Source organism: Arvicanthis niloticus, chromosome 3, assembly GCF_011762505.2.
Source record: "Arvicanthis niloticus isolate mArvNil1 chromosome 3, mArvNil1.pat.X, whole genome shotgun sequence".
NCBI classification, from domain to species: Eukaryota; Metazoa; Chordata; class Mammalia; order Rodentia; family Muridae; genus Arvicanthis; species Arvicanthis niloticus.
This window is the reverse complement of record NC_047660.1, coordinates 85,878,828-86,167,185: the sequence shown is the minus strand read 5'-3', so window position 1 is coordinate 86,167,185 and position 288,358 is coordinate 85,878,828. Positions and strand designations below refer to the sequence as shown.

At 42.6% G+C, this 288,358-nt stretch overlaps 2 protein-coding genes across 11 annotated transcripts; both read right to left on the bottom strand.

Annotated features, from left to right (window-relative positions):
- Positions 1-84,734: 84,734 nt before the first annotated feature.
- Positions 84,735-152,152, bottom strand: Ptpn20 (protein tyrosine phosphatase non-receptor type 20). 4 transcript variants are annotated; one of them, XM_034498028.2, is made up of 12 exons: positions 152,069-152,152; positions 140,981-141,060; positions 139,211-139,361; positions 134,693-134,787; positions 130,492-130,589; positions 128,002-128,135; positions 106,023-106,171; positions 102,664-102,754; positions 94,581-94,915; positions 92,687-92,902; positions 87,096-87,158; positions 84,735-86,380 (listed from the first exon to the last, which is right to left on the bottom strand). In XM_034498028.2, the coding sequence occupies exons 3-12, from the start codon at positions 139,242-139,244 to the stop codon at positions 86,315-86,317; spliced, it is 1,281 nt and encodes a 426-aa protein (XP_034353919.1). In that variant the 5' UTR covers positions 139,245-139,361; positions 140,981-141,060; positions 152,069-152,152; the 3' UTR covers positions 84,735-86,314. The 4 variants fall into 4 exon arrangements, with proteins under 4 accessions (XP_034353919.1, XP_076787579.1, XP_076787581.1 ...); XM_076931464.1 differs by lacking the exon at positions 130,492-130,589 and having other exon boundaries at positions 152,059-152,076; XM_076931466.1 differs by lacking the exons at positions 128,002-128,135; positions 130,492-130,589; positions 134,693-134,787; ... (1 more) ...; positions 140,981-141,060; positions 152,069-152,152 and adding an exon at positions 109,432-109,529 and having other exon boundaries at positions 106,034-106,171.
- A 5,706-nt stretch (positions 152,153-157,858) lies between these two features.
- Frmpd2 (FERM and PDZ domain containing 2) lies at positions 157,859-266,973 on the bottom strand. Of its 7 annotated transcripts, XM_076931457.1 has the most exons (31): positions 266,683-266,973; positions 260,451-260,746; positions 242,866-242,991; positions 241,272-241,429; positions 236,949-237,014; positions 234,870-235,061; positions 234,473-234,605; positions 232,739-232,823; positions 231,757-231,892; positions 230,447-230,518; positions 228,929-229,103; positions 225,374-225,521; positions 224,653-224,791; positions 219,835-219,990; positions 214,150-214,335; positions 210,529-210,685; positions 204,923-205,127; positions 200,860-200,954; positions 197,918-198,064; positions 196,688-196,795; positions 196,470-196,586; positions 193,098-193,249; positions 190,505-190,606; positions 187,355-187,448; positions 186,303-186,388; positions 184,454-184,601; positions 182,351-182,565; positions 179,660-179,758; positions 167,323-167,666; positions 161,074-161,349; positions 157,859-158,882 (listed from the first exon to the last, which is right to left on the bottom strand). In XM_076931457.1, exons 3-31 carry the CDS (start codon positions 242,987-242,989, stop codon positions 158,879-158,881), a joined length of 4,119 nt encoding a protein of 1,372 aa, XP_076787572.1. In that variant the 5' UTR covers positions 242,990-242,991; positions 260,451-260,746; positions 266,683-266,973; the 3' UTR covers positions 157,859-158,878. The 7 variants fall into 7 exon arrangements, with proteins under 7 accessions (XP_076787572.1, XP_076787571.1, XP_076787574.1 ...); XM_076931456.1 differs by lacking the exon at positions 260,451-260,746; XM_076931459.1 differs by lacking the exon at positions 260,451-260,746 and having other exon boundaries at positions 197,918-198,010.
- Between the last annotated feature and the right edge of the window lie 21,385 nt (positions 266,974-288,358).

The window sequence follows — 288,358 nt, the reverse complement described above, 5'->3', positions numbered from 1 at the left end:
CACTCCCAGGCAGGGAAGGTTTCAGGAGTCTGGCAGTGACACTCTTCTACTAAGGGTTGCTGCATGTGTCTCCCCTTACCAGGTGGCATTTACCTCTGCCTTCCAACAAACTTCAGACCAGGTAGCAAAGCACGTGCTGGGTTAGGAGCTGAACTCATACATTGTCCTGCTCCTTCCCCGCCGGCCTATTCAGCCCCAGTGGTTATTTTCTGGCCCTATGGGAGGCCAAGGGATGGATGTAGGGAAAGTCCCCAACTAGTGGTCCCGTTTTGGGAGGGTTGAGACAGGAGGCTGAGCTGGAGGACATGGGCTGATGGGAGCTGGGCTTTAGTGGTTACCGTCTAGTTGCACTGTTGCCTGGTCTGGTCACCGCGTGAGAGCCCTGCTGTGGGCTTTCCTATGGTGAAGCACACCCCTACCCCAATCATATTTTTCCTACAACTGAAACTCTGAACCAAAGTAAAAGGGATTTCCTTTGACATTTTCTGTCAGATGTTTTATCATAGCAGTATAACCAACTGAGTGGAGGGAGGATTCTAGAATAAACTGCTGCCCCCACTCCCCAAGGCTCCTCCAAAAGATAACCACACTCCTAGGTAGGGGAGCAGAGAGAACTCCAATGGACTGGATGTATTATTTTGTTTTTAATTTCATATGACCCATTTGTCAAATTCCCAAGGGTATTTCCTGTGTTATTGAAGCCGTTTTCACAAAACCCTTGCCTATGCTGGTAGAGTATGTCCCCCATGGTAGTTTCAAACTTGTCTTACAGCAAGATATTCAATCCATTTCGAATTGGCTGTTGTACAAAGTGAGGAATTGGAATTTAGTTTCATTTTGCTACAGGTGGATAAACAGGTCCCGGGTTCCAGGTTAGAGGTTGTCTTTTCTATCATTGTAGAGTTAAGCCAACTTTGTGGAGAATCAAATGGCTGACCCACAGAAAAGAGATGAGCAAGGTGGGCATCGCCACCCTCCCATGAAAGCCACTACGTAGAGCTGTAGTCATTAGAAACTTCTCAGCTTCTCATTATTTGGGGGGAGGGGCCATCCTCAGAGCTACTGTTTGCCGACAATAGATTATTGTAACAGTTTGCAACACATTTTAAGATTTCATGGACTTTATATTTTTCCTTTTGGGAATGGGTGCTAGAATAGTAAAAGCCAAGATGAGCAAGCTAACCCCTCCCCCATTTTCTTTCTTTCCATGCTGTTCATATCAGTTCTTCCTAGGAGACCCTTTAATCTTGGAAATCCATATTTTATACTCAAATGTTATTATAGCTTAAATTCTTTCCACTTCATACTCTCCCTCTTTACTTGGCAGTTCTAAATCGTATGGATATCGTTGTGATAACAACTATTCAAAAATTTCCAGGAGATATGCTTCCTTCTTGTTTGTGGCTGTCTGGGGGATTTTGCATAATTAGACTCTTTTATCTATTTCAGAGCGTGTAGGCAAACACTGGCTGGGAGTCCTGGAAATACAGGAAAGCATTTTAATGAACACCAAATATCCGAGTAGAGCACATGAACTGTCTTTGGAGTAAAACACATAAAATATACTGGGAACCTAAGTAAGGCAATTACAGTCTCAGCAAAGCACATCTCCCCTCCCCACCTTTCTCCTGCTTCCCAGTCTGTGCCCATCCTGCTGTTGTTGGGTTCACGGTGGAAGCTGAGAAAACTCATTTCAGAAACAGAAGCTTAACAATGAAAACTGTATTTCTGTGCATGCAGGGAGGCGGCCAGTTCAGGATCTGAGCCACATCCCCAAAGGGAGATTGCACAACATGTTTATAGGATGGGAATGCAAAGTAAGGTGGGTAGGATGGGTGTTACAGTGACCAATCACACAAGGGCTAAACAAGGAAGTTAACATTAGTGATTGGGCCTTATCTGGGTCACCTGGCTTCAGGGTCCTTGAGTCAGCTTTTGCAAGTTAGGTCCCCTCCTGGACTCTGGCCTGGAATTTTAGAATGATAAGGGAACAAAAGAGTGGGCAAGCAGCCTGTCTTCAATTACAGCAAGATAGGCAACACATTTATGACTTGTGTGCCTTAGTTTAGATAACAGGATAACAGCATCTCTCTTTACATCCTTTACCAGCTAACAGACAAACATGAAACATCTTAAGAATCAGGACAGGACTTGAGTTCCGGGGCCTGGGAACATAAACTCGTTTTTGATCCTGCCCTGCCAGCAGGGTGGAACTCGGTCCTGAGATGGCTGAGCTCAGGAAACTATCCTATGTGATGGGAGAAACCAGTAGTGGCTGAAAGTTTATGAAAAATGAAGTTATAAAAACAGAATACTTTGTCTTTTAGTTAAAAAATCAGAATCAGATGGCTGGAGCAGTGTGTATACTTCTGGATCTCCTGCTCCATTCTGTCAACCATTTTTGTGTTAATAACTGAATGTCTTTGTAATGATGGCCGCTGGTAATAACTTGAAATCAGGTGTTGTGATTTCTCCTGCATGACTCATTGGCTTCCTTGTGCCTGTTGGAGGTCTCTTGAGCTTGCCTTTAGAGTTTAGGATTATTTTCTAGGTCTGTGAAGAATTGCATTGTTGGGGTTGCTGTGTTGACTCTGCTGCCGAAATCACGTTCAAGGAGACAGTCATCTTCATAGTACTGAACCTATTTTGTGAATACTGAGCATGGGAAGGCTTTCCAGCCTCTGGTGGCTTCTTCAATTTCTCCTTCCACTGTTTTAAAGTTTTTATTGTGAAGCTTTTTCATCTCCTTGTTTATATACATGCCCAAGCATTTTGACTTTTGAAGTTATCGTGAATGGGTTTCCTCCTCTCCCGCTCCTGACTTCTCATCTTGTTTGTGACTAGCATGTGGAAAAGCTGTTGTTTTATGTTGATTGGTGTCCGGCTACTTTGTAGACAGTGCTCATTAGCTGGCTTTCTGCTGGTGCCTTGAGGATCCTTTGTGTATGGTACTTGTCTTCTGTAGATGGGGTAATTTGATGTCTTTTTTTTCCCACTTGTATCTGCTTTGCTTCTCTTGTCCTACCACTAAGGCTAAGAATTTAAACACTGTACTAAATAAGAGGAGAAGAATTAGAATTTCTGACTTAGAGGAGGTGCTTCAGATTCTTTTTCCCTGATCAGTGTAATATCAGCCACAGGTTTGTTGCATACAGCCTTTATTATATTACACTCCTTCTATTCCTAGTTTCTTCCACTCTTTGATCATGAGCAGATGTTGGATGCATCCGTTGACATGATCGTGTGAGTCCTGCGCTTGAGTGTATTTATATGCTGTTTCACATGTACTGATTTGAATATGTTGAGCCATCTTTACATCCCAGAAATGCGCCCAGCTTGATCATGGTGTGTGATCTTTTTAATGTATTACTGAGTCTGTTTTGCAAAATTCCTATGGCTTTAAAATCAACCAATTTAATAGGGTTTTCTACAGCAGCTCAAGAAAAAGAACACATCAATCTTCACTCCTGAAATATCAGGAGCATAGACAGCAGTAGTTATCAATTCAATGGGCATTGATGGGGTGGTGTAGTAACAGTCTGTGAGCTGTGGACCAAGAAAAGATGAGCAAAATGCCCATATTCCAGTGCTATGTAATGTACACACAGACATTGTGCAGGAGCTAAGGACCAGGTCATTACAGATGGTCCAAAGAGCAATGACAACATCAGAGTGTGGCTGGAGAGTGGAAGGCTGGAAAAGTCCCTAGTTCCTAGTAAGACCAAGTGTGTGTGTGTGTGTGTGTGTGACATTTGCTCTTAACCACCTGAAATCTTAAGTTAGATGTAAAATTCAGAATGTGAGTTCAGAAATGTCTGAACTCCATTTGATTCTGCTGTATCCACAATTCTCACTGCTTAGACTTTGTACTGGGGTTAGGAGTTGACAGGGCCATCTCTGGCAGCCTGCATTTCTACTAGGTAACCAGTCTCCTGTTAATTCACTTTCTAAAAGCTAAATCTCAACAAGTTCCTAAATAGCAGTAGCCCAACTGCTTCAGTTAATATGATCACTGCCCAGCCTCTCTGGAGAAGCAGGCTGAAGTAAGGGAACCTTTGTCCTTGCTCAGTGCCTGGTGTGCACAGCAACACAAGGCCTTTTGATCCCCACAACTTACTCCAGTACACAGCAGACTGCAACATCATACTGACTCTTACTGGTTAAGCCCCTCCTATCCTGGAGGTCCCCTTAGAAGACACCACAGGCCTTTAGTGAGCTGACTTATTGCCCTGAACCTCCAGAAGGATAGCAGCTGAAACTCATGTTTGACCTTAGCAACTAAATATGCTCTCTTGTCTCCTAGCAATGGTATCAGTAGCTAGTTCCCTTCCCTTGCATTGGCCTGAGGTTATCTTGTAGTTAAGCCACTGTTAGCTCAGTGGAGGCATGAACCCTAAGATACAAATTCTTACATTAATACACCTTCAAAGTGTTCTTTCTTTTGCCTGTAGCTAAACTCTTTTAGGGAAAAGAAATCAAGTATTCCAAAAGCATTGATGTCCCCTTTCTTTCCTTCCTGAACCATGACCTTAAACAGAGCGTGTTCATTAAGGTGTTTCCTAAAGTGAGCATGCTCAGGATCAGAGTGTTCTGCTGTGTGACTCTGTCGTAGAGCTCTGTATAACTCTTCCTTGAAGAAAATCCCCCCTTTCTTTGTTGGAGGAGAACACTGCTTTGCAAATAACTCCCATGCTCTCCTCACCTTCAACAGGTCCTAAAGCATCATTTCCCAACATGTGGGCCGTGACCTCTATAAGGTCCTATGACCCTTTCACAGGGGTCTCATACCAGATATCCTGCATATCAGATATTTGCATTACAATTACAGCTATGAAGCAGCAATGAAATAAGTTTATGGTTGGGGGTCACCACAATATTAAGAGGTCCCAGTTGAGAACCACTAGATTAAAGCTTCTCTGCTCCCCTGAGTCTCTGCCATGCTTGTTTTGACCTTTCTACTCACCAAGATGAGAAGCCATGACATTTGGTTACAGTAGGACTGGGAACCCAGGTGTGTCTGTTGAGACCGTGGACAACTAAATGGATTTATAAAAATAAACACCTTCTCCAAACCCATGCAAATGTCACACATATGTCTTCCCTCCCATGAATTGCCTCAAGCTTATAGGATGGTGCACAGGAGAAGAAAAAGATCCCTAATGTTTCTTTGGAACAATAGAAACAAACCAATGTTACTAACTCTTGGAGGGGGGAAGAAGCAATGTCCATAGCCCCTAGTTGGCCTCCAACTGGGTTGAAGGCATCTTCTCCCAGGCACCTCCCTTCTTCACTATTTAGACACACTGGTCTCCTAGGAGCAGGACACAGTCTGAATAGGACTCTGTCTCAGTCTCTTTCTCTGTCTCTCTCTGTGTCTCTGTCTCTCTCTCCACACATTCACACACATATTTGCTCACTCACACACATACACACACATTCATACCCATACATTTATACCCACACTGTTTTATTAAACAATTTTATTAACTGTTTTATTTTTGGTAGACTAGCTATGACACTGTGTGGCAACTGTGTAAGCTGATACTGTTGGAAGCAACTATATAAAAGGCACTCAGGGTCTGTTTGTGTAATCTTTTTACAACTCCATTTTACCTCAGCTTTAGGTGGAATAAATTTTAACATTTCAAGAGCACCAGAATAAAATAAAAATCCACAATAAAGTAACAAAAATGCTTCCATCTTACTACTTGGTAAAACAAAATCAAAACCGCTGCATCTATCAGGAAACATATGTGGATGTGTCCAAAGAAAGGTGAAACAGAGCTGGAACCAGCTTTCCAAAGAAGTGGGCACAGAGCCAAAAGAGGAACCCTTTTCTACTGTCTAGTTATGTGTTCTGTGTTGTCTTTTTTTGGTATGTTAGGATGTGGTTTGTAATAAGAATAAATATTTGGAAGAACTAAATGGAAAAAATAAAATCATAAAAGCTTTAGAGACTAAAATCTATTATTTTTACAACTTTGGGTGTGGAATCCCTTCCCACGGAAGGAAGACCCAGCACCCAGAAGCCATACAGGAAACAGCTGAAAGGCTAATCTCATGAAAATGAAACACTCCTGCAGATCAAAACAGGTAAGGACGTTTAGAAAACAAACAACATGTGAAATTTGCTAACAGACAAAGGATCCAAAGCCCAAAATAACTCTTACAAATCAGAGATAAAGAGACTTTGTGAAAGAAGAGGGGGTGGAGACAGGGCAATGGAGGTTGCTAAGACTCCTTTGCTTTTCTTGGCCTGAGACCTCAAGGTCAGAACAATAGGTCTGAGTATTGAGCCCTCCTTCGGGCTCTACTGACAAGACTTGCTAGCTTCCATCTCCCCCACCACTGTGAGAACTGGGGAGCTCGAGGAATCCAAGTGAGAGCAAACTCAGCTGAGCTCCTTCTGAGACATATGAGCATATAGCCATACCAACACATGCATCCATCCCTCTCAGCCCAGCCTCTTGAGAATCACAGTGTGAGCAGATCTTCAGATGAGCCCAGTAGAGTGACACCCATCAGAAAAACGAAGATGAAAAAATTTGGCTCCAATAGTTTAATAGGACACAAGGCAAGGCAGACGGACAACCATGGAAGGGCACTAGAGTTACTCCCAAATGGTGAGAGGTCATCCTTCATCAGGAGAAAATTATAAATGTGAGCGTCTTATAAGACACCAGAGCATCACTCTGAAGAGAGTCAGAACAGCATCACTGCAACCCAACCGGAGAGCCTCAAGTCCACAAACCATGTGGCCTGTGTTTCTAATGCCCTCTTTTTCTAGAATCTTGAGGAATGACACCCTCAAGAAGAGGAGCAGAAAGACAGCAGCCATGTGGAGTAATAGGGATGGTTTTCTAGGATCAGAACCCAAAGCTTCATAATGACCCTGATGAAATGGGCTGTGTGAGATTAGACTGACTATAAACAACAACTGAAAATGGTGGTGGAGCCTGTGAGAGGATGTGACTGGGCAGCCATGAGAGCAATGAGCTAAACGCCATTTGTCTGCAGGGATCTTGCCTGATGTGCATGAAGGGATCCCCCTATGAATTAACAACCGTCAAAACACAAATCCAAAGGATATTTTCCTGCCTTTATAGAAGCAAACAGATCTATCCTATTCGGTCAGGAATAGGATAGAGGCATGCATAGCCGTTCCTGAGAGCTGGCATGAAAGCCATCTTTGTGGAAAGCAAATTGCTTATCTGCTTGAATTCTTCATACACTATTGAAAATTCCACTTCTAGAAATATGTTCTAAAAGTCCGATATATATATATATATATATATATATATATATATATATATATATAACTGAAGATACACACAGAGCATTATTAGACAGGAGAAAGTTAAGAAACCTTGTTTTGTTGCTAAAATGATGCGCTCTAGACAGAATAAGTATAGTGTGATTTATTTGAGCAAAGAAACAACCCATGCATCAGGTCATGTGGAAAACTCCACCCTGACAAGCACAGAGGCAGGAGGCAAAGCAAGCAGGCTTGCAGTAAAAAGTCCCTCCCCAAAGGTCAGCTGGCAGCTTCAGATCAGCGAGTTCCTAGCTTCATTCTGCTGTTTACACTGGCCGAGGCTTGGAGTAACAGGAAGCAGGAAAGTGTTCAGCCCAGTGCTACCCTAAAAGATTCTTAACATTCAGTGAAGAGTCTGAGGCTCCTTATTAATGCATCTACATGTGGATAGAGTACAAAGCAGATAAAAGTCTTTATCTGTGATACAGGGAAAAACTCACAAGACATATCTAATATAATTACATACATTAAAATTTGCAATGTATGTGCATACATATATTTACACATTTGTACATACAAAATTACATGTGCAAAGAGTAGAGTAGTTGAATATTACATCTGGAAAAGCAATGGGTGCCTGTAGGTATCAGTAGGTATCAGTAAAAAGGTTTACTGATACTGTCATCTTTCATGATGGCAATGTGTGCATTTGTATAATAACAGTAAAGGTCATAGAAACTTCAAAAGAAAGACTAATGTGGAAAAGAGTTGGATGAAGAGAAATACAAGCACAGAAGCACTAGAGGGCTATGGGAAACACGCAAGTGAGCAGACCAGAGCAGGGCTGATCCACACATGCACTGTGGAGGGCAGGAGCACGGGTTGGGATTCAGCATGCAGAGTCCATTTCTTATGCTTTAGTCTGGCCACCCACTCTACAATGACCACATCCCTCATCTTTCAGGGAGAAGGGAAGGGCAAAGAGCAGGTGGGGATGAAAAGGAAAATAAGCCAGAAGAACTATACACTCTACTGAGAGGGAACCAAGTATCTGGATTTCAGTCACAGATACAGGCCAGGACTCCAGACTGAAAGTGAATGTAATATGAAAAACAAACCACACAAAGATGAAGCTGGAAGCCTTTGTCCAGAGAAGCAGGGGTTGTGTTTACAGTCCTTAAGACCAGCAGTGTGGGGTTATTCTCTGAGGATGCCCCCCATCTCAATAAGATTCCTGTAGACAAAGGCAGTGGGAGACTCCAGGAAAATGGTTCAGCCCAGCCATCCTCCAACAGAGCCCTAGTTAACTGGGCACACAGAGGGTGTAAATGTGTTGTTTTCCACATAAAGCCCAAAATGGAAACTATCAGGAGAGTTAGAGGAGGCTGAGAAATCTCAAAGACCAAGAAGGGAAACATCAGAAAATAAACTGCAAGCCAATCTCCAGGAAATAAGAAGATACTGCCTCTGTGAAATACTAATGGGCTGCTGTTAAAATAGCGATAAAATAAACGTTAAAAGGATCCTTCTGAATTTCAGAAGTGCTCAGGGAAATTAAAATGGCAAACATCCAAAACAATAGCATTAAAGCAAATTCAACACAAAGACCAAGGGAAATCTTCCAAAAGATAGAATACAAATACAAACAAAGAGATCCCCATCTAAGAGAGACAGGCTATAAAAATCAGAGGCTCAGCCCTAGGGCCCCAGAACTGAAAAGCAAAGTTTGACAAAAGAGAACTGGAAAATCTGTAGAAGGGAGTCACTAATTAAATAAAATAATTAAAGGATATTTACCAGACTGTGAAGCTCATGACCTCATTTTGGGAGGAAAAAGCCCACAAAAACAAAATAAAACTGAGCCTAGGGTATTGCTGCATGCCTATAATCCCAGCTTTTAGGAGTCAGAAGCAGAAGGTTCACAAATTCAAGACAGCCTGGACTATACAAATGCTATATTCTGAACAAAGCCCAGGGCTCGAGATGGGCCTTCATGCTGGAGGACTAGGTCCCCAAGGCCCTAGATTTGATTCTAGCAGAAAAAAAAAAAAAAAAAAAAACCAAAAACAACAACAACAACAACAAAACAGAGGTAGAGGTGGAGGGTGATAGGCTATTTCTCCACCTACAAAACAAACCAATTCAAGACAGATTAGATTATGTTAAAGGCAGGTTTATTGGGAAGCTACTCTTGGGCAGGACAAGTTCACCCAAGGACTGAGGCCAGGGGAGTTAGCATGGGGAAAAGGGAGAGGGGTAGGGCAGGGATAGATAAGGAGAGAAGGGGAGCTCAGGCAGAGAGAAGAGAAGAAGAGAGAGACCAAAATGTCTGGATTATATAGGGAGGAGCCTCCAGGGAGAGGGCAGCCCAGTCCCTGGGCTGGAAATTTCCAGGTTGGGGCCTGGGTATGCCAGGTAGAAAATGAGGAATGCTGGGAAAACCTTTAGGCCAGGTCTGCTTTGGTATGTAAAATATGCACCTCAATCCCTTGTTGGATGAAAACCAGTCAGAGGAGGAGGAAGAAGAGAAGGAGGAAGAAGAAGAGGAAGAAGAAAAGGAGGTGAAGGAGAAAGAAGACGAGGAAGAGGAAGAAGAGAAGGAGGAGGAAGAAGAGGAAGAGAAGGAGGAGGAAGAAGAGGAGGAGGAGGAAAGAAAATCACAGAAAATGCCCATATAGAATGACACACACACTGTGAACTCCAAGGATAAAAGGGAAAAAAATGAGTGTTGTCTTCTTGCTAGCAAGAAGGGATCAAAATGGCTTCCAGATCCCAGACAGCAACCCTGTTAGCCAGAATGTAGTAAGAATTGGCTGAATCTTAAATCAAAATTCACCCCATCCCCCCCACTGGGTACACACACATGTGTGTGGTGGATACTTGTCCATGACTGTGTATGTCAGTCATGGTCAGGCATTGATGTCATGAGTCTCTCCTCTATTATGGTTCCCCCCTCCCTTTTTTGACAGAGTTCATTACTGAAGCAAGAACTTGCTGTTTGAGTTGGACTGGCTGCCCAATAAGCCACTGAAATCTAAGAGTGCTCACTGCCCACTTTGCCTAGCATTGTGATTAAAGACACATGCCATGTTGTTGGGTTAAGGGGGTCTGGCATCTGCCCTGCCACAGGGATAGAGATGTTCAGGGAGGCAGGATTCTGGAAGTTTGACTATACTTACCCCACGGGCAGCTGTCTATGAGAAGCCGTGGGACACCACTGGGGGGGGGGGGTCAGGGAGCACAGCCAAAGCTGGCTGAGGGGTGGAGGGGCTTCTGGTTCTCAGGCTCTTGGGCACCCAGCTGGGGAAAAGCTGAGAACTAAGAGGAACTCCGGCTGTGTCCCAAGGGGAGGAGTCCTTGACTTGGTCGGCAGGTGGCTTGGCTTGGTGGTCATGGCTAGGAGTGCTGAGAGGCCTTCTGCAGGAGATTAGATGACCAGCTCTTTAGGTGAAGACCTGTTCCATGGCTCCCCACAACAGATCCTGATGAAGAGAGACAGTCCATGGTTTTAAGACATTTATTGTCATAGTGGAAAGTAGATAAGTAAAATCATACCCCTTTCTCAGGGCAGGCCTGAGGTTAAATACCTTTTGCAGGGAGGAGTGTCTGGGAAGGAGAGTTTATTGGCTAAGTCCTGCAGGTCTTTAGGTACCTCATTAAAAAGGAGATCTGTCTTGAGGCTACGTGACCATAGGTCATGTCATCTACCTGTAGAGGGGCTTGGGGCATTGTCCTTACCTGAGTGATGGCCACAAATCTGTTGCCTCGTGTCAGCAAATCAGCAGCCTAGTGTCGGGGAACCAGGCAAAACAACTGCCGTCCCTCAGGGTCACTAGTGTTTTCAACCTTAGCTTGACCAGAAACCAGGCTGCCTTTCATGGCCCTACACCATTGCACCTGGCTTTTTATGAGAATACTGGAGATCTGAACTCAGGTCCCCCTGCTTGAGCAGCAAGGTCATCTCACCAGCCTGAGGCCAGAAATCTTGATCCAAGCTTCTGAGGACATGCAAGCATGAAATGCCTTATACTGTAAGCACATGCTCTCAAAACATTTTCCCAGAACAACACAGTTCTCAGGAAGCCATGGGAGAAAATGCTTTGCCAAAACTAGGAGAAAAACAAGAAAGTGACCAGTGAGTTTTAAGAGAGAGACTGAAGACACTGAAGTCCAAGAAGACCTTTCAGGACCCTGAGATACCAGCCAGGAAGCCTAGTAGAGAGCATCCACTCTGCACTGAGGCTGGCAGGGCCTAGAAGGATGTCACCAAAAGAGAAAACCTAGCCATCAACAGCAGCATCCGCATAGGCTGCAACAGGAGCCCCTTTGCAGCCCAGCCCCCCTTACAGCTGAAAGCCTAGGGCCAAATAGTAAAAGAACCCTAAACACAGGAGACAATGAAGAGTTGTATAAAATAGGAAACGTGCACCCCATGGCTTAGCTGTGAATAATTCGAACACAGTCATAGCTACATAAATAGTGAATGTTGATTTAGCCAAACATTAGCCTCTAACGACCATGACGAGGTTGAGTGGAAGAGAGGAGAGTTGCACATACGTGCCAGGAAAAGAAGCTTAAAGGCTGAGTCCTCCTCTTCCATCCTAGGAATTCATTAAAAAGCATAGAAACTGGAAAATCAAGAAATGACGATCTAAGCATGCTATTTTAACATGAGGAAGTACCAGAAGAAACAGCAACCATTCTCAGCAACAGCCTCCTGGGAGGGGCTCCTGGAAGGGGAGTGCTGGCTTGCATTATAAACATCATGGAACCACTGCCATTTCCAAACTATGTACACATACAACTTTGATAAACATAACGTTTTGAACACTACCAAAGAAAAAATAAGGGGGATAAGTTGGCGTGAGCATAGTTCTGATTGCTGGACGAATTTATCTCCAACCTGTGCATAAGTGACTTGGGCACTCGGGGGCACAGATTAGGAAAGGCAACGATCCACAAAGCACTTTGAAATCTTGCTTATTTATCTTTAAATTCATACAGGGCTGTTCACTCTCCTTCATTGAATGGCTGATTGTTCTATAACACACGGCAGAGGGTTCCATGTTGCTGGTTTTCCCTGTTTCATTTTTTTTTTTCAGTCATACACAAGGCTGGCATGCTAGAGACAACCAGCAATTCTTTTAGCTCAATAAAAACCAGTGGGCATCAGAAAGATTTATGTGAGGGGAAGATGGGTGAATACCTCATGGCCTTTCAAGTTGTTCAAGGCAAGTACTGCAAAAGCTTCTGATCTCATCTGTTCACCTCAGAGTCTAGGCCTGATATCTCACTACTACTAGAAACCCAAAGGAGTGAATCCCAGCATGAGGCCAAGGTGGGACTCTCCACCAGTAGAAAGCAGGAGCTCTTCAAGTAGAAGCTGAATCTCCACTTGTAGAAGATGGGGGTCCCGCCAGTAGAGGCTCTCCCAGCAGAAACCCAGAGCAGACAAAGCTGTAAAGGAGGGGGAAGAAAATGAAGTCCAAGAAGTAGGAAATACGTCTTGGAATCAGGGAGTCTTGCAGCCTCTTCACAGCAATGAAAGAAAGAAAATTTTATCCCGAAGAGCTTAGTGATGAGCCCCACTCCTACCCCTCACCATGTCCAGTACCTGCAAGCCCTGGAGCCAGCATCAATTTGTGCTTTGAGCAAGCAGATCTTTCAAGAAGTTTCTCTAAACATGAGGTTTCAACAATATGTTGTGTTTTTCAAGCCAGGAGGGGTGGCATATATCTTAATTCCAGCACTCCAGGGCAGCAGAATTGGGAGTCCAAGGGCAGCCTGAGCCATAATGAAAGTCTGTCTGAAAACAAAACAGGCAAGCATGCAAAAAGATGCAGTAATCTTCTTTGTTGGCCATTAATGTACAGTGATTAGTGTACAAAGTTTACCTAGAAAAAGACCTATCTTATGATATGGAGATTGTGCGGCTGGAGAGATGGAAGTTGTGTGGACTTGCAGCTCTTGCTGAGCTCTGGGATCTGATTTTTAACACCTACATGGTGGAACACACCTGTCTCTAACTCCTGTTCAAAGGTATTTGATGCCCTCTTCTGGCCTCCTTCTGTACCAGACATGCATGTGGCATGTATACATACATGAAGGTAAAACATTCATACACATAAAATCAAAATTTAAAAATCTATCAAAATTGTGATGTTGACTACAGAAACAATGAGATCACATTTAGCGGAGCCAGACACGGTGGGAAAATTTTACTTGTATGCCTTTGGTAGGGTTCCCTCAATGTCCCATTCTGTTCTAGAGATAGGAGCCACTGCACAGTTCATTGTAGGCTGTAATTTAAGGATGAAATTCTCATCTGTTCCTGTTCTAATTCCCTAATATTGACAGTAAGACCTATTGTGTTTATTAACAAATTTTAGGCACCATGGCTGGGCAGGTACTCATCTATTCTAACCCTCTCAGCTATTTCCCAGTCACAGGCTTCATGTGATTTGCTGTTTGGGTCTCACCCAGGGTTGCTCTGCTCCATGTGTCTCCCCACAGTGAAATCTCTTGCTGACCTACTAATCTTGACTCCTCCTATACCTTTTTCTTCATGGCCATCTTTTCTCTTCCTCCCTCATGGTCCTTCTCTCCTCTCTACCTAGGACACTCAGCTGGGGTCAAAAGTCCAGCCTTCCTATATCCTCTGACTGATTAGAGATGATGAAAAACAATTTTTACGTAACACTGAGACCATAGATGCTTGACCCCATCCATCGGCCTAACTGTAGATAGATGTCTAGGCATAAACATCAACATCTGAATACACAGTGCACAAGACCAACCCCCACCAGTTTACTCTCTCTGATTGCAACAGAGAGAATTTGTACAGTTACACCCAATCTCTGCTTTTTGTTATTCCTAAGGCTTCTGTCCAAACAAATGGCCCCACCCACTCTCAAGATAGTCCAGGCCCACAGGGGTCCTGCAAGGGACCATGCAAGCAGGGACCATGCAAGCAGGGCCTTCTGCATCACAACCTTGATGAGTGAGATGTGGGGCTTATCTGCTGTGGTAATAAGACACAGGAATTTTCCTAAGCCAGGGATGTAAAGGGAGTCTCCAAGGATATAGCGATGGAACCCTCACCAGCCAGCCAGAAACAATGCACACAGCTTCTGGGGAGCATATGGAATACCTGCATCCCAATTGCTCTTGTTTCTGCTGTAAGGGTCTATGATTTACTGAAGAATGAAATGCCCTGACTTGAACAGTATGTAAATGCAAAGAGTATTTTATTCTGCAGAAGTCCAGCTTGCTGGGGTCTACCATCTACAAAGATGGAGAGATTTGAAGTGAGCTCATAGGGTCGATTAAAGCACTTTAGGGGAACTCCAGGAAGCAGTAAGTGACTTCTATGTCTGTTGAATCTATTTCCAGGGACATTCCAGAACCATTGCTAGTGCATGGGGATCTGGAAACTGTTGCTGGAGAAGTCTGGAAATTGCTACTGACCCATTGTCCTTGCCTCAGGCCAGGTGGCGGGGCAGCTTCTGAGGCCTGAACTTGCCTCATCTCCTAAACTGCCAATTTGAAGCATGTCATGGAGTCCAAGTAGCCTATCTCACTGCTTTGAATGAATCATGCATTGCTTCTGAAGAGGTCAGCTCAGAAACTTTGGAACACTTGTCCCTCCAGAAGGGACAGGCTAATTAACATTCCTCAGACAACAGAGGAGAGAACTGATCTTTGGGTCGGGACACATTTCACAGGATGGACCATTGGCCACCCATAGACCACGGAAGTTCTTGCCACCTCATTCTCTAAGGACCAATCAGTTTAAAAGTCACACTGTTCTTCCAATCACATTGTGCCTAATGGCTGCTGACCTAAAAACTGGCCAAACAGGCTGCCTAGAGTCACTGCCTCTCCTTCAGGTGCAGGATGACCCCAACACATTGGAATAATAAATTCCTCTTGCTTTTGCAATGATCCTGGCTCTGCATTTTTTTTCACTCAGGGGCTCCCCGGAAGGGGGGCCTGAAGGATGCTTCAGGTCCCCCAGAGAGCATTGGGAGGACCCCACTCCCTTTGGAACCCGTTAGATTTGGTCCTGCATAAGTTGGCAAAATAGTCTGAACCTGTTAGCATAGGCTAGCCAAGTTGCCGTGTTAATCGATTCTTCTGCCCATGACAGGGGCAGTTTGTCTCTCTATGTGTTATGTCTTGACATGCCCATGGCAGGGCCAAAAATTATCTGTATAACCTGGTTTCTGCACTTCTGGCCAGGGTGAGCTGTCTATGTGTTTCTATGTCTATGTGTTGATTGTCTTTCTCTGTGGTCTTGGACTTGGACTGATGTTATTTTTTGGACTGAATCTACCCTGTTAAACAACCTAGTTAACCACTGGAGGGAAGTTAGAGAAAGAAGAGAAAACTTGTCAGTAGTAAAGAAGGGACAGTTAGTTACTCTTTGCTTCTCCAAATGGCCCAGTTTAGAGTAGGGTGGCCATCTATAGGAACCTTTGACTTATGGGTGATCAAAGCAATAGAGGAAAGAGTCTTCAGACCAGAATCCCTCGGGCACACAGACTAAGTGCCCTATATAGTTACCTGGATAAATCTAGTGGAGGACTCTTTACTCCTCCTCACTGATAAAAGCCTTTCTTCCCCAAGACCCTCCTTGTAGGTTCTGGCCATCAGAAAAAAGGAAACATGGGAAGAGGAATCCAGACCTGAGAAGTCGATCTTCCAAGATCCTCCTTCTCTGTGGCCCCATCAGCACCAGCACTGGGATTCTCAGCCCATACGGGACCAGGGCCACTGTACCCACCCCCTTTACCAGAGGGAGGAGCAGAAGGAGACCCCTCAACTTCCCAGTCTTGCCATGGGGACCTGAAGTCTTGAGAGCCACCTCCCCTGATACCAGGTAGCTCTCCCACCTGCTGAAGGCCTACACCCCCCTTTCAAATAACCCTGAGGGGCTGATTAATCTCTTTGAGACTGTTTTAGTGCTTTTTAGGACTGAAGAGCAAGAGAGGATAATGCAGGAAACCAAAAGAATGTCCCTCAGACATGGGTTTCTTCTGACTAGACCTAACTGGGACTTTAGCATGGCAGAAGGAAAGGGGCATCTAAAAGCCTACTGCCAGACTCCATTGGCAGGTCTCAAGTGAGACAGATAAAAGGAAAGAGCAGAGACAGAGAAAGGAAGAAGACAAAAGAAAGATAAGAAAAAGAAAGGTGACAGGAAAGGAATTTACAGAGAATCTTGGCTACAGTAGTTAGGGAAAGCAGAGAAGAAAGACTCCAATCAAAGAGAGACAGAAAACTCCTTGAAAAGGGCCGGTGCACACAATGCAAGTAGAGGAGCCACTGGACCCAAGAGTGCTCTAACAAATGGAAGCCGGGGGCAGGAAATCCCAGGTCTTAGGAAAAACACCCCCAAATGGTGAAGGTGTTAGCTCTGGGTGAAGACTGTGATTAGGGCAAATGGGGTTTGGACCCCCTCCCCAAGCCCAGGGTAACTGTGAAAGCGGAAGGGAAACTCATTTATCTCTTCATGGATACAGGGGCTCAACACTCAGTCCTCCTACAAGCTGATGGCCCAGTTTCCAAGAAAAGATCTTGGGTCCAAGGAGCCACTGGCACCAAAATGTATTCATGGACTACCCTTATGGTCAACCCAGACTGCCCATATTCTCTGTTAGGGCGAGACTTACTCTCCAATATGGGGGCCCAAATATACTTCCTGCCAGACAGGCTGCAACTAATTGGCCCAAAAGAAGAACCCATGGGTGGAGGAAAGACCTCTCCAACTGATCCCTGCCGGGAGCCAAGGCAACCTGCTTTACAGATGGGAGCAGTTTTCTCCATGCTGGTCAGAGACAAGCTGCTGCTGCTGTGGTGGACAGCACAAATGTCATTTGGGCTGAACCTCTACACCCCACCCCTGGGCATGTAGGGTGCAGAAATCAGCCTTGGAACTTAGGGCTGGCAATAAAATTAGCATCTACATGGATAGCAGCTATGCCTTTGCCACAGCCCACGTCCGTAGGGCTCAAGAGAGAGGACTGCTCACATCAGAGGAAATCTTGGATCTCTTGGATGTCCTGATGAAGCTGACAACTGTGAGTACTATTCATTGCCCAGGACACGAGATGGGAAAAGACACAGTGGCCTGAGACAATAACCAGGCAGATCAAGTAGCTCAAGAAGTGGCTATGCAGGAGCCTATACCACTTATGGGCCTGCAAGAGACACCCGCTGTGAGATGGAACTAGATTAAGGGATGGCCTCACTTAAAACACACGGAAGAAGAAAGGACTCAGATTGCTAGTCACACTACCAACTATTACCTAGAGAAGAAAGGACAATGGCACACACAAGAAGGGAGAACTATACTCCCCAGAAAACAGGCAAAAGACTTACTAGGCCTATTGCACAGATGGACTTATTTGAGAGATAAGCACATCCAAGCAGTCAAGGGATCTAAGGTATATGTATAACGGACTTCAGGTTTTGGGCCAGAGAGATAATAGAACAGTGTAAGGTATGCCAGCAAGTAAATGCTTATGCAGCCAAGAGTAAACAGGGCAAAATACCTAGGGGAGAACAGCCTAGAGTATATTGGGAGACTGATTTTGCAGAAGCTAAGCCAGGAAAATATAGATACCCTCTAGTTTTTGTAGATACTATCTCTAGATGGGTTGGGGCTTTCCCCAACAAGCAAAAAATAGCTACTTTGGTAGCCAAGAAGATATTAGAAGAAATCTTCCTGAGGTTCCAAGTGCCTGAGGAATTGGATCAGATAACAGTCTTGCTTTTGTTTCTCAGGTAAGTCAGGGATTGGCAGAGATATTGGGGATTAATTGGAAGCTCCATTGTTTATAGTGTCCCCAAAGCTCAGGGCAGGTAGAGAGAAAGAACAGAACACTAAAAAGAGACCTTAACTACATTGCCCTCGGAAACTGGCACTGGCTGGGTGGTTCCCCTTGTCCTGGCCATGTTCCGAGCCTGGAACACCCCTCCCGTGTGGGACCCCCACTCCTTTGACCCTGGCTCTTGACACCCCCCCCCAAGAAGTGACTTTTTAAGCTGATAAGGATCTTATGGCTCAATTGCAAGCTTTCCAGATCAGCCACCAGGAACTGTGGCCTACACTTAGTGCCCTTTATAATGAAGGTACTCCAGAGGTTCCACATGAGTGAGCAAAGTGGAAAGAGCCGTCCCTGCTGTTGTTGATCATCCTGACCTCGGTTGAAGTGGATTAGTAACTGCCTTTCACCTGATGCCGACTGGCGAGCAGCCAGACACCTGAGCAATTCCCTCAAGCTCAAGATTACTTGCCATTCTGCAAGGCCAAAGAAATCATTAGATGGCTATAGTGTATCTTCCTTCCTGCTCTGAACCTCAGCACCTCCAACAACCCTACCAAACTGGCTTGGCAAGTACTCTCAGCCACTGGAGACCAGTGGCTTGGTCCACTACAGTGGAATGCCTGCCTTGTGCCTGGTGGCCAGACCTTTTCTTTGAACTCTGTAAGTTAGCAGCAGGCCTTGACTCCTGATATATCCCCACCCTAGACACACAGGAGGAGAGATTACCCAAATGTTGGGGAAAAGGGGACTTTTGAATCTAAACCATGTCCCAGAAGCAGCCTTAGAGGGTGGGGCATAGGGTGCAAACACCCAAAGTTGAGAAGTGTTCTGTGAGAAATCCCCATATATGTGTGCCCCCGAGATGAGAGAAGCTGGCAGCAGGCCCATCAGTGTATGGAGGTGGGGTGGGGGGCAGCTACTTTTTCTGTGCTACCTAAGGGTATAGAAAATTGGGAAGCACATACTGGAGACCATTCAGGGGGTGGGAGAAGGATAGTTAAAGATTCAATGGCAAAGATACAGGAGAGACTAGCCAAGAGAGAGAGGGAGGGAGCAAGCCCAAAGATGTTTTGAGCCTTGGTTTAACAACCAACTCCCCTTGGCTTACTACCTTGATTTCTACATTGTTAGAACCCCTGATAATTTTGTTCCTGCCTCTGACTTTGGGCCCTTGCATTTTAAATCTGCTTAGTTGCTTTTATTAAAGATTGCGTAGGTGCAGCACAGTTGATGGTCCTGAGACAAAGATATCAAGAGCTAGTAGAGAGGACCAGAGATCTGAGCTGCATAACTATCCACAATAGCAAGGTTGAAGAAAAGTGGGGAAATGAGGAAGTCAGCTCAGGGACTTTAGAACAAGTGTCCCTCCAGAAGGGAGAGGCTAATTAACATTCCTGGTCAGCTCAGGAACTTTGGAAAAGTCATAAGACACTTGTCCCTCCGGAAAGGAGAGGCTAATTAACATTTCTCAGACAACAGAGGAGAAAACTGACCTTCGGGTGGGGACACATTCCACAGGATGGACCATTGGCCACCCACAGACCACGGAAGTTCTTGCCACCTCATTCCCTAAGGACCAATCAGTTTAAAAGTTACACTGTTCTTCCAATCACATTGTGCCTAATGGCTGCTGCCCTAAAAACTGTATAAAAATTGGCCAAACAGGCTGCCTGGAGTCACTGCCTCTCCTTCAGGTGAAGGTCCCAATGCATTGGAACAATAAATTCCTCTTGCTTTTGCAATGATCCCCTGCTCTTCATTGTTCACTCAGGGGGTCCCCAGTAAGCTAAGGCTCACTATAGTCTTAGATTCCAGGGCTTGGCTTCCAGGCAGGCAAGAAAAGCTTCAGTCCCAGGCTAAGCTCAGCCTAGAATGGGCAATTCCAGTTGGGTGCTTCCCCCTATAGTTCCCACTTCTACCCACGCCAGTAGTGTCTCCTGGGTTTGTGTCTCTTACTCTACATAGCCGATTCTAGATCCTGCAGCCCCAACTTACACTGAATGTAAATATGTGGTCCCACTGAGGAACTGGCTGAAGGCAGGGTTCCACAGATAGAGAAGAAGGTGGAGACAAGAGGAAGGCACTTCAAAAGTGGACACAGACATTATGGTCCTCAGGCATTCCTGTGACAGAGGCTGACTGAACCTCCTGGCCTTTTGTCTAGCTTTAGGCAGTTCAGCATGGGCTAAGTACAGCCACCAACGTACAAGCATTGTTATCTAAGCACACTGTGGTCCTGCCCAAGTGACCCAACTCTCACAAGGGAGACAATCTCTAGGGTCTGACAGCTATGAGCACTGAAGCTCTGACATCCTTTCTTAAAGTAGAGCAGAGACAGGTGGCTGGGAGCTGAGACTCATAGCAGAGGGTAGAAACGAGAGCTTCCAGGGTAAGTACGCTGAGCCAGGAGACATGTGTCCCTCCCTCCATACTACTCCAGCTCACACAAGCCATCAGGACCTGAAAACAAGGCTAGAAATTTAAAGAGGTGGTAACCAAACCAAAGCAGCAGTTGTTGATGCTATGGGTCCCTACAGGCTAGCCTGATATTAGTAGCCCTGTGTATAAACTCTCAACTTGCTTCTTGTTCACAGCCCCCCTCCTTCTCCCTTTGCAGCTATATGTAGTGAGGAAGAGAGAGATTTTATTTATGGTTACCTTTGTTGGAACTATAGCTTGTTGTAGGTGAACACTTCTCCAAGGCTTTTTGATGTCGTGTCCTAGAGCATCCATGATGTCTTAGTCAGTTCTATTGCTGTGACGAGGCATCATGACCATAGCAGTTCTTACAAAGGGAAGCATTTAATTGTGACTTGCTTACATATTCAAAGAGTTAGTCCATTATCATTATGGTGGCACACATGAAGTTGGAGTGGTAGCTGAGAGCTACATCCTGATCAGCAGACAGACAGACAGACAGAGGGGAGAAAGAGGATGAAAATAACTGGGCCTGGTATGGGCTTTTAAAACCCCCAAACCCAAACCCCACACCCACCCCATCCCTCCACACTCACCCCACCACTCAGCCCATCCCCCACCTCCCCACATACACACTTCCTCCAACAAGGTCACACCTAATCTTTCTAATCCTTTCAAACAATCCCACTCTCTGGTGATTAAGCATTCAAACATATGAGTCTATATGGGCCGTTCTTATTCAAACCACCACAGTCTCCTTCCTGCCACTCTGCCAATAAGGGCACCCCGCTCCTGGCCATCTCATGATGCAGAATGTGTTTCATCCAACTTCAGAAGTTCCCAGTCTTTCACAGTCTCAACACATTTTAAAAATCCAAGTCCAGCCTCTTCTGAGTCTCACTGAACTGTAATCCTCTGTAAAATCAAAATAGAAAAGCAGATCACATACTTTCAACTTAGAGGGGCACAGACTATACATTTCAAAATAGAGGAAAGAATATATAATTAGGAAATATCAAACCAAAGAAAGGCCTAAACCCAGTAGGGCAAGCTTCAAACTCTGTATCTCCATGTCTGATGTTTAAGGAACTCTTCAGATCTCCAACCCTTTTATTTTGTTGATTGCAACATACTTTTCTCTCTTGGGCTAGTCCCACACCACATCTGCAGCTTTTTTTTTGGCAGGTATCCCACAATGCTCACATCTCTGACCTCTCAGGGGCTCTAAAACAACCCAGGCTTTACCTCAACAGCTTTGTACAATGTCCTCTCCAGGTGTCCATTCAGGGATGGCTCTGCCACACACTTGGCCTCAAAAGCTTTCCTTAATCAGAACCCTTTTCTCATATCCTTGACTCAAAGCCAGTATTACATAGCAGAAAGCAGTTGAGTTCTGCTGCTTCCTGGGGCTAGAACCTACGCTACTTCTTACATTACATTTGTGTAAGTTTTAGTCACTGATGCTTTCCTTTAGTGCTTAAACTTTCCTTAATTCCCTTTCACAAATTGGAAGCTCAGTTGGGTGGGTCTTACTCTAGCATCAGGCTTTTCTTTAACCTTTTTATCTTCTTGAGTCCTGGAGTTGGTACTGTTACATTTCCTGGTGTTTCTTTTCTCCTCAAACCATATAGTTTGTATTTCTCTTTGTTCAACTTACAGATTATAGATTTGCATAAATGGGATTACTAATAACCACCTGACACAATCAATACTAGGCTGTCTTGAAATCTCCTCTGCCAAAGATATTAATCCAAAACTCTTCAACTTAGCTTTGGGCAAATTTGTAGGAGAAAAAGTAGCCATTTGTTTTGCCAAAATATCACAATAGTCTCTAGTCTGCTTTCTAATATCCTTCCCCTCTGAAATCTCTTGAGCTGGGAGCCCAGAGTTCATATCACCTTCAGCGCTATGGTCCATGCTCCTACTAGGATGGACCATTAATTCTCATTTATAATGTTCAAACTTATCTAGTCCAAAGTCAGGATGTCTTTCATGTTCTTTCAAACAACAGTATGCTCAGGGTTGTCACAGTAATACTCAAAGGCTGGTAACAACTTCAGTCATAGTTAGTGTCTTAGTCAGGGTTTCTATGACTGCAATAAAATATCATGACCAAAAAGCGAGTTGGGGAGAAAAGGATTATTTAGTTTATACTTCTAGCTCATAGTCCATCATTGGAGGAAGTCAGGACAGGAACTCAAGCAGGGCAGGAACTTGGAGGCAGGAGCTGATGCAGTGGCCATGGGAGGAGTCCTGCTGGCTGGATTGCTCTTCATGGCTTGCTCAGCCTGCTTTCTTGTGAAACCCAGGATCATGAGCCTAGGGATGGTACCATCTACCACGGGCTAAGTCACCCATTGCTCACTAACTGAGGAACTGCCTTATAGCTAAAGCTTATGCAGGCATTTCCTCAACTGAGGCTTCTTCCTCTTTAATGACTCTTGCTTGGGTCAAGTTGTCACACAAAACCAGTCAGTACAGTTATATTTATTATTGCTATGATAAAACACCAACTTATGGACCAAAACAACTTATGGAGGAAAGGGCTTCTGCTTTTATATTACTGTCCATAATCAAAGGAAGTCAGGACAGGAACTAAAACAGGACAGGAACCTGGAGGCGGGAGCTGATTCAGAAGGCATTGGAGGGGTGCTTACTGCTTACTGGATTGCTCCTCATGACCTGCTCAATTTGCTTTCTTATAGAACCCAGGGTCACTATCTTAGTTAGGGTTTCATTGCTGTGAAGAGAAATGGACTGGCTTACAATTTCAGAAGTTCAGTCCATTATCATCATGGTAGGAAGCATAGCATTGTACAGGCAGACATGGTGCTGGAGGAACTAAGAATTCTACAACTTGATCTAAAAGCAAACAGGAGGAGACTGAAATCCACACTGGGTTAAATTTACTCACAGTGATAAGGCCACACCTACTCTAATAAGGCCACACCTCCTAATAGTACCTCTCCCTAAGGGCAAGCATTTAAACACCTGAATCTATGAGGGCCAAACGTATTCAAACCACAGCAACTATCATCCCAAGGTTGGGCCTTTCCCCATTCAGTCGCTAATTAGGAAATTGCTTGCCTACAACCTGATCTTATGGAAGCATTTACTTAAAATGAAGTTCTTTCCTTTTAGATGATTCTAGCTTGTGGCAAGATGGCATAAAACTAGCCAGGACACAAACCAAGGCTGTGCCCTCCCCCCCCCCCCCCCACACACACACACCTGACTCCAGTGATCTCTGGTGCCTTGCTGCTCAGCTAGATGTGAGTAGAAGAGGTGAATAATGGGGTGTTATTTATGAGTCCCTTAAAGCCTCAACAGCCATGTGTCAGGCGCCATGCCTGGTGCTTTTTAAATGTGCCGTGACATTTGATCACCACAATTCCCTGAGGTTATGATAATCAGCCTTCGAATATATGAGCCTGGCTCTCTGTGCTTCCCACGTCAATCTCTGTCCCTTAAATGCAAAGGCCCCATGGGTAAGAGGGAGCTTGTTCTCAGGCCACAGGCAGGGGTTGGGGATTCCCTAGGGGCCTGCCCAGCTGGAAAGCATAAGCAAACGTGGGCTCTAAACCATGCTCCGTCACAAGCTGTAGCAGCAGCAAGAGTCTTGGCTGTCTCCCCATGGCCACAGATGCGTGGTAGCCACGGCCCTGCTCCTTGTTCCCCTCAGCCCACACGTTCCCCTTATATGATCTCATTGCTACATGGCTCCAATTACTGTCTCAGATTTATGTCCCTGACTCCAGATGCACACAGCCAACCCACACTCACTTCCCTCCCCAGCTAAACGTCAACAGGTTCGCGCCAAGCTGGGCCTCATCTGCTGTCTGACCTGCCATTCCTCCAGGATCCTCTAGCTCGGAATAGAACACCTTGCTGTTTATGGGCATGTGCCTCCTCTGTCACCTTTCTCATCTAACCCTGACCCACATCAAAATGTCTGTAGCTGCATCAGGGCCTCTGCTCTGGTTGATGTGATTTCTTGCCTGGGTTACTTTGATGACTTTACAACTGGTCACTTCTATTCATGTTCCCACCAAACCCATTCTGTCTACTAGACAGCATAATGTCTTCAAACACAACGCTGGTCAGCTCATGCTCACTCTTCTGCTTAACTCTTGCTTTTAGTGCTTTAAATTTCTCTTCCTCATGTGGAGAGAAACCAGGTTTCTACTGTGGGCTCCAGGTTTGCAGGGATGATGCCTGATGCTACAGACTTTTCCAGATGTTTCTTAGGCTGTCCCACTCCTTTCCTTGCTGGCCTTGCCTGTGGTGTCTCAGGCCTGGCCTCTCCACTCCCTCTACTGGACTGGCTCCCTCTCAAGGATGCTTCACCCTTCACACTGGTCTAGGGCCTTTACTTTCTCCTGTGGATCACTGGATAACTGAAAAGGTTCCTGCTGAGATTCTAAATTTTTTAAGATTATTTATGTTGGGTTTCAGACCCAGAACAAGTGATTGGTGTGCCTATTTAACATACCAAAAGCAGCTGGCCTATAAGCTCTCCCAACATCCCTCAGTCCTTGTTACAGGGCATGGCTGGCATACCTCTCCCTCTACCCTGAACTTTCCAGTCCAGTGGCATGGCTTCCTTGCCCCATTTAGAGCATTTCTCTCTCTCTCTCTCTCTCTCTCTCTCTCTCTCTCTCTCTCTCTCTCTCTCCACACATGCTTTCTTTCTATATACTTCACACCCCACTTTTCTGTCTTCCTGTCTGAATGGCAATTTCCCTGACCTCTTCCTGTGAGATCAGTGAGCTAGCCTAAAAACTGCTCCCAATAAACATGCCTTTATATACTTTTAATTCAGCTTGAATTGGCTTATTTCATAGGCAGAGAAAACATATCAGTTTTTATTAATGGTATTAGTTGTATAAAATAACGGGTTCCTTGTGACATTTCCATGAACACATACAATGCTCTTCCCTCATTTCATGCTGCATCACTCTCTTCTGTCTCCCTCTCCTTCCTTCCTCACTGCTTCCTTTTCCCTAATAATTCCCCTTTTTATGTCTTTAAAAAAAAAAGGTCTTCATTATGCATAAGAAAAATGGGCAGTGTGTTCCCCAATCTGGCTCACTTTGCTCAACAAGATGGTCTCTAGTTCTATTGTTTTCTTCAAATGACATATTTTGCTTTTAATGACATAACTTCGTTTTCCTTTGTTGGGTTCCTGGGCACCGAGGATGACTCTATATCTTAGCTATTATGAGGAGTGAGACAGGAAAACATGGGAGGTTTGTCTGAGCTCTGCTGACAGAGCTTCCTCAGGAAGTGTAGTGCTGTGGATGCCATTTTCAGACTTTGAAGAACACCATATTGATTTCCATGGTGACTGTGTGGTTGATATTTCTATTGACAGTGTAGAAAACACATTTCTCTATTCTCCCTCAACTTCACCAGCACCAGTTGTTGTTTTTCTTTCCATTTGTTTCTATTTTAAAATGTCATGCATGCACAGAATGTATTTTGTGTAAATCAGCCTCCATTCTCTCCCTTCCAATAACTCCCTAATCCCCAGTCACCACTTTTACTCCCAATTTTACTAGCTCATTTTTAAAGCACACTGAGTCAATGCAATATTACCTGCATGTGCATGGATGTGGGACCATGTGCTAGAGCACCAGTAGCCTCTAGGGACCATATTGCTTAAGAAAATTAACTCTCCCTTTCCTAGCTGCCATTAGTTGCCAGTAGCTCCACAGATAAAGGACTTCATGAACCCTTTTCCCATCTATGGTGGTTTGAATATCTATGGCCCCCATAGACTCAAGTGTTTGAATGCTTGGCCCTTAAGGAGTGGCACTATTAAGAGATATGGCCTTGTTGGAGGAAGTTTGTCACTGTAGGGCAGGCTTTGAAGTCTCCTATGGTCAAGTTACACCCAGTGTGACACACAATCTCCCCTTGCTGCCTGAGGATTGAGATGTAGAACTCTCAGCTCCTTCTCCAGCACCATGTCTGTCTGCACACTGCCGTGCTTCCTGCCATGATGATAATGGAAACTCTGAAACTGTAAGCCATCCCCAATTAAATGCTTTTCTTTATAAGAGTTTCTATGGTCATAGTGTCTCTACATAGCAATAAAACTCTAAGACACCGTCCATGCTGTGATTTTGGCTGTGTATGTAGGTCTTGTTGTGAAGGCAATCTCAACTGTTGTGATCCCATGTGCACAATGACGCTGGCTTATGGGGCAAATACTGTTTGGCTATAGATGTCCATTACCTATGGCTCTTTCTGCCCTCTCTTCCTCAATGACCCCTCAGTTTGAGAGTTGTAGAACTGGGATGGGGATGCTCCATTTAGAGCTGAGCCCTCCATCCTCCCTTATTATCTTCATATTGAACAGTTTGGGTCTCCCTATAAATCACCATCTAGTGCAAATGTAGCTTTTTGTGATTAGAGTTAAAAGATATACTAATCTATGTGTATAAAGGTAAGAATGAAGGGGAAAGTTTATTAGTATGTCCATCTTACAGAATAGCATTAGATTCTCCCATGGGTACTAGATAGTTCAGTTAATGGCACTAGGCATGAGCTTTGTCTTATGCAGCAGACTTCAGTCCAATCAGAAAGCAGTTGATTATTCCCATAACACTCGTGCAGTGAGCATATCTTGTCAAGCAAGGAGGGCCCATGATGTTAGTAACTACTGAGTCCCCTGAAGAGCCCAAGGGCATGGTGCAGTGACAGAGTTGAAGGCCAATTTTAAGATGACTAAGTATTGACCTTCTAGGAATCAGGAAAGAAAGAAACTTCAGTCAGAGTTTAGGGCAAATGCTGGACATCAAAGCACATGTGTTAGCTTCATGTCTAGCAGCTGCCTGGTGATATGTATTGGAGCAAATTCTCCTCACCCTGTCCCCATAGACTGCTCCTCAGAACACAGAGGTGAAATCAGGCTGAGAGCCCTGCAGATGGTGTAGATGAGAGGAGACAGTCCAGGACTGATATCAAACAAAATTACCTTTAGGGAAGTGATGTGTCCAGAACCAGTCACTTGTTATGGGATCCCCTTTGAAAACCTCAGGAGTGGCTCAAGTAATATGAGGGCTTTCTCTTTCTTTCTTTATTGGAACTTCCCCTGGATTTTTATGATGCTTGGTATTAGCTACTTTTCTGTTGGTATAACAACACACCACTATAAAAAGCAACTTGGAGAAGGAAGGGTTTATTCTGTCTTACAGTTCCAAAGGGAGAGAGTCCACAACAGTGAGGAAGACACAGTGGCAAGAGCAGGAAGCCAGGGGTTAAATTTTCACCTGTACGTAGGAAGAAAGCAGAGATAGAGGTAGGGGTGGAGGTGGAAGTGGGGGTGGAGGTGGAGGTGAAGATAGAGAGAAAGAGAGAAGTAGAGTTGAATGCGACTATAAAATCTTCAAAGACAAGACTGTCTCCAGTGACATGTTTTCTCTAGAACTTTTAGAAGGTTCTTTAACCTCCCCCAAACAGTATCACCAACTGGGGACCAAGTAGTCAAATATATGAACCTATGGATGTTTCTCAATCAGTCATAGCCTCTGTCCGCATCATTTGGCCCTTAAGTCTTATCAGCTATTTGGAGACAGAAGAACTTCATCAGGAACAATTCTTAATGTACAAGCTAGGAAGATGTTTTGAAATGTGGCCATAAAACAGTGAGTTCTAGTCTTTTACTTTGGATGGTGTTATGATTCCATCATATTTCAATGTTCAATTTAAAAAAGCTGAGAATAGAGATGAGGGAAGTGTTAGTCAACAGAAACAATCGTTGACCAAATTAAATTTCTAAGTGTTGGGATTTTTCCATGAAGAAAAAGAGATGTATTGCTAATAAAAATAATAATCAGGCTATTGAAATATTCACTGATCTAATTAGTTAAGAGAACTGTATTATGAAAATATTGGGAAGGTATTTAAATTTCTCAGTACATTAACCAAGCTGGTGGTAACAAAGAACAAAATGGACGAAGTGCAGTACGATGGGTCTTAAGGTATAAACACCATCCTTCAGAGACCATGTAAGGTAAATGGCCATGCAGAAAACCCTAAGCACCTACTATAGTACATCTCAGACAAGGTAGAAACATAATACAAATGTCGCTCAAACTCATCAGGAAGACCCCATAAATCACATGACATTTGCAATTCATTATGAAGTTGAAAGACATGTTATCATGACACGTGTTTTGTTTTTCAAGTCCAAATGGTTTGACCAGCCCTGCCACAGGAGGGACTGAACTTGCCTATTCTGACTCTAAAAACTGACTGTTACATGAAAGAGAATAAAACGTTATAAGAAAAAGAAAACCTAAAAAGTATTATTGCGCTTGTCTAGTGCCAGGATGTCTCAGAGGAATTTGATGACATCTTTTATATTTATCAGCTTTTCTAAAGTGTTATACATAATAACTTTTATCATACTTAAATAAATATTAACCTAGATTTATATCCTAAATTTTGTATTAGTTTTTGTCAAAGAAGTCTCCCAACTTGAAAACAAAATAATAGAACCTACCTGGGCATTAACTGACACAGTGATGCATAGCCTTGAGTGGGAAGCTCTCTGGTGGCCTTAAAACCCCGAGCCAGCCTAACAGGCTGCAGAGATGAGCTTTGTCCAGCTCTCTGCTCTGGATGCTTACACTGCTCCCAGTGAGGATTGCACTGCATCTGGCCATTTTATAGCCACACCCACCAGGCTGACTTCTGTTAACCTCCTGCTCTAATTCTATTCTTGGAGCCTGGTTGTGGGTACCAGCAGCCTTCTAGAGACCCAATAAAGTCACCCAAACAGTCTAGCAACAAATAAGCTAGTAACCAGCCTTCAAAGCATTCAGACACTTGGGCCTGGCATTGCTCTTTCCAGGAATCTATTAAAAGGCATAATGAGAAAAGCAGCAAGTGCATAACGGGCAAATCAGGCTCCGCGGCACTGCACACTGCAACGATGATGAGCTGACAGCTGTGTTGCACTATGTCCTCACCGTCAGGTATATTTATTTAACCAGTAGGAAGGCACTGCGCACGCTCACTTCTATCTTTTGCTTTTTTCCGTGCATACTTGAGTGCTTGCAAGTGTGCATGTAAGTATTCGTGTGTGCACACATGAGTGTGTGCATGTGTGTATGTATGTGTGTGCACATGTATGTGTATGTATGTATATACAACTTACCTACACAGAAATGACCCAGTGGGAGGAAATTGGTGATATTCCCTTCCCTGAAGGCTGACATACCTACTATTCCTCAGGCACAAATGTCTTTTGCATTCCTCAGTCTTTCAAATAAATGGCCACATGGACTAAAAACAAAGCCTGTGTCTCTTCCTTTCTCCAAGAACCCAGAACCTTTGCTTAGAGGTATTGATCAGTCTGCCTCAGTATCCAAGGACAGAGCAGCTCTTTGTAGAACCCTTGTGGCTTTTTGTTTTGGTTTGGTTTTTGTTTTGTTTGTTTGTTTGTATGTTTTTTAGTTTTTTGAGACAGGGTTTCTCTATATAGCCTTGGCTGTCCTGAAATTCGCTCTATAGACCAGGCTGGCCTCAAATTTACAGAGATCCACTGGCCTCTGCCTCTGTGATTAAAGGTGTTCATGTCACCCCTGACCAGCTCGAACCCTTGTGTGCTAATGTGAGGGTGGCCACAGAGACATTTCACATCTACAAAGGTCAGAAGGTACATAGATCAGGGTGGCTAACCTGGTAATGGTTAGGTTTTGGGGAAGAGTCAGGATACAGAAGCAAAACACAGCAACCCATACAAATGAACCCACACCCTTTTGAATGTCCTTAGCATTCTCCTCTGAAGTGGGAACAGCTCTTTGCAATTCATGAGCCCTCTCTCATTCTTCGGTATCTGCATCTCAGTGACGGAGGGTCATTGGACATGGGGAATGGTGTGGATGATGAGGAGGATAGGGTTCAGTCCATCTGCTAGGACTGCCATCATTCCATCATAGCTTGGGTGGACTGATGGACTCCTAAAGTCAAGCTGCCTGCACTGACCTTGCAAAATTTCCTGGAACAAGGCTAGGGTTATATGAGGACATAAGCTACATATTCTTTGCAGGGAACATGCTTTAAGCAGAGATGACAGAGAAAGAAGCAGGGGAAATATCATTATGCAACTTCCTCACACATGACTTATGTCTGCATCTGTGGCACCCAGCTGCCTGTGTATCACTGATACAAGAGCTTGGTGACAGGGAAAGTGGACAGGCTGGTGTCACCACCTCATCAAGCATGTCTTCATTCCTAAGCATGATGAGGATCCCCACTCCAGCCTGTCTCAATTTGAAGACTTCATCATGTCCGTTAATGTCACAGGAGAGCCTGCCTGAGGCCCAATCTCAAGAGGTGGGAAGGGTATGCTGGAGAGAAAAGGAAGTCCCAGAACAATGAAACTAGAGATTCATTCCTTGGACCATGTAGACAGCTGCCAGGGGCAGGCCAAGTTGTGCCAATAATCATATGCAAGGCACATGTGTACTTCAGAGGAGGCAACTGGCAGGAAGTCTCAAAATGGGGGCTTGAGACAGTGAAGCCCACTCTGCCTCTGCATTTCATATTCTCCAAACTCTTGTTGCCTTGGCCATATGCTCCAGAGGTGTTTTGTTTTTAATTTTTTAATTTTAATTTAACACTTTAATTTTTATTTTTTAAAAAATTAATTTGTAAATTTTAATTAAAAATAAATAAATGAAGTGGCCCAATCTCCACCTTCCCAGAGGCCCCAGGTCTAGGCCACATGCTTGGGGGCATACCACTCTGGCCACAGAAGGCCAGTCAGCTGGAAGATACTGGAAATGCTTTGCAAGGCTCTGATATTTATTGCCTTTTACTGATATTTATTACATTAATCAAAGGAGTTTAAAAGTGCGTGCATGCAGCCTGCCAAGGCTATCACTAGCCATAAAAATAGGGGAGATCAGATGTCCCTTGAGAACCCGCACAGACTTTAAGCATTTTCATTTCTGAGGCTAGCTCAGTATCTTCTATATGTAGAAGCCTGCATGGTTTCTTCTGGCAGACTCAGAGGTCACAGATGAACAGCGAGCCTTTGGAGGCCCTGGGGTGACAGTGGGGGTAAATCCATGCTGAGAAGGGCACCGGGAATAAGCATGGCTAGGCTCTGCCTCGCATGACCTGTTCACGGGCTTCCAAACCATATTCTTGGAAGGGCCTCATCACCTCTAATGAAGTGACTCCAGGTCCTGGCCAAGTCTCCACCTTCCCTGATCACTGCAGCCCCAGGTCTAGGCCACATACTTTGGGGGCACATCACCCTGGCCACAAAAGGTCAGTCAGCTGGAAGATGCTGGGAAATGGTTTACAAGACTCTGATATTTATTCCTTTCCAAATTTATCATGGCTTTGCCTTCCACCAAGGAAAAATGTGGTTCTGATTTTATCGTTGGTGAGTTGCACCCCCCTCTAACGTCTTGCTGGAAGCTGCCTGGAGCCTGGGGATCTCTCTGTGGTATGACCAAGGCTGAAGCCTGGGCTCAGAAAGACCTGCTCCCCTGCTACTGAGGCCACTAGCCTCCTCATTGTCACTGGCTCTCTTCTCTCACACACTGGTCACGTCAAGCCTCTGAGCACTGGACACACCAGCATGCTCAGCCCAGAGCACCTCCTGGCCTTATTTATTCAAGGCTAGTAGGACTCTTCATGGGGAGAGACATGGGAACAAAAAGCTAAGGCCTAGGACTGGTCAGATGAGGGCCACAGCCAGGAGCATTGCCTCGTCACAGCATCCAGTTTTCCCTGTCATCTCCTAAGTTTCTCCAGCTCCTTCTCTGAATTAGCTACTTTGCCATCCCTGTCACCTAAATGGATAGAGACTGTGGTTCTGGATTCTGCCTCTCCTCTTGGGGTATCTGGACACCACCATACACTGGCTTGGAGAGAACAGGGCAAAATTTGGAACTGGTGGGGTCTAAGGTCCACCTCTACCCTCTACGGCGTCAGATGCCACTGCCCACCAGGCCAGGCAGGCATGAAGTAAAGTCTGGGACAGGTAGGATCCCTGTTCTCTGAGGATCTTAGTGTTACAGTCTTTCTAGACTAAGGCCTTCTCTGAGGATCTTTAATGAAACAGCTCTTTGAGACTACCTTAGCTTGTTCACATTTCTTTTTTCAGGGTTGGTTTGAGCCTATACGTTTTATTAGGGGTGAACCAAAGGTTATATAGTTTCATGGAAGGGTTTTAGAATGTCCAAGAAGGGAAAAGGTCATTGACTGAAGGCTAAGGTACTGAGATGCCTCATTAGCATAGAGAGCTGGGTACTAACCAACTGCTTGTGACCACCTGATTGGGGGTCACCTAGTTACATGCTCAGAGGCAGGCATGAAAACAGGGAAGGAACTAGTTCTACTCTTTCTAGGGGTTTGAACATGCTCTATGTCTCCAGTTCCAAGCCAGTTCTTCTTGTGGCAAGGTCCACATGCCCTATAAGAAGCAACCAAAGGGAAGAAAGATTCAGTTTTAGTTCCTGGGTTTAGAGAGTTTCATACTATCCTGATTGAGGAGGAAGGCATGGTGGAGCAGGCCAACTCATGGTATCAGGAAAGTGTAAAAGCCCATTTATATTACCACAGCCCTGGAAGCTGAGGAAGGAGAAGGAACCAAGGATGAGGATGATGCTCAAGGCCCATTCCCTAGTAACCAGTTTCTTCCAGCTAGACACCCTTATATAGATTTCCCTGCCTCCAAAAAAATAGTCTCCTGTGGTGCCTGAGAGAAAGCTTGAGAGATATTCCAAAGTCAAGCCACATCTGTGACACACCGCTACCTTTTCTCTCTTCTCTTCCCTCTCTCCATACTCATTCACCTTTGACCTATTCCTCTCTCCTTTTCTTTTTCTCCCTGTCGTAGTGTCTTAGTTAGGGTTTCTAGTGCTGTGATGAAACACCGTGACCAAAACCAACTTAGGGAGTAAAGGGTTTACTTAATGACGTTTCCACATCACAGTTCATCATCTAAGGAAATTAGGGCAGGGACCCAAACAGGGCCGAAACATGGATGCAGGAGATGAAGCAGAGGCAACAGATGCATGCTACTTACCGCTTGTCCTTCACGGTTCCCAGGACCATGAGCCCAAGTATGGCACCTCCCACAGTAAGCTAGACCCTCACTCATCCATCAAGAAAATGCCCCAAAGGCTTGACAATAGGCCAATCTGATAGGAACATTTATTCCATTTAGCTTTCTTCTTTGTAAGAGACTCTAGTTTATACCAAGTTGACAGTAAACTAGCAAGCACACATAGTTAGCCTCAGCTGTCAATTTGGCACAACTAGAGTCACCTGGGCAGAGGACACTTCAACCAAAGAGTTGCCTCCATCAGATTGGCCTGGAAGCAAACCCATAGAACGTTTTCTTGCTTGCTAACTGATGGAGCAGAGTCCAGAGCACTGTGGGCAGTACATGCCCAGACAGGTGGGCCTAGGTTGGATAGAAAAGCTAGCTGAGTAAGCTAGAGAGAGCAAGGCAGTAAGCAGTCTTCCTCCATGATTTCTCCTTGGGTATCTGTTTGAGTTTGTGCCTTGACTTCCGTCAGTGATGCATTCTAACCTGGAAATATAAAGCAAATAAATCCTTTCCTCTCCCAAGTTGCTTGGTCATGGTGTTTATCACAGCAACAGAAAAAAGACCAGAAACTTCCCATCTACATTTCTTTTCAGCCAGGCCCCTGCCTTGGCACAGCTGTGTCCAAGGCCTTTGGGGACCCTGTCTCAGCTCCTCTTCCTCTTTGTCCCACCTTACGTAGCTCTAGTCCCATGCTTGCCCTCATCCTGCCCCATATCCAGGCTTCATTCTAATACCACTGTGCCATGCTAGGCCTGCTCCCTCCTCTTGGAGCTGTAGAATCCCACCCACACTCCTGCTCTTGGGTAGTTAATGATACTCTGTAGTGTGGGTCTATCTCAGGCAGGCTCAGGAATCCTACTTCTCCATGCCCCTTCTCTCCACATCTGGGTGGAAAGAGCCCTTCTGCTATGACAGGGATGTGGATGGTGAAGTCCGTTTTGTCCTTTCCACATCAGAAAGCAGGGCATGTACAAAGCATCCCTAGCCATAGCAACTGCTCCCAAAGCTACCTGTCCAAACTCTGTGACTCAGTGGCTTTGGGGATGGGGAAATCCTTCCCTCATTGGCTCATAAAATCAGAAGATTAATGGCACTGGATGCTTGTCAACATCTCCCTCTTGGACAAGAGGCCAAAGTGAAAGCTCACAGGTACGTCAGAGCCATGAAAAGGGTCCAAAGAATGAGAGCAAAGATCTGTGCCATTTCAGGGACTTGATCCCACAAGAGCTCAGAGAGACCCAGGCAGGAAGCATTGTGGTAGAGGGGAGAGCTGCAGGGCACAGTAGGTTGGCAGGACTCTCACAGGCTCCCCAAAGCTGCATTCTCCTCTCCTGTGCTGCCAGAACCTCCAAATTTTAAGACAAACTGCAGATCTGGATTTCTTTTTCCTATGAAAATGTCAAGACATAATCCAAAGTTGTTGGTTTTTTTTTTTTTTTTTTTTTTTTTTTTTTTTTTTTTTTTTTTTGAGAAGTAATCTGCAAGCCAAATAAAACATACGGACAGAACAAATATGGCCTGGAAACCATGGTCATGGCCTCTGTGCTGTATCCCCAAAATCAATCCTGACCCAGGACCTCCTGGGAGCTGGCAAGAGGCTCTCCACTTCCCACACATGATTCTCCAGTCCCACCACCAGTCCCCGGGGCCCAGCCCTCCTCAGAGCTGTCTCAACTCTCAGATGACCCTCACTGTGTGTAGACTCCAGGCCTGTCAGCTTACTCTCAACCCACAGATCCTTGGTCACTTGTCACTCTGCAAAGCTGGTTATAAACAAGTTAGAAGTCAGGTGTTGTCTGAGGCAGCCCTTGAAGAACACACTGCTGTTAGAGAATTTGCTTGTGCTCTGGCCCCTCTTCTCCTGTCACAGAACACACACACACACACACACACACACACACACACACACACACACTGCATTCTTGCATTCTATCCCATTTCAGGCAGCCAGGGGCATCACCATGCTACAGCTCAACCCTATGGCCTCTGGGGTAGCTCTCTATGGGCTGCCCCTCAGATGATCAGGGTCAGGGGTGTCTGGGAGGGTGATTATCTCTGTGAGCTTCGAAGGAGCTTAAGCCTTATGGGCTTCTGTTCTTCACCTGTGAAACAGAAAGGCTGCCTCCAAAATTAGATGATATAGAAATCCCTCACCTGAAGGCCCTGAAACAAAGAGAGTAGTAATGGCTGGCACAGCTGACCTCTGTGGGAAAGGCTGGTTGACACTGTAGCCCTCTCAGTCACCTGTGATGTTGCCATCACCTCTTGTCTTCCCTCCTCCATACCATGGCTATTCCACAGACAGACACAAAGCTTCAAGGTCAGTAAGAACTGAGTTCAGCCATGACTCCCTGCCCAGTCTGGAAATTCTAGTCCCAGACTTGCAGCCACCCTGGCTTGAGACTCCCCTGACTGAGACCCCTCTTTGCCTTTCTCTAACTCCCGTGTCCTGAGGTTGACTCTCTTCCACCCAGAGTCTGCTCTATGCTCTGGGGTCCAGCATGTGCAGACCCAGGGCCAGCTAGTCACTGAGCCATACGAAGGATCTGGCCCCTCAGCTACTCATCTCTGCCTTAATACAGCACTCTGTACACATCACAAGTTCACTACCGTGAGTGACATCCCTGGACAGAGGTGAAACAGCTGTTGTGAGCACCTATGTCATCCTGGAGGTTGAATCAGATGTTCTGATGGTATTGTTGCTTGTCTTTTAGGCCATGAATTTTGTTCCTAGTACACCCCCCCACCCAAATCCACAGACTTCTATGGGCCCTGCAGAGGCCATGCTGGAGATGCCCTTCCTGTTATGATAAATGTTGGTTCTGGGCTTGGACTGGTTCCCCTTCTTTTTCTTGCTTTATTTTCACAGCTAGCTCCAGATCCCTTCTTCCTACGGACTGTGCATGACTTTCACAGGGCCAAGCAGAACTGAGGGGGTCCAAGAGTCCTGGCTGTTCCCTTACCCCCCACTGTGTAACATCCTGTGGTATTATTAGAACAGGAGGTGATGAGGTGAAGACGGTTTGTCAGCTAGAGCCCGGGCTAGATTACCCTCTAAACCATGCCAGAGATGGGCCCACACTCAAAAAATGCGCAAATGTGAATTCCAGCTGTGGAAGGGCATCCTGGCCCTCTCAGAGGCACACTGCCCTCTACTGGTCTTGCTGAGAATGCAGTGCCAATGGGCCTCTGCTGCAAGGACCTAGATGGAGAGGGAGAATCAGAAGGATGCAAGCATTACTTCCCGACCTTCCCTTCCTATTACTCATGCCACAGTGACAGGTCTCTTGGAAACCAGCTCCCCAAAGTATTGGCATTTCTAACAGATCAGTCACATAGTTAGCCCATATATACATAAGCACCTTCTGTGTGCTCACAGGTCTGCAAAACGCCTCATCTGGAAAGCCTCCGACTTTCATGTCTTGTGTTCAATTTGTCAGAGTCCTATCCTATCTAATGTCCCCCACCTCTTTGCAACTGGTGTTTGCTTCTCTTTCCGGGACATGTGACTAGAGTCCCTATCAAGTACTGACCTCTGTTCTCTCCTATACCCATCAACCCTGCTGACACCTTGTGTCCAGTCCCTCTTGACCAAACAGCTTGCACAGGCCAAAACCCAGGGTTCTCTGCTAAAGGAGGAATCATAGTTTCTTGAAACAAGACCTTAGCTATAAGCTTCAGCTGTAGTTGTACAGATCTACTTGAATGTGAGCTTGCTTTGGAAGGGTAGGAGGAGCTGGCTAAGCCAAGATGACCCGAAATGGGGTGGTTTTCCCATCAACAGGAGCCGTCAGAGGTAAGAAATGGAACCAAATCCCTGACATTCCTCTCCCAGATAAACCACTGCACCCACCCCCATAGCAGTGACTCCTAGGGTAGGGGTCCTGCATCAGTCTGGCTTCTAGTCTTTCAGACCCCTTTCTAGTCCACTCTAGCCCTCCAGATGTTATACAGCATCTGCATCACAGGCAGCCCATTGGCTCCCCTCTCCCCACATGCCCTTGCCTCAAGCCCTTGGACACTCACCTGGCCCTTGATTCCTTTCCTACTAAACAGGGGTCCCTGAGGTGCTTCCTAGAAGACTCCCACATCAAGAAGGGTTCCTTCTCTCCCCCACAATTTCCAGGGCCCAATCTCATGCAGGTTCTTGGGGTTCTGTTGGAAAGAAAAGTATGCAGAGAGAATACATCCTTTGCCTGGTCTCCAGAGGGAGCCTTTCAACAGAGTTACATTCACATGGATAGCTTTGGTTCTCTGGAGGGCAATGACTGGCCACCAGGGATACACATCCTGTGGGGTGAGACTGGGCAGCCAGCAAGCCGTTGTTCATGCTCCACAGTAAAGCCATGCAGGCCCTCCCTCCATTGGAGGAGGTAACAGCCAAACAAGGGCCTGGGATACAGAACCCTAATGGCCCATTTAAGTAGCTCCCCTCAAGCAGAAGTTTCCCACATGACCTTCTAGCCAGGGCCCCAGGCGTTCCCGCCTCCACAGCAACTGCAGCCTCCTCTGCTTGGCATTCTGTCCGGCCAGGGCATGGGGGAGGCTCAAAGGGAGGGAGGAGGAGGGTAGCAGAGGGCGCTGGGCTTTACCAACTGAGACCTTTCCTGTGAGAACTGTTAGCCCTCTCGGTCTGCTTCTGCCCCTTTGCAATCCCCAGAGAAGACCAGGACCTACATCAGGTGGGGACCCCTCAGCTAAGTCCACCTCACCACACTTCTTCCAGCATGCTGCATGACTTCAATGACAGTAACCTCAATTCCATGAACTCTCCTTGCTCACCTAAGTTCAAAGGATCCACAAGGAGAGAGAGAGAGAGACAGAGAGAGAGAGAGAGAGAGAGAGAGAGAGAGAGAGAGAGAGAGAGAATGATTGAGCTTCCTGGATTTGGCTACGTGAGGCCTACCAAGCTCTGCTGAGCCTTGAGCTACCATCACCCATGGCTTCTGCACAGTGCAGGCTGGCTGCACGAGTACTTCATCCGTATATGATTTAACCACAGATTTAACCAACCATGAATAGAAAAATCTGGAAAACACAACTGTATGGAACAAACACATGATTTCTGTCTTCCATTAAACCACAGCCTAAAAGACACGCACACAGCATTTGCGTTGTATTTAGTAGAAGAAGTCTCATCTAGAGATGATATCATTATACAGGAGGGGACACAGGCACTAGCTAGTATAACACCATGTAAGACACTCACCATCTGTAGTCTGCTGTCTGTGGAGAGGGTTAGCCTCCAACCAGGCCTCCATGCACAGGGAGATGTAGAAGTGTTGAACTGTTCTGGCTCTTCCCCCAAAGAGGCCTGAGGGTAGGGGTCCTGCATCAGTCTGGCTTCTAACCTTTCAGACTTCTTTCTAATCCACCCTAGCACTTCACCCCATCTCTGTAGCTTTCCAACACTGTCCCCTGCCCATGATATAACCTGGTCTTCTGTCGCATGCTGCTCATAGGTCTGAAGTCCCTAGACATTTTGCACTCCCCAACTGTGTCTGCCATGGTCGTTGGAGACTTTGCATGCAGGACAGCTTCCAAGAGCCTAATCACAGTCCCATCCATGTAGCTCATACCTGTTCCACATGAGTGAGGCCAAACACCAGGCTCCTTCTTACTCTGTGCTCTCAGTTGTCTCTACTCCTGCTTCATTTCTTGTTTTCATCCCAGCTCCCTACTGGATGCAGCGTGGAGAGTTGGAATAGTTTGCATTGACTTACAACTTACTCCTTCCATGTTTTCTGCCCAGCGTGAGCTTAGATGGCTGCCTGAAGCCCATCCGAGCTTTTCAAAACCAGATTCCCAGTTGGTCAAGGGAGGAAAAGTGGGGAGGATGATGTGAGGGTTGCTTCACAGTGGCAAGCAGCCACTGCCTTCCCAAGCCTGAGAGCAGCCAGGCAGGCTGTAAGGAGGTCCTCTGCAATCAAGAGCTGGAAGTGTTCTCCACAGGCTCACGTTTGATCATTGGTCCCTAGCGGGTGGCACTATCTTGAGAGGCTGGGAAAACTTTGAGGGAAAGAGGTAGGTTACTAGATGAACCTTCAATCACTACAATTCCTGCCCTGAACTCTGCTTTCTGGCTCCCTGTGTGTCTTCTCCAACAGGGCTACACCTCCTAATCCTTTTGAAAAAGTTTCACCAACTGGGTACCAACTATCCAAAATATGAGCCTATGGGAGCCATTCTCATTTAAGCTACTATATGTAGTCACAATGAAGTGAAAGTAATCAATATACCCATACTCTTGTAGACAGACCAAAATAACAAAAGAGAGCATTGCTAGTGAATAGACATAACAGGGACACCTGCTCGGGTCTCTAGGCCCTAATCCTTGACCCACAGAAAGCACAGAAAGCACTGGACATGGAAATGTAAATAGCTACTTCAATTTCCTCCTGAATATAAAAACTTCATAACACATCACAATCGATACCGCAGAATGGCTTGTGTGGGTCATTTCCCTAGTAACAAACATTTGGGCCACACAGGGACAGTGCTTCCAAGTCACACAAGGAGACACAGATTCTAAATCAATAGGAGTCAGCCCTCCTTGGTGTGTATGCTTCCCTGCATCATTCTTACAGCACACACTTGTATCCATAGGATCAGGAGCTCTTGGAAGGATGTGAGGATGTGTCTCAGCATTTTCTGGGAATACGAGGGCCTCCCTGCCCTTCCTCAAGTCAGAAGTGTCCTGTGGGAACCTGGCATACAGTGGCTGTCCAGAGAAGGCTGGTAAGTGTTCACCCACTGAGGAGTGCTGGGGTCCCCAGACCCCTGGTAGACACGATTCCTCTGTAAGAGGCTACAGCCCTGTGGAGCATGTGTGTGTCTGTCTCACTGAGGGAGGGGATTGTGTTGGGACAACTGGAAGCCTCTTTTCATTCCTCTGCCAAATGGGACCTCTGCCAGGACTATGATCCAGGGCATCCTTGCCAAGTTTCCAGGCTTCTGTCATGCTGCACTTCTGCCCTGGGGCGGGAGGGGGACCCTGTTCTGTCTCACTTCTTCTGAGACAAATCAAACTGAAGAGAGTTGGCTCGCATCAAGGATCAAGACTCGCCTTTGCACACACTTCTGGAGAGGGGATGGATTCTTGTGGATCTTTTCCCTGAGATGCTGGCAGAGGGCTCTGGAGGAACCTATCACTAATTCCCAGGGGGTAAATACAACACAGAGGAACACAATGCCAATCACAGCAGGCTCCAGGACTAAAAAGAGACATTCAACTTGGGTCTCTAAGGTCTCTAATGGCATGCAGGGCACACTGCAGCCTGCATGGTGCTCTGAGGGTCTCTGGCAGTGGGAACCATTGTGGGCGCTGTAGAGATAACAAAGCAGATGAGGTAGATCTGGATTCGGTGCTTCTCCTGGGTCCTGCCATCTTGAGCTTCCGACACAGAGCAAGCACCCATAGCTCTGAGCCTGTTCAAGTCAATGTGGTTCCTGCTGCTCAGGGGGCAGGATGGATGATAACATCAGACTTGGCTGAGAGACTGTTCATACCAGGTATCTGTGTGGTAGCTGGAGCCTGCTTTTTCTTCTGGAGCAGATTAGTGCCAGGTGCAGGGCAGGGCCATATGGTGGAACTAGACACCTCCGGTGGAAAACCATAGAGGCTCTTTACCATAGTAGGCACAAAGCAAAGATGGGAACCCTAAGCAGCCCTCAAAGAGCATTAGCCATCCCACCAGTGAGGAACAGGATGAGAAGACCCAGTCTACTGCACAACAGTCCCAGGGGTACAACACTTGAGAAGAACTCTTGTCACTGAGGGAGAGAATGGTCCTGGGGCAGGACATGGCACCTGTTTTCTTTTAATCTAAAAAATAAGATGTTCCTTCTACCTTCAGGTCGCATCAGGTGGAAGCCAGAGGAACCGGAGAGTTTTTTGTTTCTACTCTCTACCTGTAGCTCTGCTGTAGGAGTTTCCCTCTCACCTCAAACTGAGGCCTCTCCTAACAGTGCTACCCACCCCAGGCCACACACTGTTCCCAGGTCCCTTTCTTACTCCTTCATTTCCCTCACCGGCCCCTGCATCCATGACACAGCGCCCTGCTGTGGTAACAGGTTGTTTCCCTGGTCCTCACCTCCACATTCCTTCTGTGGGTAGTTCTCCGAGTTCACCCCGCACCTCCTGGGCAGCATATGCTCTTTGATCTTCATTTTATAGACAGAGAAACTACAGCCCCAAGGTGCCAAATGACCTGCTGGGAGCAACCAAGCTGGCTAGTGGCAAACCAAGGACTCCATCCAGCCCGGGTGGTAGTGCCAGGGTCTGTGCCATAAATCTCTGAGTCATAGTGCCTCTGATAGATTAATATGAGGACCTGTAATTGAGGCTTCATAAATATCTTTCAGACTAACGAATTTAGACCACCTCCTTTGAATTTTAACATCCTGCCTCATACCTACACAATACAGTGCAAAAACTCTTGTAGAGCACTAGAACTTTACACTCATGGGGTAAAAAGTGCCTGGGAGCCAGTGAAGGCACTGTGTTAGTATCTGTAGGTACAGCTAAGGATGGAATGCAGCCTTTGGGCCCAGCAGCAGGCAGAGTTCTGAACGCAGGCTGGGACTGCTTTCCTGAGGCAGTGTCCTTCCACACATAGCTCTCTCCCCTTCCCAGCACATCTTAGAAAGTGATGGTCTTCACAGACACCTCATGAAGGAGATGCCAGGTTGTTAGTGGAAACCGGAGTGTGTTGGAGGGAGTAAACACAGACAAGAAGAGCTGAATCACCTGTTTGAATTTAGAAGCTGTGCAGCGCTGGGAACAATGATCCACATTCTCTGGGCTGCAGCTATTTCTAGATCTACAGTGGGGGCCTTAGACTCTGTTTAACATACATCAATTGCATAATTATCTTTTGTGCTTTGTATTTTGTTTGTTTTGTCTTTATTTTAGGCTCCTAAAACAACTTTCCACTTGTAGGCAGGAGTGAGTCCTGCAATAAGAAACCTACTTCAAAGCCCATCTCTCCTCTCTCTCTCTCTGTCTCTCTCTGTCTCTCTCTGTCTCTCTCTCTGTCTCTGTCTCTCTCTCTGTCTCTCTCTCTCTCTCTCTCTCTCTCTCTCTCTCTCACACACACATGCACACACACACACACACACCTATCTCCAGGAGGCCTGTTGCAGCTACAGTTCCCCAGGCCAGCTGGTATTGTGCTGCTGCGTGCACAGGGCAGGTGGCAAAGGTGTCCTTGTCCGAAGCTCAGTGCTTAAAATCCCACCATACTCCTTAGCATAAGTGAGATTTGATGACTCTTGGTACTACCCTCATTGAAGACACAGAGCTCCTAATGTCAGGACCTTCTTCAGTGCAAACTCGCTGCTGTGCTGAAGAAGCTGTTATTAACTAACTCCATTGCTATACCACCAGCTGGCCTCAGAGGACATTGCCAGCAGGAAGGATCCAGATGGTTTTGTCGTCATGGGAAAGGAAACTTCCTTACACACCCCCTTAGCCGGGAGCTGTTGCTAGGCCCACTCCACTCAAGACCAAAACATCTTGATAAAAAAGTATTTTCAGCAAATAACCTGCTGCTGCTGTTTCTCAGCACCAGGCTTTCAGGTTGTAACCATCGAGATAACTGGCCAATCGCCTAGTGCTGAGCTGAGAAAGCAAGCACACCTCCCTTCCCTGCTTCAAGGTCAGTGGATAGCTTGTGATGCCCAGGCTATGTCATCTGGGCACCCAGAAATGCACACTAGGAAGAAGGCATCATGCTTTTTAAATTGTGCTTTTAATTTTTCTGTCAAAGAGAGAGACAGAGACAGAGACAGAGACAGAGACAGAGAGAGATCAATAAAAGCTGCACCAGAGGTAAGGTTTACCATATAACAAAGATATAGCTGAAGGTGGCACCTGTTGGCCAGGAGCCTGTAGACTGTGGAAGCCACCTGCTGCCATGGTGTCTTGTTTAGCAGAAGGAAACAGAATCTGCCTCAGAAGACAATTTGTTCACACACTTTAGATAGTCCCTGGACAGCCAGTGCACACATCCCTAAGCCGTATTGCCAATACAGGTGTGTGAGTCTGGTGTCTTCACACTCTGATGACACCCTGATGATATTCTGATGACACTGTGCCACCTCCAAGTTTGGGGAAACCCTCTCTCCCTTCCTCCTCTCTTTGTTCCCTCCCTCTTCTCTCTTTCTGTTCGCCACAGGTTTAGTCCACCAGTCTGGATGAGCCCTCCTCCGTGGATGCAAGTGAGATGCTGTACCAGAAGGGCTGCTGTGAGTTTTGGGAACCAGTGGTGGCCTCTGAGGCTTTAGACCCCTGTCAGTTGAGATGACCTTTAGCAAAGGCACTTCAGTCTATAACTTGGGGATACTGATGTGCACCTCAAAAGTCTATTGTGAGAACCCCTAGCCATAGCAGGGTAGACAGAAAATGGCTTCTGTTGGACATAGTCCTCCAAACAGTAGGAGAGTGGTGCAGCGCAGGTCTGGGTGGAGCTCACTGAGCATCTATCCCTGCAGGCAGGGCTTATCTGGGAGGATAGGATGGTCAGAGAAGGCTTCCCACTCTCACTCTGTCCACCCATCATGGTTGCTTCTGCTAATGTCACAATGCTGAAACATTATTGCCAGAAGCCAAAAGATACAAAAGGCAACGTTTTTGTCCAGAGGACTATGCACTATCTATAATTAGCACAGGAGCCTGGGCCTGGATGGAAGGCATTACCCGGATCCTGCTGGTTTGTTAGTGTGGTACATTCCTGGAGCCTCTGCAGCCAGAGCTTCCTTTGGCCCCTGCCCTCCACAGGCAGCTGTATCCCTCATTAAAGGATTAGCAACATTGGCCAGTGCAAGGCAGAGCTACAGGCTTTCTGCAACCACCTCACCCCTGCCTCCTGCCTTATCAGTGCTCCTGGGCAGTGTTTGTGCTGGAAAAGGCAAAACTGGGCTAGGGCGGAAATAATGGATCACTGGTGTCATGAGCTAATTAAAGACTCCGGGGTCAAGTACAAGGGGGCAGACAGATTTTCCCACCCAAGACCTCTCTGGTAGTAGATGGCCTCAGGCTGAGGGAGTGGTGGCCACCAATGGCTCCTGAGAGAGTAACAGATGAGATCAGTTTTGTGTCACCACAGGGAGAGGCCGACTGACCCACCATCTCACAGGGTATGGGAGCTGAGCTAGACACAAGTTGGGGAGTACATTTGGCAGCACCCATTTTCAGCAGCCTCTGCTTTGGGCGGGGAAAGAGGTTACCCACTCACTGGCTATGGAACTCTCAGATTGTAAAATGAAGCTGCCAGAAGGAGGAGACACACCTGTGTAAAGATTAGAACTCCTCTAATTGTGGTGAGTTCGAATGCTGCCATCACAAGCACACTCTCTCATGGGTCATCTTTAGCTTCTTATTGTTTGTTTGTTTTAATAATATTTCCCTTTGCCTCATTGCATTTTAATAAAGTTGTGTAGTGCATTCCTTTTGATTCTTTGAAAATTTTATACATTGTGTATAATGTATTTTGATCATATTTATCCCTCACTCCCTGCCTCCAACCCCTCTAAGTGTCTCCATCATGTCTCCTTCCCCTTACTCCACACTTTCCTTCTATAACTACATTTATTTACTCCTTTAAACTACTAAGTCCAATTAGTGCTGATCATATGTCCATGGGCATTGGGTTACCCACTGGGACATGGACCATTGCTCTGTTAGTGAATTTCAACCAACAAGACAGGGAGCTGCTGAACTTTGTAGTGCTGTTTGCTCTGGCAGTAGCTACCCTTGCTGGGGTGGGAAAGCTAAACATGTCTCCCCCCCCCCCCACCATGGCTCATTGTAATGACCAATGGGCACATTCCTAAGGAAAAGAAACTCTCCCTCCCCCAGCAACTAGCAAACTGCCAGTAGCTCCTCAGTTAGTGATGGGTTAGGTAACTTCCCCTCTCCATGTTGGACTTTTTTAACTGACTGGATCTTGTGCAGGTCTTGTGCAAGTAACCTTAGCTGCTGTAAGCTCTTGAGTGCAATGGCTCCTGCGACTTGTCATCTCCACTGCAGTAAGCCCTGCACAGGCCTTTGGCGTAGGAGGGCCATGCTTACACACTGTACATGGACTGAGATGAGATTCTCAGTGTGATGATCTGTATATGCTCAGCCCAGGGTGTGGCACTATTAGAAGGTGTGGCCCTGTTGGAGTAGATGTGACCATGTTGGAGTATGTGTATCACTGTGGGTGTGGGTTTTAATACCCTCATCCTAGCTGCCTGGAAGCCAATATTCTGCTAGCAGCTTTCAGATGAAGATGTAGAACTCTCAGCTCCTCCTGTACCATGCCTGCCTGGATGCTGCCATGTTCCAGCCTTGATGAAAATGGACTGAACCTCTGAACCAGTAGGCAAGCCCCAATTAAAGGTTGTCCTTATAAGAGTTGCCTTGGTCATGATGTCTGTTCACAGAAGTAAAACCCTAAGACACTTAGTCTTCTTCTCATGTCACTGACATCCTTTTGGGGATCTGAGCCTGGTGTGTTATCCCAAGAACAAGATGCTCTGGTGCAGTCTGGTTGAGCATGGCAAAGATCATTACACAGAACATTCATCCACTCAGAAATGGGACCCAGAGCTCACTGTGAGCCAGGAGAAACATGCATTCCACTTTCCCATGACAGCAAGGCTGATCACTGTCAGAACTTACAGCACAAGGCTCCAACATCTCCCTGTCTCATTGGTTGGGACCCCCTAACAGAACAATGCCATCCAATTTTGGGTGATGATTAGTCACTCCCCAAGACTATGTAGCACATTCATTCAACACACTCATATGGTCAGTCAGCTCTATGATCCCAGGACACCTTTTAGCCTTTCTCAGAAGTGGATTACTGAAGGCAGGCTTGTCTGTGGCCCATGGCATGCTGGGATCGAAAGTGTTATGAGGCAATGCAATGCTGTCCTAGGAGATCCTTTCCTTCTCTCCTTTGGAATTTTCCATGTCTAACTTGGGGTGAATATGTTTCTCAATGTATCACTCAATACAGTTGCTTCTGACCAGTGGGGCCTCACATATATTAAGCATACATTGTTTTCTATAGGAGGTTTTCTGAACATCCAACCTTCTGTCAATAAAACTTTATTAGAATTCATTGTTCATCTGTTTGTATTAGCTGATCTCAAACCGTCATTGCAGAGGTGAGTGGTTGTGACAGAGATCATAAAGCATACAGCATTTATTATCTGCCTCTACAAAAAAAGTCTGTGTCTCCTAGAGGGTTTATAAACAGTTTTAGTTACTCTATTATGTCTTTGCATGCTCAACTCTGATTTCCATTTAAGGGCATCTACTAAGACCTGTCCAAGTCACACATATCCCAGAGCTCTTGGGAGAGGACGTGCGACTCAAGCTCACATCTCTGTTTCTGAAGAGCAATATCAGCATTTATGTCATGTCAGAACAAGCTGTACCATTACCTTTACCCCATGCCAAGGCCATTGGGACTTTACCCTCTCCTAAACCAGAAAGATGCTCAGTGATAAGACCTCAGCTTTCTCTTTCAAAACCTTAGTTAAAATCTGAATACAAAAGATATTCATCCTGTTATCTCCCCAAAGTCCACAAAATTCCCCACACAGACAACCATTACATCCCTCTCTTAGGTCCAGATGTTAGGCACCAATGGACAAGTTGGGTGGGTTAGACTCTGTGGTTCCTTCTAGGCACTTGCTGGGCAATGAAATCATGAGGTTTCCATTTATGGTTCACCAGTTTCCACATCTAACAATTCATTTTTATAGGTGACCACCCATCGACCCACCTGACTACATTTTAAGTACTCCAAATGAGTCACTGAATCAAGAACCTCATTTTTGATAGCATCTGTGGAGGTGACCACTCATGGCCATCGAATTACCCTTTCTATAACTCACAAAAGCCATATCTACTGAACCAGAGACTGTCTCCCATGAGCAGGGTGTGTGGGTGCGTGGGTGCGTGGGTGCGTGAGTGTGCATGTGAGACTTTCCTAAGCATCAGATGGGAGCTGCAAGTGGGCAGCCAAACTGTTGTGACTTTAAGCACAAAGACCCAGATCTAGTGTTCAAAGCAAATGGCCATGAGGCTGCATGCATTTCCTTACCTATAACATGGAGGAAGACCCTGAGCATCCTGACCTTAGAGTTTTGGGGCATATAGCACATAGGAAGAATTAGGTCACGTGCTTGGCACAGAATCTGTCTGTGGCAGGTGCTCCCAAAATGGCAGGACTCATCAGCATCAAGATCAACAGCTGCCTTCTCAGCTCACAGTCACTGTCATCAGCGTCAGCCTCATCATTAACCTCTCCACTTCCTCCATTTTATAGCCTCCTGTGCTGTCAGTGCCTGCAAGCCGGGAAGAGCAGTGATGAATACAAATGGTTCCCTGAGCACCACAGAGGCTGTCGTGGGCAGAGTGGCCTCTCAGCACTAGCCATCCCTGCTCCCTCTGGATGGCTCTGTCACTCTGCTCGGCCTGGCTTGATGAAGACAGATGACGGCCCGCGCCTGCGGTGACGCCGTACTACAGCCAAGCAGAGCATTTAATCAGAGCACTGCTCTCTGCCAGAGCAGAGTAATTGGAGGCAGGTGCTAAGCGCAATTTAAATAAAATGTTGAGTTAATAAGGACGGCTGACAAGGATGTTACAAGTCCCCTGTCCAAGTTTTCAACAGGAATTTGAAAGCAACTTGGAGGCCTGAGAGACGGTGACTTAATTTCCTACATTTCTCTTAAAAAACAAGCACAACAAAGTGCGATTTTTAAAGAACCTTATTTATTTTTACTTTGGGGATTTAAAAGTGGTCAGACAAGCCACCACCAACATATCTAAGGCACTCAGGATGGTGCTGACTGAATACTGTCTCCCTGCCTGCTTCCCCTGTTTCCTTTCCACCCCTGCTGATCTTCATCCCTGACCATCTACCCCTCCTGTCCCAATCCATCTCCCCTGGTCCCCTGGTGCACCCCTCATCTTGCATCGTGCATGCATCCTCTACCACCAGAACAGTTCTTCTGGGGTGCACATGACAGTACTCTCCTGTAGAAACACGTAAAAGAGTTTTTGTACCCTACAAGCAGAGCTGTGGCCCTCAGGATACCGTGCTAGGTCTCTACAGCTCATGCTTACCCCTAAGCTTTCTCTCATTGCTCCTGGCTCCCCATAGCTCTTCCAGCATAGTACAAAAGCCTAAGATCGCCTTAAACCCATCTAGAGGGCCAGCCGTCTCTATATCCTAGTGCACTCAACGCCCTCCTTCATCTGCTTGTGTCAGGATCTGGAGTGGCTCTGAGTGTAGCCACAGCAGGGGCCCACCATAGTCTCTAAATGCTCCGCAGATGCGCAGCTGGCTTTCATCACCAGTGAACTCTGAGGTGACAGTACACTCTGTCAGACACCGTGCATAGCAGTGTGCCGAATGTACTTCACAGGGTCCCATAAGAGGTGGCTGCCTCTCCCTGTGTCGTCTTCAGTCACAGAATAGCCAGAATAGCAGCCAGAATAGCCCCTCAGCGCTTTCCGTTGACCCTGACAGTGTCTACAACCACTTTTGTCAGACCCAGTTTGTGATTCCATGTTAAAGCTGTGTCCTGGAAATGGAGGGGGCAGGGGCATCTTATCAAAATGGCAGACAAAAGAAAAAGATCCAGTCTGAAACCCTCTCACACACTGTTCAGGAAAGGCTGACCCTGTGAGCCCCCTTAGGCTTTGTTTTCAATCAAGTGAAATCTCATGGAGACAAGCTGTAAATTGTCCACTCCACTGGCTACACACAGAGTCCAGAATCCCATCTCAGCACAGGGGGAACTCTCCAGGATCCATTAGACCCAGATTCTGTAGGGAGAATCCTGCTGTGGGTTAAATGCAACTTGTTCCCTCCACCCCAAATGTATTTTAGTAGCCAAAGGAGTTGTTGAGAGAAGTGGCCAGATTGTTAAAGGAGCAGGCCATATCTTTCCTGAGGAGTTGGGTTAAGTCTCATAAGTGAATCCCTATCTTCCAAGCTTGGATTAGTTACCATGAGACTGTTTTTCTAGTGGTTAGTCTGTTTTGCAGATACCTACCCATCTTCCTATTGCTTTGGAATTGCCGCTAGAAGCTAAGCTAGCAGCATGCATGTTCCCGGGCTTCCTAGTCACCAGAACTATGGACCACAGCACACATCAGTTCTTTATAAATTGCACTTTTGGGTATTCTTTTATAGGGGAACACCTCCTCCCCAACAAAACCACATAAGATCAAAACGGGTTTCTCTGCATCATCTCCAAAGTTGTAATAGAACTTCACAGGACACCCCAGAGGAGGGCTGCTATGAAGAGTGGCAGCCCTGAGGTGAGAAAAACCCTGTGATGACTTCACAGATGCCCACCGCCCACTCCAAGTCTTTCCAGCAGTTTCTGGGCCAGCTGGAGGGGAGCTATCCTGAGAACAAACAGCGAACAGCAAATGCGCTTCTTCACCAGTCTCTAGGGAGAATAGTCCCTTATGGTTCCAGCCCTGCTCTTTCCTGTTTAGCCGTAATTCATTCCTCTCCTGGAGACCTTGTGGAGTTCAATCTACACAGAGGAGGCTTTACATCTCCTCCGGAGAGCTCTGCTCTCACTGGTGAAGTAGCCCCGGAAACACACTTCTGGCAGCTGTGACCGCGCTGACTTTACCCTGAGCTTGGAGCCCAATTCTCTGGCCACGTGAGATCCTCTGCACACAATGTCCTGATCCCTTTCCATCTTCTGCTCAAGCCAGAGTTATTTACTGGAATGCAATGATGTGAGGGCTGTCTCATGGTAGGCTAGGCCAGGACTGTAGGCTAGGCCAGAACTGCACCCGGCTTATCCTGGATGCTCCCTGGGAGCCTTTCCACCTCCCACTGTGTCTCCAGCCTGGCCTCCCTAGTCCCAGCCCTTCAGATCCTTCCAAAAGTTCTCCGGAAGTTCACATTCAACATGTCCTAAATTGAACCCAAACTCTATCTTGTGCTCCAAAGAATGACATCAATACCAACTAGACCTCACAGCAGACACCTGGAAGTTAGGACCAGTAAGATGGCTTAGCAAGTAAAGGGGCTTGCTGTAAAGGGTGAAGACCTGAGCTCAATCCCCCAGACAAACATAGTGGAAAGAAAGTACCAAACCCCTGGGAATGTATATGCCTATCCATATACACACTTAAGAAAATAAATATGATTTAAAAATCCAAAGTCCATCAACCTCATGTGTACCACCGATTAGATAGCACAGTGGACTGCCTTTGCTCCAAGATGATCAAATCTAATTTGTCCCCTCCCAAGACCTATTATTTCCCTGAGCCAGGTTTTCAGCTTCATTTCTCTTGACTACATGGCTACCACCTCCTGTGAGTAACCATTTTGTTTTGTTCTTGAGACAAGATCTTGTGTAGCCAGAGAGGATGTAGCCAGAGAGGATGACCTTGAACTTCTGAGCTTCCTGCCTGTAGCTCCCAAGTGCCAGGATCACAGTGTGAGCCACCATGCTCAGAGTATGTGGCACTGGAGGTCCAGCTTCAGGGCTGCGCACAGGACTGCCAACTGAGCTGTACTTCTACAGTCTTGACCAGCCTTTCTGCTTCTCAGCTGAACCCTTTCCAATCCATGTACATTACCAGCTTCAAGATCATCTTCCTGGAGATCCAACTTCATCACACCATTCCAGTCAAGTATCCATGACCTTTAACATGGTCAGCTGATTATTCTCTCCCTACTGTCCTCCGGCCACTCCTTTCATCCCTCTACGTCCATCGCTTTCTGATGCATGCATCTCCATTCCCAGGCTGGAGTACATTCCGGGACAGTGGGTCTCAAGCCTGAGTGTGCTTTAGAGTCAGCTGGGAAGGCTTCGTAAAGCATAGGGTGCTGGGACTCTTCTGGGTTCTGATGAGTGAATCTGAGATGTGGCCAGGGAGTTTTATTGATAATGTCATTTATTTTAATTGTGTTTTTTGTTTGTTTGGTTTCTGTTTTGTTTTCTTTTTAAGAGACATACTTTTACTATATAGCGCAGGCTGGCCTTGAATTCAAGATCCCCCTGCCTCAGCCTCTTGAGTACTAGAATTACAGTACCTCCTATACCCATCTCTAGGATTATATTTTCAGTGTGGCTGCTGCCACTGCTGCTGGCCTGGTGGGCACATTGAGAATCTGCATTACAGATGCACTCAGAAAGGACTCTGCAAATGTCAGATGAGCGACCGGGGGCACACATAACACATTGAATCTTGAAGGTAGTCCTTAAGAGACTGTTGATGAAGTCTCATGCACGTAAGCAGTCTGCATGGAATTCTAAGTTGTTGTTGTTTTTTTTTTTTTTTAAGACAGGTGATATACAATTGTCCTAAGAACCTGTCTTATTCAGTATCTGTAGTTAGGGCCCAGCTGTGCATCTTGAGGGGTCAACATATTTCCCAGGCGCAGAGGTGGGAATTAGAAGGCTTGGGCCTGAGCCTCTGTCTGGATTCCCGTTACATCATTTGGATTTCTTTATAGACTACAGAGTTTACAACATCGTCAAAACACATGTTTTTGTGATTTTTCCAATAGCCTTGATTCCTGCTACCATGTCCTGTTCCCAAGCCACTGCCAAGCCCCACCGACACATGCCAGCTCACAACCGAGCTCTCAAATGCATACGACATGTCCCTTCTCCTACGGGTGGGGTTTGGAAAATGAAAAACAGTGTATGAGATCTCTTGAAAATGCCAGCTCCAAGAGGATGCCAAGAAGTGGGCAGAACAGGCAAAGACTTCATGATTCTACAGGGTCACAGCACACATAACAAAGACAAGACCTCAGTGCTAGCCATAGCCAGGCACAGTGGAGTACAGGAGGTAAATACAGGAGGCTCATCAAGAGTTCTAGACCAGCCAGAGTGAGACCTTGTCTTCAAAACAAAAGCAAGCTGGCCATCTAGGAGAAGAGAGACAGAAGAAACTACCCCTGCTGGCATCTTCCTTTCAGACTTCCAGCCCACAGAGCTTTGAGACCCATGGAAACGCTGCACAGCCCATGGGTACTTGGTTAGGGCATCCTGGGTAAACTTCACAGATTCCCTGGAGCTTCATCCAGTGTAGCATTTCTGCAGGGTAGAGTCAAACTGAGTGAGCCTTGTGAATGCATGAATAAAAGAAATAAAAAGGAAAAAAAAAAAAAAAAAAAAGGAAACGTGAGTGCTCCTAGATATAGTGAAGGAGAAAGTTCATTACAGACATGTGGAAAAGCATAGTCCCAGGCACGAGCCTCTGGGAGAGTCCAGAGGGGATATGACCCTGAGCTGGGACATGTGGGGAGTGGGGAGGGGATAGAAGAGAACCAGGAGCAGCAACCAGGATGCCCAAAGGTACAAAGATGGTGGGTAACCAAAATGGTTAGATTACATAAGGAAGAGCAGACCAGCCCCCTGAGCTGGAGAGTTTAGGGTAGAGGGCAAGATATGTCAGTCAGAGACTGAGAGGTACCAGGAGAATTGACTTCCACGTCTGCTTTGATTTGTTTAGCACCTCAGTTCAGGGCTAAAACCTAAGAGGGAAGAGCCAGATGCAGCCTCTACAGGGGAGTACCCTCAGCTCCAACCCTTCCAGGTACCTTCAAAGATTCTCTTGGGTACCTCAAGCACCCATGTGGAGGATGTGGAGGTAAACCTGGCAGGGGAACAAGCAGGACAGAAAGTGAGGACTCCTGTGGCTCCTCAAAGATTCCTGGTTAGCCAGCCGTACATGGCTTCAGGCCTAAGATGGCTCCCAGCACACTGGTGAGTCAACAAGATGGAATGGAGGCCAGGGTGTGGCTCTTTCCCCCTGTCTCTGTGGAAGTCTCCCTGGGTGACCCCCACCCCCTCTCCTAGGAGGCTCCTGGGCAAGCAGGGAAAGGCTAGGAGAACAGCTCGTGGATAGTGCTTGCATTCAGATAGGCCCATGAGTTTGCAGCCTGGTCCTGATTGGCTGTTATACTGTATACAAGTACCTGTGCTATGTAATAAACTCAGATCTGCACCCAGGATTGATTGTGGGCTCTGTCTCCACACCCCCCCTTTTCTTGCAGTCTTTGTTCCCACACACCCATAGTTCACCCTGGGTTCTTAAAACATGCCTTAGATCCTAGCACGGAGGTTGTCTTTTCAGTGATGTTACCCAGCCCCAGATGGCAGAACTGCAGTTTGGACCCTCAGGCTTTGAGCTCCCAAGATGCTGTGCTGCACATCCTGGTACTGGGCGCCAAGGATGAGGCATAGCTATTGCTATGGGAGATTTCCCATCACTTTCCTAAGCTTCCTTCCCCTTGGGGTCCTGCCACCCCACCCCAAAGGGATTCTTTAGAGGTAGCCACCTATGACTCCTTGCTTCTGCCATGGTGCTCTGGAAGTCACCTGACCCCAGGGTGTGCTCCATGACCCTGCAACAGTGAGCCTAGAAAGTATCCTAGAAGGTAGCATGAATTAGGTAAGGTCTGGTAAGAAGTCTGACCGCAGTTCTGCAGGGCTGACTACAGGTTTGGGTATCTCCACAGACCACCATCTTTGGGTTTGATGATTTGCTAAAATGACCCCAAATATTCAGAAAATGGCTCTTCTCACTACCAGTTTGTTGTAAAGCCAGGAGAAGAGGAAGCATGGGATAGACACTAAGCTGGAGGGAAAGGTTCTCTGCCCCATGCAGGCCCCCAGGACTCTGTCAAACCACCTGGCTTCTGGGTCTTATTGGAGTTTCATAATATAGCCATGGTTGAGTAGATCACTGGTCAAGTGGTGGAATGCAGTTTCAATCCCTGAACTCCTCCATGAAGGTCAGAGATGAGAAGGGGTGAAACCCAGTCCTCTCAAGAAAGTGCCTGATCTTTCTAATGACTGCCTGCCTTGATCCATGCAGGCTGTGTGATAAAGTATCAAGGTCAGGTGGCTGATAAACAATAGGGGCTTCTGACAGCTTTGGTGGCTAGAAGTGTGACACCCACCATAGTCCCTATGAGAGCTTCTTTCTGGTTCATAGCAGACACCTCCTCATGTATCCTAACCTGGTAAAAAGAGGATGGGGAGCTCTCTGGGGACACTTCCCATTCATGATTCCATTCATGAGGACTCTACCTCCATGACCTAAATAATTTCTCAAAGACCCCACCTCATAATCTTTTTACCTTAGATAAGATTCCATATAAGTATTTGGGAGTAATGTGTATCTGGCAAACAACACCTTTCCTCTTCCTCAGGGCTATGGCAGATGCATACACTCTGGCCTGCAGACTCATGTCTTGCTCCCATAGTCAAGACAGTCCTGACATAGAGGAGCCTCCGCAGATTGCTGCTAAGGTGCCCAGGCAGAGCCTAGGAGGCAGGAGGGCCCACTGAGGAGCATGGAAGTACCCTATCCTATCTTCCAAGAGATGAAGAGACATGGGAGGAGAGATGGCGCAGAGGAGCAAGGCCACCATGGTGTCAACATGAAAGGCTTTTCACTGTATTTTTCTTGAATGGAACTAGATGGAGTTGGGGTAGGAAGATGGACAGGAGCAAGGAAGTCCAGTCATATGGGATACTCAGTTGATACAGAAAAGTGGGAAGGAGAGAGTATGGACCCCATGTTTTTCAGACTCAAAACTAGGTATAATTCCATGACTGACTGGCTAAGGTGGACAGAGGAGGGGTTTCCAGGCTTCTGGAACAGGCTTGGGGATGCAGAATGACAGGAGGGCACAGGCAGAGAGGAGGGAAGCTTCCTTGTAGACACATGGAAGATGAGAGAGCAGGGCATCAGACACAAGGACACTTATAGGTAGACTTGAGCAGTGAGGACTAGACTCAAAAGACTTGGGGCTAGCCATGCTGCCCTATTGTGGCTTTTCAAAGAAGTATTCTCCTGGGGAGTCCTAGCACCCCTTCTCTAGGTTCTCACTCTTTCTCCTGGCCATGTCTTCTCATGGAAAGCAAATGGAGCTAGTGCCCATCAGCCTGACAGTGTGAGTCCACTGCAATGTTCATTTTCCAGTCTGTGTTGGGGTAAAGGTTTTCCCAAGGACCTGAGCTGGGAGCATGTGTGTTCCCCACTATTCCGTCTGGCCTTGGTTTGGAAGAGAACTTGTGATTCCCCAGCAACCTTTGCAGACCTTAGAAACCATAGAGAAAAATGAAGTTTCCTGGCCTGTGACTTATGCAGTGGCCTTTCAGTTGGAGGCTGCAGAATCCCAGAAATACAGGGAAGAACCTGCCCTTCCCTGTCTGAGCACCCATCTTTCCCACAGGTCTTTCCTCTGGACTCCAATGTCTCAGCACCAGAAACTGGCCTTGTAGCATCTCCAGAATGGTTGTGACCTTCCTGCCAGGGCTTTTAGCAGCCTGTCTCCAGATCAGCCCAGCAGAACTGCTGATGCAAGCACTGGGGGCATGGCAAGCCATTGACAAAGCACACTCTCCCCAAGAAGTGGTCTGTGGGCACTTTCTGAGGTCCTGAAGTCCAGGGGGTGCATAGGGCCAACCTCTGGCTTTTGCTAGTCTTGCCAAGAATGCTTGGAAAGTGGGCCCTGAGAGGGGTCAGTGGGGTCAGCAGGGGAATAGTGAGTGGGCAGCCCATGCCCTCTTCACATACGTAGATAACTCAGACACAGACAGCAGGATCCCTGCAGCACAATGTCTGAGGGGCTGGTGACAGATAGGAGAAAGCAGGAGTTGATGTGGAAAGCATGCTTGGCAGATCCAAACACAATTTTTCTCATAGACAAGCATTTTTAAATCAAAATTTATTTCTTTCCCCCTCTCCTGACTCTCTCTCACCCCCCCCAGACCAGCTCAGTCCTTTTCAAATTTATAGTCTTTCATTTTTTTAAACTATTATTGCTAAGCGTGTTGTGCAAATGTGCATGTGGTGTGTGTGTGCAAGTGTGCATGTGGTGTGTGTGTGTTCGGCTCTGTGTGCATCTGCTGTATCTATTTAATATTGCACACACATACACACACACACACACACACACACACACACACACACACACACACACACATTTAGGGTACCTATCTCTAAGGAAGACATATTCTCCTTCACTCAGCAGTTTTTAAATTTTCCACCTAGGCATGGGGTCTCTTAGGCTTTATACGCAACACTGGTAGTTGCAGAACCCATTTTACAGAAAGGTAGATGGAGGCTCTGAAGTAAATTGATCCCCCAAGTTCACATGGCTGGGGGTAGAGCTAGGATTAAAATAAGGTTTACTGAAGTCAGAGAGGTCCACCTTTTTCAAGCTGTCCTGCAGAACGATGTCCAGACAGACATGGTAACCAGACTGGCCTTGGTGATTGGCAGACACCTGACATAGAACAATGCAGCTCTTGTCACAGGATTCTCTGTGATACCCTTTTCCACTGGGCTTTTTAGGCTCTCCCCAGGCAGGATTCAGATCTGATCTCTGAAGCCTGACTCTCTTTACCTCTTGTCTGTAAAACTTTAGCTATTTAACCTCTCTGAGCCCGTCTATCCTTGACCAGTGATTGAAAGACCCAAAGCAATAAGGTGTGGAAACTGTATGGCCTGGGGCAAAGGAAGTCCCCTATGCTGGCTAGTTTTATGTCAACTTGACACAAACCAGTCATTTGAGAGGTGAGAACAGACTGGGCTGCATGTGTGCCTATAGGAAACTTTTAACTGGTGATTGATGAGGGAGGACCCAGCCTATTGTGGGTGGCGCCATTCCTAGGTTGGTGGTCCTGGGTTCTATAAGAAAGCAGGCTGAACGAGCCTCGATGGGCAAGCTAGTAAGCAGCACCCTTTCACGGCCTCTGCATCAGCTTCAGCCTCCACATTCTAGCCCTGTTTGAGTTCCTCTTCCAACTTCCTTGGATGATGAACAGTGATGTAGAGGTGCAAGCCAAATAAAACTATCCTCATCATTTCACTTTCCTCGTGGCGCTTCATGGCAGCAATTGCAACCCTAACTAGGGCAGACTTCTTCCGTGAAATTAACAAGAAGTGCTGCTCTCAGAAATCAAAGCCCAGCGTGACTTTAAATTTGGGTTTAAATATGATTCGGGCCTAATGGTATCTGTTTTCAGTGAAGTTTATTTTCTAGACATGAGCTTGTGCCCCAAAACAGAGTGGAGAACACAATAGGTCCTAGGGGTGTTTAGATGGAGCTTTGGGGAGACATGCTTCCCCAGGACTGGTCTCTGCTCCTGCCATGGTAGGCTCACATGCAGGCAGTGCCATCTAGTGGGTATTCTTGCTACCATAAATGCCAGACTAACCCATATAAACTAACTGCCTGCCCCTCCCATGCCCCCTCCTCTCCTGCACACTACACACACACCACCACCACCACCACCACCACCACCACCACCACCACCACCACCACCACCTGTCTGCTTACCGGAAACTATCCTTTCCAGCCCCTCTCCTTTTATGACTCATTTAGACATTGGCATCAGCAACCCCAAAGCCACTCCTCTTTCTTCTTCCAAAGTCTCCTTTTGGTGACTGTGCGTGGACAGCCAGATGGTCTGAAATGGAAAAAAAAAAAAAAAGTGAGCTCACACTAAGTAAGGGTGCAGTTGTGTGTGCCAAGCTTCAGACCATGAGATAGGTGTCGCCATCACACACAGTGTGAAGGCGCTTGCCCAAGCCCACCCAGTAGCGAGAAGCTCTGCCAACCTCAGCCCGCATGGCAGTGTGTCTAGTTTCCTACAAGTGCCACAAATGTCTATTTGTGGAAACTGCTCGTCTGGACCCTTAAACCCCTTTCTTGAGTTGAAGTTCTATTTGAAGTGGAATTATACTGCTCTGTAATTCTAGTTGTGACCCCAAGAAGATTATGTGATGCCCCAACCCCAACTCTCATCAGCTTTTATAAACCCTGCCTTAGCCTCCTACTGGAAATGCTGAGTGTGTGTGTGTGTGTGTGTGTGTGTGTGTGTGTGACTCTCTGGTGTGTACATTTGTACATGACTGAATATGAGTGTGCTATGCTTTTATATATGTGTGTAAATGCAAGTTTGTGAGGATACATGTTACATGTATGTACTCTGTATGGTGTATAATGTGTGTGTATGTGTGTGTGGTACATGTGTATATACAGTGTGATGTGTATTTTTATATACATTTTGCAATATGAGTTTGTACTGTGGATAGTGTAGTGTGGTGTGTGTGTGCCGTAAGATTCAGTGTGGTTGTGGTATTCAGAGTGTGGGGTGTATACACTGGTGGGTGGTATAAAATATTTTGTGGTGTGGTACATATATGTACATGTGTGGCATGTGTCTGTGATGTGGACAGTGTGTAGTGTAGCATGTGTGTACAGTATCATGGAGTATGTATATGTGTGAACTGTGTATCTGTGGTGTAGAGTTTGTGGTGTGTTGTGTGTGAATAGAGCGTGATGTAGTGTGCTGCATATATGCGTATGGTATGGGTTTGCTGCATTCATTGAGAGATGAGCTCAAAGCCTAGCTCCTCCTCTGGCCTCATGGGGTGCCACACCCTGGTATCTCACTCTGAGCCTGGACCACTCCTAATGACTTTATAATACACAGAATAGAGCAAAGTTAGAGGATGTCACTTCTAACATGTCACTGTAGGGTTCTGGCGTCTTTCTATCTGATGACCATCTTGCTTTCTCCTTCCCTGGCTCTGATGTGAGCCAGCTGTTTCCCTCTGGGATGAAAAATCCCAGGTGGAAAAAAGCCAAGATAGGCATGTGTTGGGAGCCCAACCAACCTAAGATGTCCTCAGAGGCATTGATGGAAAGACAACGGGAACGTTGTTTTGAATCCTTATCTAGGAGTGGGCTTGGCAAGGCCTGTCTAACCTGGAGCCAGTGCCTTGAAGGAGCCAAGGTTGCTGTGGTTTCTGGGGCCAACTCTTCCCCTGGCTATGGTTATCAGTCCTTGGGCATCTGTGTCTGAGGCATTTGTGTCTGTGTCTGAGATGTCTCTTTGCCAACATTGTCTTAGCTCTCAGTCACTGTCAAATAGACTATATGACATTGTGCTTCTTAATAAACATGTTTGGCATACGCTGTCGGCTTATGCAAGCCCTCCTACTCCCAGCAACTGATTTATCTTTTTTATTTCTCATTCCTGGTTCTCCCTCCCACATGACACCTAGATGTTCCAGACCCTTATTCTTGTGGTTTGGGACAGGAAATGGCCAACAGGCATCAAGGACTCAAATCTTGAATCTCACTAGAAACACTGAAGGAGTGGAGAGGAGCCTTCTCCATGGAGCTTTGAGACAACACAGTCCTGACCAACACAAGAAGCCACACCAGATCTCCGACCTGGAATCACACATTACCCAGGCAGAAATACCTAGTACACTGTGGTCCACCAACCTAAAACTGGTCCTTCTGGCCCCACTCTCTACACCAAGTGGAGCTTGAACAGGCCTTCCCTTGAGTCCAATTCATATTGCAGTTTCATGAGATAAATACATGATTTTAAGTCACTCCTGAGGTCAGGGTTTAAAGTGGTGAGCACAGTTCCTGTAATAAGCTGTAATCAGAGTTCACAGTTTGCAGCCACAGCTGCCTTCCTGATGCTCCTCAAATTCACCTGAGGAACTTGTCAGGGTTGATACAGAAGTTCCAGCTTTGAGAACACCCACCAGGCTAGCTGCCATTAGGATATCCTTTCAATCCCGCTTTTACTACATTTCAGTTTATACTCCAGCGGCAAAGGTGCAATTCACAAGAACCACTAATGACTCTCATATGTATCTGTTTTCTGTTACTGTAACAAAATGATGGAGTCTGAGTATTTTCAAAGATGAATATTTATTTAGCTTGCAATTTGAAAGGCTAAAAGTCTAAGGGTGGCCCCAGTTCTTTGTTCCCCACCAAAGAGTCCTCTTGACTGCATTTCAACATGGCAGATATCACCATATCTGCCATGCCAGCAGAGAGTTTAGAAGAGAAATGTTCAGCAGTCAGGCTTACTCTTTTATAATGACCTGTTCTGATAAGAAATAAGAGTCCTTCAGAACCACATTAATCCCTTTTGAGGACACCACCCCAGTGACTTAATCACCTTTCATTAGGCTCCACCTTTTAAAGGTTCCATCCACTATGAATAACACCACACTGGGAACAAAGTCTCTAACACAGAAACTCTTGGGGAAAACCACATCCAAACTGTTGTACCCAGTGCCCCCGGGCACTGCTCTAACCTTGAAGGTGAGTAAAGCCTGTGTTACTGATAAGCCATCACCCCATGATTATGTCTCTTTCGTGGCAATAGGACTTGGCAGACATTGCTAAGGGTTCTAATCAGTTGACCTGAAGGTGAGATTTTCTTAGTGGATCAGGAGATCTTTAATAACAGAACATTTTTCCTATTGGTGAAAGACAGAGTAATCATATTTGAAGTCTGAGGAGTTCAGGAAACTTGGGAAGAGTTGTCTTTTCCCAAGACACAGGGGACCATGAGACCAGAACCTGAACTACAGTTTTAGGACCCAGAGTAATCAGCCAGTGGCAAAGCATAGTCCTCAACCATAAAGGCCAGAATTTTGCCAAACTCTTGAGAATTCAGCTAATAGGAAAACACAGTCTTCAACCATAAGGACAAGGAATTTGTCAAACCCCTGAGTGAATGAGACACAGACTTTATGCAGAATTCCCAGGTGGAATCCTGACCCAGCCTATCTTCATATCAGTCTCACGGGAACCAAGGCAGGTATGTCAATCAAGCCCACCAAGACCCATGACCACAGAACCCTAGATGATAAACGACACTACTGCCTTAAGTTGCTCAAGTGAAATTTGTTGTATTTGGGAAAAAATCACTAGGACAGAATTCTTTTGTCTGTAGATGTCCTTTGTCCAGAACATTCTTCCTGTTTTCATTAGAGACATCGTGAGCAATAACTGACATCAGAGTCCATGGCCTTGGGTAAAGCCCCAGGGCCAGAGTAAGGAGTAAGAGTTGTACCTACCTAGGTAATGCCTTAATGTGGAACAAGAATGGAGCTTAATGTCTACAGGCTAAGCCTAGTCAGTCTGGCAGAGCTTTTGTGGGAAGGCTGAAATCCAAGTCTGAGTGTTGGTAGCACGAAGCTCACTGATCCCCAATAATCAGACTCCAGATGGCTGTGGCAGTGACTAAGCCAGAACGTAACTAGCTGGACTATGACTATTTGGACACCCCCAATTTCATCATTTTCAGACAGCAGCAGATTCACTGTTTATCTGATTCACTGTCTCTCCTGCCGAAGGGGTCAGTCCCAAACTTTTGCCCAGAGGATGCAACTTGTTCCCAGTCTGCCTCCAGCCTTGGCTCATCTTTCAACTCTTCCGAAGCCAGTGACGTTCTGATAGAAACCTCTTGTAAGGATGTATGTCTTGTAAGGTGTAAGAATGGTACTTGGCATACCATGGACTCTTGCCCACTCTGCCTCCATAGCTAAAGCAGACAGTGCTGCAGTCTTCATACCTGTATATTGTCTGAGTATTCTGCTGAGACTCATTGTTACAAGATAGAACACTTAGTGCATAAAGGTAGGACATTTTTAGTCACCACACATCTCAGAAACTTCTGTTTAAGTCTATGCTGTTCTCATTATTTTCATCTGTCAACTTGACACAGCCTAGAGTCATCTGAGGGTAATGATTAAGAAAATTCCCAGATCATATAGGCCATATCTGTGAGAGACAGTCTTGATTGGTTGATGATTGACACACGATTATCCAGCCCATTGTGGGCAGCACCATTCCCTAGGCAGGTTTGTTTGTGCTACATAAGAAAATATGAGCCATTAAGCCAAAAAGAAGCCTTCCTCTATAGTTTCTACCTACAAGTTCCTGACTTGAATTCCTGGCTGGACTTCTTCAGTGATGTGTGTAAGGCAAATAAAGCTTCCCATCTCATGTTGCTCTTGGCTGAGAGTGTTCCTTCACAAGAGAAAAGCAAGCTAGACACATGCCCACTGGTGATTACCTCCTCAGAGGAAGTGAGAGCCAGGCCCGCCACACATTATAAAGAAAATTAGCTATTAAGTGTAAAGTTATGTATTTATCATCAAGTCAACCAGAGATGTGATTTGAGTCCCCACTTCCTTATTAATTGTCTTAAGAGTGTGGACCTTCCATTTATTTAGCAGTAAACAGAAACCTCCCATGGTGATTCATTTTGCAATCGTTTTAGTATTTGTAACTTGTTCTTTATGCAAGTTAGGGTAAGAGTGCTTTTACATTCTAGGGCCACGTTGTTAAATCTATACATGTCACACTTGCAGATTGCTTCCTTTAAGACAAGTTGTTTCTCACTGCCTCTAAATGTTATTTGCCTTCAATTTATTTCAGCTGCTAGTAATAGGACTCTGCTCTTTCTGCTTGTTTGTATCTGGTACAGTTCTCCTGTCCTGTGAATTTTTCTGTGTGGCTTATTTTAATCGTGTCACTTAGAGCAATAGGTGGATACTTTGCAACTTTATACTTTTTGTTTTCTATAATTCTCTCTTTTTTATTTCTCCTCTCTTCCCCTCTCTCTCTCCCCCTTCCTTCTCTCTTTCCTCTCTGTTTAATCAACCCTTGCTTCTTCTATGCTTTTGAAATTATGTAATTGTTTTCCCTTCTGGTAATTGGTGCCTAACTTTTCCAATGCACACAGCGACCTTTCTCCTTTCTCTCAGGAAACTGCAGTGATTTGTTATTTCCCCTCTTCTTCCAAGTACAACATGGACTTTGCCAGACTTTCACCACCTTTTCGTCCCCTTTCAGTGTGCTGATTCTGTGTGGTTAGTTTTACTTATAGGTGTACAATACTGCCTTTAATTTTTATAATCAAAAGCTAATTATAACACATGGTCTACATTAGGATCCCATGCCCACCTTAGCTTGTTGCTCCCTCTGTGTTCATTCTCAAGCCAATCCGGTCCTTTGGAGGGCAGGCATCCCTGTGCACAGCTCTCACGGGTCCCAATTCTGTTCCTGCTTTTGTTGACCTGACCGTTACCAGTCTCCAAACAGCACCGGTCCACTTGCAGGTACCAGGACACAGGGACTGGGAGTGATTATCAAAGTACAATCTACAAGTTGTGGCTGGGGACCTATCACCTCCATGAAAACCCTTCAGGGACTAGCCACTGAGCACTTTATTTCCGTCACACATAGACACGCTCCACAGGTGTGCAGCTGTGCTGTCTCCTTGACTCAGGCTGACATTTTACAGAATTGTTTTGAAGAAGGAGTGTTTCAAAAAAAAAAAAAAAAGGAGCACTTAGCCAGGCAAACACTGCTTAAGCCACCCTTTCCAAGTTTCTCAAATAAGCCTTTTGCTTTCAGCATTTTACATTATAGTGTAGTAAATATTCTGCGTTTACTATGCTCATTCTCTTCTTCCACATTGGTTATGACCAACCACAGAAGACTTGGATGTCTTGAAAACAATTTTTACAGATTTTGCAAAATGATAATTGCAACCCATCTGCTTGATAAGATGGCTTTCTGTGATCCAACTCCCATGGTTCTCTATGATGCCTGCCCTGTGCAAAGCAAGAGCTTCTCAAGCACGTATTTTGGACTCAGCAGTTCCCTGAAAGTTGGAAGGAGACAGCTTTCACAGACTGTTCTATGCATTTCTCTATTCTTTCTGATATGAAAGTCAAGCAACTGTTGCTTTTGAAGAATCCTCTGGTGTTGCCACTCTATATGCCCCTGGCATTTCTGGGCAAGGGACAGAATCTGCTGTCACTCTGACCTAAAGGTTTTGTGTACATATGTATGTATATATGTATTTATTGTGTATATATTTATTTATTCATCCTTTTTTCTTAGAGCACTTGCTCTTTTCTGATTTTGGACTTTTATACATAAAGCTGCTGGGAGCATGTATTTACACGTGGGCAAGAATTCCCATTCTCTTAGAATAAATGCTCAGGAATATTATCTGGGTCACATGGCTACAGTGTGTTTAGTTATATGAGAAGCCACCAAACTGTTTCCCAAGTGACTGAACAATTCAGGTCTTGACTGAGATCTCCAGTACCTCCATCCTTGGCAGTGTATCTCACAGTTTTTAACCATGATCATCAATTGCATTTATCCCAATGAGTGAGTATCTTTCCAGTGTTTATTTGTCAACAATATGACCTCTTCAGAAAAATGTCTCTTCATAGCTTTTTGAAATTTTCTAATCATCTTTTTATAAATTAAATCATTTTGCATTCTCCAATCGGTTTGCTTTTGACAAAGGATTTGGAAAGTCTGTGCATCCCAGTTACACATCCATGGCCAGATGCATGACTCACGGGCTTTCCCTTCACATCTGAAAAATATTTTTACAGTATCTAGAATTTGAAGTTTACCGTTCTTCTTTCAATACCTAAAACGCATTACCCAAATTTCCTCTGGCTCTATAGCTTCAGATGATAAAGCCAAGAGCATCTGTATGGGCAATGGGACATTCCTGTCATCTGCCTTCAAGACGCCTCTGTCTTTAGTTTTCAGGCGTTTCCTGTCATGCATCTTCTTGTGGGATTTTTGTTGTTGTTGTTCTGTGTTTTGTGTTCATTAAGCTTAGGAGTCTGTTTGTTTATGTTGTTTTTCACATTTTGGAGATTTTCTACCATTGTTCTTTGGAATACTTGTAAACCCAATCTTTGACTCCCCCTTCTGGAATTCTGTTGATACAAACACTGGACCTTTCCCTACACTTTCCATTTTTTGTCCCCAGGGCTCAGCCCTGGTCTCTACCTTCCTCTTCACCCCAGAAGCATCAGGCACTGTCGATCCTTCTTTTCTTCCTGGCACATCCCTCTGGCACCACCTCTTAGAGTTCCTGATGCTTCATGAACAGCTCTGGTCAGTTTCCTTTGCTAGCACTTTGTGGAAATTTCCCACTGCTAAATTCTAAATTCTTGATTTTTTTTTAAACATTTGAAACAGGGTTTTATTATCTATCCCTGGCTGACTTGGTATTCATTACATAGATCAGGCTTTCCCTCAACTCACAGAGATCTACCTCCCAAATGTTGAGATTAAAAGTGTGTACCAATCTTTGACTTTTAGATGTTCCTGTGTACACAATCCCTGACAACTTTTGTTAGTCTCCTGGCATTTGTGACCTCTTTGATATCAGTAGACACTGAGTTTTGTCCAAGGCTCGCTCTCAAAACTTACTTTTCAACATTTCCACCACAATGAGAGCTGATGGGCCCTCCGCTCCATCCTTCTCGTCTTAAAGTTGTGTCCCTAAGTCCTTTTCCATCTTTCCATCTTTACTCACCATGTGACCAACATTTACCACTTCAGTGATCTCAGTGATTAGTCTCGGACTCTCGTGTTCTTTCATCTTATGGTGGATGTTAGCATTCTCAAATCACGCCTTTCCATCTCCCTGGAAATGCCTAGTGCTTTGTCAGCAATTGCCCTGACTGCTTACACATAGCATATCTCATCACACACCGTCCTATGACATGGCTCCAACACTTGAAACATTGCTAGGGAAAAAAGACATTTTAAGACTCCCTCCCTTGGAACAGTCATCCCATGATGCACCATACTCCTGAGGCCCCGCCCATGATGTGCCATACTCCCGAGACCCCGCCTCTCAGAAGATGCTACCAGCATCCCTGGCCCTTGTTCTTACTCTGTGTCTGCCATTAGTCATCAAGATAGGACAGGGGCAGACAGCAGCCTCTAGGCTGGCCAGTCATCTAGAATTCTGCTTCCCTTGCCTCTGGTGACCACTGGTGACCCTTTCCAGATACACAGTGACACATTTTCCCCTCACATTTCTTTATCCCTTTTAGAGACACTGCAGCTGCAAGCCTGTGCCCTCCGCTGTGACACTGCTAGTCCCAATCAGCTCTTCCATCTTGCTGCAAGCCCCATTCAACGTCTCCCCAGCCCTGTTCAGACCAGCATTTCATTCTGAAACCATTGTCAACTCTGTCCTCATGTTCGGCCCCAACTCCTGACCCTCCTTTCCCGATATTTTTCTAGTCCCACCTTGTCACCAATCGGCCCCAGACCAGCCACCACCTGCCTGCCTTTCTCCTGGCTATGTTAACGCACAACTGTCTGCCTTGGCCCCCTGACAAAGCGGTGCTTGCTAACTTCCATAGCTCCAGCACTGCTGGGCCCTGCCTTCCCCGTGCTGCCTGCCTTCCCCAGCACATCCCCCAGCAGCTGTTCCCAATCTTCCTCCTCTTCCGGAGCCCTCAAGCCAGACCCCACTTCCTGGACGCACAGCAGATGGATGTGCATTATAATTTATCGAGAACTTCATTCAATAATGACATTCTCACTTTCTCCTTCTCTGAATGTCTCTATCTCCCCCCAGTGGGTCTTTATCTGAAGAAATATCCTTCCTCTTTTCAAGACAAACTTTCCCCGCTGGACTCTGGCTCTTTCTCCTTCCTGATTCCTTCCTGACCTCTTTCCATTTCTCTGCCTCACAGTTTCTTCCTGCTAAGCTTAATATTTAGTTTTATTAATACATACTTATGAAGTACAAAATATCACCCGCATCTGATGTAGATATCTCTATGAATTTGGACATATGTGTACACCTGCGATCCCCCACCATAGCCAAGTGAACACATTCATCACCTCCAAAAATGTCCTTGTGTTCTTCTGTGGCTTTTTGTGGGTTTTGCAGGAACACACTGTGAGGTCTAGCCTCTTAACATTTGGAAACACACACCAGCATGTCATTCACACGGACCTCTAGAACTTAACCCATCTTGCATAATACAAACTTTATGCCAGTGGGAAAAAAAATACCATTCCCCCCAACTCCTTGAGTCCATGGCAACCCCCAGTTCCTTCTCTGCTTTTGCAGATACTTCATGTAAATGGAATCATGAAGAATTCATGACTTATTTCACCTAAAATTGTATTCTGTAGCTTTATCCATGCCACAGTTTGCCACAGCTACACCCACTTCCTTTCCACTGGATTATCAGGGGATACAGTCCTGGGATGCTATGTTTATGGGGTCAGGCAAACATGAGTGATGGAGATGGTTACTGACAATAGGTGTCAGTACTACAAGGAGGTGGATTGGTGTGGTTGCAAGCACCAGGTTTTCCCATCTTTGCTATTGTGACATATGGATGCATATCCACCTCAAGACTCTGATTTCAATCCTTTTGAAGAAATACCTAGAAACAGGAATGCTGGATCATAGGTCACTCCATTCACATTTCCCAATATGCTAGTGGCTGTACCCCTCTGTGAACCCCACCAGAACTGTTCTGTCTACTCCACACACTTAATCTATTGTCCTTTTTGTGGCTGCCATCCCAGATGATGTCAGGTGGATCTCATTGTAGCCTTGACCTGCATTTTGCTTATGACCTCGACAGTGAGCACTTTTATTACGCTTGCTGGCCGACTGTATATCTTTACTGGAAAGCGCTTATTCAAGTCTCTTGCTCGTTTGTAACTAGGCAATTTGGCACTTTGCTGTTGAATTGTCATTTCAAATACATTTTAGATATTAACATCACCATCAAACAGATACTTTGAGATGATTTTCTCCCGTTCCATAGACTGCCTCTCCATTCTGTTGCTAATTTCCATTTTCTGTGAAGAAACAGTGCAATTTGGTGTGATCCCACCTGCCCATCAGAGGCCTGTGCTCTCAAATCCAAACCCCACCACCAAGACCAATGCTGTGCTTGGTTTTCCTTAGCACTTGGAGATGTTTCAGGTGTGAATCTTGAGTGCGTTTGGAGTTGAATTTTGTTTACTGTGTGAGAGGATATAATTTTATTGTTTTTCTGTGGCTATTCAGGCTTTCCAGCACTATTTGTTAAAGAAAAAGTCCTGTGTTTTGGCTTAAAATTCTCTCCCACAAAATTCAGGAAAACAAAGTGTATTCGTGAGGTTGAATAATAAATTCTGCACTTGCTGCTTCTTGAGTGTCTTCCATTTGCCTTGGCCCTTAGGTGATTCATTCTCCTTAAGGCCATGTGCAATGGTCTCTTCCTTGTTCTCACTCTCCACGGCCTGATACACCTGCAATTGCACATTAGCTTCTTACCAGAAGTTTGTGCACTGCCCCAGGACCCACTGTGCCTTCCCTCAGCCCTATCCACCACCGACAGACCTAATTACCAGTGGGCTCCTTAACCAAGGTAGAGGGGACACAGAGATGCTTTGAGACTGAAGTGTGTCAACTACCTCAAGTAATAAGTATATTAGTGTCCAGGTGCATCACTCTCCTGCAACACATTTTTCAGTGTGAACAGGTCTCTGGGAAGGATGCTGTCTTAGTCTGCTGTTGCCATAAGTTACAGGGAGTGCCCTCTTCCTAGGCAGTAAGAAACAGCCTGCAGAATGAGCAAGTTAGACTTGAAGTTAAAGGAAATGGTCACGTATTGCTCTGTAAAAATGTCTGCTTGTTTATATGGGAAGGACCTTCAGTAAAGATATCCTCCATAGGGAGGGAAACAAGGTTCACAGTTTTGTAAATTTTTTTTTGTTTAGTTGGTTGGTTGTTGTGGTTTTTGAGTAGGTGGTTATTGCTATTGCTGGTGGTTTTGTTTTTGCTTATCTGTTTTTGTGATTTATTTGCATTTTTTCTTCAGACTCATGGGACTAGTGGTTTTTGAAACACAGAAATTCTTTAAGGGAGGCCAAAACCATCCTTAAGCAGGTGGGACCTTCAACATCCTGTGAGATCATAACCTATTTCACTGAGGTGTAACTACTCCCAACCTCACATTATGAAAACCATTGTTCTACGATGCTAATATGTCCCACCTGCCCTTCTCTCTGGCTACCCCAGAGACATTAGCTAAGTGACCCCTTCTCCCACCCCAGCCCCACCAGTTTCAACTGAACTAATTAGCTTGTGCTTCTCTGAGTAAAAGCATCAGGCAGTTTCTCATACTTCCATTAATTTACCTCCCAGAAACTGGTACTGAAGACAGGTAGTTTTGAAAACACATATATTTGAATCTTCTCAATGAGCTTGACAATTATATACATATATGTATGTATGTATATGTATGTATGTATGTATATAATTATATTGACTTCTGCCTATAAGACTGCTCCAAGAAAGAAGGGAAAACTAAAAAAAAATAAAATCTGATGAATGGCTAGATAAGAGGATGGATGGATGGACAGATGGATGGATGTATAATTTATGGCATCCATATTGAAGGATCTTATCTTATGAGAAGTAGAATATATGGTGGCTTGATGGATATTCATTTCTTGACTGACTCCTCAGTCTCCTTGAGGCCTGCTCTTCCACGGGGCCTTGCTGAGTTTTCCGGGAGGCTTGTTGAATTCTGCTATGGATACTTCCCTCAATCCTTGATATCCACCAAGTTCTGTTGAGTGATTTCCCATCCACTGATCCCTGCATACACCTTTCAGCTTTATCTACCAGCTGCCTTTGATCCATGCAGGGCTGAGCTCCGTCTGTAGTTCTATATTGTTCTCAAGCAGTAGCTTGAGCTGAGTCCATTTGCCATGTGATTTCTGCTTGCCTGGCTATTGGTGTAGATACACCGACTGCAGCCTGGGTGCCACTGGCCACGCTGGGTAAGCCCTAAGTTGGTGGCATTTCTCTTCCCACTTGCATACTTGTTTTCTCATGAAGGTTTTTGATACGGCCAGGAAAAGATTCTCACTGTCTGAGCTGCACCCCACAAGTAGCCTAGACTTAAAGTGCAGCGTCTGTACTTCTGTCGGAAGAAACACAGCACTCTTCCTCCACGGGGGCCACGCTGTTGTCAGCAGCAAAGGATCACTGATTCTCGTTTGAGCTCTCGGCCTAGGTCTGCCAGAATAAGAATGGGCTCAGGACAGGCAAGGCAATGGGCATAGGGAAGGAACACTGGTTCCGTTGCCACAAGGCACCCAGCTTTGTACTGAGTTGTCTGACAAGTCATTGCATCTGATCTTGATCACCTTCCACTTTAATGATTGGCGCCCACCCTGTGGCTTGTTAACAGGAGTTGGTCTAGCCTGTGCTCTGTACAGCATGGAAGTGGCTCTTCTGAGAAAGCAGAAGCTGCCAGTCCTGGGCCTGAACTAGGGCCATCACCTGGCCCACAGCTTTTAGATAAAGACTCATCAAAGATCTAACCCATATCTCCCAGGCAGATAAGACCCTATATCTCAAAAACAAAAACAAAAACAGAATAGTGTTCATGTATTAAGAAGGAAGAAAAGCCACACCACTTATAGCCCACACCAAATATTGAGTTTCCACCTTGGAGAATGAGACAATACAAAAGTTTCTACTCACTGAGACCAGAAAGTAGTTGTTAAGCACCTTTAGGATAACAGACATGAAGTGTGTCATCATATACCTGGATATATGCTTACGGATTCAGGAGACAAGAGGATTCCACAAACACTTGTTTGTGACAAACACTTGTTTAGAAAGCCCAAGCACCCCAAACCCAAGGTGATCCTAGAAAGAGAACTATGCCTTTCTGTCCCAAGCCATGGATAGCCCTAGTCTGCAGCAGCTGGTCGACCGTCTAGGAGCTATCTCGGGACATGCCTGGTACTTGCTGGTGCAGCTGAGTGAGGTGTACGGCTGCAGCAGAACCTAAACTACGTCTTCCAAGTTTTCCCAAGCAGAGTTCTGGAGGCAAAAACACCGCCTGGTTGTTCTTATTCCCCAAATGGCTATGTTTTATGATGTGTTAAGTTTGGGGGAAAGAGAAAGTTCCTCCAGCTGTGGTGTCCTCCCAGCTGAGGACATTCCAGGGTTGGAGATTTATGACCTGCTGAGTGCCAACAGCCCACTGGCTCCACCAGAAGACCTGGGAGTTCAGCAGACTGCCAGGGCTCTGTACCCAGCCCTGCATGGACTATAGCCATGGCTCCTAGGCCAAGGTGTATCCTCTAAGGGCTCCTGACTCCTCTGTGTGCTGGTTGAGCTGGTAGCCTGCTGTGTCCCAGCACCAGTGATCTGCAGGATGTCTTGGGAGAAGGGCTGGATTCCCTGAGAGCCCAAGGCCCAAGCAGTGGTTATATAAGTATAAACATCCTGCCTTGCCCTTCCTTACAACCAGGGTGAGGTAGTGACTACCGGTGAGCCTTTGGTTGCTAGTATCCCACTCCCTGGCATACACGTGAGCTTCACTACATAGCAAGCTTCCTTTTACAAAAGGCAGAAGGCTATACTGAGAAAGCAGGCTTTTCAGTATCTTAGCTTGGACTGCCTATGGTGGACTCATGCCAAGTTCTTGTGGAGGGTTTCTTCCTTAAAACGGTACCTTAGAAAGAGGCTGTCCTAGAATGGCATGTACAGTGCCTGTGGTGTCAATGTGCATGTGTGTGATGCCTGCCGTGGGAGTACTCGTGTTTGTGATGTCTGACACATGTGTGTGAATCAGGGAGGAAGGTTAGAGTGGCCCAGCTAAGGTCCAATCCAGAGTCTTTCCTCCTGTGATGGTGCGTATCCTACCTGCTAAGATCTCACTTGCAAACTCCCCTCACCTGGAAGGATGTCTGTATCTCCTCTGGGTTGGGGAAGGTGAGAAAGAGGGCCCTGATGCAGACTGAGGTGTCTGGTTCTTGTCTCTGTGGAAATGATGTGGACAGCATCGTGGGCAAACAGCAAGTACACAGGAAGAGTACTCCTCTAAGCAGAATCAGTTGGGTCACTATTTCCAACTCCGCATTGCAAAAGACCCAGAGAGGACACTATGATGTATATACACCATCATACACCAATAGCCATTTCCCTTATTTACCTGTTCTTAGGGACAGCCTGACCCCATTGGAAGAACCTGTGCTCTGAGCTCCTAGTGGAGAAAAAGTAGAAGATCAGCATTCAGTTCTAGCCTGTTCTGGCTCAGTTCATAGCAACTGAGCATCGCAAGCCTCAAGTCCTCCAAAGACCACAGACCTCCCTTGAGGACTGCTGTTCACTTCCTGGGAAATTCTGGCTGGCAAGGGCTGTTATGATCCTATAACCCATGTCCTCTCTGCAGAAGGCCAGCACTGCTCTCCCCAACAAGTCATGCAGAAGCAGGCTACTATTTAGTTAATCTGAGATCACTTTGCTGCCCATTCTCATTAACATTTATTTATTCAGTTATGTAACAAATGTGTCCAGAGCCCAGAAAACACACCAGGTGGCAAAAATACTGAATAAATACTCCAGAGTCGGTTATATTCTTGACCCAAAGATTGAACTTCTTATTGATTTAATGATCAACTGTGGTCTATTGCTCTGGGGGTGGTTGTATGAGGAAGTGCTATCTGAGCAACTAGACAATAAAGGTTCTGGTGGTTGCTTTCCCTGCTCTGAGCCCTGGCGGGTGCTGGTCTCTGTTCATATGCAATTATTATAGATGCCCCTTGGCTTATGGTGGTGTCACTTCCCAGTGTAAGTGATACCATCAGTCTCAAATCATTGAATAAAATAACCTCACTCCAGCCCACCTTAAATGTGGTGCATAAGCCTATGGAGTTGGACAAGATCTTCCTACACAAAGCCTATTTTATAATGACACATTGAGTGTCTCATATAATTTATTGAGTGTTGTAATGAACATGACAAACAGTGCTTTCTGGGTACTTTCACATCCTCATAAAGCTGGAAATTGTGACTCAGCCCAACCTTTGTAATTAAGGAGCAATCTGTGTCTGGAAATGGGGACAGCAAATGCAAGTGACACAGCTCCTCTAGCTCCACCCCCTTCCTCCCCAACTGCCAGCATGAGGACAAGGCTTTCTTCTAACAAGAGTGTGTTCTAGCTGGGGCTGAACAACACAGGCCCGAGAAAATTATGACACCAAGCAGGCTGCAAGTTGTTACTAATGTCTGCAAGAGAACAAACAGACACTTAAACTTGAAGAAATATCTTTCCGACCTTCTATCATGGAGGAGCTTACAGATAAATCCACACCTGCTAACGAGAGCTCTGTACAGGACAAGGGCAAGACCACAGTAGGACCAAGCCAGGCAAGAGTCAAGGTGTCCTGACGTCAGCAGGGATGCTAAGAAGAAGGCCACATTGCAACCTTTCTGTGAACAGAGCATCACACAGGCAAAAGGGATCCCAGAAAATTCCAGCTGAGCTGGAAAGCTAATTCTTAGCAATTTTACTGTACCTTTTCTATACTTAGGAACAGAAATGTTGCTGTTGGGCGACAATTACCTATGGTACCCATGCAGTAACATGCTTCACAGGTGGGCCACCTAGAAGCCATATGCTGTATCGTCTAGTCTCTGTGTGTGGTAGGTTATACCAGCTAGCCATGTGTGTGACTCTGAGATGCTTGCACAATAGTGCATTTTGAAGAATGAGTCCTGGTTCCTAAGTGACACAGGGCTGCATTGCAGAGGGTCCAGATACACTATAGAGCCACTGTTTTGATTACAGGACCACCTCTTTTCTTCCTTTTTCTTTCTTTGCTTTCCTGCTTCTAATTGTTCTTGGTGAGTGGGCTGTTCCTGGTACTGGAGTGAACAGTTCCTTCTCTACTGTTATCATGTGGTAGTGCCTTTTCCAGCTTTCTGAGTTTGATCAGGCAGGCAGCGTGATTGCTAATTTCCATTGTTAACTTGACACATCCAGAAAGGGGAAGCCTCAATTGAGGAATTGCTTTCATTGGACTGACCCATGGGCACATGTCTGTAGGCTCATTAATATAATTAATATAAGAGAGGTAATTAATTAATATAAGAGAGCCTAGCCCACTGTGGGTGGTATCATTCCTATGCAAGTTGGCTTGGGCTGTATAAAAAGGGTAGCTGAACATGAGCCTGGAAACAAGCCAGTAGGCAGCATTTCTCCACTCTCCTCAAAGATGGACTGTGACCGGCAAGCACAAGATGAAAGGAAGCCTTTCCTCCCCAAGTTGCTTTTGGTCATGGCATTTAGCAGAGCAACAGAAAGCAAACTAAGAGTGGGACTTTGAGACAGTTAAGCCATCACACACAAAGGGCACCATCCTCTTACTGATGACTTATTTCAACTAGTGCATCTTTTATCTCTCTTCCATCACCAGAAGGGGCTAAGCAAAACAGGAATTCCAGAAGCTGAAAGATTAAGTTACCAGATTTCCCCAATGCCTGTGAGAACACCAAAGTGAGCAAACTGTGATCCGGTTGCACATTCACTATGGAGAGTTTACCTCTATTAAGAAACATCTTGGGAAGAAATGGGACTCAGGTGCCATCACATCTGTCAAACATTGTCTATTTAACCCTCTTGGTTGGCACTGAATAATGAAAATTCAATGTGTCTCTTCCCATTCCACATAAAAGGAAGGCCTCCATGGCCTCTTGCGATAACATTCTATCTACTCTGCTCAGGGGAGGTGCTTGGCTATGCTAAAGGCAAAAGGGGCTTCCTGATACCTGTACGAAAGCACATGGTGAAAATAGGTCTCTGCATTTGTTCTGTGGACTAAATCTCCAAGGAAGCAGGAGTGGGGCTGGGGCCTGGGGGCTGGGGGGCTGGATAGGGTAGCCACACCCATGTTAATGATTTCATAAGGCTTATTGACTAATTAGAAAATTTTGACTGCAGAGAGTTGAATGTCACAGGTCCAGAGCCGAATTATTTCATATTACCTTTAGTTTCCTCACAGCCATTCACTGCCCACCTGTGTATTTTACCTAATATCCTCTCAACCGTCAAGTAAATTCTTGGGGTATAGTAACAACCCTAGAAAGCAGTACACTAAAGTCCCCATCTAGACACTTGGGGATGCCTTGATTTACGACTTTTGTTTTGTGACTATAAAGGTTGGTGTAGCCACTTCCACATTGGAACACATTATTCGGGACAGCCTTAATCCACACTCCTGGGCCACTGATATGTGGCTCAGGATATTCTTTCTCCTATTCCCTTTGATGTAAAACTATGTTTCTGTTGGCAGTTTTTCTCATTTAAAATGTGAACTACTTGGAACAGAACAGGGACACACAGTGTCCCTGGTTGCTGAGGGTGTTCAGAGATAAGAGAAAAATCTAAGCTGCCTCTGATGGCAGGGTACGTGACTCGGGCAGGGGCAGCACTTGTCTAGAGGAATAAAAGAGGCACAAAACAACCAAAAACTGGAGCTGTGCCCGGCCAGCACTAGCTCGTAAAATGAAGGGCTGCCCTTCCATGAGAAAAGAGCAGCAGGAAAGCCACTCCAGGATCCTAGGAGACAGGAAATCAACAGTGAACGCTGAGGATCCTCTCCAGACAGGGATGCCACTGAAGTTCCCACAAGGCAGAAAAGAGGGAGGCCCTCGGTAAGGGGTAATGAGTCAACAAAGTTGAAACAAGATGACCGTGTACTGGGAGATATTTTTGCTCATTATCCAACCCAACTCTAGCCTTCCTGCTGACTTAGTGAACAGAAGGACTCAATGAACCATGCCGGGTGCATGAAACTTGCATTCGACACTCAGCAACACTGATGTTAAGAGAAAAGGAAACCATGTTTAGAAGCCTCCAGGTGAGGACAGATTGGCACACGAACTTTACAGGGATCCAGGGTGCCACCTACATACACAGAGACAGTCCACACATGCAGTCAAGAAAGGCAGAGCTCGAGGGCTCACCCAGAGAAAACAACTGAAGGATGACCTCCCGTCACCCAAGCCATGTGGCCTCAGAGACAAAAATCAAACCCGTTGTGTTGTGTTCTTCAGCTCTCTAACCGGCTCATCCCTGTTCCTGCATTCATAATTTCATACTGTTGGCCAAGGACCCTGACACTCGTCTCTGTTCTTCCAGGTGTGAATATGCTATCAGACACGGTGGAATAGTGAGAGAAATGGTGAAGTATTTCCAAACCCCCTGTAATCATGTGTTCTCTTCTGGAGTGTTCTATAGGGCTGGCTCTGTAGAATGTGCCTCGGTGTTGGCATTTGGAGGTCATACGCTCTTGTAAGAAACAAATTCTAAACTAGGCATAAGACTCCAGGACTGTGAACGTGTAGGACAAGGAAGTAGCTACTAGTTCTCTATCCATGAAGACCATCCACAGAAGCCACCTGCTGGGTAAATGATTCAAAGACAAGGAAAGAATGGGGGAGTCCTTGAAAAGACCATGGGAAAGGTATAAGTGAAGTGCTAGGCAATGTCCTTACCATGGCACGTGCACAAACAAGTCTGTCACTAGACTATAAAGGGGGATGTGGCACCACGCACTGCATGATGCTTCACGAATCTGCCACAGTTCCTGACTTCCCTCACCTGTGACAGGAAAGGGCTGATGACAAGAATGTGGCTGTGGTATTGCCTACCCTGTGTGGAAGACAGGTATAGGGTAGGGCACATGGGACACTGCTGAAAGACACACACCTGCACAAAGGCCCGTGCATACAGGTGTCAAGGGCTAAATGTTACATTCCCCATGATCCTCAGTGACAAATGAAGTCTCACCCTGGTAAACTCATCGAGGCTTGAAAATGTGCGAGTCAACCTAACTTACTGAGTAAGCATCAGGCTTAGTGACACAGCACCCATAGAGCATAAAAACGTTTCTCCATACTGATCACAGGGCTGACAGGCTGGTGGCTTCTGCTGCTGCCCAGCTTCTCAAGTGAGTGTCATATCGTATAGCATATCTAAATTCAAAGTACACGTATGGGTTCTAGAAAATATGCACTGCCTTCACATCATGTCAAAGTGTTAAAAAGTGGGGGACTCTAAAACTTAGCGATAGTTAGTTTGAGGCACATCTACCAGGGTAGAACAAAACCACAGAACAAAACCACAGAACAGAACCACATCCCCACACAAGCCTTTCCTGACCTACTGGTGCTCCCAGACTGACAGCCATTCTGAAGTTCCCTGTTCCCTCCCACAGCAGCGGCTTCTCTCTTCCCAATGGTCCCTGCTCCCCAGTGCCCCTCAGGACACCTGCCTGTCAACAGTGCCTGGCTGGCTTCTAGTCAGTAAGCAGCATCAGAGATAAGCCAAGCACTCTTTTCTCTCATTGAAAACCCAGAAGAGGTACAGTGGCTGCGATCCCCGGGCATTTCTTAGCTGGTCTTTGCTTTACGGTTTATCACTGCCCCAGCCTTCCCCGGCCTGACGGTGTTCTCAGCACCGCTGTAATGCTCTCCTGCTTCGGGTAAACTATGACAACTCTTGAAAACTAAGTAATTTGGTTTTCTAGACTTTTGCCCTCCTGGCTCTCTTGACCCAGTAATGGGGCCAGTAGAGGTGTTTTTCAGTCTCCTCACATAAATCCACCAATCCCAAGTTACCCATAGCAACAGCCAACACCTAGCCAGAAGAGAAAACCTTTCGGTTTCCTTCCTCCTCATCATCTGAAACCTCTAAGGGAGCTCATAGTCTCTGCCACGTGGACCGCCTTTCCCCAGAGCCCCTGGCATTACTGTCTACCTGTCTCTGGCTTGAATCACTCTTCAAATAAATCTCCTACCATCTCAAGAACAATCTGCCCCCATGTTCCCCCTGAACCCCAAATCTGAAACCTTTTAGACTCACTACTCAAAGGCGTAGCTTCAGATAAACAAGAGCAGCCCTGCTCCAGGACAGATCTGCCTTACAAACTGATTACACGGAGGCCTTGGCTCTGCCAGGAGCCTTGGCACTCTCTACCTTCTGGACAAATCTCTTCCATAGAATCTGAGTATGAAATTAGGGGTCGGCCATTGTGCTCAAATGTCACAGTAAGTAAGTTTCCACATAGCTCTGAGAACAGCCATTAGTGTCAGGGGTGGGGAGTGGGGGATGGGGGCAGGACAGGTATTGTTTTCTAGAGGCACTGAAGTCTCTTGTTGACAAGTGTGCCACCCAGCATCCTGAGCAGGCTCCAGCATACCATCCATAGTGGCCATCAACTATAACAGTCACTAAAGGATGCTTATACTATTTTGTAGTGTGAGACCAGTGTTCAGACTCTCTAGTTTGGCCTTGAAAAGTTAGTGTTCTGCTTTATTATCTGTTTCATACCGGCAGAATTCCCAGGAAATAAGCAATTTGGCCCTGCTTTACTAGAGACGGACATTCTGTAGAAAGAAATACCGCCAGTGTACACATTCGTGTTTGGGAGGAGCTTTTTACACACTGAGTTAAGAAAAGAAAAGGTTCTGACTACCAACATTTCAGTGGTAAGCCCTAGCAGGAAGACACCACAGAGAAAGTCAGGAGTACTCCATGGGTTCTGGTAATCAAATCCACTCCTTTATCTGTGAAAGAATCTCAGCCTCATCACCAATGAGGAAGAAGAGCCCTCTCACAGAAGGGACACTCTGTCTCTTACTTGGGGTTGCCACCTCCAAACTTGGCTATGTATTTTCCCACCGTGACCTAAAGTAACTTATAAAAACTTTATTTGGGCTCACAATTCCTGAAGAATCCATAACAATAGGAGGAGCAGGCTGATTATATTTATTTGTGTATACAAAGTAGAGAGAGGAAGTGGGCTAGTCTATAAACACTCAAAAAGCCCCACTTCCCTATGAATACTTCCTCCAGCAAGGCCACCTGCTGGTGGCTGTATAAGCTTCTAAACAGCGCCACCAACTGGGGAGCAAGTACTCAGACTGCTGAGCCCGTGGAGGACATTTCTTATTCATCACCACACTCAGACATAAGCTTAAATCTTTTCAGGAATATTCTTTGAATTACTACTAAGAATTGTCCTTCACTGTTCTGAACCCGCTCTTTGGTTACATCTCTAACACTTGTTATCGATGACCTTGCCCTGCTCACTTGCCCTGCTCACCTACCCTTCTCACCTGCCCTGCCGGCCTGCCCTGCTCACCTGTCCTCCTCACCTGTCCTGCTCGCCTGCCCTGCTCACCTGCCCTACTCACCTGTCCTCCCTCACTTTCCCCCCTCACCTCTCCCAGTGCTTATTATGATTGGAAAATTCCATTTTCTATTTTGTTCACAAACTGCTTCTTCTCTCCAGCATTAATGTCTCATAAGGAACCAGTTACTGGGTTTATTTGCTTATTTGTGTCAAGTACTTTCTTGATGTGTCAACCTATTTTGAGTTTTTCTGTTCCTGCTGCTCTTTGGGTCCTATGTGATGTTTCTAATGTCTGAAAATAAACTTGGAAATAGGCTAAAGGTTCATTTGCTTTTCTAAAAAAGAAATGTTATTTTCCCCCAAAATAGTATCTTTATGAGTTATTTGGGAGTGTCATACAAAGCACCCTATCATGCTTGCCTCCTTTTCCTCTTAGGTCCTTTCCCCCACTTTTTCACCTTTCCCACAGACAGACAAATTATAGAAGTTTGGTCTGCTTCTTCCCCCCAGACTCAAAACATATTTACAAATACCTTGGCCATATAGCTAGGCTCTCCTCTAACTAGATCACAACCTAAAATAACCCAATTATTTTAACCTACATTCTGACATGTAGCTAGTTACCTGTACTTAGGAATCATGCATTCCTTTTGTCACATCTGTCTGGGTGAATCTGCTGCATCTGGCTCTATCTCAGAATTCATTCTGCCTCCTGGATGTCCCACCTTCTATTCTACCCTTTCCTAAAGGCCACAGGCTTTTTTTTTTTAATTGACAGATGATGCATCCATACAATACACAAGATATTCTCTCTATACACAAAACCAAAACTATTAAGTTCAATTTGTGTTGCCCAAACACCCACTGAAGCATGTTCAGACTCCTTTCCCACCTGCTGAGCAATGACATGCTCCCATCCACCAACACATCTCCAGTTCCTCTTTTCTAAGCTGCAAGGACAGCTGTGTTCCACCATCTTTTTTCCAATTCCATGAAACCACTTTTAAAAAGCATCTTTCCATAAGACCTGCTTTTACTTCTTTCTGAGGTATTCTGCACACTGCTGGCTCATTTCCCCCTTGCTACATCTCTCTGAGAAGCCGCCATGGGTCTCTCAGGCTCCTCATAAGTGGCCCTGCAGCCCCTCAGGTGCTGGCAGGCACTGCCACATTATTTGCAATAGACAATATCCCAAGTCATGTTCCTTGTCACAGCCACTGGGCAACACTCCAGCTAGGGTTTCTTCTGGTGCAGCTCCTCCGTGGCAGCTGCAGGGGTGACAGTGAGAGGGCAGGCAAGATTTTTGTTTTTAATTATGTGTACATGTGGGTTTTTGTTGGAGCGTGTATGCATGTAAGTTTGGGTACCAGAAGAGGGCATCAGATCCCTTGAAACTGGAGTTACAGACAGGTATGCTTCACCATGGGTCCAGGGGTTGGAACCCAGATCTTTCGGAGGAGCAGCAAGTGCTCTTAGGTTTCCTGGACCTTTCTCATGGGGATTTGATTATAATCATTTTTTTGTTTTGTTTTGTTTTGTTTTGTTTTGTTTTGTTTTGTTTGGGTGTAGGAACTTTTGGTGGCTTTCATGTACCTTTTATAACTTCAGGGAACTGTCTGAGCTCTTCTGACTCTATTCTCTTCTATTTGGATTTTTTCACCCCCTTCTCCCTGTTCTGCTCAAATTTTGTTCTAAGATTCATCCTTAGTGTGTGATTCTATTAAAGAAATTATACATCACTTAGCAGTGGTGGCACACACCTTTAATCCTAGCAATTGGGAGGCAGAAGCAGGTGGATCTCTGAGTTTGAGGCCAGCCTGTTCTACAGAGAGAGTTCCAGGACAGTCAGAGCTACAGAGAGAAACCCTATCTGAGAAAAACAAAAACCAAACAATCAAACAAACAAAAAACAAAACTATACTTCACCAAGCCCTCAATTCTTATTAATCTTAAGTACTTTATACACTTGACAAAATATTTTATAAAACATTGTTTTATATTTTATAGACCTTGGCCCCTTCCATCTCTAATCAATACATATACAGGTTCAGCTACACATTCATAGGAGACTACCACTCTCCAGTGAATTATTTTCAGGCCATCAGTGTGTAATTAAAAGACATCCTTCAGCATAGAGTTTGGGGAACACAGATGAAAGAATAAGATGGGGACAGATACCATTGTGTAGCAGTTTTCTGAAGCATTCTACTTGAGAGATGCTCCTTACCACTCAGGAAATAAACAACACACAAGTCTCATGAAATCCCTGAAACTTACCAGGTTCACAGGGTCCCTTCCTCCAAAGGGTTATATAAGAAGTAACAACTACTGAGGATGGAAGACTCTCTGACCTGTCTGTACCTGCAAGTCATGCAGAGAGCTCCATAATACCAGCTTTAATGAATTTCACCCATGCTAGTGTGGGCTTTTGATAATGTGGCTGGTTTTGAGTATATTGTGCTACTATAAGTAATCCTTTATCCATACTCCTAAAAGTAACCCCAATAAACTTACTGTTGAAGGTTGTACTTCAACAGTATCATTATTTTGATGTGTCATCAATTGCCCACTTGTGGGAATTAAATGTCTGTTCATGTTATCCAAAGGGTAGTGTCACACAAAACACATTATGAATAAACAAGGGGCTTTGCAGCCAGACCACCAAGGGTAGTAAAGAACACTGAAGCTCCCCAGGACTCAATTCTTGGTTTCCATCTTAGATTCTTTGGACAGCTCGTCCATTCTTTTACCTCAGCATCATCTTCAAGATAACTGTCCCCTCAGACTTGAATTTTCAGCTTGGGAATAGTTTAAAACAGCTAACATGGAGGTCTCATTGGTATAAAGTACAGCAGAACTCAAACCAAAAATACCATTTTCTCTCCTGATTGTGTTATCCTATCTCAAAAGCTTTATTTTCATTTAGTTTGGAGTACTCTTCAACTTCTCTTTTAATTTTCCCTTTTGACTTCTGGGTTATTTAGAAATACAAAGGTATCTATTGGGCTGGTGAGATGGCTTAACAGGTAAGGGCTTTTGCTGTCAAGCCTGCCAGCCCTGGTCTCTGGGACACACATGATGGGAGAAGAGAACCTGCTTCCTTTACAAGTTCTGCTCTGACATCCACTTTCACATGGTGACATAATGCATTGCCCCCCTTCACAAAAATAAGTGTAATAAAGAAATAAATACTCTGAATATTTTTTAAAACTATTATTTTAGTTAATACATAAACATACTTTGTATATTATTATTTAATTCTTTTACATTTTATTGAGATATAAAATCTCTCTTAGAGAATATCCTGCACATTTCAAAAGAAAGCATATTCTGCTATAATTTGGTGCAATGTCCTATAAATAGCATATGGATCTGGTTGACAAATCAGATCTGAGCAATATCTCTCAATTTTTTTCCTCTTATCCTTATAATTACTAAGACAAATGTTGAACTCTCTAGACATAATTTTATATTTGTCTATCTTTTCAGTATTATCAGATCTACTAATATTTGCTTTAATTGTTAAGCTCTAGGCTTTAAATAATAACTTGAACATAAAACATATTTTTAAAAAACACAAAATAGATCTCGGGTAGTGAGGTGGCTCAGCAGTTACAGCCACTAACTGCCAAGGCTGATGACCTGAGTTAAACCCCTGGGATCCACATAGTAAAAGGAGAAAACTGACTGCTGGAAGCTGTCCTCTGGCTGCCACATGCACACTGCAGCATGCATCCACTCAAGGGCAAGCATGATAGATTAAACTCAGGGCCTTAAGCACGATAGACAAACGCTCTACCACTGAGCTACGCTCCTGCCCAGAACCACAGTGTTTAAAACACTTTGACTTTTCCTCCATAATTTGATTACTCTCCTTTCACCTCAATTAATTCTTTTTCAAAACTATCTTGGCTCTGTAGTGAATTTATTGTTTATCTAGAATCTAATCATTGGCTACTCAGTTCTTACTAAGTTTAATCTTAAGTTGTTTTGGCTTTTGAAAAAGGGTCTCACTGTGTAGGCTTGGCTGGCCTGGAACTCACTATGTGTACCAGGCTGGCCTGGACTCACAGACATTCGCCTTCTGAGTGCTGGGGTTAAAGCACATACCACCATGCCTATGTCTGATTTTATACAACCATTTTGTTATGTTATGTTTAATAACTCTGTTGCTGATATAAAGGGGTTAGCAAAACTCCCCTTTAAAATGGGCCAGAAAGTAAATACTTTAGATTGCATGAGCCACGTGATCCCTGAAAATGTGAATAACACAGACATTTCTATTGCACCACAAAAGCAGCTGTAGATAATAATTTGTAAGCAAGTGAGCCTACCGCATTATGAATGAAGTCAGGCTACGGTTACTATGCTATCCACAGATAGCTGGATAGCTATAGAAAAAGAATACATTTTACAAAGGTATCTTGAACTCTTTGAGATACATTTTCTACTATTTTCAGTAAACTATTATTTTTATGAAGGCAAACAAGTAATTTTCTTCTACCTTTCTAATACTGATAACAATGATTGTACTGTGTATTCTCATGCTCTTACCAGCTACCAGCTAACTCCTACGTGACAGTGCTGGTGGCTTTGTTAATAGGCTCTGCTTCTCCACCCTCAAATATGATGTGATTTTCTAAAACGCTTTGTCATTTTCACCCTTCAGCAATGACGGCTGGATTGAGTAGCCTCTATGTGATGCCTTCAAATTCAGACTGTTTCCTAATGAAAGCACTGCTCTTACTTTTGGATCATAGTTATAGTCTAAGATCTCTGAGCCATTCTCTCTCCCCACTGAATCCACTGACTGATACAACTCTTCTTCGGTTATTCAAATCTCAAGACTACACAGAAAAACAATCAAGTCTTTCCAGGGCTTAGGAAAAGCTAAGTAGGAAATGGAACTTTCACTTCAGGTCTTCCAAGGTGCTTTCCTTTGAGATTTTTCAACAAAATAAATCATTGAAATGGCCTTTGAGTCATATATGTAAATTCCATCAGAAGCTGAATGCTCCACAGAGACCAGGTGAAAAGGTTTAAAGAAAAATAAATTAGTAAAACTCATGTGGAGGTAGGATATGTAATACATATTTCTGAAAAGTCTTGGTCTAACACTTAAGCATCATTAAAAAATTTTTTGAAGTTGAAAGTTACTAAATATCCATGCTTATATTTAAATATATTTAAGATTTCTTTAAATCAGCTGTTAACATCCTCACCATGGTTTCACATCTGAGGTAGAAAATGATTCACTACTAGTGCAGAAGTTAGGATTTCAAGCAATCCAACGTTTTTGCTTTGAAATTCACCTTCAGGAATGAAATGAAAACAAATGTGGCCAGTATTTCCATGTTTACTTAAGCTCTCTGCAAAACTCAAAGTAGTTTAGCTGTAAGAACATGTCACACCTTAGAGAGGAAGCATGCTCAACAAGACCTGGGGATGGCTTCGTCACAAGAAATCACAAGATCCTGATAAATGAAAGCACAACAGGCAATGCATAGTACATATTTTCATTTAATAACAACATACAGGCCATGTTGGGAACATTGTTCTATATTATACTTACTATTTTATAGTAACAGAATGAAAATACAGTTACAGATTCAAATGTTAATGACCAATAATCAGAATGAATTATTGTTCAGCACAGACTATTATGCATATAAACAGTATAAATAGCTAAAATCATCAACTTGAGTTAATGTCAAATGTATGGCATATAATTATTTTTAAAATAAGAATTATCAATTTTAATTCAACCAACTCAAGTATTCATTTAACCAAACAAATAAGCCTCTTAAAAGTTTAGCATTTACAATTTTAGGAATTTTCAATATGATTCATTGCTTTGATCACTACTGAATTTACTGTACAAATACACTTGTCAATTTCTTTGTGTCTTATAATTAGGAGTGTCCGATCATTGAAAAACTTCAAACAAAGAATCACTACAATTGTCTGAGGCAGAATCCTGATATGATGAATGAAACAATGGCTAGAATTTTCTTAACAAGCATATGGAAGTTTTCACTTTCACAACTATGAATTTGGTTTTCCAAAATCTAATCCAATGTCCAGCATCTAAATATTCCTATAGAGGAAAGAAATGACTTAATGGTCCTCTAGAGGAAAAAAAAAATATCCTTTTTTGATGTTAGTTAAAAAGAAAAAAAACTTGATACAACAGGTACCAAGACTCAAACTTACTTAGCAATATCATTATATTAAAGTTTATGGGTTAGCTAAAGATTAAGAGGCAAGTGACGTCTAATACTTCCTTCTGATAAAGCAGATGGAGTAGTATGTTAACTGTTGGGACAGGATAGGAAAGAAGTCTTGTTGGGCCAGGCAAACATTTCCACTGAATTTGCAGATGGATGTGTATTTTAGCTTGGGACTGTTCACCAGTGTGTTCAGGGGATGCTGAGGAAGGACACTAGTCACCTACGAGGTGCTTCCCAGGGCAGCAGACAAGGACCTGACTGCTGCTCCAGGAAGGCAGCTCTTCCTTCGGAATCCCTAGGGTACTCTGGGACCATGAAAATATAGGACATGAAAACCATTTTATTTCAAAAGTCATCCATCCTAATTAGAGTTCTTTTGAGTTATTCTGTTACCAGCTGGGAGTATAGGCTCTAGCTTCTGTAAAGAACACAGATAAATATGTCTGCGTAATGCCCACTAGAGGTCAGTCTGTGAGCCTGCAGTTGATTGCCCCATGCTCTCCCAGAGCAGGGTTTGTAAAGTGCTGGAAATTGTCTGAGGCTTTTGGCCACCTTTCCAAATAAAATCTTAACAAAAACATTCAAATCTTTTATTAAACTCTTTAATACCACAAGCTAGACAGCCAAGCTGAGGCTGCTTCACATAACTGGTTTCAGTAGAAGGCATAGAGGGTATTTTGCTCTTGTCCAGAAAGATCAAGTGAAACAGTTCACTCTGTGTCTAATGGTTCTGCCCTCAGGGACTTTCAGAGAGAAAATCAGAAGACAAACTGCATGGCCAGCAGATGCTTCAATACAGCTCAGGCTCCAAGCTGCTTGGCAATCTCAAGTGACAGGCACAGAAGTTTTTCTCAATTCAAATCCAAAAGATGCCGAAGAACTTCAAGGACAATTTCATAACAGAACTGATACTGCTCCTGCACACACACACATGAATGACACAGTGGTGAGTGAACAGACCCAGTGTCTCCTTTGGGAGACCACATCTGCACGTTTTTTAGATTGCATAAGAAAATTTCCCTCCAACAACAAATATTTCTCTACAAACATTTAGGAACTTCTTTATGCAAGTATGGACTTTAAGTATGAAGAACATAAATAATGAAAATAAATGTCTTGGCCTAGGATTCCTTAACAGAGATTCTAAAAGGAAGGAAAATGCCAGTGTCTACTTCCTTATACTTTTCTAGCTAACCTAACTCTAATTTAAAAAGTCTCTCATATTAATTTTAACATTTCAAATGTATACAATTGTTATATGTTTACGTACCCAAACATATCTCTACTTATACAGACATACATAGTATACATATAAGTTCAGAGGCAACTTTTTTATTATAAATATTCTCTTTGTCTCTCCTGGCAATTACAAACTAATCTGTGATATAAAAATATCTTTTTATAATGTGCCAATAACAGATAGATGGATAGATAGATAGATAGGTAGATAGATAGATAGATAGATAGATAGATAGAATAGTAGATAGGCAGGCAGGCAGGCAGGCAGACAGACAGGCAGACAGACAGACAGACATAGAGGCAAGTTCACATTTCAAATTACTGTCTAGAAACTTAGTAATACATTAGATACACTGCTTCTGTAGTTTATCAGGTTACACAGGGAGCACTTGCCTTGGTTTGAATCATGCCACAGCGCTGCTTTCTCATCTGGGTCACTATGTTCATAATGTTGAACTGAAATGAGACGACAATGGAGAACATAAACTCACAGGGTGACAAATGAGTACTCTATATCTCTTTCTAGTGAAAAGAGATGTCAAGAGGTAACTAGAAAGGTCTCCTTTCCAGTCACAATATATTTCTTAATGCCCAGCCTAATGAATAAGAAAGATTTGTTTTAGCAGGCTTTTGAAGGTGAAGAAGAAAACCATCATCTAAGAGGAAAAACATTCTCAACAAACTTACTCCCTTTATGCTAACCACAGGGAGGCCTGAAAGCAGCAGTATAATTCTGGACAAGCTTAGAAGACCTGCCTTGACCACATGAGCATGTCTTTTTCTTACATAAAGAGCCCTGTGGATTCAAAAAGAACCTTTGGCAACAGTCACTAAGACTGTAGTGTGCACCTGACAGCTAGAGGTGGCCACAGACTGCCGGTCACAAAGGTCTGCTGCTGGTTCTTGATGACACAGTGCAGAAACAGGAAGGATTTAGGAAGTCTTCTAGAACCGGGCACTGGTAGTGAGCTCTGTGGAGAGTGACCCATCGAGTGGCCTATGGCCCAACTGCAGCTCAGGACTCACCTAGAAAGTCAGTGTGGTGCGAGCACCAGATAGGCATGGAACACAGGCTATGCTGACATCATGTTTTCAGATTCTCAACTATAATCCCTCATGTTTTATATCCACTCTCAGATTCCTTCTGAGACCTGGGTCTCATCAATTAGGCTAGACTGGCTAACCAATGATCTACAGGGATCCTCCTGTCTTTGCCTCCCAAATGCTAGGGTTACAAATGAGTGGTATCGTGCTCGACTTTTTATGTGGGCCTCAGGACTGACCCCAGGTCCTCATTATGGCATGGCAAGCATTGTTTTTCAGAGTTCTTTATGTATTCCAGATGCATGGCATTTCTTGGATTCATAATTTGAAATTATTTTCTCCTAATCTTTAGCCTGCCTTTCATCTTCTCCCTGGGGTCTTTTATAGAACAAGTTATAGAGGAATTATTCCAGAAATAAAAAGGCTATGTGTATTGAAAAGAAAGCAATAGATCTATTTGCAGATGACACAAATCATCTATGTAGAAATGACAAGTAACTAAGCCACAAATAAGATCAGAATAAATAAACTTGACAAGGTCATACAATAGAAAACCAACATGCAAAAAGTATTTGCATTTCTATGTCTTATTTTCATTGCAATAAATATGGCGAAACTGAAAGTTAAAATAGTAAATTTCCAATTTGGTCAAAGAATGAAATAGGATAAATTTAACAGAACACATGAAGAATTTATATTCTGAAAATTGTGAAATGCTTACAAAAGAATCTTAAAAAGACCTATTAAATGAGGAAACATATAATATATTCATGGAGTTGCTGATTCGATACAGGAAAGATGTCAGCTCTCCCCAAATTTTATATTTATGTAATTTTTACCACAATCCCAAAAGGCAAGCTACGATGACTAGTTTTATGTCAGCTTGTCAGAGATTAGAGACATATTCGGAAGAAATCTTAACCTAGCAAATGCCTCCATAACACTCACCATGGGCAAGTATATGGTGTACTTTCTTGACTGATGATGGATGTGGGAGGGCCTAGCCCATTGTCAGTTGTGCCATCCCTGAGCAGGTTTGTCATGAGAAGCAACCCTGTAATCAGCACTCCTCCTGTCTCTGGATGTGGCCTTGAGTTCCTGCCCTGACTTCCACCAGTGATGTACTGCATGTGACGTGGAACTGTAAGCTGAAATAAGCCCTTTGTCCTCAAGCTGCTTTAGTCACGATATTTTATCACAGCAATAGAAATCCTAACTAGGGCACAAATTAATCACAAAATTTACATTGGAAAACACAGACTCTGAACTGGCTAAGACAATTTTGAAATGTAAGAATGAAGTGTAAGGAATCACTCTACCTAATATTAAATCTTTTACATAGTTACAGAGATCCAAAAGTTGGTACTAGCAACAAAATGAGACACAGATCAGTGAAACAGAGTACAGAACCAGAACAGCCCTATGGGGAATTCTCTAAATAATTTTTGATAAAGGTATACCAGCAATTCTGTGTAGGAAGAATAATCTTTTCAACAACGATTCTAGAACAACTGGTTACCCACAGTCAATAAATAAATAAGAGAATAATTCTCAATCAAAACCTCATGTTTTACATTCTCAACATACAGTATAGACTTGGGTCTAAAATATAGAACTTGAATTTTTCAGAATCTAGGGTCCTAGACTTGATATTAGAAACATGATACATAAAAAGAGAAACTAAGTAAAAGTCATTAAAATTAAAACCTCTATTCCTTTGGAAGCTTTAAAACTGCAACAGTGCTGGGTAAAAATATGGCAATAAATCTACAGTTCTCAACATTAATTTACTGATAGGAAAAGAAGCTTTCCTGAATCACCATATTAGAAAAGACACAGTCTTCCGAGTGTGGTTGTACTGGCCAACAACAACAACTACCACATCAACAACAACAAATACAACAACTACAAAAATACAACAACTACAACAATCACAACTACAACAACCACAACAACTACAACAACATCTACTACAACTACAACAACATCAACAAGACAGTGGAAATGACTGAGAAGAAATCAAGAGTAAAAAAGATCAAGCAAATTCTTCAGGAATTGGGTTTCCACATACAACTGAGTTTTATAATAATTATTGTTTGTAATGTGCTAAAACCACATTTGTATTATTTATAAAGATCTGCTAGCTAACAAAACAAAGGGACAATTATCTTAATTAGCATTCATAATAAGCATTTTTACAAAACCAAAATGATTATTTTATAGAGTAGTAGATTAGAAAGCCAAAAAAGCAGATATTTAGCATTTCACATACTACTGCTCAACTGACTTCTTACAAAATAGTGTTTCAATTGCTAACAGTAAACATCATATACAGTAGTCAAAAATGGTCAAAGTGCTCTAATGATTTCTTCCTTTGAAATTTTGGTAAATAGATGGCAAAAGATGGTTATTTCTAATGGTGCTCTGGGTTGGTAAGTTTGGGAACTAGCTAACAACAGGGAATGACAGCAGTGCTGTTGAAGGAATCTATAAACATTGCTAACAGTCAGACAGTGTGTGACTGGTAGGTGCGTGATACAACCAAGAAGTTTCACTTTGGTTAACTGTGTTCACATTGCTGACAAATGCACCTAGTTCTACTATAGAAATCCACAGTACCGCAGTACAGATGTGACTTGCAGCTTATATTTCACAGGATGAAATTTGGGCATTTAAGTTGCAATGACACACAAACACACAAGATAAGGATTTTAAATCAGAAGGTAAATCTGTTTCTTCAGGAGTCCTCTCTACTAACAAAGAGAAAAGCAAATGCTAGTACCTTCCAGAGGAGACGAGATAAACACTGTTGTATAAAAGTTAGAGCATATAAAGGAAAATGTGTTAAACTTTGGCTGGTTCTCCTCACTGCATCAAGACTCCCTTCATTGCAGAGCTTCTGGTTAACAGTTATTATATGCCGATGATAGACAAAAGGAAACAAGCTTGGCTCAGAATATCTGACAACCCCTTGATGTTTGTTCAAGAGAAGAACTAGTTTGCTTTCAAATGTTATAAGGGGTTTTAACCTAACTTAATTAAAAATTAAAGTGACTCTAAATATCAATAAACAGACATAAATGGTTGTGTATTCCCCTATTTTTACATCTGTAGGGAGCAGAGGAGGACACCCTGAGTCATTGACACAGGCATGGGCATGTCAAGGTCCCAGAGGCCTTTCTAGAGAATGAACGAACTCTGATGACAACAAACAAGCTCTGCTCAAAGTAGGACACAGCATCAGTACGCACTTCGGTTACTGACAGTCTGGGTTGTATGGAAAGTCAAGAAACAACAGCTGTGTATTTTTAGCCACAGTGTTTCATCAAACGGAAACATTGTTTCATTGCTTTCTCAAACCTTGCCCATGCTGGGGGAGCATCCACCACTGAGCCATATCCTCAACTCAAAGTACCACTGAGAAAGAAAAACTGCCAGACAAACTGTGTAAGACCAGCAATAAGGCACATCTCAAGTGGAAGAAGCTATTCTGTGGGGGCACGGTGCTGCTTCAATTTGACAAACGATAATGGACAACTTGTACAGCTGCCACAGTGATATGAACAAGGATAAGCATGCAAACATTCTCAGCATTTTAGGACATGTGTCTTTTTCTTTTTTTAAAACCAGCCAGCTTACATTCATTCTTCATAATGATATTCTGGGTTTGTTTTAGAAAACAATATCATTCCCAGTCTCAGTCTCACAGCTTGTGGTCATGTGTGGTTCAAACAGCCAGGGCCATCCTTCAGTGTTCAGAGACTAACACACAGTCAGAAAGTGAAATGCTAGGAGACATGGGCCCATACTTTTACAAAGAAATTCATCTTTCTCTAAGGACAGTTTTTCTAGCTCCTCCTTGATGTCCTCTGTGGGTAAACATTGAAAATATAGCATCCATTTTTCCACCACAGGAAGGCCTGCCTCTGCTGGAGTACGGCTGTGCAAAGCCTGAGACTTCAGGAATCTGACCTTTGTCTCACAGGAAGGTACACAGCTCGTCACCTCTTGACTGGGGTAAGGACTTTCATGGTCCTTAGGGCAGTGTAAGAGCCACCTTCCCCAGGGCCTGCACACTCAGCGGACATCATCCCTTCCTCAGTACTGCAGTATAGTGCCACACAGACAACAGTAAAGAATATAGTCACTAATTATCAGACTCTGTCTCTTACACCTCAGTTTAGGAGAAAGTAAGGGATTGCTAATGTTTGGCTCATACTCATGAATGCTTATCTCCTTGTTTTATGTTTAAAACCTGATTTTGAGGCTGGGAAAATGGTTCCCTGCTCAAGAGGATACACTACTGCCCCTGTAGAGGGCCTGAGTTCAGTTCCCAGCACCCATGCTGAACAATTTACAACCACCTGTGACTCCAGCTCCAGGAGGCTCTCATGTCTCTGTCCCTTCCTGGCATGTTCACACACTCACATACATACACACAGTTAAAAGTTATAAACCACGAAAATGTGTAAAATAATACAACTGGTATTTGAAAGAGGATGAGAAATTTACAGAAAACCACTCAAATCTAAAGTAGATAGTAAAATCAGCAGTTAAGCCTAGAGGCCCTTCATCAACTCTGAGCTTAACAGTTTTCAACCTACATGCATGTCAGACTTGCTCACTGAGAGCAAGCATACTTCATTGAAATTATCTAAAAGAAATACTAAAGCCATAAGTGGCACAAAGGAAGGAAATGACTGCTTACCTACAGAGTGCCCATTACTCTCTACACTATCCTAGCTATCCATTGATGTAAGACATGTTAATCCTCATCACCATTCCCAGGAGCCTAAAGCAAACCCAGTGAGAATGAGGTCTCCTAAGCTAATGGGCACTTGATGTGCTGTGCTGCTCAGATCACAGGTGTCCAATAAGAGCAGGCTGTGAGAAGCATGTTTGGAGACACTATCAGTTCATCTGCTTTATCACACACTTACTGAGTAGTTCTTCTCGATGGCAGAGAATACAACGTCCACACATATGAACACCCCTGTTCGGCCTACACCAGCACTGCAGTGAACAAGGAGGGGTCCTGTAATGTGGCTCTTCCTCACATAACGAACATATTTTATGAAAAAATCTGCTGAGGCAGGAGTGCCATGGTCTGGCCATTTGGTGAACTGCAAGTGTTTTACAGAGTGACTCTTTCCTGTCTGTTAGAGAGACAGAGAGAGGTTTATTGATTTCTTATATTAGTCATTTCAATATCTATTATAGTAACAATGACGATGCTGCTGCTGGAGACAGTGCACACTGGTGTATAGAGCATTCAGAATACAGAAACCTAAGCTTGATGTGTGTAAGAACTCTGAAAGTTGCCAGAATTAGCTTTTCTCCGTTTTAAAAAGGAGAACACAATGAAAACAATAAAAACAAGAATGCTGTCAAGATGCAGGAATCCAGTACTCACTCCCCACTAGGTAATACACAAGGAGCTCCACATGGGTTATCTACTTTAATCCTTATATCAGCCTAAGATAAAAGTACTATTTTGTCTCCATGTTTAGAGATCAGAATTGGGAGGACTGGGAGGTATACGCTAGGTCACAAGGCTCACATATTTACAGCTTGGATTTGAATGCTTGCCTTCCAAATCCCACACTAACACTTTTCTTCTGTATTATGAGGCTGCAGATAAACCAAGATTTCAAAGTACTTAAGGGTGAAAAGTTGGCTGACACATTCAAAAGGATCTGCACCTCCTGTCCAAGACTCAAAAGTAATGCATAATGCAGTATGGTTTTAAATCTTCTTGGTGTCAAAAGTACCAAGTCCTAAGTGCCTTATAAATCTGGCAATTTTATTATAAAACAAAACAACCCTACCTATAAGTGTTCTGTCCCAATTGCTACTTATAAAATTCATGTTCTTTTGCAGAAGTCAGGCATTTCATGTTCTAGCCAGTCCCTGCTTTTGTCTACAACCATCCTTTATCCCTCACTGTTCCTTGATAATGTTCAAATTTTTGTTCTATGAGCACTTATTTATGTTTCTATAAATACACGAAGGTCAATGTCTTTTTCAATTGTCTGCTTCCTTTCTCATCTAGGGCCTTCACCACCCAGATGTGATGTTAGCTTCAGTAATCTGTTTTCCAGATACACAATTTCCCATCTCAGCTCCCAAAGCACCCCATGTGAACCTTAACATTATCACTGATCACAGCAACTCAAGTACTGGAGAATATAGGTGTCTCCTTGCTCGCTGTGTGGCAGTAGAATCCAGCACAGCAGTAGGCACTCTTGACAAACTAAGTTGCAGTCTGCCACACTTGGCAGGAACCACCAAAGTGCATCACAGGACCAGAAGCATCTGGTAGCCACTCCCTGCCCCATGGTCTCCTTTAAATTTTCTTCCTCTCTAGTTACAGTTTGGCTAAGCAGAAGTAAAAAAAAATATAACTTTGTTTCTAGATTACAAAGAGGTAAAAAAAAGTTACTCTATTTTCTTCTAAAGCTGGCTGTCCTGGAACTCTGTCTGTAGACCAGACTGGCCTTGAACTCACAGAGATCCACCTGCCTCTGCCTTCTGAGTGCTGTGATTAAAAGTATGCACCACCACTAATAACAAAAGTTACATTTTAATTTTTTTCATTTTATTTATTCTTCTTTCATACAATACATCCCAACAGCAGCCTCCATGTCTCCATTCTTCCTAGTCCCCCTCCCCATACCTCCCTTCACTCAGAGATCCATGGCTCCTCCATTTCCCTTCAGAAAACAGCAGGCTTCCCAGTGACAGCAAGCAAACATGGCATAGCCTCAGTATATATTCCAACACACTAAGTAATATTGTAAAACATGCATCTACAAACAGCATTATAAGACTTACAGACTTCTTCACAATTTGAAATATTCGAATGACGAAATATTGAGTTATCTGAAAGTTCTCCAGAAAGACACGAAAGTGTTTGAATTCCAAAGGCTCCTTCTGAGAAATGGGCCAGTAACTGTAACACTTGATAACTCCACCTTCTATCTCTCTGGTTATCATAGCAATAACATTACAATTATTTTCCAAAACCATTTGCCAAAAGTCTTCTATAGTATCTGGCAGTGGTCCTTGAGTGGCAATATAAAAATACTCTTCTTCATGATTTATTATTCTAATATAACTAGCGTTGATGTAGTCCTTGTTTTTTCCAAGAGGAACACGTGTTGAATCATCTATTATGGAAACAGAAACATGTGGTAAAAATAATGGAAGAGTGAGCTATGCTTCCTAGACTTTATGAAAGCATTTCACATAAGTAAGTCCATGAATTTCTCTACCACTCTCTCAAAAGGAAATGGCACAGGAGATTATTTTCAAAAGGGCTAAGTTTAAATTCATCCCTCTATTGCAATGAGTCATTGGTCTGGTTAGAGGTCTTTAGCTTCTGTGACTCTTTCAAGATTGGATCCTCACTAGGACTCCTGGCTATCCTGATGCCCTGTGTCAAGGAGATCCTGCAGATTTGCATCAGCAGGACTGGCCCTTCTATGTGCCCCAACAGTTCACAGATGATGCAGACTTTGGGGAGGGAGAGGAGTATACTATGGAACACATTATGACACACTACAGCTTCCACAAGATGATTTTTATGCTTTGTTTTGTTTACGTGTGTGTGTGTGTGTGTGTGTGTGTGTGTGTGTGTGTGTGTGTGTGTGTTTTACTTTGGGGGGATTGCAAGAGCAGAGGGTGGATATGAGGAGATGGGGAGATGAACAGGACTGGGGTGCATAATGTAAAATTCATAAAGAATCAACAAAATGTTAAAAATAAATAAATTCATCCCTTCATCAAACCTATTTATAAGACTTTAGAAATATACAGTTAGGAGGACTTTAAGAGCATCTTTTAAGAAATAAAATTGTGCCATCAGTACTGTCCTATAGGACTTCCGTGAGATACAGCAGCATTAGACCAAAGGGCTGTCGGTGTCCACTACTGTGCTACTGAAAACAGCACAGAAGCACCCTCAGGAGCAATAGCAAATGGTATTCTCCTGAAAATCTGGGAAATCTATAAGTTTAGGGCAACAGAGAACACAGTTTTACAAAATAGGATAATGGTTTGGAAACAAATTCTAGTATTAATGGAAGTCTATCAATGCCCGTAATCTAGCCGGGCAGCCACCTTTCTCAGCTTCCACTGAGTGCAGTGATGTGGCAATCAAAACAAGGTACATGGCCAAAAAGATGTTACTGAAAGTACTGGCTCCAAACAGCATGGGGCTTGTCTAACACTGTCAGAAAGCATGAGAGAAAACTGTCATTCTGTCCCATGGTAATCTTCACCGTTCAGGAGCCCTTGTTTTACTGCACATAGACATCTGCAATCTGTTCCACCAATACTCCATCTATGTTTTGCTTACTTGACACCAAACAAGGTCTATGACTTCCAACATATGATACAAAATTCTTATAAATTTTCTATTCTCTTATAAGGGGAGTAGAAAAGTCTATTGCCAAATATAGAAAGACACCAAATATTTCAAAATGGGAGCAAGAGCAGTAACTGGTGCTAACTGATATGACATCTCACCACCCCAAATGCTACTTTACATAAACACTTTTAATTTTAAAAAGATTGAGTGTGTTGAATAATTTAGTAAAATCTAGCTTACAGATACAAACCACAATTATTCAGTTTAAACTCCTGTCCTGCTTGTCCCATTATATGCAGCCTTTCTGGGCTCCACAAATCCCCAAGTAATTACATGTTTGTTGACTCTTAAGGAAGACTCAAGTTTGCAGAAAGACATTGCTTAAGTTGGGATAACATTAATGAAGAGAACTGTTAAGACTTCAAGGCCAACATCATGGCAGCAAACACCTACCTTCTGACTGGATTAAAGGTCCGTTCCACAAAATGAAACCCATACCAAACACCATTATCAGAACAAGAACGTAAGGCTAGAGAGGTATAGACCCTAGTAAACTATTATGACGCTAGATGGACATAGTATTAAATCCACTCCTAATGACCTAACATCATACCCTATATTAACATACCTCTTAGCCCTCAGCAGAGGGCTTATATTTGCACCAGATAATTAATGATCAATGTAGAGACCTATGGCTGGGAAAGACGCAGAGAACAAGAGACTGCAGAATGTTCATCTCTAAATTAAACCTATGCGTGAACTTCCTCCACCAAAGTCTTGGGTACCACTGCAGAAGAGGGTGCATAAAAATGTAAGAGACAGAGAAGGCGGATGACAACAAGGAGAGTGTTTTCTGGACACAGCAGGCAGCTGCATGTGTGAACTCACAAAGGTTGTAGCAGCACATACAAGACTCACAAAAGTCCAACAAGAGCAGATCTCAGCGTGAAGAACAGAGTTGGGCACAAAGCTCTACTGCCAGCTGAGGTGCCACTGGCAACTGACAGCTGCTGGGAGAAGCTTTCTCTAAGTGTGCAGTGCCTGAGAAGTAGCCCATGCCCTGGTAAAACAGCCCACACCCAAGAGTGCCTGCTGAGAGCAGAGTGTGCACGCCTGAGTCCCTGAGCCCTGGCTACAGCGGGTAGCATGTGTTCAGCCAACTAGAGAACATTGTCCCAGGAAGGGTCTGTCACCTACTCAGCACTATAATTTTCTTCAAAATGTCATTCAACCATTATATCAAGTAAGTCTCTTCAGGATAGTGGAGTCTATATGGACCTCACAGAAAAAGGCCACTGCTAAGAGCCATTTGCCACAAAGAGAGTTCCTTTGTGTGGAGTACCATGATGTAAGGTATTCTTTAGGTCTACAAATTCTGAAAAAGCACTGTACTTAGGGAAGGCAAATTCATAATTAGAGTAAATTTCTCTTTTGTTAGAAAAAAATAACTGTTTCTTTCATGATAGAAGTGGTTCAACATAACCTCTCACCTCAGAGAATAAGGTTTCATATCAAGGACTCTGCAATATTCCATGCTTCTTGAAGCCTAGATACTTGGCAGTGACTGAGTATAGCCTGGTTGTTTTTGGTGAGTGACAAAATGTCTGTGAAGCTGAATCCATACATAGTCTCCAATAGTGCCAAATAGGCTGGTTTTATTTTTTCATGAGCTGTTGAACAATGGCAGAGTAATTAGGGAGAATGACTGCCGTCCACAGAGAGTATCCTACCCACATGGTTACTGTCCTCTGTTGAAGTCACTCTTCACGAGCACTCAGGTGAGACATAGGATTTACATGGGGTTTGCTTATATGGAAAGCTCTTCCTGTCTATCTTTTCCCTAGACCTCCTTTGTTATTACTTTTCAACTATGTTCCTTCCAAGGCTTTGACCATCCATCCAGTTAAGGCACTGGCTATCACCTAAGCTTACCTGCCAACCATTTCTCCAAGAAAAATGAACAACCAAGTACACCTAGCAAAGTTATTCCCAGTAGATATAATTCCCTTCACATTACACTTCAGAAATGTTTCAAAAATGAGCTACAGTAGTGCAACCGTCCAGTGACTTAGGTGATCCACAGAAACAATTCAGAACCATGTCGAACCCTGTTTCCCCTGTCAATTGATCACAGGGAACTCTTCATAAGAATTTAAGTACAAGCTGAGGAGACAAGCCAGTGTACAGAAATGGAGAGCATGGATATTTGGACAATTTTTTTGTCATGGAACTTCCTGTGACTTCAAGGTTGTGGTGGTTTGAATGAGAATGGGCCCCATCGGTTTGTATATTGGAATGTTTGTTCCCCAGTTAGTGGAACTGTTAGGAGGTCTGACATTATTGTAGGAGGTGTGTTACTGGGTGGGCTTTGAGATTTGAGATGCCACTTCCCAGTTAACTCTCTCACTGCCTCATGCTTGTGGATCAAATGTGAACTCTCAGCTCCTGCTCCAGTGCCACGCTGGCCTGTCTGTTGCCATGATGTCCATGGACTCTAATCCTCTGGAAACATGAGCTCCTAAATTAAATGCTTTCTTTTATAAGTTTTCTTGGTCATGTGCTTTGTCACAGCAATAGAAAAGTAAGTCATCAAGGGTCTACTCAAGAAGAATCTCACATCTACCATTTCTTTCTGATAAGCAAGTGCTGTTGTGTACACCCAGCTTAATGGCTTGGCTGTTGATAGAGAAGTAATATTTACTTAGTTCTCTATTATGCAGTCTCTGCTAAGGTGTAATAATAATAGGCTGAAAACCAGCTTCTCCAAAAGAAAGCAGATCCTACAGGGATTGCAGTGCATTGCTCCAAAATCTCAAGGCTCTCCCCAGCACTGCAACAGGTTCTGAACAGCATCCTTCCTAGCGACCATTACATATATTATAAATGCATATTCTTTGTCAAGTAGATGTTTTATATTTAAATTTCTTCTAGCCTGATACTTGCCATTTTGCTTTTAGAATGCTATACTCAAAAGAGCAATTTTTTAAAAAGTTTGATGAAATCTAATTATTTTCCCCTTGGCAGTTTCAAAGTTTTGTATCCTACTGAGAACATTTTTTACTAAATACAAAGATGCTAAAATTTTTCCTTGGGTTTAATTCCAAGAAGTTGTATTTTTTTATATTTTTAATTAAAGACACCATTTTACATGTATTTATTTATGCCTGTGTGTGTGCCACCTGTGGGGTTTGTGTGTTTGTGTGTGTGCACATGTGTGTATGTGCACAAGCACAGAAGACAAGAGATATCAGATTCCATGAAACTGGAATTTTAGACAATTGTGAGCCGTCTGATATGAGTCCTAGGAATTGAACTTGTGTGCTATGGAAAAACAGCAGGGGCTCTTAACTACTGGACCATCTCTCTAGTCCCAAATATGGTTTTTATTACATTTAGTTCTGTGTTTAAGTTCATTTTTATATAAAGTATAAGGTAAAGGTTAGAAGGGTTTTTGTTGCTGTTGTTGTTGTTGTTATTTTGTTGTTGTTGTTGAGTTGACCGGAACATTTCTTGATCTTTTCCATATTTTTTGGCATCCTTAAATTCACATATTATCATCTTCCCTGGCTTCTCACATTGTTACAAAGAATACTCAGATATTCAAGATACTACCATTATCCGTCCTGATTATGTCTTGACCCAAAGACAGGTTACAAAAAAGTACTCCCCTTGAAGTAGGAGACTTGATATATAATGTGTTCTCACTCACTAAACAGCTATTAAAATAATTTTGAAGTCATAAAATGTTAAATAAATGCAATATATTGTGTTTCCACATGGAAATCTCTGTAATAAAGGCCTTTTTGCTTGCATGATGGTACAAAGCCATAAACATGACTATGTAAACTGGAGTTGCAAAAATATCTTAAGAAAAAATAGATTGTTTCAGGGCCCTTAAAATTTTCATCAAGGCTTTAAAAACTTTCCTGTTGGTTATAAATATACAGAAAAAAAATAAAGCAAGACTCATATTGACCCTAAGACATTAAAAACACAGAATTTAAAACTTCATTTTCAGTTTAAACAGAATTTGCTCTTTTTTGTTCTATAACTTAGGGTGAGCCTCTTACTGTGCCTTGATTGTCATATTCCCTCATCCATTTGGATTTGCTTCTATCATTTCCCCTTTATATTTCCTCTGTTCTGAAACTACCCTAATGTTCCTGTAATGTGAAGCCTCTAGCCAGCACATGTTTCCTAGGCTGCCTTCATCCTAACCACCCCAACCACTCAATGCTTTCATTTTGGTAAGTCACTCTTCAGCAAGTCCCTCTGGGTACAGCAGTAGAGGTCCCAGTTTGGTAATAATACCACATACTCCAAGTAAGCTATTTATTCTATAAGGTCATTTGTGTTCAATTCTAAATTTATCCATAGAATAATATAAATGTATAGTATATGTATATGTATATAATCTTGCTGCCACTGACTGCTGTGTTTGTGAGTCAGCTCTCTTGGTTACCCTGTTTGCAGGATGCCACACAGGCTTCTCACTGAGAGATGAAGGGACAACACAGCTGCATGCTCTGCTGTTTGTTCACACAACACAAACAAATTTGGAAAGAAGTTAGGTGAAGCCCTGGTATGCTGCCCAACTTTTACTGACAGTCATTTGTACATCAATGAGGCAGGCAGCTGTCATACTTGCTATGTTTGCACTATTCCCAGCTAAGGCACAGTGATAACGGAAATCTAACTCATGTTACAATATTTCTAACAGTGTGTTGTATTATTAACAATATGTGTACATGTTGGGGTTTGCAAAGTGAAAACTAACTGAACCAAGGGCAAATAAATGATTTCTGGCTTTCTTGACGTGTCATCAGAACTTACCCTGTATGTGTGATGAAGAAACCAGGTGTGTTCATAAGCTGCTGCTCAGATTAGACTAGACTGTGTTATAAAGTAAGCAAATCTTAAAACAGAACTTAGTTGAATTACAGTTTAAGTGAAGCAAAAACTTTAGGAGAATTTTCCTTATTTTAATCATTTAAATGACCTGTTTTGCATCTCTATAGTCCATGCCCACAGGACAGACTGGAGGAGGATCATGTGCATGTGTTCTTCACTCACTCAGTGTGCCTTTTACTTCTTATAATCCTGAGAGGGTCATTTTTAAAACCTTGTTTACTTTCCTTGAAGAGAAATTAATTGCACACTGAAGGGATAAAAATCAACATATGAGACCTTTGACCTTTCAGAGAAGCACCAAATTGTTTGCACTGCTAAAATGTTGCATAGTGGTCCGCTGACCAGATTTTCAAAAATACATACTAGTGAATTTGATACTGTTTCACAGAAGATGACAGAATGCACTGGTTTAACCACTTTGAGAAGGTGCTCAGTGCTTTATAACCAAAGTCAATTTAATCTGAATGAGCTAACAAAACATAACAGCATCTATTCTGCCCTGGCAGATATTGTCCTTCTTTGATTTGTACTACTCTCAAATTTATTTAGAGGAACAATGAAAATCATTAAAGCATAATCTGGTGAGTAGGAAGTGTACTCACTCCCAAGGTACTAGAACCCTTGGAAAATCATCAAATCTTGCTTTGAGGAAAACAACAAAGGTTAGGCTGATGAGCTATGAAAGATAGAGGGATAGCCACAGCACAGAAGGAAGGTAGTTTTTGCATCGCTTCAAGGTTTAATCATATGGAGGGAAGAAGAGAAACCCACAATAGCTTTAGAGACAAACACACCAAGAAAGACATCACCGTTTACAGTACCAGAAGGCCATGAAAGACAACAGCCAGATGGATGTCCTGACTATGTTGTAAGAAAGTCACTTCAGCAGCTGTTTGAATGAATAAGAAAGGGACACAACGAGGAAAAAAGACAGACATCAGCTGAGAGGTAAGAGACATTCAGTCCAGGCTGACAGCAATGTCAATAGAGAAGTGTGGGGAGATTTGGGAGGTATTAAAGAGATGGAAGAAAAAAAAATGCAAACACTTTTTGCATATGACAAATGACTAAGCTTTCTGGCTTGAACAGTGGAAGATTATATTTATAGATGATTGTAGAATAAAGTTTCCATTAAGACTACATTATTGTATTTTTATTTCTGTTTTTTTGGGTGGTTGAGACTGACAAATGCTGTGGGCAAATACACTGAGGGAAAGAAAACTGGTCTACTTTCCACCGGTGTAGGGAAGCCATGAGTAGAGAGCCCTTTGGATATCAACAAAAAGCAGCTGCCTGTTGGGCATCAGATTGGTAAGTTAGCTTTAATGTCTAGGGCAGAGGATATAAAAAGCCCCATTGTGTTTTAATGTTTAAACAAATTGCCAGGGAAGGTAGCCAGGCTTAGGATACTAAATGAAAGATGTTTTAGATGGGTAATCAAGACTAAAGGGCTGTGTAAATAGTTTACTGACAGTTGACAGAAGAGATATCACATTTCCTAGACTATGCCCAGGTAATCCAGTGCTAACTACTAGAGTTATTCGTGGTAAAGTTCAAAATTTGTCATGCAAAAAGTGGGCTTTTCCCTTTCCCCTACTATTAACAGGAAAATAACTTAAAATGTTCTCAGCTTACATGGAAGAATATCTCGGTATCTGTTCTTGTCTCTGTTCTGTAGCTCATTCCCAGACGTGAAGTCATCAGGCAGAGTCATTTGTTCTAACTCCTTCAAAAATTAAAAAAATAAAACATGTATTTATTATTTCAAAAGAATGAAAATCTTCCTTTGTTAGGCATTTATTATCCTTAAACTCCACATGGTATAACCTGTTATTCAATGTTATATGATAAACCAGAGAAACCAGAACCTCATCCTATAAGGCTGAATACAATGTCCTAAGTTTAGAGAATAAATTCATGAGTCACTTGATAAAAAAATGTTAAATTTTCAAGATAGTTTTCTCCCTAAATACTACTGTTTACCTTTTCATGTAAAATAAAATATAATACTTAGTTATTAGCTTCTAATCATACCATTATCATTTTATAAACAAAACAACTATAATAGAAATATTTCAACAAGAAGCTGCAGGAAGGCTTACAATTTACTTTTTGAAAAATTATAGCTGGGTTACTGCCAAAAGAATTATCTTCCTTTTAGAAGAAATTCTTTAACAAGTATGAATCCACAAAGAATTTATCAAGCAGCTAGTTCTAGATACTGGAATACAAAATGAAACACCTTCCCATTCTTAAGCAGTTAATAAAGAATATTTAACCAAATATCATGTGACTTACAGAAACAATAGTATCAGTGATAGTGTCTAATTGTGTCTGAAGATACATAAAGAAAATACCAAGAAGGTGAGTAACAGTTAACATGGGTCTTAGTCAGTCGCCAAAGTGACTATGTGAAATGTAATGCGTGTGGAAGGAAAAGCAAAGGATGGTCAAGGGTGTCCTTCCAGCTACAGCATAGTAACAGGAGCACTAAGCATCTGGTCTAGCTCAAAGGCAGAGTAAAACTAGGAAACAATCTATTTCCTCATCCACTGGTATCCATAACGAACTGGTGCCAGGACTCCTATGGAAATAAAAATCTATAAATGTTAGAGCATGTACATAAAATGGGCGTGGCAGTGTTTTCATGTGACCTGTGCACCTTCTCCCATACTTAAATCATCTTCCAATCACTTATACTCAATATAATCTAAATTCTACATGCACAGTTCTGAAAGGCAGAATAGGAATCTGTACATTTCAACACAGATACAACAGTATAGCAACATACTGCCAAATATGTTTGAACTACAGTTCACTGAGACCAGTAATGTGGAGCTCACAGACATAGAGGGCCAATGGCACAAAAGAGACTGAGAAGCGTCAGGTCCTGCTTGTTTAATATATATGGATAAATCCCGAGACTCTGTGTATTTTGAATGTTCTTTGCTAATTTCTATGCATCCAATATTTAATCACCAGTGCCTAAATAAGTGGGACGACTGCTGCCATCCTAAGAAGGTGCTTGCCTAGGTGTCAAGCACCAGGGTACTACAGCCAGTTTCTACTCCTTCTAAAAGCCAATTCTAAAACTAGTCCAAAAAAAAAAAAGAAATCTTTAAGAAAAATCAGAAAAAAATCACACAATGGTAATGAAGACTATATGACAAAGCTTAGAAATATAGAACCAGTGCCTATAGAATAAAATCAATTTTTAAAAATCTAAGATAAAATGCCATCATTTATTACCAAAAAATTTAAAAATTAAGTAAAATTCAGAAGACTTAAGACAAATGCACAGATATACAATAGTGGTTCCTTCTAAAGGCCTTAAATCAAGTTAAATGCTAACTAGATACTGAATGAAAACTTAAAACACTAAAAAATATTTTAATTGTGTCAGAAAATATAAAATAATTATTATATTCTTAGATTGAAATGGGTGTTACTAAAAAGTGGATATAATGTAAAAATCCAAAAGTCCTTCGATCACTGAATTTCACTACTAAAAATTAGTTCTTCCTTCATGGTGAATAGGCAAATGTGCATATGCTCACATCTGTGTCTAAATATACTATGTGTGTGTACATATATATACACATATCACAAAAGAAATAATTTATTATATGAAAAATAATAAGCAAAAATATGAGTAAAAACTGAATGTTAATATGAAATGCTTAAAACATGGAAAGATAATTTTGTATCTTATAATAAAGAAATGACAAATCATCAACAAAACTCATGATCAACAAATGTCAAAATTTGACAGCACAAAATACTGTCTTTCTAAAAATTTGTTCTTTAAAAAGACACATATAAAAAAAAGCAAATGAAGAATGATTGCTGTTTTTTTTTTTGTAATTGTTTTTTTTTAATTTATTAGATATTTTATTTACACTTCAGATGCCATCCCCTTTCCCCATTCCCCCCCCTTAAAAAACCCCTATCCCATGCCCCCTTTTCCTTTTTGCATTTATACATTTTTTTTAAAATAATGTTAATCATAAGCGTTATAAGTTTGGAATTGTTCAATCAGAGGTGTAACCCACTGACCGACCTAGATATATCAACTATCTTTGACTGGTGGAGATACGTCTGCTCCTGACAGCTTCCTGTCGCGGATTCTAAGAAGAAATTGAGCATCCTTGGAGTTACTCCAGTTGTGTGGTAACAGCCACTAGGCAAGAATTGCCTCTCTCCATCTACAGACAAATTACTGTCCAGAAAAGGACACACATGCAGAATAGTCGACTGATTATATCTGCCTAGACAGAGTAATCAGTCCTTAATAATCCTGCATCACCAAGGTCTGTCAGATGATTCTGGGCCAGAAGGCTGAAGATTTGATGCTCCAACGTTCGGTAGTATAGGGGCTTTTCAGGTGTTCAGAGGTCTCTATAAATTGGCTAAGTTTTAGAAGCTATGCTTTGTGCTTCCCACAATTATAGTTAACTCAGTCATTCTGGATTTCTGATGGGGTTGAAAACTTACAGCTATTTACCATAAAAGAAAAGATTGCTGTTTTTAAAAAAAGGCAGAGAGTAGAACAAGCTAAATTTCCCAGAACTATTTCAAAAAATGAAAATATTTGACATGTGATTAACTCAAAGATATAGCTGTATATAGTGGTAATATGAGTGAAAATTGTATGTTATAGAGAAGTTTCTATACAAAGTACACTTGTGAATAAAGAACAGGCCAACACTTCTTTAAGCCTAAGTTCACGGAGTTCCAGGGGGAAATGGGAGTAAGAGATAGGAGAATACTTATATATTTTATAGCCTTTTATGCTACTTAATTATTTTTACCATGTATATCTATTATTTTAAGGATATGGTATTTAACAATACAAGCAATGTACTGAGTAAAAAAATGAAAAACAGGATGAAGAGGAACAGAAAAAGGAAGAAGGAGGAGGAGAAGAAAAGAAAATTTCTTGTTGTGGCAGAAAAAAGGAAATTATAAACTTTTCTTTAGACCAACATATTTACCAAAAACTCACGGATGATATCAAGTTCTTCTTTTTTCTGGAGCATTTTCAAACAATCCCTCATGGCAGATCGTGAAGAACTGTTGAATACTAATGGTCGAATCTGAGCCAACTGAGTTAGCTCCTTTTCAGAGAAAACTGTTTCAGTGTCTGAGAAACAGAAAAGTCCACATTTGTAAGTTCTATGTAGACAATAGACACTTGTAGGGTATTTTATGTTTCTTAGACTTTTTCCTCTTTAAATACAAAGATTTAAACTTTAACAGAAGTTTACTTTTCCACAAGAGTCTGTTACATTTAAATAGACTATCATTTTTTAAAAATGCTATGTATCATGAAGTTATAAAAATCCATCATTTGTAGACAAGATCCATTCAGGGTTATTAGACATAAAGGAGACTGAAGCATATTTGGTCTTATACTATGAACATGTTGTGTGGATTGAAAACCACATCAAGGCAAGAATGCTTCACTTTGTGGATTTAAAAAAAAAAAAAAAAAAGACTGGTCCCATGAAGGATGAACACCGAGTGGGGGGGAATTCGAAGGTGGGAAGGTGGGAGTGGGGGGAATAGGTGGGGGCACATCCTCATAAAAGCATGAGGAAGGGGGATGGGATAGGAGGTTCCTGGATGGTGGGGGGAAGGGGCGTTAGGGGATAAAATCTGAAATGTAAATATAATATCCAATAAGAAAAAAAAAAGACAAAGCTTTTTTTCCTCCATGGAATCAAGTATTTAGAAGCCCATAGAGTCTATCTGAGAGGACATGGAGATTCTAATACATGTCTCACTCTACAAGAATAGACCAAACAACATGAAATACATCAAAAGACAGAGAAGGCCCAATTATAGAACTAATAGGACAGAATAAAGAATATATACCCACACAGAATAATCGAAGAGTGTGTTCTTTATCAAAGAGCACATATGGAATCCATTAGTTTACAATGACTTTTAGGTCACATGGTCAGTATAAGTTCCAAGTATTTGAAACTTTATAAATATCATTGGTGGGTCAAAAAATGTAATAAGTCTAGAAGTTTACAATACAATATACTTTTAAAGTTTCACAATTTTAAGGTAAAATATTGAAGTTCCCAAAATCTTTTTCCAAAGAAAACAATGTGAACAGAAAATAAGTTACTAAAATAAGTTAGTACTAATAAAAAGATATAAAATCAATTAAACAAAAGAAGAAGATGACCATTCTTAAGAATCTGAACATTTTTGGATGGCTCATGTTATACTGAAACATCTTGGGATATCTTTAGAAGCCTTTTTGAGTGGCAGAGGAAAAGGCTCTTGGGTGGATGGACAGCCAAAGAAATTGTTCTACAGTTCTTTATAAACTTCTGTAACAACAGTATGAAGGGAGTATAAGCAGTCCATGAGAGGAGATATAAGTCTCACAACAAAGAATATAATATATATATATATATATATGTATACATATGTATATATACATATATGTATATATATTCTTCATATAAAAATAGAAAAAAATGTTAAATTCACATAGAAGCAGCTAAAGATGCCTATTAGCTAATCAATCTTGAATAAAACAAAACAGTAAAAAATTTGAATACCTAATAAGATATTATGATATTACAAGGATATAGTAACCAAAACAATATGACATTGCCACAAAAATGGGTACATACCAATGAAGCAGATCACAGAAGTAAATCCATAACATCTATAGACAAATAATTCTCAAGAACGCATTCCCTCTCCCCACTGTTGGGCATTTCATCTAAGGTCCCTCCCTTTGAGTCTTGAGGGTCTCTCACCTCCCAGGTCTCTGGTACTTTTTAGAGGGTTGCCACACCTCCCACCTCGACCCCGAGGTTGCATATTTCCATTCATTCTGTGGGCCCTCAGGACTTCTCTCCTATCTCCCCTCACCCCCACACTGATCACATTCCCCTTTTCCCTTCCCCCTGCCCTCCTCCACCCAGGTCTCTCTCTCCCTCTGCCACTGTGATTGTTCCCTTCTCTCTCCCAAGTGGGATTAGAGCAACCTCACTTGGACCCTTCTGCTTGTTAACCTTCTTTAGTTCTGTGGATTATATCCTAGAAATTCTGTACTTTTTTGGCTAATATCCACTTATTAGTGGAGAGATGAGGTTGCCATCCCACAGTCAAAAACTCTGACCCAGAATTGTTCCTGTCTAAAAGGACAGCAGGGACAAAAATGGAGACGAGACTGAGGGAAAGGCAGTCCAGTGACTGCAGAACTTGGAATTTATCTCAAGGGAAGGTTCCAAGGCCTGACACGATTACTGATGCTATGGTGTGCTTACAGAAAGGAGCCTAGCATGGCTATCCTCCAAGAGGCCCAACAAGCAGCTGACTGAGACTGACACAGATACTTACACCCAACCATTAGACTGAAGCCAAGGACTCCTGTGGTTGAATTTAAAAAAAAAAAAAAAAAGGCTGGAAGAAGCTGAGGAGGAGGGCGACCACACAGGAAGACCAGCAGTCTCAACTAACTCAGTCCACTGAGATCTCTCAGACACTAAGTCACCAACCAGGCAGCATACATGAGCTGGCTTGAGGGCTCCCGACTTATACACAGCAGAGGACTGCCTGGTCTGGCCTCAGTGGGAGAGGAGGAAACTAACCCTAGAGAGACTTGAGATCCCAGGGAGTGGGGATGCTTGGAGGGGTTAGGGAGGATGCAGCCTCTCTTGTAGACAGAGGGAGGAGGAATGAGATGAGGAACTGTGGGAAAGCAGACCAGGAAAGGGACGACAACTGTACTGTAAAAATATATATATATATAAGTAATTTTTAAAAATTTTAAAAAATTCTCAAGAAAAATGCCAAAGTAGACACTGGAAAATAATTGTTTCTCTAATGTGTGATGCTGGGAAAACTAAACATCCATATACACAAAAAAAGAATCTGGGCCCTATCTTCCATTGCCTGCAAAAATCCAAATGGACCAAATGCTTAAATGTCTGACCTTAAATTACAAAACTATTTGCTTAAAGAAAACATCGAAATGTTTCAAGAAATTCACATAAACACATGTTAAAAGTTGAGATCCATATACAAGAAGAAAAATGTAGCATTTGCAACATTTTCCAGTTCCATACATTTTTTCTAATAAATTATATGATTTTTAAAATTTTATACCTGAGTAATTTTTCATTATGTATTTGTATTACATATTCATCTGTTGATGGACACATCTATGCTGATTCTACTTACTATTGAGAATAGCACATCCATAAACATGAATAAATATCTCTGTGTAGAATCCTTAGGGTATATGCTAAGAAGTGGTCTGGCTAGGTCATATGGTAATAATGTTTTTAATTTTTGAAAACTGCAGATTTCTAGAGTAGTTCCCCAGTTAACACTCCCACCAACAATGAATAAGGATTCCTCTTTCCATACCTTGCCAGCATTTCCTTTGTGATGATAGCCATTCTTACTGGGAAGAGATGGGCTCTCAAATGGACTTGTGTTTCCTTGATGGCTAAGGATGCTGAACACTGTGAAAATACTGACATTTTACTTCTTCTTTTGAGAAGTATCTGATCAGTTTACTGACCTGGCAGTTGTGTTTTAGGAAGTTGATTTTATTTATACATACATACATACATACATACATACATACATACATACATACACATACACACACACACATACACATATACATAGCTTGTCTGAAGTACAGCTGGCAACAATTTTGCCCCACTCTGTAGGTCATCACTTCATTCTGTATCCCTTTGTACACAAAAGGCTTGTATTTCATCTAAGCACATTTGTGTCTATTTTCTGTACTATTAGGGTTCTGTTCTCAAATTCCTATCTATTAATATTCCTTATTGCTGGCTTCAGCTTTTCAAGTTTTAAGTTGAGGTATTTAAAACAGTTTAATCTTACTTTTGTTCAGGACGAGAGATAGCAAACCTAATTTTATTCTTTGCAGGTAGATACCCAGTTTTGCATAGTATCCTTTTGGGGTCTTATTCAAAAAGTTGTGGTCTTTTATGTCCTTCAGTATTTGTTTCATGAGATTGAGGACCCCACGATTTGGTGCATGAGTATTTACGATGGATATGTCTTCATATGATAGATAATTCTTCAAACTGAGCAATAGCATTAACAAAATAGTACTTAGCATTATCCTAGAATTATTTCTTGCCCAAAGTGGAGACTCTTAACAAAGGTGTCCACTCTTTTCCTTCTCATTCAGTTTTGTTCACTAGCTAGTGTAGTAAGTACAGAAAATCATGAGAGGCAGATATGGGGGGAAGGTAGAAAAACCTGAATCTACCTAGTGACTTAAGTATTTACATTAGAAAAGTTATAAATATATACAAGGTAGCACTAGAGAGACAGCTCGGCTGTTAAGAGCACTTACTGCTCTTGCAGAGGACCTGAGTTTTCTTCCTCCACATCAGGTGACTCACAACTACTCTAACTCCAACTCTGACGCCTTCTTCTGAACTTTGCAGAAACCTATAGTCAGATATATATATATATATACACACATATGTATATTGTGTGGTGTATATGTATACATACATATTTGTGAAAAATAATAAACTTTTAATATAATAAACACATATGCACAGGAGCACATATGTTTAATCTCAGCACTCAGGAGGCAGAGACAGGCAGATCCCTATGAATTCAAGCCAGACAGTACTACATAGTGAGACCTTGTCTCAAAAAAGTCTCAAAATGTATATGCATGTGCAAATGTATATATATATATATATATATATATATATATATATATATATATATGGATAAGTATACATATATGTGTGTTTATACATGGGAATATATATGTGCGTATATATATATGTGTGTGTGTGTGTTTGTGTGTGTGTGTGTGTGTGTATACACGCACATATATACATATCCTGGAATTAATGTTCAAGAAAGTCACTAAAAACTATAAGGGCAATTTACAAGTCAGTCATATTTTCACATTTTGGGAATGAATGGTCTATGTTAAAATATTTTCACAAGTCCCATTTACAATATCACCAAACGTGATATATTTAACATAAGAACTAAAATAAATGTACAAAATCTGTATAATATCATTTCAAACCAAATATTGATGAAAGAAATCAATGCAGATCTAAGAAGATTGAGAAATAAGTCTATTGGGGGAAATAATTATGAAGTGAAGGTAGCAATGCCACCAGGCTCTCTGGCTGCTCATACACCACCAACAGGTAAAAGGAAATGATTGTATTGCCTGGTGTGAGAGATTATCATTATCAGGGGGAAACAGGAATGCCTCTATGCGATGAGGGTAAGGAGGACTATGGCTGAAATGCCAGGGACCCTCTAGGGAATGACTAAGACAACTTATGGCAAAGGAAAACCACAGTCATCCAATTTAAGCTGAACTGCTAATTGCTTGGATATTGTGGAATGAATGCTGCAATCATTTTATCAGACCAAATGGGCATGCATGCACATGCATACATGTAATGCATGCTTCAACAGATGGCATCCAACGTGTGAGAACTCACTCTTAAAAATCAATTGGAGATTCCTGAATACACATGCTGTCCAAGCTAACCCAGATAAAGCTGACTGGCAGGTTCAGGATCCAGTCTGAAGCATTCTCAAAGGCTTCTTAGATGCCTCAGAGAGCTTAAGGCTCAGTAGTGATGAGCCCATGCTGTGCATGAAGACAGGCTGCTCAGAGGACAGAGAGCAAGATTGCATGCTTCCTGCAATCAAATAAAAAGAATAGAAATAAATAGAAATTTAAGAAGTCAATGCTATCTTAAGCAACTGGGTTCTTTGAATGTGGGCTCCAAGAGAATTCTAGGATTGCTTAGCCTGGCATATGACACATTGTTGGCCTTAAGAATAGGCTTATACAGTAAATAGAAAGGAATTTAATTGAAGTTAAATAGGAAAGGATATTAATTCATTTCCTATAAAGAGAAAGGTGATGTAATTTTATATATCCACAGAGATATTAATCTCCACAGAAGGAAGAAATAAATAAAAATTGCTTATTTTTTTTAAGTATGCATACAGAGATGAACAAATAAATCTAGGCCTTTGATCACACACACAAAAAAAGGAACAAAGGCAGGAGATAGGGAAGAAGCCCTGTCTCAATGGATAATAGTAATTGTTTGAGATTGCCTTAACTGCTTTGAGTTGTTTTGATTATCAAGGTGAAGGTGGATATAAGTTTAGGGGTACTGATATTGCTGATACTCTGGGAGACAGGTCACAATAAGCAAGCCTGGATTAAAGAGAGGCTGCTAATTTGAACCAGTCAGTTTCAGGTTACCAGCCCAAGGACATGCTATTTTGGGAGAAAGGCTCTGTATTTGTGTTAAAAGGAAAGGAGAAAGGCTTTGGACCTTTTCCAAAGTGATATGGACCAGATATGATGGGGAGGACTCCCTGAAGATCTTGGCTACATACAAAAAAAAAAAAAAATCAAGAAAACCAAACAGGACAGGTAACAGGATTTGCTAATTCCTCCTCATGGGAACAGCCCTGAAACTGGTTTAGATATAAAAATGTCTCTAGGCAAAACTTCAGCTAAGATTAACAATAAATATTGTTGGTTACAGAATCCTTAAAATTCATTCTTCATGGCATGAATGAAGATTTATTATAATTGGTTATTGATCAAATTAACTCATAAAAAAGACAGTTGTCTTTCACCTGCTTAAAAAAAGCAAAAAAAAGTCTTTAACATATCTTGTAAAATCTATACAAATATATTTATAGTAATTAAAATTTGGTTGTAAGATTTATATTGCAGAATAAAACACCAAGATGAAGCTCTGGCAAGATTCAACCTCAGGGACACTGAAATGACCTGCTGTTCCAACTCCCTGCCTGATTCTGCCTCACCTGACACTGCTTCCAGAGACTTGCCTACAGAACAGCTTCAGGAATACATGGTGATTTCTGATGACCTAGGTTCATCCAGCCTTTCAGACAGATCCAGACAGAACTTCAGTCAAGCCTTGAACTTTTTAAGCATAGAGAGACTGGATAACAAATGCTAAAGCTAGCTTTCTTAAGTCTTAGCCCATTTTTCCAATTTTCCTACCCTTTCCCAAAATTCACCTCCCCAAGTCAGCAGAGAGAAACTATGAAGAGTCATTATTATGGTTTCTTGGGTTTAGGGTTATGGTTATTTTATAAATTATAGATAGGTTGTCATTTTAAGGGATAATTTGGAAATGGTCATAATTTTGGACAGGAATGAAACTAAATAGAGAGCTTAGACTTAGGGATTTCTGTCTTTCCTTTCCTCTTTATCATTTCTTTCTTAAGTAGAGGGAAGGAGATTGAAAGGGGAAAAAAAGGAGGCTAGAGTATTGCTGCGGCCCAAGCTGCCCCACGTTAGGCACCAAAATGTCAGGGATCACTCTATCAATGTTGGGACCCGCACTGCCAAAAGCCTTGGGGGCTAAATTGTTAGAGCCCACACTGCCCCAAGCTGCTCCAGTCTGTGGGTCAGGGTTCAGCAAGAGAGAGTGTGAGGATGGACGAGAAGAATGGAGACCAGACAGAGTATGATTCAATCCCGTTTATTCTTCAGTCTCTCTTTCTAGTCCAAGTTACCATTCTGGAGTTCCTAGTCCCTAGTTCCTAGTCCCTAGTGCCTCCAAGTTCCAAGTTTCCAGTTCCAAGTTCTTTCTCCAAGTGCTAAGTGCCTAATTCTCTAGTACTCTTTCCAAGTCTCGAGTGTCTAATACCTACTGTCTAATACTTAATAATCTCTTCTGTCTGCCTCTTGCCTTTTATATGTCTCACTTCTAAGCCACACCTTTAAGTCACACCTTTAAGTCATGCCCTTAGGTCTTGTTTCTAAATCTGATCTCTAAATCATGCCCTTAAGTCACACACCCAAGGGAAAATCCTGGGTATCTAAAACAAGATGTTATCAGAGTGTGCTTGGCTGTTGTAGGCTATTGTAATCAAGTCCCTTGTCAGGGTATATGGCTGCAAGGATGACAACCGTCTTCTGTTGGCTCCCCACAGAGTATATTAAAAGAAATTAGATATATGAAAATGGAGTACTACTTCTGGTCTATGCCAGTGAACAGAGCAGTCCTAGGGTGCCAGCTGCACCCAAATCCCCAACAACCCAGAGGAGGCTGGACTCCCAGGAGCGTTAACATGCCCAGGAACACAGGATAATAGGATCACAGAACCTCAGGAGCTGGGCACACCAGGATTTCAGGATCCCAGAAGCAGCCTGACTCCCAGGAGCTATTACAACCAGGATCTCAGGATCACAGGATCACAGAGACAGCTGGACTCTGAAGAGTTCCACAAAACCAAGATAAAAGAACAGACAGGCTCCAGTCAGAGACAGTGAGTAAAGGTAGCAATAGAGATAACCAGATGGCAAAAGGCAAGCTTAAGAACATAAGCAACAGAAACCAAGGTTACTTGGCATCATCAGAACCTAGTTCTCCCACCATAGCAAGTCCTAAATACCCCATGACACTGGAAAATCAAGATTCAGATTTAAAATCACTTCTCATGATGATGATAGAGGACTTTAAGAAGGACATAAATAACTCTCTCAAAGAAATACAGGAGAACACAGGTAAACAAGTAGAAGCCCTTAAAGAGAAAACACAAAAATCCTTTAAAGAATTACAAGAGAACACAACCAAACAGGTGAAGAAATTGAACAAAACCATCCAGGACATGAAAATAGAAGTAGAAACGATAAAGAAATCACAAAGGGAGACTACCCAGTAGATAGAAAACCTAGGAAAGAGATCAGAAGTCATGGATGCAAGCATCATCAACAGAATACAAGAGATAGAAGAGAGAATCTAAGGTGCAGAAGATGCCATGGAAACATTGACACAACTGTCAAAGAAAATTCAAACTGCAAAACACCTCCTAACCCAAAACATCTAGTAAATCCAGGACACAATGAGAAGAACAAACCTAAATATAATAGGTATAGAAGAAAGAGAAGATTCTCAACTTAAAGGGCCAGTGAATATATTCAACAAAATTATAGACAAAAACTTCCCTGATCTAAAGAAAGAGATGTCTATAAACATTCAAGAAGCCTACAGAACTCCAAATAGACTAGACCAGAAAAGAAATTCCTCCCATCACATAATAATCCAAACATCAAATGTACAAAACAACAACAACAAAATACTAAAAGCAGTAAGGGGAAAAGGTCAAGTAACATATAAAGGCAGACCTATAAGAATTACACCAGACTTCTCACCAGAGACTATAAAAGCCAGAAGACCCTGGAGTGATATCATACAGACCCTAAGAGAACACAAATGCCAGCCCAGACTACTATACCCAACAAAACTCCCAATCACTATAGATGGAGAAACCAAGATATTCCATGACAAAACCAAATTTACACAATATCTTCCCACAAATCCAGCCCTACAAAGGATAACAGATGGAAAACTCAAGGACAACACAAGGAGAGAAACAACATAGAAAAAGCAAGAAAGTCATCTTCCAACAAACCCATAAGAAGATAACTACACAAACATAATTACACCTCTAATAACTAAAATAACAGAAAGAAACAATCACTTTTCTTTAATATCTCTTAACATCAATGGACTCAATTCCCCAATAAAAAGACATAGACTAACAGACTGGATACATAAACAGGACCCAGAATTTTGCTGCATACAGGAAACGCACTTCAGTGGCAAAGACGGACACTACCTCACAGTAGAGAGCTGGAAAACAAATTTCCAAGCAAATGGTCCCAACAAACAAGCTGGAGTAGCCATTCTAATTTCAAAAAAATCGACGTTCAACCAAAAGTTATCAAAAAAGAGAAGGAAGGACACTTCATACTCCTCAAAGGAAAAATCTACCAAGATGAACCCTCAATTTTGAACATGTTCCAAATGCAAGGGCACCCACATTCATAAAAGAAACTTTACTAAAATTCAAAGCACACATTGCACCTCACACAATAATAGTGGGGAATTTCAACACCCCACTCTCAGCAATAGACAGATCATGGAAACAGAAACTAAACAGAGACACAGTGGAATTAACAGAAGTTATGAACCAAATGGATTTAACAGATATCTACAGAACATTTCATCCTAAAAGACTATACCTTTTTCTCAGCACATCATGGTACCTTCTCCAAAATAGATCGTGTAACTGGTCACAAAGCAGGCTTCAACAGATACAAAAAGATTGAAATAATCCCTTGCATCCTATCAGATAAAAATGGACTAAGGTTGGTCTTCAATAATAACAAAAACAATGGAAAGCCCACATATACATGCTGAACAATGCTCTACTCAATGATGACTTGGTCAAGGAAGAAATAAAGAAAGAAATCAAAGACTTTTTAGAATTTAATGAAAATGAAGGCTGGTCACGCCAAAACTTATGGGACATAATGAAAGCAGTGCTAAGGGGAAAACTCATAGCTCTAAGTGTCTACAAAAAAGAAACTGGAGAGAGTATACACTAACAACCTGACAGCACACCTGAAAACTCTGGAACAAAAAGAAGCAAATACATCCAAGAGGAGTAGATGGCAGGAAATAATCAAACTCAGGGCTGAAATCAACCAAGTAGAAACAAAAAGAATTATACAAAGTATCAACAAAACCAGGAGCTGGTTCTTTGAGAAAATCAACAAGATAGATAAACCTTTAGCCAGAATAACCAGAGGGCACAGAGACAGTAACCAAATGAATAAAATCAGAACTGAAAAGGCAGACATAACAACAGAAACTGAGGAAATTTTAAAAATCACCAGATCCTACTACAAAAGCCTATACTCAACAAAATTGGAAAATCTGGATGAAACAGACAATTTTCTAGAGAGATACCAGGTACCAATGTTAAATCAGGAAGAGGATAAACCATCTAAACAGTCCCATAACCCCTAATGAAATAGCAGCAGTCATTAAACGTCTCCCCACCAAAAAAAAAAAGCCCAGGACCAGATGGTTTTAGTGCAGAATTCTATCAGACCTCCAAGGAAGACTTCATACCAATTCTCTCCAAACTATTCCACAAAATAGAAAACAGAAGGAACGCTACCCAATTCATTATATGAATCCATAGTCACACTCATACCTAAACCTCACAAAGACCCAACAAAGAAAGAGAACTTCAGACCAATCACCCTTATGAATATCGACGCAAAAATACTCAATAAAATTCTCACAAACTGAATCCAAGAGCACATCAAAACAATTGTCCATAATGACCAAGTAGGCTTTATCCCAGGAATGCAGGGATGGTTCAATATTCAGAAATCCATCAATGTAATCCACTATATAAACAAACTCAAAGGAAAAAAAAACACATGATCATCTCACTAGATGCTGAGAAAGCATTTGACAAAATTCAACATCCCTTCATGGTAAAAGTCTTGGAAAGATCAGGAATTCAAGGCCCATACCTAAACATAGTAAAAGCAATATACAGCAAGCCAGTAGCCAACATCAAACTAAATGAAGAGAAACTGGAAGCAATCCCTCTAAGATCAGGGACGAGACAAGGCTGCCCACTCTCACCCTACCTAATCAATATAGTACTGGAAGTCTTAGCCAGAGCAATTAGACAACAAAAGGAAGTCAAAGGGATACAAATAGCAAAAGAAGAAGTCAAAATAACACTATTTGCAGATGATATGATAGTGTACTTAAGTGACCCCAAAACTTCCACCAGAGAACTCCTAAGCCTGATAAACAACTTCAGCAAAGTGGCTGGATATAAAAGTAAGTCTAACAAATCAGTAGCCTTCCTCTACTTAAAGGATAAACAGGCTGAGAAAGAAATTAGGGAAACGACACCCTTCACAATAGTCACAAATAACATAAAATACTTTGGTGTGAATCTAACCAAGCAAGTAACAGATCTGTATGACAAGAACTTCAAAAGTCCCTGAAGAAAGAAACTGAAGAAGATCTCAGAAGATGGAAAGATCTCCCATGCTCGTGGATTGGAAGGATTAATATAGTAAAAATAGCCATCTTGCCAAGAGCAATCTACAGATTCAATGCATTCCCCATTAAAATCCCAACACAATTCTACACAGAGTTAGAAAGAGAAATTCTCAAATTCATTTGGAATAACAAAAAACCCAGGATAGCAAAAACTATTCTCAACAATAAAAGAACTTCTGGGGGAATCACCATTCTTGACCTCAACCTGTACTACAGAGCAATAGTGAAGAAAAAAAAAAAAAAACCTGCATGGCAAGAAGATCATTGGAATAGAATTGAAGACCCAGAAATAAACCGACATACCTATGATCACTTGATCTTTGACAAAGGAGCTTGAAAAAAAGACAGCATTTTCAACAAATGGTGCTGTTTGAACTGGAGGTCAGCATGTAGAAAAATGCTAATCAATCCATTCTTATCTCCTTGTACAAAACTCAAGTCCAAGTGGATCAAGGACCTTCACATAAAACCAGACACACAGAAACTAATAGAAGAGAAAGTGGGAAAGAGTCTCAAACACATGGGCATAGGGGAAAGTTCCTGAATAGGACACCAATGGCTTGTGCTCTAAGGTCAAGAATTGATAGATGGGACCTCATAAAATTACAAAGCTTCTGTAAGGCAAAGGACACTGTCAACAGGACAAAACGGCAACCAATAGATTGGAAAAAGATCTTTACCAATCCTACATCTGATAGAGGGCTAATATCCAAAATATACAAAGAACTCAAGAAATTAGACTCCAGGCAATCATATAACCCTATGAAAAATGGGGTACAGAGCTCAACAAAGAATTTTCATCTGAGGAATACTGAATGGCTGAGAAGCACCTAAAGAAATGTTCAACATCTTTAGTCATCAGGGAAATGCAAATCAAAACAACCCTGATATTCCACCTCATGCCAGTCAGAATGGCTAAGATTAAAAACTCAGATAACAGCAGATGCTGTCAAGGATGTGGAAAAGAGGAACAAATACTCCCCCATTGTTGGTAAGACTGTAAGCTGGTACAACCACTCTGGAAATCAGAAAATTGGACTTAGTATTACTGAGGATCCAGGGATACCACTCCTGGGCATATACCCAAAAGATACTCAAACATATAACAAGGATACATACTCCACTGTGTTCATGGCAGCCTTATTTATAATAGCCAGAAGCTGGAAAGAACCAGATGTCCTTCAACAGAGGAATGAATACAGAAAATGTGGTACATTTACACAATGGAGTACTACTCAGCTATTAAAAACAATGAATTCATGAAATTCTTAGGCAAATGGACAGAACTAGAAAATATCATCTTGAGTGAGGCAACCCAATCACAAAAGAACACACATGGTATGTACTCATTAATAAGTGGATATGAGCCCAAATGCTCACAATACCCAAGATATAACTCACAGACCAAATGAAGCCTAAGAAAAAGACCAAAGTGTGGGTGCTTCGGTCCTTCTTAGGAGTAACAAAATAGTCCCAGAAGCAAACATGAGACAAGTGTGGAACAGAGACTGAAGGTGGAACTGTCCAGAGACTGACCCACCTGGGGATCCATCCCAGGTGCAATCACCAAATGCAAACACTGTTGTGGATATCAGGAAGTGCATGCTGACAGGACCCTAATACACCGTGGGGCTTCAGCTTGCATGTGGACTTGGGTCCTGCTGGGCTGATTTGTGGGTCCCACGTGTCTGTCACGGCTCAGGTAGGCAGAAGCACAGGAATTTGACTGAGTTTACTCCACACAATGCCAAGCAGACACTGGGCTATGAGAAGTCACGGAACTCCACTCCAGGCATGGGAAGATCTCAGTCTTGAGACCCTGTAGGGGCAGAGCTCCTGGGTGGGGACCCCCGTGGAAGAAGGCGTGCAGGGATTGACTGGTCTCAGACTCCTGGGCTACCAGGCACTGCTGAGAGCCACGGAAGAGTTGACACGGGAGTGTATGGGCTAGACCAGGCTGCAGTTGAGGGGAATGAGAGAGAGACAAGCTCCAGCAGCGCCCCATGGGGTAGAGAGACTCTTGGTCATGAAGACTCACTTGGCTGGGTCATGGCTAGCTCAGTTTGCTTGCTTGAGTTGGTGGCCTCCATGGCTGGAACACAGAGAGGTCCTCCATGGAAGATTAGGCACAGCTCATTAGTTGAAGGCCCCCTCCACAGTTCTCAATGGCAGGCTCCAAAGACATGAGGAAGTCCATGGTTTTAAAAGGTTTATTGTCATGGCAGAAAGTGGGTGAAGCTGTAACCCGTGTCTTCAGGGAGGGCCTGAGGTTAAATATTTTTTGCAAGAGGAGGGTCTGGGAAGAAATGCTTAATTGGCTATGGCCTCTGGTCTTTAGGTATCTCATTAATATGGAGATCTCTTGAGGCTCTGAGGCCTGTAGTCAGGCCCTCTACCTGTACTACGTGACCTAAGGCCACAAACCTTTCTTTGGGAGGGGCTGTGGATGGTTGAAGCTAAGTGGAAGGAACCAGAGCCCAGGAGCAAGGCCGAACTCCTACTGTCCCTTTAGAGTATCTGGGGTTCAAGGCCTGTGTTCAACCAGGTACCCAGCTGCCTCTTACAGCCCCACAATACACCTGTCACCTGAGAAGCTCTACTAGAGCCTGACATATACAGAGGTGGATATTGGCAGCTAACCATCAAACTGATCATAGGGTCACCAATGGAGGAGTTAGAGAAAAGACTGAAGGAGTTGAAAGGGCTTGTGGCTCCATAAGGAGAGCAACAATACCAACCAACCAGAGCTCCCAGGGTCTAAACAGCTAGCCTGGGAACACACATGGAGGGGCCCATGGCTCCAGCTGAATATGTAGTGGAGGATGGCCTAGTCGGGCATCAGTGGGATTGGAGGGCCTTGGTCCCTTGAAGGCTTGATGCCCCAGTGAGGGGAAATTCAAGGGCATGGAGGTAGGAGTAGGCAGATGGGGGGGGGGCACACCCTCATAGAAACAGGAGGAGGGATGATGGGATAAGGGGCTTCTGGAAGTGGGGAGTGAGGAAAGAGGATGACATTTGAAAAGTAGATAAGGTATCCAATAATAAAAAGCAAAACAAAACAAAAACAAACAAACAAAAAACAGAAAATGGAACTGGCTATCACAGTCAAGCATTTGAGACTTTTTGGCAGCAATTTACTATTACCCATATTACTGGGATTCCTTATAATTTTCAAGGACAGGAGACTGTGGAAAGGACTCATGGAACTTTAAAACAGTATCTTCATAAAATGAAAAAGGGGGAGGTATATCCCCACACATCACAAATTTATTTAAATCATGTTCTTTTTATTTTAATTTTTTTTTTTTAAAAATTTGGATGCAAAGGAACTTTCTGCTGAGTGTCTATGGCACTCTACAACTAGGCATACTTATGCATAGGTGAAAGGGAAGGATCCACTTACTGACATATGACATGATCAGGTATTTAATATGGGAAAGAGGGCATGTTTGTGTATTTTCTGCAGGATGCTGAAGGAAGATGGTGGCTGCCAGAGCAACGAGTGATGCATCCTGTTGCCCAGACAAAAAATGATGCTGACCCTTGAGCATGCTGAGTGCCCTGACAATGGTGACTGGGAAGCTGTAGTGAATGTTCCCAACCCACCATTGCTTACCTATACCCCTGATGGGACAAGCTGCCTTGCCTCAAGTTTTTAGACCTTGTGGAACAAAGAATCAAAAAGAAGTTATAAAGACTCTTGAATTGTTCTTAAATGTGACCAGCTATTCAGACTCAATAATGTACTGGTCTAGAAATCAATCCAATATTGGAAATAACAGTCTTCATTTGGAAGTCTGGTTCTGGACATTTTCAGAGACATATTTGGAAGTTAGCTGCAGTTCTCTATGATGTTATGTTAGCGAGAGATAAAGGTGGAGTAGAATCTGGATTTCAAACAAGTGTTAGTGCACGTGTTAAGGCTCTTTTAATTGTCAAGTTAAAATTACTTTTGTTTCTTCTACAGTATTAAATGTAAGTTGCATTGATAGTATATTTTCTATTAGTGAAAGTGTTGAAATCCAGCATGTCAGTTATGAAGGTCTATCAACCAGCTTTTGTTTTATTGCCCTGAGTATCACAGAACCTTGGTCTTCTGAAAAAAAAAAGCTTGCAAATACTGGAAGAAGTGAGTCAGGCTTTAAGCAGAAGCAAGAGGGCAGTGGGCTTAATTATTGCTGGTACAACAGCTTTAATTACATTAATTGCTAGCACCACTGCAATCACTTTGACATAAGAAAATAAGACAGCTACTTTTGTCAATCATTTAGCAAAAAAATGTTGCTAATGTGTTGAATATACAAGAGGATTTAGATAGGCATTTAGAACAATGGATTGATGCTCTTTATTCTATTCAAATTATTGGAAGGAGGTTCAGAGTATAAGAGTAAGGAGCCATCTTGAGTGTCATGCCAAAATACCATTGGACTCATGTTATTTCTAAATTTACCGTGGTAGTCATTATAATTAGGAAAAAGTTTAAAGACACTTGCAGTGTATTTGACATAATTCTAACACCACTCTGGATGTTTTAACATTATATAGTGAGCTTATGAATTTAAAGAATGCTACTCTGCTGAGTGTTGATGTGGCAGATACTGCTGATAAAATTACCCATGGCCTGAGGTCAGTAATTATATTTTGGTCAAGCTTCAAGAATAGCATATATAGCTTGATCATGCTAGCCCTTTTTGTCCTGGGAATAATTTTATTCCTGCACATTGTATTAAAGCTCGTCTTTAACAACATCAACTTGTTGGCAGCCAAAGTACATGGCTTGAACCTGAAAATGGACCCCCAGACAGAGTTATTAAATTAACAGGCTGGCAAGCTGAGAAAGGGTAAAATTCTGCACAGAGCCTTACCATCCTAAGACAGAAGTGCATTGCTTTTAATAATTCATATTCTATGATGGGTAAGGAAAGCATTCTTGGCAGAATGACCTAAGACAGATGCAGTCCTATTTATGAAAGAAAAAAAGGGGAGAGGCAGAGTGCTTTGGACTAAGGACAAGGAAATGGGCTTCAGGCAGAAAGCTGACAGGCTAGAACAAAGAAGTAATTTCAGGCAGGAATATAAATCTTAGGCTAGAACATAGAAGTAATTTCAGGCAGGAATCTAAATTTTGGGCTAGAACAAGGAAGTAGGAAGTAGGCTTTCAGACATGAAAATTATTTTGTACTAGGACAGGGAAGTTGGCTCAGATATTTTGGTCATTCTGATAAGCCCTTAAAAACAGTGATCACGGGAATGTTCATGGAATTTTGTTTATTGCCTTGCTTGTTCTTTGACTATTTGTGTTTACTGTCTTGCTTGTTCCTTAACTATATACACATATTGTATTACTAGTTCCTCAAACTAGAACTGACCTTAATACTTGCGTGTAATTAAAATGGTATAAAAGCAAAAAGGAGGAGGGGGGATGGGATAGAGGGTTTCTAGGGAAGGAAAATGGGGAAAGGAGAAGGCATCTGAAATGTAAATAAATAAAATATCCAATAATAAATAAATAATGATAGAAGTCAGTAAAAAAAAATAATCTGTGAAAGAAAGGGTGAGTTGAGCTATGATATATTTAGATGGCAAAGGCATTAAATAGAAATAAATTTTAAGATAAGAAAACTTTTTTTGTAAAATTTCCCTTACCTAATTTAAATAAGCCAACCAAAAAAGTCTTCAAAAAAAAGAAAGAAAGAAAATGGAGTACTAAATTTATTCTTAAACAAAACATTTTATAGCCATAATCTTATATTGGTAGAAATCTTTACATTTTGATATATAATTGATGTTATATGTTCTTATATTGATACGGAAATTTATAGATTGTTACAGGTTTAAGGTTTTCATTGGTATAAATTTTGATACAAAATTTAAAATTAATTTTGTTACTCTTATATAGGCATTGTGCCTATGCAATTCATTTAAGAATTCAAAGTTTAAACCCAGTCCTTCTAATAGCTGCTATTACAAATTGTTTAGGATGATGAAGTAATGGAAGTTAAGAGCCAGATAGTAAACTCATGGTAATATTAGATTCTGATTTAATTATAAGAAAGTGTTTTCAATATTATTGAAATAGAAATAGCTAAGAGTAGTCAAGGTTTAATAGTTCAAATATACTATATATAGGCAGATAGTCTTCAAAAGCATCAGAGATCCACAGAATACGGCATTTAAAATCATTTATTTATTAATAGATCTTTTGACCAAAAGAAATATCTGCAGCTAGTCCTTCAAAATTCCTCCTTCACTTAAGGTCTGTCAGATGGTGCTAGACCAGATGGCTGGAGACAGATATGCCAATATTATGAGGAATATAGGCATTCTAGGCAGCCAGCTGCCTATATAAATTGTTTAAGTTTTGGAAGCTATATTTTGGTGCTTCTTACATATACAGGTAATATTTAATTCATTCTCAGTTCTCTGGTGAAATTAAAGACTGGTTATAGTCTCATAATCAAATTTAAGTTGTTTATCATTAAGGAAGATGATCTAGATTTGAAAGGATGGTTTTCAGATGGTAGTACAAGTTAAAATCAACATAATTCAGGCACAGAATTATGAACTCTTTAAGTTAGGATACATGGTAGAATAATTTATCTAAATTGCCAAATATGATGGACTAGATATTATAGGTGCATATCATACCTTATAACTTACATAATTTTTATAATTATGTTCAACATATATCTGAGAAAAAAAAGAGCCTTTTTAAATGGACAAAAGGGGAAATGTATTGTTTGGTTGAATGCTGCTTATGTTGATTTGGGTTCCCAAAATTATTTGTGCGAGAATGAGAATCTGCATGTCTGCATGTAAGACACTGGGGGACCCTACCCCAAGTTGGTTCTGATTGGTAAATAAAGTTGCCAACAGCCAATAGCTGAGCAGGGCAGACGGAGGTGGGAATTTTAGGATTCCTGGGCTAGGGACAGAGAGAAAGGAGTGAGGAGAAGGAGATACACCATGCCAGAAGAAGGAGAGGAAAGATGCCATGCCTGAGAAGGTGTGGAATAGAGAGCAAAACCACCATGTAGGAACGAGAAAAGAGGGACTTCAAGAGGGCTGCCTGACTGAATCCAGGTCAGCAAAGATAGAATATAGATTTAACTTGGAAATATTAGAGGGAGGTAGATTAGCCACATGTTGTTTAGAAGTGGCCCAGCTATTGAGACATTTTAGGCATATCAAAATATAAAGGCCGTGTGTGTGTGTGTGTGTGTGTGTGTGTGTGTGTGTGTCTTGCATTTGGGAACCCAGAATACTGGGGTGGGTAACTAGGAATGCACCGCCACCTCTGGATCAAATTTAAATATTTAATTGGGTACAACCACACACACAAACACACACACACACACAATCAAATGAGGCACTTGCTGTTGTAAAAGAGAAAAGAGAAAGTCATTATTGAGGGCATACTCACTATGAATAAATATAATAGGTATGAGACTTTCTCTTTCTTCAATGTGAATATATGATAAAAATAAATCACCTTTCTCTCTTATAAGATAGTAAAGGGAATGTAAGTTAGAGAAGATTAACAACTGAAAATTATTTCAGCCATGACACATGCTTATCAAGAGGGACTCTTAACACATTTTGTATTTTAAAACAGTTTGTATTATTCATTACAGTTTTACAATTATTTCATTGTTATTGAATTTTTATTTTCCTGATTTATGATTAGATTAAAACACTTTTTATATTTCTCTTCTGTAATGTGCCTGTCAATGTCTACTGGTTGTCCTTTACTTGTTAACATATAAATCTTCACATTTTGAGGACACTAATTCTTTGTCATTAGGGCCCCTAATAGTCAATTCTTGGAAGAGTCTAATCTTACTCCTACACTGAAACTGACAAGGCGAGTACTTATGAAATAAGATATTTCTCTCAAGTATCCCTTGGTATGCTGAGAATCAGTTATGAAAGTCCTTTGTGGAAAGAAGCAATTTTCATGCCCCACAAACATGAGCAACATGTCACTCAGAGTTCATAATAAAACAAAAAAGGTCATTATGTCTGAATGCTGGCAGAACTAATAAGAACAGTCCCAGATATAGAGGATGTAAGTATGTGCTTTTACTATGGCTCACAATATCGCCCCTTTCATTTTAGAACTTCTGGATACTTTATTTTTATTCTGGATATCTTGTGCTTGTTTAGTCACTAAACTGAGTTTGTGGGCTTGTACTGTTGTTACAGTAGTACAAATCTGAGTAACACTTTTTCTTTTTCAAATTCAATCTAAGAGTATTCCTAAAGCCTCAGACCCAATAATAATTATCACAACATCTATATATCCAACAAGAAATCAATAACATAGATTATAGTACAGTCATACATTGGGTATTACTATTTTTCAAGGCTGAAAAAAATTAACGTGCAAAACTATTTGTTTTGAAAACAATGTTTACAAAGGAATGTATCCATATTTTATACATATGTATATTAAAAGTTCTACTTTTTAAGATATAGAAAGCTATTATTATTATCATTCATGTCCTATAAATACAAGTTGCTAAGCCCATTAAATTATCCTTTTGCTGAACTATCAGACAGCTGAGAGCAGGTCAACTGAAGGATCTAAAGTCTAAGACTGAGTTCTCTAAAGAGTGTCAGGAATTGGAACACTATCTCACTTATAGTAGCTAGTAGGAAAGACAGAAACCAAGAACTGTACACATGGGAAAGAAACACTTGGGCACAAGCAGTGCATTGACAACTATGATATGGGCCAGTGTGACAATACAGAATCCTAAGAAGTCAAGAGCACAGTCAGACTCAATGTCCCAGATATCTAACGGGTCCTCATTAGAAGACCTGGGAGTACATGAGGGAATGGAAAGGATCATTTCCCAAGTAGTACAAGCTTGGAAGAGGGGAGCTATTACCACCATGGAAAATACATAATGCCTGGGTAGGATCTAGCTCCCCATAAGACCAAAGTCTTAACAATAGATAGAATTACAGCAACTATTATTGTAGGAAACTGAAAACCAACTGCAGGTAGGAAAAGAGGGTCCAACTAAGACTGTACTCCAAGTGGATGGGAAAGAAACAGTGCTTGGCCCACTGTTACAATGGGCCAACACTGGTACAAATCTATCACTGAGTGGGGACAAGAAACCTTCTCTCACTACCAAAACCTATGAGAGAGATGGGGTGGGGTGGGAGGAAATAAAATGGATTGAAGGGTAGAAACTGATCTCATAAATATGAAGGGCTATTGTATTTATTTTTAAAGTATCTATGTATAGGTCATGAAACAGGGAAGCAGAGATCTTGAGAGGCAGATGAGGTAACAGAACAGCTATGTCCTGAAAGCAGAACCAGGACTATTGTTGAAGGAGGAAGGGGGATCAGACAAGGGGTTTCAAGGGAAGTGTGGAGGACAATAGGGAGGTGTTGTGGGTTGGCCTGATGCTGTTTATATTCTGATGTTAATTCTGCTTCCTCAAGAGGAGATGCCCCATAAGCAGTCTATCACATACTCAGGTGATCTCATTTCCCTTCTCCCCATTCTAACTGGTCATTAAAGGATAGAGCCTGTGATTGGGCAGTGAAGGAGAATGGTGGGACTGGAGGTTTGAGAGTGAGGACAGGTAGATGGGGAGAGGAGGATGAGAGGGTAAAGAGAGAGGACAGAGGAAGAGGAGGAGGAAGACACAGTGGACCAGAACCACGTGGCCAGGAGAAACCACAAATAGCAAGGGGTCTTATAGCTGGGGAATAAGTTAGGTCTGCCAAATCTAGGCATATAGCTTATAATTATAATAACTGGATAATATGTTTTTATATGAGCTTATTGGGGTTGGAAATTCCAGCAACAGGGAGGATGATGTAAAAACATGAAAATCCCTTAATGAAATCTATTATTTTAAATACTTTTAAAAATTAATTGAAAATAAAAACAATATAAGAAAAACATATATATAAACCCTTAAAAATTTATTTTCACATCTAAATTTTTCCATATCTCTTTCATTTCTTATTTTAAAAAAATCTTTGTACATACCCTTTGAGAGCTTACTACTACCAGAAAGCACTGGGGAGACAGTCTTTGATGGCCCTGCAGAGTCTGTATCCACACTGCTCCACCTGCTTCTGTGGGACAAGTCACTGACATCCCACATTGTCTCATCACTGTTACTAGAAGAAAAACATCCACGAGATTCAGAAAAATATATAGCACATACATTTAGAGAAGAACCTCTAATAACCTCTAGGGTAACGCTGAACTTAACACCTGATCACAAACTGCATATCCTCCTGCACTGGGCTTGCAAACCCCGTGACCAGTCCACCTATCCATCCTCTCCTCTCCCTTACCTAGGCAACAAGAAGTAATGGTGGGCCAAGTTAAAAGCCACTGCTCTGTCCTTAGACAACTCCCACCATCCCCTCTTGTAGCCCTATGTAATCACCTTCCTTGCTAAAAAGCAATCCCCACTCCCAGAAGGTACAAACCAGGATTTACTCTTTGAAAACAAATAGATGATCAACTTCATCACTCCATACCTGCTCCCTGTTCAGAATTAATCCAACTATGACTTGTCTGTTTTGCAATAATTCATCATCTACATTTTCTCTCACATCCTAAATTCAATTCTCCATCTGTCGAGTTGACAGCTATGAACAAGTTTTTAAGCTGACTGTACTCACTTCCTGTTCCCTCTCCGACTTCCCACTACTCAGCTGACTTAGTTTATGGACTTGGCTCTTGCACTTTTGTTTGCAATCTCACTTAGCAAATCTTCCTCATTTGATGTCTGGACTTAATTCTCAATGTCTAGAAGAAATTCTTCCTAAGATTAACTATGACTGCAGGCCATACAGAAAAGGCTCTCTGTTGCACACGAACAACATTGCAGCTGCTTATCCCCACCATCTCTACGGATCTTTTACATGTATTTTATGCTTTCACCATGTCCTTTTCTTTGGTTTTATAGGAATTATTTTATTTTATTTTTTTACTATTTCCTCTTCATTTTTGGAACCACTGTAAACATATTACTGATGTGCATTATCTACCATTCTAAACCATCCTCAATTTTCCTTCAGTAACCTTCAAAGTAGGGGCTGGCCGAAAGTATAGGATGGAGGACAGACTGTCAGAGGAATGAACCTGGAAATCTAACTGTGCTTCATTTTAATTGTAATAGACAAAAACCAGATAGTCTTGGATTCACACATCCTAAGTTCCTTCACTCCAGTGCATACTGTATCTTGCATTTTAATTCTCTTCTTCTCCAGCTTTCCGTCATCCCAACTCATATAACATCATTTCATTCTTGACAAATATTCCTGACATTAGTAAGATATCTTCACAAGCCCTTACTTTTCTCAAACATCTCTCCCACCTGAAATTTTCACCTGCTAGGTTTCTATTTACTTAAATTCTAAATCCAGAATTATCTCTTTTTCAAAAAAGCTTATGAGGGGCTGGAGAGATAGCTCAGTGGTTAAAAGGCTCTTGGAGAGGACCTAAGTTTACTTCCTAGTACCCTCAATGACCTGCAATTCCAACTCCAAAGTATTTGACACCTATGGTCTCCATGGGCACCTGCACACACACGCACACATGCACAGATACAAATAATTAAAAATTAAATACATCTTTTTTAAAGTTTGTGAAAAAACTTCTTTCTATAAATAGTAATAAACTTTCCATAGCACAGTCTTTGCATTTTGACTACATAATATTTGCTGTGCAACCATTTGTCTTTTTATGTCTAATCGCCTAATTGAGCTATGATCTGAATGGCAAAGGTACATATAGAGAGCTCACCAGACAGCAGGGTCTCAGAATACCTTGAATCACCATTATATTTTTGTTCCTGTAATGTACTTGTGAATGTGATACACATACATTTTACACAGACACACACATGTAAAAATATTTACATTACTATAGAGTAGAATTCTAGTGAGTATAATCAATGTTATTTGTAAATCCCTCTGGAAACACAGTCTAATCAAACAGGTTTTGATTTAATATATAATACCTAAAATTGGACATTTGATAAGCAAGTTTTATAAAACTCCTGCCCTTTTGTTTTGAAATGGAAATAAAGTTACTTTCTTCTGGTTCTTTTTTTTTTTTTTTTTTTCAGACACAGTACTAAGAATTCACCATTCTACTAGTACTATTAATTGAAAATAAAATTTTCTTTCCCAAAACAAACTATTTAAAGAATCTAAATGCACACTAAATGAGGTAGTTTTATGCTACTTCAAAAACACTGTCTCCTCCCAGAGCTTTACACACATTTACAAAAAAAGCTTTGTATCTACTGAGATAATACAGATACTAAATCTTTTGAGAAATAATTTTTTTTGTTAATATCCTATCCTAAGAAAGATAAATCAGGCTTAGAAAGAACTGCATCATAAAAAATAATCAGATGTTAAGGTTCATTGAGCACCGTCTCCATTTTGAGGACCAGGTATGAAGAACATGAAGAGGATAAACAGAAAATTCACTAAATAAACACATTGTTTTTACCTTTCTATAGGCTCTGGAAAAACAAACTCATACTTATTTGAGAATGACAGATGGTGGGAGGGTTTTACACTCTCTGAATTCACTTTATTCCCAAAAGCCTATTGGCATGAGAAAGAAAACAAATTATAGACACAACTTTAGAAAAATATAGTTAAAAATATGATTAGTATAGTACAATCTTACAAGTATTAAAATTTTAAATGATGAAATTAAAGTCATAATCACATAATTAAGTGTCAAAAAGACACTCGAAATGTACATTGACTCAGCAAACATTCCCCAATATTTCAAAATAGAGTGTGGAATGCTATGTAAATACAAATAATATATTTGGAATAGTCAAGTTATCTAAGGCCAATAAAAATTGGCTTTGTTTGGAAAATGTTGGTTATTACTATAAGCTAAAAAGAATTTCTGTGAGTGCTTATGACATTTTATTTACTGTGAGTATAAAGTTCTTAGCACTCCATTTATCTTTACTTAGTACTTTCACAATCTATATTCAGTAATTCTGCATGTGTCTGCAGCATGAAATCCGCACTGCCTAAGGGAAAAGGGTTGCTTGTCTTTCAGATACTTGCAACGCTCTGAATTGTATGTACCTGGCTCACTGGTAGACAGCACTGTACTTAATTAATTAGAGGGATAAAAATCACATAAAGACACTTTTCATATCACACTTCAAAATCAATACAATTACATTTTTAAAGAGGCAAATTATTCTAGCAGCTGATAAGATGGCTCAGGGGTTACGAACACCTGTTGTTCTTTCAAACAACCCAGGTTCAGTTCCCAGCACCCATCTGGCAGCTCCCAACCATTTATAACTCTAGTTTCATTCTAGGGGATTCAACATACTCTGACATCCATGGATACAAAACATGCACATGGAACACACACACACACAGAGGCAAAATATTTATATACATAAAACAAAATAAATAAATCTTTAAAATATTTCAAAGTTTTCACAATCAGAATTTAGTAAACTATTCAGCAAACTATTCTATATGGCTACAATTCAAACTGAAGGCTCTATCAAGTCTCTGCTTGAATGAACTAAAATTAACAAACAATACCAATAAGAAGAAGAAACACAATATAAATTAAGACAACAGGTCTTTTGGAAATTGCTCAAAGAATCAAATTGACAACAAATTGAAGAAAATGCTGGCTAATTTTTTTCTGAGGAGCCTAAGATTTTTGTTTTTTGTTTTTTACTGTATACCCTTGCTGGACAAAGTGAATATAGTTATATTAGGAGGCACAGTCTTTTCTCTGCTCCTGAAGAGCCATATAGTCATGGCTCATTACTTCACCTTCCTAAGTCTCAGTTTCTTCATAGCTAAAAAGAGAAACAGACAAAAATTTAAAAATCTTCCAGTTCAAATTTGCAAGTCTATAAACAACACAATTCCTAAGAGACAATATCATATTTAAAAGGAAAGCAAATAATTATAGTGTCAAGTTGACTTATGAAATATAAGTTAAGTAAATTCTGCCACAAATACTGCATGCTATACTTCTGACTAGTCGGGAAAGGGTGTCTGTCCACTGGTACAATAGTGGCAAGTCTGTTCTGGGGGTAGCTAACTACTTTCTTAGAACTAAGGCCTATTCCATGGAAGCAAATCCTATTTTCATAAATATGGTCAAAAGCCTGTGGCTAGAAATGTCATAGATCCTAGTAGAGATGCTGTTTTGATAAATGTATATAATGTGCTCATCAAATTACCTTCTCAATAACTATGTTTATTCCCATATATTGGTTTATTCCTATTATGCTGTTGTATTTGGTCAGAGAAGCTTCTTTTTGTAACAGGCAGTAAAAACAGCAGAGACTCATAATAGACTAAAATGTTAAGAGTAAGTTACCATTGAATGTTTAGCCATAAATGGGAATTTATACCACAATGTGACTTTGGAAACACTGTAGTAGACAAGGTATTACAAATATAAGAGATAGAAAATAGAGTAATGTAGAACACTGCCTCCTGGACATGACACAAACATGGCACTCTTGAACTAGCAGCACCCATGATAACTTGCACAAGACTGGACACTTGGTATCCTGTCATGAGAGGAGGGGGTTATAATGAGGCTCACTCTTCTCTGAGGTGTTTAGGAAGTTAACCTGAACTAGGGACATGAGTTTCACAAGGTCTTACCACTCTATGAGGATCTATAAGTAGTTAAATGGTTGCTAGTATGGTGGCTTGAATGAAAAATGCCCCCATAGGCTCATATATCTGAACACTTGGTCCCCAGATAGTGCTGCTATTTGAGAAAGAAATGGAACTTTTGGAACTTAGAGCCTTGCTGGAGGAAGTACATCACTGGTAGTGGACTTTAAGAGTATGACCTCACCCCCACTTCCAGTTTGTTTCTTGTATGTGCAGTTGATAGTGATCTCTTAGCTTCCTGTTACCGCTGCCTTTACCATAATTATGGGCATATATCTTCTGGAACCATACACCAAAGTGAATTTCGAGAGTTGCATTTGACTATAATATTTTATCACAGCAACAAAATGGTAACTTATACAGCAGTGGGGTGTTTCTGTGAAGAACTTGACCTTGTTGGTTTTTGGAAGAATGTGGACAACTTTGAAACTTTGGACTAGAACAGTTCAATGCTGTAAACAGAGATTAACAGGCTGTTTTAGTAGGAACCTGAAATACAGCAATGCTGAGAGTAATGCAGAGGGTAAAGAACAGGTCAAGAGGTTTCGAGAGGAACAAAGTGCATGAGCAACTGGGCTCAAGGACACTCCTATGATACCTGGGCAAAGAATCTAGCAGCCTTTTGTCCATGTCCCTGAGACCTTATCTAAGACTAAATTAAAAAGCAAAGGACTGACCTATTTGACCAGGGAAATTTCAGTCTGCATAACATTGAACCTGTGGAATGGTTATTAGTGACACTTTTATATAGAAAAAGAGCAAGTAGGGCAGAGAAAAATACAAATGTACAGTTTGGAGAGGGGAAAGCAGCACCAGTAAATGTAATGCTGCCCCAAGGCATGGAGGAGAAAAGAGAATGTAATTGCTAAGGAGATTAGTCTTGTTTAGGTGACACCCAAACTGCACTGAAACAATGAGAAGAGTGCCTCAGACAGATCCCACCCAGCTAAGCTTCCAACTTGTGAAAAAAAAAAAAAGGCCTAGGGATCGAATGTGATCAAATGCATGAAAGTGCCATAATGAAACTCATTGCTCTCCATAATTAATGTGCGCTAATAAAAAGGAAGCTCCTTGGGACATTCGGTGAAGTTGCTCACTTTCAAATCATCTTTATTGAAGAAAAAATAACATTCTGTGGATTAACAGTCAAACATGACCCTAGGCTAGAGATTCCAAGCCAGATGTTCTGATGACCTTGACGTGTCTGTCTACCACACATATAACAGAAGGGTAGACAAGACTCCAGGAGACTACAACCAAGCTGCATCAGTCTTTGAAGCAGCACTCTTGCCAGTCTTAGGTGCAAACAGAAGTTTAGTCAAAGAGGTGTGAAGAGCTTGCTCATGGTACAGACTTTTCGTGCTGTACATTCTAGGAGACAGAAGTGAGTGAAGCAGCAGCATCTAAGTCCCCAAGCTCCAGATGACTGGATAAGAGAAAAAGAAAATGCAACTGGGCATGCTACACACATGTGATCCCAGCTGAGAGAGGAGGATTATAAGAGAAACACAAGCCTAAGCCCTCCCGCAGGATCCTGAACAAAGCACCTGTAAGCTTAAATGTATACCTCCCATCTTCGCTGTTTCCCTAAACTGCTTCTAAAAAAAAAAATCATGTATGCTAAGGATTACTTACAAGCTTGACTTTCCATAATTTGAAGACATTATACCATATGGTTTTTATCAATTAAAAACATCATCAATACATCTAAGTGCTCTTCATATTTCATGAGATATTTTATTTTGTACCTGGTAGTAACACAAAATAGCATGAATATCAAAACAAGTAAAATTTCTAGACTAGCAATGAAAGAAGTTTCCTCTAGATTGTCAAAAACAAAACCCTCCAATCTTTTCAATTCCTATTCTGGTCATTTTTAATATCAGAAGTATTCTTTTTAAATAAGAAGTAACTGTGGTAAGAAAAAGTAAATATATACTTATTCCTAAAAGCGCTGAATCAGTGGTCTAAGAACTACCACCAGCAGTTAGCAGAAAGCCCGCTCCTTTTAGTTTTACCGGTTTTGTAGGTGTCATTTTCTGACTTGATGAAGGCAACGACTTCCGGGGATTCAGGTCATCTGTGTCATCTTCATCTTCACCATTAGCTCTTCCTGAACAAAAAGAAACAAAGACTCGGTCAAATGGGAAACACTAACAGAAGTTGAAATACTAGTGAGAAAAGTCAAGCTATATGAGAGAAATTTTTAAAATCATCTTATGTTTATCTTGTATATTAATTTCTTCCCCCCTGCTTTGAAAAACCAGCATCAAAGAGTATTTTGTTTCCTAATATTATACTTATAAAGCTGATTTGTAAGCAATTTCTTTTTTTCTTAATTGCCATATTATTAAATAAAATATTCTTCAGGGGAATTTGAAGTATAAACAACCTATAGAACCTACACACTGAGAGCTATAAAGTAAAATTATTCTGTATTTCCGAATCCATGAAGCAGGAGGTATCTGTGAGTTATGGCTAGTCTATTCTACACAGTGAGTTTCAGGATAGTCAGGGATGCATACTAGAGAGACAATATCCCAAAAAGATTGAGCTAAAACAAATACAGCAAAATAATCCTAGACATCTGAGAAATAAAAACAAAAAGGAACTCAGAGTGGCAATTCTACACCAAATTAGTAACATTCATTTTTGCCATGATTCCACAGCTGCTGGTGGGTTTACAGTTTAAGAGGATACTTCTGGTGAAGTACATATACCTGATCTGGAAATGACACAGCAATAGGAAAGCCACCCAGACGCCCTATGTCAAGCTTCCTAATCCTCTGTATTGACAATAAACGCTATAATTATCAATATGTAGTCCATAGCATGTCTATACTAAAAGGGGAAAGCAGAGAATAATTCATGTGCTAAGTAAGTCACCAAGAGAAAGGAAGCGGCTGCCTGGTCTGTCTGAGTATGAAGGAGACCAGAAGAACTTGTGGAGCTGGAGCTGCAAAGTCAGGAGTGAGCTGTACTCACAGAGCCTCGCTTGCACCTCTAAGGCAATAGTTACAAAGGATCCTTAGTTACAAAAGACCAAGCAATCTTAAGCAAGAAGAAAAAAGCTAAATCCATCATACTTCCTAATTTCAAAGCTATAGCTTTACAAAGCTATAGCTATGATAATCAAAATAGTATGCTGGGTCAGCATAAAAATATACACATGGGCTAACAGAAAAAAATATACAATACAGAAATAAATACACATTTTGACTGTCAACTGATCTTTTTCAAGGGACTAAGAATAAACAATAAAGAAGAAGGTAGCCTCTCATGCCAGGCACGGTGCACCTAGCCAACCACTCCTGGATACAGAGGCCAAAGACTAGAGGAGGAAAATGGTTACCACTGCCATTTTCTTAAACTAATTCAATTTCTAATTATTCTGAATATAAATCCTATGCTCACAGTTAGGTGTAGTTCTCACCCCTCACCAAAGAAGCTTCTTTTTGCACCAAATAAGGGCTACTACAGACATCAACATTTGGTCATTTGGTCATAATGCTGAAAATAAGTGAATTTGCCCAGCTCCACTTGGTACAATACAACCATACATCTAAGGCTCAGAGAATATTATGGAAGAGGAAGTTGAAAGATTGTAAGAGCCAGATAATCAAAATAGCTTGTGCTAGATAGTGTCTTCTAGACATGAAAGTCAAGTCAGTATAGTTGCATCCATGAAATCTCAACAACATTTATGCCTAAATGAAACTGGCACCATATCGGTCCCAGACTTAGATGAAGAAGGACACTGCTGCTGAGAAAGGAGAACCAGCCTTCTTAAGGGATGAGCTCTCTTACAGATTACCTAACTCCAAGTGGTCATCCCTGAATACATGTACACAAAACAAGACTAAATGGGCTCAGTAGGTTAGTTGGCTGAGTATGTCCTAAAGAGTTTCTGGTCAACCTGACACAAGCTAGAATTATATGGGAAGAAGAACTCCAATTTGAAAAAAAAAAAAATGCCTCTACTAGGTTGGTCTGTAGGCAAGCCTATAGGGAATTTTTTTTGATTAATGAATGATGTGGATGGTTCTAGCCCTGAGTTCTATAAAAATAAATAAATAAATAAAAAAGCAGGTTGAGCAAGCCATGAGGAGCAAGCCAGTAAGCAGCACCCCTCCAAGACCTCTGCATCGGCTCCTATCTCCAGGTTCCTGCCCTGTATGAGTTTCTGACTTCTTTTGATGATGAACTCTTATGTGGTAGTGTAAGCTGAATAAACCCTTTCCTCCCCAAGTTGGTTTGATCACAGTGTTTTATCTCACAGCACTAGTAACACTAACAGAAGCAATGGTCATGATACTTTACCACAGCAACAGAAGCCCTGACTGAAACTCTCTCTCTGTGTGTGTGTGTGTGTGTGTGTGTGTGTGTGTGTGTGTGTGATCATGAACTTGAGAGGGAAGGTAGATGGAGAAGAGTTGAAATTGGAAAAGGTAGGGGTAGAAATAATATATAGTGCTCATGAATGAAATTCTAAAAAATAAATGATAATCAACATTTTTAAAAGGGCTAATCTTCTTCATAAGTAATATCAAAGAAACCTGGATCCATATTCAGAAAAATAAAACTGTATCCCTAACCCAAACTAAAAACAAATTGTCAAAATTTATAAATACAAGTTTATATTATCTTAAAATATAAGACCAAGACTATAAAACCACTAGAGAAAAAAACTGATTTGAGTAATGGGTTTGCAATATGACACCAAAAGTAAAAGTAACAGGCAAAAATATGCAAGCATCAAATTAAAGTACCTGCAAAGCAAAAGAAACAACAGCAAGAGGAAACTTAGAGAAAGAGGAGATATTTAAACCATCTCTGATAAGGACTAATATCCAAAGTACATAAAGAATTCAGACAAATCAAAAGGAAAAAAGACAACCTGATTCAAAATGGGTGAAGAGCTAAACATTTATCCAAAGAAGAAATACAAATGTTGATCACATGTATGTGAGGGTGTTCCATGTCAGTGATCAATAGGAAAATCAAAGTCAAAAGCACCATGAGTGTGACCATGCACCTGTTAAGACTACTACTACCAAAAAGTCAGAAGAGAGCAAGTGCTGCCAAGGATGCCGAGAAGTCTTCATTATATGCTGTTAGCTGTGAGGGTACATATAGAAAAGCACCTGTTATAGAAACATATGGTGTTTCCATGCAAAACTTAGAATTATCAGAAAGTCTAGAAATCTTACTGCTAGGTATGTGGTACTAAAAATCAGTGGATGAATATCGTAAAAGAACACAAGCATTCCCCACATCCCTGCAGTATGAAATCTCAGCAGCCAAAATGTAAAACCAACCTAAATACCTGTCAAAAAAGAAATGGATAAATAAAATATTGTAAATATAAATATCATGTAATAGTCATCATAAAAAGAGGAAATTTTGCCATTTACAACAACATGGATAAACCTAGAGGACATAATGCTAAGTAAAATAAGCCAGCTACAGAAAGTCAAAACTGCATTATCTCAATTATAAATGTAATACAGAATCACATGGCAATTACCAGAGGCAAGTAGGCTATTGTTGGTAAAAAGATACAAAGTATTACTCACATAAATGAATAAATTCTGAAGGTTGAATTGACAACACTATTTCTACCGTTTATCATACTGTCACTGTAGCTGGAGATGTGCTACAAGTGCAGACCTTAACCACTCTTACTACACACCAAAACTAAAAACCAGTTATATAAAGTACTGGATATGTTCATGAGCTTGATTGTGGTGCTTATCTCACAATGTACAACAATGCTGGGGAGGGATACCCTACCCAGAATGGAAGGATAGTGTAGACAAAGACAGTAGAAAAGGAAATAGAAGTTGAGTCCAGAAAGAATAAAAGAGAGGAATTCTAAAAGCAATGGCCAAAGCTTGTATGGTGCCACAAGTACATAATTCCAGCATTTGGAGGCTGAGGCAGGAGAACTGACAATTCCAGGCCATTGCATAGTGAGTTTGAGGCCAGCCTATTTAAATAGAAGATTCTATCTCATAAAAACTAAACCAGGAGAGAAAAAAGAGAAGGAAAGGGAGGAGGACAGAAAATGACAGCAAGCTACTGACTGGGGCTAGAGAATGACAGCATGGACCAGCTGAGAGACAGGTGACACCTGTACTATGAACCAAGCCTTTAGAAATGTGCATACCCTGAGTTTATATCTAAGGGGAAAAAAACAGAAATAACAACAGCGTAATGAGAAAGTTAGTGGTTTCATTATCGTCTTTGAGGTTTTACAGGGGAGTGTGGTTTTCATAAACTCTGTAAAATAAACTTGGTTTACAATAAGTAAAAAAAAAAATGTTATTTGGAACAGATAAAGTCAGACTTGAGTGTACTCCTTAGTACTGTGCATATGATGGCTTTTTACATGGCTGTCCCTAGAGTCAGAGAACTGGCCTCTGCAGACTAACAAAGCCACAGGCAGTCCTTATTCATGGCTACAGTACGAGAGGCACAGCTTCAGTTGTTCCTATTCCCAAGTTCCTCTAGGTGAAGAACCCATGAGGACCTACCAGTTTTTTGATTAACCTCCCCGGGTGAAGACATGTTGTCCCCATAGCCGGAATGAGATGGGCAAAAAGCTTCTGCAGACGCTGAGCCTCAGTTCCTGGAGTCAGGCAGGTCTAGTTAGTACCCAGGGCCCAGCATACCATTGGAGCACTCCTAATCAAATACATGAAGCAAAGAGTTTTCTGTTAGACAACTGGAACTTTACATTTTAACTAATAATTCAGCCACTGTCATTCAAAGGGCACTCAATTTTTTAAAATGCCTTATCAATGTTATTCAATGCAAAATAAAAAGCATTAGGTGCAAAGCCTGTCACTGAGCTGTTCATTTTGGTTCAATCTATAAAAAGTCCTCACATGAATACTTTTTATTTTCGAATCATTGTCATAATTGCCCCCATAAGATCATGTTTTATTCTTTCTATTATCTTTTTTCTATTGGCTAACACATACACACACACACACGTATGCACACACTCATGTGTGCATATACACATATATTTTTTCTATAACCAAGATTTTGTGAGTTTCCATGAAACTCACTATGTAACCTTGAACTTAAAGTAAAGCCCCTGCCTCAGCATCTCAAATTCTGAGATTTTAAACATGGAGATACTTTTTCATTAGCTGTCCAAAAATGAATTAATATGAGTTTAAAGTGAATGTCTCAATACAAAGCATTTTAAAATATATTAATAAAAATTACTTACAATTTGAGATAAAGCAAAAAGACAGATGGAATGTTCTTCCAGTGTCTTGTGATGACAAACTACTCCAACAACTATTTATGTGGGAAAATTATAACCTACTCAGATGTTTACTATTAAGCCTTCTAGATTTATTAAACTTGTATAGTAACATGTACATTTTTGTTTAGTGGTGATACAAATACTTTCTGATAGGTAAGATAACACCAAAGACTGCTGCGTCAATCATTAACCAGTGTTTTAAGTGTAACTCACACTTACTCTAACCTTAGTGCAAAATTCCTTAATTCAAGACTCTAGATAAGAATCTAGATCTTTGAACTATCTCAGAGTGACCTTTGCCATCCTTCTGGTTTCTTCAGTAATGAGCTTAATAAAATCTTAGATGTGATTTCAAACATATATGAGTTGCATTTTTAATTTCTTAGAAATTCTACTTTAAAACAGAAGAAAGAAAATACCTTTGTTTATAGAAGGAAACTAACAAAAGCCTTCCAGCTGATAGTGAGGCAAAGGACTCACCTGAGGAGCACTGAGGAGCACTGAGGAGCACTCCCAGAGGCAGAGCTGAGAGGCTGAGCTGTGTGCTAAGAACCTCTGATAATGACAATCCTCTGTCCTTCCAACTACATAGTTAAAAGCATGTTCAACAGCTCTTTTTAATTAATGCCAAAATTAATTTCCCTTGGAATTCTGCCAGCTAAGTTCTAAATATTCCTTGGTAAGTAGAGACCTAATTTCTTATTTAACATCAGGGTTTAAATATGCCATACCTCATACCTGACAGCCCGCCAAATAAATATGTGAAAAATTCAAATGATTTGTTCTCCTTAAATAAATATACATAAATTAGATTGCTCTAGTTCACAAATAAGTAGGTGAAATATTTCTTAATTTATACCCAATAATCACCAGTTTCAATCTACAAAAGTAAAAAAAAAAAATGCATCCAAACAATGTTTTATGCCTTTTAAAAATTGTTTATAGCATGGCTGAAAGGTTCTTAAACCAAATTTTTGTTTCTTTTTCTTTATAAAGATAACCAATATTGAAAGTGACAAGTTACCATTGATCATTTCATTCAAAAAGGCACACCCACTTCTGAGATGCTTTTACCAAATCCAGTGCAGTGAGTCAGAGACAATCCTGGAAAAACAAGAGAGAAACTGAATGAATAAACAAAACTTAATATTGAGTTGATGAACATTTAGTTCTGTGTTGAGCTACAGGACAGGAATAGAACAAGTCATAGAACTCAGCACTGTGGAGATCGGGCTATGCTCTATGCTAAAGTTACTTCATACCGTATAAAACAGTGCTTTTTCAGGCTGTGGCATCCCCTATGAGATTCATTCTACAAGTATTTTTGACTTCATGCAGCTACTACATGTAGCTTTCTAATACTTTCTAATACAGAAAGTATTGCACCCTTAAGGAGAACGAGAAGGTAATCTATTTCTAATAGAGGTTACTACAGTCATTTCTGCTGGCTACTGTGTGTGTCTTATTTGAGTTACTTTGTTTTTTCTGTCAGGCTTCCATGCCTCTGCTGATGCTGCACCTGATGTGATGCTGTCTGCCTATCTCACTTTGCTACTTGCTATTCTTGTACTTTTGCTTTCCACATGCTTCATAAACTCACTCACTTGAGACCCCAAATATGGCTATCATAGATCACCCTCCAGGCCAAATACAAAGGTTTCTCTCTCTTAAGAGAGATGTAATAATGTCGAAAATCAAGGAATTAGCCCTGAGAAGAAAGACCTAAAAGGAAAAAAGAAAAAAAGATACTCAGTTGAGGTGCTAAGACCAACTCTTCATAATGGATTTTAGTCTGGGTAAAAGATGCCTCATTTACTACTTAGAGTGACATGCCCACTCTGCCCTGGCAGTTACTTTCAGGGCTGATGCTGTTTGAAATACTTCTTAACGTGCTAAAGTGCCCTACTCTCAGAAGCTTACACTAGCCAGAAAGAAGATGCAATAAGCCTCAGAACTGAAAACTGATGAACTCTGGAACTCTACAGTCACCTGGAGATAATGCTCTTTCTAAAAAAAAAAAAAAAAAAAAAAAAAAAAAAAAAAGTATTTATTTCCTATAAAGATACTCCCAATACAAGTTTTTAAAAGCTGTATTACTTGATAGGACTTATGTCTTAAGGATTGTTTTTGCTTTAGATGGGGTTCTTTTAAAAATAAATGGTGTTGTCTCATCTAATTACACCATTTATTTTGCAGTATACCAGTGGGTAATTTACTTTCACTGTGAATATTGGCTGTTCTCCCTTTTTTGGATACAGGGTTTTATACATTCCAGATGGGCCTTGAACTCACCATGTACTCATAGGATGACCTTGAAGTTCTAATCCAACTGTCTCTAGCTTCCTAAATGCTGACGGTACAAGTGTGTACCATCGTCACAGGTCTGGCTTATGTGGTGTTAGGGACTGAACTCAGGGTTTTGTGCAGGCTAAGCAGGCACCATGAAGACCGAGCCGATCCCTATCCCTGGCGTCTACTGTTGCCAGGGAAGTGTAGGGAAAGTAAAGGGCACACATTATCTTGTAAGCATCAACATGTTTGTCTTATACTATGAAGAAAAACATGTAAGGAGAGAGAAAACAATTCAGATTAGAAAGGAATTAAGGATATCACATTTATTCACAAGACCAAGATTTTTGTATGTGCTTATACTTCAATAAAGTGATTTTAGTGCAATAAAAATATAATATACTTCAATAAAATTGAGGCCAAATAAATAACAAGTAAGTTAAAACAATTGTAAGTTACTAATAAAAAGCATTTTAAAGAGTCATGACCCATTTACAGCATCAATATTAAGTTTGTTGAGAAGTACTGTGGCCATTGTTTTGAACAGTGAACAATTTAAGATTTTAAAAGCATTAGAATCCTATGTCAACAATGCTTAGTAAGTTGTAGCCAGGGAACCCACAGTTATGAGCCAGACTGTGAGGCTTTTCTGACTAAAAGTGTTCACTTAAAACATCTTTTTGTTGCTCTGTTTCATTTTTGAGGAAGGAAAGCATTAGGTAGCCCCGATCAAACTATTCTCAAACTTATGGAGCTCTGCCTACTTCTGCTTCCCAAGTGCTAGGATTAAAAGTGTGAGTCACCACACCTGGCCTTTTTGAAATTTGTTACTGCTGTCGTTGCCTTAATCATCTTTTTAAAGCAACTCCACAATCTGGAATATTTCTGCTATTCTGTACTGAAGTATATGATCCACTGTTTCATTCATGACTTAAATTCTGTTGGTTAAGCCCTTCCAACCTTCTGAATCTCAGAGCCATCTGGCATTCTACTGTCTCTTTTACAAGTATGTATGTAAAAGATTTGTGCAGCCTGGTCTTCATGTGGGATTCCTAACAACAGGAGAAGGGGCTATCTCTGACTCTGTTGCCTGCGTTTGGATTCCTTTCCCCTGACTGGAATGCCTTGAGTAGCCATAATAGAAAAAAAAATGTGCCTAGTCCTACTACAACTTGATATGCCAAGGTGGGTTATTATCCATGGGAGGTTCCCCTTTTCTGAGGGAGGGAGGAAAGGCTGGAGGATGGAGGAGGGGAGTTGAGATCAGGGTGTAAAGTTAATTCATTAGGTAGGTAGGTAAGTAGGTAGTAGGTAGGTAGGTAGTTTGAAAAAAAAGTCTGAATGAAAGTCTGGCCCTTAGTTGATGTCTGGTTTAAAAAGTAACAAAATGTTTCATTGGCATTCTTCTCCCCAAAACAAAATGCTTAGAAGGGTCATTGGGATGGTAAGAGTCAAGCCTAAGAAGACTAGAAAGCCACCAGTACCTTCAGCATCTACAGAAGACAGAAAAGCAATGAAGTGCTGTGGATCCAGGAGTCACCTAATCAGCTACCTAATCACTCAGGAATAGTCAGAGGGTTGGGGTGCTTTGCTCTACACAGAAAACATGAGGAGAAAAGGCAAGGCTCTTCTAGTGCACTTCATGGGAAGCTTCTGAATCTCTTGGCATCAACAACAGACAACCTGAAAACAACAGCAGGTAGTGCCTCCTAGTGTCACAACTCTAATGAAAGTCTTGGGCAAACACACAAGGACTCTTAACCTGACAGTGACAAAAGTGTGAGAGCTTTTATATAGGCCTAGGAAGTCAGCTCTTGATAGTGGTTAGTTTTATAGTGCCAAGACATTTGCCACTATAAAATATTTAGACATTTGGCCTATGTATTAATTAGGGTTCTCTAGAGGAACAGAGCTGGAGGGGGGAGGAAGAGAAGGATAGCGGAAGGGAGGGAGGGAGACTGTGTTTGTGTTTGTGCACGTACACTCATGCACACATTTGTTTATTAGAATGATCTACAGGCTATGGTTCAAGTAGTCCAAAAATAGATGTCTTCCAACAAAAAGGACAAGGATCCAGTAGTTGTTCAGTCCATGAAACTGGATGTCTTGGGAGTCCCAATCTGGTGCTGGAGTCTTAGAAAGCTGCTGGGCTATGTTAGAATCCTGAGAAGTAGGTTCTAATACCAGTGAAGGAATGACTCAGCAACAGGACAGATGAACTTGCTAGTAGTGTAGGAAAAGGCAAACCAGTAAAATGCAAAAGCTTCCTTCTTCCTTGTCCATTTTTATAAGCTATCATCAGAAGATGTGACCAAGATTTGGGGTGGATCTTCCCACTTCAAATGATTCAATCAAGAAAAGCCACAGATGTGCCCCAGCTACATGGGTTTCAGTTGATTCCAGATGTAGTTGACAGCCAAGATTCGCCATCATAGCCCTTTAGGCTATGACTACCTCGGCCATCTCTGCTACAGCTCTGCTGTTGGCTCCTTCCACCTCCACTGCTTTCTTATACTGCTTTTGTTGTTCTGTTCTGTTGCAACTCCACTGTGGCCGCTGTAAAGGCCTCCAGCAGTTCCAGTCTCTCTCCTGCAGTTGTTCGAGCCTTGGCCAGTCACCACACCACTTCTGTGGCTCAATCTGTCTGTCAGTCTCCACTTCTGCTTCTCCAGTTGTAAAGCCGCTGGCCACTCGGTGATCACACCACTTTGCAGTTTATCCTGCCAACTGTTCAATGTTAGTGCTGAAGCTACTCAGCTGTTGCCACCGCCTTCTCTTTTTCTTTCTTTTTCTGTGGTTGTTGTTGATATGGGATGCTTCAAGTTTTATTGTTACATTATGCATATATAAATGCATATGCATTGTTATAAATGCATATGCATTTCTTGAATGTATGTATGAGTACTGTGTGCATGTCTTGTGCCTGCAGAGGCCAGAAAAGTGTGCCAGATACCCTGGAACTGGAATCACCTATATGCTATATAGGTGCTAAGAACTGAACTTGAAATCCTCTACAAATGCAACAAGTGCTCTTAACTGCTGAGCCACCTCCTCAACCATTCACCACAATCCAGCAAGTTTTTGACACTCTTAACAAAGTGTTAGCCTTTCCTCTGTGTCAGTTATTATAATTTTCATTCCTTTAAGATCTCACCCATGAAGTCCGTTTTCTAACAAAGCTCAGCTCACAATGATACATGTATTCTCCAAAACAAACATATGTTTTACACAATTCTCTTGTCTTTTCCAGCATCAGATCTATATTGCTACCCAAGTCTCATTAAGCTCGTCTAGAGCTTTTATGTTGTGCGCCTCACCACTTTTCCCGTGTCTACCCAAATAGTACCCAATTCCAAAACCTGTGCCGGGATATTGTGTTAGTTTCCTGGGGCTTCCAAAACAAGGTGCTATACCACATGCTGAACGGACTTTTAAAAAAATTAAAAATGTATTATCCTACAGTTCTGGAAACAGAAGTTCAAGTGTCAGCAAAGCCATCCCTCCACTCCTCACAAAGCTTGAGGGAAGGAACACTCCTTTCTTCTTCTAACACCTATGGCTCAGCAGGAGGCTTTCATGACCCCTGGCTTTTGGTCACAGCACTCCAAGTTCTGCCTCTACTGTCAAATCACATTCTCCCTGTGTACTTATATTCGAATGTCTCTTTTCCTACAAGAACACAAGTTACTGGTTGGAACTTTCATTTCATTTACTGACTTCTTAAAAGGCCTTATTTCCAAATAAAGTCCTAGTACCAAGTGTCAGGTTTAGAATTTTAAAGCATCTTTGGGAAGTCAAAAATTCAAAATAAGACAATTACAAGGATAAAATTTAGTTAATCTAAGTTTGGGCCATTAATTTTCTGTTGCCTTTACTGTTGTTACCTGTTTGTTTGCTTCTTTGCTTGCTGGGAATACGGTGTGGTTACTCTAGTAGACAGTGTTAGCATATCCTTACAGAGCTAAACAAAGTATTATCTACCATGAGATTCAGTAGTCGTTCACTGGAGTTTTCAATATTTGTAGCTATTTTATTCATAACCATCAAAAACTAGAAACTACTAAGAAATGCTTCAGTATGTGAATGGATATACTGTGATGTGTCCATCAAAGGAATATTACTGAATAACAAACAAATGAGCTACTAAGTTCTTGGCCACTAAAAACTTAAAATGGGAATCATGTGACTAAGAAATTAACTTTTATTAATTTCATTTAAATCAACTTACACCACAGTAGCAGTGTGGCTGGTGGTCATCATCAGATAAAAATACTGCACTCACACTACTGAACAGATGAGAATGGATGGGAGGGAAGAGACACAGAGGGAGAAGGGGAGAGTAGGACAGGATGAAGATAGAAACAACCAAAATCCACAAAAGAAAAGGAAAGGAAAGGGAGTTCATTATAGCCCTTGCCAGTGTCATTCAGACAAATCGATATATCTTATAAACAGCTCTATAACAGATCTGTAATATGGAGAGCAAGGACTATATCCAGAAAGACACAGAGTCCTGACGCTCACTGAAAGGAACTGACACGGGAAAACAATCAGCCCATGTGCTTTCCAGATGAGCTCTTCAGACCTGGAGAACAGGAACAATTTAAACCAAATGTCCCACAAAGTGAAAGAGGAAACAAGCACAATTAACTTTATGAGACCACTATTAACCTTGATATCAAAACCAAAGACCTGTCTTTACAAATCAGCATCTATCATGAATAGAGATGCAAAAAGTTCTCAACAAAAGAGCACCAAGTAGAACCAATGTTACTCTATTCATTTGGCTTTCTTTAATTTCCTTCACAAATGTTTCATAGTTTTGAGAATTCAGTATTACACAATTTCATTAAATGTATCTATATTTTTTTCATGCCATTGTAAATGATCGTTATGTTTGAATTTTTCAGTTGTCCACCTCTAGCATAGAAATACAAAACTGACCTCACATCTTGTGTCTTTGTTAAAGCCATTCATTATTTCTAATAGCCTTTTTGTAGATTCCTTGGGATTTCGCCTATCATCATGACCACAAATACATTTTCATATCTTTTTTAAAAAAATCTACATATTTTTATATCTTTTCCACCCTATTGCATGACTAGAAATTTATATTGTTAGTATTAGGTCCTTTGTAATTTTTCACACTTCCTCCCTCCTCAAACCAGCACAAGTCTGTATTTCTCAAAAGCAGTTTTATCATGCCATTTTCAAATGACAGCACTTCATATGGTTCTTGTAAGAGTGTCTGCAAAACGCATCACTCTTTGCATCTACTTTTACCATACTCACGCAGATCTAAACATCAGAAAGACTAGATGTTTCATGTAAGGACTTATATTTGCCCACTCTGAGGTCCTCCTTACAATGAACAGGAATGGTAAAACATACCATCCAGATGCCATGGCATCGGTGTAAGTACAGAAATATACCTAAGCATAAAAGAACTAAAAGGTAGAAAGAATTCACACGGGGCCAACTAAACTGAGTGACAGGTGCCAAGACTGTGGGAACAGGACAGTATTTTCAACAAATAGTGATAAAAACTGAACATCTCTATGCAAAATTATGGATTTCACCCAATTCTCATACTATGTATAAAAATTAACACAAATTGATCACATACCAAAAATAACCCCATAAAGCTGGCAGATAAAAACCTAGGGGAAGCCAAGAAATATGACACAGACATGTCTGTCAACCCAGCACCTGAGAGACCAAGACAGGAAGACCATGAATACGTTCAAGATCAGTCTGGACTACATGAGACTTCATCTAAAATAAAAAACATAACCTAATGGACAATAAGCCAGTATAGATGGAAATTAAACCATCACAAAAGTGAACAGTAGACAGGTGAGTCCAGTGTGTGGAGATACATGCCCATGAGATCTGGTAACCTGAGTGGAAGGAGACTTTTGACTCCACAAAGCTGTCCTCTGGCTTTCATGCATGTGTGTGACATGTGCACACATTAACTCCCCACAATGACAATAAGCAAAATCTTTCTTAGAGGTGCATAGTGCATAGTCTGATCGACCATCTCATGAACATAATACTACAACCAGATGAAGAGCTTTGTAAAGTCCCAGTGCCCAGCCACCATAGAATAATAAAATCAGCATATTTGAGAATGAAATTCCCACACTGGTTGTTTTTAAAGTTCCCTCAGGTTACCCCAGAGTAAGCTCCAATTTGAGAAGCACTGAAGAAATGAATCTAGGCTTAGTAACTGCCAATAAAAAGACATAAAGACATATGCAAATTACTTAACCCTTTCTCAGCCTCAGGATTGCCATCTAAATTATGGAAAAAATATACAGTCTCCCAGAGTTGGTATAAGACTAATATTATACATAAAGCTCCTGATAAATGTTAGTTCTCTGACCCAGGGCAAACCTGATCAAATCTCCATTGCTAAGCATGAGAAATGCTAATTCAATCATTAATTTCTCCCATTTTCAGTTATTTGATTATTAGATTGAAGTTCAGAAGTGCTATTTATCCCCTTCCTAATACCATGCCACTTGAAGCTATGCCTATTTTTCAAATTCCTTCTATGGAAGGAAATATGGCTGATTATGGCCATGATCTTCAAACCTAGAAGCACAGGAGAATCAACCAGAGAACATTTTAAAAGCATCAATGTCCAGACCCTACCCGAGTCATCCTAGCCAATTAAAACTGAATCACCAGGTATAGCACCAGAATGTTGGTAGTTTGACTGAAAACTGATTATGAAACAGAGTCAGGGCTGAAAAGCACTGCTTTACACTAATGAGATCCCAAATGAACTGCATATCTAAGTCACTCATGGAATTCTTTAAAAATTGATAGATCCCAGAACCTTACTACAATTCTGAATTTGTGAAAATGGAGCACTTTATCACACAAAAGCTCACACAGCTCTCATTGCAGACGTACTGGTCACTACTTTGAAGCGTGCATTTACTTTCTCTATCGCTGTCTATGAGCAAAGATCATTTAGAGTTTCCACTCACCCCAAATTCCAAGCCCGTCCAGTTGCTTTCAATCAGTAACAAATGCATCCCTTTGGTAACCTCTTTATACAGTATACAGTATACAGTAACCCTCTTACAGATTTTGGTTTTGGGTCTCTTACGTACAGCCAAATAGCCTACTTCATTTACCATGCACTGTACTGAGCATTGGCCATGTAGATCTGCCGATCTTTGTAACCAAATATTGGTCTGCCAGTTTAGGACATCCCTTCCCCCAAAAAATGGACTCAGACCCCAAGCTTTCTGTAGCAGGCAATACCAGAACTAATGAAAGGTGTCCCGCTGATAAGGTTCATAAGTCCAGAGGAAATGTAAGTTATTTTTTGCACCTAGGAGCAAGCTGATATCCATTTATTTTCCTCATACAGACAATACAACCAGAAGGGTTTTGGAAAAAGCAAGCCCCAAGGAAGAAGAAATAATACAGTGCCTGAATTCTAAGAAAACACAATGACTAGATGATTTTAATGGAAATAATCAATGAGTAAAAATACTTCTATGAAGTCGTCACATTAACTCCTTTGATCCTTACAATAACCTTATCAGGCAACTACTATTGTTTCCATATCATGAATTTTTTAAAAAGAAACACAGTAGTTGGAAGATCTGTTCACAGTTACATAATAAGGCAGCACAGCTGATCTGGTTTTGGGGTCAAATATTTTAAGTATTCCACTAAAGTTATAGAAGAATTATGGCTAAAAAAAAAAAATACAGATAAAGTTTACCACAAAAACTAGAAACTGGAGCTCAGTCAGTATCAGCCATGACTATATCTGAATACTGCCCAAGTGGTCAGGGAGGCATAATAGCTTATTAAACTTTTTTTTTTTCGCCTGGTGATATTGGAGCTGTAGATTTTATAACTGTGGGTAAATTAGATCCAATATGAAATATAGCAATTAAAATATTTTTCACAAAATTTTAGTAATTGCCATTGCAATGAACTCCCAACCCACCCAGGGGGATAGCTCCCAACACAAGCAGCCGGAATTAAAGGGCTTCATAAATACAACTGAACCAGGAGCAGATGCCTAAAGACAGCTGTAAGCTTCAGTGAAATCCGGTTTAACTGAAGAATGTGCCAAAGGAGAAGATCCTCTCCACTGGTAAATGTCCCCTCTCTTAGGCACATTTGTAAAAACAGAAAAAGCAAGCAAATGAGAACTCAAACAGAGATTATATTATAATATGCCTGGCAATGACTGATGCTTTTCATGAATCTAATTCATTTAATCTTTGTATAACCTTCCCAAGATTGAATACATGCGCAGAAAAAAAAGAATCCTAAAAGCACACTGGCTGGCCTCACAAATCCTTGATTACAGACTGGCGCCTTAACACTGCAGCAACTCAATTCTGTTTCCTGTTTTCTTTCCCTTTCCAAGAAGGACTATGTTGCTGAGATCTCCCGCAGCAATGTTTTTTTCCTATCCCACACCAGCCTTCACTCCTGACACACTATTACCAACCTGATCTGTACTTGCAGTCTGTTTCCCTTCTACCTGGCATTTGGGTAAAACTTAGTCTGCCATAATAAATCTCCTATCAGATTTTCAAGAGCTCCCTCAGGCAAACTTTTATCTGTATCTTTCCTATGATCTCAATTACATTAGCATATGGACAAATTCTAGTTTCTCCTACCAAAAAAAAAAATCAATTTGACCAAAAGACCTCTCTGTCTTATACACTAAAGCTGTGTTTAATTAAAATGATTACAATTTTCCTAGTTGTCAAAAACATTTGGGGGTAAATTTTATTCCCATTTGCCCTTGGTTTTTAGTTTGAGGTTGTTTTGAGGCAGGCTAGACCAGGCTGGCCTGAAACTATCTTGTCTCAGCCTGCTTCACAAACACCTTACACGGTAGCATTCACCAGGAGCGACCATCAGCTTCCCCCTCTTACCTATCCGATGCTCCCCTCTGTATGGAGCTCTCAATTCCATCCACTTCCGTACATGCCATACACATGGTAATAACTAAAAATGTTAACCCTAGCCCTAACATCCTTCCCGGCTTTAGAACCAAATTCACACTACTCTGTATGACTTTTCGATCTCAAGTCTTAAAATCCACTAGGTGATTGGGACAGATGAATAAAAAGCAAAACAAAAAACAACAAAGGGGGGGGGGGGTAAGTGCAACATTGACTGTCAAGTTCTTCCCAAGTACGTTCTTTGTGCGCTATACAAACAGGTATCTCAAACTCAACATCAAAAGCCACTTCTAACCGGAAAATGCTACTCCTCTCACCCAGCTTTCTTTGATTTTGATTCAATCTTGACTTGTTAATGCCCTCTTGGATATGAAGGTCAGGGAGTTTGCTTATTTCTTTCCTCTACACCTAGCTTCTAGAACATTTGCCGGGTACACTTTCCCCAACAGTTACTGGTTAATTCGTTTTCTCTCTAGACACCACAAGCCTCACTGGCTCGAGTGTCCATGGTGCCCTTGGCCTCCAAACTTCAAACTGGGTCATCAAAGCCTGGTCTTAGAGGCCCAGAGGAGCTTACCACCAATCCTATGTGAAGCACACATCACAGCAGGACTCCCAAACCCTCCTCTACCACACACCAGGCATGACGGTCCCACACCTGTCACCCCGACACCCGTCACCCTGAGGCTAGGCCGAGTCCAGCCCTCCCGCTCCCATGGTCAGGCTCATTCCACAGGCCACAGAGAGCCTCGGAGTCCAGCCGCTGCTCGAGGCCCCCGCGCACCAATAGCCCCTTCTCCCTGAGACACAGAGGAAGGACTCCCCCTCACGGCTCAGCACCCCTGACCCGGCCCACCTTTCCTCACCTGGGCCTGTAGGCCTCGGGCCCCCAACTGCCTCACCAGGAGGTCCGCGCCAGAGTCTCGATGTGTCCAATCCCGGAGACTGCCGCGAGCCTGCGCACTGCTGTCCTATACTGAGCCTGTATAAACCTGATCAGAGCGGACAGTGCTTCTCCCTGCTGGTCTTCCGAGAAACTTCAGCGGCCACTGTGGGTCCAGTTAAGTTCCCTGCAGCCTATCCTTTTTCCTCTCAGGCCAGGTTTATAAAACCAATTGTTAGTGAGAGCAGTCTCTAAACCTCCTACTGAATCCCAAGGGGGTGAGTTGGGGACCCCCTCCTTTTATATTTTAAGATCAGAGCAAGGCAGATAGATTAGTACACTAGAAGTCCCTAGTCTGTGCCAGAATAGGAAGTCAACTGATCGCATCAGTACAGACAATTTCAGCTAGAGTGGTCAGAGAACAAGAACTCAAGACGTAGACATTGCCTGAAAGTGTGAAGCTAGAATAACTTGTCTTGACAAGAATAACTCTATCCATGCAGTCCAATTCCCTTGAAATTATGACAAGAAGTATATGCTGTACTGAGCCCCAACTCTTCATGCTTGTCCAAGAAGAAAGCCACACGTTTGAGCTGCCATGTAGCTTAACAACAAGAACCACCCTTTGTCCAGGTACGGAGCAGTGAGTTTCTTGTTCCAGGCTTCAGGGATGGAAGATACCCTCTCTTCCTTGGAAACTTTTCTAAACTTTGTGTTTCCCCGTCAGTAGCGTGAAGCATCTTACCGTAGGTCTGGCCATAAGCAAAGTCATCACTGCTTCCAGAGAACAGATCATATCAAGAAACATTCCCATTTTTGTCTCAGTGTTTCAAAGGAGACGCATTATGGATGTTGGTTAAGACAAGGGACAGAAGCATTAAGCCACAGTTCCTCTGTGCTTACACCCCTATCTTCCCTTTCTGCTTCTCTCTAAACAACGAACCCATCCCTATCTCCCCTTAATCCTGCTGAAAGTAGGGCTGGATGCTCTCATGGGCCAGACAGTGATCCCAAAACAGAGGCTGAAAACCTGGTTATCAAGGTTCCTCTTCTCACTGACCCAGAACTTAACGTCACAGGGCTTCCTACTACATCCACAGCCCCTTGCTCCATAGTGCAGGCCTGGTCCACCAGCCTGGGTCTCAGCTTTGCCTGTCTGGTTTCATTCTACATCCCTGTTCAACTTGGCAGACAAATATATCTAGTGGTCCTGGGCCTGCTGTTCCTCAGATGCCAACAAGCCTATTACTTTTGATGCTATAAGAAAATACCTAAGGCTGAGTACAGTAGACTCCACCCATGGGAATACTTCTCAAGAGCCCCTGAAGATGCCTGAAACCACAGACGGTACCAGGCCCCGTATATACTCTTCTTTCTACATATACATAAACATTAAGAAGCTTAGTTTATAAATAAAACACAGTAAAATATACTTGACAATATTCATAATAAAGTAGAAATTTTAAAATAATTTATTGTACTAAAACTACCATCATTCTACACTTACATTATTAAATATGTTATTAGAACAAAGTACTGAAATATCATGAAAGTCTCTCTAAAAACCAAGAAGGCTACTAACTGACCAATGGGTGGGTAGCATATGCTACATGGATACAGTTAATAGAATTATAATTCTAAACCTATAAATTATTTGAAAAGATTTTCTGTTAAACATTTTTTGGACCACAGTTGATCACAGGTAACTAATTTTTTTTAAAAAAAAAATCGAAACTGTGAATAGTGAGGGGGGTCTCTGTAATTTAAAAAGTGTCTTAGCTAGGGTTTTACTGTTGTGAACAGACACCATGGCCAAGGCAACTCTTAAAAGGACAGTATGTGATTGGGGCTGACTTACAGGTTCAGAGGTCCAGTCCATTATCATCAAAGTGGGAGCATAAAGCACCCAGGCAGGCATAGCACAGGAAGAGCTGAGAGTTCAACAACTTATTCAGAAAGCAAACAGGAAAAGACTAGCTTCCAGGCAGCTAGGACGAGGGTCTTAAAGCCCACTTCCACATTAACACACTTCCTCCAACAAGGTCACACCTACTCCAACAAGGCCACACTTCCAAATATTGACACTCCCTGGGAGGGAGGGAGGGAGGGAGGGAGGGAGGGAGGGAGGGAGGGAGGGAGGGAGGGAGGAAGGAAGGAAGGGAAAAACAGAGGGAAAGGAAATGAAAATCAAGGCAGGTTAGGTTACATAGTGAATCCCAGACCAGTGTAGTCAAAGGAGAAGAAATGGGAAAAGAGAAACAGTGATAGAAACAGAATAATCCCTTGAGTGACATTTACCTTCCACGGCACCCCTGGTGCAGGCCTCTGCTTGGCTGCTCAGTTTATTTTGGGATGAAATTCTTCACAGCCAGCTCTAAATACGAGTTGATGAGAACCATGAGCTTAAAAGAAGCTGTGTGGCCTCTCTGTGTGCTGCTTTCTTCCTGCCCTGGCTTTGAGGCACTTGCCATAAAAGACTCTATAAAAATAAATTGAGCGAAGTCTAATCCCAATAAAAGTCCCAGCAGAGACTGAAAACTATTTTATTTAAAGAACAGAAGGACATGCACTTACCTCGCCATGGATTTCTGGATGCCTAGTCCCTGAGCCTGGCAGATGGCAGATACCCCATGAATATAAAACGACTGCTCCATTAGGTGGTGACTAACCCATCTACAGCTTCAATGTACCCAACCATAGGCTTTGCCTGGAGAGAGCTGCATGAGGACCTGCCACAAACTCTTACATATCCACACTCAGTTCTACATATTAACTATAAAATAATAGTGTGGCAGAAAGCTAAATGCACACTGCCAGGTTCTTACAGACAAGCTGGACTCTGGGCTTTCAGTCCTATGAATTACCACTCGGTCAGAGCCAAGCCTTGTGATTTATAGAGAGATACAGATGTTGCCAATTTATTGTCTCTTATTATTTGAACTTAATAGAGTACAACTTCTTGGTGTTTTTCCAGTGTCATTCAAACTTGTCCCAGTGTCTTTTTTCACTGAGCTCTTGCCTGTAAAATCTTGGGCTGGTCTACAGTGAGGTACATCCAGAACAGGCAGAGTAAGCCTTACAAATTGCTAGGCCCCTTTCTGTATTCCTGCCTGGGCGAAAGGGAACTCTGTGGTTGCCTCCTTTCTCCCCCAGATTTACACGCATGCCTTACCCACCAGACACAGGTTCTGTCACCTTTGCAGTTGGCATTCTCAGTAAAGAGCTGTCCAGCAGGTATTTAAGCTGAAGGGATCCTCCTGCAGGAAATGACCACATCCAATTCATTGCCAATGTGAAGGCACTAACCTCCATCCCACTGTAGTAATTACTCACCATGAAGCCACTGCAGGGCAGGATTTCTAGATAGTTGGCCCCGAAGCTCAGTTATATAGTTCCAAAGACCTGGATTCTCTCCATCTTCCTGCTCTGGCCTCTGTAAGACTGATTTCATTTGGCTGACTCTTAAGATTAGTTCCACTCTTTGGGTCCTGGAAAGGCCATCAGAATCTCCCCAGTGGGGTGCATAAATAACTACTTGTAAATTTCTTCTATAGATTCATAGAGGAAAGTTTCTAAAATACCCACCCCACCCCCAAATACCTATATGTCCCCTGAATTAAATGCAATGGTTCATTCTATCACCACCAAGAGGCATTTCTCCAAAGCCAGCCAGTAAGGCGTACCCAACAGGAAGAAGGACGTTGAGATGCTAAAAAGGCCATTCACGGTCTATTCTGTCTCCAGTTGGCGCACACTGGCTTTGAGAGTAGATGCAGAGAGAATCTGGATCCTGCTCATCTTGAACAACTTCTTATCAAAAGGGAGGGTCATGGGTCAGTTAGCCACAGAAGTGAAAAAAAAAAAAAAAAAAAAACCCACAGAGGACTCAAAGCATCCATCATTCCTGCTCCTCCAATGGCCCTCAGCTGTGCCTACTTATCCTCAGACCCACAGTCTCCTACTGTTGCTCTCCAGTTTATCAGTGTGTGCAGCACATCTATCTCTAGAGTCCTTTCTTCACAGTCTCTGATAGATAAAGCCATGCTCATGTTGCTTTGAGGCCTTAGTAATCGCATTCTCTGCAAAAGAGTACAACAACACCTTACCTCAATAATGTTCCTCTATAATACTCTGTATCTTGGGAAATCTCAAATTCTAAATGTGCAGAACCAAATTTATCACCAAGTAGATTATTCTTCAAGTGTCCCTGCATTAGTCAGCCTTCTGTTACTGTAACAAAATATCTGATATTATCTGCTTTAAGAAGAGAAAAGGTTTATTTACACTCTCACTTTGAGAGGTAGTCCATCATCATTTGGTCTGAGTGTATTTGGGCCTGTCTTCCTTGAGCCAGTTATTTCTCAACTCCACAAATCAAATTACTTTCTCCTATGTGAATTCTCTAACAAACAGCAACTGAGAATCCAAACTTCTTCACTCACAATCCACACCACCCATTGGCTCCTCTTCTACCTCAACTTGCCACTGCCCTGTGCCCTATAACACATGATTCCCCTTCATTCAAGGTTCACCCCTCTGATGGGGGTAGACACTTCTTTTAAATTTAAATGTACCTGTTGTTTATGTGTTGACTTCTGTACCATCATTCTGGCACCAAAGCTGTGGTTATAGTACTATGTCGTGTGTTTGTATTTGGTCTCCTCCATAGAAAGCAGGACCCCCACAGACAATCCATATCCACTTTCATCACCACCTCCTTAGCCTGGCTATGTAGTGAGTGCTCAATAAACATATGTCAAGATGGAATGGAACAAGCAGATACTGGTTTTCCAATATTCTTTTGGTTCCTTTTATCTCCGTGATTGCATTCTGCAACAGAGCTCGTGTAATGAGGAGAGAGAATTACTTTAGATTTTTTAATTTGTGAAAAACTACTACAAGTACCACAGTGATGTCTCTATGTAGACAGGCTGGTGAGCAGCCGTAGGCAACTCAGATGCAGTCAGTCACTACAGCCGACCAGCTTTGCCCTTGGTCTATATATCTGTAGCTTTCTGCGGGGCCCATTCGGACAGTATTTGAGGGCGCCATGAAGTAGCTCAAGTGGAGTTTGGAATCACCCCCTTTCTTTTCATTAAACCTTTTTGTTTTGAAATGATTGTATCTTTACAAGCTCTTGAAACATCACAGAGGATCCCTCCACCCAGTTTGCACAAATGGTAGCATCTTACAAAACTGTGTTACAATACCACAATGATGGATGAGTTGTAACCCATCCATCTTGATCAGATCATCTCTGATGTCTTTTACTCATGTGCTAAATGGCATATAATTTTCTCATCACACAGATGCACACATCCCCTATATTACTACAAACAATATTACAAGGTAGTTCCATCCTCACGGGGATGATCCCTGTAGCCATCTCTTAACACAACCCCTTCCACTCTCCTCTCTATCCTCCTTAACTTCTATCCCCCTTTTCTAGAATCTTATCCAAATGGTGTCAGAGTTGTTCTGTCTTCTGGACTGCCTTTCATCTTACTTAGCATCAAGTCTTTCGAGTTCCATCCACCTGGTTGTGCGTGTTAATGGCCCGTTCATTTTTCATGGGTTATCCCTATTTGTTTAGTCATTTATTTGTTGAAAGACACAGTTTTTTCTGGTTTGGTGCTATTACAAATAAAGTTTCAATGAATATTTATTCATTGTAGGCCTTGTCCTACAGGGAAGAAGACTCTGTTTATTTGGTTGTGTATCTGCTCATTTTTTGTCTGAATATGGAAGAAACAAACAGAGTTCAGCAGATTGGTAAATGTTATTATGTAGTCGTTTTATTGCATAGTTAATTAATTCTCCAAACCTGAGGCCTATAAAACTGTGCAGCAACATGAGGAGCTATAACAGTCTGAAACAATGGCTAATCAGATTGTTGGAAATGTCTTTTCCATAAGCAGCAGAACAAGCCTATATAGCAGAACATGACCTATAGTAAGTGCTCGCTCATTTCATTGTTAGGTTGTCCCCATTTTCCTGATGTGAGACCTTGTCTCTGCTATGTGGTCTCCATTATACAGTGTCTTGCTAATGACTTACACTATGGCCCAACAGGTCTGTTTTTTCTATGTGTTCCACTAGTTTTCATGTTCTAATGGTGGCAGCTACATATCATCATCAAGTAAATGTTAGGTCTACTGCACTTCACTTTCTTTATGACGAGAATCAGGCATTAGGTTCAAGAGAGGGAAAATCATTTAAAAGGAACGCATGACTATTTAGAGCTAAAGGAAGGACATAGAAAAATCAATGCAGAAAAATATTTCCCCTGTGGCCTTGGAGCCCAGCCCTTGACAGATGTTTTCTAGGACACTGAGACACCTAGATAAGCACAGAGCCCAATGAGGACTCAACGGTTAAACCAGAATGTGGCATCCATCTTGGAAAATGGTGAGCCAGTGTGGCAGCCAGACGCTTTCTCTGCTCCAGCTTATCTTACATAGAAAAATTAGTTCCTAATTCCTTTCATGAGGGGAACCCCACCCCATACACACAAACATTTGCTTGACTTAAACTTCAGAACTGAAGAGGAAGTTGTGGCTACTAACGATGATTAGCCTTGGAGGTAGCAGGCATGAACTCTAAGAAGTTAGCACTTAATAACTAGTTGAGGAGCTCCAGCCCAGCCCATTGTCTTGAAGATGTTTCTTTCAAGGTAGCAGAATAAGCAGATACATTTCCTGGATGAAAGTCAGCTGAGGTCTCTTCCACCAAAAGGATGCCCATGCAGAAACCCTTGGGGTTCTGTCTCAGGAGACTGTCTCACTGAGTGCATCTACCTGAAAGAGTAGGCAGCTTTTAGTAGGCCATTCATTGCTTGGACAGAAACCTCTCTAAATCATATAATTCAATCTTTTTCTTACAATCCCCCTGGACTGTGGGTTGGTGATTTTATTGTTACTGTTGTTGGTAGTTTGGAGTAGGGCAGGGGTTGTTGTTGGTGTTTACGTTTGTCTTACTTTTTTGTTTGTTTGGTTGGTTAGTTTTTGGTTGGTTTGGTTTGGTTTTTTGTTTGTTTTTTGCTTCACATTTCTAAAAAATGTGAGGGAGGATGTGAAAGGGTAGGAGAGTGAGGGAGTGTGGAGTTGTCTTCTCAGAGGATTTTAATGTTACTGCTCTCTTAGGTGATATTCAGTGGAAAGGCTTGTGTGCATATACTTTATTTGAGGTGAAAGAGGGCTGTATATGAAGAGATATACTCTTCCCCTTGGAGAGCGGGAAGGAGGCTTCAGAGTAAGTGTACATCATTGGCTAAAACTTAAGTACTGGGAATGCCTCATTTGCATGGAAAGGCATTCATTCCAGGAATTGCAGGTACTTCCTGGGCAGATTCTTATTGGGAAAGAAGTTGAACCTGTAGTTTTGCCAAGGACCATGTGGCCTTCCTTGGGTAGAGGGTATAATGGTGTAGCTCTTCAGATGTCAGAAAAGGGAATACATTTTGCACTGAGCTCAGAGGAGCTTTTCCAACATAGTAGACTGGGACCTTAAATAGCATGGTTTCCCCATGCCTCCCACTGAAATGCCCTGTTCTCGCCCCTCTCTCTAGAGGGAGCTGGTGCTGGGAATCCCAGTAGGAATCTCAGAGCATTTCATATGCACTGACACTTGGGGTTCTTACCTGAGTCCCTGTGGGTACCCACAGATTGTTCAACCTTCTTTCAATGCTCTGGCCCCACTGAACTCAATTAGATGAGCATTCTCTCTATATAAGCCTCTCCCCAGTGGTTACACAGTTTTGCAAACTTTTATGTCTTCAATTCATGTCAGGCTGTCTGATTCCCTAGAAATGTATGTGAACTGCCTTCAAAGCTTCAGAATCCTCCTAGTAACATGCTGTCTATTTCAGATAAGAATGGGACTTTTAGCATCATATTCAATTTTTAAATGCCCATCTCCTTCCCTGCTTGCCTGCAGGGAAGGAGGTGGGCATTTAAAAATTGTCCTTTGAGGCTCCAGTTCAGGCACTTGTGATGGCTAAACATCCTTTTGTACAGCCAGGGAAAGGCATTCTAGGCTGGGACAAAATGGGACCAAAGTGAATAGTGTCTTTTAACTAGGCCAGAATCTTCCAAAATGAAAGCCTGGTAGCTTTTAGATAAGAAATTATCAAGGAATGTTTCTTAAATATTTTGCACTTTTTTTCTGTACATTGGATCTGTACACACATGGTAGGACTTTATGAAGGTATTAATTGGTTACATGCCTGTAGAAACGTATCCTCTCTTTACTCCCAATCTGACAGTTTATGATGTACTTACTTCTCTGTCATCTTTGGTGCAAGCTCTGCCCTCAGCCTTAAACCCAACTCCCAGCTTCTGAAAGGGGTCCTTACATTAGTAGTTTTTGTTTTTATTTTATTTTATTTTATTTATGCTTTTTTTTTTTTTTTTTTTTTTTTTTTTTTTTTTCCCCAGGCTGGCCTCTGAATTTCTATGTAGCTGAGGATGACTTTGCTTTTCTGATTCTCTTGTCTTTGTACTGGGATTTCAAATGTGTGCTACCATGTCGGATGTTCTGATGTGTACACAACCACCATGACTCTACAGGCAGCATCCAGGAACATGATGCCTGGCATATTTTCTGAAGCACATGCAGCCCAAGGGTAGGGAGGTGCAGACAAAACTAAAATTAGCCCTTGATGTGTTGATCCCCTAAAAGCTAAGCCTGAGAAGAGAAGGTGTGTCTGCCTGTGTGCTGGGGGCAGCAGAGGATATATTTAACATGTGGGCCTAGGAGCAGGGAGAGAAAGGCTTGAATTCTACCTCTGTGCTTTAGTCACTGTAGAGCCCTAGAGAGGCCTTAGATGTACCAAATGAAACAGCCCCCAATTGGTAAGGTAGTCATTATGGAAAAGGAACCACAGTAAGCACTCAGAAGAAATAGTTTTTAGATGATACTCAAGGGGACCCTCCCTCCAGCCCATGTGAGTCTTGTGAAGCCATATCCCACACTGAGTGTGATACCCACCTGAGCACCTTATCTGTAGCCACAGGCTCATCCAGGTCCTCCCAGTCACTCTCGTTTCCTTGGGATCCTTCTGGAAGTGAAGACTTCCGGAGAGCACCCAAACAGAACTGAGGCAGAGGAATAGTCTCTGAATCTGCCTCAAGACACTCTTCACAGGGCAGCTGGCCTGCGGATGTGGAGTTGAGGGTCAGGTATTCTTCATAGTCCAAGGTGAGAGGAGAGCTTTCAGGTAGAAAGCATGTGGCACCATCAGCATCGTCTCTGTCCAATTCAAGACTGGAAAACAGAAACCTGTGTGTCTTCCAGCCTTCATCAGAAATTCCTGACCCATCCTCTCCTTGCCTCTCAGGACCATCATTGTGGTTGATCACCTAAGACCCAGCCAGGTTCAAACATCTCCTGCCAAAGAATGTCCTTGGTATCATGTTGCAAACACGAAATTATAATATGGTTCCTGAACTGGTGAGACTCCCAAGCTAGTGAAAACAAGAACAGCTCAGAAATATTATAGTGTGGGTAACAAGCAGAGGCAACTCATTGTATTCACATTAGCCCATGGGGGAGCTGCTAGAGGGCACAGGACTACAGGCAAAGCCATGAGCTGGGATCAGTTCTAGGACCTGGTTTTTACACTGAGATTCTGGATAGGTTTATGCTTCTCTGTAATACTAATTTTCTTATCTGAAACAGTGGAATAGAATCAATAAGATTGTTAAAATGTTTAAATTAAATGATTGCTATACATTACATTCTTTCTAGAACTCCTGGCACAGGGTAAGGTTTCCATTGGTGACATGCTGTTTTCATGACTCTGACAGTCTGAACTAGTTTGGCAGACAGATTAGAGGAAAAGAGCCCAAGGAGAGTAGGAACAACCTTCAAAGCACTTTGTGCAAATACCAGGTCCTTAATACCAGGTCCTTTTCTAAGCACTGATAAAACACATGTGTATACAGAGTGACATTTATTCCCCATGTCAAAAGAAGGACACAGGAGGCAGAGGACCGGTGAGACTCATTATCTGGCGATGCACACACAGATGCAAGAGAAAGATTCAGCCTTCCAGGGAGGATCCAAGTTAGGTATGCATGCCTTGGATGAGAAAGAGCAGTCCTGTGGACAGTGCGGTGCTCTGTGCAGCATGGCAGACGTACAGAGAGGCACTCAGAAAATGTCTGTTGCTAATCTGGTTAGAGAAGATGAGAAGGAAAATCTAAGAGAAAAGACAGAGATTTAGTTGTTGTTGTTTTAACCAAATTCATGGGTCCTCATTTCTCAGCCTCTTCCCCACACCAGACCAATGAGTTAGTTCTGTAACCTGCCCCCATCCCTGCTTTCCTTTCCCACAAAGAGCTTTTCACTTAAAAATCAATGCTACAAAGTCACAAAAAGCAGACAGTATGTACCTCAGCCTGAGTTTTACTGTGAAGAGGCATTATTTCCATTCCTAAAAGATAGCTACAGGATATGTATAAAAATGCATTTCATGTGAATATATGCATGCTTGTATATAAAAATAAATGATTCTACTGCGACTATAAAACAATTTAAAAATTGCCAAGTACTTGGGAGGGAAATTGGTTTAAAATTTTAATAAATGTGATCAAACTGTATATAAATTATGTTTTCTTATAAGCATGGTGAGGGAACACCAGGTAGTTATAACACAAAGCAAAAAAAGCCAGGCACTGCACAGGCAGACACAGGAGGCCTGAGAGTGCAGAATACAGCTGCCTATAGGCCAGTGGAGCTGCCTGACTGGCTAATCTGCATCTTCACCATCAGCCCCATCCACACTTTCAAGGAATACCTCTAGCTTTGACATGAGACTTAGTGTGATAGTTGGTATGTGCTCAGCCCAGGGAGTAGCACTATTAGAAGGTGTGGTCCGGTTGGAGTAGGTGTGTCACCATGGGTGTAGGCTTTAATACCCTTGCCCTAGCTGCCTGGAAGTCAGTATCCTTCTAGCTGCCTTTAGATGAAGATGTAGAACTCTCAGTTCCTCCTGTACCATGCTTGCCATGTTCCCACCTTGATGATAATGGACTGAACCTTTGTAAGCCAGCCCCAATTAAATGTCGGCTTTTAAGAGTTGCCTTGGTCATGGTGTCTGTTCATAGCAGTAAAATCCTAACTAAGATCTTTAGCCAAAGATAAAGTGCTCTCTCCTACAGAAAAAGAATAGATGGTGTCGGACATCCTACATAATGAGACTTGATGTGAGTGTCACCTTATATCCAAACTTTAGCAAGCAGCCTTGTGTAAAAATGTATCCTCAGCCATAGGTAGGCAATCCAACCCTTCCATGACAATGTAATATGAGAACTGTATAGTCTCTGGCTATAGGATATAGATGAGAACAGGGAAGGGAAAGAAACCTAATCTGTGTTTGCTTGGGTGCTGGCAGCCATCTGGTGTTAAGAAGGAGCCACCTGGCAGAGAGTAAGTTCTGGCAGCTTTCTGGGAATTTCAATTAATGAGGCTTGTCCTCTCACCAGAAACTGCCCAAGAAAGAGTAGGAACTCATTACAGTGCTGAGTTCCTACTGTGTACCAGTCACTGAACTGTCCTGTTTCTTCTGATTTGCACAGCAGCCTGGGAATTGGGGTGCTAGTTTACAACTGGGAAGGCCTCAACTGAGGGAAGACAACTCTTCAGGCCCAAGCACTAGTGGACCTAGGATGGTAACGCTGACTAAACTACATGCTTCACAGTTTGTGCCTTTTGTTCTAACTGGAGAGTGTATGACCCAGAGAGGCCAGAATAAAAGGGCCAGTTTGGCAGGAACAGCCACCTCCGACCTTCAGGTGCTCCTAAGGAGTCCATAGAGAAACTCAGTACCACTTTTAAACACTAACTAGGATCCTACTCACAAGTTGGAGACTCCTCCTTTTGCGATTTCTGGGTACACACTATACTTTTTTTTTTCAGATACAGTAGCCATGAGTACATTAACTGAGCTAATGACTGTCCTGTGGAGGAGGGGTTGTCATGTTTTGTGTTCTTTCAGAGAGAAGCATTCTTGAATGGAAGAAGAAAATGAGGCAAAAAGAATAATCAGGAAACAGGAGGCTTGTGGGGGAGAACGTTGCCATCCCCAGGACCATCATGTGATCAAATGCAAAGGGGCACATGGTCCCAGAAGGAACAATACAAAGGGTACTACTACTGCCCATGGACACAAGGGCCACAGAGCCAAAAATGTTTAAAAAAAAAAAAAAAAAAACAGTAAAACAAAAAGTGGTAACCACAGCAACTGAGAATCAAAAGTCTCACTAGAATGTTTTGGATAAACCTGAAGGACTCTAAGTGACCCTCAAAAGGGAAACAGCCTTTAAAAATGACAGGTTTAGGGCACATGGTGTATCCTTGCAAGTAAGTCAAATTTGATCTAACTCAAAAAACAAACAAACAAAAGCCAAAATAAAATGGTTCTCTTGTACAAACATTCTATTCCTTGCCAAGAAGCTATTGGCATTTAATTGCTGCTAGGTGAGGGAAAGTCAGTTTTCTTTAATGGAATGACACTTGATGTATTGATCACAATCCAGGGCCAGCCACATACCCAGGAGTAGTCAGCCAACACAAACTAGACTCCGCGGTTTTGGGGGGTTTTGTTGTTTAAGAGGTAAGGGATAAAGTTCTGTGGGTAGGGAGAACACTGGGGGAGGATCTGGGAGGAGTTAGGGGAGGGTGAATACAATCAAAATGCATTACAAGAAAATTTCAAAGGATAAATAAAAATATTATTTTCTAAAAAAATAATAATAATAAAAAGAAGAAGGAGAAGGAGAAGAAAGGAGAAGGAGACGGAGACGGAAGAAGAAAGGAGAAGAAGAAGAAGAAGAAGAAGAAGACGCAGAAGAGGAAGAGGAAGAGGAAGAGGAAGAGGAAGAGGAAGAGGAAGAGGAAGGGAAGGAACGAACAAAGAAAGAAAGAAAAAAAGAAAGAAAGAAAGAAAGTTAGGTTAGGATTTGCAAGTAAAAAATATGAAAAGGTAAATTTCAGAACAACGTAAGGGAGCATTGTCAGACCAACGGAGTGGGGTGAGAAATGGCTACTCATGCAGAAGCAAGTTGTGTACCCTAGAAGCCCTCAGGGAGGCTTTCCTGCAGTGTGTGTGCTCCTGCATGGAGGATGAGTTTAGAGTTGATTTTTATATGAAACCTGCTAAGATGTGATATCATGAATGAAGCACAGACGGCCTGTGCTAATTAAAAGTTAAAAATGTTTTATTAACTATTGATGAGTTAAAGACATCATGTAAATCTAGATTTAACTAGACTTGCACCTAAACCCAGAAATACTTTTAGCTCAGCAGTCAACAGTCTCTTTTCAAACTCCCTGATAACAAAACTTTTAGACATCTAGGAATGCTGAGATGGTTTAGCAGATAAGAAGGCTTGCTGCCAAATATGATGGCCTGAGTTTGAGTGCAGGGAAAGAACTAAGTCTCCCGAGTGTTTTTGTGACTTCTATAGTCTCACACTACACACACACACACACACACACACACACACACACACACACACAATCATGTTTTTAAAACCTTTAGAAATCTAAACAAATGGCATTATGCCCATAGGGAAGGAGAATTGTTATGCATCCCTTGGGTGAGTCTCCAACTTCTTCCCTTTATCACTTCATCAGGCACATCATACAATACCTAGGATTCCATTGTAAGAAACTGTAACATTGTAAGGAACTATAACTGCAACATTGTAAGGAACTGTATCTGCAACATTGTAAGGAACTGTAACTGCAACATTGTAAGGAACTGGAACTGTAACATTGTAAGAAGCTGTAACTGTAACATTGTAAGGAACTGTAACATTGTAAGGAACATTAGATAATGAGAATTAGGAATGGACGTGCTTGCTCATGCTGTTTCTATGTTGCAAAGCAGTTCGGTTTTATTTGTTTTGTACAGCATTCATTAAACATTGTATCTGGATTCCTGATACAGTAATACTGGCTCCTATTTGCAACAGTTCTCCTAGAGCCCAGCTGTAACATCCTGTCTCCATACAGTGGTCTCTTACTATTCCTCTGAGATGGGCTCTAGGGCCCCCTCCAGACCAGACTCCCCAGATGCTGGAACCCCCTATATAAAAGGTAGCACATGCTTGTGTATCATCTCCAGACCTCCTGCTGTAAATATTAACTCATTTCTAGATCACTTATAGTAACAATACAATGAGAATGGTTTATAGATAGTCCTTAGACTATATTTCTTAGAAAATAATAGCCCAAACACCTGTATATGTGTAGCAGAAATGCATTTTCTAATAATTTTAATCTGGGATTGGTCAGACACAGAAGTAGAGAACTCATTGGCACAGAGGGCTGAGCACATTATGCCACCTATTGGTCCCCATGACTCTGCTCTTGTCACTCTGTTCCAATGACTGGAAAAGAGAGTCACTGAATCCCAACAGCTTTATATAGTTTCAAACACAAATTATTATCCCTGGCTGTTAACTGTTCATGTCCATGCATTAAGCTAAGAAATGCCAAGCAACAGAAACATACTCTCCCCTCCTCTGAATTTCTCCTCTCCCCCCTCTCCCTGCTTTTAACAAGTTTCAAGGTATATATATTTATTTAAATATAATATATAATATATATAATTTATTAAATTTATATTGATTTATATATTAATTTATTAATATATTAATAAATATATTAAATTTAAATATTTTATATATATATTAAACTGAATTTTAATTTTTTTTCATGAGAATAGGAATTAAAACTAGAAATTCTTAAGGGTGGTTAGGCACCGAACTGCAGACTAAATAAAAAAAAAATAGTCATTACAATGAAAGTTTTATCCTGGGTTTGAAGATGGAAATACACTTTCAGATAGTGTTGATAACAATGTTTTATGTCATCAATAGAAATGAGGATATGCACAAGGTCTCCCTTTGTACCACAGCAACTGAAAAGACCATGGGGATGCAGAACACACATTGTATGCTGGGAGAGAACACAAGGCTTGCCATCAGTAGTCTCTAGAACATGCTGGGGATGATTGTCACTTGGGTGGAGTTTGCTTTTCCCCAAAGTTCACAAGGAAGTTTGTAGCAACTCCAACCACAGGTTTCTATTGTTTCTTACTCCCCTCAAAAGCCTGAAACAGGGCTGGGCACTGCAAGCCTCTCTATGGTAAGTGATTGCTTGATTGCAATCAGGTGGCAATGCAATGCACAGAGCTTACAAAGTGTCTGCAAACATGGCACATCTTACCTTCCCAGTCTCCTGATATCACACACAGAATAGCAGTTTTGTCTCATATCCTTTTCCAAAGAGGTGGCCAGTGCTGGTGTCTCTGGTTCTGGGTGGAGTTTGCACACATGAGGATGAGACTCCATAGGATGCATCAAGGACCTGGCCCAGGGCCTCTGTTTGTCTCTGTCTCCCTTCACCTCTCTCGAAGCCTTGTAGGAAGACTCTGGCCTGGGACTCAGACCTTCTCCTGCATCCAGAGAGGTACTGTCCCTCCAGTTGTCCTCTTGATCCAGGCTGGGGCTCTGCTCTGCTTCAGCGCAGGTTGCCATGGTGAATCTTTGGTCTCCTGATAGTTCAGGGGTCTGTTGAGAAAATGTGAATGGTTACAAGCACTGCCTCACACACTGAAGAAACTCTAAAAAGAGGTTTAAAAAATAAAAAGGTTTGGGCAGAAGAGATGGCACAGTGGATAACAGCAAATACTACTCTTACAGAGGACCAGAATTTGGTTCTCAGCATCCAGCTAAGGCAGCTCTCAGTCACCTGTAGCTCCAGATCCAGGGGCTCTGATACCCTTTTCTGACCTGTGTAGGCACTTGCACTCATATGCACATACTATAGGCACACACACACACACACACACACATGTTTTAAAATTAAAATATTTTTAAAGAAATCAGAAGATGTTCCAGGTGCTTTTAAGCCTAAGCTATAAAGAGATAGACATTGCAATCAGTGTCTCTCCTGTCAGGGTCCCAGATCCTGTCCTTGTTCCCTGGGCAACGTACTAGGTCTTACCTTTAAGTACCTTAGTTTGAGGGCAGTGACAGTGAGAATGTAAGCACTATTTTTAATGAAAAAAAAATAGTAGTTTCTCTAGCTCATCACTTCATTCTTTATGATTTATCTTACTGGACTCTGAAAGTATTAAATGGAAAACTCAAAGAACAATGAATCCATCCTTTAAAGCTGAAATGCTGTTCTGAGTAGAATGACAAATTCTCAAGCTACCCTCTAGCTGCAGCCTGCCCAGAACATGGGTCACCCCTTGTGCCTTGTGTTTCCATGTCATACATACTACCTGGATGTTATCGTACTAGCTCTCTTGACCTGAATCAGTGATGCTTGTGTTCATTTTAGTTACTAATGGCCCCAAACGCAAAAAAAAAAAAGTGATGCAAAGAAGAAAATATGGAAGCCAAAGTAGTTCTGTGGAGTTAATCCAGCAATGCCACCAGGCAGATAGGGAAAAAGTACACAGAGAGTTCAGAATTGCCCAACCTTTCAGGTATCCACTGTGGGTCATCTTCCATGAATGAGGGAGAATGGCTGTGTTAGCAAATTAAACAAAATGACAGCAGGAGGAGAAAGAAAAAGGAAAGGAAAGGAAAGGAAAGGAAAGGAAAGGAAAGGAAAGGAAAGGAAAGGGAAAGGAAAAATACTGTGCTCTAAACAAAATTCCTAGTCTCATCCCTAGTTCTGCAACAGAATACCAGCTTCAGCTTTCCCTCACCCCTCCTCACAACTCCTGTGGATCCCACAGATCATACCCTCCTAACCTCCCTCCCTCAACTTTTTGCTTTATCTCACACCCCAACTCCAGGATGTTCCCCCTGCTAACCAAAGGCTGCACCTCCCAGGCAAACAAGCAAGATACTCCTGCTTTTGACATCCAGTAACACCCAGTATCAACCCTGTTGTGATCTCCCTTTCCCCACAAAGTCCTTTCCTTCCAATGTTCCTTGCCTCAACCCACCCCAGTTATCCAGCCTCCAACACTAGCAGGCATTCCCTGTAAATAGAGCAGCAGCTGAATAGGCCAGAAAAACAGGTAACACATAGCATTCAGATTCTCCAAAAATCCAGACAGGAAACAGAAACCAAAGAATAAAACATCCCTCCAACACAGACAAATCCAGAAATCAGCACCTAGATCTTGAATCATTCCATAAACAGATGCCCAGATATCAGCATAGAAACACAATCAACAACAACCAAGACAATGTGTTTCCACTACAGCCCAGTTATCCTATCACATCAGGCCCTGAGTATTCCAACATAACCGAAGCACAAGAAAAAGACTTAAACCAACTACACAAAGATGATAGAGGTCCTTAAACATGAAATGAGTAAATCCTTCAAGGAAAATACAATGAACAATTGGAGGAAATTAATATATACCTTAAAGAAACCCAGGAAAACATAAATCTAGCAATAGGAAAAAATAAATAAATTTCTTTTAAAAAGCAGAACAAAACAAAAACCCCATAAACAGGTAAAGGAAATGACTAAAACTGTTTAAGACCTAAAACTGGAAATAGAAGCAATTAAAAAAAACACAAATTAAGGGAATTCTAGAAATAAAAAATTTAAGATTTTGAACCAGAACTACAGAGACAAATTTCACCAACAGAATACAAAAGATAGAAGAAAGACTCTCAGGCATTGAAGAAATAATAGAAGAAATAAATAAATCAATCAAAGAAAATGTTAAATTTGAAACACTCCTGACACATCCAGGAAACTGTGAAAAGATCAAGCCTAAGAATAATAGATATAGAAGAAGGAGAAGAAACTCAGCTCAAAGACTCAGAAAATATTTTCAACAAAACCACAGAAGAGAATTTCTCTAACCCAAAAAAAGGAGATGTTTATAAAAGTACAGGAAGCTTAGAGAACACCAAACAGCATGGACCAGAAAAGAAAGCATCTTCACAACATAATAATCAAAGTACTAAACATACAGAATAAAAAAAGAATAGCAAAAGCTTCATGGGAGAAAGACCAAGTAACACATAAATGAAGACCTAGTAGAATTACACCTGACTTCTAAATGGAGACTCTAAAAGCCAGGTGGGCCTGGACAAATATGCTGCAGACTGTAACAAGACCAGCCCAGACTACTACACCCAAAAAATATGTTCAAAAACCATCAATGGGGAAAATAAGATATTCCATAATAAAGTCAAATTTAAACAATATCTATCTACAAATCCAGCCAGACAGAAGGTGCTAGAAGGAAAACTCTAACCTAAGGATGTTAACTACACCCATAAAAACACAAGGAATAACTAGTTTCTTTTCTTTATTTTATTTTATTTTATTTTATTTTGGTTTTTCAAAACAGGTTTTTTCTGTGTAGCCCTGGCTGTTCTGGAACTCATTCTGTAGACCAGGCTGGCCTCGAACTCAGAAATCCACCTGCCTCTGCCTCCCAAGTGCTGGGATTAAAGGCGTGTGCCACCACTGCCTGGTTGGAATAAATAGTTTCACATCAACAAAATGAAAAGAAGAGAAACACATTCACATACACACCACCACCAACACCAACAACAAAATAACAAGAATCAAAAGTCATTGGTCATTGATATCTCTCAATATCAATGGTCACAATTCCTTAACAAAAGACAGACTAACAGAATACATGCAAAAAACAGGACCCATACTTTTGCTGTACCCAACAAACATACCTCAGGGTAAAAGGTTAGGAAAAACATTCCAATCAAATGGACCTAAGAAGCAAGCTGATGTACCCATTTTAGTATCTAACAACATAGATTTCAAACCAAAACTAATCAAAAGACATAGGGAAGCATATTACATACTCATCAAAGGAAAAATACACCAAGATGACATTTCAATTTAACATCTATGTGCCAAACACAAGAGCACACATGTTTGTAAAAGAAACACAACTACATCTTAAGTCATATATTGTCCCTCACACAATGGTAGTGTCAAACTTCATCCTATCTCATCAATGGACATGTCATCCAGGGAAAAACTAAGCAGAGAAATCCTGGAGCTAACAGACATTACAAACCAAATGGACCTAACAAAAATTAAAAGAACATTTCACTTAAACACAAAAGAATTTACATTCTTCTCTGCACCTCATAGAACTTTTCCTAAAAATGAGCGTGTAGTTGAACAAAAATACAAGTCTCAACATACACAAGAAAATCAAAATAATTCCCTATATCTTATCAGATGACCACAGATTAAAGCTGGATATCAACAACAACAGAAACAACAGAAAGCTTACAAACTCATGAAAACCTAACAACTCTCTACTGGATGAAAAAAGTGGGTCAAGACAGAAAGAAATTAAAGACTTTCTAAAATTCAATAAAAATGATTATACAGCATACTCAAACTTATGGGACACAATGAAAATAATGCTAAGAATGTTCATGGTGTTAAGTGTCTACATTTTAAAAATATGGAGAGATTTCATATTTGCAAGTTAACAGCACACCTGAAAGCTTTAGGACAGAAAGAAGTAACCATACACAAGAGGAGTAGATGGCAAGAAATAATCAAAATTGGGGCTGAAATCAATAAAATAGAAAAAAGAAAACACTACAAAGAATAAATGAAAGAGTTGGTTCCTTTCAAAAATCAACAAGATAGACAAACTCTTATTCAAACTAATTAAAAGGCAAAGAAAATATTCAAATTAACAAAATCAGAAATGAAAAGGGGTATATAACAACAGACACCAAGGAAATTCAAGGAATCATTGGGTTTTACTTCAAAAACTTGTACTTCACAAAACTGGAAAAATCAAAAAGAAATGGACAATTTTCCTGATAGATACCACTTACCAAAGTTAAATCTGGATGAGATAAAAAATATTTAAATAGACCTATAACCCTAAGGAAATAGAAGCAGTCATTAAAAGTCTCCCAACACCCCCCCCCAAAAAAAAGCCCAGAGCTAGATGATTTTAGTGCAGAATTCTACTGGACTTTCAAAGAGGAGCTAATAATACTCCTCAAATTATTCCACAAAATAGAAACAGAAGAGAGATTGCCAAATTCATTTTATGAGGCTACAGTCACCCTGATACCTAAACCACATAAAAACTCTACAAAGAGAATTCCAGACAGATTTCCCTTGTGAACATAGATGCAAAAATACTCAACAAGATCCTTGCAAACCAAATCCAAGAAGACATCAAAAAGCTCATCCGTTTTGATCAAGTCATCTTCATCCCAGAGATGCAGGGATAATTTAATATACAAATATCAGTAAATGCAATCCACTATATAAACAAAGAAAGAAAAATAATCATTGACCTCTTGTCAAAGGTCTCTGGCAAAATCCAACACCCCTACATGATAAAAGTCCTGGAGAGATTAGGAATACGAGGAACATACCTACACAAAATAAAAACAGCTTACAGCAAGCCGATAGCTAACATCAAATTAAGTGGAGAGAAACTCAAAGTAAGTTCATTAAAATCAGAAACACAACAAAGTTGCCCACTCTCTCTATATTTGTTCAATATAGTTTTTTGACATCCTAGCTAGAGCAATAATCTAACTGAAAGAGATCAAGATGATACAGATTGCAAAGGAGGAAGTCAAAGTATCTTTATTTGCATTAAATATGATAGTATACATAAGTGTCCCTAAAACTTCTGCCAGGGAACTCCTACAGCTGATAAACACTTTCATCAAAGTAGCTGGATACAAAATTATCTTACAAAAACCTTCCCTATATACAAATAACAGACTGAGAAAGAAATCATGGAAACACCTTTCAAAACAGCCTCAGTTAATATACTTTGGGTAATTCTAACCAAACAAATAAAAATTTCAAGTCTTTGAAGAAAGAAATTGGAGAAGGTATCAGAAGATGAAATGATCTTCCATGCTCATTAATAGGTAGGATTAACATAGCAAAAATGGGCATTCTACCCAAAGCAATCAACAGATTCAATGCAATTATTATCAAAATTCCAACACAATTCTTCACAGACCTTGAAAGGACAATTCTCAACTTCATACAGAAAATTTTTTTTAAAACTGAAAAATTAAAGAACTGCTGGAGGTATCACCATACCTGACTTCAAGCTGTGCTATAGAGTTATAATAATAAAAACTACATAATATCAGTATTAAAACAGTTTTATCAGTGGAATCAAACTAAAAACCCAGATATAAATTTACACACATATGGATACCTGATTTTTGGTAAAGAGGCCAGAAACATACACTGGAAAAAAAGACAGAATCTTCAACAAATGGTGCTAGTCAAACTGAATGCCGGCATATAGAAGAATGAAAATAGATACGTATCTATCACCCTGCACAGAACTCATGTCCAAATGGATCAAAGACCTCAAAATAAAAGCAGATACACTGAACCTGATAGAAGAGAAATTGGGAAATGTCCTTGAATGCATTGTCGCAGGATACGACTTTCTGAACAGAATAGCAATAGTGCAGGCACTAAGATCAACAATTGATAAATAGGACCTCATGAAACTGAAAAGGTGAAGGACACTGTCAGACAAAGAGGCAGTCTACAGAATGGGAAAAGATTTTCACCAACTCCACATCTGGCAGAGGGCTGATATCCAAAATATATAAAGAACTCAAGAAACTAGATATCAAAAATAAAATATCCAATTAAAAACTGGGGAACAGATCTAAACAGAGAGTTCCAATAGAGCAACCTCAAATGACTGAAAACACTCAAAGAAATGTTCAACATCCTTAGCCGTCAAGGAAATGTAAATCAAAATGACTTTGTGATTCCATCTTACACCTGCCTAAAAAGCTGATATCAATAACACTGGTGACAGCTAATGTTGGTAAGAACATGGAGCAAGGGGAACAGTTCTCCGTTGCTGGTGAATAAAAACTTACATAACACTATGAAAATCAATGGTGATTCCTCAGAAAGTTTGGAATAAATCTACTTTAAGACCCAAATATACAACTCTTGGGTATATACCCAAATGATATTTCATCCTACCACAAGGACACTTGCTCAACTTTGTTCATTGTGGCTTTATTCATAATAGTCAGAAACCAGAAACAGCCTAGATGCCCCTCAAAAGAATAATGGGTGAAGAAAATGTGGTACATTTACACAATGGATGATAAAAAAAATATTAAATTTGCAGGCAAATGGATGGAACTAGAAAAAAATCATTCTAAGTAAGGTAACCCAGACCCAGAGAGATAAATATGGTATGTAGGGGGTGGCTCTGATGCTCTGGATGCTGAAGGTCCTGTTCCCCAGTTGGTTTTTGATGGTTCAATAAAGATACAGTGGCCAATGGCTGGGTGGAAGAGGTGAAACTTCCAGGTTCCCATAGGCAGGCTTGCAGACACGAAAGGAAAGAGTTTCGCCATGCTTTGGAGGAAGAAAGAGCCATATGAAATAGTCAGGTGGAATTGCCATTGGTCCCTTCCCCAACTGGGCCTGGGGTAGCAGGAGGGAGATTAGGTATATAACTAAGCTGAGGGAAGATTTAGGGTGCTGAGCTGGAAGTTAAGATATAGGCATGTTAGACACGGGAAGCTTAGAGGTGTCTGACCATTGAGCTAAAAAGTGTATTAAAACTAAGCTAGTGTGTGTGTGTGTGTGTGTGTGTGTGTGTGTGTGTGTGTGTCTGTGTGTGTGTCTGTGTGTGTGTTTCATCTGAGGATATAAGAGAACCAGGGAGGGGCTGGTACTGAGGTCCACCCAGAGCTTAAAGTGGGGTAGTAGAAACTACACACTACCTGTTATACACTCACTTATAAGGGGATATTAGCTGTTAAGTAAATGATAAAATCCATACAGCCAGAGAGATTAGATAAAGAGGAAGGTTCCAGGAGGGATACATGGATCTCCTTGGGAGGGAGAAATAGAATTTATGGGAGGACAGGAGGGGGGTAAGGAGCAGGTTGGGGAAGATGGGGTGGAAGGAGAAAATGCAAATAGAGACGGCTAGAATTGGAGAAGAGAACTCGGTAGGAGGGGGAACCTAATACGTGGAAACTTCCTTGAATCTACAATCTTAATGAATCTAGGATCCTAATGAGAGGTCCTAGAAATGAGGGGAACAGAGTCTCAGCTGGTCATCTCTTTTAGCCAGGCAAGGAAGCCTTCCAGTGGTAGGTGCATTCAGTTGGGATGTTGGCCAAGTGGGTCTCATGAAAATCTCTAAATGACTTCTGTTGCTAAGACAAAAAAGGCTGCTCTCTAAAATCTGACAGTGGGCCCCATTACCAAGGACAGTAACCACACAACTCATTAGAGAAATTGAACTTGTGCCTACACAGAGTTCTCACCCTACATTCTAGTCTCTTTGGTGTGGGAAGGTACTCTGCAGGCTACCAAAAGGAAAATATGGACTCCAACCCAATTGAGCTACAATCTGCCCTGCCTTCAAAATATGTTAGAACAATGGTGGTATAAGACCTGTGGGAGTAGCTGGGTAATGTCTGATTTGACCTAAGACCCACTCCATGACACTGCTTGGGTAACCAGGAACCAGAGACTAGACAATCCAAAGATCTAGGGTAGAACCAAACATGACTGATCTAAAAATAAATGCATAAATAAATAAAACGTATTATTGTCTGCTATACTTATAGTGCCTCATGCATTCATCACCAGAGAGGCTTCCTCTGGCAGGAGATAGGAACAGATTCAGAAAGCCACAGTCAGATATTATGTGGAGAGTCTAACTTGGAGGACTCCAACAAACATATCCTCCTCAGACCTCGGAGACTCCTACAGAAGAGTAGGTGGAGAGACTGTAAGAGCCAGAGAGGGTAGGGACACCAGGAGAATGAGGCCATCAGAATAACTAAGCAAGGCACATATGAGCAACTGAAGCAGCAAGCACAGGGCTTGCATGGGTCTATACCTCTGAGTGTATATAATAATTATTAGCTTAGGTTGTTTTTAACGGGACTTTTGACTGTGAGAATGAGTGGCTCCCTGACTCTTGTACCTGTTCTCGGATATCTTTTCCTCATGATGGGCGGCTGTGTACAACTTTGCCATGTTTGATCGTTATCTCTTAGGAGCCTGTTCTTTTCTAATGAGAGACAGAAAGAGGGTGGTTCCAGAGAGAAGGGAAGGTGAGAGGAACTGGGAGGAGTAGAAGAGGGGAAACTATAATCAGGGTATATATGGGTATATTGTATGAGAACAGAATCTATTTTCAAAAGAGAGAGAGAGAAAGACAGACAGAGAGAGACACAGAGAGAGAGACAGAGAGAGAGAGAGAGAGAGAGAGGGAGAGAGAGAGAGAGAGAGAGAGAGAGAGAGAGAGAGCGAGAGAGAGAGAGAGAGAGAGAAAGTTCCTTTTTCTTTGCCTGCTTTCAGAGATTCTCTGGACTCCTAGCACAGTTCTCTTTCCTGGGCCCCTCAACACTTCTCTCAACATGACCTGATTCACATCTGCTGCCTGCAGCCCTATGGCCACTTAGCTTCTGGTTTTATTGACCTGTTGTGTCTTTTTAAAGTGCGAGGCTACTTTCTTTGTGGCAAGATAATCACGTCTCACTGGAAGACTCTACACTGTTTATATAGCAGGGCATTCTTGTCTGATCCCAGCCTTGCTGATAACAGCAGGGACATTTTTCTAACTCCGGACATGAGCATGCTGGTCTTTGACTTCTCTTTTGAACCATTTTCATCAGTTTTAACATCTGCCTGGTTCCCTGTTTAAACAGGTTACACATGTGTTTGTTAATCTTTATAAATGTATGGAAGTTAGGATTTTACACTTTCCTGAAATTTAGATCAGCATTGCTACCCAACAACCAACTCCCTTCCTTCATAGAGCAAAAAAGCAAAAGGCTGAAGTCACAATCCTGGTCTCAGTTGAACAGAGAAAGTTTCACATCCACCACGAAGGATCCTCCCTTGGGTGAGCCTTTGTGACAGCATACCCCACCCACTAAAAGAAAGGGATCCCCCCTCCACAAAGATGCACACTTAAATTATAAATCAAAACCAGTCGCCCACTGATTGACTGTGTCTATTATAAAGGGCATAATAAAAATCAAATCTAAAATGGATGAAAGTTTTAAAAATAGAGGCAGAACAGTTACACCCTTTTCACTCCTGGGAGCGCTCTTGAGTGTTCATTCCTCAAGCCTTTGCCCTCACCCTGCCTGAGACACTCTCTGCCGCTGTCACTCTTCAAAGCTTCCAGCCTATGATCACCAGTGCCTTTTGTTATTCCTAACACCTACATCCTTGCTTGCTCTTTGACTCAACCTCACCCACCCCAATTTACCCTCTTAGAAAAAGATTCCCAGCTTCCTCCTGTCATGCCACTCAGCTAACTTCCACCTCAGTGCCTTGCACCTGCTACAAAGTTCCTTTGGGTTCCCAGTGAGGCTGTGTGGCCTTCACACCTACTGCCAAGCCTCTGGCCCCGCTGAATACCAGAGGTCACCACACATTCAAGGATTCCTAATAACCTTTCTCTGCACCAGATCTTTTCCCTATAGATGACCTTCCATCTTTCTCAAGCACCCAACAACTTTCTCCCATTTCCACCGCCTGTGATCACCACTTCACAGCAAGGACAACACATTATTTAAGAGGCCTCTACTGGGGCTGCAGAGATGGCTCAGCAGTTAAGAGCACTGACTGTTCTTCCAAAGGTCTGGAGTTGAATGCCTAGCAACCACATGGTGGCTCACAACCATCTGTAATAGAATCCAATGCCCTCTTCTGGTGTCTCTGAAGAGAGTGACAGTGTACTCGCATAAAATAAATAAATGTGAGAGTTTGTATGTGCTCAGCCCAGAGAGTGGCACTATTAGAAGGTGTAGCCCTATTGGAGTAGGTGTGTCACTGTGGGCATGGGCTTGAAGACACTCCTCTTAGGTCCCTGGAAGCCAGTATTCTGCTATCAGCCTTCAGATGAAGATGTAGAACTCTCAGCTCCTCCTGCACCATGCCTGCCTGGATGCTGCCATGCTCCTGCCTTGATGATACTGGACTGAACCTCTGAACCTGCAAGCCAGTCCCAATTAAATGTTGTCTTTTATAAGACTTGCCTTGGTCATGGTGTTTGTTCACAGCAGTAAAACCCTAACTAAGACAATAAATAAACGGTTTTTTTTTTTTTGGGGGGGGGGTTGTTTTTTTGTTTTTTTTTTTTTTTTTTTAAAAGAATCCTCCACTACTCACAGAAGTCTTCCATTCACGGAAGTCTTCGTGGTCAGCCTGTACCCTCACCCCATTCACCATTAGCCTACCAGCCATCCAATCCTTTGCTCTGCATCATGGTGAATTCTGAGGGAAGTGTCTCTAGTAAATTATCTTTTCCTAAAGCCACAGGGTGCTTCTCTGACCTTTTTTTTTCTCTAGCTTTCTGCAACCATATTCAAACTGGTACATCCTGCTTAGTGGTACCGTCGATCACACACTGTGTACAAGATGCCCACTGCATCCTGGTTCCACCTCTTCCCCTGGCCCTTCTCCTCAGCCTTAGCTCTCTATACCAGACCTCTCAGTGCTGGGTTCTTCATGCTCGCAAGTGAGGTGATGGACTCAACCATTCCATACCTTTATATAAGTCTATATACTAGCAACTTCCAAACTCATTTTGGTTTTTTGGGTTTTGTTTTTGTTTTGTTTTTATTTTTGTTTTTCCTAGTTTGGATCTTATACGTCTTATCCACAAACAACTACCTGATAGAACTCTTTACTGGATTCCTAAAAGCACCTCCATTTTCTGTGGTACCAGAAACTAGTTGCTTCTTTTCTATGTGCTCTGGGAAAGCAGCTGTGGCTCATAGCTGTGCTTCCCCAACACCTAGGCACTGCAATCAGCTCAAGGGATGTTTCCGTCAAAGTTAGGTTTTGTCCCTTGGACCAGTGCACACTCTAACATTGGTGTGCTATTCTGGACAGGCTCCAGAGGCCATCTCAGCTCCAGAGCTCCCTGTGGGATCAGTTGAAATCCCTGTTATGGCTGACTGACCTCCTCCTCTGCTGAGGACAGCTCCCTAACCCAAAAAGTGATATTCCAGTGGGCCAGGGACATATGCTCTCTGTTCTCAAATCTCTGTCAAAGAGTCAATTTCCCAGAGTCCCAGCAGGGAACCTCCAAAAGGTGACAGACAATTTCATGTGTTAACTTCATTAGGCAGGAGTACACAGATACTTGGTTAAACACCACCATATTTTTTAGGTGTGGTTTGCCCTTGAGCAAAGGCTCCAGGGTGTGGGGAGCCTTACCCAATCAGCAGAAGTCTTGGAGAGTAGACCAGCTTTCAGTCAGAAAGTGTGGAAACTCCTGCAGGAAGTTCTTTGCCTTAGTTATGTGCTCAAGAGACCAAAGGACACAGCCTAGAACTTGTATGACCAGACTCTAACCATTTTCTACAGATCTACAAGGAGGTCACAATGGTGGTCACAATGGGAATAGGGAGGGAAATGGGTGCACTAAGATTTGGGGGCCAGATGTTTTTCTGTCCCCATAACAAGCACTATTGTTGTGCCCCCTAAAGTAGTGATGGGCATTTCAGGGCCATCAGACTGAAAAGTGAATGACTGGTTGGGCCAGTGAGGAGAAATAAGGATGGATCCATCTTACCTGCCATCCTGGCTCCATCTCAGGCAGTATCCCTGGAGGGGGTCGGCAGAGGAGGAGCGTCACTTCCTCTGGAGCCCCACGCAATAAATGGAGCACTTCCTACAAGAAAACAAGTCACAGTCATATCTGGGGTTTCCTCCCTGGGGAGGGGAGGGAGCTGCTGCCTTGTGTTATTCCCTGCTTCTAGGAAACAACCTTAACCTACTGTTTGACTCAGGAGTTTGGAACTCCTGGAATGTATAGCCAGGAAGAGCATCTTGAGATCTCACAGCAGTGATACCGCAGAGGCACTCGGGGGATCTCTTCCTAAAGAAGCTGAAGCCCTAGGGCTCCCTGTGGAACTGCAGTGACCTCATCTCTGATCCCTGCCTTCCCTCATGACTCTGCCTATTTCCTTCTATGTTGCCCAGGGGTAATCCTTCCAAAACAGGCACACCTGCTGAGCAACCTCCTTGCTCACCCCAACCACACAGCTCACAGAACCTGCATTTGCCTGCTACTGCTTCTCACATCTGCTCTCCCCACTTGCGTATCTTTGCAACACAGCCTGAGCTTCCACAATACTGTCCCTGTGCTCGGACCACCCTCTCACTGCCATCGGCACAAGGTGACTTTGTATTCCCATTTCCTATATACATCGGGATCTTTCAACCTCCTGCCTTAGCCACCTTCTGGGTTAGAGAATTCTTTGTTGGGACCTGTATGTTGAAGGATGTTCAGCATATCTCCAGTCTAAAGTGACAGCTAAAATGTATCAGTTGTGACAACCACAATTGTCTCAGGATCCACCAAATATCCCACAAGAAGGAGCATCATGCCTCTTTGAGACCCTCTGGCCCAGCTGCTTCACAATGTCTGCTCAACTACTTGGGTCTGCTAAATTGTATTCTCCAAGTTTATGTCCTCGTGTGACAAAGGGTCCCAATTCATGGAGTTGTTGGAGGTCATGGGATCTACAGGAAGTAGAGCCTATATAGTTGGGTTACTGGGCTGTACACTTGAAGGGGATATTGCATCTCTCTGTCTCCTTGTCTCTCTGTCTCTGTCTGCCTCTGTGTTGTGTGTCTTTCCATCCCAGCTGCCATGAGCAGAGAGGCTTCACTTTGCCACACACTCCCCACCATAAAGTCTGCTTCACTACAGCCCCATAGACAATGGAATCGAATGATCACTCACTGACAGCTCTGACACTATGAGCCAAAACAAAATTTCCCTTTTTAAAGTCAGTTTTCTCAGGCATGTTGTCACAGTGGCAGAAAGCTCATAGCCCCTCTTCCTGGCATTTGAATATATATACACAAAAGCCTTGGCTTTGCTTTCCTTGTTTCATCCTCTGCAGCCTCTGTGGTTTTCCTGTCTTTCCCATCCCATCATGACCTCTGAGGATGCACAGCCGCCTCCTCATCTGCCTCCCTCATTTGTCTATAGCTCCTCATGGAGCTCTCCAGCAGAGGTTCCCAGAGATCTGCAGTCGGATCACATAAATATCTATAAACCCACACGGCTCTGGGAACTTGACAACCTCTGTGTCCCACACAGAGCTACTTTGCATCTTTGAATACCCTGTTTTGACATGCCCTAGTTGGGCTGCATGAGGTCTCCTCATGGGCTTGGCTGGAGGAAGGGACAAGGAAAAGAAGGAGGTTGGTGTTGGCTCCTGGCTTCCTCGGCTGGGTCGTCACAGGATGATTCCATCCCTCCGTGAAAACCTTAGATCATGCCGGTGAATCCTTGCACCTGTTCTGTCTCTAGAGTTGACTAGCTTTTCCTTCCTACCCGACTTTGACTTTGGGAAGGTGGCTCCACATCAGGATACTCACCTGTAACTCCTAATAACATGCCCACCCCATCACTAAAGTCTGCTAATACCCCAACCAACAAAGACACTTCCTTGGGATTTTGTACTACAAGTCAATCTCTCTGTGTCTTTCTGTCTCTGTCTGTCTTTCTCTGTGTGTCTCTGTCTCTTTGTCTCTCTGTTTCTCTGTGTGTGTGTCTCTGTGTGTGTGTCTTTGTATGTGTGCGTGTCTTTATCTCTCTCTTCCACACTCACTCTCATATTTCATTTTATTTTTTATTTTGTGTATGTTTGTGTCTGTGTGTGAATATATACATGTGAGTATAGATCCCTGTAGAGATTAAAAAAAAAAAAAAAAAAAAAAAAGATCAGATTCCCTGGAGCTGGAGTTACAGGGAGTTGTGAGTTACTGGTCACCGGTGCTAAGAACCAAACTCAGGCCCTCTGCAAAGCAGAACATGATCTTACTGACTGAGCCATCTCTCTCTGACCCTGCATAATTTTGACCACAGGTGAGACGGTCTATGTACAATATCTTGGCATGCAAAGCTATAAATTCAGCACACAAATCTCAAGGAGAGTGGAAGGGGCTCTTTTTAGCCCCCCCCCCCAGCTTCATATCACCTCCCAGAATGTACTCAGAGAAACCATTAGCCAGCACATAAGTAGGGTTTCATGTTCAGTTCATGAAGGGGTGTGCTGAAAAGCAATACCTACTCAAGGTCAGGTAGAAAATAGATATGGGCACATCCTGTAGATTGCTTTCTATAGGCTCCAAGCCCAGATCAGGCTGTAAATTCCAAAGTATCCTCTGTGGAGCTAGCCTTCAAAGAAACAGGGCTTATATCTGCAAGCATCAGAGTGGTAGTTCCCCACCCCCATGCTCTGAGCACCTGGAAAGCGAGGTCTTCTATGGGCTTTCCATTCACTGCCAGTATGATGTCACCAGCTGCAATGGCTCCGTGTTCTTCAGCTGGCTGCCCAGGAAAGAGCCTCTTGATCCTTACAAGGTCACTCTTCACGTGGATGCAGCTTCCTCTCGCCATCTGCACAAAGCTGAATCCCAAACCACTGCAATTCTTCTTCAGTTTGACTTCAAACTTAGGACCTGTAACAAGAGAGATGATGAAAACAGACCCTTCAGTGTGTTGCAACTGGCCAGCCTTGACCTGTGAGTCACCGTGGAGATGGGTATTTTGTGTGCTAACTTTGATAATGGAGTCTATCACACACACACATTACAAGTCAGGGCTGCCCATAGATAGACATAAAGTTGTAAATACAAACCATAAAGGTCCTTTCAAAGCTCTCAGGTAGCTATGTACTTTAAAAATGAAACAGGAAGGTTAAATTATGTATCATATTTTAGTCAATACAGATGCTCCTCAGTTTACAAGGGTCTAAGATCCTGGAAACCAATGCAGGATAGAAAGACTGTGTTGAGAATGCACTGAATGAACCTAACCTTCCCAGCATCTTAGCTTAGCAATATAGCCCACTGCAGTTTTCCCTGGCAACTATGGTACTAAGCCACATCCCACTACCACTTCTCAGCATCTCAATGAGAGATTAAAAGCTCAAAATACAGTCTCTTTTGAATAGTGTGACTTTCACACCCTCATTATGCTATGTTAGACTGTTAGGATGTCTAAATTACTACCACATCGATGTGGAATCAACACAAAAGATGACTGAGGCTGTCTTCATTCTTCTTAAAGAATACGTCTTTACACTCCTGTGCACTCTATCCATTTGGATTGCCACATTTTAAATGTTCAACGGCCAGGGACACGTGACAACTGACTGCCATACTAAATGTTTAAATATAAACAACTAAATTTATAAGTAAAGATAGGGCTTTAGACACACACCATCTGCTTGCAGTAGCAAGTAAAACTTATTATATCTAGATTTCAGTGTAGGCTCTCAATGGTGTTTTAGTACATGCAGCATGAAATTTTACTAAATGGATCATGGGGACAGTGACATTTCACTCTGGAGAATGTTCTAGCTGCCATTTTGCTTAGCCATGTACACTGACCATAGACCAGGCACTTCTGGATGCCAGAGATGGACATGGCCTCAGGCATCTAGAGAGTCTGGTAACCAAAAGGGAGCCTCTGATCTTCTCCTGGTTTATCTTCACAAACTTAGAAGGTAGCCGATGAGCAGAGTGGTAGAGCCTTGGCTTGCAACTTTTCACTGGAGCAAGAGTTAAAACAGTGGGGTCTATGGCATAAGCATGTCCCATCTGCCATTGTTACACTGGCCTCTGCTGCTCAGTGCTTAACTCATTGTTCAAATGCCTTATTTGTCGTGTACAGAAGAGATAAGAGGGAAACAGGCAGAATTGATTTAATGGTGATGGCACCACCATGCACCCAACTGCCTCACACCTCCTGTAGCAGGGCCATAAAACTCCCTAAGGAAAGGGTAGGATGTGGCTAAGCTCTAACCCATGATGCTCTATGGAAACAGTTGTTTCCTAGCAGGAAACAAAATGACATAGATGTACAGAGAGGCAACCCGTTAAGAGATGCCATAAGTCCCTCTAGGCTAGTCGTGGACCTTTTAAATGATGCTACTACAAGGTTAGGTTCCTGATGGCCTTGTCTCTCTGTCTGCCTAATCAGTCCTAGGATGGCTTTGTTACATGTGCCTGGCTGGGACATGGAATCAATTGTATCTGAAAATACCTGACTCGTCATGTCAACTTCATCCCTAAATGTTTGTGTGCAAATGTGAATATTCAGGCAGGTGATCAGGAAACTGTGCCAGGTTTGGGAGCAGAATTCTTGGTGGTAGTCATTTGGGCACTACGCATTTTTGTTTATCAAAGAACGTTTTCCACCAGCTTAGATGACCATCATGAGTCACACTGCTGGCATTATTTTTTAACCCAGAGGAAGCCTCCCTGCCTTTCCCCCTTTGACTTGACAATTCTAAAGCAGGATCTAGTGATATGACAATAGTAACACTCCATTCTCTCCTCTTACCATCTGTCACTGAGACACAGCTCACAGGTCTGCCAGGCCTGGCTGTTACCAAGGAAACAGCCATGTGCACATCTCCCATCCTGTCATCAGCAGAAGGACACTGTAGTACAGCCCTGGGGTGTCTTCTCTCTAAGACCAGCCGTGCCACCTATAAAAATAAGTGGACAAACTCAGTTTACACTTCACATGGCAACCACAGATGCTTCTTAAGTTTCTGGTGCCTCCAATAAGCGGCTTCATTTCATTCTCAAGTCCAAATCTCCCGTCTAGCTCTTCCTGGGATACAGATCGGCAGATCCAGTTGTAAACAAGTGTCACTGAAGGTAACATGTGTACCTCTGTGTCAGCACATTCAGTAGCAAGCTTGCCATCCCCCTCCCTCAGTCACTCTCTCCTCCCGCTCTTCATTTTGCTTAAAATATCCTTCCTCTTGTATACTCTCCGCCAGAACATGAGGTCGTCCCCCTATTAACCTCTCAGGGGCAACACTCTCTCCCCCTTCTGCATCTGTAATGATTTGGTTTAAAGCTATGAGTTCTCCAGCAAAAGTAGCTAACTCTTTCAGAGCTTCTTCACCCCCCTCTCCACTGCAAGGGGCAGGGCAGTAAGCTCTCAACTGGCTTTGCTGACCCGTTTCCATTTCTTTGGTAGACTCTCAGCTTAGCTACTAGTTGACTGGTCTAAGACACAAAACTGAACTTGCAATGACCAGTTAAAAGCTCCCAGTATCTCCAATCACCTGAATCCTCAAAGCACGGACTGGCATCCCAGGCCCAGGCTGTTCAATCCTCCTCTATTTCTTTTCTGTTTGATTTCTTTTATTTCCCCACAGCACCTTATGCTCTCATTGCCCAAAACAGTTCAGATGGCAGTGACCGGGCCTCAGCATGACGCTTATTAGAAATGTCAGGCTTTCATTTGGGGAATTTGACCCTGACTCCATCTTTCTGCTGCAATTGTCATTTAGCACCAGGCCCATGACTCCACACTGACAATTCCTACTTGCCACTGTGACAGTGTCCGGATGTGTTTTCTCTAACCATGTGCGTAATAAGCAGACAACTGCTAATTAATTATGAGTCCTTCTCAAAATATGAGGAGAGAGACAGAGACAGAGAGACAGAGACAGAGAGACAGAGACACAGAGAGAGACAGAGAGACTTCACCTGGATCTGACAGTTAGGTAGAAGACCCTTGGAATCTTTTCTCTCCCTGTTAACTCTTCCATCACCAAGATGGAAATCATGACTTAGGATCCTGGAACAATTAAAGAGCTCCCACGTGAGCCAGAGAACAGAGCCCTGTGGGTATCACATAGATTGGGAGCACAGTGAACACCTCTAGCTCTCAGCATCCTGAATCATCTCGCTTCAGTGAACAGAAACCCGGAACAAGCCAGCTCAGGTCTTGATGGATGTAAGCACAGAGTGGCAGACAGTAACATGGGGGCCACTGTGGGCAAAGCATGAGAGAGAAGAGACCTGAATGCAGGTGGATGCCCTGTTCCATGGGGTTGACACAGGTAGGAGTGCAGCCAGTGCCAGCTGGCAGGAGCCTCTGTTCTACCTCAGTTCTGTTCTGCTATCTGAGGCCTAAATCAAAGCAGAACACTATATGTGTTCCAGAGCTATTTAAAGGGTGTGAGGCTTTCTACTTTAGAAACATCTGTCTGCTACCTCCTGGAGAAAAGCATCGTTAAGATGAAGTGTGAGAAGGGGGGAAGGTAGACTAAAAAAGTCCCACTTTGTTTCTTGGCTACCTCACTGCTGCCTAGAGGCAACTGAAACTTCTGGGGTTGTTTTAGAGAGCTCTGGAAGTAAGAAAGGGTCCCTAGTAACAGTGTACTCACCTGCCCAGGACCCTTGAGACACTGCACAGCCTGCTTGTGAGTAAGGCCACACAGACTCACTCCATCCACCTGCAGTAGTCTGTCACCTGGAAAAGGAATGTCAGCCATGTTCCATGTCCCCCAGATATGCAAGAACTCCTCCTAGGACTCCTGCCTAGAGGTCAGGAAATAGAGCAGCCAGGTGCCCCCGGGCTCAGCAAGAACTTGCATGAGCCGAGCATCAGCTGCCTCTCTGATCACCTGTTCCTGTTCCTGGGGCGTACAACAGAGAAAAAAACATGAAAGCCAGTCTATTATTGGCTCACAGTGTGGCCAAGCCAGGCCTCGCATCACCCTTATCTTTCCTCCTGTTTTCCTGTAAAACTATTTAAAAAAAAAAAAAAAAAAAAAAAAAAGACATTTTCAACTTGCTCAGGGGTAGGTAGTATTTATATCTCCAGAATGTTTTCTATTTCAAGAAAGAACGAAAATAAAAGGTCAGGAAGAAAATAGTTGATGTTGGAAATACTAGAATTCAAGAGGAAATAAATAGTATCTTTGTTTTGGTTCAATCAGGGCTGTTTCAGAGGAAAATAAGTCACTCCTTTTCTTCAGAGCAGTGAGAAAGAATTTAGGGTAGAAAGAAAGCTCATGGTGTCCCTGTGCTAAACTGGGGTCACCAAAGCCAAGTCTGTCTTCAAAGGGAGAATAGATAGAATGTTCACAATGTCCCCCAGCCAAAATGGAGGCACCAATGCCAGTGCTGTTTTCTAGGGAATGGTAAAGAGAAAGCTCACAGTGGATCACCAGTAACAGCCCTGTTTTCCTAAGGAATACTCTCTCCCAGCGGCAAGTGTCTCATAAAATTTTTACCCAGTTTTTATTATGAACTTTAGATCAGTGCCAGCTTATCAGATGGGTGAAGCAGGTGAAATCTTCCTTTTCCCAGGCAAAGAAAACAACCCTGGAAATAGAAGTTTTCTAGGGCTGAAATGAGCAAGGCCTGAGTTGATCCCTTCAGCCAGGGCTGAAAACCACAGAGAGCACAACTCCCAGGACAATGCATTCCTCACCCTGTAGGATCTGTCCTTCCTTGGCGGCTGGGCTTCCAGGAATGATAGATTTCACATAGATTCCTCCATGAGGTACACTTGTATTAATACCACCCTGAAAAATACAAAGCAACACTCAATCCATCTGTCCCCTCTTGGGTGCCTCCCACCTCCCTCCCATCTCTTCCAACTGTGATCTATCCCACTTCAATAGCCTTCTGCATTCACCCAGACAAACTCTTCCCCAGTGATTGAGAAGGTCAAGCTTAAACAGACCATAACAATATAGGGTGAGTGACAAAACCAAACCAAGCCAAGCCAAGCCAAGCCCCAGGTAGCACATGGCAGGTGTTCTATAGCCAGCTCTAAGGACTGAAGACTTGTGTTCTTGTGTTTGTCACACCTAGCATGTTTGTTTGTGGATACAAAGACAGGAGTAAAAATAAGTTTAAACAACTAATTATCTTGAAACTATTTTTGGAGACAGGGTCTTTCTATGTAGCCCAGGTCCTCTCCTGTAGGGTTACAGGCATATGTACCATGGCTGGCTCTGCACTTGTATTTATTAACTTGACAACAGAGCATGAGCTTGCAAGTTAAAAGTTCAATATCTAAAGCTGCCTCTTTTTTCCAATTTCCTTTCCATAGCTAGACATACACATGGGCAGATGTTTTACCAACAGTATTTCTCATTCTTGTTCAGTCTTTTACTCCTTCCCTGCCTCTGCTTCACTACTCCACTGCTAATGGCACAATAACAACGAATGCTCATACACCTCTCTCTACTTTCCTCCATATGTGTATGCTCATATAGAATTCAAAATGGACAACCAAGCCAGTCAACTGAATGGTTCTGTTTTAGTCTGGGTCTTGACTGTCTCTCAAAGGCCTAGTGCTGTATCTCCTGGCCTGGTGATTAGAGGGCAGTAGATCCTCTAAGAGGTGAAGCATCATGGGCGGTCTTTGCATCACAAGAGTGAGCAATTGACGAGTATTATGAGACCCCATTCTTTCTATTTCCTTCACTTCCTGGTCATGAGAAAGTGGCTTTATCTAGCCCATCCTTCTACACTGATAAGCTACACAGCCCCAAAGTGGTAAAGCCTGCCGATCATGAATGGAAACCTCTAAAGCTGCAGGACACAATGAGCCTCCTCACTTCGTAATTCGATCATATTTCTGGTGTTTGTTATAGAGGTGGAAAGCTAATTGATGAATGATACTACGGGCCAATGCAAGTCTATGCAACAGATTCAAGACTCCTTGAAAATTCCGTCTCTAGCAAAGCTAACACAGACCTTTAAGTGGCCAACAGCCAGGAAATAGCCTCTGATCCACCCACCATCCAGCTGCTGCTGTAAACTCACACAGCCTACCTAGCCTTTCTTGCTAGACTTCAAACTTTTTGCCCTCTATCTATCTCAGTCCTCAGTTGGCTTAGAAAAGTATACTGAACTTGCACATAGATGATGCAGTTCTCCCTTCCCAGAGAAACAGATTTAAATTCACTTCATACTATTTAGTAGTCTTTGTGTCTTATTAACTAACACAGACCAATCAAACACAGCTAGGTTATCTGTTGCACAAAATAGAGGCTCTGGCTTTCTTCTCCGTGAGCACCGGGTGGAAACCTTTCTATGTGGGTGGCGCTAGTGCTGACTCCTTTTTGTCTTAGGGCCATCAGCTTGGTTTTTGTGCATGTGTGCCAGATTGCATGCGACCCTTTCTCAATTGATCAGTATTCATTCTCTTCAATGCACTTGCCTCTGTTAGCAACACAGCATTCAACACCTTCACACAGCATTCAACACCTTCACATGCACAGCCTTACTTACTGGGATCCACATTTTTATGTCTGTGGCCCACGGATATGCGCACATGACAGTAGCTATCGGCAGCTTGCATCCCAATGTGGATGTGCATGTAATTATCCACACTTCCACCAGCTCACTGTGACAGTACCCTTTTCTGTACCACAGCTATATTTGGCCAAGCTGACAGTTATAAATTCTAAAGTTTCCCTTTAACTTGCTTGTATACTCCAGTAGCTTTTCATGGGTTTGAATGTCTTTTATTTGTTCAGCAGCCATTTGGATTTAATAGAGACATTTCAATAATTATTTTTGAAATGAGAAATTCTCCAAAGAAAATTAGTGTTTTTACTAGTCAAAAAAAAAAAAAAAAAAAACCACCAATCTCCCTTTGGCATATGCATCCGCATATATCTGAATAATCTAAATTTTAGCAAGTTTTTTAGATGAGAAAGTGCTGTGTTTGATGTCTTATGATAGGATTGTTCTATCAAGCCAAGAATAAACTGACCATACTTAGTTCCAGCCTGTTCTGTCCATGTGGACTCGTGAGCCTTATATCCTGGTGTTAAAAATCATCTGCTGGAGGTTCAGCAATTCAAGGCTCCTTGATGTAGACACACAACAAGGGAAACAAAGCATGCTCTCCCTTCGCTCATCTCTTAGGTTACCTGTGAGATTTTTCAATGCTTTGACACTTCCTTAAGTGCTGGTAATTTACATTCTGTTTCTTGGAATCCAACATGTCATCACTGAACTCCAGCCCTATCCCACGGTCTTAACTAATGGGTCACAGTCAGTGTTCACTAATACAAACAGTGCTTTCCAAACCAGGACTCTGAATCTGTGTGCACTTTTGTAGACACCATTTCCCAGATGCTTGGGTGACTAGTTATTTAGGGAATGTCTCTTCTTAGACATCTGCCAGGTAGAGCACAAAAGCCAAGTGCAAAGTCTCAGACCTCAAAGGTGGAACTTTGTCCTGAGCCCTGGAGGATGGAGCACAAGCTTATTCCAACTCTGCTCAGGATGGCAGTGAGTTATCCACTCACCCTGGGTTTTCATCCATGAAATTACTTTACTGTGCAGCTTTAGCTTGGAGCCAGACTAATTCACCCAGTTTCTCCCATAACAGCCCCGTCTACTGCTGCTCTTCCTTAGAACTTGTCCAAAGCACAACCTCAAGTTCCATTGATTCACACGTAACTCTTTGGATTCTAATTACCCACAGAAAGCTCAGTTTAACCCTTACATACAATGTGCACTCAAGGACAGTGGGCACATTGTCAGAATGAAATGCCATCCAAGGCTCTGGATGGCCGCCATTTTATTGCTTTCCCAGTTGCCTAGAAAGTCTTACAGTCACACTGAATCCAAGTGTTCCATCTTCTTTAACCAGCTCCACGAAGTAGATTTCACCAGCATCAGTTTCTAGAGGTGATGGAGGACAAGAACCAGCACCCTGCCACAAGCAAACAAATGGGAAAACGGAGCCGTAAGGCACCTGCCCTACCTCTGCGGATGCTTAGCTCTCATGCGTTACTAGAAGCTAGCAGCATTGTACCCAGAACCAGCATGAGAGCCTAGAGAGACATCTCCATAATTATCAGTTCCTTTACATGTGACTTTGCATAACTCTCTCAGAATCTCGTCCCTCCGTTTCCTAATCCACAGAACTGGACTCTAACTGTGCCTCCACTATGAATGGGCACCACTTGGCAGGGGATGGATAAATGTAAATTCCTCCTATCTGCACTTCCTTTGCAAATGTTCATGTTTGAACTGAAGCTGTTCAAGTGCTTCTCAGATCATTGAACACATGATGCCAGCCAAATGCAGCATGCTGGTTACCAGTCACTTGGCAACTTCTTAAAGGAAAAGCAAACCTCAGGAGGATCTCTGACCATTCCTAGCCATACTGGTGATGTTATGGTTGGTGTTTCAATAGTTGGAGAATTTATGGAAAAAGGTCATACCATACATCAGGCAATTTCTTTGGTACTTGTGACAATAACTATGTAAGATTTGTTCATTCATTCAACAATGTATAAGACATTTGTTGAGGACCTATTATGTCCAGAATGCTGATGTTTGAGCATCTCCTCTGAAAATCCTTAAATTTAATTACTATTAATACAACATTAAGAGATAAGACTTTCATAGTCATTAGGTCATGAAGGCACAAGCCTCATGAATCACAATAACCTTCCTCAGATATATCTCCTTGATCTGGGACTTCCCAGTCACCAAATCATGATCCAAATAAACCATTGTTTGTAACTCACCCATTCTGACATGGCAACAGAAGGGGAGTGAGGAAATGGCAGTCCTCTATGCAAGTTGCTGGAGAAGCCTATCACTGAAACCAAGAATTTTCTAACCTTTCCCTTAGTGAAATATAAGGCCGTCATGTGAAAAATACCTTCTCTGTGCCCAAAGAAAGCTGCATCCCTAGTTCCAAAGACTAAGGGTTTGGGCACAGAGAATTAAGCTAACTGCCTCACTAAATGTCCTTCAGTTGGCTCCTGCTTTCTACTTAGTCATACTCTCCACAGTTCTCCATTCACCCCAAACTTCCTATAGACCACACTTGCATTTAGCTGTGTCTTTGGGCCTTCATTTTCTCACAAAATCTCCTACAAAACGTATATATGTGTTTTGTCACTATGTCATTGTTACAAGGACCCTGTCTAGTAAATGAGGAGAAAAGACTCCTTCTACACACCAGGAACAGCATGCTTCTCTGGACTGTGAGTGTGAGAACCGTCTGTTGCATTCTTTGCTGTGTTAGCATCTGACCAGAGTCCAATACATATGCAGTGGTTGACAACTGTTTGTGAAATGAAAGAGTCCATGCATGGTTGAAGCAACCGAGTCCAGAGAAAGCAGTGGCCCCCACCTGAATTGAAACAATTTGTGGGGTGCCCCTTGTCCTACAGATCTCATCAGTGCTGAGCACAGGATCGCATCTTTGAGGATCTTGTGGACAGACAACATCCTTCTACTTCCACAAGAGACATATGGGAGACACGGAGCAACTTGACTATTTAAACCAGAATCCCCAAAAGAACAAGAAAATATACACACTCAGTTTGGGCCAGGGAGGAGAGTTCATACCATGCCTCTTCCAAATGTCCTGGCAGTTTTTAGAGAAAGCAGTGAGCAGCAGCTGAGCACCTAAGGTAGGAGCGGTGGATGCTGGAGCTGCTCTGAGCCTGGGGTTGAGAGGGACAAATGGGTGATGGAAGCCAGGAAGTAATTCTGCAGTATGCTGGGAAGCACTCTGCTCGTCACTGAAACAATGGCTACCTATGCAAGCACAGAGCCAGTGGCAGGCTTATCCCCATTTGGGGCAAAATTTCAGGCTCTTGTTAAAGCCTCTTCCAGTCAGAATCAACTGAAAGAGCCTATAAGCATCAGCTATAAGGCATCCAGAACAAAAGACAGGGTGGGTCGGGGGGCCATGGGAGACTTGCTTATCCAGTAGCCAAGATGACAGTGGGCAATGCATAGCAACGACTGAGAGCCAAGGCTACACTTTCTCTTCTTGCTCCGTTGGGCAATAGTAAGCCCAAGATTATTTAGTTACCAGCTCAAGGACCTATTGGAAGCCAAGATTATACGACACCTAGTGGCCCATGCCTTGTCCTCAGCACTAATCAATCCCCTCTTGTTGTTGTTATCAGAAAAAGCCCTAATAAATGAGGAGGGACACTAGAGGCTCTAGAATAAGCCCTGACACCCATGTCAGTGGCTCTACCTGATCCCTGATCTACCAGCTTGTAGCTGTTTGACGTGGCACATCAAGAGCACAGGTCCCAGGACATGGGAGCACTACTAGATTATACAGCCTATTCTTATCCTTATAGAGTCTGGAATGTATAGACCAAGAGGATAAGTATCTAATGTTAGAGGGGAGGGTGAGGCCTCTGCCTGGGTGGTGAGCTCTGCACCTGAGCCATTTCTGGTCCTCTGACATTTCTGTCCTGGTCATGTGTATGTGCTGACTGTCTTCCCTGGCACCTATTGCTCAGGATGTCTGCACAGAATGTTCCAGAACTTGTTGCGCTGTTCTTTTCTTCACTGGGGATGGTCCCACAAACACCTACAAAAAAACAAGCCAAGAAGTGAACGTTTAGAGAGGCTGGAAGATTGGTAGCATCCTGCATGAGACACAGACTTTTCCTTGAGTAACAGAAAGAACTTTTATAGTTGCAGAGGATGCTGTGAATTCAGCATTTCAGAGAGAATGTTGCACCTAGAGTAGAGAAAGGGAAGGTTCTAGATGTGCTCAGAAACATAAACAGAACATATATGACTCAGTAATGAAACATGGGAGCAGGGATATTGAAGAATATCAGGTCTCTGTGTTAAGCTCCATTGTTTGGGTGATTGAGATGGGGGAGGAGAAAGGAGATAAAGGAAAAGAGAAGAGAGGGAAGAGGAGGGACCAGAGAGAGGGGAGGGTGATGAGTTCTTTCCATCTTCACAACAGGCTATCAGGAAACTGTCATCTCAGTTTAATTAGAACAGATCAATTAATTAATTTAATTAATTAAATTGAAGGAATGAACTAGTCCGTATCAAATCCCATGTTCAACATGTGGGGCTTCTCTTAACCCTGACCTTCAGCAAAACTATGTGACACCAAGACAAACATGTTGTCATATACTTGGTGACACCAGGCTCTGGGCTCCTCTAAGTGAAGGCTGCCATAAATCCCTGCTTCCTCCAACTGGCATAGAATAAATCAAAAAGCACTAGATGTGGATCAGTAAGTAGACCCTGGCATAAAGTGATTAACGTATCTGGCCTTTGATTTCTTTATATCTAAACAATGTCAGTAGCATATTGCAGGATTAGTGAAACAGACTATTCATAAACTGAGGATTTTTTTGTATATACATAAAGATGTGTGTGTACATACAATGAATCTTCTCACACACATGTAGATTGACATATACACATCAGCAATTTTATTTACTATTAATGCACTAATATCAATGGCTCACCAAATGTGTATTGGAGAAAGTTGAGCACAATAGAGTTTCTTGAGACTTAGAGGTGGGAACACACATATAGACTGACTGCTGTGATACAGCTTACTAGCACCCAGGGAATTAAGTGCACATGTTCACTTATTAGATCAGTTTGATTTAATAAATGTAGTCTTGAGTAATCCAAATCTAAGAAACTTTGGTATCAAGTAAGTGGGGAGGGTACCAATCCAGTCTCTATGGCTATGGTCCTGATTATTTTTCTCACATAGTTCACTATCATTATACTTTGGGTAGTATTGCAAACATCTGTCTACTTTCTTCCATGCCCACATGAGAGCAGAAGGTGGGACTTTAGACCCGAAAAGCCAGACTGTCCAACTCTGCCCTTCGTACTAGAAGTATAAGCTAGGAGTCATGGTGGTTAATTGTTATTAGCAGCTTGATAGAATCTATAATCAGCCAAGTGATATATCAGGTTAGTGAGGGCATTTCCAGGAATGACTGACTGGGAGGCAAGCCTTTCCTCAGAGGACAGCACCTTCTGACCTTGCAAGTAGTACAGCTCGCTTGCTGGATCTCCTGTTGTTTCTGAATATCTATCCTTAGCCCTGTAGTATGAACCGAAGACCAGCAGCTTACCAGGAATCTTCGAGGCTCTCAATGCCACGTGGGACAGCTGAGGTATCTAGCCTTGTGAAACAAGTAGCTACTGTCATCAGTCTTTCCAGAGCAGACACCCACTATTGTGCTACCCATCCTGCATCATTTAAGCCAGTCTTTTAAAAAAAAATACCCTTCTGCAATAGATACTCATTCTATTGGTTCCATTCTTCTAGAGAACCCTGACTTTCTGCAGCTGATTACAACTCAGATAACAACAAATGTTCATAGCTGCTCCTGGTGGCTGTTAGCTGCTGGCTCCTAATGTCCAGTCTAGAACAGCTGCTTTAACAGAAGACCATCACTGGATGTCTTTCCCTGGCAATGGATCAGCTCAGGAGAAGTGGCAACTGTGGCAAAGTCTTGTTCCCCACAAGGAACTGGGCCACCACATAGAGATGGTATATAACCCCCAGACAGTGAATGTGCCTGTTTTCTGAACTCTAATGCAAAACTGTGGTCAGAGCACCTTAGATTTTGGATATCAATTTCTAACATCTTGACCACTATAGTAGGTTGTCCTATACTAAATCGTATAGTAGGTTGGACTATACTAAATTGTGATTTGCCCATCTGGTTTATTTCCTGAACTGAATGCCCTCAAGGTGGAGAATGTGAAGGGAAATGCTCTTACTGACCTGCCTCAGAAAGAGGTGCCAGGGTGTAATATCCCAGAGAGACTGTGATTTGAGGCCAGCATGATAGGAGTTCTGGCGTTGGGCCTGAGGCATTGTGAAAGACCCTAGTGCCACTATCTGCAGTGAGCATAATAGAAAGCTACTTGGTGACAGCATGTGCAAGTGTGAGACTGGATTTCCAAGAGCAGGTGTGATGTCTGCATGTTTGCAAGCCACCTCACTTAAGTTACACAATTGCTAACCGAAAAGGCATCAGTGATCCTTAGTAACCAGGATGAGAGGAAGACCTCCAATGTGTGGTCCTTAGTAACCAGCCTCCCTCCATTCCCTCTATCTACAACCCCACCAAAATGCTACAAATAAACACAATATTGTTCTTTGGTCTACACATTTGTTGCTTCGCTGTTGTTCTTTAAGTCAAAAGATGAAGAAAACAATCTTTCCCCACTAAGACTTTAGGAGTTGATCTGTTGCTACATGGTAAAAAAATACTGTGCTTGCAGTACAGAAACAGCCTGAGGACAATTTTACTCTCTTTCCCAGATGCCAACGTAACTGCTTCACCTGAGCTCAGCTGTAGAAATCTTGGACTTGAGTGTCAATAAGAATTCTCTCCCAGAGGATGGCAGGGAGGTGAGGTGAGAGGGAGGAACTGGGAGGAGAAGAGGGAGGGAAGGCTATGAAGCTACAATTAAGAAGCAAAGTAAATAAATTAATTAATTTAAAGAAAAAAGAATTCCCTCCCTGTCATGCAAGGAGGATGGGCAGAAATACAAACACAATGGGTGTATCCAGCCATCCCTAATAAGGAGGTTGCTGGCTTTCAAGGAGACGTGCAATCGTGGGACCGCGCTCTGCCCCTGCCATTGCAGAGCATACTGATTAATGCCACTGTGCTGCCTGCTTACAAGCCATCGCCATGCTTGCAGAGAGCTACACAGAAAAGCTACATAGAGCTTTGTGTGCTGTGCTCGCGTGGAGATAACAAAGGAGACAGTCCCATTGCCAAAAGACAGATGAAACAAACCCTTTGACTGAGAAATCATTAATTCTATATCGTCAGAAGAATTCTGGATCATTCTAACAGCCATGTTGAATGTGAAGCCCTCCAGGCTGATGTGATTCAAGGCTAGTATCTTCCCTCCTGGAGAGAGAGAGAGAGAGAAAAAAAAAAAATGCCTCAATAGCCCCAGCAAGGAAACAAGAAAGATAGCATTTTAAAACATCTCAGGCAATTTAACTTACCTGGTTTGATCTTTTTAGCTCTTTCTGCTGGTCCCCCAGGTATAAGGGAAGATATAAAAATGCCGGGGTTTGCTTGGTTTGCATCTTCTCCCTCATTAATGACAAAACCTGTAACCAAGACAGCATTTATGGATAAGATGATGATGACTTTGTGGCTCACACAGCTACCAAGTGCTGATAATTTCACCTTAGCAGGATGCCAGGGGAAAGCAGACTGTTCCCTCTAACACCCACGGCTAAGACTACAAATGCAGCCGGCCAGCACAAGCTGGCTTTGTGAGGAGTTGAGGTTGCCTGCCTTTCACATGTGAGCAGGTTCACATGCATGTGTGTGCACGCGTATGTGGAGCCCAGAGTTTTATGTTGGATGTCTCCCTGGATTCCGCTCCACTTTGTCTATTACTTTATACATTCTTTCTTAAACCTTTGCGGGTGTTCTATTTGCATGTGTACCTTTGTACCGTGTGTATAACGCCTGTGGGGGCCAGAAGAAGGTGTCAGATCCCCTGAGACTGGAGTTATGCTTGAGGCTTCATGTGGGCTTCAGCCCTTCCACTTTATTTATTGAAGCAGTCTCTCAATGAATGCAAAGCCCACTGATTCAGTCTAATTAAGCCCGCTTGCTGGTGGAATTCCAGTCTCAGCTTCCTGAGTACCAGGATTACAGGCACAACACCACACACACCCAGCTTCTCAGTGTGCGTACTGGGGATCCAAGCTCTGGCTTCTCATTTGGATGGCAAGCGTTTATCAACTGAGCCGTCTCCCCAGTCCTAGGGAAGATGATTTCTAACCAAATACTCTGTTTCCATATCTTTTCCATATCTTTTTTCTGACATGGTTTAAGGATTTTAAATTGTAATTAATAATTGAAGATGAGAAAGATTGCCTACTCCTCTACATCACTAAGAACCTCCTTATACTGGAGAAAGGTTGGTACGAGATTTGTGAGTGGCGGCGGGGTGTAGGAGGTAGGGGGAAGGGGGTGCATGATCTTGTGCTTAGACACATCCTGAAAACACTTCAGTGCCTGCAAAGAATCCTTTGTCCTAAAAGTCTTAGTGGGTTTTTTGAGGCATTAAAAGAAAGGGGGAAAATGGAAAGAATTGTTGAAAAAAAATGCAAGATAGGAGAGAAGTATCCAAGGTTAGGAGAGTGGAAAAAATCAAAGATGCCTACTCTCCCTCTGCTGAGCAGAACCTGGGCTTCACCTTTAGGGAGCCCTCTTACCAAAGCCGTGAAGTGGATCTCGCTTCAGCACCACACACACAATGTCTTGATTGGGCTCTTCCACAAAGCTCTTTTTCTTGCTGTTCTGTGACCCTGAGGCAGAATCAAAGCAGCATACCTGGGTTGTCCTGCCCAAACAGTTGGAACCTAACAAAAATGCACACACAAAGAAGGAAGAGCAGCTCACAGAAAATCTCCCATCAATCTGGGAGCAGATCACTGAGCACATGCTCTACTGGACCACAACTGGGCCACTGTTAGTCAAGATTCGGCTGCAAGAGCAGAGACCATGATCTGAGTGGTCAATGATGTCCATTTTCTGTATGATTTACCACAAATCTCCCTCCACTCCACTCTTGTCTCCTGGTGCTAGAGATGGTGCCAAATCCTGCTTGGCCATGGCAGGGATGTCCTGACATGGTTCCCACCACGGCACAGACCCAGCAGGACATGGGCCTCCATGAGTGTTGATGGTTGCTGTGGGCATAAGGCTTCTCTCTCTCTCTCTCTCTCTCTCTCTCTCTCTCTCTCTCTCTCTCTCTCTCTCTGTGTGTGTGTATGGATATGTATGTATGTGTGTGTGTGTGTGTGTGTGTGTGTGGATATGGATATGGATTTGACTTTATGTTCCTCCTTTGGAGGAATGTCCTCTCTGTGAAGGTTAATAACTCCATGATAATCAGAGACAGCAGAGTCCTAGAGGTGAAAGTGTGAATAATGTCTCAGCAAAATGGTAAACATTGAGACCTTCAGTATAGCCCTTAAGACTGTGGAGAAAAACTCTAAAAACTTGAGTTCAAAAATTTATAATTTCTCAACTATGCAAGTTAGAAAAATGAGATATGAATTGTATAAGGAGCTTCACAGATCTGAAGGAACAGAGGCAGCTGCACTATGAGCCAGCTTGTCAGAAAGATAGATAGAAAGGAGATAAAGAGATTTTGGGAGTGGTGATCACAGGACAAAATCCCACCCATCTAAGTTTTTTATTTATGCTTACAAAGGCAGGGCAGATTCCTGAGTTCAAGGTCAGCCTGGGACCAAGGGAGTTTAGGTCCAGGCCCAGGAGTGGTAGGAATGGTAATTTCAGGGTGGTTTATCATCTGTGCTTAACAAAGACAGACATATCTCTGAATTCTTTGGCAGTATTGAAAAAAAAATTGTTTGCTGCAACCATCAACACTCTAAGAATCAAGGGGCTTGGGTCATGGGATGCTGATTCATCAGATAATCAAAAGTGAACCTGGGATAATAACTGAATTGATATGTAAATAAAAGACTGGGCTTTTGATCTGCTCTTGAGAAAGAACAATCTGAAAAGCTGTCTCCAGCAGAACATAGGTCATCAGTTTGTAACCCATGATTTGACTTCAAGTCATGTGTTTCACTGCTCCCAGACACCCATTCTCTCAGGAACCCCTCTCCAAGCCAAGACTGGTCCTTGGCAAGATGGAATCTAGACATGTATTCTACGCCTGAGTTAAACCTCCAACACTTGTTATATTTTAGACGTGATCTCTCAGTGTTGCTCAGATGGACCTCCAACTCATTATGAACACTGGCTTCAGATTCTTGATCACACCGCCTCTGTACTCAAGGCTCATGTATGACCGTGTTCACCTAACTTCTTTTTTTCTGTTCTGCTCTTGAGACAAGATGGAATACGGTAAGGGCTGTCTGTATTTCCTGCCAGTGACAATTGAAGTTAAAATGCAGAGATGAGACAATACAGTCTCCCCACTCTGAGTCTTGCAATGGCCTGGGTTTTGAATGTCTCTAAAAGAACCATGAGTTGAGAGCTTTGTTGCCACTGTGTGTTGCTACTGGACATAGTACAACCTTTGGGGGAGGGGCTTAAAGGTATAATGAAGTTGAGTCATTGCATGTGTGGTCTTGAAGGGGATATTCAAGAGCAGTGTCTTTGTCTCTGTCTTTCTGCTTCCTGACTCTCATAAGTGAATAGGCCTTGTCCATCATCCACTTCTACTCTGGTAAACTCTGCCATCACAAGTCCAAAGAACAGGGCCCAACAACCAGGATGGATACATCTGAAATTATGGGTAAATATAAACCTTTCCTCTCTTTTGTTTTTAAGACAGGGTCTTATTATGTAGCCCTGGCCAAGCCATAACTTGATATGTAAACCAAGCTTGCCTTGAACTCACAGAGACCCTCCTGCCGCTGCCGTCCCACCTTTCCTCTTTTTAAATGGACTCATCTCAGAATTTTATTTCTAATAAAGAAAAGCTAACACGAGTCTATACTAGTCACCAGTGTACAGGGGTTGACAGCCCAGCCTGTGGATACTGGGGTACTTCCCAAGCTTGTGTCTGGAAGAGACTCAAAGCAGAACCCTGAAGTTGTTTCTAAAAAGCTCGAGCCCTACGGTGGGATACAATTTCTGTTATAGTTTCAGTGAGAAACTAGTGACCGACCTTCACAATCAGTCCACATCTTCCTTCCCCAAGGAGCCTGAGCCTGGCAGGCAGATAGTTTAGTTAACAGTAGAGATGTGTGGCAGTATTCAGATCTGGCTTCCAGGCTCAGCATTCATTAAGTACTAGAACGTTCCTTAGTTATAGAATCTTTGTCTTCATTTTGACTGGGACCTTGTGGAGAAAACCACACTGCCCTCTGTGTGCATGCTCTCTGGGGAATATGGGGAGCTACTATGGGACCATGAGAAGCAACAGAGCTGGTACTCCTCAGACTAGACCAGAGCTTTGGGAGCCACCTCCCCAAAACTGTCACCTTCTAGATTCATGAGCCACCTCAGGCCAGATGTTGCCTACAAGAGGTCTTCTCGAATCGAAGACGTTTTAAGAATAATTTTTAAAGCGATATGATTGTGAACTTTCTTTGGAAAACAAACTGAAGCAGTTTGCAAAGAAGTGCATGTGCTAGGCTCCTTTTCCTGCACCTGGCCAGGGTTTAGTCCGCACCTGCACACACGCTCTGACCAGCTGTCCCGAGGAGAGTGTGAGTTGGCTTCTGGTTCAAACCGATGCTGCACAGCTGCTCTCCGCCAGTGTACGGGCTGAGGGGAAAGATGAAAAGGTAAGATGGGTGCTCCTGGGAGGAACATCTTGGCCGATTGTTAGTGTGCCCTGGAGAAGGCAGCTTTGTGGCCAGAAATTCACCAGCTCACCAGACCATCTCCCCCCAGGTTGGTCTAGTCAGGGGGACCACAGAAGTAACAATGGCCATAGGGTCTCTGTCCCAGAGGGCTCATTATAGTCACCCAGACTTCACATGAGCCTCCACTGGACCCCTTAGTTTGCATATGCAGCTGTTCCAGAATCCCATTTCCTCGATCATAAAAGAAGAATGATCTTCCAGTTTCCCAGGCTCGTGAAGGTCATCCACAAAAGCTAAAGCTGGACAGAGCTATGCTGGCTTGCCTGATGTTTAATTGTTTGCTCTTGTTTTCAGCTAAAAGTCTCTAGAAGGGTCAGGCAACCCCACATATGTTGTGTCCCTTGAGGACTCCATACTCACCCATCTGTCTGTACAGTTTTCAACAATGTGAGCTATCTGAGGTACCCAGCCTTGTTATTGTTTATATAACAACAGAAAACAGACTGGTGCATATAATATGCCAGTAAGTAAAGCTTCTTCTAGATAGTACACTGGCAATGAATCAAGTGACCCAGGGCCTCCTCAAAAACATACCAGAAAGAAGCAGAGTGCAGAAGGTAAAGGGGTCCCCAGGTTTGAGAGGCAGAGCTTGTCCTGGGAGAGGAGGCAGACTAAAGCAACTCTTCCTAAGCTTGGAGGAGCCTCATTCTGTATATACCCCCCGCCCCCTTGTATCTGGCCTTGCAGCAAAGGCAACCCAAATTGACTAAAACCCACCAGGGGTTAGCCCTGAACCAGTCAGAGATGAGCCAGCCCTTTGGGAGTTTAGGGGGCATCAGCCTTCCAAGACCAAAGTGCCCACAGAGAGATATTGGCAGTCGAATAGGCTCAGGAGAAGGAAAAATCCCAGTACCCAAGAAAGACCAGAGAGAGGCTTAGGAATGTAGTGTTTCTTGGTGCCCTTTTAAGAACAGCAAGGGCTTAGCTGGTCTGGGTTTTTATGGCTCATGTGATCTGGGCCACCCAGGGAACCATCTCTCAATTGTTCAAAATCCACTTACTGTTGGCCGCAGAAGGACAACTGGTATACCAGTCAGTTCTTATATGACAAGTCACACTCATAGACAGGAAGTAGAGAGTGAGTGCTAAGGGCTGAGTTAGGGTTAGGCTCAGGTGGGAGAGAGGGTGGACTAAACGTGGTCAGATGAGGAACCCCAGGAAGGGTGGTAAGGCCCAGCAACAATGTAAATGTACCCAATGTCACTGCCTTAGAAACAACAAAGTAGAAAGCATAAAATGGTTCTAATGATACATTTTATGCCTTGTGTATTTTACCTCAAGAGAGTTTTTTTTTTTTTTTTCTTAAAATGCCAACCTCTCAAAATCCATTTACTGAAAACTTTTACATTCTGGCTTCAGAGCTGAGGATACAACTGGTGCATTGCTATTCTTGGGAGGCTCTGAGCTTAGAGCAGACGGATAAGAACATGTGCTTGTCAGGACGGGCACACATGGGGAGGGGCTGTCCTAAATGGAGCCAGTGCAGCAGCGGAGGAGCCAGCCCTTTGCCAGGCAGTCAGGAAAAGGCTTCAGAGCGGAGGCCAGAGGAAAGTGGCCAGCATCTGTACTCAGAAGCTCTGCATAAACAACTTCTATGAAAGGCACTGGTGACAAGGGCCCCCTTAGGGTCAATGCCACAGGCTGCCTGTTGTTCCCGCTCTGACTCAAGCCTGCTTGCCTCAAATACCAAGAAATCAGCAAGACTGTCTCTTTCCCACATGATCCTACCTGGCCATTTCTGCCTACCCATGAATACCAGGAGGCATGGACCATGTCTGTGCTGCAAAATACCGAGTCCACAGCACCCACTGAGGACGGGCATGTCGTAGACGCTGAAGAAACTACTTTGGTTGGACAATTTACACCTAAGAGACCTGCTTCTGCCTAAATCACACACCTTAAAGTTTCCAACATTTCCCATATTTGTGTCACCAGGCAGTAACCACGCTTCCAGTATGTGAACCTTTTTAGAAGACACTCTATATCCAAACCTTAACAGAGGCCTTTAGAGGAATAAGATGGCAGAACCCCACTTCTGTCCTCTTGCTATCCTTTCTCCCCCACCCACCAGAAATGAATAGGCTTCTTTCACCACATACTTCTACCATGACATGCAACTGGTCCCAAATCAGTGGGGCCAGTTAACCATGGACTGAAAATGTGAGCCAGTATTGACCTTACCTCTTTTTAAGTGTATTACATGAAAGATTTTGTTATAGCAACAGAGAGCCAGCACTCTGGCCTTCTTCTTCTTCTGCATTTTTCTTTTTCTTGTTTTCTTTACATTTTAAATGTATATATAAATATATACATTATATATATATATATGTATATATATATATAGTGTGTGTGTGTGTGTGTGTGTGTACTCACACACATATGCTACAGTGTGTATAAAGGTCAGTAGGCAGCAGACAACTTTCAGGGGTTGTTCCTTCCTTCCACTATGTGGTTACTGGGAACATGACTTGGGTTGTTAGGCATGGCTGCAAGCACCTCTGCCTGCTGACTTTTCCCAGTCTTGCTTCTGCCTGAAATCACTGAAGTGCTAGAAAGTACTTTCAACCAATGGGTGATGGGGAAAAGATGGCTACAAACCCACTGACACTCACTCATTGAGATGAGGCCCATTTCTGTACCCTTTGAATCTGTATAAACCCAGGAATGATGGTAGAAGTGATGTGCTGGCTCTGGAATGCTCTGGAATGACCTCTGGCAAGCTCTTCCAGGTCCTCAGAGCTCAGAGCAGCAGTGCAGCCCCTTTCTGGAGTCACTGTGCGAAAAGGGCCTGAGGCTGCAAAGGCGGAAGAGGGCCCCAGTACACAGAATTCCAGCCACCTCCATACAGGGTGTGCCCTCCAATGACCATCATGCCCTCAATAGCACACAAAATGGAGATCCACCTCCTTTTCTAACCCATAACATTGTGAAGCAGAATAACAGGATGGCTGCCAGCCTGCACCACTGTTCTTGGAGTGCTTTGTCATGGAGACTCAGAATGAGGGTTGCTTCCTCGATATTGATTGACGTTTGTACTGCATAGGGAGGTGCAGTTCTTCGGCAGAATTGGGCAATAATTTCCTAAGCATTACTTTAAGGTGTCTGCGTATATGTGTGTATTTCAGTTCAAATGAATCATCCGTTCCCTCCTGCTGAAGCAGATGTATAACTCATCTCCCCCTAAAGCGGCTCCTGCCACCCCCTCCACAGTAAGCAGCATGGAAATCTGTGCTATTTATGTAATTGACTTGTAAGCATGATCCAAGTTCTAGGCTATTTTTAAATGTATGGATCATTGTTTTACAATGAAACATCTCATTAGGAGCTCCCTGCATTCATGTTCAAATTTGAATGACAAGCTATGGGTTTGGAGAGTAGCTGCAGGTCAGGGTGACAAGTATAATCTCCAGGACAGGCTGCTGTGTTCCTAGGCCTTGAGTTTCCTCTTCTGGAAAATGCGAAGAAACAATACAAACAACTTCGGTATTGTGTGAAGTCAGCTGGAGAACAGGTACCCAGAGCAATACCTGGTTTATGATAGCCCATGGCTTATCATAGCCCATGGCTTGTGATATATAGTTCAGCAGTGATTACTGGCATTTGCTAATTTTACCTTCTTCAGCATCCTGTCACCACCTAGTCCTCTCTCTACCAGAAGGTCTGAACAGAAGGATGTGGGAGTGACATCTGGCCCTATGGCAGTCAGCATAGTGGTCTACGGTACATCTCTGGATCACATTAATCGCAACCCAGTGAACATACCTGTTCTTAGGCATTAAACGCCACAGACTTTAAACCTTCAGGTACAGACAGGTCCAGTGCACCACACGCCTGGACGTCTGGGCTCTGAAGAGAGATGAAGCCTACCTGCCTCTCATCCTCTCCAGCCTGAGCTCCTTGCTACTTTGCATGTTCTCCATGGATGTGCCCAGTTGGCCTCCTGTGGCATTCTGAAACCTGGGTACACACAACTCATTTTCCGAGCAGGACAGTTTCTGAATCCAAGTGAGAGGGTTGGCCTGTGTCTGGTGTGCAGAATTCAAGCTGGCTGTTTGTTCGAACTTATCCTGACCTGAATTGGAGGAAAAAAGACAAACATACACACGGGGTTACACTGGCTTCGCTCATTGCTCTTGATACAGGAACACACTCCTGATCACGACTCTGTCTCTCTCCCAGTTCTTTTTCTGTACTGAGAGACTTCAAATACTGCCCCCCCTGCCAACTTGGGGAGTTCTTGTGCCCAGCCTCTAAAATACAAGCTCTTCTAATCAGTACTTGCTAATGAAAGATGCTTCAGAAGCCTAAGAAGAGAGACAAGATGGTCCCTGAGCTGGTAGACTGGGAGCCAGGAACCTGTTCTAACTGGTGCCACTCAAAGCTCCAACAGGGCCTAGACAAAATTATCTACCACTCCTCATTCTGCATTTACCCTCACAGATCTGCCCTTGCAAACAGTCCATAACAAAGCACTAGGCATCCCAAACCAGGCTCTTCCCTGTGCAATATAATTCTTAATATCTACACAGCTTAGTTTGCCCCCAGAAGAGTCTCCTGCCAGATCCTGTAAGCACACTTTAGAAGTGCTGACCCTCAGCTCCAATCCTTTCTTCCTTATGAGAAGTCTTAAGAAATGACTCCAGCAAGACACAGAAAATGAGGCTGTGGTCATGAGGAATACCACACTCCACTATTTGTATTACTCATAGAAAACAGATTTCACTACAAGATCTCTTAGGTTAACAAGGCCTTGCTCAAAGCTGCATCTTTTTGCTGCTAAGGATGTTCCAAAGACACTGGCATGCTGAGAAGGCAGTGTCTGTCAACTGCCACTGTCCACTGGGCAATTCACAATGTAACTGTGATGTCAGTAATGTAGCTGACAAACATCTGATTTTTGTCTAGACATTGAGGGCTCAAGCCCAGGTTAGTTACAGCATCCCAAACACCCAAGAGGCATCCTGAGCTAAGAGAAAAGTTACTGGGGTGAGACCCTGGGCAGCACAAGAGTAGTCCTGTAAGCATAGGCCCAGAGAAGGGCCAAGCACACCCCAAAGTCCAAGACCCACCCACAAAAAGGGCTAAAAAAAGACTTCGAGCCCACTTGGTCATGATGACAGATACTGCCTGATTTTATCCTGGAACTGTGCACTCGTAGGAGCTGGTGATTTTTATTTCTCCCCAGAGATCCAAATAGAACTATGAAATAAAGTGCCTGTTGAGACAATGCGCAGAGGGATGACTAACAGACATTTGGAAAATGTTCAACTTTTCACCCATGGAAGAAGCAAAACAAAACCACAGTGAGAGATGAACTTTACCTGTCAAATGAGCACAGAAAATGCAATGGCATCTACTCTTCAAGAATGAAGAACGAAATCAGAATGGCACAGGGATCCAGCATCTCACAATGACACTCAAGAGACACAGCAAGGCTTTAAAAAAGTCCCTGGCTGGGTGCCCAAAGTTATACTTCTGAGCTTAAGGAGTGACATGGAAGCCAGGAAAATATTTTTTCTAATGATGTTTATCACAGTCACATTTGCAATATCAAAAACATATATCCAAAGGAAATAATTAATTTTATTTCCATACAAATCATCCATCTACCCATCCATCCGTCTACCCACCCATCAAAGAAATAAGTATTAAAGGCAGACCCCATAGCATATGCCTATAATCTACCTGGAAGACTGAGGCTGGAAGATCCTGAGTTTAAGGCTACTCTGGCTACATGACAAGACTGTCCCTAAATTAATTTAGCTGATTAATGAATAATTAAAATAAGAAGCATGTATATACCACTTCTTATTTGTCACACCTCTATTCTATACCAGAGCTGTGAAGGCTATGAGATACCGTCCCTACCTTCAAGAAATTCCTCATCTATTATAGATGTATACACAACTGAACACAGCAGATGTCACAGATGAAAGGACAAGGGTCTGAAAATGGAGGCAGTGGTCCCCTCCACCTGAGATGGGATCAGCTGGGAACAGCCAATCAGAGAAGGCTTCAAGATGGAGGTTACCTTTAACTTACTCTAAAAGAAGAAGATTCTCTTGGTAGTCTGATCTCAGAAGGCGATGCGTCATGGAGGCCACTGTATTAGCTACTTTTTTTTTTTTGCTATAATTAAATACCTGACTGAAGCATCTTAAGATAGGAAAGTTTTATTTTGGCTTATAGTTCAAGGGAGAGTCCATCATGGTGGGGAAGGCATGGCAGCATGAGACTGCCAATCACATCGCTTCCACAAGCAAAAGGCAGAAAGCAATGACTACCAGTACTCAGCTTGCTTTCTCCTATTCTACCCAGAACTGCAGCCCACAGAAATGGGGCCACCTATAGTTAAAGTGGGCCTTTCCACCTCAGTTAACCTAGTCTAGATAAAATTGTTCATAGCTATGGCTTGTGGTTTGTCACCTAGGCATTTCATGGTTCTGTAAAGTTGATGGCCAATATTAACCATCATAGCCACTGAACACCAAGACACAGAATACTGGGACATGGTTTTCAGCAGATATCAGAACGGCATACAGGACAGCTGGGAAACAAAGAGAGGCATCAGAACAAGGAAGAAGTCAAGGCTGGGGCCAGACTGGGAAGAGTGCCCTCAGAACTTGGGGCTTGTCTCTGCTGACAGTGCGGGACTGTGAACAAGCTTCAGCAGGGAGAACATGACTGGATCAGACCTTTTGAAAGCCTACTCTGAAGGCTGAAAGACAAGTCAACAAGATCTAGCCAGACACCTATCTGAGAGCATGTGGTGACAGGTGGAATAGAACAGGAAGATGTTAGTCTAGATTCCCAGGTTCCTGTAGGGTGTGATCAATGGTCCTATTTGAACAAGACAAAGATTATGTCAAAGGGAAAGAGATGGAAGAGACTCACTGTGCAAATGAGTCTGGGGATGGGTAGAGGTTGTCAGCTCTCCCCTCCAGGCAGCATTGAAACTGATTCTGGCATCTGGGGAGATTTCTCAGTCTTGCAAGTACCAAGACCTGAATTTGAGCCTCAGAATTGATAGAGAAAAGTCAGGCACAGAGGCATATGCTTTAGATCCCAGTGCTGGAGCAGGTGTGGAGGAGACTGACCGATCTCTGGGACTCCTTGGCCCGACAATCTTATCCAATCAGCAGCCTCAGCTTGTCAGCTGGAGATCCTATCTCAAAAGGCATGGTGGACAGCTCCTGAGGACAGACACCTGAGCTTCTCCTCTGGCTTCTGTAAGTATGTACACACATGTATACACACACATGCATGCACAGGGGGTAGGTGTGGAAAATGGTATCTGCAGAGAGTTTCTTACAGAGATTCTTAAAAGGCAAAGGGGAATTGTGTAAGTGAGTCTTTTTAAGGTAAATAAAATGTTAGAACCCTAAAAATTTCTAAGATGACAGATTTTAAAGTTTGAAAAAACAGTGTATTAAGAGCAAGGTAGGCCTGAAGGACTAATTTCACAAGTGAGCTCAAAGTGTCTGTATAAACATTTTATGGTTGCTGAAGCCAGGCAATAAGAACAGTATTGGTAGTGTCTCAGCACACTACATAGTATCTCAGCAACAGCAGGTACATTCGGTACAATTAATTTGTATTTATCATCTCCAGATACCTGGAACTCTTCTGAAAGCAGCAGCCGTGTTTCAGGGACATAGTTACAGGTTTGTGCTGTTGTAGACCATGAGTTACTTTTATTCCCAGTGTTTGGTTTTGTTTCTGAAAACTCTGCTCTCCAATTCATTCAGGCCATGGACTGGCCCTTAAACCTCTGTGTATCAGTACACTGAGCCCTGGACAGTGAGCTAGAAACATGATATGCCCCACTGGTGCATAGCACAGACCTGAGAGGATCCGTGTGTCTTAACGAGGACACCAAGATCCAGAGAGGGGAGATGAGCTCCCAAAGCCACATAGCCAGAAAGTGGCATTCAGCTGAGTCTAAGAGACACTCTGGGCTTCTTCATTAGCCAGGGCCTTTCTGCCTTGCATTCAGATTGAAGTCACTTAGCTTCTTTTGCACACAGAGATTCTGGTTCAATAGGTGTGGGGTGGATCCTAAGATTCTGCATCCTTAGCCTTCCTGAGATTCCGCATCCTTAATAGCTCAGGAATTCTCAGTACATCACTGTAGCTATTTCCTTTTATAAACAGAAGAGATACACTTAGAAGTCAAGAACAAGCAGCATAATGTCAGCACTCAGAAGTCTCAGGCATTCAAGACTCTGCTAGGAAAATGGTGAAGGGCAGAAGTGGGGAAAGCAGAAGGGCTCTGGATTCTGAAAGTCCCAGCATCAAGCAGCTGATACACGGTTTCATTTGCACATCCTGGTTTGCCCCTCACAGTAGTGCCAGTTCTAGCCTCATAGGCTGACTTAACTAATGGAGTTTGAGAGAACAATGCGTATGTTGTGGTCATAAATGAAATTTTCATGTGTGTGTGTTGGAGAAAGGTAGGTGGGTGTTTTTCCTGCATGTATATCTGTCTACCACTTGCATGTTTGGTGCCCATGGAGTCCAGAAGAGGGCTTGGGATCCCCTGCAACTAGAGTTACAGACTGTTGTAAGGTGCCATGTGAAAACACTGAACATCAAATCCACATCCTTGATGGAGCAGCCATTGCTCTCAACCACTGAGTTATCTCTCCAGATCCAAAAAGGAAGTCAGTTTTAAAGACATTATCACTAGGAAAAGGAAGAAGAGAAGTAGCCAGTGACTCCATAGCACAAAGTCAATAAACACTAACTAGTGTCATGTGATTGGAAGGCCTCATCTTAGCCATTAATCTCTTTCTTAATTACATCAGTAATACAAGCTCATTGGTAAAGTTTAATACTGAGAAATATTAAGAAATAGCCATGCTCACGTGTGTAATTCCTTAAGGTAACAATATCTGGGTTTTAATCATTTCTGTATTTTTTCTAATTTTATAACATGAAAATATTAACCACATGAATATACATAAGCTATCCATTCAGATTTAAAAATAAATCACCAAAACCTAAATAAAATAAAAGTTAATCTCTAGGTTGTTCTTGCTACCATTTGGCTACTCAAGAGTACATACACATGGCTGGTGTCCCATCCCCTACTGAAGGGGGGAAATGTTCCCTTGCAACGCAGCACACAGGTCTCTGTTGCCCTTCCTCTCTCAGCAGTGTGTCATGGACAGCTCCACTTGCCCTCAACTCCTGTACTTATTACCTTAGGACAAATATCTGCAGTCAAATTTTGAGTTTAAAGGATATAAACCCCCTTTCTGCTTTTACAAATTTAGATAAATGGACAGAGAGAGTGAGGGAAAGGAGGGGGGAAGAAGAAAGAGAGAGGGAGAGAGGGGGAGAAAGAGAGAGAGAGATTGGTTTCCAGTTGCATTCTGAGGAGATCGTATCAGATTGTCCTAGTATCATTTGCAGTTCTGTGAAAGAGCAAACCTGCCCACTTGTGTGTTGCTAACATAGTATATACTCACCAGTTAAGAGATGGGGAGGCTGCTCGGAGCCCATTTGTGCATTAAACCAATGCTGGGAAGAGCAGAGGCCCAGCAAGTATTTACAGGTCTTGGCTGAATCGGTGACAAAGGTGTACTTTTTCCCAGTGGTGCTGCTGGTGATGGTGAGCTTTTTTCTCTGGAGGAAGCAAGCACAGACTTAGAACCCTAGCCATCTTTACCTATTCCTTAAAGTACATGTGTGTAAGCCGAAATAAAAGATCAGCTCCCCAACTCGATAGCAACACACTTCTGGAAATTCAGGGCAGGTAATTTTTTTCTTAGGCAATGGCTAAACCAAATCCTTCTACTTATTCTTCTTCATTTGTGAGCCAGATGTTCACCATATAATTGCTATCTTTAAGGAGTGTGCTGGACAGAAAGACCATGAAATCAGTCAGGGGACACTGGGTCCTCATAAGTACACTGTAAAATGGTGGGCAAGCATTCACATTGTTTTTATTGTACAAGCTCCAAGCTTCTTGCTCTGATGGGACAGGGAGTCAGCAGAAAACAGGCAGGCAGCTGCACTGTAATAAGCAAGCAGAGAAACTGAGCTGTATTCAGAACCAGCCACCATCAAGGCTGCAAGGAAACTGACAGTACTGACCCAGATCCTTGTTATGCCTCATTATAATACATTAGCATAGTGAGCACTCCCCCAGTGGAGAGATAGAACAAAAATATAGGAGTGTTTTGAGCAGCATGCAAAGTAGCACATGCGCACTGGAAGCCTCATCCCTTGTCTGGAATAAAACAGAAGCACTTCTCCAGGAAATGCAACCTGCATCTTTGTTCCTGACTCCTCTGCCTATGGGAAGTCTGCCCTTCTTTTCTGTAATAAATTTACACTTGTTTTTATGTCTGCCATACCAAAGACAAAGGCCCCACCAATGGGGCCCAGGTTACAATTATGCAAAGAAGTTTGTGAACATCTTGTCTTCGTAGCTGCAGAATGAGGAATCATTATGTTTACTCTAAACATGATCTAGAAATCCTAGAATTTAGGAACAGATCTAGAATCCTCAGAATGAACCGTGTGCTGGATGTAGCAGCATGAACTTTTAATCTCAGCACTCAGTAGAGGCAGGTGGATCTTCACTCCAACCAAGGCTGCATAATGAGACCCTGTCTCAATTAATTAATCAGTCGATCAAATAAACATAAAATCTAATAACTATTCTCAAATGAATTTGAAAAGGGAAAATACACACACGCGTGTGTGCGTGCACACACACGCAGTACATTGTAGCACAGACACACTACAATGAGCAAGTCTTTTCTTGTACAAACTGCACACTTGACCTATCCTACCTCAACCACACTAAAAGATATGTTAAACTGTACTTCTATTCTCTCTTGCTAAAGTATTGTAAAATGCTGTCATGTGGGGAAAACAATAAAGGAAAGAATATGCCATCCAAAGTCTGAAATGAGAAATCATGCAGGTTTTGCCAGGAAATTATTTAATAGAGCATTTTTTTCTGGCATTTACACTATTTTAAAAGTATATTCTCTGGTTTTGAAAATTTGTATCTTTGGGGGTTTCTTTTCTTATTCTAAACAACATTCCCTTTCATGAGATAGCTTCCATTTGCAACTTTGTATTCTTTTGCTTAAAGAGGACCATGTGTAGTCTTGTATAGTCTGTTCTGTTTTGTACTTTTATCTCTAAAGATTAGAGGTAATGCTGGAAAAACACTACCATTATCAACTCCATCAGGCTTCTTGTTCTAGAAGTGATGGTTTTTGATTGAATAATCAAGAATGCATTGATGTTAAGGTACCCAGGGATTGATTGTACTTTTTGAAAACAGAATCCATATTCCCTTGGCATGGTGAAAAGATGAAAGGGGTATGTCTGAAGCATCCTGGCTCCAGCTATTACTAAGAGAGCTGAGGCTTCCTGAACTGATCTATCAGTTCTTAGATTTCTCAGAGCTCACTACTTGGGGCTTGCAGAAGCAAGAAGAGTCATTTTCTCTGTAAGATGTTTAACTGGCCATGAGCATCTGGTGATATTATGTCACGTGACGACTTTACAGCATAATAGTCCATTCATGCCAAGAAGGAAATTGATCATCAGGGGATAGAAATCCTAATTAATCCTAATTAAATAGTTTCTTTGAGCTTATGAGCTTGATGACTTCCTGGATTTAATTTTAAAAAATTGTTTGGCCTGGTAATGAGAAATAAATACTTGTAAAATGAAACTTACGTGTGTGTATAAAAATAAACTTCAGGGGACTGTTTAACTTCATGGCCTCAAATTTTTCATGTTTCAAAATTACAACTTAGAGAATCTGCATTTAGACAAATCTCAGTGAAACCTTTGTCTAGTTAAATATGCAATAAAGTGAACAAGAAACAACATAATAGTCTTGAATTTGATTCAATAATTTGAATTCTTTAAATATCTTTCAGTTAAATTAAAAATAATTAATGTTTTAAAATTCATGAATATAAACATTGTTCATATTCAAGATTGGTGAAAAATATCAATATCCTGACAATACATGCATGGGTCAGTTTAATGACCTCAAATTATGCTAATTATTACATATTTTTATCTAAGCTTTATTTTCCTAAACACACATGATAATTTATTAGGAAATTGTATTGCACATCAGACACTGACAGTGTTAACTTCAAAAACCAAGATTAAAGAAAAAAATACAAAATAAACATTCTGAAACTGAAAAAAAAAATCAGTTTACCTAGAAAATGTTTCCATCATATAATAAAAAATAATGATCTAAATAGGAGAAAATTTTAAACAATAGGAGAAAGGTAAATAGAAGAAAGACTAAATGTGTCTGAGCCACAAGGCAAAGAATTTGGCCTTCAAATAAGTCATTAGTTCAAACGACCATAAATGCTGACCTGAATGACCTCTGGGACATACTGACCTGGATAATCTCTGTGACATACTGACCTGGATGACCCCTGTGACAAGCAGGGACACTCAGCTACCAGGGCCCAGTACCGAGTTGATAAAAACTAAATTCAGGAACTAAAGAGTGAAAGGGGGATTTAAAATGGCTTGACATGTACATTGAGTTGGATGTTCAGGGAGTTTTGTATATTTTAAAATTTCGGTGGCCATCGAATGCTGTCTGCCAGGCTACCTGCAGTCCACCTGAGACACACCAGGTGCCTGAGTACTGTATGCCAAGAAGACACAACTCCTCAGGGCAGATGCTTCAAAACCTTTCAGACTTCAGACAACCTCAACTTCATCTTTTCCTTCAGATCCCACTTGTCCCTGCTTTGAGCATAGATGGACTCCCCAGGATAGGGAGAGCGCATGAAAAAAGATGTAGCACTTGAGGCTACAGGTTATTTATAGAGGCTGAAAGCAAGCAGGCAAGGAGTAGCATGAGAGGGAAAAAAAAACATAAAGGCTTCCTGGGGATCACCCAGCCCCTATCCACTTATGTATTTGGTCCTCCCAAATACATGCATGCACCAGAAACACAGGTTAACTGATGACAGGCTGTATGTGCATAAATCAAGAGAAATTCATATAGCCACTATCACTTAAAATGGCCACAGATCAAGAGAACGGGAGGCATGGGTGGCTATCATCTGAGCTTCACTCACATGAGTTGAAATCATCCCAGTTTCTCTCCATGGAAACTGGGATGTTGCCATTCTGCGGTTGCCTTTCACTTCATAGACTATGATGCCTTTGGTGCAGACCCCCAAGGCCATTTCCCCTTCTGGCCTTTTCTTCTCCGGAGAAACACGGTGAACCAGGACTCCATATTCTGGGAGTTGCTGAACAACCTGGTGGGAAGGAAAGGCCCCATAAAGTCATCAGTTCAAAACCATGACCCTCGACCCCTTGTTTGAAAAAGGTCCATTTTTGCTAAGCAAAGGGAAGAGACATTCAGGTAGACAATTCTTTCTTACTCTGGAATATAACTACACCTTTGATACGATGACACTTTTCTTGTTTTCTTTTTTAACCTAAAGAATTCTTTATTTGTAGAATTTCTAAAAGAGCATTTAGGACACATCCCTATAAATATAGTATACTAGGATATAAAGATGGTGGACAAGTGTTTCTTAGGATACAGACTCTCATGGGACATCTCAAAGTCAGGGGTCCCCTTCCCCAGCTGTGTCAATCACATGTTCCCATTTTTTTCATATTCTAGTTGCAAAAGCTGGGGTCACAAAAAAAGAAGTCTTCAGGTCATCAGCAAGCTGAGCCAGGAGCAACCTGCAGGGGAGTGGGGGGCGGGGAATGTCTGTCACTCCAGCATGCCTTTCCACTCCACAAAGCCTCTGCAGGATCCCCACAGTCCCAGGTCTCACTTCAGTTTACCAAGCTAGGAGACTGAATTTTGCCAGAGGCCAAGGGTCAATCAGAGCTGGTGGCAGTATTGGGCCAACAGAATTCTCAAGAGTGTTTCAAGCATGAACACAACACAGATGTTTTATTGTCTGAACAGTAATCACATGGTCAGGAAGTTCTCATTAGAAGGTCGATTCACGTAGACCTGCAGGAAGGCTTCCTGCTGCAAACATCTGAGAGCCCCTGAGAAGGGCATCACTGGTGAGATCCGGTACCACATCTCTATCCCCAGCAGACTGCTGTGTCCTATCATACCCTCCTCATCCCCAAGCAGAGTCATTGAAAGAGACCAGTTAAAGATTTTGTTAATCTCCTGTTGATGAGGAATCACTGTAGACAAGTGACAGCTGGCAGGCGCCCTGGCTTTTTGTGAGATTACGATTAAATGTCTGGATGCTGAGCCTCCTGCTCTTAGCTTGAAGAGACACTGTCATCATTGCTGCCATCATAATCGCCATCATCACCGTCACCAGTAAAAACACTGAGCACTTGCACTGAAACATTCATGGCCAGGCTGGACATTGATTAAAGTATGATAAAGAGAGACTGCCCAAGACAGCATGGTGCAATCTGTTAAGGAATCTGATGAATTCGTTGCTTTAAAGCACTGAAATAGCCGTGGTGAGAATAAAGATGCATTTTTCTAAACTTGCCTTTTCCCCCTAAACCTTTTTAAATGTTTAGCAATCAACTTTTTATGTTTGTTTTTTAACTATTCTGAGGGTCATGATATTGAGTAGCAACCACACCTGCTGCTCAGCCAGATACTGTTTCCTTATCATTTCATAGCAATCCTGAGGCAAAGGCTGTCTCTTCAAAGGAGGAAATGGAGGCCTAGAAGGGCTAAGTGATCAGATCAGTTGAACTCAGTCAGTTAAACGTTGTTGTCTCTACAGGCCAAGTTTCTTCTAATTCTCCAACTGAAAGGAAACTGTCCCCCCTACAAAATAGAACATTTTAATGAGTACATATTTCTTCTGCTCTCATGAACTAAGGAAGTCACAAAAAAAGTAGCTGCTGGGGATGGGAAGATGGTTCAGACCTGAATTCTATCCCCAGCACCTATGTAAAAAGCCAGGTGTGGTGGTGTGTGTTTGTAATCCAGGCACTAGGAGGTAGGGCACTGGCCGGGTGATTGGCAAGTTCCAGGCCCAGGTGAGAGTTCCTGATTCAAATTAATGTAACATTATACACACAAAGAAAACAGCTGCTGACATTACAGAAATTCCATCGTGCGCTGTTTTTTACATATATAATTGCTTTCACATATCATATAACCAATAACCATAGTATCTGATAAGGCTTGATGCTCCAGGTCACTACTTCCCAGTTGACAAGTCCTGTTTGGCCACACAACCAAGTATATCAGGACCATGCTCAGGTGAGGAATAAAAGGGTTTGGCAGCAAAGATACTCTCCATTGAACAGCTAAAGGTTATTTGGACCTATCCATGGCGGTCCTACCCAGATTTTGTTGTCTGTTTTGAAGTTCATAGTTCAGCCTGGATCCATATCCACACAGATTCACCAGCTGTGGCTAAGGACACTCAGCCTCCTCTTTGTTTCCAGTATGTTCAGGTTACCCATGTGATGTCAACTCTGTTTCCTGTTCTCTTAGTGTAAATGCCACCTGAAATAACAAGCCCTGTCAGGACACATACAAAACAAGGTACAGGGCTGAGAGCAGTTTGTGGCAATATACTGGAGTGGATGCAGCCATAATTCTGTGATTCGATTTAAAACAATAGCTTCAATTTCTTTTTACTACATATATCAGAACAATTTCCTGTTAGTGGATTTGATGTTCCAGCTTTTGGTTTAGTAAGCTTAGAGAAAAATCAGAAATAAATTCTCCTATATCTGAGAGAAAAATCATTCAACTGATCTAAGTAATACACCTAAATTTCTTGTAAGGAGGAATTGGGATCTGAATAAAAGAGTCTGCTTGACTCTGAGAATTCACTCTCAAAAACTAAAATTCAGAACATCCCTAAAGACTGGGAATATATGTATATACATGTATATGTATATGTATGCATAATGTTTTCTAGGACATTTTCAATCTGTTAAAAGTATAACAATGTATCTATCTCCTGTCTTCCACAGTGCCTGCCATCATGACTGTCACCAGTCTTCCATGGTACCCTTCCTCAACCCTTCCACCATGGTTTCCTGTTCTCCCAGCAGCAGAGAGCAAAGTGAGTTTGGAACCAAGCCATCCTAACTGTCCCTTGTTGTCCTGAAAACTGTGGGTCACAAAGTGGATTACTCTTTCCTATGTCACAGTAATCTATATGCTTTGGCTCTATAATTCCATTTCTGAGAATGTATTTCAGGAAAACATGTCGTGTAACCAAGACAAATCCTTCACATAATTATGTTCCTAATTTGGCTCAGACTTGCAGGGATAGGTTGAGGGAGGGGGCCCACCTCCCAGGCAGTGAAGGCCAAAGGCATGCAGCACCTGGGGATACATCCATTAGAAAGCTGAGGAGAAAAACCACAGGAATTAACCAGTGTGATTCCACAAGCAACTGGAATTGTTTGCACATAAGACATCACAATCTCAATCCCTAGCTAAGCGGGGACAGTTCAGGCACTCGGCATGCCTGGAAAACTGTGGGCTAACCTTGAACAGGTTGTTCAGGGATTCACACCCTTACACAGCTGTGGATGTGCCAGACTGAAGGTGGTGTTTAGTAGTGCCCACGCTGGGCTGCTGCCAAGTCTGCTGCCAGTGGGAGGAAGTAATTGGCAGAGTACAGCATCCGTGAACCAAGCAGCAGGCAGCCACCTGGGAATGATTTCCTCTTTTTATGAAGAGAAGAGCCTAGAGGAGCTATAATTAAATATCTAGTGACTATCTGTGGCCCAGCAGCCATGTGTTAGGCTCTGTGGCTCTGGGGTGCTGCTGGTATTGACATCCAAGTTAGAGGGACAAGAAATACCTAGGAGTGGCACAAGATGCCTCCACAATATGTAACATCAGTGGTTGAACTGAGGACTGCCAACACTTCTGTGACCCCACACATGAGCTTCTGCCCTTAATAAATGAAAAAGAAATACAGCCAATGATAGACACAGAAAAATACTGATTTCAGTATTGCATATTGGAACTATTTTTAAGGCAAGAAAACTAGTGCTGAGGGAGAGTATGTGTTGACTCAAAGTACGTTTTCAATTCTTTTGCAATGCAAGGTTATATGAATACACGGAAGTACTTAAGTAATATATGCCCATTTTAAATGCATATGCATATACACATATATAAATGCATATAGAAGTGTGAATATATCAAGATGTAAGTGTGTTCACTCTCTGAGGTGTCGTGGCAGGGAAATGCTTTCTTCATATTTGGGAGAAGAATGACGAACTCACACCGAGATACGGATGCTTCACGTGGGTGCAAAGCTCATTCTCTTCAACACTCTGTATCAAGAACAGGCAGCCTGCAAATTAGTCACTGTGTCAGGCCATCAAAGGGAACAGTAGGAGCCAGAGTGTGTCCCAACATGAGTGAACAAACATTGCATGCAAATGATAGAAATTTGTCCAATGCTTTTTGTGAAGCTAGGAATTAAAAAAAAAAAAAAAAAAAAAAAAAAAAACCTTCAGCCTTAGGCTTGTAAGATGGTAGCTATTTTTGTAGTTACTTTTCATGGATCTATCTACAAATGGAGGGAGAATGAGACAGAACCCAGCACATGAAGCTGGGCTCGGCACAGGCTGCAAGCACATTGATCCCACAGTAGTGCCCTGCAGGGTGAAGTCCTTGATCTCAGCTCAGTTCTCTAGCTCTGTGACCACTCATCATCTGATGGCTTTGAGGTCTCCATGTGTCCCTTGCCAAGGGAATATTCTTGACAGAGAACATGTGTGAGGCTGAACTATGGAATTCAGAGAGTGTTTCTGGTGGGACTTAGATGCTGCCCTTGTCTTAGGTGTTGGGTTCATCTTCCTAGATGATTGGCCAAAAATAAACGGCAAAAACTTGTTTTTCCAGTGTTTATCTCAAACACTTCTCTTCTTAAAGGCAAAAACAAACAAACAAACAAATGCATGGAGAGAATATTTTGATCTAAGTTAGAAGGCTTAGATACAGAGAAATGTACACATCCCCACATTTCTTTTTGAAAGACTATTTTCCAAGTCTGAAGGTCCAGCCACATGAACCTTTTCAGAAGACCCTTCTCATTCACACACACCCTGCTCATGTACCTGCAAAGAAGCTACCCCTGCCTCATCCCACTGCTCACTGGCATTGGTCCTAGTCTCTCTGGGCATCTATTACTATGTGCCTACTTCTAGATACACAGTTGTCATCTTGAGAACTGGGACCCACCAATGATAGGAACACATGCCTTGTCTCCACTCCCCACAGCAACTGGTCAACAGTGATGGGAGACAGTGGAGTGAATAAAGTGTTCATGGTCTTGATATTCACCAGTGTGTGAGATTGAAGTGTTGTTGCTTTAAGGCAAGAAGAGAGGAGAACAGAAGGGTGCTGCACCCGATACAGCTGTGCTGACAGAGGCCCAGAAGGCTGCACACAAGGGATCTCCTTGCAGCTCCATCCAGTTCCTACCCCAGTTCTCTTCCTCAGCTGTTCTCTGTATAATCTGTGAGGTCTCCTTGCCCACAGGAAAGTGCCAAGGATGCCTCTCTAAGGTCAAAGTTAGGCCCCTTGACACCCAGCCTACAACAATCAATCCCATCCTTTTGAGGGGTCATTTCTAATGCCACCTATTACCAAAACCTCTCCATGTTGCCCAGGGTGATAAAAGACTCTTCCTTTTGTGGGTTGAACCATTGACTATAACTCCTTGAAAATTTGATCCCTTCTGGTTCCTAGAGATGGTTGCAGAGAGAATCACCGCCTACATTTCCTGGACACCAATATCTCTCTCAAGACCCAGAGGCCTCACCTCTAAGAACTCTAGCTCGGCGTCCTCTCCCCATGGTGCAGTACTGAGCCGGTGCATTTCAGAGACTTCTACTTGGACCCGGATTGCTGTCATCCTCTCAATAAGCCTTGCCGGGATGTAATCTTGGATTTGGAAGTATACTTTACCCTCCACCTGCTGGGAAGAACATGCAGAGAAAAGATTAGCCAGGAGGCCTTTCAGCCAGTTCTGAATGGCAGAGAAATGTGTGTGAAACCACAGTCCTAATAACCAGGGACAAGGACACCCTTTTGAGGTGCCTCTGGGACATAGTGTTGGGTTCTATATTAAAAGTGGGGTCAAACAACAAGAAAGTCTCGGCTATGACATAATCTCTATATAGAACCATGTCTGGGGAGACCTGGTCCCTCTTCCCCATTCCCACTCCAACTTCAACCTCTCCCAGATCTGAAGCTTAGGAAACTGAGGCTCCAGTTCCTCAGGAGAGACTAGATGATCCATGTTATTTAGTGCCTAGTAATGGGTTTCCTCAACCAGACTTGAGGACAAACAGAGTATAGTGCAGTTCATGGTACCATCTATAGTACCATCCTCAGGGCCTCTGCAGAAAAATGAGTAAAACAGGAGAGGGTAGTGAGGAGTTTACCCTACTTCCATATTTCTGACTCGATCTATCCTGACCTGGAGGTACCACTTGCCAGCCATTGTCCCCCAAGCTTTGATGCTAGTTATCCTGAAGAAGGAAGCTGGAAGATGGGTGAATCTGACCTCTATTCAAAAGGTGGCTTAGTCAGTCTGACAGGGTTCAGAAGGGCATACCACCATGTCCACTGCACCCCACATTCATGTTGTGGCACAGACCTATCTACATGTAGTTATAGACTGAGAATCCCAGAATTCTCCAGGTGACCCAGACTGAAATAAAGAAACTTTTCAGTGATCTAGTGTATTTTTTAAAAATCTCATTATGTTGGCCAAAATTCAGAACACTGACAACACCAAGTGCTGTTGGGAAAAGAAGCAACAGGAATCACGTTCATTTTGTGTGGGAGTGGAAAGTGGAAATCGGTGCAGCCACTTTGGAAGACAGTCGGTCAACTTCTCACAGTACTAAGCAGACTCCAGCTGAGGGCCTGGCAATCAATCCCAAAGACCTGAAGACCTACTTCCACAGAAAAACCTTCCACGGAGCCAAGAATGTAGCTCAGGAGAATAGTGCTCGCCTAGCTTTTGGTAAAAGGCCCTCGATTAGATGCCCAGCACGAGACATAACTTCATGCGGCTGTTAATGGCAGCTTTATTCATCATTGCTAAACCTTGGGAGCAAAAGCTCTCCAGGGAGCAGATGAAAACACCATCCGGGCAATAGCATATTATTCAACCCTGAAAAGGAAATGTGCTAACAAGAAAAAGACCTGAAGGTGCTTAAATGCATGTTACTAAATGACATAAGCCCATTTGAAAGGTTGCATACTGTCTCCAAATACAAGATCTCCTGCTCCAGATACAATAAAGAGATGAGTGGTCACCAGGAGCACAGGCAGGCAGAGCACCAATAAGGGAGTGCTGATGGTTTCTAGAGAAATGAGATGACTCTGGATGACGTGAGAATGGTGACACGTGCCATTATGTAGTTGTCAAAACCCATATCGTCCATGGTGCCAGGAGTGAACCCCATGTGAACAGACGACCATCTGTTGGCATTGGTTCATCCACTGTAACAAATGGGCCTTCTGGTACAAGATTATATTGTTCTCGAGGGAAAACTGCGAAATAAGGGGGGTTGTTGGCACCGAAAATCTCTACACTCCTTCCTGCCATTCAGCTTTGCCGGCAACCTAACTGCTCCATTATAGCTTGGCTCTTAAGTCTCCCAGAGGTCCATATGCTAAAGGCTGTCACCAGCAAGTGGCACTGTTGGGAGACGCTTAGGAAGTTGGATCCAGTGGGAGGGAGGGAGGGAGGGAGGGAGATTCTTACATTTTTACCTTGAGGTTGCTGCCGGGACCCCGGTCCTTTCCCTTCTTTCTGTCATTTAGCTTCTGGCTACCATGGGTTTTACTGCGCTCTACCCTGGCATTTGCTGGCTCACCAAGGCCCACCTAAAGTGAGGGAGCCTTCAAACATGAACCCAAACCTGCAAGGCCAAAATAAAGCTTCCTTCCCTTAATGAGTTTCCTCAGGTATCCTGCCACAGCGGCCGAAACCTGACTAACACGTTATCTTGAAAAATCATATTTATAAAACATTTAGGGAAGGGAAAGTCATACAGGATATTTGTCCCTGCATTTCTTGCTAAGAGCATACCTAAGAGAAGACTTTAACATGGACCCAGAGAGTTCTAGGCACGTGTACTTTTATCTTCATGGCCTCTATAAAAGAGAGCATTCAGGTACAACTGGTGTGACAATAATCGTAATTGTCACTTACATGGAACTACCAGGGGAGTGCCCAACAGGGAGACTGGATGCATGAAGGAAGTCCCAGCCCCGTGGAGTCATACCAGGGAAGCGCTCCAGCTCCATGGCACACTCAGGAAGGCTACAAATCACAAGAGGACAGTGCAGCTGGAGAACAGCCATGTCTATGACTATATAAAATCCCCACGTGTGATCAGGCGGGAGGACTCTGTGCCCGGGGAACACTGTTCTGCTGTGATGGTGTGATTAAGGAGATTTATTTTTATACTAAATTGCCTTTGTCTCCCTCTTTAAAATGCAAATGTAATCATGTTACTTCCCTGCTTAAAATTCTGCAGGGGCTCCCATCCCTCACAGCAGCATCTTTCAGCTCTCCCCACCACCAGGAGCACTCATCAACAAAACATAAGCCCCTTAGGAAGACAGAGTCACCCCAAGTGTGACAGGTGCCACCTAACCTAACCGGGCCCCACACCTCAAGAAATGCCCAAAGCCTTCCCAGCAATAACAATAATGCAGAGAAGGGCTGTCCTTTGGAAGCCTCCTTGCTGTAATTAGAATGTTAAATTTCCCCTGAAGGCCATGCTGTTTCAAAGCCCTTGGTACTGTAAAAAGGAAGTAGAATCATTAAAACAACGGTCCTCAACTGTGGGTCTCTACTTCATTGAGGTTGAAAGACCCTTCCACAGGGTCACATATCAGATATCCTACATATCAGTTATTTACATCATGATTCATAACAGTAGCAAAACTACAGTTATGAAGTGGCAACAAAAATAATGTTATGGTTGGGCTCACTGAAAACATGAGGAAGTGTATTAAAAGGAATTAGGAAGCATTAGGAAGTTGAGAACCGCTGCTATAAGAGGAGGTTGGGTCCCTAAAGACTAATATCTCTCTTGAGATATTGAGACCCCAGACTCCTCCCCTATCCTTCTTGCTCGTCTTGAGGTTAACTGCCTTCATCATCCACTTCTATTATGATTTCCTATGTCACCACATTCCAAAGTGATAGAGCCAATAACCATGGATTAAAACTTCTGAACCCATGAGCCAAATACATTTTTCCTTCTTATAAGCTGATGGTCATGGGTATTTTGTTACCCATGATGGAAATCACTAGATGTTACCCAGTGATGGAAATCTAGCATACTCCCCTAATGCTGTTTAAAGTTCTCACACACAGAAAAGCAAGCATGACTGTATATTCTAGGTGATAACAACATGTCAGAATAGGTTGGTTGATTGTAACAGATACAGCAGGATAGTTACATTTTTGGGTAGGGAAAACTATACACTCAGGCAGGAAATCTCTGCATTCCCAACTTGATCTTACCATAAAGCTAAAAGTGCTCTAAAAATAAAGCTTATTGACATAATTATTGAAGATAGAGTTTTTCATATAGTATATTCTGATTACAGTTTCCCCTCCCCATGCTCCACCCAAGGATTCTCCCCACTTCCCCATGTGCCCATATCCATATCCTGACTTATATATGATTCTGCTGCTATGGCAAGAAGCTATTATTGGCTAACAAGAGCCACTATTTGAGAGGACAAGCCTCTCAATAAAACTGTCACTCAAATTTAGACTTTAACCATTAGTAGCCACATACGCTACAGAATGTCCATCTACAATATGCAATGTCAACTTTGCAATATTCATGTGAGTTAGATACTTAGGTCAATGGCAGATAAAGTTATCTCCTAATAAAGATTGACTATTAATATTGGTCATGGTGCTGATAGAAACTCAGGAAGAGTGTACATTACTTGGTGTAGCTTTGGTCTGGGTGATTCCCAGAGGTCTACTGTGGATAGCCTTGATCTGTAGTGAGATGCTATTGGAAAATGATGGAAGAAGAACAAGGTGGGGGGGGGTCCTTAGATCCTTGGAGGCTTCTCTTCAGAAGGGACCATGGGACCTCAGCCTCTCTCCCTAGACTTCGTATTTTGCATTGTGAATTTCCCCTGAAATGTACCCCCACTATGAGGTACCGATACCCATCACCCTCATCAGAGGCCAAACCAATGGGGTGGGCCAATCTTAAGTTTCTAAACCTGTGTGCTAAATAAACCTTTCCTCTTTATAAGTTAACTGTTGGGGGTATTTATTTCATTATAGTAGCATAGCTGACTGATAGAAAGAGGGAGGGCTAGACTAGAACTCCATTACAATGTAGGAACTTGGTATGTTTATCCTTATATAACCCAGAACACAGTTCATAGTATTCAGTGAAAGCTTCTTTGATAAGTGAATGGGTACATAGGTGGTGAATGGATATAGTTTACCCCCGGCTCTGTTGTAGATGCTAACAACTCTTCTCAAAAACCAAAGCCTATGTGTTCTTTACAGTCTCTGCTTCCCATAGACGTCTCTCTAGTGATTCCACTCAAAGGCCCCAGGTACCACCCCTACCTCTTTAGGATAACTGCCGAACTCAGCCTGCAGGGCAAGGACCCCCAGTTGCAGCAGTGTCTCATCGTCACAATACAGTCTCTCTTCTAAAATGTCTTTCCGAAGCTGCAGGTAAAACTGGTGCCTCGTCAGACTGTGCCTAGCAAAGGAACACAGGGATAAAGACAGCATGGATGATGAGAGCCAGGAAAGTGCCACACAGTCTGAGAAAATGGATGCAACCCAGCAGAACCCAGAGACCATAGCCAGAGAGATTAGTGTAAGTTTGCCTATCCACACCCTGACTCTTGATGAAGGAGTCTCTATACCAGATACTTCACCCAACACCCATGAGGATATAGTTCAAGCTGGTATAAGACTTATATGCAGTTAGGTAGTGTTTCTAGTAAGCAATGGAAAACAGAGATGGTGAGCTCGCGCCAATGCCCTACCCTGGAACCCCCATCCTGAGCTGTGGAGCATGCACAGTAGGGACTTACAGAAAAGAGAACTTGATGTTAAATAGGCTGTGTTTGAAGTATATGGAGCAATTTCACATTTTGATTAGGGTCTGCCTCTAAAAGACTAGTTTTCCTCTTCATTTTGTTACATCAGAATCCCATGGACAGAAATTGACCCTTTTATGTAATATGCTGTCTATCATCCCTCAGCCCTGCCTCTGCCTATCCACTACCTGCAATACAACCCTTAAATGATCCCAGGAATGGGCTGTGGTACTCACCGGAGCAGCCCATAGTGACTGACAAAGAACTTTATCCGAAGAAAGAGTGTTAAAGTGTCCATGGAACCTTTCGGGTGCTGCTCTCTCCAGCCTTCTGGGGCGACTTTGCACAATCTGGTGTCCATGTCCAGAAAAAAGAACTCTTCATCTGAGATGGAAATAGTTTGGAGGAAGAATCAATACGGAGTGGTCCACCCCCAGACTCATCCCTTAAGCTCTGCCAAAGGGGAAGGGTGTAAGAAGCATTGGTGCAAGGGAGCACCCTTCACTATCTGGTAACAGGGGACTCTTATATGGGCCACAGGAGCCGAGAGAATGAGGCAATGGAAAACGACCAAACAGACACAATTACAGACAGCCCACCATATGCACAGCCTTTGAGCCTGCAGATTTAGCTAACTGCATATTGAAATATTTATTTTACATATATGAAATATGTACAGACCCTTTTGTCACTGTCCCCTATACTATATGGTATGGCATACCTTGAATTGGGCATTCTGAGTGCTCTAGAGACACAGGTGAGCGCACTCAATGCACACACACATCACTTCATTTTATTTATGAACTTCTATGGATTTGGGGGTTTGCTGGAGTCCTAGAATCCATTTCCTGTGGATGCTGAGTGGTGACTGTATTCATGATGAAGAGTTGCCACATAGCATTTGGTTCCCAGATGTCATCTTATGACAAATGAATGGAGTATGAAGTCCCTGCCACATGCCATGTCTTTCTGCATCAACTGGACCACCTTGCACCTCCCAGGAACAGACACATTACCTACTAGATGCTTGCATACTCCTCCAAATTATCCAGTAAGCCCAAGCATCCAGAGTAATAGTATTCAGAACTGAGTTTCTCTCTCCCTCTCCTCGCCTGCCCCTTTCCGTGTGTGTGTGTGTGTGTGTGTGTGTGTGTGTGTGTGTGTATGTGTGATTTCCTCTCTTTATCATTCTCTCTGCCATGTAAGGATTCAATGAGAAGGATTTCCTCCTGAAAAATGAAGTCAGCTGGCACGTTGATCTTAGACCTCAAGATTCCGACTTCAAGGGGGGAAAGGCTGCTGTGTAAGCCGTCCAGGCATGGCACTTTGCTGTAACAGTCCAAGATGACCAAGGCAGAGATAAGAACAATATCATGTGCAAGCTCAGATCTTCAGGTCCTGCAGCATTAATCCACCAGCCCATCTAGATCAGAGGTTAGATCAGCCTGACCCACTGAACCAACTCCATCCTTCTGCTCCTTTAAAAGCTGCTCTCAACCAAACTGGGCAACATAGGCCACTCCGAGGATTCCTGCAGGTCTACCCTTGCCTGACCCTCCATAGATCCCAAGCTGCCTGTTCCTGTGCTTCACTTCCAACCCCAGTATATAGCACAGTTTCTTATCTAGGGTTGGACTCCCACCACAATTAGAAGGTAGGCTTTTAAATTAGCAACCAGCCTTTTCTGCCTAGGGAGGTATGTGTGGAGAGGTAGGTAGATGTCCAGGTACCTCTAACGGCCATCACTCCGGCCCTCTACTCTCACTGCTGATGGCCATCACCCTACAACCCCACTCCTCCACCCTTGCTGCAGAATTTGATTCCCTACCCTATGCGCTCTTTCCTTTAAGTTGGATTTTCTCCAAGGGTAAATGAGTTCTCAGTACAGTCTGTCCAGCAAGCCCTCCCAAGACAGTCTCTATTCAGATCTGTGATTTCCCCAGGAGGCCCCTCCCTAAGCAGTTCCAGAAACCCAGGAATCATCCCCATAAGAAGCGTTCATAATCGCCTCCTAGACTGGAGGGTAAAGGGTATGTATTGACCTAGAGTTTACTTATCTGCTTATTTAGTATTTTGAACATGTATGTGCATGTTCCGTATATATGGGAACACATTGATGCATATGCCTGAGGAGGCCAAAGGACAATCTTTAAGGTCATTACTCGAACATCATCCAGCATTTTTATTGAGGGAGGGACTCTATATGGCCTGGAACTCCCCCAGGTAGGTTTGATTGGCAGACCAACAAGCCTCAGGGATCTGCCAATCTCTGCCTCCCTAGAAATGGGATTACAATGACACACCATATTTAGATTTTTTTTTTTTTTTTTTTTTTTGGTACATAAGTCCTGACAATCAAACTCAAGTCCCCCTGATACAAAGCAGGCCCACTACCATCACTCACACCCAAGTTTCCACTAACACTATACATTTCAAATTAATAAAACAGTGTTTTCTGTAGGCTACTCAGTTAATGTAGCTCTCATTGAGGGGGTGCCTCATTGCTGAAGCTTCTTTCACAGAAGACAGAGCCCATTACAGAAAGGCACTACTGGGCAAATGCAGAGAACACCTGACTGTGATCACCCAACTCCTGTTGCTATGACTACAACCTAACCCCTATACTCAAAGTTCAGGAATATAGTGGGAGAGGGAGTGGAAAGATTGTAAAAGCCAGAAGACCAGGAAGCGTACTGCAAGATTATGATTTTTAGATATGACAGGAAAGCTATACCCATGAAGTCTCAACAACAGAGCTGCCTAAACAAGGTCTGAATGGTAATAATGCCAACTGGCATACCCATGTGGATGGGGTCCATCTCAGGAGGCTCTAACCCTATATGAAAAACTACAGGCAACTAATGACTGTTGAGAGAAAGGAAGAATTAGTTTTCCCCAGAGATGAGCTCTCTGATTAGTTATCAATACCAAGCACCATCTCTGAAAATGTATACATACAAGCATCACTAAACATGAGACAGACTCAACCTCAACAGGTTGCACTTGTGTCTGTGCGCACATTGCAAGCACACCTAACAATGACAATAAATACAAGGCTGTGAATTTGAAAGTATGGCTGGGGTTGGAGGGGGAAGTGGGGAGGGAGAAGAGATGTGTAACTATATTTTAATCAAAATGTTTTCAAAAATAAAGTTACTATCCAGATCTTTGAATAGTTCCTGGAATATAGCGAGCACTTAAGAAGAATGTAATGCTTCCTAAAACAGCTTTCATTCGTTCATCGCAAAGGTTAAACTTCATTGGTCATGGCCTATGCAACAGCACAAAATGGCTGTCCTTTCTGTTTGAAAGTGGGGTCCTTGTAAAAGGGGTCTGATGAGAACTCTGGGGAGACAAGGATGCAGCCACCAGCCCCACTGTGCCACACTAAGAGCCCACAAGCAAAAAGGGCCACTCATGAAAAGAGAGACTTGGAAAGAAATATGCAAACCATTCTCTCAGGAAAGATTAACTTGGAATTTTGAGGACCAACATGCAAAATGCCAGCAGCATCCCAAGTAGTTTAGAAATGTCCTTAATGTTTGTTTGTCTGGTTTCAGAGCATGGTAACTGATCAGACCTGGCCAGCCACCAACCCATGTCCTACCACCATTTTTTCATAACAGTGCTCACTTGATGTTTCTCACATTGGTACCCAAAGTGTCCCCTATGCTAATCTGTGTCAAGGTAAGCAAAGTAAGGTATCGCAGGATCAAGTAGCTTTTCAGGAGGAACTCATGTACCCGGGTTCCCAGAAGCTCAAGTGACTAGTGTAACCAGGAACCACCTACCTTTCAGACAAGCCAAGCCAAAGTAGGTGGTCTCCACAAGGTTGGCGAAGGACATTACAGCATTGAAGACAGCTCCTGCTGTGGACTCCATGTCACACTTCACCTCCAGACACTGTCCGTTCAGCAAGACCACACAGAGGTCTCTGAGAGCCAAGTAGGACTTCCCTTTTTTGGTCTGAAAACAGTAACAGTATCAATGCTCACGGTTAAGAGGAGACTTTGAGCCTTTAGCCTGGGTAGTCACCAGGCTGTACATATTCCACACAATGCCTCATTTAATTGCTAACTGCCTATGAGATGAGTGTAGCTTTGCTCCCAATTAGCAGATGAAAACCTGAGGCTTAGAGATAATGAGGGACTTTTCCAGGGTTGCACACTTGGTTATGGCAGAACTGACCCAAGTCTGGGCTCTCTGGGGAATCTCTGAGGTCAGTAATGTGGGATAAGACTGACCCATATCTCCCCCTGGCTTTTCTTTAAACTCATCCATGGGTCATGCACCCCTGACTGAGCCAGGAGAGGTTTTCCTGATGTTCATCTGCATTGCTTTGAGCTACACTGAAGATATATCTGCATGGGGGTGACATAGGAACCTGGGAAAAGAAAGATACCATCCCAGCCTTCCCACAGTCCTACGTCCAGAAGACCTAAGAGCCAAAAGGCAGCACTGCCAGACAGGCCTGGCCAGCCAGGCATCTTGGCTCTAGAAATATGGAAAATGGGAAAGTCATCAACCCAAATGCTCAACATAAGCTGAAAACCTCATGGCCCCAGGCTGGGCATGAGCCATGAGGGCACGTACTGGGCTGAGCTGGATAGCACACCCAAACGATGCTCTCCGTCTGTCATACCCTTTCCCTATAATCCCCCATGCCTCTCTTCTTCCCTTCTTATTACCTCAGAGCCACTTCCCTGGGTAAAGGAACAATTTTTTTCCTTATTCTTACCCTATTGTCTTCTGCCCTCTCCCACACGTATGTGTCTTCTCAGTTTTTTTAAAGCACAAATTGCTACCTGGCATGCTTTTCTATTATACATTTCTCCCTCTTTTCCTTCTCCCAGACTGTAAGCTTCATATGGGAAGGACTTTGTTTGCCACAGGATACAGGGCAGGGCCTGGCACAGTACCAGCCTGTGGAGATTCTCCAAGGCATCTGTGCTGAACGAGATAAAGGCTGAACTGGCGGTGAGGGTGAGAAAGGCAGGAAAGCCACAAGGAGCTCTTCTCCTGAGGGAGAATGAAAGGGTGGCCATGCCTGGCAGGTGTCTGGAGGGACAGGACAGATGCAGGAACATGGCGGGGATGGAAAGGAGAATGTTATTCTTTACACAGCTTTGAAGAAGAGGCATGAGCAAATATGGAAGGAAGAAAATCAGAGAGATCCAGAGGTTCATGGAGGCAGCACCAAGAGACTACCAAGATGTCCTCAGAATAGACCCCACTTAAAGCACAGTGAGCCTTGAGTTTGTTCAGCTTGTGAATTCTTTCCCATCCCACCCAGTCTAACCAATAGTTACCACAATGGATCCAGGCAAATGTAGGGTCACCGCGGCCTCTCCAGCCAACAGGGCAAACTCCGGTCTGGAGAACTGAGAAAAAAAATACAGAATAATCAAAGGTGGAAGAAGATGGTTCTAGCTGTGGAGCTCATCTCTCTCTGCCTTCTACAGCCCTCTACCTCCCTGTGACATCCACCCCCAAGGAAACAGGTTCCAGCAAGACAGAGGTGACATGGGCAGAGACCTCCACTGTCCATCTCAACAGAGGCCTGAGAGTGAGGTGAAGCATGCTAACTCTCCTGGATGCTTCGTTAGAGGCCAACATTCACACAGCAATACTTAATCTTCACGTGCATCAAAAGCCTAAAACAAACTGGGGTTAGAGGCTCACACCGGTAATCTCAGTATTCAGGATGCAAGAGAGGAGCATCAGAAGTCTGATGAGCTACACAGTAAGACTCTGCCTCAAAAAAAGAACCTTCTAGAAAACCAAGAGCTAAGGAGGTGTTTGGTAAAGTGCCAAATACTACATGAGTACTTGAGCTCAATCAGCCAAAACTCATGCAAAAAGCCAGGCACAGTGGCATACACCTATAAACCCAGTCCTGGGGACACGGGGCTCGCTTGTCAAGCAGTCTAATGAATTTGGTGAGTTCCAGGTTTGGTGAGAGACCTTACCTCAAAAACCAAGGTGGTGAGCAATTGAGTAGGACCTCTAAAACTGATCTCAGCAAGCCCTCAGCAGAGTTCTCCTGCCTGCCTATGAAAAATCAACGGGAAGTATAGATAGACTGCGAGGGCCACCCCATATCTATATGTCTTGGCCTTCAAGACTGGGCAAGTTGGTAAGGCTGTTCTCTGGCCTCAACTCCTCTACATTTTCCCAATCCTAACACACACACACACACACACACACACACACACACACACACACACACTTCTTTGTAGCTACCTTGCAGTCCCAGGCATGTCCCTTCATTTTGCCTGCCCTAAGGGTCTCTGACAAGTGTACTCTGCCATGACAGCTTTCTTCCAAGCCACACTGTGCTAATGCTGTACACACACACACATGGCCTCAAGCTGAAGAAGTGAACCTGAAAGCAACCTCACTTCATAAGCAGCATCTACTGTACAGCCAGTGAGGCAGAGAGGGAGGACAGAATGATGCCTAGTGTCGAGTGGCTAGGTTCAGGTTTCTGTCAGTTCAGGTCTATGAACCCCATCCCAGGGTCCCTGGGTCCTGAGGCCCCTGTGTCTGCCCTCTGCTTTACAGGTCTCAGCTGGGCCCATTCTTGACAGTGTCCTCCAGCTCCAGCCCCTTTGCTCACCTTTCCCTTTCTTTGCAGGAAATTCCTTGGAGACGATGTTGCTGGCTGCGAGCTTTCTGCTTCTGCCAACAGCATAGGCCCTGAGCCACACCTCGGACCCTCCTCACAATCACCGGGACTCGCACCTGCAAATGCGCTGGCCAAGGATGAGGACAGGTGACACACTTGGTGATGCATTCATTCTGCAAGAGACTCAGCTGCCACCTCCTGTTATCTCCCACATCATGAGGGGTTACACAGTCTCTATTGTTGGTAAAGCTGAGACCCTCAGAAGCTAAGGCTACACATCAATAGGGCAGGGAAATACAACCACATCTACTTATCTCCTACCCCACAATTCTGCCTCTGTGCCCACTATGACCACAAAATGCCAATAATCCCTAAATTGATCGTGGCTATGACATTGCTTTGGAAACTTTAGACATTTTAACTGTTTTGACAATAAACAGTCATGTACTACCTACTGGTGCTTTGGTCAACAGCAAACTAACCACATAGGCAACAGGGGTCCTGTGATACAGTGGAGCTGGAAAACTCCTATCACTCAGAAGGGCTGAAGCCATCACAACGTTCACAGAGGTACTTGTGGGGATGCTGGGGTAACAAACCCGCTCCCCAGGAGTGATCCCAGAAGGCAGCCAGAGGGGCCAGGAGAACTGGCTAGACCCCGCTGAAGTCACCAAGCCATGGATATGAGCTCTGAGTAGCTGTGGCCTGCAGCCACTGTGGTTGTTTGCTATGTAGCAGGGAGGGTGTGTCTAGGGATCACCACTAAACTACCAAGGCTCATGCTGTCCCATCTCTGAGCCTGAATGGGACCCCTAGAAGATATGGGGTTCCTGACAATACGGTTGCCAGTAGGCCCTGCATACCTTGGCTTCTTACTAATGTCATTTTTCTGAAGACCATCACTAATCAGCAAAGAAGCAGGGTCTGCAGACTCCCCCACCAAGTTCGTGGTGCTCAGTAGTGGAAGACTCACCTGTTAACAAAGCTGCTTCGACTGTGTGCTCTGTTACTCCAGCACCGCTCCAGGGAGCTCTGTGTCTCCGTGCTTCTCTCTGAAACTAACCAGAAAGTGGGTGGGGGTGGTGCAAGCAAACAGCCTGGCTGAGTGGGATAAGCAGCCCAGAGTGTGGCTACCAGCACGGCTGATCAGCTGTGTGCCCTTGATGACACTACTAAATGTCTCCGGCTGATCAGCTGTGTGCCCTTGATGACACTACTAAATGTCTCCGAGTTGGTGTTCCCAGACTGCTAATGGAAATGAGAGCCAAGGAGTGGGAGGGGGAGTGAGGGGAGGGAGGGCGAGAAGAGTGTTTGAGGGGAGTGTAAGCCTAATGACAAAAAGCAAAGTAACCCCTTGATTTAAGAACAATGAGCAATAAGTTTAAATGAAAAGAAACAACATTAGGTTTGGTGGAACACACCTGTAGTTCCTGCACTCAGAGGCTGAGGCAGGAAGATCGTAAGTCCAAAGCTAACTTATGAGATTCTGTTTCAACATAATAAGTAAATAAATAGAATGTGGTGGTTAACATTGATCAGCTTGACAAAATCTGGAATCCAATCTCTGAGCGTGTCTTGAGAGACTTCTTAGATTGGTTTAATTGAGATGAGAAAAGCCACCCTAACTAGAAGTCTAGACTGGTTTAATTGAGATTGGACTATCCATTCTAACTAGGAGTCTAGACTGGTTTAATTGAGGTGGGACTATCCATTCTAAGAGTCTAGACTGGTTTAATTGAGATGAGACTATCTACCCTAACTAGGAGTCTAGACTGGTTTAATTGAGGTGGGACTAGCCATCCTAACTATGAGTCTCACCATTCTATGGGATGGCTTCCCAGACTGAACATAAAGAAGAAAGCAAGCAGAGTGCCAGCATTCACTTCTCCCTGCTTCCTGACTGCAGATGCAGTGTGACCAGCAGCTGCCTGTCACTCCTGCCACACGACCTCCTACATTATGGACTGTACCCTCAAACTGTGAGTAAAACCAAAGCCCGCCCCCTTTGGGTGCTTGTGTCTGTGAGCTCCTCACAGCAACAAGAAAAGTAACTCCCATATAACTCAAGTTCACATAGATAGAAAGCAGGGAAAGGCATGTTTAAAGGATACTGTTAAAAAAACACTCTCTCAGCATACCCAAAGTAATAACAGCAAAGTCTTTTATGAGCTATTCGCTTGTCATTCCACTTAGAAGGTCATTTTTAACCCCTTTTCTACTTGGGGACTAGAGAGATGGCTCAGTGGTTAAATGCACTGGCTGCTCTTCTGGAGGCCCTGGGTTCAAGTCCCAGCACTCACGTGATGATTCATAACCATCTGTAACTCCAGTTCCAGCGGATCTGATGCCCTCCTCTGGCCTTCGCAGGCATCAGGCATGTACATGGTACACAGACATATACGCAGACAAAGCACTCATACATAAAATAAAACCTTTTTCTTGCTTTTCTAACTTGTTCTCATCAATTTGAACAAATAGACTTCAGTTTAAAGAGCTAATGTTTCATGTAATTAACTCTATTCAACTATTAAATCCGTATTAGGCACAGTGACTCTAGGCCCAGGCCTGAGGCGTTGCCTAGGAAACTGACTCGTGTGGGAGCTCTCTGTATACAGCAGAGATGGCCACACACTCAAGGCAGGAGACAACAGGGTGGTCACCTTGAGGACCCTCTGTCTAAACAGGGACACTGTGGGCCTTTACTCACCTCTCCGAGGCTGCAGAACACCAGAGACCCGAGCTCTGGGGCTCTCGCCGCCAGCCTTATGCAGCCTGCTCCTGAGAAAGCAGCTTCTGTTCTGCTGCTCACAGATGTTTTCCTCTACAACTCTCCTCTCCACCTGAGTGAGGATTGAGGGAACCGAAAACCATCAACAAGTCAGAAGGCTGCATTTACACCAACGCATGCAAGCTCCCTGACAGGTTAACTAAATCCTTAGGGCATCTGCTAGACAAGTGCTCTAATGCGGAGCTCCTACATCTTTTAAATTTAATTTTATTATTAATATTATTAATTTTAATTTAATTTAATTGGCTGACTTGAGTCCCAATCGCCATGCACAGCTAGTGGCTGCCCAATGGGGGAAATGGGCTCTATAACTGACCTCAGAGATGGTGCCCAGCACCAAGCCCACCAGCCGACTGATATGGAGACTGGCAGGGGCTGGGTACACAGCCACCTCTTCCTGATGAACCCGGCAGGCTTCCAGAACCGCCTGCAGTGGCCGCCGTCTCTGTGGCTGGTCTTCACACATGGCCAGCAGGAGGGAGTGGATGGGCTCTTGAAGCTGCAGGGGCTGCAAAGCACACCCTAGTGAGAAGTATGGCTGTAGCCATGGCTGTGGTCATGGCCATGAGGAGTGGCTGCTGCGGGGTACCGAAGCCTACATGCCCTGGAGACTCCAGAAAACACATTCATCACACTAGGACAAGTTTGCTTCTTCTGGAACAAGCATCTGATTTGTCATTGAGTCCGAGCAGTGGTTTCTACATCCAGAGTGCACAGTGCTGCTCTCTAATCTTTGCTCTTCTGCTCAAATGCAGCCCGCTTGTCGGGCTGACAGAAAGCCTTTGTTGGACACCATGGACCTTGACCTGAGCCAAATGCTTGGCCACACCAGTAGTCAACCATACATGTGCGCATGTGCGCGCGCACACACACACACACACACACCATTGACTTGGTAGCCTGCTGTTTCCTACAGTTATCTGGTGTGTGTGCGGGGGGGGGGGGGTAGTTATCTCATAACAACTTCCCCCTGAAACATGAGTACACAGGAATCATACCTTTAAGTTAAAGTTGCTTGCATGAAGTCAGCAGCAGCAGTAAAGCTCTCATAGTCACCATTGCTAGAAATCTAAGCCACACACACACCAGACAAAAGAAAAAATAGTCTTGTACAAGTACTCCCTTCATGCTCTCAGGGAGCCTTCTATGGTGCCTGTCTTCACAGCAAGCAGGCCACTGAGTCAAGTATGTACACAGCTTGCTAGAGGCCACTGTGCCCAGCACAGTTGCTTCCAGAAGCACAGGATCCCACAAGTATACAGGCAAAAACCAGACCCAGGCAGACCTCAAGCAATAGCAAGGGTTTAGGGACAAGGCAGAAGGACTTCTTAGGTGGCATATTTGCAAAGGCAGAGGGGTACAGGTGAGCTGGTGCAAAAGAGGTGGTGTGTGTGTGTGTGTGTGTGTGTGTGTGTGTGTGTGTGTGTGTGTAAAAGTCCAAGATGGGGCTGCCAGAGCAGTAAGCCAAGTTCAGGTTTGCAAATCACATATCCATAAGACAAGCCCTGGGGATGTCAGAGAACCAGCAGGCAAGAGCAGAAGCCAAATTCTGGAATCCATGTTGCCTGGTAGCTGCTGAAATATATAATCATGGAAGTAGCAGCTAGCCACTGGGGGGGAGGCGGATCTCACATCAGGCAAAATGAGTTGTAAATAGTTTTCTGCTGAAGAGACAGGAGGTGAGGAAAAGAGAGAGGGAGGGAGGGAGAAAGAGGGGTGGATTGGTGAGAAGGGAGGGTCCTGTGGCCAGGTTCAATGATGCTTTCATATTCCTAGTTTTTAATAGACTTTTATGATATCAAACGAAAATACAGATTCACACACACATGCAGGTATGGACACACATGCACACACACATACATGAATGTATGCATGCACACAGTGCATGCAGTTATCGGTTGAATTATGCAACATGCTTTACCCCATAAAACTTCTGTTTGGGGGCTTGCCATAATCAGTAACAAGCGAATCTGAAACCTCTTTCAGAGGAGGCATTATGAGGTGCATTTTACCTCAATTACTGAGCACAGAACCCCTTTCTTGGGGCAGCAGCTCACTTTAGGAAGAACTGATTCTAAAAGCATTTGAGAGTGTCCGTCTTTGTTATATCTGAAATCCTCTAGCTTGCTACTTCTTTTGGGCAGAGAGGGGAAGTGAATCTTAGGTTGACTCCCAGTCCCAGCTTGGGTCTGCTTGGAGTGTTGGAGAAGATGCTGAGGTTGTTTATGGACTCTGGGGGAATGAGTTGTGCAATTGGCTGGTAATGCCTATGTATGGCTTTGGATAGAAGGTAGTAAGGTCTACACTTGATACCTGTGGTCTAGCACAGGGAAGCGCTACTAAGCTAATCCAGAGAAATGACCTGGTAAGATAAGATGCATTCTTGCTTACAGACCTGGTTTGGTGGAACACGAAACCCCGCTGACCAGTAGAGAGTCATCCCTAAGGAATAGACGTGCATCTGCCCAAGAGAAAAGCAATGGTTAGATGTCAGGCGTGTGACTCCACAGTCCAACAGGCCAAGCGCACCAGTTTCCACAGGCAAGGGGTGGGAATCTGGCTAGCCCAGCACCATCTGCACCTCCTTAACCTTTGCCGCCTCCCACGCTGCAGGCTAGAAATTTGTTTTCTAGCAGTAACTATGACTCCCAGATTGGTGAAAAATAAGAGAGAACATCTGTTAGGGTACTTCTGGAAAAAAATAAAAATGTTTGCTTTATTGGGAAAGAAAAAAAGCATGTGACTGGTCCCACATGTGTCCTGCTGTTTCTATCTGTAATGCCACATGATATACTGACCACAGCGGCCATTTTGCCACCACGTGGAAATAAGCACAAGGACCAGAATAGAAATTTACATCCTGAATCCTCATTGATATCACTGAACTGCTACCCATACCTAAATTCCTCCTTAAATAACTAAAGACTAACTGTGTGTCTGGATGTTGTATCTGGGGCTTTCTGATTCTTGCAACCAAAGCCAGCTGCAAACTACGTGATAGGGTCAGTCTTACCACAAAGCCCTGTATCTTGTCAGAAAATGACACAGTGTAACAGGACGAGCTTGGTCAGGCTTCTCCGAAGCTCCTTGTTTTTAAAGTGAATGTTCTGCCCAAACCCTCTAAGGATGGAGTACAAAAGCACATGGAAGTGGTCAGTATCAGGCCGAACCCTGTTAGAAGCCCTTTGCTTAATTAAATGTATTTTATCTTCACAACACCCTTCTGAGGAAGGTTTTTAATTGTCCTCATTTTAGATAAGAGGAAACGAAAGCAAAGGGAAGCTACAGGGTTTGCCTGAATAAGACCCAAACAAGGGATTGAATCCAAGTCCTAGAGCTGATGGCCTCAGTCCCAGACTTGGGGACTCCTAATGAGTAGATGTCCTTTGGTCGATGCCCATTGTCTTGAAGATCCTTTTTCTCAGGAAAAGATTTTGAAGGGTGAGACATGTGTTCCTAACATGGGTAGAGCTCTGGAAGAGAAACCCTCAAGTAGTAAACCATGTGTGAAAGCCACGAGCAGACAGGGGGCCTAGTACAAGTGGTTTTGAGGTCCCACATCATAGGAATGAGGACTGAATCAAGTGTTACCCGTGCCAGTAAACTATTGTCTCTATCTGAAATCGCACCCCTAAAACCCAGCCCCACCCCCTAGACCCAGCGTGGGAAAGATCCCACGCTTCATCTTTACAACAGTGACCCTGATCAGAAGTGAGGTAGCATCTGAGAAGAGCAGAGGCACCATCCACACCCAGGACTGTCTGGATTCCAAAGCTCTGTGTGAAGTGTCCTGGAGGCAAAGCTGAGCCCAGTAGGCTCCATCCCAAATCTTAAATACAGCCTCTGGAGTGGCACAGGAGAAGGCTGGGGAGGGTTCTGAGGGCAGATCCTGGCTCTGTGCACAAGAACACATCTGCCTGCTCAGAGGATGAGAAAAGGTAGGGAAGCTTAAGGGGCTCCCAGCTAGACTTGCCCACATCTGCCACCTGTGCCTGGTCTAGACTTGGCAATGGTGCTGGATGCACTGGTTAGAGTAAGATGTCAGTCTCATGTAGTCAAGGCTTGGGGAGGGTCCTAAGCACAGCCCCTGCTGGCACCTCTATACTCCTGACCTCCCAGATACCCCTACACATTATGCCTAGTTGGATGAATTGATATGGTGAATGGAAGGGAGCCATTGTCATCAGAACTGCTTGGATGTAGTAGACCAAGAGACCAGATGACCCTGCCTGCTTCTTCTTCCTAAGGAGGCAGAGGATACTGCCTTCAGCCTGTCCTGGAGGCACTCCAGAGGCCAGTCAGAACCGAGGGTTAAGCAGCCAATACAAACACTTTTAAGCTTCCTTAGAACTCAGTCCCACCCCAGTGACTCAGACTCACTGTCCGTTCTTTCCCTAGCTAACATCTTCAAAGCATTTCTGCCCAGTTCTGGGCTCAGCCTCTTCTAGCCTTAGAATTCCCCAGGGCCTGACATTTCTGCATGGAGGAGAAAACAAGGGAGCTGGATTTTCTCTAGCTCTGGACTGCTAGGGCACAGAGTGGCCAGACCTCCCTCAAGTCAAACTGCCACCAGAAGTGTAAAGCCTTCCCAGCAAGTGCTGGAGGACACAGGGAAGTCCCTGAAAGCTAGTTCAGCTCAGCCTCTCTAAAAGTCAGAGTCTGAGGCAAGAACAGGGTGCCAGCATATTATTTAGAAGCTACAGACCCAGAGCAACCTGAGTGAGGAGGAGGGAAAGTAAACAGTGCAGATGTGGCATGCAAAGTCACCACGCTGTCACAGAGCCCAAGGGTGGACAGCAGACATGACTCCCTAGCTCTCAGAAGTGATCTCCAGAAGGTATGAAGAGATCACACATTTTAAATCCATCCATGAGGAGAAAGAGGAGAGAGGATTTGCCCTCTCAGTCAGCCCTCTTGCCCACCAATGACTAGAGCTTGTCCATGTTGGCTACTAGCCCTTTGCCACTGCCCCCACATTTGCATATCACATCGCTGTGTCCTTGTAGAAAGCCAGAGCTCAGAGTCAGTCATGTTCGATGAGTCCAGAACATGAAAGGCAACGTAGCCCAGGTGGACCAAGAAGGAGATGCAGGCAGGCAGGAGTCTGAGAAGCAGCTGTCTCCATCTCCCCAGAGGCCCAGTGACTCACCCAGGGATCTCACAGCAGGGAAGGCACGCAGGGCTGGAGGAGAGAAGCCTGTGCAATGGGTACTCCATGTTTCCATCATTACTGTATAACTTTAAGCTACACGAACCCTGATGAACCAAACCTGGAAGGCCCATTCTCTTCTCAGAGCTCAAAGGGAGAGCAATAGAATTCCAGGGTGATTCTGGGAGGAGCAGCACCCCAGATCCATGAAAAGCCAAGGGTGGTTGTTGTTGTTGTTGTTGTTGTTGTTGCTGCTGCTGCTGCTGCTGTTGCTGTTATTATTATTATTATTATTATTATTATTATTATTATTATTTAGCTGAAAATACTGGAACACGTTGCTGTTCAGAAGGAAAACATCTTTTTCACTGAGGAAATCCAGAAGTCTTCACTGATGCTACCTACATCAGCATCAGGCACGTGGCGTGGCCTTTGTTATTACTGTTGCTGCTGCTGCTATAGTTGTTGGCTTTTGTTTGTTTGGTTGGTTGGTTTGGTTTGGTTTGTTGGTTTATCAAGACAGGGTTTCTCTGTATAGCCTTGGCTGTCCTGGAACTCGATTTGTAGACCAGGTTGAACTCCACCTGCCTCTGCCTCCCTAGTGCTGAGATTAGTTTGTGCCACCACCTTCCAGCTTTGGCATGTCTTATTCTCTCTCTCTCTCTCTCTCTTTCTCTCTCTCTCTCTCTCTCTCTCTCTCTCTCTCTCTCTCTTTCTTTCTCTCTCTCCTTCTCAGGATTAAATAAATTTCTGCACCTCACATGAATACTGCGTGTCCATTCCTTACTGACATCCATTTTGTTTCTAGTTCATGGATGACAAAGTGCTTCTGCAGCTAAAGCACTTGAACCCTATCTAAAGATAAGTGCTATTCATTTAGACAGCTCTTGCTTCATGTTTTCAGTGGTCACATTATGAAGACCATTTGCCTACAGCATTCCCCAACATTTCTTTTTATATTCCTCTGTGTAATATATATATATATATATATGGAGGTGGTGCATGTGCCCATATGCACACATGTAGAAGCCAGCAACTGACAATCGGGTACCTTCCTTCCTTCCTTTAGCACTCCCTCTTTATTTTTTGAGGTCTCTTACTGAAGCTGGAGCTTAACAGTTGATTAAACTAGCTAGCCAGCTAGGCCCTGGAAACCAGCTGCCTCCATCTTTTAGCACTGAGATTACAGGTGTGCACTATCATTCGTGGCTTTCTTCATGCTTGTATGCAAGCACGTCAACCAGCAAGCCACCTCCCCAGCCCCCAACACTATTTTTTTTTTATTTATTAGATATTTTATTTACACTTCAGATGCCATCCCCTTTCCCCATTTCCCCCAACACTATTTTTAATGCTGAAAAAAAAAATGGATTCAAAGAGTTACGTTTGTATCACTTAACTGACTGAGAAACTTGGGTTCAGTGAGGTTGAACTGCCTCGTCCAAAAGCTCCTAAGTTGCTGCCAAGAAAGCCTGGAAACAACTGGCTTTAAGCCCACTCTTCCTCAGAATTGAGGCTGGACAGAGAGTTTTGTGTGTCTCCTCAGGAGAGGCGGGATATCACACTTACCTGTGACGCATCAGGCTGCTCCTCCTCATTTGGTCCCTGTAGCAGTTCAGGAGCCTTGAATGGTGCAGCCTCTATGTGAGAAACATGGTCTTGGAAAGAAAGACTTCCAGCTGCAGAAAGCAGGAGTGACCAGGGGCAGACCACATAGTTTGAGGAATCTGAAAAGGAGGCAACGATGGGGCGTGGGAGCAGGGCCATCATTCCCTACAGCACTTGCTCCTAAGACTCATTCTGACCTATGTAGGCATAGACCAGAATAAACTCCACCCAGCACATAGAAAAGTGTATTACAAAAGGTAGTTGTAACCAGAAAAGAATTTAGCACCTACTACATCTGATTCTATCAAGTACCTGAAATTTTTAAAAAATCAGCTGGAAATTGCAGCTGGTCTGAGGCCTGAGGCAGCTGGTCATGGCACAGATCTACAGCAGTTTGTCAAATCCCTCAGGACAGGAGACAGGAGTGAGTTCAGGAGGAAGAGAAGCTAAGGCATAGGTGTGCAGCCTCCCTCCACTGTCTGTTGCTGGGACCCAGCACCCAGCAGAGCCTGTGTGCTCTCACATGCCCTGATGCTGATGCTACAGCTGCTGAGTCAGGGGCTTCTAAGTCAATACCTAAGTGTAGGTTCTCTGCATTCACTTCATCTGCCAACTGAACACCTCATAGCTCCAAATCGCCTTTCCATCCCATCTCCTTTAACCATGTCCATGAACAATTCTTCCCAGAAGAGGCTCTGCAGAGACCTCGCAGGAAGCAGGAGTTCTCCTACCATGTCCACGAGACCTTGATATGAATATGAAATGACCAGGCAAGGGCACCTCTGTCCTGGATTCAGCCTCAGGACATGAAAGCCCTTCTGTTCCTCAAGGCCTGGCCTCACCCTGTGATCATTTTCTCATGGACCTGTCTACATATGTGCTGCAGGCTCCGGTCTTCTGTCCACACACAGTCAGCCTGTTCACCTGAGTGTGTACCCACATTTCAAAGGGTCCATCCTAATGTCCATGCCCTCTGTGAATCATCACCTGACAATTGCCTCTGTCCCACCTGGACCATGACTGAATACTAAGTACTGCTGGCCAGATAATCCAGGGACCTTCATCATCATGAGCTATAAGCACAGCTCCTCCATCAGAAAAACACCCAACCCAAAGAGGGGGATGAGCCCTCGGCTCCAAAGATCCATGGAGAATATCCTAACACCTTCGTTGTCTCCTCATTGCAGCTTGGTGGGTGTTCATGTTAAGCTCTCTTGTTTAGAACACGGGTTCTGCCTTCTGATGGGACAGAGTCTGACAGACCAAGTATGGGCATGTTCCAGCTGTTGGAAGAGGCCTATGTTGCTGCCTCTGGTCTCTCCATGAGCACCATGCAAGCCCACAGCAGAAGCACGGCCTTTGGTTCTTGGTGATTTGGTTGTATGGCACAAGCCTTGGAGACAGGCCACCTCTCACTGCAGCTGCCTAGTGGGTACCATTCATGGTCTTGTTCTGAAAGCTTAGGGTTGATCACAGATCAAGAAGATAATAAAGTTTGTTTAGGAAGCTTTACTTTCAGTGTCCTGTGACTCAGTTGCCCCAAACACTCTCTTACCATTACGTAGGTCTTCCAGGAGCCGCTCAGCAGCCAGTGACAAGAGGGACCAGATTTCCTCCTCACACAGGGCTTCACCTCTGACCTGCAGGGCACTGGCAAGTGTCACAGAGGGCACACTCATGCCTGTGAAGACACACACGTGACAGAGCACTGCAGTGTGGGAATGCTCCATCACTCCAGCTACTTGGTAATGTGTGGACACCCTGATTCCATCCTCCACACATCTGAGGCACAAGGCAAGCAGACTGGAGAAGGAGGGGTGTTCGCTACACCTGGCCCTATAGGTCTGCAGCTTCTTGGTGAATGAACAATAAATTGATCCATTAAGTATCAGATAAAAGATTGAAGAAGTGGCAAAAAAAAAAAAATATGTAGCAAGTACTCCTCCTCCAGAAAAGTTCCCTATACCAGGGAGTGTTTATTATCCATACTCTATCTGACTGATGAATATTTTAGCCTGAGACACGTAAGTATGCCAGTTGTTAGCTGCCACCACTGAGCTGGCTGCAGCACCAGCGCAGGCCCTTCGGCCAGTGCTTGCCTGCAGAGGGAGAATCTCCCTAGGGGAACAAGAGCCTATAATCCAGAGCAGGAAGGATACACAAAAAAGCTGGGGGAAGCACCCCTGCCAGGAGAGCTGCTTTGTTTCCTTCTAGAAGAATCCTTTAAACCAAAGCTGACATTTCAATGAGCCCCCCACCCCCAAGACACCCTCACTAATCTCCAAAGCCCTGCTGGAGGCAGCTGGAAGGGCTAAAGCTTTTTCTAATCTGTTTATGGTGGCAGAACTTTTTCTGCAGCCAGAGCCTGGAAGGAGGTGTACCTTGTCCAGCTGGGTAGGGAACCCACAGGCAGCCGTGGACTCCATGTGCTGAGCAAAGCTTAAGTCTCACCAGCTAGCTGCTCAGCACCTGGGGTAGAGGCAGGCTCCTGACTCTTCCAGCTGCACCTGGACACCTGAAGGGAACTCTGGGAGCTGTGATTTGTCACAAGGACTCTATGAGGGCACCTATGGTCTCCAGTCACTAAGGGGACTCTAGCCAGCTCAAACACGGCAAACATGGCTCTGACAGGCCTTGTCCTTCACCCTGATTCCCTCTGCCTTGCTAAAAATCCATTAGATTATATTCCCAATGCTAGTGACCAAGGTCGAGTCCCTTATTTGGCCACTTCCTCCTCCTGAGGCTGACTACCAAGGTCCAACTAGCAAGTATTGAAGTCCAGCAATCAAAAGCTTCCTTTTGGCTCATCTAATTAACATGCCCAATTAAAATGAAACACTTCATCCAAACATGGGGTTTCCCCATTTACCTTTATAAACTGCCATTTGCCTAGTGGCAGCATCTGTCTCATCTCTATCCAGAGGCAGTCTTTTGTCCTCACAGGACAAATGCCCATCCTCCCTCCCTCTCTCTTGTTCCCTTCCCCTTCTCCCTCTTCCTTTTTCTCTTATTTTTGTTTCTTATTACCTGCCCTATGTCCATCTGGGCAAATAAATCTCCTTTGAACTGACTGACTCTGAGGTGAGGGTCTTAAACCTACAGACGCAGACAGGAATCAGTCCCAGCAGCTAGGTGAACATCTGAGGTGCTGCGTGTTCTAGCTACACCTCATGGATCATTACACGGTGCTTGTGTTCATCAGAATCACCCCATACTCACTCATATTTCTACAGTCATATACACCCACTCAAATCTTCTGGCGATGAATTAGGACTCAACCCAGGTCTCTCCATCCTTTTTCTCTTTTTCCTCTCTGTTCTGTTCTTTTCACTTTCTTTGTCTTTTCCTTTTCTCTCTTATAAACTATGAGCTAAACATTCCCTTTTATTTGCAAGTTTCTAACTGTAATCACAGTGAATGGCTTTTATTAAAGATAAGGGAGAAAGACTTTGACTCTCAGATAAAACTCTCAAAATTCCAAGGGGAAGCTAAGACTAGAAGAAGAAAAACAACAACAGCAACAAATCTGTTAGGCAGACTGGCTCATTTCAAAGTCACTTCAATTCAACAATGCCAAGGAGGAAAGATGGCCTTGTCAGCAAACAGCCATGGGTTCTTCACAGGGCCCCTGAGCACTGGGCCTAAACCTCACAACTTTACAAAAACTAGCTTAAAGCAGTTTGTAGATTTAACATAGTTCACAAACTATACCCTTTCAGGAAAGCAAAGAAGAAAACATAGAGACTAAGACTGGTAAAAGGTTTTGTGAACTTTGAATACCAAGAACATAATATATAAAAGGATGTTTAAATGATAAATAGGTCATCAGCAAAATTGAACTTTTTTGCTCTGAAAAAAAATCCCATGAAGAACATAATAAGCAAATTTTATGAAGATAAAATATTTTAACACCACATATCAGAAAAGACACTCACATTTAGAGTGTATATTTTTAAATTCTCATAACCCATCAATAATAAAATGGATTCAAAGACAGCTCAGTGGTCAAAATCTCTTGCTGCCTAAGCATGAGGACCTGAGTTCAAAATCTCAGAGCACCTGTAAAAGCTGGCTGCAAAGTAAGCGCCTATAGTCACCTGTAACATGTGGGAGGAGCAGACAGTTAAATGCCCAGGAGCTCAGATGCCACCTAGCCTGGCATGCAGACAGGCTGCACTGTCAGGGGTTGGGGGACCCTTCCTCAAACAAGGTAGAAGACGAGAGCCACCCCCCAGGATCATTTTCTGACCTGTATGCACATGCCCTGATAAGTGCATATCTACACTCACCTACATGAACACTTGCTCAGCTGAACAAACACACACACAAATAAACAGTATAATTAGAAAATGACACAGACATGTCCCCAAAGATATTTACACAGGTACTAAATTGAACCCATAAAAACATATTAAACATTATTACATATGAGAGAAATGCTAATTCAAGTCACAATGACATGATACTGCAAACCCACTGGAATTACTAAGATAAACACTTGTCATAACACAAAGGCTAATGGGTATGCATAGGAACCCAATCTGTCACCTGGCCAGTGAGACTGAAGCAGACAGGTGTGCTGTAAAACAGCTTGTTAGTATCCTATAAAATTAAGCATACAATTGCTATATGACCCAGTATAAACAAGTGAATCTGAACATACATGTAAACACACATGTTCACATGCACTCAGGTACCATCTAAGTGTGGAAGCTCTGTTCAAGCTCACTGGAGTTGGTGACCCCAGACATGTGATGTGCATGTACATGCAGACACCTATATGGACTGAGACTATCTCAAAATTCAAACACCAAACCCCTGCACAAAGGCCACACTGCACCCAAGAGGCACATTGGACTTTGTCAGAAATGCAACTGCAAAGTCCAAATGGCAAATGTGTAGGTCAAACAACTGGGGTCCTCAAGGAAGACATTATAAAAAAAAGAAAGAGAAAGAGGTAGGGGGAAAAGAGAGGGAAGGGAGGGATAGAGGGAAGGAAGAAGGAAGGGAGGGAAGGAGGGAGGAAGGGAGGGAGGGAAGGAGGCAAGGAAGGAAGGAGGGAGGAAGGGAGGGAGGGAAGGAGGCATGGAAGGAAGGAGGGAGGAAGGGAGGGAAGTCACAGAATGTCAAAGAGCCTTTCCAAGTCTTCCTGTCCACAGAAGCAGTGAGGAAATTAGTGGCTCCCTCAGACACCACAGGGTTAGGCCACCACTATGCCTCTTTTTAACCCCATTCTCTGACCTTGTTACAACCTGAACTGTCAGCATGACCCCTAGAAATCTCTCAGAAGAATTATTTGTACCAGGGCTGGAAAGTTGTCTCAGCAGTTAAGAATACATACCGCTCTTGCAGAGAATACAAGATTTTTAAAAAGTAAAAGTAAAATCTTGAAGCTGGCCTCCAACCGTGCTCTAAAAAGAAGAGAATGGTCTATATTGAGCCAATTCAGGGTTCTTCCAGTGCCAACAGAAGTTTCTATAGAGAGGCATCTTTTAAAAAAAAGATCAGTGTCAACTATTTAACATTGCAGCTGCCCACGATCACAATAGGATTTGTACAGATAGGAAGTTAGTCAAGAATCCATAGAGTAGCTGTCGAGTGAGAAGACAGTAACCCACTTGAAAAGTCTTCAAACATCTCCAAGAACCTAGAAAGTCACTTTTACTTGTAGAATTGTGTCCCGCCAGTTCAGGGTGGTGTGTGTGCTCTGGATTACTTTCAAAGGCTCTAAACATTCGCCTCCAGCCCACCATTAGAAACAGAACAAGTCATAAGCAGATGCTAAGCCAGATTTGCGGGCTGCTGAGCAGATGGCTGAAGGCATGTCCTTGCATCGCTCAAAGACCTGTTGGGAGCATGGAGTTCCTTGTGCTTAAAGGCAAGCAGGAATGTTCACCATGGAGCACTATTCCCTCTATGAGAGAGATGTATAATCTGTGTTTCCAGGCAGAGGGCAGGAATGGGGGTAGTTAATAGACTGGTGAGATGTGCTATCTGTAGGTCCAGGTCATACCAACCTCCAACAACCAGGACCAGAAGTGGCTAATAGCCCAAATGACCTCTATCTGTGTGACCTAAGACTTAGGCCACACCAGATCCTCACCTAGGCCCTTAAGATAATACATGTAGCCTATCTCTAGAACTTAGCTTCATGGAAGAAGTGAAATACACTTTGAGTTTTGATGGAATATAGGTACTTTGCCCTGGGGATTGTTTTACAACAGGAAACTTTTTTTTTCCAAGTTATACTGTACTTAAATATGCCTGCAATAAACTGCCAATGTCCAAATTTGAAGTTTCAACCAATACCAGCTACTGAGTCATGTTAAGCTGGATTTCCTTCTTGCATCACACAGATCAAAACTCTGCTGGTCTTGGTGTTTGCAGAGACCCCCTCAAAGAATAAGAAGACTTATTGAATCCACGCATTTAATGACATTCCTCACCAACCTTAAGTGACTACTAAATTAACTGAGTGGGAACCCCAGTGACCACACGTAGAGAAGGCAGGGCTTGTAAAGTAATTAAAGGTGTAAACAACAATCAAGAACAACCATGGCACTCTTGGAGAAGAGCAGGAGGGAGATTTTTCCAGAAGTGCCTTCTATATTATTTAAAATCATATTTTCAATCCACTTTAGAAAGTATGATACATGCAAAGAAATGAGACAAGTTTTCCATAGGGGCTGGAAAGATGTCTCAGTGGCTAAGAGCACTTGCTGCTCTTGTAGGGGACCAGAGTTCAGCTCCACATGGTGGCTCATAACTGTCTGTAACTCTGGTTCCAAAGAATATTCTGGACTCCACTGGCACCAAACATACAAGCAGATAAAACAAGTATACACGGGGGAAGGAATGGGGTAAGGTGATAAAATCTGAAATGTAAATATAATATCCAATAAAAGTAGCAAAAAACCCCAAGTATACACATAAAAACAAAGAAATAAATCTTTTATTAAGCAGCCCATAAATAAAACAAAAACCAGACAAGTCATCATTTCTAAGGAGACCCAACTATTGGACCACTAAACAAAGACTTTATATCAGCTGCTTAAAAAGTGTTCACATTACCAAGAAAAACAGTGTCTAAAGAACTGAAGGAAAGTTGAGCTTTATCCTAGTACTTAGCGGGCAGAGACCGATGGATCTCTTGAGTTGAAAGCCAGCCTGGTCTACATAATGAGTTCCAGGACAGCCAGGGCATTGTAGAGAGACCTTGTCAAGAAGAAGAGGAGGAGGAGGAAGAGGAGGAAGAATAATAAGAGGAAGAGGAGGAAGAGGAAAGGGGGGAAGTGGGGAAGAGAGGAAAAGGGAGAAGAAGAAAAAGGACAAGGAGAACAAGGAGGAGAAGGAGAGGAAGAGTGAGAGAAAGTAGAGGAAAGAAGAAGAAGGAGAAGGAGAAGAACAACATCAACAACAACTAAGGGAAAGCAGGAGAAGGATTCCTCACTAAGCAGAGAACAACATTTAACAAGGTAGAAAATCTAAGCAAAGACAAAAGTGCCATGGCTACAGTGACTCATCAGAGGACTTCAAAAGCTGGCATCATCAAAAAGTAGTGCACTCCAATGCAGGGCAATGAAGATTATCAGCATAGGGGAAAAAGGAAGAAAAAATTAAGGAAGAGAAATGACCAACTGCTCAGCTCTCTGTAGCACACCATCAGCTTCACTAACTTCCTGGGAGCCAGAAGCTCTGAGAGGAAAGGGGAGAGGAGAGCAAGCCAGGAGCAGAATCACCCTGACTGTAATAAAAACATTAAGCTACACACAGGAGGATAAGCTCAGCCAGACCCACGGAGTACCACATCTTAATTAAGCAGCAAGCAGGGAACTAAAGAACGCTGAAAGAAAAAAAAGGGAAGGAGGAACAGACAGCAAATCCCCAATAAGACACGCACAGCTGATTTGTCATCTAAACCCATGTTTGTGCAGGGACGTAACAGGGTGATATATTCAATGTGCAGAGAAAAAAAAAGGCTGTCAAGAATTCTGTCCCTAATAAAGCAGTCCTTCAACTTAAAGGAGAAGGACTGGAGAGATGGCATAGCAGTTAAGAACATTTTCTGCTCTTGCAAAAGATCCATGTTTGGTTCCCATGACCCACGTGGCAGCTCACATCCACATGTAAGTGCCAGTTCCAGGAGATCTAGTAGTCCAGCTGCTCTCCGTAGGCTCCTGGACACACAAGGAGTAACTGCATGTAAACTCAGGCAAGCAAACACACACACACACACACACACACACACACAAGCAAACAAGTCTAAAAGGAAACTGAAAGCCAGATAAAGGCATTCCCACATAAACACAAACACTAATTTGTTGCTGGCAGGTTTGCCCCACCCCCCAAGAACTAAAGAGATCCTTCAGACTGAGATCAGCACACACTAGACAGTGATCCAGATCCACATGAGAAGTAAGAGCTCCAGAAAAGGTGACAAAAACGAAGGCAGTTGCAACCCTTGACTCAAAAGGAAGAACAACATCCAACATGAACCACACGCATGCTCACGAGGGCAACCCTCTTGTTGCCAAGGCTGAGAGGTCCTGGAGACCTGAAGCTGTGGTTCTTATTATGGAAAGTGTCACTATCACAGCATCCACAGTGAGTGCAGCCCCATTCCCATCCTCATATCTGTTCCAATGCATGATGGGTCTGCAGGAAGGAATGTGCACATCCCGATTTTCTGTGTAGACTCCCTGCCCGTCAGGCACCAGACGGCAGCGGTGTGTTACGACCTGCCCCAGGGGTATCTGGGAGCCAGAGGAGAACATGAGTGCTTAGAACCATCCATAGTCCTGTCTTCCCTTAACCACAACCCTCCACACCAGCCGCCCATGGGAGACACCTCAATGGACAGTAGTAGCCCTTGTGGGTCTACTTTACAGACTCCACTCCAGGCTAATCATCAAGAACCAACTTGAAGTCTCAGTAAATATTTTCTTCAAATTTGGTTCTGGAGCCAATTCACACTTCCTTCAATAAAAACACGAGCCCACTTCCCTAGTACTTACCGGGTGTCAAGACAAATTCAGTGTGTTGACTGGGTCAGTCAGTAGCCTCGTTACAGAATGTAAATGGTACTGTTGTCATACCCACTTTAAAGGCATGGAAACTGAGGGACAAAGATAGAAGGACTTGGCCAGCATCACATGGCTGTGGGTTTAGGCCTGTGTTCCCGATTTCCAGGGCAATGCACTTTTCCTCCACACTCTGCTGGCAGTGGAGATGGCATGAAGCACCTTACAGAGCAGCAGTCTGGAGAGTCTGCAGCCGGGAAGCCTTTCATCACACCATGATGCCTCTGGGCTTCTCTCCAAGTTTCTCTAAATGGTCTGGTGGGCAAGGTACTGCTGTGCAGTGAACTAGGAAGGGTACTATTAACTATTAAAAGAATACAGGATCACATTACACAGATCAATCTGGTCAGCCGGCTAGTGTGGAGTCTCTGAAAAAGCATCAAGCCAATGACACTGCTCTGGCCTACACACACAACCCCCATCTCATCTCTCATGAACCTTTCTTTATCTTTTCTCCATGGACCTCTTTATCTGAGGACTTCTGGAGTCATTTCAAGGCCTAGGATCCCTCTTGCCATCCCAGGCTAGGGTATTCATTCACACACCCAACCCTGTGCTATTCCAAGCGTTTGTATAGCCTGCCTGCCGAGATTCATTTTGGTTAATCTTCAGCCTGCAGCAGCCCTCAACCTGGTTTGGTGCAAGCTAACACACTCTACTATCCATGGCCTTTAGTGCTTCTCATATGGACCATGGAGGCAGAAGCTAGAATTTTATCTGCGAGGCTGTCTTGGCAATGCTCTCTGAGACATGTGTTAGTTAACATGTATTTGTTAAGGGCACAGTGTACTTCAAGCTCTTGGAGTAGGTAAGCAGCCAGTATAACCCCCTACCTTTGTGAGAGCTGGAGACAGGCATGGGAAAACAAGCCACGCACTGGTAAGCGAATAAAATACCTCCATCTCAGACTAGCAGGCTGCAGAGAGAGACTGAGGCAAGCTGATGTATGACGGTACAGTTACAGGGAGGGAGAGGGTCCTTTAACAGAATATCAGGAATCTTGGGAAGCAGCATCTGAGCTGAGTGAGACTCAGAGGTTGCAAAAGCACTCTGTGGAGGTGGGGTGGGTTCAGGCAAAGAACAGACACAGATATCCTTAGGCTTAACAGAGTTCAAGAACACAAGAGTCCTGCATGGCGGAGAAGGTGGTGAGAAGGCAGAGGGCAGAGATGGGAGGCAGAGTCACAGAGGTTAGCAGGAGCAGTGTGAGTTCTTGCCTGGCAGCAACAGGAAGCTTGACTGCTGCTGTGCAGAACAAGTGCAGTGCACTTAGAGCAAAGGCAGGCTGCAGCCTTGGTGCCCAGGCCTGCGGCTGAGCAACTGTGTGTGTGTGTGTGTGTGTGTGTGTGTGTGTGTGTGTGTGTGTGTGTGACAGCTCACCTCATTTGTGCCTCATTCATCATGTGAATACATGGCCTTCATCACAGACAAGGCTCACACCACCCCACTTGCAGGAAGAACCCTGCATCCACATGCCCTAGACAGCTGCTGATAGATGACACCTGGGTGGCTGCTTGTGACAGGCCACCCACTGCAGCGGATTCCGTGTGTATTTGTTGTCAAGCTATTGGGCAGTATTGACTAGGTACTGGCTTGGGACGAAGTAAGAGTCTCTGCTGGCCTTCAGTGTCTTTTGACTGAGTACTGGCCTTGAGCAGGGTAACTCCCCGAACGTCCCAGGCCCCTCCTCCAGCTTCTATCAAGGAACCATTGAGGAGCTCTGTCCTTGGCCCATGGCTTCTAGAGAGATACTCAGCCCTCTGGAATGCCCTGGGAAGGAAGTTGGGCCCAGGTCTCTAGGCCCCATCCTTATCTCTGGGGTTCAGGGTACCAATGCCCACAGTCACAGGAGGCAGACTGTGGACAGAGAACACACCTCTTGGTCCCATGGCAGCTGGTGGCCAGGCACTGCTCCTTCCTTGGGTGGTTTTTATCATTTATTAGTTCTTCTCCTTCTAACATTCTTAGCATCTGTGCTGGCTTCCATAACTTCTGAAGAATTGTCTTCCGGGTTTTGATTTCAGGTCCTATATTATGTTCTTATGGCTGTTGTAATAAATTACCATAGGCTTGGTGACTTTAAAAAACAGAAATTTATTTTTATATGGTTTCGGAGGACACGAGGCTGAAATCAGAGTTAATGCAGAGCTGCCCTCCCTCCTGATTCTTGGCAGGGACAGAGGTCAGGGAGCATATTCTTTGTCTCTTTTTAGTTTTAGAAGGTTGTCAGAATTCCTGGTTTATGGCCATATCATTTGAGCATTGGCTCTGGAGTCATGCTGTCTTCTCTGCCCCCATCTTGTGAGCACAGAGTTGTGTAATCTAGAATACTCTCCCAGCTTCAGATGCTTTAACTTGATTGCATCTACAGTCTTTTCTGCCATATAAGGTAACCATCACAGATTCCCTAAATGAGGGTATTGATCTCCCTATGTTTAGTTTGTGGGTATTAGTTAGGCCTTCTTGGGCCCTGTTTTCACTCCATTGTCTCTCTGAAACATGATGTGAGCTTTAGACATTGAATTCCTAGCTTTCTGACCCTGTGGCTGTGTGACCTTGTGCACTGGGATATGCTTAACCTCTCTGAGCCTCGGTTTTGTTATCTGAGGACTAAGGTCAGCAGCTGCTGCATCACAGAACTGATGAGATTATATTGAAGCACTCAGAATAGAAAAGGAGTTGAGTTCATCCTGACTCCTGTCTTTTTCCATCTCTGCTGCGACCATCCAGACCAGGCATCCAAGCATCAGGACTCTGAGCGGCTTCCAAGACATGACTTTGAAGATATGGTGTTAATTGTTTCCATCTGTTTGCTGGGACTGAGATACAGTAAACATCCCATTTTCACCCTCACTGAAATGCTTCAACTATCTCCAGGCCCCCAAAATAGACACCCCAGAAGGAACCAGGGAGGGTGTGGGAATTTTAAGGAGTCACAGCTTGCAGACAGATCTTGTCCACACTGTTCCGTAACCCCTACCACCCTGCTTCTTGCACCTTTGGAGAGTCACTGAAAACTATCTGCCCACGGTGAAATCAAGATCCAAGAGGAGTTTGCCACTAGACAAACAACATCTTCTCTCCTCACAAAGGAAAAAAGCCTTCTGTTACGTTCAAGCCTTTGTTCAAACTGAAGAGTCCAGGCTCTGCCCTTCCAGAGTTCTCTGCAGAGACCTTTGCATCACTGTAACCAAACACCAGACAGGAATGACTATAGAGGGCTAGATTGCCTTCATCTTGGTTTCAAAGACACTCACCACCTTGGTGATGGTCTCAGTGAAGTTCATGATGGCATCTCTTTCCATGATAGCTGTGGTGGTTTGAGCAGGTATGGTCCTCATAAGCTTATATGTGTCTCATTCTCTTAAGAAATAAATTCCCCCATGTAAATCCATTTCTTTACAAATGAAACCATTTGTTATTTTAGTAATGAGAAATTCGTATCATTAGGTTTAACTAGAAGGTAATTATAACCATTTTCTTTTCAATGTATTGAATTCATGACAGGTAATATTGCTCCAGAGGCCTGGTCTTTTCTCTTAAAAGAAGCAATTAGTTTGAGAAATGGAGAAAGTCTATGGTTCTAAACATACTGTCTTCCTGACATTATCTGAAAAATTTAAAGTAAAATGTCAAAAACGTAACTCAAGGTTATTGGCACAGCTTCTGTTCTGCCCATGCACAAGGGGTCCTACCTGCTCTCCTGAAAGTGCCACTTCAGCCTTTCTGAAGCCTTGTGGGACTCCTTCTATGTCCTCAGCATGAGCTGGCCGGACTCTCAGCCATAAAGTCTATCTGTGTGATACACTTTATGGTGATGAGTTGAGGAGAATACAGTGCTTGACCTCATTCAGGGTTTTTTTTTTTTGTTTTGTTTTGTTTTGTTTTGTTTTAACTTTTGTAGTTTTATAGTTTCCATGAAAATGCTTTAAACCAAGCAAGGGGCTGGGTGGGGAGAAGAGCTCCCTCTTTCTCCAGATGAAGACAGTAAAATTTAACTGTTGTATGATTAGAAAAGTCACATGGCTGTCTCAGAGAAGCATGGACCCTACGAGCTAACAAGACTAGCTGGAGCTACCTGCATTTAAATTGGCATCCATTTTTTTAAGGTTGTGAGTTTAAAAAGTAGCTGTGTCTTGAGCCGTTGAGTTAAGCTTCAAAGTACTATGTTCTACCAATCTAGTGGTTTATATGTGAAAAGAACCATTTCATCGTTATTTAGTTAAAGTTCAACTAATTCATGTCCGTCGAGACCCTGTTCTCTGATGAGCAAGGCTCAGATTCCACTTAAGTTAGGATTCTAGCTGGGTGGTGGTGGCACATCTTTAGTCCCAGCACTCAGTAAGCAGAGGCAGGCGGAACTCTCAGTACGAGGCCAGACTGGTCTGCAGAGTGAATTCTAGGAAAGCCAGAGCTACACAGAGAAAGCTTGTCAAAAAAAAAAAAAAGAAAGAAAAGAAAGAAAGAAAGAAAGGAAAAAAAGAAAAGAAAAAAGAAAGGAAAGAAAAAGAAAAAACACAGAGAGAGAAATAGAGCAACAGAGAGAGACAAATAGACAGAGAGGCAGTGAGAATATTTCTAGAGAAACTGAAATACAGTGGGAGAGAGAGATATAAGAACAATGGAGGGAACTGACGCCTCATTAGCTGGAGTCAGAGAAGCAAAATCAGCAAGCAAAAAGTGTGTGGGTGTGTGAGTGTGTATGTGTGGGTGTAGGTGTGAGTATGTGGGTGTGAGTGTATGTGAGTGTGGGTGTGGGTGTGAGTGTGTGAATGTGGGGGTGTGAGGTGTGAATGTGTGTGAAGGGGTGAGGTGTGGGTGTGTATGAGTGTGTGCTGGGGTGTGGGTGTGTGTGAATGGGGGTGAGAGTGGGAGGTGTGAGTGTGGAGGGGAAATGAGGGTATGAGGGTGTGGGGGTGTGAGGGGTGAAGGTGCACATGGGTCTCTGTGTATTGTATGTGAAACTGATTTGTTACAAGTGTTGGTCCCTGCAGTTATGAAAATTGAGAAGTCACATGATCTTCCATCTACAAACTGGAAACCTGGTGCCATATAATTCAATCCAAATTCAAGGGCCATCCAAGGCCTGAGAGCCAAGAGAATAAGCCACGTGATTCCCATTGTGAAGCAAGGTGAGATCTAGTTCAAACAGCTAAGCACAGAGGAGATGAATTCTTCCTCCTTCCCCTGCTTTTCTTTCCTTCCAGGTCCTCAACTGGCCAGAGGATACATATTGGGAGGGGCTATCTGCTTTGCTGAGTCGTCCAAATCAATGGAGACACCCCAACAGAGACAGTCCAACTAGTGTTTAATATTAATGGCCCAGTCTACTTGATACATGACATTAACTGTGGTACCTACAACTACAGAGAAAAAACAGTAAACAGCATAACTTCTAGCTAGACAAACATAAATGCCCACACTAAAGGCCTATTCATCTCCTTTCATATTGCCAAATATACCACGCTGGGCTGTTGATGAAAATGTACAAGATATGTATGTAAACAAGAGAAAACACAATCTAAAGAGACAAGGCAAGTGATTCAACCCATGCATAGGCTCTGGAAAACATCTTGGAATTACTATACTAGAGATCAAAGATAACGGGATAATACATTAAGGGCTCTAGTTTTTAAAGTGGATATTCTGACTAAACAATATAAGCAGAAAGGTAGAAATTCAAAAAAAAAAAAAATGGAAAATGCTTGCAATCAGCAACATGATACCAGGCATGGCAGTATGATACCCAATCACAACACTCAGGAGGCTGAGGCAGAATTGGGAGTTCAAGACTGATTTGAATTTTGTAGAAACTTCTAGAACAGCTTGGAGTATAAGGAAAACACTGTCTTAAAAACAAACAAGGAAAAAAAGCCACATTTTGGAAGAAATGAAGATTACCTTTAGTGGGCTGACCATGTTCTGAAGAGTCAATGCAGATTTTCTAAACTGATACTCAGGAACAAGGTGGGGGGTGGGTGCAAGTGTGGAGCAGATTATCCAAGAACTGTGCAACTCGAAAACTCTGCTGTCTTAGGAAGAGGACAGTGGCAGAGCAAAGACACTGACATGTGGCAGCTGAGCAGTTTCCAAATTGGTAGCAGATACAGACCCAGGAAACTCAAAGATCATTAATCAGGACAAAAAAAACCCAAAAACAAACAAACAAAAAACACGGACATATCATACAGAAATTATTGGAAGCCAAACACAAGAAAATCCTGGAAGACCCCAGAGAGAAATCATAGCTTACCTAAAACAAAAAGGATAAGTATACTAGAGTTCCTTTCAAAAAAATGCTCAAGCAAAAAGATAGTGAATCAAGATATCTAAAGTCCTGAAATAAGACCACTCACCTACAACTCTGTATCCAGGGGGGAAAAAAGGTTTTTAAAAAGTTAGAAGATAAATTTCTCAGATAAGCAATCACAGAAAATTGGTCCCCAGAAGATCTGACTTGAAAGAAATATTTTTTAAGTTCTTCAAAGAAGAAAATTATAAATGTCACAAATTCAGATCTTAGGTCTTTTTGCTTCCTTTATTCTTAGTTGATCTCTGAAACCAACTGTTTAAATAATAGTGCTGACAAAGTATTGTTCCATTATACATTCCAAATTAATGAAGTGAGTGACAACCAGTCATAAAAGATAAGGGAGAGATCAAGATTACCTTCTGTCAGCTTCCAACCACACTTTTAATTGTTTAAAAATAGATTTAGGTCCAATGTAAATTTTTGCTGTAAACTCTAGCATAACTACTAGAAACATTTGTAAAAAGAAATATAACTGATATGGGAATAGAACATTATCAATGGAACCTTATAAAATGTTCAAGTATGATTACCAATGGTACAAAATGGGACATTTACAAAGATAAACACAGGAGAGAGCAAAGTCATAAACACAGTCACTATTAATTCAAGTGTATCAATTATCACTTCAATTATAAACGGTTGGATCAGGACTGAAAGAAGCTGACGAATAATTTTTTTAAAAAAAGCCCTACTCCACCGGCTGAAAGAAACACACTTCAAAATTAAATGAATAGATAGCTGAAACAGATAAGGAGAAATGATAAAAAAACTAAATTAAAAATAAGCAAGGGAATGAAAATACATTCTACTAAAAACAAATACAAGAAAGATGCAGAAATTGTTATCATTTCAGAGCAAGGAAAACTGTCATGAACACTGCACAGAGACAGAGACAGAGGTCAGTACTCCAACAAGGCATAAAAAAAATCCTTAATATGGATGCCCTAGACAGCAGAGGATCAAAGCATTAGAGACTCCCTAGTCATACCTTTATATATATTGCTTGAAGGAATATAAGTGACTGTGCCATTATGGAAATCAATATGAAGGTTCCTTTTTAAAGAGCTAAAATTAAAATTTCTATATGATTCAGCTAAACCACACCTGGCAGCATACCCAAAGGTGTCTCCATCAGATTACCACAGTAATATGGGCATACATACCTACATGTATTGCAACAGTAGCCAAGATTTGGAATCAACTAGATGCCTACCAACAGATAAATGAGTAAAGAAAATGTGCTATAGAAACACAATGGAGTTTTATTTGGCCATAAGCAAGAATGAAATTATATCACTTGGAAGAAAGTGGATGAAGCTACATATATAATGTTATGGCAGAATATCCCAGACTGGGGTGGCAACAGGGGAACCCAGAGGATAAGACAAGGAGCGGAAGAAAGGCAAATATGCATGTTTCCTGTGATATGTGGAATCTAGTTTCATGTATGTTAGAAGGGAGGCTGTCTGGGAGACATAGGGGACCAGCAGGAGGACAAAGGGAAAAGAAGAAGAGGAGGAAGAGGAAGGGGAGGAGGAAGAAGATGAAGAGGAGGAAGGAGAGGAGGAAAACAGTGGAAAGGAGAACACGAGCAAAGTGCGATGGTATACATGTTTAACATGTCATGATGAAGCCCTGTATTACACTGTATGCTAAACACATACATGCACGCACAGGCACAGGCACATACATGAGGCAAAACCTGGTAGAACTGCAGTAGAAGGTAAACAATGCATTACTGCAGCTAGAGATGCCAATGTCTTCTCTCAGTAATTAACAGATTCAGCAGGCAGAAAATCAATAAAGATGTAGTTAAACTGAGTACCTCATCAGTCAACTGGATCCAATTGACATCTTACAGACTAATTTACCCACAAACGATATATTCTTTTCTGGCTCAAGTAGGGCTTCCACCAAGACCTGCCACAATTGTGCACCATAAAGCACACTTGAACAATTTACAGGTACAAAAATCATACAGACATGTTCACATGGAATTAAACTATAAATCAGAAACAGAGGAGCTGCAGAGATGGCTCATCAAGTAAAATCGCTTTCTGCACAAGAAGGTGGGTTGGGATTCAGATTCCCAACACCATGTAAATACCAAATAGCATAGCAGCCCGCCTGTAATCCCAGCTAGACTAGCCAAATCAGTGAGCTCTGGGTTCAAGTGAGAGACCCTGTCTCCATATATAAAGTAGAGAGTGACTTAGAAAGACATTCAAAGTCAGCCTCTATTCTCCACAGGCACACACACACCTGTGCCCTAACACATGCAGCAGACACACACACATTCACACACACACACATATATATACATACATATGCCCTAACACATGCAGCAGACATACACACACATACATATATACATACACACATACATACACACATATGCCCTAACATATGCAGCAGCATACACACATATACATACATACATACATACATACATGCATACACACATACATACACATACACACAAAGATGCATGCACACACTTGTTGTAATAACAGAAAAATCTTTAAAATCCTCACATTTTTTTGAGTATTAAACCTCTCATGGAGAAAGAAATTCCAAGAGAAAATTTTAAAACAACTTATATTATTTTTTAATATATTTTGTGTATGGATGTTTTGCCTGTGTGTACTTCCATCTACTCTGTGTGTGTGTGTGTGTGTGTGTGTGTGTGTGTGTGTGTGTGTGGTGCCCACAGATGTCCCAAGAGAGCATTTGATCCCCTGGGACTGGAGTTACAGATGGTTGTGAGCCACCATGTGGTTTCTGGGAATTGAACCCAGGTCCTCTGGAAGAGCTGTCAGTGCTCTTAACCACTGAGTCGTCTCTCCATTCCTAAATGTTTTAATTCAATGAAAATGTGTGAGATGCAATAAAAGCAGTGCTTATGCAGAATGGTATAACACTGAATATGCAACCTAGGAGTGAATAAAGATCAGAATCTACACTGTAGCTTCCATGTAGTCTACAACAAGGGGAGCAATATGAGCTTGAAGGAAGGGGAACAAATAATAAAATAGGCAAATGTCATAATCAAACAGGAAACAACGGAGAAACCAAAAGCTTGTATCTTCAAATATAAATAAAATTGATAAACATATAGGCAAAAGAAGCCAAGAAAAAAAGAGAAGATATACATATTCAAATTATAAAATAAGAGTTATCACTTTTTATCTCAGGATAAGGGAATAATATGAACAAGTCTGCAGCCACAATTTAGTAACTCAGATAAAATTGACTGATGCCTCGATAGACATATTCTATGAAACTTACACATAGACGGCCCGGGACATAGCATAATTAGCAAAGTATTTGTTAAAGAAGCAGGAAGTCTCCAGTTCAATCTCAGAATCCACATTTAAAAATAGGGGTGGGGGTGGGGCATGAAGCCAGGCATAGTGATGTACACTTGATGTCCCAGCCCTGGGAAGCTGAGACAGGCAGAGCTCTGGAAGTAACTCAATAAGTAATATTAGACCCAGATAGTTTCTGTCATGAAGCCTATCGAACACTGAAGGGAAGACGACATGCGTTCTATGGACTCAGGAAATTAAGGAGAAGTTAACATGTTCTAACCTTTTCTCTGAGGCTAGAATTACCCTAAGATGGAAAAAGATCTGACAGAAAGGGAAAACCATAGACAATCTCTTTCAGGAGTGAAGATGAAAAGTCTTCAAAAAAAATTAGCAAATTGAATTCAATCATGTATAAGCCCAATCACACACCACTCACTAGCAAGCAGAATTTAATCCAGGTGTGGTGGTTTGAATAGTTATGGTTCCCATAGACTCATATGTTCGAATGCTTGGCCCATAGGAAGTAGCACTATCAGGAGGTGTGGCCTTGTCAGAGTAGGTGTGTCACTGTGGAGGTAGACTTTGATGCCTCATGTGCTCAAGCTCCGCCCAGTGTGGAAGATAATCTTCTGCTGGCTGCTTGCAGAAGAGAGTCTCCTGGCTTCCTTCTGATCAAGAGGTAGAGCTCTCAGCTCCTCCAGCACAATGTCTGTTTCCTTGATACCATGTTTCCTGTCACAATGATAATGGACAGTTGTCTTGGTCATGGTGTCTCTCCATAGAAATAAAATCCTAAATAAGACACCAGGTATGTAACATTAAAAAAAAAAAAACCCATTAATATAAATCATCATTTTCATAGGCTAAAGAAAAACCTTCTAATCATGCCCAATAGTACAGAAAAGGCATTTGTAAACTCCAAGCCCCAAGCATGATTTCTCAGCTAATCAGAAATAAAAAGGACTTTTCTCAGCATAGCATACAATAACAAAAAAGAGAGAGAAAGCTAACAACTCTTAAGTTTATCAGCCAATAAATAATGTTCATACAATTAAATATCATTCAGCCATCAAAGAAATAACATAATAATACATCCTACAGCATATCTGAACTTTGAAAATCTATATGTGATTACTGATTTTATTTATAACAGAAACTTTGTTTATAATCGCTAAAACTATTAAAAACTGAAATATCCTTTGTCTGGTAAATGGGTATACATATTGTGCTACAGTCAAACCATAAAATAATACTGGAAAATGAAAAAAAAAAATCAGTGAATGCTATGTGTAGCATGTGGATGAATCACAAGGTCATTGAGCCAAATAAAAACTGCCAGTTTCAAATGATCACGTATTGTGTAATGAGTTAAAGACTGTGTTAGCAAGATGGGGGTGGGGGGGAGATATAGACTAGGCCCTCTCACAACCCCCATTTAATCCGAGAGTTAAACTTATTTAGATGTTTAATAATGACCCATTAAAATTGAAAATATAATTCTTCAAACCCATCGTCAATTTATCATCACCTACAGAATGTTCTGAAATGCTACCCAGGGCAACGTGGTCAGAAGGGTGTCACCAAAAGGCAAAGCAGATGCGCCTGGAGAGAAAGAGAACCCAGCAGCAAGATAAACACATAATGAATTCCTGCAGGATTCCTGCAGGAGCCAGGGTCAGGCAGCTCTGGCAGGCACCTCCAACACAGAGAACATAATCTCCCTTCTCTCCGCAGCAACAGCTGAGGAATAAATCTCTGGTTGAGGAACACAGACAGGACAGAGGCTCAAGTGGGTTCTCACCCTGTCATAAATCCTGTGGAGTCAAATCTTGTTTTGAACTATTCTTCCAGAACTAAAGCTATCCCGTTCATCCAAACTTACCCACGCAGAGTAGATTATAAAACAGCTATGGCTAGAGAGGAATTGCTTAACTGTGTGTATCCCACTTGACTGAGTCCTCACTTCTGCCCAGACAGGCAATGTGAGAGCTGGGAGTGGGAGGCCAGAGGCATTTCCCAGCATCCCATTCTGTAAGGCTTTAGAAGAGAAGGTGCTAAGCTGTCTCCTGGGTACCATCCTTCCCACTCTCCCACCCAGACACCCAGTTTATTCCTGGAATTAGGAAGCTGTCTCTCCTGTGGCATTTACAAACTGCAGTGCAGCAGACACAGCCAGATGAGGTAAGGGATAAAGGCCAAGCTGAAAGTGACTTCTACATGAGCAGCTAAAGATGAAAGAGCCATGGGGTTCCCATTATGAGCATATAAGCAATAAAGATGAGATTAAAAGTAGGCATCTTGGGGCTAGAGAGATAGCCCCGCAGATAGGAGCTCACAGCTCATTTGTAAACGCTCTTTGTAAATGTCGGTTCCCAGCACCTACATAAGACACTAACAACTGCCTGTACCTCCAGCTCCAGGGACTCTGATACCTACACACACACACACACACACACACACACACACACACACACACACACAATCTTTCTTTAAAGAACAGTCATAAAGAAATTATAATGCATTATCTTAAAATATGGAGGATTGTCTAGCCTATATAAAACAAAAGAGATGCAACTAGAAACAACCCTGAGGTTGCTTCTCTGATTAACAAGTGAGTTTCTTTGATGGTCAGGCCCTGAAAACTCTAGAGTTTTCCAGAGGCTGCTGCCCTCAGAGAGCTGAGATGCTGGCTTATTTGGGTCTATAGAAGAGTTCCGCATTGTGCAACATGAGCCAAGGAAATATCGGTACCTGTTACCACATTCTTTTTTCTGGGAATTCATGCTAAGGATGTAATTGACAAAGAAGTGTGTAGAAAGATATTTTCTTTGGCACAAGGACAAACAGCCAAATATTGGTGGTCCTTAGGGTACTTTTTTGCCCTGGCAACTCTTTTTAAATCACTCACATGCTCTGAAGTTATCAACTGTCACTCCATCATCTCCACAGCCGTGTCCTATGCTGTGCCTTCCCCCTGTCCACAGCTGTGTCCCACGCTCTGCCTTCCCCCTGTCCACAGCTGTGTACTATGCTCCACCTTCCTTGTGTGTCCACAGCTGCTGCTTGACCTTGCTTGACTATTCAAGAGTGAATTCTCCTTCTCTCCAGCTCCTCCTTCTCCTCTTCTTCCTCCTTCTCTTCCTTCTCCTCTGTCCTTCTTTATCCAAATACACTGCAAATACTCACTGCTATGGTTTGTATATCTTTGTTCCACCCGGCATTCATGTTGGAATTGAATACACAGCAAGGCAGTGGTTAGAAGAATGACCATGGGGATTTTGCACTTGTAGGTGGGATTATGTGCCTTTTGAACTTGATGCCTTCTGCATCATGAAGGCCTAGCATCCTTTCCCTCAAAGGGGAAGGTTCATTCAAGGTGCCATCTTGGGAGCAGAGACTGGACCATCAGCAGACAGACAGTTCATTGGTATCTTCATCTTGGACTTCATCTTAGGTAGTGGAGCTGTAAAAAACACTATCTGCTCTTTATAAATCACCCAGTCTCCAACACTCTTCTGTAGCATTGTCTCCAGCACTCTTTTGTAACATTACAGAATAAGATGACTGCCCCCTTAGGGGCACTCACAGAATAAGACAACTGTACTCAAGTCCAACCTCCAGACACCATTGTTGTTTCCTTCTTATCTCTCAATCCCCCATCCACCTTCAAATCTTTCTGAAAATCTACCTGTTTCTCTCTGGCAATGATGAACCTGCTACCTCTGTAGTCTAGGTCACCAGCACCACTCCCTGAATGTCGTTGTGATGCTCCCGAATGGTTTCTTTCAGTGTAGTCGTACTGGTGTTCCAATCTTTTCTCTATGCTGCAGAGCCCTTGATTCCCAAAACACAAATCCAATCGCATCACTCCTCCATGTTCAGGCCTTCAGCAGCTTGCAGATCTCTATAGGATCTGCCCAGATTTGTGCTGCTGAAAAAGACTTAAGAACCTCTGGCCCACCCTTGTTGCAGTAGCTCCCCTCGTCACCACAGGCTTTTCTGTCTTTAAAAGTGCCACACACTTCTCCTTTCCTGTCCTGACCAGCTTGAACACTGAGCCAATTGTTGAGGATGCTGAGAGCTGCTTCTACTCTGTGGATATATTTCACCCAGAAACGAAGAAAGAAATAAAGCCTGGCACTGTGGTTCATACCTGCAATCCAAGTGCTTGACAGGAGGCTGAGGCAGGAGAATCTCCAGCTCCAGGCAAGCCTAGGATACATAAAAAGGCTTCCTCAAAACACTAGAGGGAGAGAAGAAATAGGAAAAGGAAGGGAGAAGTGAGAGACGGAGCGCTAGATATTCTCTTGGCACTATAAGTCACCTGTCATCGATTGGTCAAATGCTAATTTCTCAACAAATGCCATCTACCCATGTTATTAACACTGGGCATGGGTGGGCAAGAAGGCAGCACAGCTATAAACCTACAAAGCCAAGGCTTGAGAACAGAAAGGGCTTCATAAGAGAAGGCTAAAAGTAGCCTTGGGACCTACAGACTGGATGTCCTTATTCCTTCAACTCAGGGCAGCCACAGTGACCACAGTGCTAGAAATACAGACTTGGGGTGTCCCAGACCTGGTCAGAACCTGCATCGTCACCATCTAATGATTCATCTCACAGCAAAGGTTCAGGGCGCCACTTGGAATCCCTGTAGTGTGCTTGGAAGAACCAGTTACAACCAGCTGCAGCCAATTGAAATTTGGCGGTAGGATTATTGTACTTTATTCAAGGAGACCCACAATCAGGACTAGTCAATGGTCTATAGAACCCAAGTAACTGCTTTCTTAGGTCAGAAGGCAAGAATTGAAAGGGTTTGTCAGACAAAAGACGTAGAACAGAAGACGAGTCAAACTTTCTGTATCTAGTGGACTTACATGACCCTAGGCATGAGAGCTTAGGATGGACCTGCAGAAAAGGAGATCAAGTGGCCAAAAAGGATCAGAGACCAGAGAGACCTGGCGGGGGGGGGGGGGGGGGGAGAGGAGAAGTCTCCTGACCTATTTCACACATGCTCCCATTCAGACTGTGAGCCTGGTCACACTGCATCAGCCTACCAAACCACTCTGTGGCTTCTGCAAGGAATATAGCTACTGGAGGGGACCAACAGAGCAAGGGAAGCCCTGGACTCTCCAGGAAGGTCTGCATCACTTTGCTCATAGGCCATACACACCTGTTAGGGAGGTACATTATCTTCATTTTTATAAGAGGACAAAGCCAGCAGTAAAAATGAAAGAAAGCAGAATAATTAGTGGAGAGAAATCCTGCGAGACTAAGTATTCCAGTTAAAGTAATGTGTATTGAGGATGGTATGGTGGACTCAGAGGTCTAGATGAGGAGAGTTCAGAGAGAGGCTCTCAGCTCTCCTCCCCCAACCCCTGCCAGACACTTGTTGGTAGGAGGAAGTCAGTCCGTTCTCTTCCAGCCTGTGAATATCTGCACCTTCCTCTACTATTTAACTTATTTTTTTTTCTTTTCTGATGTTGTTATTGCTATGGTTAGCTTTTCTTTGCCTTGTTTTGTTTTTTGACACAGGTTCTCACTGTGCTGTTCATACTGCCATAAAACTCATAATTCTCCTGCCCAGGTTTCTTAACTAGGGGGACTTCAGACCACAGTACCTGGGTTACATTTCATTTCAGAATCTTCTTTTTATCATGTGCTTGGTGAGGCACGTCTCTGAACCAAAAGAAAGAGGTTATTTTGCATCTCTACTTGCATGTCCCTCCCTGTCCCAACTCATCACTTTGCTGTCACTGGGCTCTACCTTTGGAAAAGTCCCTAGGATCCTGAAGGAAGCTCCAACTAACCAGTAGAATCAATCAATACACTCCCAAGAAGAATCATATGTGTACTTGTGTGTATGTGTGTACGTGTGTGTGCAAGCACTCATGCATATGTGTCTGTGTGCATATAGATTCCAGAGGCCAGTGTCAGATATCTATCACTTTCCATCTTTTTGCCTTACACAGAGTCTCTCACTGAACCAAGATAATACTGATTCAATCACACTGGCTAGCCAGCAAGCCGCAGGGATCCGACTGTTCATGCTATAGCTGGGATTATAGGTACAAGCTACCACGCACACGCTTCTTATATTGGTAGAGTGAATCCAAACTCAGAATTCATGTTTGCATGGCAAGCACCATGCTAGCTGAACCATCTATCTCCCCAGCCCAAAATACCAGAAGTTTTGGTAGCTGATTGGTAAAAGCATCCATTACCAAAAAAAAAAAAAAAAAAAAAAAAAAAAAAAAAAAAAAAAAAAAAAAAAAAAAAAGTATAGAAGCCTCTGATTAACTAAGGTATATTAGTGCTGAACATTGTCATTCAGGTCTATTGCACAGATGTGGAAACTGAGTCTTAAACTGGGAAACTGGGAAATTTAAAACATTATTTGAATTTGCACAGAAGCTAAGCCACAAAGCAGGGTTTCATACAAGCAAGAGCCTGACTCCAGTTAGTATCTTGACTTTTGAGTCCTTCCTTTCTGCTTAGAAAACAAATACCATGTCTTTGGGCCCTAGCAGAGAGGCCTGGAGTGAATAATGCCCCAGAGTCACTCATGCAAGCTGGTCTCAGATGTATCCTATTAATTCCCAATCCTCCTTTGATTCACTCTTTCCTTTATCCAGACTTTGAGGAGAAAAACGAGCCATGCTCAGCAGTACCTGTGTCCTTTGCCAACGGTGTCCAGATGTCTCTGCAAGCTGGTCTAGGCCTTCACTTTAGATGAACTTCTTAGCAGTACACAGGGATCAATGGCCTGCCAGTCTCTCTCCTGAAGGAACCACCCCAGCCCTGCTGAGTCTGCCTCTGTTTACTGTTTGTCACTAAGCACTTGGTGACAGTCACTAAGCCTAGTGAGTGTGTCAACAAGGCCCCTCCACTTCCCTGACACTGTCTGCTTTGGGGCCCTGCTGTCTCCTAGAGCTTGTTCTCAAGGCCAGTGGGCTGGAGAGCACTAAGCTCAAACGGATTAGGTGCCACTGAAGGACTGAAGGCCTTGGGAGCGGCTCAGGAAGGCTTTTCCAGTGATGTCACTTTATCACTTGGTCCACAACAAAAGAAAGATCCCTGCAAGGAGGGGGATTACAGGGGAAATCTCAAGAGCCGCAGTCCTCTCTGCCCATGAACAGTCAGACTTCAAACCTGCACCCAGCATAACCCAGGAACATACAAGATCCTACCCAGGCCCCAAAGATTTAGAGCTACTGGTGGAATGGCAAGAGGAATCCCCCAGATTCTGGTGCCTGAGTTTAGGAAGGATTGGGTTGGGACAAAGAGGAGCAAGAGACAGATCATAGCTCTCTAGAGGTGGCCATGCAAGAACAGATCTTTTAAGACCTTTCAGAATTAATAGTGTCAAAATGAGAATATTTTTTGAAAGAAAATATTTTACCTCTAGCAAAAGAATTTAATAAATTTTTGATGCAACTGATGGGACCAGTGAATGAGTGTATTCTCATCTGCAGTAGTAAGAAGATAGATCAAGGTCTCTCCCTTTAAGGAATGCCAAGTGCACACCTCATTTGCAAATCCAACTACTCAGAAGTAACTTCATAGCTACACTTACAAAGGCCCCTGTAAGCATCTGAAAAAGGATGCAGTCTGGCTGTTTTATTTAGTTTTGTAATAACAGGTAAAATTACTGTAGTCTATTTTTGTAATATGCTAAAACCCTGAAAGCCATTAAGTGTCTGTCAATAGCGGGTCTGCAAACACAGTGTGGTTTACACATAGAAGAAAACTAAATGCACAGCTGTGCAGAGAACAGAACCAGGTCTGGGTCTCTAGAATTTAACAGCTGCCAAGAAAAATGTTTTACAAAGCGAAAGGTGCTGCATAGCCTGATACAATCCATTATATTACAAAGAGATAAACATAATAAAAAAAGTATATGGACCTGGATATGGCTCAGTAGTTAAGAGCACTGGCTGTTAACTACTAACAGTAGTTAAGTCCAGGGGACTCGGGTTCCGTTTCTAGCACCACATGGCAGCTAACAACCATATACCACTCCAGTTCCAGGAGATACAATGCCTTCTTCTGATTTTTGAGGGCACTCCATATACATGGTGCACAGACATACATGCAGGCAAAACACCCAGACATGTAAACTTTTTAAAAATGGGGAAAAGGTTAAAAAAAAAAAAAAAGCACATGTATACACATTCTTTATTTATACAAGTCACGAACATGTAAAAGAGGTTAGTTTGGGGAGAAAACAATATTACCTATTTTTCCTCTTGTGCTTTCGTATTATATTGTTTTAAAAACAAAAAGGCACAAAGTTGTACCAAATTTTATCTTTTTACACTTAAAGTTACTTTTACTGGCACTCCCTATTAACTAGAAAAGGCATTTTATGGTATGTGTGAGCATCTGTGCTATTTCTCCCGAATTACTCTATATACCAGATTCAACCCCGGGGACTTGATAATATTCAGATTTGCTGTCTCTGGATCACTTTAGCCTTTGTTTCTGCGGCTGAGCTAGGAGCAGGTGTGTCTCCAGCAGGTCCCCATATAATTCGCACTTAGTAATCTACTCATGCTAGCTCTGCACAATTGAAGACAGTCCCAGAGGGAGAAAGTAAATTTCTCTGGTCATGTGGCTGTTTGTGGTAGAACACAGAACAACACTTCAGACACGGCCATCCAGCTGGTGCTGGTCCATCCAAAGCCACTGCCACCCCATCTTTTCTCTTAGAAATGTTTGCACTCAAAGTGAGTCTCCACAGATAGTTCTATGGGTCTAATTAAAACAAGTGGAAAAGATCTTGCTTCAATATTGAAATATTGAAAATAGCACAGATGCTCACACATACTTTTTAAAAAAATTTTCAACTGGCTTTACTCTCAAGACCTGTTTATTCATAATTATGTAGGGTCCTTGAAAGTCTTTTGGCATTCCTGATTAACTAGATCGTACTATAATCTACTATCTGCAACCTGAAACCCCACTCTAGGAGATGAAACAGTTCAGTCTGAGTTCAAAGTTTGAGAGAATCAGGAAAGCCGATGGGTTAAACCCCAGTCCAGGGGCAAAAAGACTTAATGCCTCAGCTCAACAAGTGGCCTGAGAGGAAAAACAAAAACAAAAACAAAACAAAAACAAAAACAGTTTCTCCTTATCTGTTGGGATGACCCAAATTTCCACTGATAAAAGATCCGGACAATTAGCAGTTTTGCCTGAATTGGGTTTTCTAGTTTCCCACAGTCTCCCTAACCACAGAATGTGGTAGATTATTTCCAGTGAGTGGAGATTATGTATAAGCTAGACACCAATGTTTCACTAGCGCACAGCTCACAGCTTCAATCCATGTCCAAAGGAGAATGGCCTTTTGTCAGATTATCTTCTCTAGCCTTGGATCCTTGTTGGGATTCAAGGGCATAATGTACATAATTCAGTAATGTTTGAGATACCAACATTGGTACCGCCATCCCTAAAGGGCAAAAAATCCTTTCTCTTGGTGTGTAGACAGTGTGTACTGCTATAGTCTACACGTTTGATATTAATTTCTCTTTCTGATCTGTGCTTTCAGGATCTTGACAATCTCAACCAGGATGACTGGAAAGCTGGGCAGGCATGGAAGAGCTGACTATTTAACTGTTAAAAAAAAATTTCAGCCCATTAGAGTGACATTGGAATCACTGTCTGGGATGCTCATCAAAAATGTCAAATGCTACTTCGTCAGGATGCCTTTCTCACTTTCAGTCTCTCAACTCAGTAAGAAATTTGGGAGAAGACAAGACTATCCCAGAGGCTGAGTACTTAACATGTGAATTAGTTGCTTTTCTCAATGCAAGACAAATGACAGCAGCATCTTTCAGGGACTTTTTTTCCTCTTGTCTTAGTTTCGGGGCATTTCAGAGTGATTCTGTGGTGGCATGAACATGTGGAGAAGCTGCTCAGATGGCATCCAGCTCAGGAAATAAACAATGGCAAAGGAAGCAGGGTCAGGCTTAAAGGCCTGTCCCCAGTGACCCATCTCCATCAGTCAGGCTCCACCTCCTAAAGGTTCCATAGCATCCCAAAATAGTACCACCAGCTGGTCACCAGATGTTCAACCATAGCCTGCTGGGAACATTTTACATTCACGCTGCAACAGCATGTGTGCCCTCTACCTGTGTCAGAATAGTAAAAGCATTTGGAGATTCCGGAGTTGTTCTAGGATAGGAAGAAGGAGAAAACAACCAGTCTGCTGAAGACCTCTGGAAACATTTGGAATTACAGAGTATCATTCATACAGGCGACTATTCATTTGGAAGTCTTCAACATCTGGACTACGGAGATGGATCAGTCAGTAAATTGCTTGCCATGCAAGCACAAGAATGGGGATTTGGAGTCTTGGCAGCTATGAGGGGGCAAATAGCTGGACCTGTCAGCACATGCCTCAGATCTCAGCCCTGGGGAAGCAGAGATGGAGGATCCCTGGAGCTCTTGGATTAGCCAGCCTGGTTACTTTGTGAGCTTCAGGTTCACAAAGTAACCAGGCTGTGGTTAAGACTGTGTCTCAAAAAGTAAAGTGGAGATTAACTGAAGAAAACATCCAACATTGACCTCTGGTCTCCACACACAAACACACATGTAAACACAACATACCTGCATGCAAATGTATATGCAAAACCAACAACTTCTCTCTCCTGTAGGCACTCAAGCCTCTAATAGTTCCCACCTGCCATTGGGGAAGAATCCAGCAAAGCCAGAAAACACACTCTTTTCCTACCTGGAGTTATATTGGGGGGGGAAGGGGGATTGAACGAAGAGTGATGTGAGGACAGTCAATGACTGGTGGTGATATTTTTATCTTTGTGATGGCTAATCTTGATCATTGACTTGATGGGACTGAGAATAAACTAGATTACTACCACTTAGCCCTGAGTATGCCTAAAGATATTTCCAGAAAGCAGTCACTAAGAGAGGAAGTCCCACCCTGAACAGGTGGCATCATCCTACAGATCAAAGCTCTGAGTGGAATGAGAGAAGGGAAAGAAGAAAAAAGCCACAAGCACAGCCATCTTGTCTTTCTGTCTGTTTTCTAGCCACCATGGGGTGGCTACCATATGCCCTCACTTCCCTCCATGAGGTGGCTACCATATGCCCTTACTTCCCTCCTGCTCAGCCTCACCTCACATGGCCTATGCCAGTAACTAAAACCCTCAAAAACAGTGAAATTCTCTCTCCTTTGCTTTCCTCAAATTTGTCATTAATCAGAAGGTTTGATTAACCCAGTTGTTAGTTATCTCTATTTCCCAAAGTTAATTCAGCTTCCCCCCCCAATATATATGTCCAAACATAAATATACATATATATGCATATTGTCATGTATATGCATATATGTCATAGTTAGGTGCCAAAGTCCTCTTTGCATCCAGGTACTAAAAAAGACAGCTGAGGTGGCTTTGGTGGGGCCCATAAGCTGATGACTTGGCTATTTAACTCTCTCTTGCTATTCTGGGGCCAAAAGCTGCTGGCTTCTGGCAATTATCTCCTGCTGGTAGCAGCAGGGGATTAAGAAAAAAATACTAAGTTATCTGTGCCCTTTACTCTGGCTGGGGGGGGGGGTGGAGAGGGGGCTCCTCTTGCTGCCCAGGAGAGATCATTAACTCTTCATGAGCCACAGAGAAAAGAAAAGAGAAGAGGAGGGATCAGAGGGGAGGGGAGAGAAGAGAAGAGAAAGAAGGGAGGGAGGGAGAGAAAGGGGGGGGAGAGAGGCACACACACACTGGATGAAACAGAAAAGGATTACACTGCCAGTTTATTGTTGTTCTTGGCTTTTATACTTTCTCAGGATAATTGGTCACATGTTTTCTAAACATTTTTACACTTCATAAGTTCATAGTAATTTTAAATAGTTCATGTCATAGGTTGATAAGGTTTAAGGAGTTACAGCAGAATTGTTCACATGTCTTTTCATTAAGACTAGTACCTGACGAAACATTCAGTAACTATTTCATGGCTCCACAAGTTCATTATAAGTTTAAAATAATAGCATTTATATCACAAGTTAGCATGGTTTTGTCAAGAGAAAAATTGTCTGCCTTGTGTCTTATTATTTTGAAGTCTTGTATAGATAAACTAGTTAATCTTTTATTTTTTGTTCTTGCACCTACAATAAATTACCCATTCCAAGTTTATCACCTTTAGTTACCAGATAGTGGCCTCATTCCTAACTTGAAAGGGATGTTTTCCTTGATTATTAATTTATTTCAAACCTATTTTCTTTTCCTAGTGCAATTAGTCCATGACACATGAAGATCTACAAAGCTCTATTTGCAGTTTTTATTCTATAGGGGGTTTGAAATTACTTGTATCAATTTAGGAGTTCTATAAAAATCATTACCAGGAATTAGGAAATCGTCAATTCATCTAAATAGCGTTACTATATCAAAGTACATCTTCATGTTGATCTGCAGGAAATTTGCCCAACAGAGTAGGCAAATACCCAGGAATTATTAGGTTATGTAAGAGTGGAAGGAAAGGCATATCTGCAATAAAAAGCAATCCTGGAATGCAGTTTCTGAGGACCTTGTCTCTCAGAGCACATTCATCACAGCCATGCAAAACGATGGGCCATCTCCAGAAAACTCAGTTGCTTTCCATTGCCTTTCCTAAATGGCTTCTGTCAGTTAGGGTTTTATTATGGTGAAGACACTCCACAAGCTGAACAGCTCTTATAAGGACAACATTTAATTGGTGCTAGCTTACACTTTCAAAGGTTCAGTCAGTTCTCATCATGATGGGAAGCATGGCAGTGTGCAGGCAGACTTGGTGTTTGGAGGAGCCAACAGTTTTACATCTTGATCCGAAGGCAGCCGAGAAGAGGGTCTGGATCACATTGACCAGATTTGAACATATATATGAGACCTCAAATGCCCACCTCCACAGTGACACACTTCCTCTAACAAGGCTACACATCCTCCTATAAGGCCATACCTCCTGATAGTGTCACTTACCATGGGCCAAGCATTTTCAAACAGCCACATTATATATACATATAGGTTGAATATTGTATATATAATACGCGGTGTGTGTATATGTATACATATATGCATTATAGAATGTCTTTGATTTGAAGTTCTTCCATGTTCGGACATAAGACATGCTTTATCTTACACATTAGCTATCGTAGCTATTATAGATTATGATCACATATGTATACCTCATGTACAAATACCTGGAGCTGCAAATTCTCTACGGGTCCCACAGATCTACTCCTCTCATCTGCAGCACTAATACAGAACTACACATGAAGGAGCTGATCTCTTACTTATGGCTCAGCCCATGACCATGACTCAGGGGCAAGGTCAGGTTAGGACTTTAAGACCCCCTGCTCCCTCTCCTACTAGCACCAAGGACAATCTACTAGAGACCACAGCTCCTGCTGTGGCTCTCTCCCACCCTTAGAGGTGCTGAAAACAACCTCTCCCCTTTTGCCTTCAGATCCAGCTGGTACATCTCCTGGATGTTACCAGTCCCAGAATGCTGCTTTGCCACATGCTTATCTACTTGGATTTTGTTCACATCTGTGGGAACAGCTCTTTATTAAGTTCTCCATAATAACCCCAAATCAAGGGGGGGGCTCTTTCCTCTGAGAATATTTACTGATATAAATACATAATGCATATACCCTGTTAAAAGACTTTGGGGCTTTTTGTTTTGTCTTTTCTTTCTTTCTTTTTTTCTTTCTTTCTTTTGAAAGAAAATTTTGAAATAGGCCCAAACTAATAAAAATAGCAGGGCCCTGTGATTCCTTTTCCCTAACCTAAATAGTTAAAAACACCTGTCAGCAGGTTTGGGCCCAGTTAATTAGTTACAGAGGATGTGGAGTTACAAGACAAAGGCCTGTTGAATCATCCAAGGAACTGGCTGGCCATGAAAGATAAAAAGTATACAAGGACATCCTTAAAAGAACAGAGATATATCCAAATGAATAATGGGCCATCTGGTGTTCTTCCACCCTTCCCCCTTTAGGGCCTGCTCGGCCTGCACAGTCTGCTGATGTTCAAAAATGTAAAACAACCAATCATGTGTACCCATGTGAAAATCTCCCACTTCCCCCACCCCTTGCCTATAAAAGTCCTAATCCTTTGAGCCTCGAAGTCAGTCCCTCTGTCTCCTATGTAAGATATGGAGATATGTGCTGACCCAGAGCTCTGATATTAAACTGTCTCATGTGTTTGCATCAAGCCAGTCTCTCGTGAGTCCTTGGGTGCCACTGTCCTGAGACTTGAGTGGAAATCTCCCTTTGGGGTCTTTCACTTTCTTTCTTCCTTTCTTCTTTATTTCTTTCCGTGTGTGTGTGTGTGTGTGTGTGTGTGTGTGTGTGTGTGTGTGTGTTTATTTTTGGTTTTGCAAGACAAGAGTCCTTTGTGTAGCCCTAGCTGTCCTGGAACTCACTATAAAGATCAGCTGGCCTTGAACTCATAGATCGATTTGCCTTTGCCTCCCTAGTGCTGGAATTACAGCCATTGCCTGGCTACTTATTAAAAGTCTTAATAAAGTTAAGCACCATGATCAATTGTACCTGATCAGTGGTTCTTGAAGCAACCCCTTTCTCAATGCTGAGCACACATAATTAATGTGACTACATTAATCTCACAGACAGGCATTTTTACTCAATCCTGACTGAAGAAAAGCCAACCAGTCAACAACAGCAACTTTCCCTCCTGGTCCTCCAAGGGACACTTCTCTACCTACTCTTACTTTAATTTCTGTTGTCCCTGAAAATATGTGGAGACACAGCTGCCCTCACATGTCCCCTGGGCAAAGGGATCTCATTCCTTAAGCCTTGAACCCTTCTATAGTGAAGGGCCTTCAGTCTCTAGACCTATCAACTCTGTTGTGTTTCCATAGTGTCTGATGCCCACAAAGTACACAGGCATACTTTTCTACCATTGTACCATACACCACTCTTGCATGACTTCCATACTTATAACAGAAAAAGCTAGATACACTGTGGGGTCCATTGCAAATTAAAATGTTCAAAAAGCAAGAAAAAGGTAACAATTAAAAAGGGAAGGTTTGGGGCTGGAGAGATGGCTCAGCAGTTAAGAGCACTGACTGCTCTTCCAGAGGTCTTGAGTTCAATTCCCAGCAACCACATGGTGGCTCACAACCATCTGTAATGGGATCTGATGCACTCTTTTAGTGTGTGTCTGAAGACAGCTGCAGTGTACTCATATGAATAAAAAAATTAAAAACAGGAATATTTTTTAAAAAGGGAAGACTTTTTCTTTTGCAGTATCATATTACAAACATAACAAGAGTAATAATGATTCATCAGTAAGTAACAACAAAATCTACACATCACAAAAACATTATCTTGGGGACAGGAAAGATCCTTCAGTTCTAAGCATTCACTACTACAAAGGATCAGAGTTCAATTCCCAGCACCCATATCAGGGAGCTCACAGATACTTGTAACCTCTGGTCTAGGGATTCAACACCCTCTTTTAGCCTCTGCAAAGGGACATGTACATGTTACACATAAATAAAAATAAAGTAAATCTGTTTTTTTTTTTTAAGTGATAGAGTTGCTAAAGCAAATTTTCAGTTAACATTTTGGTGACATAATTTTAAGCACTACGATAAAAAAAACAAGACTTGATTGAAGTGGCATCTTGATTGATCATGTTTTTCAGGCTCTTTTTCATTTGTCAGATCATCAGAGTGTATAAGTTTAGTAGTTTCTTTAAGAATCAGCTTTCAAGTGTGTCATAGATTTTTTTTTCTGTGACTTTAAAATAGTTTATTTAGGGCTTACAGCTTCATGGGGTGAGTCCATGTCCATCTAATGGGGAGTGTGGCAGCAGACAGGTGGGAAGGCATGGCTGCTGGAGGCAGCTAAAAGCTCATATCTTGAGTCACAACCATGGGATGAAGAGAGAGCCAACTGATAATGGCATGGGCTTTTGAAATCTCGGAGACTGCCCATTGTGACCCAGCATCTTCAACAAGGCTGCACCTCTCTATCCTTCTCAAACAGTTCTGCAAACTGGGGACTAAATACTCCAATATTAAGTCCTTATGGGGACCATTCTCATTCAAATCACCACAAAGTGATGCAATTGAATGTAACCCCAGCTGCTCTTGGCAAATATAAGTTAGCAAATAACATTTTGAAAAGTGTTTTTCTGCTAATATTAACAAATTATTAGAACTGTTAAGCATATCTTGTAAACTATGACACATTTTTCTGATAAATTACTCAAAACCATCAGTTTTATCATATCATATTTTGTATTGATAATATATTTTTAGATGTTTATATTTATTTATTTTGTTGTTGTATATGAGTATTTTGCCTGCATGTGTCTGTGTGTCATGTATGTGCAGTGACTGAAGAGTTCAGAAGTCGTTGGATTCTCTGGCACTGGAGTTACAGATGGTCATAAGCGGCCATGTGGGTGCTGGGAATTGAACCCAGGTCCTCTGAAAGAGCAGCCATCTCATTGGCTTGCAATCTAATGAGTTATAAGAAACAATTTTGCTAAAAAAATATTTGTGGCATGATTTTATGTGAGTTGTGTGATTTGAATTTAAATTAATGTAATAGCATCTGAGTGTTTCCTCCAGCATTTCCTGTGACTTAAAGTTGCACAAGATACAAAGTAACTTCATGATTTGCACATAATTCAAAACATTTACTTATGTATTCTTGTTACACTGATGTATCTTCTGTCATCAGGAAGAGTCCATTTAAAATGTTTTCCTCATTGATAATTATCTTCTCTGATGCTTCATATGAAGATAGTGTTCCTTTTCATTGAATGTGACAACAGTTCATTTTTAGTTCTGTTTTTAAGCCTGCAGATGTTTACATTGTAACATGTTTTCAAGACTACACATTTTATTCTCTTTGAAGAACTCTGAAACTCCCTGGAATGCTTTGCTTCAGTGTCTATGCTGCTTCATGATTTAGTATTGAAAGTACAATTTTGAACCTATCAAAGACTTCTTTCACCTAAATAGTTTGAATGTTGAATGTTCTCCAAAGATCCATATGTTAAAGATTTAGTTCTCAGGGTAATACTTTGGGAATTTTTTGTAAGATTTAGAGGTGTAGCCTAGTCAAAAGTGTTCAGGCCAATAGGCTGTATCCCTCAGGCCAATAGGCTGTATCCCTCAGGTCAATAGACTGTATCCCTCAGGCCAATAGGCTGTACCCCTCAGGTCAATAGGCTGTACCCTAGAACAGAATCCTGAGACCAGGCCCTTGCCCTCTTTTGCTTCCTGTCCATGAGATCAGTGGCTTTGCTCTGCCGTGTGCTCCCACAGTGTACATATGTTGCTTCACTACTAGATGAAAAGAAATGAACCATCAGCAAAGTCTGACATGGACTAGAACTTCCAAAGCTACCAGCTAGCCAAAATAAACTCTTTTTCTCTATAAATTAATTGTCGTGGATACTGACAGTTTCTATTCTGGATTTTAGAACAAGGAGTTAGTATTTGTCCACTGGAATAAATTCTGGAGATCCAATGGACAACACCTTCCACCAGGTCTCACCACATCTCCTCATTTCCACTACTACTGCATTCTCCATCACTGTTCCCATGACTACTGCAGCTGCCACGGCAACATCATATGGGTTCACACTCTGGATCTGATGCCTTTTCAGTGTCTCACAGTGTCTCAGATTCCCCAGGCAAAAAGTTGTAGCTCAGGGCAGCTGGGAATGCTCGTAGGTGCAACTCCGGGGACGTGCATGCTGCCAAATGGCTTGTCTACTTCAATTACAAATCTCTAATCCAAAAATGAATCTAGATGAATTTTAAGCTGATAACATCAGCGCAGTAAACTAAGCAACCATCACTTGTTAGGTACTTTTCAATAGTCATGACCTAGAAGAAGAAGGATTTATTTGGTTTAGGGATATTCATCACTAATCTGTGACTCTATTGATTCTGAGCCCATTATGAGGCAGAATATTATGACAACAGGAGAACATAGCAATGGCAGTAATCAGGAAGCTAACAGGAGCAAGTGACTACAGTCAATATACCTCACATGGACCCATTCACACTGACCTATTTGCTCCAGGTAGCTCCCACATTGTATAGTTTTCAGAGCCTTCTAGAACAGCAGCGCCAGCTGGGACCAAGCATTCTACACAGGAACCGGCAGGACGTGTAGGCCCTGATAAGAGAGCCTGATACCATGCTAATGCACAGGTCAAATGTCCATGAAACCAAGCCTGGTTTAAGGAGGTACCTCATTAAAAAGAAAGACCAAGTGATTAGTCATTCAAGCGCGGACATTTTTGAACGTGTTGGTCATACTAATAATCACTTGGGACATTTGACCCAGCTGGCTGCTTGTCCACAAAAGCTCATGTGATTCTTTCTCTCCCAGCGTAAAGCTTTACTTCTCTTCACAAACCACGTACATTCTAGAAAATACCTTGGGGTGTTCCACATCAGAAACATAAACTATGATAACTCATCCAATTTGTCTTTGTCCATTTCCCTCTTACATGCTCTTCTGCATTTGCAGACGTTCTTGCAATGTCTCTTAAAAAGAAATTTATGTGTTTTTTATGCAATAGTGTATTGTCTTCTTGTATGTGTACCTTGTCCCTGGTGCCTATGAGGGCTGTAAGAGGCCATAGGATTCACTGGAATTGGAGATATAGACTGTTGTGAGTTGGCATATGGGTGTTAGGAATCAAACTTGGATCCTTTGCAAGAATAATAGTGCTCTTAACTGCTGAGTCATCTCTCCAGCCCCTATGCTCAGTCTTATGTTTTATTTTTATTCCCATACAATATACCCTGCTTATACTTCCGTCCCCACCCCATTCTTCCCAGTTCTTCTTCTCCCCTCCAGATTCACTTTCTTTTCTGTCTCTCATTAGAAAAGAAAGGGCTTCTGAGAGATAACAAACAAACATTACAAAATAAAATATAATAAGATAAAACAAAATCCATCACATCAAGGCTAGACAGGACAAGCCAACAGAAGGAAAAAAGCCCCAAGAGCAGGCACAAGATTCAGAGACCTACTCCTTCACATATTCAAGAATCCCATAAAAATAGTAAGCTGAAAGCTATAATATGTACACAGGGGACCTGGTGCAGGCCTTTATGGGCCTTGTGTTTGCTGCTTCAGTCTCTATGACTTTATATGAGCTTTGCTTAGTTCATTCAAAGGACCTTATTCTGATGTCCTCCATCCCCTCTAGCTTTTAAACTTTTTCCATCTCCTCTTCTTCAGGATTCCCTGAGCTCTGATGGGAGGGATTTGATAGAGTTATCCCGTTTACAGCTGGATCTTCTAAGAACTCACTCTCCATGTACTATCTGGGCTGTGAATCAATGTATTTGTTCCCATTTGCTGCAGAAAGGAGCTTCTCTGATGATGACCGAATTAGGCACTCATCTGTGAGTATAGCAGACTATCATTAGGAGTCATTTTATTGATATTTATTTTTGACCATTAGTGTTGAGTTTTACACTAGGGCTCCAGGCTATTTAGTCTCTGGTTCTTTGTCACCTAAGCAGTGTTAGATATGGGTTTCATCTCATAGAGTGTGCCTTAAGTAAAATTGGACACTAGTTCTGTGCCCTGGCATATCTTGCAGGAAAAGTAGATTGTAAGTCAAGTTTTGTGGCTGGGTTGGTATTTATGTTTCTCTTTTGGTAACCCTCAGAGAGCCACCAAAGACCCTAGAACATAAGGATAAAAGCTCCATGTTATCATTAGCTCAACTTCTCCATGTTCAGTGAGTTGTGTGGGTGTTGTCCTCGTGAATGAAGCCACTGCTGTCAGTTTGCAGAGAGCAGCTCATTGTCTTTACAATAGTCTGGGTTGTTTGGGGGAATTTCATGGACTCCCATGGCCAACAATCAACTGAATGTGATCTAGTCTTGGTACTGGAAGCTTTATGGTGACAAGAGATGACCAGTTGGAACCATATACCCCCCATTAAGATCTCCTTCATATATTTTAGTAAGTTTCTAATGCACTGGGCTTCCACATCATCCCTCAAACACCCCTCAACTCTAGCCATCTCTCCCCACATTCTCTTCCTCAACCATGTCTTTTCTCCCACTCTCCACCTGATCCTCCAGTTCCCATCGCCACCTGACAGCCATCTACCCCTAAAATCTCTTCTACTTCCCCTTCCCAGAGAGAGGCATGTGTGCCCCCTAGTCCCTTCTTCTATACCTAACCTCTCTCGGTCTGAGGATTGTAGCTTGATTATCATTTATTTAATGGATAATATCCACCTATAAGTGAACACATAAATACATGCCATATTTATCTGAGTCTGGGTTACCTTATTCAGGATGATTTTTTAAGTTTCATCCATTTGCCTGCAAATTTCATAATTTAATTTTTTAACAGTTTAGTGATACTCCTATTATTTAAAATATACTATATTTTCTTTATCCATTCATCTTTTGAGGGACATCTGGACTGTATCCAGTTTCTGGATATTATGAATAGAGCAGCAATGAACATGGTTGGGCAAGTGTCCTATAGTAGGATGAAGTATCCTTTGAATATATACCCCAAAGTAGTATATAGTTGGATCTTGAAGTAGATAGATTTCCAACTTTCTAAGGAACTGCCATATTGGTTTCCATAGTCCCCATACAAGTTTTCACTACCACTAGCAATGGTGGAGTGTTCTCCTTGCTCCACATGCTCACCACCATGAACTGTTGCTTGTGTCATTGATTTTAGCCATACTGAAAAGTGTAAGATGGAATCTCAGAGTAGTTTGATTTCATTTCCCTAATGACTAAGGATACTAAACATTTCTTTAACTATTTCTCAGCCATTTGAGATTCTTCTACTGAGAATTCTCTGTTTAGATATGTCCCAATTTTTTGATTGGATATTTTTATATCTAGTTTCTTGGATATTAGTTCTCTATCAGATGTGGAATTAGTAAAAATCCTTTCCCTTTCTGTAGGCTGCTGCTTTGTCTGAGTAATGGTATCCTTTGCTTTGTCAAATCTTTTCAGTTTAATGAGGTCCCCACTTATTAATTGTTGATCTTAGTGCCTGTACAATTGGTGTTCTGTTCTGGAAGTCTTTCCCTGTGCCAGTAAGTTCAAGGCTATTCCCAATTTCTCTTCTATCAGGGTCAGTATATTGGGGTTTATGTTGAGGTCTTTAATCCATTTGGACTTGAGTTTATGCAGGGTAATAACCATGGGTCTATTTGCATTTTTCTAGCATGCTGATATCCAGTTAGATGAACACCATTACATGCTTTTTTTTTTTTTTTTTTTTTTTTTTTTTTTTTTTTTTGGTGTGTATTTCTGGCTTTTTAGCCAAAATTTGGACTTTATATGTGTGTGGATTTATGTCTGGGTCTTCAATTTGATTCCATTGATCAATATGCCTGTTTTGTTTTTATGCCAATACCATGTAGTTTTTATTAATATAGCTGTGTAGTACAATTTGAAACCAGGAATGTGGGACATCCAGCAGTTCTTTTATTGTTCAGGATTGCTTTTAACTCTCCTGGTTTGTTTGTTTGTTTGTTTGTTTGTTTGTTTATTTTTCCATATGAAGTTGAGAATTGTCCCTTCAGGGTCTGTAAAGAATTGTGTAGGATTTTGATGGGGATTGCATTGAATCTGTAGATTGCTTTTGGTAGGATGGGCATTTGAAATCGTTCCATCTTCTGCTATCTTCTTTAATGCCTTTCTTCAAAGACTTGAAGTTTTTATCATACAACTTTTTTACTTGCTTCGGTAGGATTACTCAAAAATATTTTTTTATTTTTTTATTGGATATTTTATTTACATTTAAGATGCCATCCCCTTTCCCCATTTCCCCTCCCTAGAAAACCCCTATCCCATGCCCCCTTCTCCTTTTCACTTTTATACAATTTTTTAAATGTTAATCAAAGGCTTTATAAGTTTGGTAATGCTCAATATCAATCAGAAGTGTGATGCAATACCTACCCTAGATATATCAACTATCTTTGACTGGTGGAGACATGTGAACATCCGCCTCCATGTCCCCCCTCTCTCTTTCTCTCTCTCATCACCTAGCTCCTCCTCTCCTTCTCCTCCTCTTCTTGCTCCTCCTCTTCCTCTCCTCACTTCTCCCACCTTAGCTCCTCCTACATATCACCCTTCCTGTTAAAATAAAACTTTTCTCTCAAAATACAATTAGAGCATAACTATACCACTTTGTGTCAGTAAGGTGCAAGATAGACCTAATACCCAGACCATCATTTTGTTGACTAAACAGAACCTCTGTCATCTTTCCTAACTAAGAGACTTAGTTCGGAACCTGGCTTTTTTCTTGGCTTTAGAATGAATGTCAGCTGAAAACCATCCTCTCAAATCTTTTTCAAAATCTTTTCAGGATTGGCTATGAGACTATAAGTTTTCAACCCCATCAGAAATCCAGAATGACTGAGTTAATTGAAATTATGGGAAGCACACAGCATAGCTTCTAAAACTTAGCCAATTTGTAGAGACCACTGAACACATGGACAGTCCCTATACTACAAAACGTTGGAGCATCCGATCTTCAGCCTTCTGGCCCAGGATCATCTGACAGGCCTAGTGATGCAGAATTATTAAGGGCTGATTACTCTGTCTTGGCAGATATAATCAGTCGAGTATTCCACAAGTGTGTCCTTTTCTGAACAGTAATTTTTCTGTAGATTGAAAGAGGCAATTCTTGCCTAGTGGCTGTCTCACCACAACTGCAGTAACTCCAAAGATGCTCAGTTTCTTCTTAGAATCCAAGACAGGAAGCTGTCAGGAACAGACAGGTTTCTAATAAAAATGAACATTAATACAGAAATGTTTGTAACATCAATTCTGTGGACTTTCGATATTTTGAAAACCAACTATCCATGTAAGGCAATCTGGACTGTTGTCTGTTAACTCCTCTCAGCTATTTCTAAATAAAATATAGAATACACCCTAACAATAAACTCAAATCCATGAATTTGCTATAGGCCCTTAACTCACAGGCTAACCATCTCAAATCAGTTTTAAAAAGTTAAAGAAGGACTGGGTCTAAGCCTTGTATTCCTAAATGTGTTATACAGGCCTATGAGAGTAACAATATTCATCTCACTTTTATATCAATAAGAAGCTCATACCAATGAAAACATTAAATTTGAAATCAAAGTAAATTTTGTACCATTTAAGAAATTATAACTTCACCTTAATAACAATTATACGTATTTCTACCAATAGGTTATAGCTATGCAATAAATCCTAGCTAATCCTCCCTGTTCCAACAAAACCACTACTTTTCCCTAGAAAGACAGCTCAGTATTAACCACCTTAGTCCCCAAGCCCAGGGAATAGGGGGACCGACTCTTTATTAACTTCTTCAAGCTGATTATGGGCGTTGAGATATTAGAAGAGGGGCAGGGGAAGAATAAATTGATAAGCCTCTGATGCTGTGTCTTCACTGCATCCAGCTGAAATTCCAGGACATCAGAGGTTCGAGCAGGTCTGCTCAGCTTGCTTGATGAGTAGATACACCAAGTGTGTATTCTGCAATATACAATTCTCAAAACAAATTTTAGTATCAAGATAATTTTTTGTTTGAATTCCGGAATCTAGATCGTATAAATCTAGTCTTCTGGCAGTCTACGTCTGTCATGTCTAATCCATATAATTCTGGGAGTTTCTATGAGGGTGTGCTCTCATCATCCTTTTCCATTCCCGCCTCCCTGCTCTCGAATTTCCCAACACTAGGGAATCCAAACTTTCAGGCACTAAGGCCCTCCACTTCCACTGATGCCTAACCCCTAACCCCATCCCCCCTCCTCCAATTACTGTGAGGGTGTGCTCCCACCATCTTCCTATTCCCACCTCCCTGCTCTCGAAATTTCCCAACACTAGGAAACCCAAACTTTCAGATACCAAATCTGTCTACTTCCACTGATGCCTGGCAAGGCCACCCTCAACTACCTATACTGGTGGAGACATGAGTCCCTCCCTTTGTGTTCTTGGGCTGGAAATTTTAGAATGGCTACTCCAGCTTGTTTCTTAGGACCATTTGCTTGAAAAATTGTTTTCCAGCCTTTTACTCTAAGGTAGAGTCTGTCTTTGTCACTGAGGTGGGTTTCCTGTATGCAGCAAAATGCTGGGTCCTGTTTATGGATCCAGTCCATTAGCCTATGTCTTTTAATTGGAGAATTGAGTCCATTGATGTTAAGAGATATTAAGAAACAGTGATTGGCTTTCTATTACTTTTGTTATTAGAGGTGAAATTATCTTTGTGTGGCTATCTTCTTTTGTATTTGTTGGAAGAGGATTACTTTCTTGCTCTTTCTAGGGTATAATTTCCATCCTTGTATTTGAGCTTTCTGGCTATTATCCTTTGTAATGCTGGGTTTGTGGAAAGATATTGTGTAAATTTGGTTTTGTCGTGTAATATCTTGGTTTCTCCATCTATGGTAATTGAGAGTTTTGCTGGATATTGTAGCCTGGGCTGATATTTGTGTTCTCCTAGGGTCTATATGACATCTGTCCAGCTTCTTCTAGCTTTTATAGTATCTGGTTAGAAGTCTGGTGTAATTCTGATAGGTCTGCCTTTATATGTTACTTGGCCTTTTTCCCTTACTGAATTTAATATTCTTTCTTTGTTTTGTGCACTTGGTGATTTTTTTATTATGTGACGGGAGGTATTTCTTTTTTTGTCTAGTCTATTTGGTGTTCTATAGGCTTCTTGTATGTTTATAAGCATCTCATTCTTTAGATTAGGGAAGTTTTCCTCTATAATTTTGTTGAAGATATTTATTGGCCCTTTAAGTTGGGACTCTTCACTCTCAATTATACCTATTATCCTTAGGTTCGGTCTTCTCATTGTGTCCTGGATTTCCTGGATATTTTGTGTTAAGAACTTTTTGCATTTTGCATTTTCTTTGACAGTTGTGTCAATATTTTCTATGGTATCTTCTGCACCTGAGATTCTCTCTTCTATCTCTTGTATTCTGATGGTGATGCTTGTGTCTATGACTCCTGATTTCTTTCCTAGGTTTTCTATCTTGAGGGTAGTTTTCCTTTGAGATTTCTTTATTGTTTCTACTTCCATTTTTATGTCCTGGATAGTTTTGTTCAATTCGTTCACCTGTTTGGTTGTGTTCTCTTGTAATTCTTTAAGGGATTTTTGTGTTTCCTCTTTAAGGGCTTCTACCTGTTTACCTGCATTCTCCTCATGTAGGGAGCCGAGGTTAGCGGTGATATCATCCACCATTACAAGATGGCGCTGGCATCCTGTGCTCTCACAAGTAAACAACTAACTGCGCAGGTGCAAGAGGCGAAAGCGCGCCAAGCCACTGCCAATCACGAGGAGTAACAAGGGGTGATGAGTGAACAGCCAATCAGAAGTGAACACGCCACTCTAGGGTACATATAGCAGTGCCTTTCCAGGGCTTGGGGTCTTTCCCCTTCTGCTGATACAAGAATAAAGCCTCGCTGTAGTAACCACCCGAACTCTGCCTCACATGTCTCTTTCGCGGGCGAAGGGGACTCGAAGGGGCCCGGAATATCCTCAAATTCTTTGAGAGTGTTGTTTATGTCCTTCTTAAAGTCCTCTATCATCATCCTTAGAAGTGATTGTAAGTCTGACTCTTGCTTTCCTAGTAATATGGGAAATTCAGGACTTTCATGTGTGGGAGAACTAGGTCCTAATGATGCCAAGTACTCTGGGTTGCTGATGCTTATGTTCTTGCGCTTGCCTTTTGCCATCTGGATCTCCTTAGTGCTACCTGCCCTGTCTCTGACTGGAGCCTGTCTTTCCTATTATCTTGGTTGTATCAGAACTGTGTGGGGTGGGAGTTACTACTGGGGTAAGAGCTGGGGCCCAAAATTTGCTCAGTGCTCAGGCGCAGACAGGAGAGAACCAGTGTTCCTGGCCAGGAGTGACTTTCTGGGTCCTAGTGGGTCCCAGTTACTTTCTGTTTGGGTCAGGCCTTGCTGTCTGCTTACCTAAGATACTGCCCAGGTTAGAGCTCCTGAGAGGCCTGCTTCTTCTGGGTTCTTAGAGACTGGGGACAGAGCTGCTTCCCGGGATCTGCTCAGTGCTCATGCCCAGACTGGAAGGAACTCTCAAAAATATTTTTTATTTTCTGAGGCTATTGTAAAAGATGTTGTTTCCCTTATTTCTTTCTCAATCAATTTGTTATTTGTATATAGGAAGCCGATTGGTATTTGTAAGAGACTTTTGTAACCAATTACTTTGGTGAAAGTTTTTTTCTGCTATAGGAGTTCCTTGGTGGAATCTTTAGGGTCACTTATGTATACTATCATACCATCTGCAAATAAAGATACTTTGATTTCTTCCTTTCCAATGTGTACCCTCTTGATCTCCTTCAGTTGGATTATTGAGTCAAGTACTATATTGAATGGATATGGAGTGAATGAACAGCCTTGTCTTGTTCCTGATTTTAGTGGAATTGCCTTGAGTTTCTCTCCATTTAATTTGATGTTGGCTATCACCTTGCTGTAAATTGCCTTTATTAAGTTTAGGCATGTGTCCTGTATCCCTGATCTCTCCAGGAATTTTTATGTGAAGGGGTGTGGATTTTGTCAAAGTCCCTTTCTGCATCTAATAAGATAATCATGAGTTTGTTTATATGGTGAATTACATTTATTGATTTTTGTATATTGAATTATCCCTGCATCTCCTCAATTAAGACTATTTGATCATGACAGATGATCTTTTTAATGTGTTCTTGGACTTGGTTTTGCAAGTATTTTGTTGAGTATATTTGCATCTATGTTCACAAAGGAAATTGATCTCTAATTGTCTTTCTTTGTTGTGTCTTTATGTGGTTTTGGTATCGGGGTAACTGTGGCCTCATAAATAAATTGGGCAATGTCTGTTCTGTTTTTATTTTGTGGGAATAATATAAGGAGTATTGTCATTAGTTCTTCTTTAAAAGTCTGGTAGAATTCTGTGCTAAACCAGTTGGCCCTGGACTTGTTTGTTTGGGAAACTTTTAATGGCTTTCTACTTCACTAGGGGTTATAGGTTTATTTAAATTGTTTATTTGGACATGATTTAAGTTTGGTAAGTGGTACTATTGAGAAAATTGTCCATTCTTTTCAGATTTTCCAATTTTGTGGAGTACAGGTTTCGGAAGTATGACTTAATGACTCTTTGAATTTTCTCCATGTCTGTTGTTATGCCCCATTTTCTTTTCTGATTTTATTAATTTGGATAGTTGGATATTATCTCCCTGCCTTTTAGTTGGTTTGGTAGAAGTTTGTTTATCTTGTTGATTTTTTTAAAAGAACCAGCTGTTTATTTCATTGATTTTTTTGCAATGTTTTCTTTGTTCTATTTTATTGATTTCAGCCCCAATTTTGATTATTTCTTGCTGTGTAATCCTCTTGGATTCAATTACTTCTTTTTGTTCTAGTGCTTTCAAACATGCTGTTAAGTTGCTAGTATAAGACCTCTCCTTTTTTTTTTTTTTTTTTCACTTAGTGCTATGAACTTTTCTTTTAGAACCTCTTTCATTGTGTCCCATAAGTTGGGTCTTATGTGTATTCATTTTCATTAAATTCTTTATTTCTGTCTTGACCTATTTTTTCATTCAATAAAGGGTTACTCAGTTTTGATGAACTTGTAAGCTTTCTGTTGTTTCTGATGTTGTTGATATCCAGCTTTAATCCATTGTGGTTTCATAAGATGCAAGGAGCTATTTCAATTTTCTTGCATCTGTTGAGACTTGCTTTGTGTTTGCATTCATAGTCAATATTGGAGAAGAGCAGAGAAGAATGTATACTCCGTGTTTGGGTGAAATGTTCTGTAAATGTTTGTTAGGTCCATTTAGTTTATAATCTCTATTAACTCCAGCATTTCTCTTTAGTTTTTGTCTGAACGACATGTTTATTGGCAAGGGTAGAATATAGACATCTCCCACTATCAGCATGTAAGGGTCAATATGTGGTTTAAGCTGCAGTAGCCTTTCTTTTACAATCTTGGGTGCCCTTGTGCTTGGGGAATGGATGGTAAGAATTAAAATGTCATCTTGATGGCCATTGTTTTCTTCAGTGAATATGTAGTGCCCTTCCCTACCTCTTTTGATTAGTTTTTGGTTCAAAGTCTATTTTGTTAAATTAGAATGGCTACATCAGCTAGTTTCTTGGGTCCACTTAATTGAAATGTCCCTTTTCAACCTTTTACCCTGAGTTAATGTCTATCCTTGATGTTGAGGCATGTTTCCTGAATGCAGCAGAATTTCACATCCACTTTTTAAATTGAGAAATTGATACCATTAATATTGAGTGATATTAATGACAAATTATTGTTGATTCCTATTATTCTGGTGGTGGTGGTGGTGGTGGTGGTGGTGTCTGTGTGTGTGTTTGTGTGTGTGTTTCTTT

Coding starts and splice junctions, on each gene's coding strand:
- Ptpn20 (XM_034498028.2), bottom strand. CDS start 139,244: ATGTCTTCACCCGGGGAGGTTAATCAAAAAACTG. Junction 106,172..128,001: donor TAGTAGTAAGCTCTCAAAGG/GTATGTACAAAG, acceptor TCTGTTTCTCAG/ACACTGAAACAGTTTTCTCT. Junction 94,916..102,663: donor ATACCGAGATATTCTTCCAT/GTAAGCTGAGAA, acceptor TTTCCATAATAG/ATGATTCAACACGTGTTCCT.
- Frmpd2 (XM_076931457.1), bottom strand. CDS start 242,989: ATGAGTGTGCCCTCTGTGACACTTGCCAGTGCCCTGCAGGTCAGAGGT. Junction 224,792..225,373: donor AGTCACTATGGGCTGCTCCG/GTGAGTACCACA, acceptor TTCCTTTGCTAG/GCACAGTCTGACGAGGCACC. Junction 193,250..196,469: donor AATGATTTCTCAGTCAAAGG/GTTTGTTTCATC, acceptor GTTTTTTTGTAG/GTGTTTGTGGGACCATCCCC.